General features: G+C 45.8%; 8 protein-coding genes, 1 non-coding gene and 1 pseudogene across 69 annotated transcripts in view; 3 read left to right on the top strand and 7 right to left on the bottom strand.

Annotated features, from left to right (window-relative positions):
• Positions 1-21,504: 21,504 nt before the first annotated feature.
• Positions 21,505-26,444, bottom strand: Noc4l (nucleolar complex associated 4 homolog). The gene is made up of 15 exons (XM_006984099.4): positions 26,260-26,444; positions 26,057-26,177; positions 25,471-25,577; positions 24,552-24,659; positions 24,124-24,273; positions 23,916-24,018; positions 23,741-23,775; positions 23,432-23,482; positions 23,233-23,344; positions 22,947-23,007; positions 22,668-22,778; positions 22,402-22,562; positions 22,213-22,295; positions 21,878-21,991; positions 21,505-21,796 (listed from the first exon to the last, which is right to left on the bottom strand). The coding sequence occupies exons 1-15, from the start codon at positions 26,374-26,376 to the stop codon at positions 21,677-21,679; spliced, it is 1,554 nt and encodes a 517-aa protein (XP_006984161.1). The 5' UTR covers positions 26,377-26,444; the 3' UTR covers positions 21,505-21,676.
• A 19-nt stretch (positions 26,445-26,463) lies between these two features.
• Positions 26,464-31,465, top strand: Ddx51 (DEAD-box helicase 51). The gene is made up of 15 exons (XM_006984100.4): positions 26,464-26,797; positions 26,892-27,025; positions 27,612-27,762; positions 28,008-28,153; positions 28,237-28,308; positions 28,464-28,570; positions 28,721-28,829; positions 28,919-29,064; positions 29,161-29,356; positions 29,437-29,552; positions 29,631-29,747; positions 29,874-29,975; positions 30,136-30,199; positions 30,299-30,433; positions 30,650-31,465. Exons 1-15 carry the CDS (start codon positions 26,509-26,511, stop codon positions 30,674-30,676), a joined length of 1,911 nt encoding a protein of 636 aa, XP_006984162.1. The 5' UTR covers positions 26,464-26,508; the 3' UTR covers positions 30,677-31,465.
• A 13,745-nt stretch (positions 31,466-45,210) lies between these two features.
• On the bottom strand, positions 45,211-156,565 carry Ep400 (E1A binding protein p400). Of its 46 annotated transcripts, XM_076561147.1 has the most exons (57): positions 155,678-155,848; positions 148,806-148,904; positions 148,145-148,311; positions 137,174-138,543; positions 135,541-135,651; positions 123,184-123,274; positions 121,252-121,359; positions 120,364-120,749; positions 116,423-116,719; positions 115,033-115,218; positions 110,831-110,971; positions 110,252-110,330; positions 108,567-108,616; positions 108,005-108,062; positions 105,731-105,820; positions 103,322-103,429; positions 102,150-102,340; positions 101,784-101,961; positions 96,681-96,817; positions 95,723-95,892; positions 95,108-95,282; positions 94,865-95,001; positions 91,762-91,948; positions 90,359-90,525; positions 88,888-89,057; positions 87,800-88,042; positions 86,041-86,205; positions 84,554-84,712; positions 83,398-83,492; positions 82,736-83,007; positions 80,583-80,785; positions 80,319-80,488; positions 78,591-78,787; positions 74,715-74,826; positions 74,278-74,421; positions 71,019-71,177; positions 70,747-70,830; positions 69,931-70,068; positions 69,665-69,709; positions 69,425-69,578; positions 68,769-69,010; positions 67,918-68,091; positions 66,742-66,789; positions 65,268-65,404; positions 65,087-65,143; positions 60,151-60,229; positions 59,779-60,039; positions 57,753-57,798; positions 57,569-57,678; positions 56,380-56,587; positions 56,063-56,265; positions 54,263-54,484; positions 51,950-52,145; positions 51,317-51,441; positions 50,643-50,789; positions 47,519-47,596; positions 45,211-47,127 (listed from the first exon to the last, which is right to left on the bottom strand). In XM_076561147.1, exons 4-57 carry the CDS (start codon positions 138,506-138,508, stop codon positions 46,855-46,857), a joined length of 9,498 nt encoding a protein of 3,165 aa, XP_076417262.1. In that variant the 5' UTR covers positions 138,509-138,543; positions 148,145-148,311; positions 148,806-148,904; positions 155,678-155,848; the 3' UTR covers positions 45,211-46,854. The 46 variants fall into 46 exon arrangements, with proteins under 46 accessions (XP_076417262.1, XP_076417263.1, XP_076417273.1 ...); XM_076561148.1 differs by lacking the exons at positions 148,145-148,311; positions 155,678-155,848 and adding an exon at positions 156,108-156,163; XM_076561158.1 differs by lacking the exon at positions 135,541-135,651 and having other exon boundaries at positions 155,678-155,873.
• LOC121825573 (small nucleolar RNA SNORA49) lies at positions 79,011-79,144 on the bottom strand. The gene has a single exon (XR_006067897.1). It is a non-coding gene; the product is annotated as a small nucleolar RNA SNORA49 (small nucleolar RNA).
• LOC121825562 (U6 spliceosomal RNA) lies at positions 111,883-111,973 on the bottom strand (annotated as a pseudogene).
• Positions 156,566-159,164: 2,599 nt separating the features above from the next.
• On the bottom strand, positions 159,165-168,427 carry Pus1 (pseudouridine synthase 1). 4 transcript variants are annotated; one of them, XM_006984104.4, is made up of 6 exons: positions 168,348-168,427; positions 167,475-167,682; positions 165,207-165,344; positions 163,255-163,357; positions 159,998-160,689; positions 159,165-159,470 (listed from the first exon to the last, which is right to left on the bottom strand). In XM_006984104.4, exons 2-6 carry the CDS (start codon positions 167,670-167,672, stop codon positions 159,423-159,425), a joined length of 1,179 nt encoding a protein of 392 aa, XP_006984166.1. In that variant the 5' UTR covers positions 167,673-167,682; positions 168,348-168,427; the 3' UTR covers positions 159,165-159,422. The 4 variants fall into 4 exon arrangements, with proteins under 4 accessions (XP_006984166.1, XP_006984165.1, XP_042124004.1 ...); XM_006984103.4 differs by having other exon boundaries at positions 168,039-168,363; XM_042268070.2 differs by lacking the exon at positions 168,348-168,427 and adding an exon at positions 168,249-168,266.
• Positions 168,428-178,239: 9,812 nt separating this feature from the next.
• On the bottom strand, positions 178,240-204,522 carry Ulk1 (unc-51 like autophagy activating kinase 1). 4 transcript variants are annotated; one of them, XM_076560976.1, is made up of 28 exons: positions 204,030-204,522; positions 203,561-203,653; positions 203,437-203,478; positions 193,373-193,405; positions 193,117-193,153; positions 190,501-190,674; positions 190,330-190,403; positions 190,012-190,113; positions 188,864-188,922; positions 188,697-188,779; positions 188,350-188,400; positions 188,022-188,110; positions 186,914-187,061; positions 186,361-186,421; positions 186,099-186,188; positions 185,611-185,736; positions 185,166-185,311; positions 184,968-185,066; positions 184,315-184,583; positions 183,451-183,644; positions 183,063-183,172; positions 182,845-182,988; positions 182,132-182,322; positions 181,796-181,968; positions 181,601-181,719; positions 181,136-181,293; positions 180,172-180,307; positions 178,240-180,097 (listed from the first exon to the last, which is right to left on the bottom strand). In XM_076560976.1, the coding sequence occupies exons 1-28, from the start codon at positions 204,141-204,143 to the stop codon at positions 180,042-180,044; spliced, it is 3,171 nt and encodes a 1,056-aa protein (XP_076417091.1). In that variant the 5' UTR covers positions 204,144-204,522; the 3' UTR covers positions 178,240-180,041. The 4 variants fall into 4 exon arrangements, with proteins under 4 accessions (XP_076417091.1, XP_076417089.1, XP_076417090.1 ...); XM_076560974.1 differs by having other exon boundaries at positions 184,968-185,054; positions 204,030-204,280; XM_076560975.1 differs by lacking the exon at positions 186,099-186,188 and having other exon boundaries at positions 204,030-204,281.
• Positions 204,523-227,131: 22,609 nt separating this feature from the next.
• On the top strand, positions 227,132-279,167 carry Chek2 (checkpoint kinase 2). Of its 5 annotated transcripts, none has more exons than XM_042267766.2 (15): positions 227,132-227,267; positions 245,067-245,404; positions 249,659-249,783; positions 249,900-250,047; positions 250,763-250,853; positions 257,420-257,528; positions 259,568-259,621; positions 262,054-262,115; positions 264,895-264,994; positions 267,000-267,086; positions 267,740-267,903; positions 268,127-268,242; positions 269,473-269,558; positions 273,953-274,036; positions 275,450-279,167. In XM_042267766.2, exons 1-15 carry the CDS (start codon positions 227,167-227,169, stop codon positions 275,540-275,542), a joined length of 1,758 nt encoding a protein of 585 aa, XP_042123700.1. In that variant the 5' UTR covers positions 227,132-227,166; the 3' UTR covers positions 275,543-279,167. The 5 variants fall into 5 exon arrangements, 4 of the variants coding, with proteins under 4 accessions (XP_042123700.1, XP_042123701.1, XP_006984168.1 ...); XM_006984106.4 differs by lacking the exon at positions 227,132-227,267 and adding an exon at positions 243,432-243,698; XR_006067423.1 differs by lacking the exon at positions 268,127-268,242 and having other exon boundaries at positions 275,450-275,501.
• On the bottom strand, positions 229,904-243,434 carry Hscb (HscB mitochondrial iron-sulfur cluster cochaperone). 4 transcript variants are annotated; one of them, XM_006984105.4, is made up of 6 exons: positions 243,142-243,434; positions 240,514-240,610; positions 240,088-240,177; positions 238,855-238,999; positions 233,207-233,254; positions 229,904-230,037 (listed from the first exon to the last, which is right to left on the bottom strand). In XM_006984105.4, exons 1-6 carry the CDS (start codon positions 243,375-243,377, stop codon positions 229,946-229,948), a joined length of 708 nt encoding a protein of 235 aa, XP_006984167.1. In that variant the 5' UTR covers positions 243,378-243,434; the 3' UTR covers positions 229,904-229,945. The 4 variants fall into 4 exon arrangements, with proteins under 4 accessions (XP_006984167.1, XP_015858107.1, XP_015858108.1 ...); XM_016002621.3 differs by having other exon boundaries at positions 238,848-238,999; XM_016002622.3 differs by lacking the exons at positions 229,904-230,037; positions 233,207-233,254 and having other exon boundaries at positions 238,861-238,999; positions 240,083-240,177.
• A 1,957-nt stretch (positions 279,168-281,124) lies between the features above and the next one.
• Positions 281,125-284,724, top strand: part of Ttc28 (tetratricopeptide repeat domain 28) — a 425,155-nt gene continuing 421,555 nt past the window's right edge. For 2 of the 3 annotated variants that reach the window (XM_076559941.1, XM_076559942.1), the window contains exon 1: positions 281,125-281,325. In XM_076559941.1, the coding sequence (XP_076416056.1) occupies positions 281,242-281,325 (84 nt within the window). In that variant the 5' untranslated portion in view covers positions 281,125-281,241. The remainder of the gene's footprint in view (positions 281,326-284,724) is intronic. The other variant, XM_076559943.1, reaches the window with a different exon arrangement.

Genomic DNA, 284,724 nt, shown 5'->3' on the forward strand with positions numbered 1-284,724 from the left:
CCATCATCCCGTGTCTGTCTATCTCCCTGGGGCCTGTGTCCCCTCCCGTCATAAGGACATCAGCCCCTAGCTATCTTGCTCCAGTTTGACCTTCATTTGTCTCACATTTGAAAAGATCCCATTTCTAAGTCAGGTCTTATCCTGAGGTGCTGGAGAACAGTATGGGGAAGCCGGCATGCTTGTGCTCTCCTTTTGGAACAAACCCGGAAACTTTTCCTGATCCCACAGAGGAACCGAGGAGTAGCAGGGCCGTGAGTTGAGTGGAGTGGATTCATGCTCTGGCCCTGGTGTCCCAAGCCTGAGACTGAGGGAGAATAGTGGAAAGTTCAAGGCCAACTTGGGCAACTTAGTAAGACTGTCTCAAAAGGAGGGCTGTAGCTGGGTAGTGGTGGTGGCGGCGGCGGCGGCGGCGGCGGCGGCAGCAGCAGCAGCGGCACACACCTTTAATCCCAGCACTCGGGAAGCAGAGGCAGGTGGCTCTCTGAGTTCAAGGCCAGCCTGGTCTACAGAGGGAGTTCCAGAACAGTCAGGGCTACACAAAGAAATCCTGTCTCCAACAAACAAGACCAGCATCCATGATTGTGTGACCTCTGGTGGTCACAGACTTCCAGGAACCGTGTGTCCCCAAGAACATCTACATCCACTACTGTGGTGTTCACAGTGACTCTAAGGTGTGCCATCCCTGCTGACATTGAGGAACTCCAAGCATCATTTTGAAGTTAGTGAGATAACGAAGTGCCTACCCAAGCTGACAGTTGCAGAGATGCCAGCCTCGGGGCACTGTCACTGCCCGGCTCTGGGAGTCAGACGGCTCCCTGGTGAATGAAGACAGACCCTGGACTGCATGGAGGAAGCTCCCAGATAAAGCTATGTTTCTCCATGCAGAAGACTGAGTCTCACAAGTCACGAGTTTAAAGAAACAGGGTGGCATTTCCCAAGTATGTGGCTCACAAGAAGCCTTGAGGTTGGGGCCTGACGCCTGTGCATTTGGGTTTCACAGCAGCAGGCAGAGCCAGAACTCAGGAACCCGAGAGTGGAGCTGGGAAGAATGCAACGTCAGACTGTGCCCGAGGCAGGATTCCCCCAAAGACCCCTAGAGAAGCTGCTGGAGCAGGCATTAAGGAATTGGTGTCTGCACCGAGTGCGGCCTCCTCATGCTGCTGAGGACGGCTTCCACATGGCCAGAGTTAATTAAGTTCACAATCTCGCTAAGTCCTTCAGTTAACTGCCTGGGGGAAAATAACACGAGAAGGCTTGTTTGTTATTTCTTCTTGCTCTTTTAAGCACCCGATAGTCATTTTTAGAATTAAATTAAATGGCTTATCTGTGCTAACACAAGTCGACAGGCCATCTTTCTTCTGCGGCTGAGTGGAGCTGGCCGGCTGTGACGGCCGACATTCCTCATGGAGGCGTGACTTGGCCAGCTTATGTTTACCAGCTTTGAATGACAAATTCCAAAGTCCAGTTCACTTCTCCCCTCAAAGGTCACAGTTCCGTGGGATGGCATTTTCTCCTCTCACCCTTCCATGGGGTGGTTCCACAACACGAGAGCAGGTCTGCTCTATGTAGACAGTGTCCTCACATAAGATAAGGAAAAGTCACATCGGTGGGGTTTTTTTCCCCCAAAATTTAGCAATTTATTAGGACAAAGACAACCAAATCCAAACCATTTATTGCGCAGGATGAAAGACAGGGAAGAAAGCATCACCTAGCACATACAATGATTGATTTGAAGAACAACTAAAGTATGAATCTCTAATAGAAACCAAAAGATGTGGTGATGTTGGATGTGTGATGCTTCTGTCTAAAAACTAACAAAATTCTCCCTAGCAGAAAGCTTTTTGGAGGTGATAGCTTCGGCAGTAGGGATTTTCAGACACTGAGAATGCTCCCTTTGAAGCTTGGCAGGGTCAGGCCAGCGCAACGCCGCCAGGCGTATGAAGGGCTTCCCGGGACTGTCGCTGCGCATTCACCCAGGGTCGCTCTCCCTTTCCTGCGAGGGTGAGCGCTGGGTGAATCTGGCAGCTGTGCACCCTGGCGCCTCCTCCCGCCCATCCCCAGCCTGAGAAGCCCTCTGCTCCCAGGCCCCACACCTCCATCAGACTACACCAGCCACATTCTGCACACATGCTCACACAGAATTCAGGGGAGGCAGGTGGGAGGGGTCGCACGGGACCCAGGGCGCTGCGCTCAGGGGACTGAAGCCGGCCATCTCAGTGGCCCACAAGCAGCTCCAGCGGCCTGCCCTGGTCAGGTCAAGGCAGCAGGAAGATGCTGGACAACTTGCAGCTCTGGGACAACCCCTGCATCTGAGCACAGTTGCATTGACTGCTCCCCGACCCTGTTCCAGGTACCTCAGCTAGCAGATGTGGCCTGGACTGCTGGCCTAGGCCATATGTGCAGCGTCCTGCTGAGGGTCTAGGACAGCTGTGGGGGAGGGGGAAGGGCACATTTCACTTCAGGCTTTATTGTCCCACCACAGTGATTTGAATCCTCTTCAGCAAAGAAAAAAAATAAAAGGAGAGGAGAGATGGCAGAAAGGGGAGTGAGGCAGGGTTGGGCGTGAAGATGGGGGATGCCGACGAAAGACAGAGGAAGAACCAGGCGGGAAGAAAACACACCCCACAGACGTGAAGAAACGCCCTTGGAGAACTTGTGTGGGTAAAATTGTGAAAAAGAACTCAGGATGGGAGAAGAACAGGTTGCAGGGTTAAAGAAATGAGTCTCAAGCTATACCAGTAGAAAACTAAAACGCAAGGCTAAGGAGGCGGCTGATACAGTTGATACACAGCCAGCACTGGAGCCTCAAAGTCACATAAAGTCAGGCAGGGTAGCTGTGCTGGCTGATTTATGTCGACTTGACACAGGCTAGAATCGTTTGAGAGAAGGGAATCCCAATTGAGAAAACGCCTCCATAAGACTGGGCTGTAGGCAAGCCTGTAGAACCTTGTCTTGATTAGTGATTGATGTTGGAGAGCCCAGCCCACTGTGGGTGGAGCCATCCCTGGGCTGGTGGCCCTGGGTTCTATAAGAAAGCAGACTGAGCAAGCCATGAGGAGCAAGTCAGCAAGCAGCACCCTCCATGGCCTCTGCATCAGCTCCTGCCTCCAGGCTCCTGCCCTGTTTGAGTCCCTGTCCTGACTTCCTTCAGTGATAAACAGTGATATGGAAGTGTAAGCCAAATAAATCCTTTTCTCCCCAAGTGCCTTGGTCATGGTGTTTCATCACAGCAACAGAAACCCTGACTAAGACAAGTTGGTAGCAGGATATTACCTGGTGTTGCTGTGACAGACTTGACCACGCTGCTTTGGGAGAGGATTGTGGAAGGACTTTGGAACATTGGACTAGAAAAGCCACTGAGTGTTGAGAGCTCTGTGAGCTGTTCTGAGGAGCTTGGAAGATAAGAATGTTGAGAGCAGTGCAGATGATGGAGGTCTGGCTTGTGAAGTTTCAGAGGGAAGCAAAGACCCTACTGGACCATTTGTATGAAGCGTCTGTGGTATCTGGTCAGCTGGAGCTGAAGAATCAGCTGTGATTAACAGGAGACCAGAACCACTAAAGTGAAACCTTTGCTTTGCTGGGACAATGGATGCTGCTCAGCTGGGGCTGAAGAATCAGCTGTGATTAATAGAGACCAGCATCCCTGAGGTGAAGTCTTCTGGGAAGGGTTTCCTCAGGGTCAGCACACAGAAGCTGTGTTCAGAGGCAGCCAAGGTTGCACCTCAGGCTGGCAGCTGGATTTGATCATGTAAGAGTCACCCAGGTGTTACTGGCTTTGAAGGCATGAAGCAGGGGTCATGGAGAGCAGCTGAGGCTTGGCACTGTGTGGCAGGGATGGAGTCCCTGAAGAGAGCCCAGGAGAAGCTGTTGGTGAAAGCTCAGAAGACCTTGGCATTTTGGAGATGCCAGTACCATGGATGTCCAGCAAGACCAGCAGCGGTGTGGAGTGGAGCCAGCAGAGCTCAGAAGACAGGCTGTGTGTGCTGCAGACCGTGGAACTAGAGAAATGCCAGAGCTTAGAAGACAAGCTGTGTGTGCTGTAGACCGTGGAACTAGAGAACTGACCCAAGCACTTCGGAGCGCCCAGAAGATCGTGAGTGTAATAAATCCCAGATATTGTACATTGGATTCTTTACACTATTGAAATGTGGTTTTGCTTGTTTGGATTGTTACTGTGCCCTGATTCTTCCCTCTTGAAGTATGAAAGTATTTAACTTATTTTTTATTTCATAGGAGCCTACAGTTGACTTTGAATTTGTCAAAGAGATTTTGGATTTTAAAAGAGACTTTGAATATGGTTTCTCTGTGTAACAGCCTTGGCAGAGACATCCACTTGCCTCTGTCTCCCGAGTGCTGAGATTAAAGGTGTGTGCCACTGTGCCGGCTGAGACTGAACTTTTTTTTTTTTTTTTTTTTTTTTTTTTTTTTTTTTTTTGGTTTTTCGAGACAGGGTTTCTCTGTGTAGCTTTGCGCCTTTCCTGGAGCTCACTTGGTAGCCCAGGCTGGCCTCGAACTCACAGAGATCCGCCTGGCTCTGCCTCCCGAGTGCTGGGATTAAAGGCGTGCGCCACCAACGCCCGGCGAGACTGAACTTTTAAAGTGTTTGAATTGGTAAAAACTGTAGAACTTTTAAGTTTGTATGTTTTACATTATTTTACATATATTAATCTGAGATCTTGGGAATGAATAAAAAAGTAAAGGTTATGTTTTAAAAGTGTTGTGTGTAAAGTTGACAAGGAGCTAATGTGCTGGCTAATTTTATGTCAACGTGACACAGACTAGAACCATCTGAGAGGACAGAACCCCAGTTGAGAAAATGCCTCCAGAAGACTGGGCTGTAGGCAAGCCTGTAGAACATTGCCTTGTTTAGTGATTGATGAGGGAGGGCCTAGCCCATGATGGGTGTGGCCATCCCTGGGCTGGTGGTCCTGGGTTCTATAAGAAAGCAAGCTGAGCAAACCATGGGGAACAAGCCAGTAAGCAGCACCCCTTCATGGCTTCTGCATCAGCTCCTGCCTCCAGGTTCATGCCCTGTTTGAGTCCCTGTCCTGACTTCCTTCAGAGATGGAGAATGGTGTGGAAGTGTATGCAAATAAACCCTTTGCTTCCCAACTTGCTTTTGGTCATGGTGTTTCATCATAGCAATAGAAACTGACTAGACTGGTAATTTAAACTTGTGATCCCAGCCCTGGGAAAGTGGAGACAGGAGGATCCCTGAGGCTCACTGGCTGGCTAAACCATCAGTGAGCTTCAGGTCACTGGGAGAGCCTGTCTCAAAAAGCAAGGTGAGTGGCTCCTGAGGAATGATGCTCAAGATTGTTCTTTGGCTTTCCACACAAGTACGCATAAGTGCTTACACACACACACACACACACACACACACACACACACACACACACACACACACCTTTAGGGAGAACAGAAAATAGCTATGTTAGTGTTTTCTAAAGGAACATAACTGATAAAATTAATATCTAGCCTGGAGGTGGTTGTGCATGCCTTTAATCCCAGCACCCAGGAAGCACAGGCAGGTGGATCTCTGAGTTCATGGCTAGCCTGGTCTACAGAATGAGTTCAGGATAGCCAGGGCTACACAGAGAGACTCTGTCTCAAAAACAAGAAAAGAATTTATGTATAACTATCTGAATATACCTGTAGCTATTTATCTACATAGGTAGATATTAAAAGAGATTTATGAGAGTGGCTTATAGACTGTGTGGTATTGTATTCCCCCAAATATTGTGCATTCTAATAAACTTATCTGGGGTCAGAGACAGAGCAGCCACAATATTAAACATAAAGGATAGGCAGTGGCAGCACATGCCTTTAATCCTAGCATTCCAGAGGCAGAAAACCATGTGTTCAAGGATACAGACAGGCATGATGACTCATCACGCCTTTAATCCCAAAAAGCAAGCCTTTAATCCCAGAGAGTGGTGGTAGAAAACAGAAAGGTATATAAGGTGTGAGGACCAGAAACTAGAATCATTTGGCTGGTTAAGCATTCAGGCTTTTGAGCAGCAATTCAGCTGAGACCCATTCTGGATGAGGACTCAGAGGCCTCCGGTCTGAGGAAACAGGATCAGCTGAGGATCCGGCAAGATGAGATATCTGTGGCTTGTTCTGGTTCTCTGACCTTCCAGCATTCATCCCAATAAGTGGCTCAGGTTTGATTTTATTAATAAGAACTTCTAAGATTCCTGCTACAAGACTGTGACCCAGGTAGTCCAACAATGGGTGTCTAAGAATCCAGTAATTGTTCAGTCCACAAGACCGTCTTAGCAGTCTCAATCTGGTGCTGGAATCCCAGAGAATTCCTAGACAGCTGCTGGTCTTCTATCTACACTGGGATCCTGAAGAAAGTGGGCACTAAAATGAGTGAAGGAATTCCTCAGCAACAGGATAGATGAGCTTGCCCTTGACAGTGAGGGCAAGCCAGCAACAAGCTGCCTTCTTCCATTCCAGAAAACATGGCCCAGTCTTGGGGGCCGGTCTTCCCTTCCACAGGTGTGCTCAACTGTTTGGGTTTTAGTTGATTCCAGATGTAGGCAAGCTAGCAACCAAGATTAACCATCACAAGGGCCTACAAGATGACTGAGCAGGTAAGGCATTTGCCTCCAAATTCAATAACCTGAGTTGAAATCCCTGGGATCTACATGGTGGAGGTACTTCTATGTGGTACCAATCATTCAAAATGAGGACAATAGAAAAGCTGAGACAAAATTAAAGCACATTTATTATATGTAATTATTGCCTGCAGTTTTGCTCAAAATATATGTAAAGAATGATTGTACAACATAAATAAGGCATTCGTGCGGAAGGTTTGGGACCAACCCCCTGGGTATGCCTCCCTGGTGACTTTCCCAGAGATTTCTCACAACTTCTTTTTGCTTCTGGGATTTATGTAATAAGGAGATGGTATTCTATCCTCTTCCCACAATTAGGATTGTCATTATAATTAATAGCTACATGATAGTATCATTAGCAACTGTATTAGGCATTCTAATGTTAGAATCACATCTTATACGGTTATTCTGCAACAAGAAGACATTTTATAATGAGAAGTTGTTCAGGCTAGGGTGGTGTTCTGGAGAGTATTTTCCTAGCATGAAGCTCTAGGCCTAATTCTCAGCCCTGGATGTGGTGATGTATATTTAATAGGGTGAGAGAGTCAGAAGTTCAAGACTCTTCTCTGCTACATAGTGCGTTCAAGGCCAGCCCTGGAACATGCGATGCTGCCTCCAACCCTCCCCCACAAAAAAACACTAAACTAAACCAAATATGGAAGAAATAATTACACCAGGCAGTAGTAGCCCATGCTTTTAATCCCAGCACTCAGGAGGCAGAGTTCCAGGACAGCCAGGACTACACAGGCAAACCCCATCTCAGGAAAAAAATTAGCTTGGCATGATAGCTTACTAGTACTCAGGAGACTGAGGCAGGAGGGTTGCTATGAGTTTGGGGTTAGCCTGGACTACAGCATTAGTTTGAAGCCAGACTGATTTACATAGTGAGGTTGAAGTCTGGGCTACCTAGTAAGACCCAGCCTGAAGAAAAAGTCCAAAAGGCTGAGGGTGGGAGGAGTTTTAAATTAATTATGAGTGGAGTAAAGTCCAGGAGTCTCTGCTGGGCTGAAGGGTCCCTAGAAAGCACCCAGGACCCATCAGTGCAGGGCTCTGGGTGCAGGACCCCTCTCCTTGAACCCTACAGATACTCACCCACCTATGTCAGGAAAGCATGGCTTTGGGAATAAGTCTCCTGTCCAGAGGTCCAGAGGGCAGAGCTAAGTCGTGACAGGAACACTCTGTCAGGACTGGAAAGATGGCTCAGTGGTTAAGAGCACTTGTTTTTGCAGTGGACCTGGGTTCAATAACCAGCTCCCACATGGTGGGTCACAGCTGTCCATAACTCCAGTTCTAGGGATCCAACACTCTCTTCTGGCTTCTACATACATGGAAGCAAAATAATCATACACACAAAATAAAGATTTTAAAAAACAACAAAATTGAAAAAAAAAAAAACACCCTGTTGTCCTCACCCCCACCCCTCTCTAGTTGGGGGGTCATGCAGACGCCTCCCTGGCCCTGAGAAGCGGAAGGCCATGACCCTCACAGTGAGCTCTTACTGGTATTAAGCGTGCTCCTCTGGAACCCAGCAGCTGCCCTCTTCCCCCCTGCTCTGACCAGCCTCTTCCTGCCATGCTCGGATTTAATTCCCTGTCCAACATGGATTGTAATTGCGTTAGGAAATTCTGTACTTACGGTAAGGGTGAGTTTTAACATCTGCCAACACCCGGTTCCAGGCAAACACTGCTACACAACCCATTCTGCCAAGGGCATGGTGTGCAGCCCTGGAAGCAGGATTGGGGTCCTATGGGGTCGGGGGAATGTAGGATTGTGCTGGGGACATGTCCCGAAAGGCTAGGTGGAGACATACAAAGGAGCTTAGCTGGTTTAAAAAAAAAAAATCCTGGGCTGTGACTGGGCCCAGAGCTTATTCCTAAGAGCCTGCACTAGCTAGTTTTATGCCAATTTGACACAAGCTAGAGTCATTTTGGAAAAAGGAACCTCAATAGAGAAAATGCCTCCACCAGAGTGGCCTGTGGCCATGTCTGTGGTACATTTTCTTGACTGATGATCGACGTGGGAGGGCCCAGCTCAGTGTGGGCGGTGCAGCATCTGGTCTGGTGGTCCTAGGTGCTGTAAGAAAGCAGGCTGAGCAAATCACAGGAAGCAAGCCATAAGCAGCTTCCTCCATGGCCTCCACTCCAGCTCCTGTCTCCAGGTCCCGCCCCGTTTGAGTCTTAGTTCTGAGTACCTTGGATGATGAACTGTGATGTGGAACGATAAAACCGAGCTAATCCCTTTCTGCCCCAAGTTGCTTTTGGTCATGATATTTTATCACAGCAGTAGGAACCTAAGACAGAGTCCTTTATTAGAAGAATGCAGGGGTTGGGTGTGTGGCTGAACTAGCAGAGTGCATGCTTGAGGCCCTGGGTTACATCCTAAGCACCACAAAGAAAAACTAAAATTAAAATATGGCGGGCCGGACAGAGGAGAGGTAGCCTGACAAAAGAGACACCAAGAGAATCTAGAAGATGAAACGCTACCAGCTTTGAGGACGGAAGATGGACCCAAGCCCAGGAATGTCAGACCTCTAGAACTGGAAAGGAGGGGACAGATTGTCCCTTGGCTCTCCACAAGGAACTAGTTCTAGCCCACTGTGGACTGCTGACCTACAGAACAGAGTACTAACTGATTAAAAAAAAAAGAATTATCTTCATTTTCTCATGTGTGTATGTGCATTCGGAGACCATAAGAGGTCATCCGATGCCCTGAAGCTGGAGTTATAAGTTGTTGGGAGCCACCTCACAGGATTGCTGGGAACCTACCTCTGGTCCTTTGCAAGAGTAGCAAATGTTCCGAACTACTGAACTATCCAGCCCCAACTGTGATGTTCTGAGTAGTGAAGGGACTGGCCTTAGAGGGCTGGCTGGAGCCCCAGGCATTGAGAGGACCTGGCCACCAGATCAGGAGAGGAGGGGTGTGGTGGGGATGGGCAGGAGCTCAGCCTTCAGGATAAAATGGATCAGGTCCATGTCTGTGCCTCTCCTCTAAGGAGGTAGGGGAAATCAGACCAAGGAATTGATCTCCTGCATGGCTGAGTTATTTACTTGTCTGCTCATTAGGTCAATAAATTGCATTTTGTGTAATTCCACCATTGATTGTGAAGCTCTGTGTGGTTTGGGAGGCAGGGGGGTGCGGAGCAAAGAAAACAAAGAAATAGATGGTCAGTTAAAGATTCCAGTAATTATCAAGAAAGCCGGTTAATGGCACTTGGGGTAGTACGGGAAGGAGTGAGCCCATGACAGTGAGGACACAGTGGCAGGGGGGGGCCTCAGTCATTTTCTTGTCTGACTAGAACTTGTTCCCACTTTTAGATCTAGATGAAAGAAACAATGTAATCTGAAATCAGGTTTATTGCAAGGACTGAGTAAGGTTGCTGTTGTATGATATTTTGTTTGTGTTCTGACAAATAAAGCTTGCCTGGAGACCATGGAGGCCAGGCAGTGGTGGCACACATCTTTAATCCCAGCACTTGGGAGGAAGAAGCAGTAAGATCAGAAGTTCAAGGCCACCCTGGGCTACACGAAATTGAACCAATCTAAAAGATAAAATCTTTAGATGGTGGTGGTGCAAGCCTTTAATCCCAGCACATGGGAGGCTCACTCACACCTTTAATCCCAGCACTAGGGAGGATCATGACTTTGATCCCAGCACATGAGAGGCTCACACCTTTAATCCAGCATCGAGAGGTGGAGACAGGAATATAAAGTGGGTGAAGAGCTCAGGCCCATTCAGGTCTGAGATTTCGTAGAGGTAAGAACTCTCTAGTGGCTGCTGCTCTGCTTCTCTGATCTGTCAGCTTTCACCCTTAATATCTGACTTCAGGTTTTTATTATTAAGACTAAATAGGAGGGCTGGAGAGATGGCTCAGCGGTTAAAAGCACTGGCTGCTCTTCTAAAGGTCCTGAGTTCAATTCCCAGCAACCACATGGTGGCTCACAACCATCTGTAATGAGATCCGGTGCCCTCTTCTGGCCTGCAAGCATACATGCAGGCAGAACACTGTATACATAATAAATTAATCAATTAATCAATCAATTAATTAATTAATTAAAAAAGACTAAACAGGATTGCACTTCAGGTTGCCACCACCACTTATATTGAAAGATAATCCCACCACTGGAGTTCTCCATCAGCTGGGGGTCCTGTGTCAGGGTGGCCAAAGTTCTCAGAAGTGGCAGGCACAAGCAGGCCTGGAGAGCCAGGCCTTCCCACCCACCCTCAGCAAGCCAGGTGCTTGTCATTGACTGTCACTTATTCCTCCCCTGAACCCCGCATCCCCTCTGCTGTTTCATAGCCCTGTGAACATGTCCCTGAACTGGGGCAGATGTGACACTGGGACCACATGCACCAGCTTAGCAGATGGGTGCCCATGAGTGCCAGGACACAGGGGTGTACCAACAGAACATGGCTTGCTGAGGCTCAGTACAGGCCACGACTATCCAAGAGAGGTGATGTCCATGGCAGGTTAGCCAAGTACATTCTCCTAGTCCTAGAACCTCTGAAGAGAAGCAAACAGTGGCTGGGTTTGATCCTGGCTGTCCAGTAGTCAAGGACCAGTAGCCAGCAGAGTCCTTGCTTATTGGCCAACTTTCCTAGGTAGATGTAAAAGAAATTCCCTGGGCTGGGGGGTAGATGTAAAAGAAATTCCCTGGGCTGGGGCTGGAGAGATGGCTAAGCGGTTAAGAGCACTGGCTGCTCTTCCGGAGGATCCTGGTTCAATTCCCAGCACCCACATGGTAGCTCACAACTGTAACTCCAGTTTCAGGGGATCCAGAATCTTCACACAGACATACATGCAGGCAAAACACCAATGCACATAAAATAAAAATAAAGGAAGGAAGGAAAGAAAGAAAGAAAGAAACTGAGAGAAAAAGAAACAGAGAAAAGAGAGGAGAGAGAGGAGAAGAGAGAGAAGAGAGGAGAGAGAGTAGAAGAGAGAGAAGAGAGGAGAGGAGAGAGAGGAGAAGAGAGGAAAAGAGGAAAGAACCCTGAGAAAAAGAAATTCCCTGGGCCAACTGCCCAGTCAGCTTACGACCCAAGTCCAGCTTGGCAAATTAAGTGTGACAGGGTGAAGGACAGCTACCAATTGCTGTACTTTCCCCAAATTACCAATCTCTCACATGTATCAAGTTCCTGTTTTGTTTTACTTTTACATTTTTGATTATAAAGGTCCTAAGGCTGCTCAAAATTGAGGCAGACCTGGGTTTAGAGAGCCACCTAGTGTTCAGAAAGCAGAAGTCACTCGATATGACATGAATGGACAAAAATCCCCTTGTCTTGGCCTGAGCAGGTAGGACGGCCTGTTTTGTCCGCCTGACCCTTGGAACAGCTAAATGGCGGCTTGTTGCAAGGAGGAGTTTCTCTAGCTAATATTGAAAGGATTGCTCTCGATATGTCTATCCAGAGAGTCCCCCTGTCCCACCACTCTGCTGGCTCAGGGTCTGAGGGGACTTGTACTCGATACATGGGACATATCCCATAATATCCCTGTTGGAGCTCTTGAGAACGAGGCTCTCACTGTGACGTTATCTGGATAGGAGGGTGGAGTCCTCGACCTCCTTCCATCTCCCTGCCATCATGAGAGCATTGAAAGACAAAGCTTTGGGACAAATACTATAGAATTGTATTACATGAAATATATAGAATATACAAATCCATAGAGACAGAAAGATTAGACATTATCTCAAGATGGAGAAGAAAGGAATATAGAGCAATGATTTCCTAAGTACAGAATCTCTGTTTTGTGTGATGGAAAAGCCCCACAAATGGACAGTAGTATCAGGATATAATATCATGAATGTAACAAATCAATATAATTAATGTAATTAATGAATATCATAATATAGTTATTGAATGAATACTGCAAATATAATCAATGAATACCACAAATATAATTAATATCATGAGTATAATTAAAGAATATTATGAGTGTAATTAAAAAAATAAAAGAAAAACAAAGCTTTGGGTGCCTTTGGAAAGTCCCCATTCCTGTCTGGTCATGCTTGGCCAACCCCAGGACTTAACAGCTACAGAAGCCAATAAGGCCTGACTGGACTCAGGCCAAACCATCCCAAAGAGGTCTCCAAATGAGGATTGTTTTGAGAAGCTTCAGAGTCAATGATGGCACCTTTCTGTGGCCACGTGCCTCTTCCTGAACACCGGGAAGGCAGGCTTGTCGCTGCAGGTACCCAGCAAAGGGCAGATACAGTGGCTGCTGACACAGGTACAGCCCACCTTCCTTCCTCTCACCTTGGCCTCAGAGAACGGGGTACCCAGTTCTGGAACCAACAGTTCTGAGTCTATTCTGGAGGCCCAGTTGTTTCTCACCCATCTAGAGAAGAGAGTCATGTGTGATTAGACCTGTTTGTCTCTTGACTTTGCTATGGGCTGTCTACCCTGAGCCAACAGAGGCTGGAGAAATGTTAATTTTCCTCCCCAACAGGACCTTGTGGTTTGCGCCAGAGGGTAGGGCTGTCATTGCTCCAGAGGCGGTGGGACTTGGGAGAATGGAACAAATAGATAAATTAGGTGAACTAAAGTCTCGTGCAATAGCCAACTTTATTCAGAACCTCAGACAATTTATGCTCTGAGGGTTAATAAAAGTCACATGAAGCCAGGCAGTGGTGGTGCATACCTTTAACTCCAGCACTTGGAGGCAGAGGCGGGCGGATTTTTGTGAGTTCAAGGCCAGCCTGGTCTACAGAGCAAGTTCCAGGACAGCCAGGGCTACACAGAGAAACCCCCCCACCCCAAAAGAAAGGTCACATGAGTGCAAGCTGTATACAATTACATAGACAAGCCACATGTGGGAAAACATGTTTTTCCATAGAAGCATATAGACATTTTTATACCAACAGCAAGCAATAATAAGTGACCTGATGTAAATTTTTCCTATCCGCTATGCCTGGGAGGAACTTGAAAACACATTCCAAGAACAATTCCATGTTTTGAAGAACCTGAGGTCATATAGGACTCTTGTCTTGTTTTCTTGGGGTATTCTCACAAGCACTCAGAATTCTCACATGACTCCATTCTTGGACCAGGTTCAACATAGTGCTGCCAATCAGAGGAACAAAATCAAAGCTTTTAGGCAGGGCCAATTGAGCAGGCCTTTGGGAAAAGCATCTCCATGCCTCCTCCACTGAGCGAGGCCCTGACTGATCTGACCCGTGGCCCGTGCAGACCTGTGCCAGCTCCTGTAGGCCATGGAGTGTGAAGATGAAGAATGGCCCCAATTTGTTGGCCACAGACACACACCTCTTCTACTAGAGATATCTTGTCATATGTTTAACATTTAATAGAGGTCCAAGAATCTTGCTTGTGATAAACTGGAAAGGAACAGGCAAGCCTCCAGGAAATGAAGCAAATCCTTGCACATGAAAATCAAAATGAAGTCAATAAAGCAGTGACAGATATCAGGAGACAAGCAAGTAGTGTGCATACTTGGCAGTGAGGAGAGTGGACATTTGCAGTGACCTACCAAAGGATAAGGGACAGGAGCAAGAGAGGGAGGCTCCAATTACTTTGTTTGACACACATACATCGAGTACTTTTGACTAAAAAGAGCCCTGGGTGTGGACTGGACATCTACCAGCCTGAGATGTGGCCCATATGTAAAGGACAGTTTTCACAAAGGCAAGATCAAGGCCTCAATACAGATAAGTGAACATCAGGAAAGAGCCTCAAGATGAGGGAAACCATGTGGGGGTCAAATAGTTCAAAGGGGGATCCCCAGGCACACACTGTAAGCTCCAAAGAACCAGTGTCCATCCTGATAAAGAGGTATGGGAAGATGCTGGAACTTCAGAGGGACAGTGACCGAAGAGAGATAAAGCACAGGTAGCAATTCTCACCAGAGAGAGGATAGGTTCAGGTAACAATCATTGGCTAAAACCTGATCTCCTTGGTGCGGGGCCAGCTTCTTGTGATCCAGGTCACAGGGTAGAGTTGAGCCCATGCAGCAGGAACAATATGGCCCTCAGAACCTGAATGTTCATACCTGGCACCTGATGACAGGATCAACAGTGCTATTTCCAAAGAAAATACCCTGGGTTTACTCCTGGACTTCATCTCCCTCTTTGTGTGATGTTGTGATGAGGTTCTTGTAAGCATGAAGGAACACAGAAGTGTCACTTCACTGCACCCCATTTGGGCCCCCTTTTGATGGGTCTTAACTGATCTGGAGCATCACAGGATGGAAGTGACCTGCCCCTTTTGATGCTTGCAAGGTTTTTTTCCTGGTTGTCACTCCAGCTCTGTCCCCACACCAGCTTCTGTGTTGGATGCCAGCCACAGCCTTCCAGGTCTTAGCACATAGCCAGCAGCTGCTGCAGATGTGGCCTCAGGGGAGCCCAGCCAGGACCTGTGCAGCTATTTGGAGTGGAGCAGAGTCACCTGTTCCCAGTGTAGAACAAATGCTGTGGTAGTTTGTGCATTAAGTTCCAAAGCAACTTGCTTTGTGGCCACAGCAACTGAACAACTGAGGACAGACAGGCACAAACCACCTTCCTGAGCCAGCAGCTTGGCTGTGGGAGAGTGAGTGGGTGACACTTTCTAGCAGCTACTGACTCAGGGGGTGAGGCCCTGGAAGCACCAGGGACAGGCGAGCACCCCAAAGGGGTGTTGTAGAATATTTAACTATGCAAAGATTGTTGCATTTGTTTAACTATGTAAAGATATGTTTCATTTGTTTAATTATGCAAAGTTGTGTTGCTGATTTACCTTGCCTGCCTAAGGCACCTGACTGGTCTAATAAAAAGCTGAATGGTCAATAGTGAGGGAGGAGGTATAGGCAGAACCCCTGGGCAGGGAGAGTAAGTAGGAGGAGGAATTTAGGCTTTAGGAAGAAAGAAAGGGAGACACCAGAGGCCAGCCATCCAGGCATGGAGGAAGCAGGAAAGTAGGAGAGAGAGAGAGAGAGAGAGAGAGAGAGAGAGAGAGAGAGAGAGAGAGAGAGAGAGAGACCGACCCCCAAGGCAAAATGTAGATGAATAGAAACTGGTAAAATTAAAAGAGGAGCTAGCCGGGCAGTGGTGGCACACGCCTTTAATTCCAGCACTCGGGAGGCAGAGGCAGGTGGATCTCTGTGAGTTCGAGGTCAGCCTGGGCTACCAAGTGAGTTCTAGGAAAGGCACAAAGCTACATAGAGAAACCCTGTCTTGAAAAACCAAAAAAAAAAAAAAAAAAAAAATTAAAAGAGCTAGTGGGACAAGCCTAAGCTAAGGCTGAGCATTCATTATTAATAATAAGTCTCCATGTCTTTATATGGGAGCTGGTTGGTGGCTCAAAGAAAATTCCAACTACAGAGGGGCATCCATGCACCCCATCATCTAGTGCTCAGCTGGGGGTGTTTGCCAAAGCTCCAAGCATGGGCTGCCTTTTGGGAAGTATGTCACTGACACCGTTCCCTTGGCAAATTTGCTAAGTGCCAATTAGATGTTCCAGTGTCCCCACCTCCCTCCAGGCATGGTCTTTATTTCTTATGAGTTTGACTTAATTGCCTGAAGCATTTGCATCTCTGCATGTTTGTGAGGTGAAGCCATTGCACATCGAAGGAGATTTGCTAGTAAACAGTAGGTGCTCAATAGATGGGGCTGCAGCGAGCCCCATGTGTTCCTTCAAGATTGGAGCAGAGGCTCCTCGTCTGCCTGTGCTGTCGTAACAGAACACCCAAGGAAGAATAAATGGGAGAAAACAGAAATTAATGTTTGGGAAGCATGGTCAAGATGCTGGATATCTACCATCCCTTAGTGAGGGCCTCCTGCATTCATGTGACAGGGCAGACACTCCCCTCCCAAACTCTTTAGTGTAAGGACCCTTTCCTTCTAAGGGGAGGAGCCCTTAGGCTTTATCCCTTCTAAAGACCACTTTGTAACACCTGGATCTGTTTTTTTAATAACTTTTATTTTTTTTATTTGCATGAGTGTTTTGCCTGCATGTGTGTCTGTATGGGGGTGTCAGATGGAGTTACAGACAGTTGTTAGCTGCCATGTGGGTGCTAGGAATTGAACCCGGGTCCTCTGGAAGACCAGTCAGTGTGCTCTTAACTGCTGAGCCATCTCTCTAGCCCCCTGGATCTTTATTTTTAATTTCTTTAGTGAAACAAGGTCTCACTCTACAGCCCATCTTGGTCTTGAACTCATGCCAATCCTCCTGCTTCAACCTTCTGAGCGCTGGGATCGTAGGTGTGACCCACCACATTTGGCTTTTTTCTTTTTGAGATTGGGCCTCATTTTATGTGGGAGTCTGTCAGAGAGGAGGGCGCCTCAGTTGAAAAAACACTTCCGTAAGATCAAGCTGTAGGTAGGTAAGCCTGTACAGCATTTTCTTAATTAGTGATGGATGGTTAAGGGCCCAGCTCATTGTGGGTAGTGCCATCCCTGGGCTGGTGGTCCTGGGTTCTATAAAGCAGGCTGAACACGCCATGGGGAACAAGCCAACAAGCAGCACTCTTCCAAGGCCTCTGCATCAGCTCCTGCCTCCAGGCTCCTGCCCTGTTTGAGTCCCTGTCCTGACTTCCTTCAGTGATGCACAGTGAGTGATACGGAAGTAAAAGCCAGATAAACCCTTTTCTCCCCAAGTGCCTTGGTCATGGTGTTTCATCACAGCAACAGAAACCCTGACTAAGACAAGTTGGTACCAGGATATTACCTGGTGTTGCTGTGACAGACTTGACCACGCTGCTTTGGGGAGGCTAGTGGAAGGACTTTTCAACTTTGGACTAGAAATGCCACTGAATATTGAGAGCTCAGTGAGCTGTTCTGAGGAGCTTGGAAGATAAGAATGTTGAGAGCAGTGCGGATGATGAAGACCTGGCTCGTGATGTTTCAGAGGGAAGCAAAGACCCTACTGGGCCATTTGTGTGAAGAATCTGTGGTGTCTGGTCAGCTGGGGCTGAAGAATCACATGTGATTAACAGGAGACCAGACCACTGAAGTGAAACCTTTGCTTTGCTGGGACAATGGATGCTGCTCAGCTGGGGCTGAAGAATCACAGTGATTAATAGAGACCAGTATCCCTGAGGGGAAGTCTTCTGGGAAGGGTTTCCTCGGAGTCAGCACACAAAACCTGTGTCCCAGAAGCCGCCAAAGTTGTATTTCATGCTGGCAGCTGAACTTGGTAGTGTAAGAGAAACCCAGGTGGTGCTGGTTTTGAAGACCTGAAGGGGTCATGGAGAGCAAATGAGGTTTGGCACTGTGTGGCAGAACTGGAGTCCCTGAAGAGAGCCCAGGGGAGACTATTGGTGAAAGTGCAGCCCAGCTGTAGCAGGAAACCCCAGCATTTTGGGGATGACAGTACTGTGTGATAACCACAGACCAGCAGTGGTGTGGAGTGGAGCCAGCCTGACCCTAGAACACAAGCTGTGTGTGCTGCAGAGGGCGGAGCTGGAGAACTGACCCAAGCCCTTTGGAGGAGTCTGAAAGAATGTGACTTCTAAATACTAGATGGACACTGAGTTATTTATACTGTTGGAGTTTGGTTTTACTTTGTTCAGATTGAGACTGTGCCCTGGTCCTTCCCTCTTGAAGAAAGAACTTGTTTTTAATTGGGTTATTTGGTATTTCGATGTCTAATTTCTTGAGTTTTTTATATATTTTGGAGATCAGCCCTCTGTGGGCTGTGATCAGATGCGGGGTTGGTGAAGATCTTTTCCCATTCTGTAGGCTGGCGTTTCGTCATGACAGTGGAACCCATAGAGACAGCTGACCTGAGCTTATGAGAGCTCATGGACTCTGAACCAACAGTTAAGGAGCCTCCATGGAACCAACCTAGGCCCTCTGCATGTGTGTGACAGTTGTGTAGCTTGATCTCTTTGTAAGGCTCCTAGTAGTGAGATCAGGATCTGTCCCTGGATCCTAGCTGGCTTTGGGGAACTTGTTCCCCATGCTGGATTACCTTGCCCAGCCTTGACACAGGGGGAGGAGCTCAGCCCTGCCTCAACTAGATGTGCCATGCTTTGCTCAAGCCTGAGGAGGCCTGCCCCTTTCTGAGTGGAGGAAGAGTGGAAGGGGAGGAGGGGTAGATGGTAAGAGGGGAGGGAGAGGGGGATAGGGGAGACTGGGAGGAGAGGAGGGCGGGGAAACTGTGGTTGGTATGTAAAATAAATGAAAAAATGTTATTTAAGTATTTTTTTTTTTTTTTTTTTTTTTTTTGGTTTTTCGAGACAGGGTTTCTCTGTGTAGCTTTGCGCCTTTCCTGGAACTCACTTGGTAGCCCAGGCTGGCCTCGAACTCACAAAGATCCGCCTGCCTCTGCCTCCCGAGTGCTGGGATTAAAGGCGTGCGCCACCACCGCCCGGCCTTAAGTATTTTTTTTTAAAGAGCTTGTTTTTGACTTTGCAGGAACCCCCCAAATTTTTTTTAAAAGAGGTTTTGGAGTTTCACAGAGAATTTGGATTTTAAGAGACTGGATTTTGTTTTGTTTTTCTAGACGGGTTTCTGTGGACCTCTGGCTGTCCTAGAGAACCCCCTCTGTAGATCAGACTGGTCTCAACCTCTGATGGGGTTAAAAGGGGAGCACCACCACCACCTGTCAAGACCGGATATTTTTAAAAAGACAACTTTTAACGTGTTTAAATTTGTATAGCTATGGGAATTTCTAAGTTTGTAAAATGTCCATTGTGGTGTTTTTATTAATGTGTAATCTTGGGAATGAACAAGGAAGGAAGGGCTATAGCTTAACAGTGATGCGTTTGTGTCAAGTTGACAAGGGGTCAGCTGTCCTGGCTGGTTTTACGTCAACTTGACACAAGCTAGAGTCAACAGAGAGGGAACCTCAACTGAGAAAATGGATCCGTAAGATCCAGCTGTAGGCAAACCTGTAGGGCATTTTCTTCATTGATAGGAGAGGGCTCCGGTTCTATAAGAAAGCAGGCTCCGCCAGGAATGGTGGAGGTACACATCTTTAATCTTAGCACTTGGGAGGCAGAAGCAGGTGGATCTTTGTGAATTCAGGGCCAGCTTGGTCTACAGAGCAAGTTCCAGGACAGCCATGGCTACCTCCATGGCCTCTTTCATCAGTTCCTGCCTTGACTTCCTGTCTCGACTTCCTTTGATCAACATTGACGTGAAAGTGTAAACCAAACAAGCCCTTTGCTCCCCAAGTTGCTTTGGTCATGGTGTCATCACAGCAATAGTAACCCTGACTAAGACAAACCCTTATCACCAATGCTATGTAGGTGGTACTGGGACCAGTGTCACTTAAAGCCAGAACCTCTCCTCCTGCCTCCTGCAGTTGAACACTAGAATACTAGAAGGGATGTCCCCAACTCATGCTGAGCCTGGTGTACCGGTAGCATCTGCCTGGGCGCCAAACCAGAATAGCAATACAAATGAACACAAGCACCACGTGACTGGGAAGAGAATAGCCACTAGGCTGTGTTAAGAACCATATGGATGGCAACATGGGAACCTTGGTCAGTGACAACCTATACTGACAGCTGGACAGTACTCAAAGGCCTGACTTTATGATGGCCCAGTGGTAAAGGAAAAGCCGTCAGATTGGGCAGCCACTGTAAGGACAACAGATGTAGAAGGACATTTAGAGGAGCTGGAGTCCCCGGTGGTTTATGTACAGCCTCTACCTTCTGAGACCCCCCAGGGAAATGAGAAACTGCTATCTTTACCAAGGCAAGAGCTATTGCCCCCAGGTATGCCAAGAAGCAGCTCGCTGGATTCATACAAAGCTGGCCACAGGAGCCAGCATGGGATGGAAGGGAAACACCAAAGGCTGGCATTCCAGTAAAAGCCTCCAACACTCAGCATGCTATCCAGTCCTGTGAGGCTTGCTCCCAGTTATGGCCCCTGTGCATGGATGATAGAATACATGTAAAAGTCAACCTGCCTGGTAAGGGACTGCCCAATACATAGGGCCAGTCAGTGAGTGGTGTATGTTCTCACTTGTGTAGACACCACTACAGGCCTTTCCCTGCAAGCAAGCAACACGTGAGGTTGCCATAAAGAGCCTGACCCAACCGTGTTATGCACGGTGCTCACAAGAACTAATAGGGATGCTCACATACAACTGTAGTCGTTAATATAAGTAGCTGCCTCATCCTAAGGCAGCTTGCTCACTCCCATTTCTTTCTATGTGATCCTCAGAAGCTTGGCCCTCAGAGTTCTAGGCACTCCATGGAGCTTCCAGGGTCCTTCTGCTGATCCCAACCATCTCACCCTCCTAGCCTAGTCCACCTGCAGGTACCCCCAAGGCCACATTCAAATGGAGCTTGACTAATGGGGTAACTTAAGGAAATAATGTGACCAGCAGAAATATCCTCAGGCAGGAACCAGACTGACTAGAGGAGAGCAGTGTGTCTAAGGGGATGGAAGCCAGCCTTGTGTCCCCCAATCATTTGGGTGGCAGACAAATCCACCCACCATCATTTTCTTCGAATCCTCTTGCAGGCCATGCACAGTAGGGCCTGTTGGCCAACCCATTGCAAATGGGTTCACACAGAATCCAGACAGCCAAACTGGGAGCAGACACGGCGTATACTCATCTGCTTGCACACCACAGCTCCAAGACATCTCTCTTTGAACCCCAAGATGAAACTGAGGGTCCTTGACCTCACTGGAAATCAGGCTATTTGTGGTAAAGAGCAGGTAGATGAGCTACTAACTTCCAGCAGCCCACAGGATGGGGGGAGATCTGTGTCCCACTTGGGTACCCTGCCTCACCTGAGTCTAAACTAAGCACAGCTGGATACAGCAGTGCTGCCCCAGTACAAAATGGGCCCAGTGCTCCTGTGCCGCTGCCGCCAGGACCCCTGTGAAGTATCCAGGCCCTCCGTCCTGTCCTCCAGTCTATGGGAAAGGCAGAGGACTCTGACAGGCCCCCCCTCCCCAGCCCTGCCCAAGACCCAACTGGCCAGACAGACTCCTTTAAAAAACCATTTATTTGAACCCAGGCATGGTGGTGCACCCTTGTAACCTCAGCACTGGAGACGCTGAGGCAGGAGGACCACAAGTTACAGGCCAGCCTGGGCTACATAGTGAGATCCTGTCTCAGACCTGAAAAGAAAATTCTTAGGAGATGAGGCAAGAGTCAGGTCAGCTGAGAGTGAAGAGCTGGGTGCAGAGGTCGTCCTGTCGGCCCAGCAGGCCTTTAGCGGGGATGAACTCCAGGGGCACTGACCCAGCTGCCTTCTTCTTCAGGTCCTGCTCAAAGATCTGCAAAGGACACAGTGGCTTTAGGCTGGAGGCAGTGGTCCCTGTGGCGGGCACCCCAACAGCTCTGTGCACGGCCCTCACCTCATATGCAGTAAGTTCCAGGAGTGGCGCAATGCTGACCTCGGGGACAGACAGCACCTGGTTGATGACGCCGGCAGCTCTGGACACCTCAGGGTGGTAGTGCTGCTGGAGGGTCTAGGAGTAGCACACAGTGATGTCAACAGGAACTTCATGACATACCAGCAGAACCTTGGGACGGAGCCTGAAGTCCTGAGCCAATGTGGGGCTGCCAGTAACTGAGTGCCTTGGCACACCCTGGCACGGTGCCCTGTGTGACCAAGATCCCCCGGGGCTGCTGGAGATGTGTCAGTGGAGACTCAAACGCCTTCCAGAATCTGCACAGGAAGGTGACTCACCTGCAGCTCCCACAAGCAGCTCTCCAAGGCATGGCTCTTGGCTGGGTCCTTCTCCACTGGGTCATAAGGATCAGCATCTAGCTCTACAAACAGGATCAAGACTCCATTAGCCACCTGGCCTCCGGTGTCACAGGAGCCAGATATGATTCCTGCCAGGGTGTGCCACCATGCCCAGCCACTCCTGCTCACCAGGGCCCTGTGGGCGGTGCACCATAACTCGGCAGGCAGGGTGTCTACGCAACAGGTTGCAGATGAAGGGCAGGACCATGAGCAGGGCTTCGGGAGGCGCTGTGAGGGCCAGCCGGGCCAGGCGTTTGGCAAAGGCAGCCACCAGGTAGGCGGGGAGGTGACTGGGAGGACAAGAGGTGTGAGAAAACAGGTCCCCAACCTTCCACCTCCTCCCCAACCAGCACTACAGCCCCCAGACCATGGAGCTGGACACCCCCAACACTCACGAGGAGGAAAGGAAGAGGTCGGCTAAGTGAAAGAAACGGGCTCTGTACTTGACATGAAAGATGGATGGATCCAGGAGGCCATAGAGCTTTTGGTAGAAATCAGGGTATTCCCTGAGGGGGGACCAGAGAGGATACAGGAGGTGAGCTGGTTAAATGGACAGAACCCCAGGCAACCAAAGCTCCCCCTCGAACCTCTTCTGCATTAACTTCCCCCAGGTGAGCAATGCAGGCCCTTGAGAGAAACGAGAGCAGACCAGTGTGGGGCCATCCGACACTCACAGGTTATGCTTGTGGATTAGGATGAAAAGCCCGTTCAAGGCCAGGAGGCTGATGGCACCGCCTGCAGAAACACGAAGACACGAGGCTACACCTTGCTCACCCTGGGCCTGAGCAGGTAAGGGAAGGATGGGCAGAGCTGCAGGTGGCCAGTCTACAGGGTGACTACCTAAGGCCACATGCAGGAAGGTCATGGGGTTTAGCTGGGGTCTTTCAGGCAGGAGATGGCAGCCGGACCCATGCACAGTGAGCGCCCTTGCCAAACCGCCTGGGTGGAAGTCCTACTCACCCACATCACAGGCACTTGTGAGGAAGTCAATCATGAGGGTGGGCTGAGCCAGGTGGGGCAGGATGGAGTCATGCATAGCCACCAGCACCTTCTTGTAGAGGCTGAGGGGCAGCTGTAGAGATTGTGGCCGTCATGGAGCTATTCCCCTTTCCCCCACTCCCCACCCCCAAACCGGGTGCTTCCACCCACCAGACCCTACCTTGTGCTTGAGGAAGCCCAGCCACATCTCCTGGAAAGCTTTTCTGTGCTCCTGCAAAGGGACCGGGCAGCACATGTATCCCGACACACCCCAGCCCACCCGGCCCTTCTGCAGTCAACTGTGCGCCTCTGACCCGGACAGCCCATGCCAGACTGTGATGCCATGTGCACAAGCAACAGAGGGCACAGGGACTCGGGTCCGAAGCTGGTTACAGTGATACATAAGTGTCATCACTTGAGACAGTGGAGTACAGCTATTGCCTATAATCTACCCAGAGAGGAAAAGGCCATGCCACGGAAAGCATCTCACCTTCAAGTGAACGACCTTCCACTTGTCCGATGTCTCTGTAATTACAGCAAAAAGGGGTCACCAACTTGCAAGAGGGGGAGACAGTAGCTTGCCAGGCTGACTGGTCTGGACTCTGTTCAGGAGCCCTCCTACCAGCGGGCAGGCTCCAGTGTACTTAAACCTGCCCAGAACTCACGTGTATGCTTCACATAGAAGTTGGTGAGGAGGTCATGCTCTTTGAGGGGCAGGTTCACGGCAGACAACAACATGAAGGCATTGTTCCAGAACGTGACTGACACCTGTAGGAAAGGAAGCCTAGCCTGAGCAGCTGTCCAGGCTGCTGCTATCTCCTTGCCTCCCTGAGGTACCAGGACACAGGATGGTGATGGGACCCAGCCGTTTACCTCAGGTTGCTGGCTGGTGGCTCGGGCCACAATGGTTGTGGCCACCTGCATTGTGTGGTACCGGATGTCATCATATTCCAAGTACTCACAGAACTGGGAGATTAGCAGGCTATGGTCATCCTCGGGTGTGAGCAGGCCTCCTACCACTGCCTGGGGACAGAATTGGGCGAATGACTCTCTCCTACAGAGTGATCCTAGCATGGCCAAGAAGGGTGTCACAACCCTGCCAAGCCCCACACCACCAGGGTGTCTGCCATTTCCTCTCCAACTCACAAGACAGAGACCAGAAAGCAGTAAGCCCTGCTTAGCTCCCAGGTCAAGGCAAGACCGGAACATAATATCCCCCAGCTATCTGTTCAGACAGTTAGCCCGTGGAACCATCTTAGGCTGTGGGCACCACAACCCTCCAGGTCCCACCAAGGCCTCACCCTGAAGAGTGTGCGGGGGAAGAGGTAGTGACTTTCCCACTGGGGCTTCTCCAGGGGCTTCGCTCCTTCCAGCTGCACAAACTTCATGAGTGTCTTGAGGGCCAGCTCCTGGGAAGCAGAGAAGAGTGACCGTGATGTCCCCATCCTCCAGATGGTCTCCCAAAGCTCATCTAGCCTGAGGGTCTCTCTCAACCAGGCTGAGGCCTGGGCCAAGAAGCAGGAGAGAAAGGAGACTCCCATCTTATCTTGCTCCATGTTCTATGTATGTGATGATGGTGACAGTGACATGCTCTTGTTAACTTGGGACAAAACTTGTAACAGAATTTGGCCTGAGGTGTGTAGTGGAGTTTGCTCCACCCATGACCTTGGGCTACAGGGCCTAAAGGAGGTGGTGCTTTCTGCCCTTGTATGTGAACTCTGATAAGGAAAGGGATAGGGGGTCACATAGAGAGGAGAGAGGTGGCTCAGTGGTTAAGAACACTGACTGACGTTTCAGAGGAACCGGGTTCAATTCCCAGGTCGTCCACAGTCCGATCATGCCAGGACCAAAATAGTAAATAAAAAGAAGGGACCATGTCATGGGTGGAGCAAACACCACTCCAGTAGTGTGCACACAAGGTGGGTTTGCAGAGGGCGGTCACCTAACTGCCCTCTCGTCATGCAGTTTTGGAGACACCACACCAAAGATGACAATAAACGAAGCAGATACGGTGCCCAGAACTGGGGTTGCAGACTCCATGTCTTAAGGGCCAGCTGAATCACACCACACAGTGAAACAGCTGTGTGGAAGACAAAAGTCTAGGTAGAAAAGCTTCTCTTAGACAAGGAAGCAGATGTTCACATCAACAGCCCCTACCTCGGCTTTGTGAAGTACTTTAGAGATGAGGGGAGAAGCTGGGTCAAGGTCTTCAAGACTCACCTTGACCTGGAAGGAGGGGTGGGTCAGGAGCTCCTCCAGGCGGTTACAGCAGCTGTGATAGCGGTGTCTCATCCATACTTGGTATTTGTGTGTGGCTCCCTGGGATCCTGAGGACAGAGGAGAGCTAACTCCCACGGATGTTCACGTGTGCCAAGCCAGACCAAAGTCCTAAACCCAGCCTCACCTTACCATTGTCTCCCATTTTCACAGCTGTAAACCTGTACCCAAACCAGGCCTTGGAAAAGACAATTTCTGAGCTCTGCCAAGTGGGAGTAGGTATTGAGACACAGTTCCTCTCACTTTGCCTCAGAATCTGGATCTCCCAAGCACTAGGACAGTGACAGCATCACACTTTGGAAGTGGCACAATTAAAACACGAAGCGGGAAACAAAGCTGCTAAGTATACGACTTCATGTAGACCTGGCAAGTGCACGGATCTCCCTTCCTGAGCCACAGTGGACTGAGTCCTCCCACACCATATAGTCTATGACAGGGCCCTGGCTTGGGGTGCTCCTCCTGGTGTTGACAAGGCGTCCCATTGGGGCGGGCTGGCGGAGAGCACCCCAAGACCCTCTGAGTCACTCACCTGCCAGGACCGTGTCCTCGTGTGGCAGCGAGCCCACGAACAGCTCTTCCCGCTCCAGCAGGGTGCCGAAGAGTCGGCTGCATGTGCGCACTCCTTCCTGGATCTCCTCAGGGTCCTCGGACTGAGGCGGGAGGCCAGACAGGGTGACGCTGGGCACCGTTGTGACTCCCACTTGCCGCCCCAAGTCCGCCCCCGCCGCTCACCTGAAGCACCGCCAGAATGTCAAACACCGCGTTGGCCTGGCCACGGCTCGTTAGGACCGCCTGCAGGAGACGGCCAAGCTCCCCTCGGGAGGCCGCCGAAGCCGGGTGGCGGTCCATGCGGCTGCTTAGCGGCTCCCGGGAACGGATGCCTGCGCCCAGCTTAGTCGCGCCTGTGACGTCACCGGCGTCTGATAGGTCCGCCCCTGCCGCGTCATCAAGGAGCGCCGAGGAGCGACAGCGTGTGCGACTATGGCGCTGTTCCATGTTGCGCGGTACGCGGGCCCGGAGGCTTCCGAGCTGGGGGATGCAGAGGCAGAGGCGGGCAGCCGGGCGCGAGTGCTGCTCGAGCGGCTGCAGAACCGAGCCCGTGAGCGGCAGCAGCGGGAGCCGAAGCCTGAGTCCGCCGAGGTGGCCGCGGAAGCGGCAGGCAAGCGGCGGCGGCGGCCCCGGCGGCGGCGTGGGGTAAGCGGCTCGGTGGTCCAGAGCCCGGAGGCTCCTAGAGCGAAGCGGCAGAAAACGGACCACAACGCGGATGCAGGTAGGCTGTGCGTCCGAGATGTGGACGGGGCGTGGAGGCTTTTCCTGGGTGCGCTGCGGGGTTGGTGTTCCCTACACTGTGTTGTGTCGCTCAGGGAGAGGCGAGGAGGCGTCTGGGGAGCTCAATGCCGGCGCAGAGGACTCAGATGAGAGGCCCCCAGAGCAGGCCCCGAGATCCCTGGCTCCAGGCCCGGTGCTGGGGGACTTTGCTAGGAGGAAGACACCGAAGGTGAGTCTGGCCGTCCGCCTGCTACTCATCAGTCTTATCGGGGAGGTTTTTTTGTATGTTTGTCTTTTTTGTTTGTTTTTGCCATTATGTGACCCCTAACTACAGAATAGCGAGAGAGTTCCTGTGGGTATGTGTGGACGCTCTTGAAACTGAAATCCAAAGTCGTGTAAGAGCTATTGGGATAAGCCCTGTGGTGTGCCTGGCGGCCCCACGTAGACAGCATCATTTCTGTGTGCAGGGAGGCAATTGCTGGCCTGGGTGTCTTGTCCGAAAGCTGCAAGAATGGGTGGTGGTGAAGGGTTGAGTAGAGACTAAGTCAGCTCTTGCATCAGGGTTGACTGCTCCGTGGTGCGTGGTTTCCTCTCAGCTCCCCTTGCTGGCCCTAAAATAGGAGTCAGGGTGGCTTGAGGAAATTTGTCCTGATAATATGCTCTTCACCCTGTTAACGTTCCCTTTTCCAGCACTTGCTCTCACCAGATGCCTCTCCAGAAGCTGCTGTTAGGGTCTCTTCCGTAGCTCCAGGTTCCTAATGTTGCTCCACGAGCCTGGAGGGCTCTGAGGAACTCCTGTGGTTTTTCTCTTTTAGGTCCAGCCTTTCCTGCCGGCATGGCTGGCAGAGCCAAGCTGTGTCAAGAAGAGTGTCACTGAGGATCTTACTCCTATCGAGGACATCCCTGAGGTTCACCCTGACTTGCAGAAGCAGCTGAGGGCTAATGGCATCTCTTCCTACTTTCCAGGTACTGCAGCCCTGGGCAGATGATGGGGTGAACTCCTCGAGGCAGCCATCCCTGGGCTGTCAGAGCTCCAGTGTAAGAGCTGTGGTTGAGGGGCCCCTACTGCACACCAGACCAGTGAACTTCTGCTCGGGTTCCTAACGATGAGCTTAGGTCTTAAACAGTCCTGCTGCCGTCTTTGACCAGGACTCCTGGGTGAAGTGGTATATTCTGGCATAGAGTTGACCTGCACCTTTCCTTCCTTCCAGTCCAGGCAGCTGTGATTCCTGCCCTCCTGGAGAGTGCAGACAGTGGGTTTCTGGTAGGCAGAGGTGGCTATCAACCTAGCGACCTCTGTGTTTCTGCCCCAACGGGCAGTGGGAAAACACTGGCCTTTGTCATCCCCGTGGTACAGGTGAGTATAAGAGTACAGGCTTCTAGCCAGAGCTGTTACAACAGGGAGGGTCCTGGTAGCACAGGTGACCTCTGTCCCTGCAGGCCCTGTTGCATCGAGTGGTCTGCCACATCCGTGCACTGGTTGTGCTTCCCACTAAGGAGCTGGCCCAACAGGTAGGACGGCCCTGCATCCAGAACTCTGTTTCCCCTGTCTTCGTTACCCTGCTGGATGTGGTACTTACCCCTGGACCACCTGTATTAAATTCAAGAGTTTTCACGGTAGCAGGGGCCACCATCTATCTTAGGCCAGTGACAGATTCCTTTTGCAGGTGTGCAAAGTATTCAACATCTACACGGACACCACACCTCTGCGGGTTGCTTTGGTGACTGGACAGAAGTCACTGGCCAAGGAGCAGGAGAGCCTTGTCCAGAAGACGTAGGTGTGCCGGGTGGTGGCTCTTCAGGAGGTCCTTTCCCAGCCCAGCTGGTATCCTTTGGCTGGGGTGGGGTTGGTGCTTTACATGTGAGGTTTGCTGTAAATGGCCCTCTGAGGCGTTTCCTTTCTTTGAGTCTTTCTGGTTTGTAGAGTAGATGGTTACCGTTGCCTGGCTGACATTGTGGTGGCCACACCTGGCCGCCTGGTGGACCACATTGACCAGACCCCAGGATTCAGCCTCCAGCAGCTCCGATTCCTGGTAGGCCACCTTCTGGACACCTGAGCTCCTGAGCTGGGGTGATCTCAGCAGGGAGTTTTCAGTTGGCCTTTGCTCCCTGTTTCCTGTAGATCATCGATGAGGCTGACCGCATGATAGACAGCATGCACCAGTGCTGGCTGCCCCGAGTGGTGGCAGCAGCCTTCTACAGTGAAGGCCCCTCAGGCTCCTGTGCCCTGCTCCAGAGGACACAGCCCCAGGTTGTGACTACTGCCAGGTACTCTGCTGGTCCCTTTCTTAGGTCCCCTTGCTGGCCCTAAAATAGGAGTCAAAATACGCCCTTTGCCCTGCTGACGTGCTCGTCATTTTCCAGCACTTGCTCTCCCCAGATGCCTCTCCAGAAGCTGCTCTTCTCAGCCACACTGACCCAGAACCCTGAGAAGCTGCAGCGGCTTGGCCTCTACCAGCCAAGGCTTTTCTCCACAAGGCTGGGACACATTGGCCCTAAAGACACAGTTGAGGTGGATGGAAACTTGGAGGGGAAGTACACCTTCCCCGTGGGGCTCACGGTGAGCAAGTAGGGCATGTGGGGCAGGTTGGTGGCTAGGCCCAAGGCTTCTGGCTAGCCCCTGCTGTCCATTTCCCACAGCACCACTATGTGTCCTGTCGACTCAGCTCGAAGCCACTCATTGTCTTACACCTAGTCCTTGGGATGAACTTCTCAAGGGCCCTTTGCTTCACTAACTCTCGAGAGAATTCCCACAGGTAAGTTGGACCAAGGTGGGTGTAGCCAATACAGACTAGACCTTGGCACCATCTGGCTTCTGTTTCTTCCCTACCCAGGCTCTTCTTGTTAGCACAAGCTTTTGGGGGTGTGAGTGTGGCTGAATTCTCCTCCCGCTATGGGCCTGGCCAAAGGAAGAAAATCTTGAAGCAGTTTGAACAGGGAAAGATCCAGCTGTGAGTACCTGGAGAACAAACAGGACCACAGGACCTGACTATATAGAGTTGGGGTGTTATTGGGCCCCTCTAGTTCCTGGGTAGTTGGTTCCCTAGAGGCTTGGAACTAACCCTGTGTCTCGTCAGCCTTATCAGCACGGATGCTACAGCTCGAGGCATTGATGTGCAGGGTGTGGAACTGGTGATCAACTACGATGCCCCCCAGTACCTGAGGACTTATGTGCATAGGTAAGGGTTAGTCAGCAGTGGCCATTTGGGGGCTTATGAGCTCTTGGTCATGATATGTGGGATCACCTTACATAGTGGTTTGTGTGCAGTGTGGCCAAGAGAACAGCTGTCCTGTTAGGTCTCCAAGGCCACTGTCAGATACACTCATGCTTGGTTTCAGGGTTGGGAGAACAGCCCGAGCTGGAAAAACAGGACAGGCCTTCACACTTCTCTTGAAAGTGCAGGTAAGACCATGTAGTTTTCAGCGGATGTCGTGGGTAGATCCATGCTGCTGCAGATGCACTTGGTCCTGACCCTTTTCCATGGAAACCCCTTCCCTCTAGGAAAGGAAGTTCCTCCAGATGGTGTCAGAAGCTGGGGTGCCTGAGCTGGCACGCCATGAGATCCCCAGGGAGCTCCTGCAGCCACTGGTTGCTCGTTACGAGACAGCCTTGTCTCAGCTGGAGAAGACTGTCAAGGTGAGTGCTTTTGGGCCCAGGTGGGGTTTTTGCAAGTCCAGCCTCTACTTAGTAATGTTGTCACACACTCTAGGAAAGGGAGGCAGGCAGGAAGCAGCCTGATGCCATGTGAAAGGCCTCCTGAGCACGCTGCCTGTCGTCTCCCGGTTGTAGGGCAAGGGACCTGCAGACAGCAGGTAAGGGTACAGCAATGCAGAGCTCCCTTTTTCTCCCCAGGAAGAGCAGAAGCTGAAGACGGCCTAGATGGGAACAAGCGCCTGAAGGGAGCGTCCTGCTGAAATGAACATTGTGTGTAAGCGGAAGATACAGTTCTTGGGGGTTCCAGCGGAAAAAAAGCCCCTCCCCCCCAGCACCATGGTCATCTTGGGCCAGGCAGCCTAGATGGTGGCTTAGTCCTGAAAAGTAACGGCCCTTGGTTTGTACTGCTGGCGTCCAACTGGTCTTTGGAAATAAGCTCAGGTAAAGCCGAAGGGTGCCTTCAGGAGCGTGATGAAAAACCACGGTCAGCATTACAGTGACTGCAGATTAAAGTGCTCCTATCTTTATATCTCATGTCTGCAGAGAGACTATGGTGAGTCCAGGAATAGGTTGGTGGCAGCCTTGAAGATGTTTCTGTGGCTACTAGTCTTCAAGATGGTTTTATAATTAGCTACCAACCAAGTATAAAGTAAACTTAAATGGGGGCTAAAGAGTTGGCTCAGAGGTTAAGAGCACTGACTTCCAGATCCAGAGGTCCTGAGTTCAATTCCCAGCAACCACGTGGTGGCTCACAACCACCTGTAATGAGATCTGATGTCATCTTTTAGCCTGCAGGTGCACATGCAGACAGAACACTGTATACATAATAAATAAATAAATCTTAAAAAAAAAGTAAACTTAAATGATGGGAGAGTCCTTGTCTGAACATAGTCAAGGAGACTTAGCACTTACCTGTGCTCATACAAGGGCCTGTTTTTCTGGGAAAAAAAATCTGTATTAAAAAAGATAAAACTTTTTATTTATGTTGAGAAAAAAATAAATGGATAACTTTAACCCATGCAAATTCTCTGATAGCTTCAACATAGGAACCACTGAGCTATCCCTCTAACTCAGGAGACCTAGGCTAGCCCAGGAAAGCAACACAGGCCACAGGTGCCTTCTTCAGGCCCTTATTGACTCTAGGAACTTGGATATGGGAGAGCCTCCCACCATTCTGTCCCAGGCTTTTTTTTTTTTTTTTTTTTATTATTTCACATATATGAATGTTTACCTGCATGTATGCCTTTGTACAACACGTGTGCCTAGTGCCTGAAGAGACCAGAGTGTGTGTCAGATCCCCTAGAACTAGAGCTGCAGACAATTGTGAGCTGCTGTGTAGGTGCTGGGAACTGGACCCAGATCCTCTGCAAGAGTATTAAGTGTTCTTTTTTTTTTTTTGTGAGACAGGGTTTCTCTGTGTAACTTGCTGACCTGGAACTCACTTTGTAGACCAGGCTGGCCTCAAACTCAGAGATCTGTGTGCACCACCACACCAGGCTGCATTAAGTGTTCTTAACCACTGAGCCATCTCCCTAGCCCCTACCCAAGTCCTTTTTTTAATCTGGATCTACCACAGCCCTGACTTCCCTTGCACCAGGCTGTGTCCCTTGTTCCTGTTTTTGCCTCCTCCCTGTAACCATCCAGATTTTTCATTGCCCTAAACCCAAGTTAACATCACTTTTTTTCTTACAGGATCAGATTCTTTCCCTATACCCAGACAGAGATCCTCCTGAATACTGTCTGTCAGGAGTGAGTTTAGTGAGGTCATGTGTGGTGGTATTGTGTTCCCCCAAATATTGTGCAACCTAATAAACTTATCTGGGGTCAGAGAACAGAACAGCCACTAGATACAGAGGGTAGAAAATGGTGGCACTCACGCCTTTAATCTTAGCTCCAGAGGCAGAAATCCCTCTGGATCTCTGTGAGTTCAAGGCCACATTGGAAACAGCCAGGCATGGTGACTCACGCCTTTAATCCCAGAGAGTGATGGCAGAAAGCAGAAAGATATATAAGGCGTGAAAACCAGGAACTAGAAGCTTTTAGCTGGTTAAGCTTCAGGCTTTCGAGCAGCAGTTCAGCTGAGAGCCATTGGGATGAGGACACAGAAGCTTCCAGTCTGAGGAAACAGGATCAGCTGAGGAACTGTCGAAGTAAGGAAGGTGTGGCTTGTTCTGCTTCTCTGATCTTCCAACATTTACCCCAATACCAGGCTCCAGGTTTGTTTCTATTAATAGGACCTTCTAACAATTCTTGCTACATCCGTATGCTTGCTGGCTTTCCATCTGAATAGGTGCCTAGGTAGCTGGGTGGGTGTTCACCTGACTCTTTCAGTAACTTTAATAAGATCGCTGACATCTAAAGTGCCTGAAGGTTATAGTTTCAATGTGTTTCATGTGTATTGGGCCCAGGGAATGATTTTCAAAGGCATGTTTAATTAAAAATGCCAGTTTTCTAACAAACTCTTTTTTTAAAATATTTTTATTTTATAATTAATTTAATTTTACATATCAGCTATGGATACCTCTGTCCTCCCCCCCCAGGCCCCCCCCCCCCCCCCATAGCTAGAGTTTTCCTTCCTTGCCCACAGTCAGGACAAATCTTTGTCACCCTCCAGTCCCACAGCCGCTCAGACCCAACCAAGTAAACACAGAGACTTATATTGCTTACAAACTGTATGGCTGTGGCAGGCTTCTTGCTAACTGTTCTTATAGCTTAAATTAATCCATTTCCAGCTTGGGCTTTCTCTCGACCATTGCCAGTAGTCTATTGTGGAGGTAGCTTTGTGGATTTCTGGGGACCTCTCTAGCACTCTGCTTCTTCCTATTACCATTGGGGTCTTCATCTATCATGGTATCTCTTTCCTTGTTCTCCCACTCTGTTCTTGATCCAGCTGGGACCTCTCACTCCCCTAAGCTCTCTTTCCCCTGACCCTTGCCCTCCATTACCTAGCCCCCCCTCTACATGAGTTTGCTTATGTAGATCTCATTCATTTCTCTGTCGTTGGGCAATTCCTGTGTCTTTCTTAGGGTCCTCTTTACTATGTAGCCTCCCTGGAGTTGTGATTTGCAGTCTGGTTATCCTTTGCTCTACTTGAGTACATACCATGTTTGTCTTTCTGCATCTGGGTTACCTCACTCAGGATGATATTTTCTAGTTCCATCCGTTTGCCTGCAAACCTCATGATGTCATTGTTTTTCTCTGCTGAGTAGTACTCCATTGTGTCTATGTACCACATTTTATTTATCCATTCTTCAGTTGAAGGGCATCTAGGTTGTTTCCACATTCTGGCTATTACAAATAGTGCTGCTATGAACATAGTTGAGCATGTGTCCTTGTGGTATAATTGAGCATTCCTTGGGTATAGGCCTAAGAGTGGTACAGCTGGGTCTTGAGGGAGGTTGATTCCCAATTTTCTAAGAAAGCGCCATATTGATTTCCAAAGTGGCTGTACAAGTTTGCATTCCCATCAACAGTGGAGGAGTGTTCCCCTTGCTTCACATCCTCTCCAACATAAGCTGTCTTCAGTGTTTTGATTTTTTTTTTCTTGTCTTCAGTGTTTTTGATCTTAGCCATTCTGACAGGTGTAAGATGCATTTCCCTGATGACTAAGGATGTTGAGCAATTCCTTAAATGTCTTTCAGTCATTTGAGCTTCTTCTGTTGAGAATTCTGTTTAGCTCTGTAGCCCATTGGACTGTTGAGTATTTTGATGTCTAATTTCTTGAGTTCTTTGTATGTTCTGGATATCAGCCCTCTGTCAGATGTGGGTTCTAACAAACTCGTAGCCAGAACCTGATACTAGGAACAAAGCAAGGCCACTGCCACAGGACTTACAGAACATGAGACACATTTGCAGAAGAGTTTGAAATTGGGAGCATGGTTTCATCTCAGACAGCATTAACCCTGCAGGGCAGATAGATGCCACTTAGCCCTGAACACAGTGGCTTAACAGTTCCTGTTCCACAGTGGGACACAAGACACTGAAGCAATTGGAGCAGTGCAGTAATCACATGATAGGACCTGTTTGTTTTCCTGACCTGTAGTGGTTATCCTACAGCTTTCTCCAGCCTGGAAACTGGCTTGTGTCTGGCCCTAGTTCTGTGGAACTTGCATCTGATCCTGGCCTCTTGCTGTGTGGATGGGTGCTCACTGAGGAGTGGCGTCCTGTCCTGAGAGATGAAGACTAGCCTGTGTCCTTCCATCACTTTTTAAATTTGTTTTGTTTGCATGTTTTTCTGTGCTGTGTGTGTGTGTGTGTGTGTGTGTGTGTGTGTTGCATTATGGAAGCCAGAAGAGGACATCAGATCCCCTGGACTGAGTTATAGACAATTGTGAGCTACTATGTGGGTGCTGGGAATTGAACTTGTGTCCTTTGGAACAGTAACCAGTGCCCTTTAAATACTGAGCCACGTCTCTGGCCTATCACTGTTTCGTTGTTGTTTTTTTTTTTTTTTTTTTTTTCACCTCACAGTCCATCCTTTATTTTTCATATTTTCTTGTGACTTTTACAATGATCTATCTTGGTAAGGAGTTTATGTCCATTTCACAGGCCTAGCCTTCCAAGAGAAAACACCAGACTCAGAGGCCCTAGCAATACTCACTGGGCTTCCCCAGGCCCCACTGTGTTCTTAAACCACAGACTTTATGGATAAACACAGCCACTGACCTATCATAGGATATTCACGGTTGATTTTTGATACAACTGATCTCTTCAAAAATTTTATTTATTTTTACTCATTTATTTTATACCCCAGCCGCAGCGCGCCCCCCCCCCCCATTCTTGTTTTGTTTTTTGAGACAGAGCTTCTCTGTATAAACTGGCTGTCCTGGAACTTGGAACTTGCCCTGTAGACAGTCTTGAACTTAAGAGATTGACTGCTAGAGGCCAGCCTGGGCTACACATTTAATAGCCGGGTGGTGGTGGCACACGTCTTTAATCCTAACAGTGGGGAGGCAGAGGCAAGCGGATTTCTGTGAGTTCTTGGCCAGCCTGTTCTACAGAGAGAATTTCAGGACAGGCTCCCAAGCTACACAGAGGAACCTTGCCTAGGGGGTGGGCGGGGGCGGGGGTGTCAACTGCCTCTGCCTCTTGAGTGCTGGGATTTGCTGTGAGCTGCAGAACTAAAAGCAGGAACTCAGCTGGCACTGACAAGGCTAACCCAGCAGAGCCCGGGACTCTGGCTTTTGAGTGTGTTAGCTGATTCCTGCAGTGACTCTCCTGTGTGCTGTTGTAGCTCTCCCATTCGATTCTTTTCCCAAGAACTTTTGACAGTCTGATTGATCACTGGGCACAACTTCCTCTGTACATTTGGGGTATTTGGATAACATCCCCCAGCTGTGTGTGAAAACAGTCACACAGTCAAAACCGGTTTTCCACAACCAGGTCTTTGTTCCTCTCTCCAGTATAAACTTAGAGGTCCACCTTCTTGCAGTTGTCTTCATTGGTGGGTTAAGTGTCCAGGCAAAAGTATCTCATTAGGGAACAAGTGTGCCCTGGGCTCACCCTGTCAGCAGATAGGAAAGTGCTGCCCCAAGCTAACCTTGAACTAACAATTCCTCCTTTTACTTTCACCTTGGTTTATTAGTCAGCTTAGTGTCTAACCACAATTAGGAATGCAGTATTACACACAGATTCCCCCTTTTCCCTTCTTAGATTTCCCTAATTGATTTAAGCGCATGCTCTCCCTCTTTCTCCCCTTCCCCTCTCTCCCCCTCCCTCCCCCTCTCTCTCCCCCTCCCCCTCTCTCTCCCTCCCTTCCCCTCTCTCCCCCTCCCTCTCCCCCTCTCATTTGACCCCATTCCCTTTAAGAGTTCACTGAGACTTTTACAAGTCACCCCTCCTTGAGTCATAAAGAAAAGCCTGACAGTCACTGCCTGGTGTAAACTCTTATCTGCTTTTATGACCCTGAAAGAATTCAAGCCTTGTGACCTTGCTTTGGACAAAGAATTGTTGATTGTATGTGTATAAAAACTGGAAACTTCAGAGACTCAAGGTAGAACTTAGATTTAGAATGAACTTGGGACAATAAAGCGAATGGACAGTGGTGGTGGCGAGGCTTTCGATAAGGATTAAAGGCTGTGCCACCACAACTGATAAAGTTAGTCCTAAAGAGAGTTATTAGAGCTAGGATTTTCACAGACCAAAACAAAGATTTGCTGATGAGATAAATCTTCCAGACTAGCCCTGTAGAATCTGCTAGTCCCTAGCCTCGTATACTCTGCGAGGGGTCACAGGACCAAAGGAAACTGACTCTGTCCCAGCAGCAATGAATGGCAGTAGCTGCTCCTTAGCCGGTGGGATTCTGTCTGAGTCAGCTGACCTAGGTCTTATGCCTGCTGTCAAGCTGCTGAGTTCATCTGCCCTACAACCCTGTTGTGTCTGGAAAACAGGTTTCCTTGAAGTTTTGGACTACTTCTGGGTCTTAATTTTTTCTGTACCCTCTTCCTCGAAGATCCCTGAGCCTTGGAGAGAGAGAGAGATGAAATGTTCCCTTTCAGGCTCAACCCTCTCCATAGTCTTTCTTTGCACCACTGAGCAGCTGCTGTCTGCTGCAAGCAGCTTTTATGATAGAGCTGAGGGGCACACTTATCTATGGGTGTAGCAATGCCATCAGCAGTCATTTTAACACCATGCCATTTAACAGAATAATAGTATTTGTTTCTCAAGCCTATGACCTATCCAGCCACAGGTTCTTGGCCTCATTAACATAACAGTACCTGGTATGGATTCTATCTCATGGAGCAGGCCTTACCCAATCAGAAAGTGGTTGAGGGGCTAGAGAAGAATTAGCAGTTAGGAGCATTTTCTGTATTTCAGAGGACCTAGGTTTAGTTCCTAGTATCCACATGACAGCATACAACTGCCTACAATTCCAGTTACAGGGGCTCCAATGTCCTCCAAGGGCACCAGGCACACACATGACACACAGACACATTGGAATTAAAAACAAGTATCAAGTAGCAGTTGGTACCTGGCCTGGTGGAACACACCTTTAATCCCAGCACTTGGGAGGCAGATACAGGTGGATCTCTGTGAGTTCGAGGGCGGCCTGGTCTTCAGAGCGAGTTCCAGGCCAGCCGGGGCCACCCAGGGAAACCCAGCCTCTGTTGTTGTTTTTAAAGCAGTTGCTTACTCCTCTAACATTTGTGCCATTGTTGCACTAGCAGTGGGCGTGTTTTGTCAGCCTGGTCATTGTAGCTCACACGATTCACACTTGTGACATCAATAGGGAAGAAGCATCCAGGTTGACTATCAGCTTTGTCTCTCCATGTTCTAAGTTCTGAAGGTAACCAAGAACATTGGCAGTGGTCTGCAATGTTTGGGGGTCCGTGGGACCCAATTGGCCAACAGCTCAAAAAGGCAACCCATTCCTGGTTCAGGGGTTGTTTGCTAGCCTATGTAATGTAGTTGGGATATTGTTTCCCCTGGGTCCCAATAAAGGGTAACTTCATTTAAACTAGTATGTGTATATTAGAACATGTCTGTAGAAGATTTCCAATAGAGCCTTTTCAAAAGTATTAGTTATCGGTGGCGTCTTGAAGATACTTAAGACTGCTGTGTGTCAAACCGCTTAGCCTTTTTTTTTGGTTTTTTGAGACAAGTCTTCTCTATGATATTTTGGTGCCTGTCCTGGATCTCACTCTGTAGCCCAGGCTGGCCTCGAATTCACAGGGATCCACCTGGCTTTGCCTGCCGAGTGCTGGGATTAAAGGCGTGCGCCGCCGCCGCCGCCGCCGCCGCCGCCGCCGCCGCCGCCGCCACTGCCGGCTAGCTCCAATCTTAAATTAGGTATTCTTCCATGCCCTGACCAGATAATGCACGTGTATCTTTTTTTTTCAAGCAGCAAATACAGAAGTTGAAAGCAACTTCCTAAAATCTACCACAAAGACTGAAAGCATCCATTTATGGTTGGTTGATAATTATGTCTCTTATCTGGGTCAGTTGGGATCTGTTGTACCCAGTGACTTAATCCTTGTATAACTCTGCTAAAGATTTCTGTAAAGTATCCCATTCCTTCCCCATGTGATGCTTGCTTTGCTGTTCAGTAAAGAGTGAAGCCCTTTGTTTTTTTTTTTTTTTTTTTTGGTTTTTTGAGATAGGGTTTCTCTGTGTAGCTTTGCGCCTTTCCTGGAGCTCACTTGGTAGCCCAGGCTGGCCTCGAACTCACAGAGATCCGCCTGGCTCTGCCTCCCGAGTGCTGGGATTAAAGGCGTGCGCCACCACCGCCCGGCTGAGTGAAGCCCTTTGTAAGACAGACAGACACAGACTGATGGTGGCACAGACTCATGCCAACAGAAGACACAGGGATCCATGAAGTAGAGAATTCAAATCTGGACTTGCTCTTGGTTAAATTGGGAAATGCTTTTCTTTCTTTTCTTACTACAACACTGACTCAGAATTAATCACTAATGCAAATAATCCACACAGTTATCCCTCCCCAGATATTCCTTGTCTACCCTGCCCTCCCATCTCCCACCCCATTTAATTCTCCCTGTTCCATTATTCCCTTCTTTCCTTTATATCATTGTATTCTATGTCCCCTTCCTGCCTCCATGGCCCCTTATTAGTTGTGAGCTTTATGGGTACTCGAAATGAAACATCTAAAAATTCAAGGCTAACATTCACATAGGAGAGAAAGTGATGTTTGTTTTTCTGGGTCTGGGTTATCTCACTCAAGATAGTTGATTCCAGTTGCATTCATTTACTTGCAATTTTCTTTTTCTTTTGTATTTCAAACAACTGAAAACACCATTGTGTAATGTAGCACATTTCCATTTATCAGTTGATGGGCATCTGGGCTGTTTCCATTTCCTGGTAATTGTGAGAAGAGCAATTAGTATGGAAGAGCAAATATCCCTGTAGTAGTAGATGATAGTGGTTATTACCAGCTTGTACTCCCAGCAGTGAAGAATCCTCTTCCCCCTTTCACAGCCATGCCAGGGTCTGCCTTTTTTTTTTTTTTTTTTTAAATCTTGGGCATTCTGATTGAAGAAAGATGTTTGAAGTCTCAAAGTAGTTTTCCATTTCCCTGATGGCTAAGGATGGTCAACTTAAAAAAAAAGTTTCTCAGCCGTTTGCATTTTTTTGTTTGTTTTGAGACAAGGTCTCTTTCTACATAGCCCCATGTTCTGGGGCACTCTCTGTAGACCAGGCTGACTTCAACCTCACAGGGATCCACCTGCCTCTGCCTCCCGGGTGCTTCAATTAAAGGCGTGCGTCACCACACCCAGCCCTTACTTCTTATTGATATGTATGGGTGTTCTGTCCACCTGTGTATGTTTTTGTGCACCACATGCTGTGCCTATGAAGGCCAGAAGAGGTTGTCAGATCCCCTGAAACTGGAGTTACAGATAACCTTGAGCCAACATGTGGGTGTTGAGAATCGAATTGGGTCCCCTGGAAGAGCAGCCAGTGCTCTTAACCATTGAGCCAGCTCTCTAGCCCACTGTATTTGATCTTTGAGAATGTTGTTTAGTTCCCTGCTCTATTTGTAAGATGGGTTTGGGTCTTTTGTTTTGAGGTTTAGTTTTTAGACTATTTTATTATGTGCTTGTGCTTGTGTGTGGGTATGTGAGTACAAGTATCCACAGGCCAGAGGTACCCAATCCCTTTTGAGCTAGAGTTATAAGGGGTTGTGAACTGCCTGATGTCAGTGCTGGGAACCAAACTCAATCCTCTGCAGTAGCAGTGTGTGTTCTTAACTCTGAACTGAGCCGTCTCCCCAGCCCCTGATGTTTTTGTGAGTTCTTAGTCTAGAGACTAATCATCTACCAAATGCAGCTGATAAAGACCTTTTCCCATTCTGTAGGCTGTCTCTTCACTTGAATGGTGTTGTCCCTTTGTTGTGCAGAAACTTTAGTTTCATGAGGTCTCATTTATCGATTGTTGGTCTCCCCACCCCCACCCCAAACACAGGGTTTCTGTGTAGCCTTGGCTGTCCTGGAACTCACTCTGTAGACCAGGCTGGCCTTGAATTCAGAGATCTGCTTGCCTTTGCCTCCTGGGATTAAAGGCCTGCTCCACCACTGCCTGGCTTCAGTTGTTGGTCTTATTGTCTGCACTCCTGGGGTCTCCTGTTCACAAAGTCCTTCCCTGTGCTTGTAAGTATATCCCCAATTTCTCTATCAGATTCAAGGTATAACAAGCCTTAAGTTGAGGTTTGTGCAAGGTGAGAGATAAGATTCTAGTTTCACTCTACATGCAGCTATCCAGTTGGACCAGCACCATTTATTAAAGATGTCTTTCCTCTAGTGTGTATTTTGGGCCTCTTCATCAAAACTCAGATGGCAGTAGGTGCATGAAGTTATATCTGGGTCCTCAATTCTATTGCATTGATTAGTGTCTTTTTATGCCAGTACTATGCTTTATTAGCTCTGTAGTATATCTTTAAAATTGGGGATGGTGAGATACCTCCAGCAGTTCTTTTATTATTCAGGGTTGTTTGGCTATCCTTACTTTTTTTTTTAAGATTTATTTTATTATTATGTATACAACATTCTGTCACCATGTATGCATGTACACCAGAAGAGGGCACCAGATCTCATTACAGATGGTGTGAGCCACCATGTGGTTGCTGGGAATTGAACTCAGGACCCCTGGAAGAGCAGCCAGTGCTCTTAACCTCTGAGCCATCTCTCCAGCCCCTATCCTCACATTTTTTGTTTCCATATGAAGTTTGAAATTACCAGTTTCTGTAAAGAACTGTACTGGAATTTTGATGGTGACTGCATTGAATTTGTAGATTGCTTTTGGTAGGATGGCCAAATTTATTATATATACATATTTATGTGCATTGGTGTTTTGCCTGCATGTATGCATGAGGGTGTCAGATCCCTTGGAACTGCAGCTACATACAGTTGTGAGCTGCCATGTGGGTCCTGGAATTGAAATGGGTCCTCTGGAAGAGCTCTTAACCCTTGAGCCATCTCTTTAGCACCACAATGTTTATAATTTTGTTTTTTGGTGTAGCTCACTGTCCTGGAACTAAGTATAGACCAGGGTCGCCTTGATTGAACTCAGAGATCCACCTGCCTCTGCCTCCCTTAAAGGCATGCTCTACCACTTCTGGCTAATATTCACAATATTAATCCTACTAATCCATGAGCATGTGAGGTTTCCCCTTCTTTTGCTATCATCTTCGTTTCTTTCTTTAGTGTCTTAAAAGTTTTCACTTCCTTAGATTTATTCCAAGTTTTTGGTTTTTTTTTAAGACTATTTCGAATAGGATTGTTTCCCTGGTTTATTTCTCAATATGGCTGTCATTTGTATATAGGAAGGTTACTGACTTTTGTGTGTGCTAGTTTTGTATCCTGCTGCTTGGATTAATGTGTTTATCAGCTGTAGGGAGTTTACTGATACAGTCTTTATGTATAAAATCATAGTCTACAGCTAGGGATTCTTTGACTTAATTTCCTATTTGTTTTCCTTCTCTCCTTTACTTGTCTTATGCTCTAGCTAACAACTTCAGGTACAATATTGATCATGAGAAGGGAAAGTGGACATTTTTATTTCTGATTTTAGTGGAAAAGCTTTGATTTTCCCTCATTTAGCATGCTGGCTATATAGTTATATATTGCCTTTATTATGTTGAAACATGTACCCCCTCCGGGATTCTATCATGAAGAGATGTTGGATTTTGTCAAAGGCCCTTTCTGAATCCAGTAAGATGATCATGTGGTTTCTGTCCTTGAGTGTGATTATGTGTGGTGTATTTGTTAGGGCCCTGGAGAAGTCCCACAAAAGACCACCATCAACTTATGCAATCAGCAAGAACATTTATTATTTCAGCATGCTGGGGCCTGCCATCCCACACAAAGGAAAGATGGTGATGACCCTGAGAGAGATGTGTGGTTTCCTTCTATTCTCTTGCTGTTTTTCAAAGGCCTTTAGGTGAAAGGTTAAGTCATTAACATAAGCGCTCTCCAGTTTTTGGAAGCAGGGTCCTAGTGATACCACCTTTCCTCTTATGACTGCCTCCCTCGTTGTGCCCTGTAGATTCTGGTATACTGTGTTTCCATTCTTTTTGTTTTGTTTGAGACAGGATTTCTCTGTGTAGCCCAGACTGTCCTGAAACTAGCTATGTGGACCTGGCTGGCCTTGAACTCAGAGATCTGTCTGTCTCTGCTTCCTGACTGCTTTCATTTTCATTAATTCTAAGAATTTAACTGCCCTCTTGATTTTTCCCCTTGTTTTTATCCAGTGGTGTGTTTAGCTTCCATGAGTTTTTGTGGGGTTTTTTCTTTTATTTTATAATTTAATTTAATTTTACATATCAGCCACGGATTCCCCTTTCCTCCCTCCTCCTGCCGCCCTTCCCCCAGCCCACCCTCCCCATTCCCATCTCCTCCAGGTCAATGACTCCCCTGGGGATTGAGTTCAACCTGATAGATTCAGTCAAGGCAGGTCCAGTCCCCTCCTCCCTACACCAAGGCTGAGCAAAGTGTCCCTGCATAGGCCCCAGGTTCCAAAGAGCCAGCTCATGCACCAAGGACAGGTCCTGGTCCCACTGCCTGGGGGCCTCCCAAACAGTTAAGTTAATCAACTGTCTCACTTATCCCGAGGGCCTGGTCCAGTTGGGGGCCCCTCAGCTATTGGTTCACAGTTCATGTGTTTCCACTAGTTCGACTATTTGTCCCTGTGCTTTTTCCAGTCATGGTCTCAACAATTCTCTGTTCATAAAATCCCTCCTCTTTCTCGCCGATTGGACTCCTGGTGCTCCACCTGGGGCCTGGCCGTGAATCTCTGCATCTGCTTCCATTAATCACTGGATGAGAGTTCTAGCATGACAGTTTGGCCATCCAGTCACCAGAATAGGTCAGTTTAGGCACTCTCTTGACCATTGCCAGTAGTCTATAGTGGAAGTAGCTTTGTGGATTTCTGGGGACCTCTCTAGCACTTTGCTTCTTCCTATTACCATTGGGGTCTTTATCTATCATGGTATCTCTTTCCTTGTTCTCCCACTCTGTTCTTGATCCAGCTGGGACCTCCCACTCCCCTAAGCTCTCTTTCCCTCGACCCTCGCCCTTCATTACCCCCCCTCCTCATGTCCAGTTTGCTCATGTAGATCTCATCCATTTCTCTGTTGTTGGGCAATCCCTGTGTCTTTCTTAGGGTCCTCTTTACTAGGTAGCCTCCCTGGAGTTGTGAGTAGCAGTCTAGTCATCCTTTGTTTTACATCTAGTATCCACGTATGAGTGAACACATACCATGTTTGTCTTTCTGAGTGTGGGTTACCTCACTCTGTAGCCAGATGGAATGCAGGGTTGAGACTTGCTTTGTATACTCATATATGGTTGACTTTGGAGAAAGTTCTATAGGCTGCTCTAGTGTTTGGGTAGACTGTTAGACGCATTTGTTTTATATGTTTGTTTTTGTGATGGGACCTAGGCATCAGGAATAAGGTCATTGGTAGTGTTTTTGATGTGGTTATCTGGTCTTGCCTTTATTGAGTGGGTGTTTGGATCTTTGCTTGCTGTTAAGTTACTTCAACTTGTCAGGTGTGGACCAAGTGAATAGCATTTGGTTGTCAGTTCTTAGGGTAAGTGAGAGGTGTAAGTGCAACCTCTGAGCCTAGGAATAAACTTTCAGGCTTAGAAGATTGTTAATGCCAATTTTCAGAAGTTTGCAGGGGCCTTACTGGGTTCTGTAGGTGGTCCTTGGGTAGCAGGGGCTCGAGTCACTGTGGAAGTGGACAGTGCTCTGAAGGTGGGTTACAGGATGCCACACCGCCCTCAAGTGAAGGTTAGTGGAGCAGTGGCCAGATACTGTGTGATCCCCATGGTGTCTTGGTGTGGGGGTGTCTGCCTGGAGTTCTATGTCAGACTCCATACAATGCTCAATAGTGAAGTGGGTAGGATGTCTTGATAGGCAGGCCAAATGGGTCTGGGGTCAGAGGCTATACAGCCTTAGGGTTGTGCAGTGGGTGTGGTGACTGATAGGCAAGCAGGTGAGTGGAAGTCCTTTTTTTTCCATTCCTCTTCTGTGAAAGCCCCTGGCTAGCTTGGTCCCCCTTTGCCTCTCTGATGAGGAGTAAGGGTGTGCACCACCCCACCTTCCTTGAGGGCCAGCCATGTTTATGGGCAGTGTCAGAAAAGATCACATCTGCTATCTTGTCACTACACAAGATCAGCACCCAAGTGTCACCTGTTGGGCCTGAGTCATTAAAGCTTGTCTGGGTCTGTGCAGAAGCAGGCATCTGGTGAAGGTGGTGGACACACCAGAAGAGGTGGAGACCATGAGACCAGCCAGGTGGAGGGCCACCTGGGGATCTGCCTGAATGAGGCTGGATGTGAGCTGAACCCAAGGCCTTTCAGAAAGATGAGATGTGAGATTCTAAGTAGAAATTAAACATTGTTTTTCTGGTGTCATAATGGAAGGTGCCTTGGGGAGGATTTTATATGGGTGTACACTGGTGGAAAGGCAAGGTCACCTGGTCACTTACAAGGCTGAAAGGAGGCAGCAATAGTTGCTACTGGGACTACTTATAAGTAGCTCCTGCTCATAAGGCCTACTCCCTGGTGCCTGAAGAGGGGCCTCAACCTGCAGTCCTCTTGGCACTGTGAAGCCCTGAAGCAGACATATGGTGGGAAGCTGTGCAGGAACCCAAGTATGGCTTTACAGAGTGGCTTCAAGGCCAAGGAGTTAAAAAGGAAGAAAGCTTTGTTCCTTCTGCAGCTTTGGAGCAGTACACATACAGAGCGCCTCTGGTGCCACATTGCTTCTTTTGTTTTCTCACCTTGCAAATGAAATAACAAGAAGGGTGTAAAAAGGTCACTTTTATTAGCCTTTGCTTGGTAGGACAGCAGTGTCCTTTTAAAATCCTATTCAAGTACAAATGCTGTGTTTACAAAGTATTTACAATTTCAGTCCTGTTTCTTATATTACAAAAAAAAAAAAACAACAACCCAACAAAACAAACAGCTATCTGGTTGAAAAATGAATGAAAGTAACCACCAAAAATGAAGACCTCCCCACCTCTAACTCCACCCAACCACTGGTCTGGTCTTGGGCACACTGAAGGATGCTGCCACAACAGCAGGAAGGATGGAGAAAGGGGAGTGCGACATTGACAAAGGACCCCACTGAGCTCAGTTCTGCCTGAGGACTATAGGGAACAGGAAGTGCTGCTGGGAGCCAGGATCCTCCAAAGGCTCTTCCCCCAACACAGCACACACCAAGCCAAAACACGGTGGGTTTTTGCTTGTAGACCACATACAGGACAGGTTTATGGATCAGGAAACACTAAACCTCTTCTGGTTTTTCAACACCTAATTGCTACTTTCACCCCAAGTTTCACATTAAGAGCTCAAAAGTGAGTTCTGGCTGGGCTTTAGGATGTACTGTCACATTCCTGCCCACACAGCACACAAAAAAGTGGGATGAACGTGACAGGAAAGAATACTCAAACAATACAACAACTCCTGTCTTCAAGGCTGCAGTGTGACAGCATAGACTTCACAGACTTAACTTCCAGGCCATAAGACAGGCTTCAGACCTGATGTGGAACATGACCTTCCACTCTGGCAGGTAAGAAGGCACACAAGTCACCTTACAGTGGTAAGAAGAGTGAACATAGGACTGAACGCCATCCTAACCCTTTCTCCTTCAACTGCAGGCCTGTCACTGCACTAGCCATGACAGGCACAACCAGGCATCAGTTGTTGCTCAGTTGAGACATCTAAAATCCATGAAGAGCTGCTGAGGGGTGGTACAACAGATGCCTTCCTAAGAATACTATGCTCTCCAGACTAGACCAGGACAACAATAAGGGGACAGTAACCTTGGTACCAGCTACACCAGGCTGCCCCACCTGCCATATACATGTGTACAGCACCTGAGACTCATACTAGCTTGTCACAAGAATACTGCAAAGGATCCCAGTAGTGTGTCTAAACACAAACTTGGCTATACAGAGATGGTATCGGTCCCAGAGCCTTATACAAAGGAAAGCCAGTGCCTACTAGGACAAAATGGGTGCTCATAATGCAAGCCAGGACCTCACTGGCATATTGAGAAAGGTAAGAGTGCAGATTCTGGAAAGAGAAGGGGGGTCTCTAATGGTCTACTGTCATCTCTCCTGAAAGACTATGATGCATCTCCCTGAACAATAGTACCAAAGACCATGTCTGAGCTAGAGCCTGCTGTAGGACATGCTGCCCCTACCATGTACTAAGTAGTGTGCACTACAAAAGAAACACTAAAGGGCTTTTTAAAAGACTGGTGTGGGCACTACCCAAACAGTGAAACCATCAAAGACTGCAACTGTCGCTTTTTCAGCTAGTCACATACACACAGGAGAAAGTCAAACAACTTTGGCCAACCTAGGCAGCAGATCCCAGAGTCCAAAAACTGTATAGCATTCTGTTAAGACAGTCTTGCCCTACAAGTACCAACCAGTTTCCTTCCTATTGGCATGGAGGCTTGGTGGGTGTCTTCAGCCTCACAGCAGGGACTCGCATCTGCAACTTGGGCTGCTGGCTTGGGCTGTCAGAGCTGGCTGGAAGCTGGGCTGGGCTTGGACCACCAGGGGTCTGCAGTGAGGCAGAGGCTGTAGTCACCACCTGCTGCTGGATGAGCTTCTGCTGCACCACCTGGGCTGTTGCAGTCACTGTTGGGATCATCTGCACCTGTTGCCCTGCTGCTGTTGCCTGTGTGAGGGTCACTGTCTGTGGAGAAGCCTGAGCCAAGAGGAGAGCACAGGTCACCGGAGAACAGCCAGTTCACAGGCAGCTTAGAGTGAAAACCATGTCACCACTTTAACCAAATACTACTGCACCATAAGGAAAGACAAGCCAGAGGGCTCTGGTTCACAAAGGGGTGTTTTCACTTGCCAGCCTGTCTCCACCTGGATCCCATGCTGCCTCCCCAGATGCTGTGGCCCTCCCTGTCTTGTGGAACATAACAAAGGTGCCTGCTGAGAACAGGTTGGGGCACAAGTCTGGTCCTTCCCTGGAAATTTCCCCCAGTCAGTAAGTCATTTTCCCCAAAAGTAATTCTCTATAATCACTATTATTTTGCTCTGAAACAAATTGTGCCCCCCACCATCCCCTAAGTCTCTGTGCACTCTACCTGCTGAGAAGCAGATGCAACCTGCTGGATGCTGGCCACGGGTGTTTGCTGCTGCACAACTTGAGGAAGTTTTGCAACCTTTGATAAAACAAGGCAAGCATAGGATTCAAAATACAAAATACATGCACAAACATCTTTCTCTGTTCTTCAGCAAACAAATAATGGCAGGTAACATGGAGAAACGATCTCAAGTATGCCCACCTGGATTCTAGGAGGGTGAAGAGCAACTGACTCACTTTCAGAAGCAATCCATTAATGACTCCAGAGGATTCACATTTTAAATTTTTCTTGGGAGTGAACTCTGTTCTTAGTGGCACTGGATAGAGGTTCTGGACAGGCAAGCTCAGTGGGCCAGGAGGTCTCACCAGGATAGACACTGAGACTTCCCAGTGGTTTCATTCATCATAATTGAGAGCTCATGATTTATAAAGCAAAACTTTCTACCCCATGTTCACTTCCTGCAGATAGTTTGTTGCAGAAATCTCTTGCTATTGTCAAATTTAAACAACACTGATGCTGTAGCTCACTAATATGGGGCAAGGCTGTCTTAGCATTTGTATAGCATGCATGAAACCCTGGGTTGAATTCTTGGAATCATAGAAGCTACAAAACTTCCACACAGACTGTGGTATAAGGTAGTCCACACCCACAACCCCCAGTACTCTGGAAGCTGAGGTCAGCCTGGGATACACACCATGTTCAAGGCCAGCCTGAGCAATAGTGAAACCCTTCTCAAAATAGTTGACTATCTTATAGTCGAATTTCTGTAACATCAAGCATGCACAAAGGAAACCATAAAAGCCTGTGTAAGCAAGGATCATGAGTCTGGAATTCAAGAGTGTGGAAACACTCATAAGAATTAATACTTTAAAAATTTTTAACAGCTAAAGCCAGAAAATAGAAATGTAAACACAGGAAAAGTTGACAAAAACCTACCTCTACCCAAGGAGCTATTTGCTAGGAAAGAGAAAATCTGGGTTCTTCAATGCAGTGTCACCGTGTATACTAAACATACTCCAGGGCAGACCCTGTGCCCAGGGGAAAGTTTTTAGTATGGTTTTTTTTTTTTTAAAGAACATATGCATGAAGTTGGCTTTCTGTCTAGGGATCTGGGAGGAGTTGTTGATAGGGGAAAGAATATGATCAAAATATATTGCATGAAGAAATTTTCTTAAAAGTATTATACATCGAAAATACAAAAATGATATAAACATAGCTTTTATAAGTACTACAGAGGTTTTGTTTTAGATAAGAGAACAAGATTGTGTACAAAATTACCATTATCTACAGAGACATATTTGTATTTTCTTTGGTTTTTGGAGACAGAGTCTCTGAGTGGCCCTGGCTATCCTGGAACAAACTGTGAACCGGAGATCCACCTGCCTCCAAAGTGCTGGGATTAAAAGTGTGCACTACCATGCCTAGCCTATATTTAAAATATTGTGGAATAGCACTTAAAATCAATGTTTACCTAAAGAATATAAAGTCTAAATATATTAGTACTTCACAAAAGAAAGAAGAAAATACAGACTATTTGCAAAACACCAGGACTGGAGAGATGACTCAACAACTGAGGAAAAAATCTAGAGGACCTAGCTTTGATTTCCAGAACCTACGTGGAAGCTCACAGCTGCTTATAATCTTAGCTACTTGGGAGGCGAAGGCAGGAAGCTCACAAATTCATAGTCTACCTGGGTTACACAAGTTCAAAACTGTCTAGCAGCTTAGCAAAACTGTTTCTAAATTAAAATTCTTTTAAAGGACTGTGGATGTGGCTCAGCAGTAGTGCATACTTACATAAAATTCTGGGTTTAATCCTCACTACCACACTAAATACACCTAACATGATTTATAAGGCCCTTCAGACATACATAACAGAAGATGTATTATCCTGGTAAACTAGAAGCTAAGATCATAAACTCTAACTCTTTTACTACTGAATCCATGCAGATCTAACAGTAGTTGGATCGTGGTTATAAACAAACTGACTCCAAAATCACCAACTTTAAAGTGCAAGAACCAGACAGGCAGTCCTAAAGGACAGAGGAGAACATGCCTGCCAGAGACCCGAGTGGTACAGGCATAGACACTAAACAGGATGGAGTAGAGGTAAGATAGACATTTTAATAAGCAGCCTTGAAAATAAATAACAGACATTCACATATGTAGATTTCATCAAGGCCCCTCTTTGGATTAAACACCTAAGTGAGAAAGCAAAAATCATAAGGCCACAACCTCTGGAGTGGATTTCTTTTTGTTTTATGTATGTGTGCATGTCTGTGCATATTGAATGCTGGTACCATAGATAGAGGCAAGAAAGAAGGCGCTGAGTTCCCTGAAGCTGGAGTTACAGGCAATCATGAGTCAGCCACTGTGGTACTAGGAGCTGACCTTGGGTCCTCTGCAAGAGCTTAACTATTAAGCCATCTCTCTAGCTTCCAGGCTAGATTTCTTTTTTTTTTTTTTTTTTTTTTTTTGGTTTTTCGAGACAGGGTTTCTCTGTGTAACTTTGCACCTTTCCTGGGACTCACTTGGTAGCCCAGGCTGGCCTCGAACTCAGAGATCCACCTGGCTCTGCCTCCCGAGTGCTGGGATTAAAGGCGTGCGCCACCACCGCCCAGCCCAGGCTAGATTTCTTAAGCAAGACTTTAGCCAGAAAGAGACTGGATATTCCAATAGCTCATCTGAAGATACCATTAAGTGGAAAGAGAATCCACACACAAATGTTACCACAGCAACTTAGATCTAGACTGTGAAAACTAACCTGGCAGACTACTTGACAGGTATGCCAGAGGAGACATGAAAGTCAATAAACCAGGAAAAGATGGAATCTCATCAATTACCCAAAACACAAGCTAATAAAGTAAAACACACACACACACACACACACACACACACACACACACACACACACACACACACACACACGAAGTAAGCTGGTATACAGCAGCATGAGTGAGACCTCATTTGTGAGACTCCCCTGTGTTCTGGAAGGCTCCATGACTACTATGCAGAAAGGGCCCCACAGAAAAGGTTAGGGTAGTCACACTGTCCCTCAGCCTGCAGGACTCAGTCTCCGCAGGCCCTGCCACCTGCACTGGGGTGCACACAGCAGTATACTGACCTGGATTTGTGTCTGCACCTGCTGAGTCCCAGCCAGTTTCTGGGCCTGGGAGATGGGTGTGGTCAGAAATTGGGTTTTAAGGGCTGGCTGGGCAGCATAGGCGACCTTCTGCTGTGGGCCCTGAGCAGTGATCTGTTGAGTGGTTAGCTGAAGAAAAGACAGCAGAGGATCAGAGTCAAGTGAGGACCAGGCTCCCTACTCAGATCCTCAGGAGCTGCCAAGAGCCTTCACTATTTGACCCCTTCACAGCACCTTCGAGACAACACAGTCAAGACCATCCCGAGTACTGGCATCGCCCTACTTTTCTGCCATCAGGGTGATGCCACCAGTAAGTACTCTAAGTACAGAAGGCAGTGTCCCCTGCCCTGAACCCACAGTCCCAGTGGACTCCATGTGATGAGCCTATTCCTGCTTTCCTAATCATTTCTGGTCCCTTCCAGCCTGATAAATCCATACCTGGCATCCAGCTTGAGGCCACGCACCCTACCATCATCACTTACATAAGCATTCATCTCAAAAAGAAAAGAAAACAAGGGACACCGACCACACTAGCACCTCCACCCTGAAGCCAACACTCTTGGGATCCTTGCATCCTAACACAGCCCATTTACTCTGGACCCTCCTCCCCATCAAAGAGCTGCAGTGAAGTGAAACCTCACACAAGGAAGCCATACCTTCTGCTGGACGGCAGCCTGGCCCTGGGCAACTTGTGGCTGGATGGCCTTCTGCTGCTGGACTGCCTGCTGCTTGAGCTTCAGCAGTTGTTGGACATGGACAGGTTGGGCCACAACAGTCTGCCCTATAAGAACACCAAGTCAGTTAGGTCTAGGCAAGGGCTCCCTGCTTGTCCAGGTTCTGTTCAGAAAAGAGTAAATCCTAGAATTGTCCTAAGGCTTTGCAGGCCCTAAATATACAATCAATCAATCAATATCTGTCTGTCTGTCTGTCTGTCTGTCTCTCTCTCTCTCTCTCTGAGGCAGAGTTTCTCTGTGTAGCCCTGGCTGTCTGTGAACTCAGAGATTTGCTTAACTCTGCCTCCCAAGTGCTGGGATTAAAGGTGTGCACCGCCACCACTACCAGCACACATCCTGTTTCTATTTCATAAATGACAAACATATGGAAAATGTCAGAACGTTAATGGTTAAACTGAGGGCCAAAACTTGGGACTTGGAACCTAAGAGAAGCTACACTAAGCCTTAGGACAGCATGTGTGAAGTGGGCGACAGGACAGAGGGAGGCAGTGATCCCACCAGGACACAGGGCCACCTGGGAATTGCATGCAGCAACAAGAAGCTGCAGGAAGGTACCTGCTGTTTTTTGTGGCTGTCCAATTGCCACGCTGATCCCTGCAACGTTCATGGGCAGGGTCGTGACCCCCGGCGAGGAGACCACAGCTGCTGGGACAGATACCACTGGAGGCTTTGCCAAGGCCACCTGGGCAGGCTGGGGCGTCTGAGTTTGCATCTGCCCTTGTGCCTGCAGCTGAGAAGTAGGGACCCGAGTCTAAACAGTGAAAATAACAGGAGAATCCAGAGAAATTCAGACATTGTCTGTCCTTTTCTTTCCTATTTTTAAAAAAAACTTTTTTTTTTTTTTTTTGACCAGAAGCCAAGAGAATGACACAGACCACATGGAAAGAGGGCAGTGACACTAGAGGACAATCGAGAATCACGAGGCCAGCCCAGACTTGTGCTTGTCACTGACAGACACATGGGGACAGAATGTACAAGACTTGTGGACTCGCCCTGCTGCCATGTTCTGGTGTTCATAAGATTCCAAGCACTCCTCTCTGTTCCCTGTTCTGTGCCACTTACTTTCCATCCTCTGGCTTCCACTGCCCTTCCCTCCCAGAGCACTGCCATGACCACCCATCTGAAAACACACCCCAGGTTACCCGATCCTACAGTTTTCCCACACCGCTACCAAGCATTTTTCTCCCTAAATTACATTTTACAAAAGGCAAATGGAAATGAGTCAACTTTTGTATGTATAAGATTATCCAAACACACATAAACAAAAAAGAAACAAAAGCTATTCACAGCCCTCGAGTGCCCACAGACAGGGGACTGAAACTGACATTCAGTCTGCGAGGCATCTTTTCCATCTGTGAAACACGCAGCAGTAGAACGAGCGCCTCTTCCCTTTGCACAGTCACTTCCAGAGCTGCTTGATGCAAGGTTAACCTTCACTGTCAATCTGACTGGCTTTACAACTGCCCAGGAGACAACCCTCTGGGAAAGTCTGTAAGGAGGTTGCAGAGCAGAGAGGGGAGGACCCACCCTGAAAATGGACTGGGAGCCCAGACTCAACAACAGGTAAAAGGAGCAGTGAAGCTTGGAGAGCACCACCATTTGTCTCTCTGCTTCCTGAGTGCAGAGGCAATGTCACCTGTCTCCTTTTCCACAATGCCACAACTTCCCCGCCATGATAAACAAAGTAATCCAGTTGCTAACCCACCCTTTAAGTCCGTTTAGTGAACATTTAGTCATTTGATCTCCTCATTATCACTGACAAAAGCTTTGTAACTGCCCACTATTTCTGTAGGAGACAGGGAGCACTATTATATTAACGAGCATGTAAGGTTTGTGGCCTAAATACTAAAATCTACTCTGCAACTGCTCATTAAGCTCCTACCTACAACTATCTGTTACCCCTCTCCTGACTCAGTTTTGTAAACACAGGCACAACAGGCTCGTTTTTTACTTAGGTCATCCTCAGACTCCCTCTATGGTGGAGGGGGCCTTTCACGAAGACCTACACACAGAGCAGAGCCCAAATACCTGGGACTCCAGTCCTAGCTCAAGCTATAGTTGCCAAGTAAAGGATCTAATTAGCCCATGTGCCACAGTTCCTTCACTTGTTAAAGGTAGCTCATAATACAAAACACCAGCAGACTGGTACAGAGCTCCTAGGGCAGCACTGGTTGGGCAAGCCCTCCAAGGGGCACCCATCACTGGATGCTGTGACACAGAAGATCCACAGCACATTGACCGCAGTGTGTGCATCTCCTCAGACACACTATCTTGCTATGTTCCTTCCTTCAAATCCTCAACAGTTCTCCCTGCTGCCAAGTGATCACTAGTTGGCTGGCCATGGAACCTGGGGTGACTGCAGCATACTGTACTGTGTTCCGTGCTCTAGCCATACTGGCACTGCCCCTACCCTTCCACTGTAAAGAACAGGACAGCCAGTGTGCTGTGCCTACCCCTCACTACTCACCTTCTGTTATCCCCAACCATTTTGTCCCTAACACACCTAGTGACACTTCGATAGTTCTATGAGTAGTGTTAGCACAATTTGTCACAAGTCTAATATTTCACCCTCTGTAAGGACCAAATCTTCTGCTTCACATCTAAGTCTGCCACAAGACCTAACTGACTCCTGAGCAAGCAGCAGAAGCCTGACTGAAATGCAGTGATGGTGTCTGTTGAGACGGCTCAGCAGGTAGGTGCTTGTGCAAGCCTAGCAACCTGAGTTTACCCTCGGTGACCCATGTAAAGATGGAAGAAGAAAAACAACTCTACAGAGTTGCAACCCACCCCGGGCTATTTAAAAAACAAAACCAAAAGCACTTCGGGTAAATGCAAAGATGGACAATAAATAAATGAACTGGAACTTACAAGCCGGGCCACCTGGAGGTTGGCCACAGTGGTGCCTGTGAGTAAAGCCCCAGGCCGTGGAGCGGTGACTGTGGTGAGCTGAGGACTCTGTTGCTGCTGTGGGGGCTGTGGGGTCTGTACTTGCACTTGTGCCGGTTGCTGTGGGGGACCTTGCTGGGCCTGCGGTGGTGGGGGCTGAGGTGGCAGCTGCATCTTCTGTTTCTGCATCTTGATGATATGTTCCTGAAACCCAAATAAGGTATGTTCTCCACGTGAACTAACCATAAGCCCCTCTCCATCTACTAAGAATTCATGTACATTAGCTGATATGCAGAATATAAACCATCCTCACAACCAATTGGGCACTGAATGAAAATCAGCACTTCACCAAGGAAATGGGGGACAGAAACTTGACAGATCATTAAGTTCACAGCAAGCTTTCCGGGTTCTTATCTCTCACAAGTCAGTTTAACTAGATTCATGACTGTGTAACTAAATTCCATCAATAATATTGGCAGTAAACCCTATGAAGATAACAGGTAGTGAGCTGGGCATGGTGGCTCAAGTTTGCAATTCTAGCACAACGAAGGTAAAGAGGAAAGGGCCAGGTGTTCAAGGCCAACATCAGCTACATGATACTACCTGACTCAAAAAACAGACAAAGTTATCAGGACACTAGTTCAAAAAAACATTTAAAAGGAGGGGGCAGGGGCATCCCCTTCTCACAAGTATATGAGTTGTTCATAACTATCAGATCTCTCTGGATCTATCAGAAATGGCAATGGCTTTGAAACTGAATTAGGAGAATGTGGGTGAAGAAGAAAGGAACAAGAGGATGCTCAGGACTCCTGGCAGCTGGAGTGGGTGAGAAATGCTGACTGGAGCAGTCTCAATGCTGGAGTCAAAGCTATCAGACAATTTTCCCCTGATGGACTTTGAGTAGTGAGAACAATTACTCTGGTTTACTGGAAGAAAAAGGGCTGTCTAATTCAGCAGCCACAGCTTTGGGGGGCTTTGGAGCCCTGAAACATAACTGCTGAATGAGGAACCGAATGTCCTAAGTTGTGGCATATCAAATGATTGAAGACGTGTGTAATAGCCACACACACACACAGCTGGGTAGTTTTCATCTGAGGTACCTCACTACCACTTCTCAAAAGGTTAAGGTGGCAAAAAACACTCTGGAGGTCCCAAAAGAATACTGACAGAACTGTTCTTCCCAAGCATCACAGAAGTGGCCTCAGCTCATCTCATCTCTAGTGAGTCAAGCCTCTGACCAGCAGCTCACAAGGTTAGACCCAAGCAGTCAATCTGTCCACATTGGATCTGTTTCTCTGGTTCCTTTTGATGCTGCATACCTCTGATTCTGCATTTGTTGCAAAGACATAACATTTCCTTCTAAAGTAAACACATTAGCACAAAATACAGCCAGATGACAGACTGGCAAAACTAGGAACATCAATTTTCAAATAAGCAACAAGAGAAGGAAGCATTCTTTGACCTAGCTGCTCCTAAAGAGGAGCAGTGAGGAGTGTCTTCACATTATCCTCTAAGAATGGTGCACTCAGGCTTTTCAGTCATCTGGAAAACGAGCTGTGGCAATACAATGCACAGGAGTCGAGCTTGGAGATGCACCTGCTGGCAGGAAGCTAAGGTTTCCTAATGCTTCTTAGAAGCGTGATTCACACTGGATGGAAAGTTGTGTTAAATACAAGAAAGCAGGCTCTCTACCTAAAGACTACAACCGATTTTTGTAAAATAGGTTCTGAACTGCAGACAGGCCAGGTATGCCTGTGATATTATGGTGAAGGATATGCTCACCGGTGCCAGCTTGCCCACAGCTTTGATCTGTGCAGGGGACTGGGCCTGGCCCTGGAGCTGTGGAACTTGCACCTGGGAGGTCTGCTGCTGTTGTTGCTGCTGCTGCTGTTGCTGCTGCTGCTGCTGTTGCTGCTGCTGCTGCCTAAGAAGCTGGAAATGGGCAGCAGGAGTGATGGTTTTTCCAGGTAGTTGAACTCCTGTGGCTGTAAAAGAGGTTGGCTTTTTAGACCATGGCATCCTCAGCTCTCCTGGACAATATCTGCAAGCTAGAAGCTCTAATAGCAGATAGTGGCTCAGAGAAATACCAAGCCTCTCACCTTGGGACACCTGGGTCACTAAAGACCGGGTTGGGGTCTGCACTGGAGTCAGGTTGGTAGTGACCACAGCTGAGGCTGTTACGGAAGTAACTGCTCGAACACCCTGAGTTGTTGTCATGGACACCAGGTCAGTGGTGGCCGTGGCTGGGGAACCAACTGCTCGTTGCTGGGTGTGGACCACCTGAGCAGGAGCAGAACCTCCGGATGTCTAGAAAGTTAACGTAAGAATGTTATCACAGTACTTGGCACAGCTGCCTAAACCAAGGCAGTTTAAATTCAGTTGGGCACAGTGGTGCACGCCTTTAATCCTGGCACTTGGGAGGTGGGCATCAAAAAAAAGAAAAGGAAAAAGAAAGAAGGAAAGTATGAATTGTGTGACAAGTTTAACTGCTTAGTGTATGGCTCTTAAACTGTTGTAGCACCATCTGGTGAGGCCAGTCCATTTCCTCTTAAGCTTCCCTTGGCATGTTCAACTCCATCCATTTGTGTGTCTACCTTTATAGGTTATCAGAGAAACCACATCTTCTTAGCAGAGATATTCTCTAAACCTCAGCATTAGAGCTTTGAAGTGTCACTTCTTATACAGGAGACAAGCTGCCTTTGGGTATCAGAATATGAATTCTAATGCAATGTGTTTTATTCTGACTGTGAACTATGAAAGGAAAGCAGGTGGCTGACACTAGGAAAACCTGACCACATGTTCTGTGTTATGTCACAGAGGGCATTTCCTTTCCTCCTAGGGGACCATCTCCCCCCAGCCGACCTCTACCTTCATGCTGTGGTGGCTCTCTCTCCTGCCCCAGGAAGTCAGGTTGCTTGCTCCCTTCCTATGGCATTGTGCTCCACACTCCAGCACAGCACTCTACCAAGGCAACCACCACCTCACCTCTGCTTCCCATGGTACAAGTAAGGCAAAGCTAAGGGACACCTGGGTCAAGGGGACTAGCTGCTGTTTCTTCATATACCACCTCTCTCCTCTCTGAAAACTTGTCCTATGGGGAAACTCACCTTTCCTTACTAAAACAGATGACAGTTTCCTAACACCTGAGGATTCCCAAATTGATCAGTTACTTATTTTATGAAATTCAAACTAGACCAGTGATTTTTCTCATTTGTAGAACATTCAAAAAGCAAATAAACTTCCCAAAATACAAGTCATGTAAGCTCTCTGAACATGGGAACAACTCACAGTCAAAGCTCCAGGAGCCACAGGTGATGCCAGACGCTTGTTAATGGACTGGAAGGTAGCAGCAGGGACACCCGCTATTGTGTTCACAATCACGTTTCCACTCACAGTGCCTAAAGAGGAGGATGTGGGTGAGGTCAGAGAAAAAGGACTGAGTCCATTTCCAAGCCCTCTGCACCCTCCTTACCTGTTGGGATGCTTGTTCCAGTGACTGATGTCTTAATGGTTCCTGCCTATTGAAAACAGAAATTCAGGTTAACTTCAGGTCAGGCCTTCTGCTGCACAAACTGCAAAAACAATTATCATCAGCCAATGCAAATTCCTGAGCATATTTCCGTAGGCTGCCTTTAGACTCCACTCTGTGCATCAGCACCTGGGCTGTTTCCAGGCTGTCTTCCCCTTCCCATGCTGCCCCTCACCACATGCATTACCTCCAGAATGAGCGCCCCTACGCATGTGGGCACACGGGCACACGGACACACACACACACACACACACACACACACACACACACACACACACTATATGCAAGCCTCTGTGCCAGCTGCTTCCATCCTTCTCATGAATGCCTTCCTGTCAACTTTCAAATGCCACCTCTTCAGGAAGAATCTTCCTGCCAACCAACCACTGTCCAGGTTCTTCCTGTGGTCATTACTCTATTCACATAGGAAGGTGAACTTCAATGGGCAGGAGATACTGCCCATCAGCCCTTCCGTGAAAGTTCCCACACCATACAATGTTTAGTAAATGTACCATCTCAGTGAAGAAAGAATGTTACCCAACCATATACAAAACCCACCACACTCAGGAGGCAGAGGCAGGAGGATCTCTGTGAATTTGAGGCCATCCTAGTCTACAGAGCTAGTTCAGGACAGGCTCCAAAGCTACAGATAAACTCTATCTCGGGAAAATAAAACAAAACAAAACAAACAAAAACCCCACCACAGCTCAACGCAATGATTCAGGGTCTGAGAAGATGTCTTACTGTGGGATGTTCTGTATAGCAAATGTGTTGCTCTGATTGGTCAATAAATAAAACACTGATTGGCCCATGGCTAGGCAGGAAGTATAGGCGGGACTAACAGGAGAAAAGAAAGAACAGGAAGGCAGAAGGAGACACTGCCAGCCACCACCTTGACAAGCAGCATGTGAAGATGCCGGTAAGCCACGAGCCACGTGGCAAGATATAGATTTATGGAAATGGATTAATTTCCATAAATCTATAAGAACAGTTAGCAAGAAGCCTGCCACAGCCATACAGTTTGTAAGCAATATAAGTCTCTGTGTTTACTTGGTTGGGTCTGAGCGGCTGTGGGACTGGCGGGTGACAAAGATTTGTCCTGACTGTGCACAAGGCAGGAAAACTCTAGCTACAATGTCTCAGGTGGTAAAATGCTTGCTTTGAGTATGAAGACCTAAGTTTGACTCCTAGCACCCATGTGAAAACCCAGAAGTAGTGGTGTGTGCTCGTAATCCTTGTATTGGTGAAGTGCAGACAAGGACCCTGGGGTCCACTGGCCAGCCTACTTAGTCCTATCTGCAAGCCTCAGGTAAAGGATAAAGGATCATCTCAAAAATAAACTCGATGGCTCCCGAGGAAACCACCCAAGCCAGCATTCATATGGGATGACCACACAAACACTTCCACGGCTGGTCGACAGCCTGTTCTCTTTAAGTGTGACTCCACCTGTGGTTTCAATGTCTGTGTGACAAACATCACAGAAAAATGAACTGAAGTATATATGTCAACAATTATGTCTTTCAGGCCCATAACTCTGAATTTCCTTTGGATATTTGTATGCTTATGGCTTGAGAAAGTAGGTGGGCATAAGTGGAGCATCTTCAGGTGGTGGCTGTGCATGCACACTGACACAGGAGGTACTGCTCTGTCTCCCTGCAGTGAGTGAAAGGAACAAGCAACAAGCTCATCTGTCCAGCCTTTTTTTTTTTTTCAGTCGCAGTCTTATTTTACAGCTGAGGCTGGACTCATACTCAAGATCATCCTGTTTCAATCTCCCTCAAGCTTGGATTAAAAGTATCTGCAACTATACCCAATTTTAGAACCCATTTCTCCTGAGCCCTGATCCTTGTACCAAAGAGCTTCACCTTCCCAACCCAGTGAGACTAGTTCACGAGCCTTGGAGGATGGCACAGTCAGGTGAAAACACAGGCTTCCCCAGGATCACCCTGTGCGTTCAGAGGGAGGTCCTCACCAGCACAGCAGCACTGCCCACAGTTGTCATCGTGGGTTGCCCCTTTGACTGTGCCTGCACAGGCTGTGGTTGGGCCTGGACCTGGGGCTGGGGCTGGACAGCAGGTTGTCCTGCTGGTGGCTGGCTGCCTGTTGCCTGTGGCTGAGGCAGTGGTGGTGGTGGCTGCTGTGGAGGTGGTGGTGGCTGCTGTTGTTGCTGCTGCTGCTGAGGGGGTGGCTGTGTCACAGGTGGCTGCTGGGCCTTCTGCTGATCAGCCAAAGCCTAGAAGGGTCAGATGAGAAGAGAAGCTGCTAAAGAAGCTGGACCCAGCCCAGGGCGACAGCATTCACAGCAGCATGTTTCTGAGAGGACCCAGGGTCCAGGGCACTATACCTTTTTTTCTTTTGCAATTCGCTCTGCACGGAGAGATGCAACTTGAATGGGAGGCAGCGGTTTGTCATAGTTGATTCCACTGAAAGGTAAAAAGCCCTTTTATCTACAGCTTCAGTTACATATATCAGCCATGGTCAAAAAAATTACTTGGAAAATTCTAGAAACAATTCATTATTTTTTTGTTCTTATAGATTTAATTTTCTAGCTATGTGTATGTGTTTGAGCTTATGCACATGAATACAGGAGTCTATGAAGGCCAGAAGATTCCCGGGAGCTTCAGTAACAAATAGGTGGTTGTGAATCATCTAACATGGGTGCTAGAAACCAAACTCTTAACTGCTGAGTACTATCTCCAGCCCCACAATTCACTAGTTTTAAACTACATATTGTCCTGAATATTTGATGAAAACACGCGTTGTCCCATTCATTACAGACCAAGATAAACTGTGTTTTGGTCCAGGGTGTCCATACATCACTCATATATTAGTCACTCTGATGGGGGAATATCTTTCTGTATGTTGCAAATATGTGTTTCTCTGATTGGTTGATAAATAAAGCTGTTTGGCCTATGGCAAGGCAGCTTAGAGGCAGGCAAGAAATTCAAAGGGAGAGACAGGAAGAAGGTAGGGGTGTGTGTGTGTGTGTGTGTGTGTGTGTGTGTGTGTGTGTGTGTGTGTGTGTGTGTGTGTGAGAGAGAGAGAGAGAGAGAGAGAGAGAGACAGACAGACAGACAGACAGACAGACAGACAGACAGACAGCTGCCCGAGAGAGACAGAGACAGACAGAGAGAGAGACAGAGAAAACTGCCCAAGGAGCAACATGTAATGGAATGCAGATAAAGTCATGGAACATGTGGCATACATAGATTAATAGTTATGGGCTAATTTAAGATATAGAGCTAGCTAGCTAAAAGCTTGAGCCATGGCTATGCAGTTATAATTAATATAAGCCTCTGTGTGTTTACTTAGGGGATGTGAGTGAGAGATTTTGTCCTGACCGCTGGCAGGCTGGAACAAAGGAAATCTTCTAGCTACATCACTCTGTTATAGTCTCAGCTATCAGACTGACTATATTTCAGGCTTGTGTTAAAAAACTGCCAGGCGTTGTGGCACAGGCCTTTAATCCCAGCAGTGGGAGGCAGAGGCAGGAATATCTCTATGAGTTTGAGGCCAGTCTGGTCTACAAACTGAGCTCCAGGACAGTTAGGGCTACACAGAGAAACCCTGTCTTACAAAACAAAACAAAAAAAAAGAAACCATACTGCTCTGGATGACAAAACTGCTTTAGAAAATAAAACAAAAATTTAAGGAGAAATTATAAATCCAAATTGATAAAGATTAGAAAAGGGAAACTACCCCAAAATTTAGGGTTGGGGAAGGGTTTTGTTTTTGTCTTTCAGAAAAATGAAGTCATCCAGCTAAGGAATCTAAAGAACACTGGACAAATGAGACATCTGAAGCAAAAGGACAAATCATCCGGAAAACTTGTCCCAAGAAAAAGATTTTCTGCAGTGAACCACAACCACACCTAATAGCGACCTTTGAAGACTTAGAAAAGATGTAATCCCACAATGACAATCACCACCCAAAGATTGGCTTTGGACTACAAACTGCTCAGGACAATATCAAGATGGCTAGCTGAGATGATACAGCCTCACAGACTACTCTAGCCAGGACTTGAGACAAGCTCTATGCTTTCCCATTATGTAAAGACTGGACAACAAATGATACAGCTATCTCTCCCAGGACCTGACAGTTAACCCAAAATTTTTCTTTTCAGGATCCCCTAAAGATGTCTTTACCCCCAGACAACAGGAAGTAATTTTAAGAACATGACACCCACATTCCTAAGAGGTGGGGTGGGTAGCTTTTGGTCTTTCAATGGGTTATGGATAATTGTCATTGTTTAGGATGGTTGGTTACAAGTTGTTAACTGGTAATGGCCAGGAAAAAAAGCTAAACAAAGGAAATTAGATCCAGGGTTCTTGTTTGGGGGAAAAAAAAAAACCTAGCTTGATTAGTTCATCATCTTATCTGCTTCACAGATAAGAAAAAGAAAAAAGAGGATATCGATAAGAGGTAGATTACTGAATCTGGGAAAAAAAGATATAGGAAGTAATAGGATAAAAGGTTAGATTATTGAATCTACTTTTAAAAAGCAACTACTGGTTTTAAATATTTTACATTGGATTGGATTTTTGTATATTGTATGCAAATTTTGTATATTGATACAAATTTGATATTAATTTTGATAGAACATACTGCACATACACTTCTAATCTTGTTCAAGGTATTGTACCTATACAGCTCACTTAACAATGTAATGCAAATTTCTAGTCCTTAAAAGTTATTATTACCAACTATTTAAGATATAAAGAAATGCAGGTTAGTTGTTAGTCACCTATTAACAATGGAACTTGTCAGGTTAGGTGTATTTTCAAGGTCAAACAGTTATATTTTAGATAGACAAGTTATCTTCAGACACTTCAGAGATCTACAGAATATGGCATTTAAGATGTTTTAATAACACAGATCTTTTTAAATTTTTATTTTTTTTTATGACAATGAGACATGTCTACCCCCGGCAGCACCAATCTATTTCAGAGAAGATAATGAGCATCAAAGAAACTTCATATGGAGTTTACTTTCTTGCCACTGGGCAAGGAAGTGCCCTTGCCTCGACTGCTGACAGTATGCTGCCCAAATGGACAAGCAAGACACAAAAGAAACGACTGCTGAACCTTGCCAAGACAAGGTAGGACAGCCCTTCAGAAAATCCTGCTTCACAGATAAGTCTGTTAGATATGCTAGGCCTGTAGGCTGAAGATGGATGCCCTAACGTTGCAGAGGAACCCTGGGTGACTGTCCAGGGAGCCAGCTATTTCTGTCATTTATCACATTTTTTGGAAGTCGCTTGCATGTACTTCCTGCTTACTTAGGTAATATTTTCTTCTTGGGTCTCTGAGGGAGCTGAAGACCAGATAGTTACCGTCTTCCTTGTTAACAAATTCAGAAAAGAAACTCACTAAAGAGGTGTAAAGTGTGTAATTTTGAAAGACATCAAAAGATATTATTCGTTTGGTAATACAAGTTAGGACAGAAAGTGAATTAGGTACAACATTTTGGACTCACCAAAATAGGATAGATATTGGAGCATTTTTTCTGAATTTGTCCAATGTTTATGGATTGGACATTGTTAATGTAATTCTTGACCATATGTATATGCTTATTGTACTTATTGTACATAGTTTTTATTATTAGTTATAACCTTCTTTTATTATTTTAGACAAAAAAGGGGAAATGTGGTGATATCTTGTGTACTCTAATAAAATTTGCCTGACGATCAGAGGACAGAACAAGCCACTAGTGCTGGCACATACCTTTAATCCTAGCATTTAGGAGGCAGAGATCCTTCTGGATCTCTGCAAATTCAAAGCCACCCTGGACTATATGAGATTGACACAGTCTAGGAGAGAAAACAGTGGCTTTTAATCCCAGCACTGGGAAGCACACATGCCTTTAATCCCAGGAAGTGATGGCTGGGTGGAGAAAGGTATAAAAGGCGTGAGGAGACAGGAACTAAAGGCTTTTCAGCAGAAGTCCCTTTCAGCTAGAGGCTTTTTCAGCTGAAGCCTTTCTGGCTGAGGCCTTTTCAGGATGAGTTGTTGTCGAGGTGTGACTTGGCAGTGGCTTGTTCCTTTGCCTCTCTGACCTTTCAGCATTTACCCCAATACCTAGTTTCAGGTTTTTATTATGACCATTTAGCAATTCTAGCAACAGTGAAGATCTCTCCTCCCTTTCATGCTACATATACCTCTGGAAGGCATGCCAGCACCCTTCACAAGCACTGTGTGCCATGGTAGCCTTTGACCTACTAACACTAGCTTGATTAACTCATCATTCCACCCAATCAATAAGCACTGCTGCAGATAACAAATGAGTAATGTAAGGCACCTCTAAAGGTAATTCCTATGGCAAACAAACAAAATCACAGCAGGGCTGGGATTCCAGTTTCCACATGGTGGTCCAGCCCCAGGAGATGGGACACCAGAAGGTGAAAAGCCCATGTCACCCGGAGCAGTGCTAACTGGGCTCTCAGCAAATGTATCAAGAGTTGACTATTGGGCAAGGACCACTCCTGTAGCTATGTGACAAGGAGACACACAGCATTTAACAGGAAAGCACAGGATGGAGAGAAAGCGACCAGTGTGCACATGTGCAGTGATAAAAACAAAGAGTTGGCTGTTTCACCTGAGCAGATCTTCTTCCTAATAGTTCATCTCAGAGAACATACAAAAAACAAAACAAAAAAACTACTGCCAGTCTCCAGCCCTGATCTCAGCTACAAAGAGAATGCTTACAATCTCCCCATCTTCCCATTTTACAATCCACCCACTCACTAATTTATTTTTCCTTTATTGAATAACCAAGTACATTTACCTCTAAACTTAATAAGCTTTTTTTTCTTAAGATATTTTCTATTCATTTTGCATACCAACCACAGATACCCCTTTCCTCCTTCCTCCCCACCCCCCCCCCCCAACTTAATAAGCTTCTATGGTACAACTAACAAAAGTTGTGCCTGCAGAGCAGAAGAGCCTGAGGAAGAAAGTTCTTTACAATCCCTCTCTTAGCCTTGGAACATATTTGCTATACCAGAGGACAAAGCCCCTGCCACAAAGCAAGAGGAGATGATGGCTCCTTACAAATGCAGGACATGACTCTCAATGTGCTGCTGTCTGTCTGGCAGGGCTACCCCAGACACACTATGCTCAAAGGCAAAAGACCTCAAGATTTCTCAAGTTCAGGGCCTGTACCGTCATGGCCAAATCGTGGATCACGCTGTTTTATACTATAGTTCATCATTCTACTGAACTTAAAAGTGGCTACCCAAACTCATTTCAAAGGTGAAAAATGTGTCAGATCCATAGAAGTACCTTTCTGCCAGCACAGAGGCATGTTTAGGGTTCTTCTGAAAGGGATTCATGCCAAGCCTGCAACACAGAAACAAGAGAATGATTACCAAACAAGAGGAAAACATAATCAAGGGCAAGTCTCAGTCACTAGTCTCTCAGCTGATGCAATCACAGTAATGGGAAGAGAGCCTAGGGAACATACAGAGGCTTGATTGGGGGGCTTCTCTTGCCAGCTGTCATTTTCATCAGGTCAAAGTGGCTTGTGTACAGCTGGGTGTGAGTGGCGTTCTCATCCTGGGCATAAATCTGGCTTGTGCGGAGTGGACGGTTGTTCTTACTCTGAAACAAAATTGATAGGAACTCATCAAGTTTAGACCATCAGCCTGACACACAACTACTCTGGAAACAACACTTTCTGAATCAGAAGCCTGTAGCTAAGCTCCAATGGCTGCACCCAAGTCCCACTCCCTTCCTTTCTTTCTGGATAACAATAATACAACAGTTGCGACACTGAGTGGCCATCATTTGCTGGTAGCTGGCAATATTCCCCAATCCTTAGGAACTTTGCTTAGTTGAGCCTCCCCTTCACTGAGGAGAGAAAGGTTGCACAAAATATTTAGGGTCACACTCTGGAGTTAACACACAGCAGGTGACATGGCAGGGCTGGCTGCAGGTCTTCAACTGCTGAGTCTAATACACATGGACAGACAGATGAGGCAGTGGTAATCTCACATAGATACCCTCTACCCATAGCGGACAGTGAGGGTAACAGGGATGTCTAAAACTGCATTCCTTTGGGGGCTGTGATATCACTTGTATCTAGTGATCCTTCCTGCTTAAAAATGCCACAAGTAAACAAAATTCAACAGTTGTCTACTTGCTATCAAGACATCTGAACACTCCCCCCTCATATATAGGAAGTCCAGAGATAGTCTGTGCAAGGTCAGAGGTCAGGGACAAGAGCCCACAACCCCACCTTGCCCAGGACTTTCTCTCTGCCCCTCAATATCTCTAAACCCTGACCAACCCCATTACTGCAGTCAGTGATGTATATCCAGTAGTTGTGATATACATGTACACATCTGTTGCTGGAGAAATGCCTTAAGTTCAGAGAGAATGCCAAGGAAAATCAGAACTAAAAAAACGAATATGCACGGTTACATGGATCTGCTTCTTGAACACTGCCCCCATAAGCATTCTCCTATTTAAAAACAACAACAACAGTAACAACAACAACAAAACTAAACAAAGGGAAGCAGGGAGAAGGGAGAGTAAGGCCAGTGCATCACACCTACCACCAGAGTGAAGGCAAGACAAGGCCAAAGGCAGCAAGGACATGTGTTCAGCAACAAAGTCCTGGTTGGTTCTAGCTATGAACGACAGCTCCAGGGCTAGGTATGGTGTGCTTACTGGCATCTAGCCACCATGTCACAGACCTCAACAGGGTGTGAACAACAGGGAGGCTCTGGATGTCCCTGAGGGGTTCAGTGAGTCACTGTGCGGTTCCTTCAGATGAAGAAGCAAAGCCTCTATGCATAGGAATAAAAGGCACTTGAGAAAACCCTAAGTGCTGTATTTCTGCTACTAGAGTCCGGGCTCAGTCTGAATCTCATTGTGCTCCTTTTCACAGGCACTTACAGAAAGCTTTCCATCTCATTCAGAACACCTCCTCGTACCTTATAAATATTTTGTGCCTTTTTCTTTGGATTAGCTTCACAAATCAGCTATAAAAGAAGAAAATATTTTAGCTTTATTTTTTTTTTCAATATTAAGGTAATGGCTGCTATAATTATAAATGCTTCCAGAACATAAAAGAGTGAATGTGAGATTTCAGGAAGTTTTACGGTGGAGGTACCACAGAATGGTATCATGAGGAAGGCTTGCTTTTTTATTGAAAAAAAAAAGCAAACAAATGCTTTCTTCTGAGACGAGTGTTTTAGAAATGACAAGAGATGGTTCAGAGTGGTCACGGAAGTGAGGTGAGTGTAGCAACCTCATCCTGAGGGCACATGTGGCTCTTAACACCAAGGTCATGCTCACAAACTGTACCAAAATAAGGACTAGATGCCTGTCTTGCCAACATCGCTGTTGTTCCTATGCTAATAGACATACTGACGTGATCAGAAAGGCAGTGTTCTCTGCACATCTGCCTTGGCATCAGGGCTGAACATTTGTAAATGTTGGTGTGACATGGCCTGTGGACACTGTGCAGAAAAACTAGCTGTTAAGTGACAAAAACAACAACAACAACAAAAACAAAACAAAAAACAGGGAGCTGTGTAAAGAAAGCCAAATGGAGAAATGGAAACAGAGAGCAGGTAGGGGAAAAGCCAAGTAGAGGCCTGCATGACCCTGAGCAGCAGCTCGACTCATTTTGGTCCAGGATGCAAACCATAGCTGGCTTCTTAAATGATAGACAGAATGGCTTGTCCACACTATAAACACTTTCAATGCTCAAAGTTAACCCAGAAACAGGCTGCTTGTCAAACCACAAACTGTGCTTGAAAGCAGCAGACTCTTCTTGAAGTGAGATGGTGACAAGTCAAAGAAGAGTTCTCCCCTTACTCCTCCGAAACCTGAATGGCACAGTTTTCCACACTACAGCAACAGCAGAGGCTGGCACCTGGTCTGTATGCTAACATCAACCATGATCAAGGGCAAGATGACTGACTCTCCACGAAGGTCCATTACTCGTGCCAGGTACTGTGCAGACGAAGGCCTCACTGATCAAGAAGGCTGACTTCACCACAGTCTATAGGGACAGCTGCACTGCCCAGCAATAAACACACAGCAAGACCTGGCCACTGAAGAGGCCAATTCTTCCCAGGGAGACCAGGGGGTTCAAAGCTCACCTTCCCCTCCTCTCTGGGAATGATGACATTCTCATAACGATTCCGGCACTGCTTGGAAGACCGGTAGATTCGGCTGCAGGAGTTGACAACATCACTGACGAGGTCCCAGTTAGGAGTGTGGGCAGGTGACACAATTGTAAGGTTCAAGGGCAGCTCAAGTAACTGCTTTACAGCCTGGAGGATGAGGTTTCAGAACACATAGGTCAACACACTTCAAATGCACTGGTGTGGTCTTTCTATGTGCCAAACACTGTGGTGGTATTGTGTTCCCCAAAATATTGTGTACCTTAATAAACTTATCTGGAGTCAGAGAACAGACAGCCACTAGATACAAAGGCTAGAAAATGGTGGCACTCACACCTTTAATCCTAGCATTCCAGAGATAGAAATCCCTCTGGATCTCTGTGAGTTCAAGGCCACATTGGAAATAGCCAAGCATGGTGACATACGCCTTTAATCCCAGAAAGCCAGCCTTTAATCCCAGGGAGTGGTGGTAGAAGGCAGAAAGATATATAAGGCGTGAGGACCAGAAACTAGAAGCATTTTGGCTGGTTAAGCATTCAGGCTTCTAGCAGCAATCAGCTGAGAGCCATTGGGATGAGGACACAGAGGCCTCCAGTCTGAGGAGACAAGACCAGCTGAGGATCCGGCGAGGTGAGATAGCTGTGGCTTGTTCTGTCTCTCTGATCTACCAGCATTGACCCCCAATAACTGGCCTCGGGTTTGATTTTATTAATAAGAACTCTTAAGATTCCTGCTACAAAACACACCACAAAGCACTGTGAATCACCAATGTTGGGGAGCAAGCAAACCATGGGAATGCTCAACACAAAGACAACACAGCCATTTACCTGCAGCAGGGCCCAGTCCTCGCCAATGAGCCAGTCGGGACTGTCCTGGGCAGGTTCCCCAGAAGACTTGACATAGGTAGGCAGAGGCTTGGCGAAGGGTGTCTGCTGCTTCAGCAGCAGGTTCTTCTTCTGCTCCTTGCCTTCACGTCGGATTTTCAACATGCCAGGTGCTGCCCGGTCAAACAAGGATCGTGGTGGGACAACTGCCTCACCATGCCGCTGCTTCTTCTTCCTGCCTGCAGCTGAAAAGGGGCAGAGTTCAGCAATACAGGACAGAGATTTCCTCACCAGTGGGGTGAAAAAAAGGAAAGAAGGCACACAAAAGGCATGTAGACCGAGGGGCGATGGAAACAACTGCTAAAAGTAAAACCACTTTCTTGAGTTTACTATTTGTCTGTTCTGGGGTTTCAAAACAGTCTCACTATTTATATTTAGCACAGGCTGGCCATGAACTCTTATGATCCTTCTGCTTCAGCATCCCAAGGGCTGGGAATGCAGATGTATGCCATGGCACCCAGCCTCCTAGTGGTTTTCTAGTACTAACAACTGTCACCATCAAGGCTCCTTCCTTACATAGGAGGACCCAGGAACATGGTACAAGAGACAATGGGTGGGTGGGTCCCTCTTCTTATTCCAACAGAGAGAGGGGCACACACCTGAGGGATCTGTTTTGTGTCGCTTGCGCTCCTTCCTCACATAAACAGGAGGCAGTTTAGCTTCTGGGATGGGTGTGGTCTCATACATGAGACACATAACCGAGTCAATGTAGATGTCATTGTCATCCTGAGGAGGAGTGGGTGGTGTCCAGAGCTGCATAGAGAAAGCAGGTTCCATAAGCTGCTGAGCTATGCGAAGGTTGGTCTTTGCTCAGGCATTCAGGGAGAGGGGTCACGTACCGGCATAACTTCTGTCTGTCCATCAGCATCTTCATAGACATACTCCTATGAAACAGAAACAAGCTTAAAATACAACAAAGGTATTACTTCATGCTACATGCCACAATCACATACTTTCATCAATATTCAAGCGTGACTGTGGATTTAAAACTGTGTTTATTTAAATCCTGGAAATACCATCCACTGAGGGTTACGTGAATATCAGTTAAGACCTCAAAGTGTCAGAGCAGCAGTCAGGTGAGAAAAGGAGCTGAGTTTTAGTTTACCATGCTGTAAGCATCCTCCCGAGTGTAGGTGAGAAGCTCTGCCTCCTCCTGCTCAAGCTGCAGCTGGGCCTCTCTTTCCTGTAGGGCCCTAGCATTCTGGGATTCCCAGTCCCTCACTGACGCCATCACCAAATCCTGCTAAGAGAAAGCACAGGGGAAAGGACTTCCAAGGTCAGAGCCAGCAGGGTGTTTCTGACCTCTTCCTAGAGGTCAACCCCCTAGCCACTAAGCACAGATGGCAGAGCCCCATCTCCCCAGCTGAGGGATGTCTCAGTTCTTACTGCTGCACATGCTCTGCCCCTCAACATGTAACCCTGTATCAACCCCAAGCTACTTCAAAACAAGTGTAATGACATCAAGGTGAAAAGCAAGCAATCCAGCTGCCTGCACAGGGCTTGCAAGATCTGTCTCAGTAAGGCCTCCACCACCACAATTTGGCTCTGTCCCTTTAATTACATGAAGTGACATCACAGCTCAAATCAAATTCAGCACTGAAAATTTTTACCTTTTTTTTTTTTTTGAGACAGGGTCTCTGTGTAGTTTTGGTGCCTGTCCTGGATCTCACTCTGTAGACCAGGCTGGCCTCAAACTCACAGAGATCCACTTGCCTCTGCCTCCTGAGTGCTGGGGTTAAAGGTGTTTGCCACCACCGCCCAGCAAAAAAAATTTTTTTTTTTTTTTTTTTTACCTCAGAGCTGAGGATCGAACCCAGGGCCTTGCACTTGCTAGGCAAGCATTCTCCCACTGAGCTAAATCCCCAACCCTGAAAATTTTTACTTTTAATATGTTAAACTGACCAAAACTTGATTCTCTTACCTCACTGCTTCTCTCTTTTTCTTGTTCAATGGTCGTATGGAACAATTCCAAGTAATTCAATGCATATTTTTCAATTGGTGTAAGCTATTTCAAAAATACATTTTTTTGAACTGGGTTAGTAGCAACTTAATAAAGATCAATAAAATGCCTCATAAAATCCTCTCACGAACATTTAATTTAAAAAGTAACTGTTCTTAATCAAAGCAAACATATTTTACAAAAGGGTTCAAATGTTAAAATTCTTAGCTTTAAGGAAAAAAAAATCTCCAAACCTGTTCCATAAAGTCAGCCAGCTCCTCCAGCTGCGATGGCTCCTCATCATATCTAGAGCTGTCGGAGTCTGAAGACACAACTACAGTGCTGGATCCAGGCACAGCTTCCCCTGTGGACCTTTGGGCATCTTCCTCCAGATACTCAATGCTCTTGAGGGCCTAAAGGAAGTATGCACTGAGACTTGATGGTGGACTTGGCAAATGAAGGACTTTGTAATGTTAAAGTCGACACCAGTACTGCAAGCAACAGCAAGCCTCCAGAAGTACTTCCCTTCTTTTAAGATTCTCATATACATGCTGAATGACAGGCATTCCAGTAATGAGAAATATGGATGGATCTAAAACTTCTAAAATTACTATCAAGCTAGACAGGAAAGCTCCGAGAAAGAACAAAACATTGACATGGGTTACAGATGGTAACATGCCAAAAGAAACAGGGGGAAATGAAGCCACCAAAAATTATAGACTCTAAGAATGAGAAGAAACCTTGTGGTTTCATCTCACACCTAGTGTATGGTACTAACCACAGCTGCTGACACAAGGAGACCAAAACAAAGACCTCTGATCATAGTCCAAATACAAAAGCATGTCCACAGAAAACTGTAGCAGACAGAGGTGCCCAGAACATACAGGACAGCTCACTTTATTAGACTATGAAGCATGTACATTAAAAAGCTGACACTGGGCTGGAGAGATGGCTCAGAGGTTAAGAGCACTGACTGTTTTTCCAGAGGTCCTGAGTTCAATTCCCAGCAACCACATGGTGGCTCACAACCATCTGTAATGGGATCTGGTGCCCTCTTCTGGCCTGTAGTCATACATGCTGTATACATAATAAAGAAATAAATCTTAACAACAACAAAAAAGCTGACACTCATGCACGAGGCAGGCAGATCTCTGAGTTTAAGGCCAGCCTGGTCTACATAATAAGTTCCAGGACAGCCAGGGCAACAGAGAGAAACTGTCTCGAAAAACAGAAACAAAAAAAAAAAAAAAGCTGCCACTGTTCACATCCTAAGCACCCAGGAGCACACATCTGATCCTGGCTGGGAATATAAAATGAGGTGCTCACATGTGAGACCATATAGCTATTGTTAAACAAAAACAAAAACAAAAACAAAAAAAAAACCACACAAACCATGCAACCACTTTTCAGAGTATCTAGCAAAACCTGCAGTTTAAAAGATGACCATACTGCACAAGACCCACAAAAATCATTTCCAGAGGACAATAAAGGAGGGCACCATGGTGACCTAGAGAATCTCTAAAGTTGGATACAGAAGCCCTGATGAGGATAACAGATAAAGAACAATGGTATGGGTGCCCTGAGTGCATCAGACATAAAGTACCCAAAATGACAGTAGGAAGAAGAGAAAGGAGAAAACAAAACAACCTTCATCACGGAACAGACACTAAGACAGCTCAGCAGGCAAAGGTCTGTGTTGCCAAGATTGAGTTCAAGCCCCAGAACCCACATGGTGGAAGGAGGGAACTGACACTTGCAAGCTATTCTCTGACCTATCTACACACCATATCACACCACACCATACCACACCACACACCACACCACACAATCAAAGTTAGAAAATATTGGGCTGAAGAGATGGTTCAATAGTTAAAGAGCACTTGCGTCCAGTTCCCAGTGCCTATACTGGAAGGTTCACAACAGCCTGTAACTCCAGTTCCAAGGGAACCGATTCCCTTTTCTGGTCTCTGTAGTCACTCACACTCATATGCACACACAGGTGTGCACACACACAACCACAAAATAACACACGCATACACACACACACACACACACACACACACACACCTCCAAAATCCAAAAAACTTGACTAGGCAATTAAAAAGGTGTTCAGATTCACTACTCAACAGCAAGATGCAAAATAAAGCCACCACATGAGACCAGGCAGCTGAGGCCCTGGGCGGTGCACAGCAGCTGCAGCACTCGGATACCATTGAGGCATACCATTTAGCTCTATCCAACAGTCATATATTCAAGGATATGCTGGCCAGAGACCCCAGTTCAAAGGCTTACATTCAGTAGGAATGCATGTACATGCTTACACGAGACAATGCAAAAGCACACTTCAAAACAGCCATCCACATACAGGTCTGATGAGCAATGTGACAACTTTATAAATGTCATTATCCAGAATGGAGACAGAGACATTACTGCCACATGAAACAAACAGAATCCCATTCATATCCAGCTCAAGACAGGCAGATGTAATAAGGTACCACAAGACTAGTCATTTCTGGAAGGGAATGGCTAAAGGAAGAAAGGGACATTCTGAATAGTTCACGTTTAGAATCAGAAAGTAGCTGGTTATCAGCACTGCTGGTAAAGACAAGCTATACTAGCATGGAGCACAGGCCAGTAGTATACCAGGGCATTGCCACACACCATCATTCATGGCTTTTGCAGAAAAGTAAGCAACAAGTCAGTAATTACCACCCTAGTCAAACAGCAGAATGAGAGGTGTGGCAGCTTCCCTGGGGAGGACACTCACAGAGGGCACAAAGAGCAGGGTCTGGAGAGGAAGGAACCCCTTCCCTTCACGCTGTGGTAGAGAAGAGGTATTCAGCAATTAAGGGGCAAGTAAGGCTAGCCTTGGGGTGAAGAGGATCTTGGTCAAGTCAGAAGCAGAAGGAGGGGATATAAGTAGCCTTGTCAGGTATCTGCTATTCCTATATAGGTGGCCACTGTACAGGACCCATGTGGGCAACTCCAAATCTTCCAGTGCCTGCATTGAAACAGTTATATCCCACATATGAATCAAAAACATTACACCCTAAAAAGGCATCAACACGAGAAATGCTGAAGAAAGACATTATAGGGCCTCAGCTAGTCTTCACAGTCAGCTGTGTATTTTACAGGGACAGTACATTCAACACAGGTGAGCAATATTTCTAGTGCTTGGGGGCCACATGGGACTGGTGGTTCTGAGTCAGGGGAGGAAGAAATAAGGCAGCTCAATACTAAAAATCAAATATGGCTCAGAAAGTCCTAATGGAAAGAAGACAATGGTCGGCATCTTCTCCACTCCCTTGATACTTCTTTACAGTTGAGACAGAGGAGGAAGGAAGGCAGGAAGGCTGCAGGATCAAGGGAGGGGAGAATCAAGTAAGATTAAGGACTGAGAACTCATAAGCCAGGTGAGCGAAACCATACAACCATACTTTGAAAGCACACATAATCAAGACTCAAATAGATCATTGTCAAACAAGTCTTACGGTTGACCATATTTCTCCTCACCTCTATGAAAGGTCTTGCAATCTTGGGTGCAATGGTTTCGCTGACAGATGGTTCCTGAGAAAGCACCACAAATTCTTCAGCTTTCACAGGAAAGCCAGCATCATCCATGGGCGAGTAAACTTCAAACAGCTCCTGGATAGTTCGCTGAACACAAGCAATGAGCACAGTCATTTCCAGGAACAGACATAATCCTGCACCTGACCTGAGCCTTGGGCAGCATAAAAACCCACCATCAAATCATCCCTCATTAGTGAATTCAGATCAAAATAAGATGATTCTGTTCACTGTGGCATTCCTCACTAAGTGAAGGTGGGAGGTGAGACAGGGCCAGGCTGATTTCTAAAGTATCATCCTCCTGCCTCAGCCTCCTGAGTGCTGAACTACAGTCCTGTACTACCATGCCCAGTCACCCAGGATTCTTAACAAATGAAAGCTACCTGAGTTAAGAATGCCATAGAGTAGTCATTTCCCTGAGCAGCTACTTCCCGGATTAAATCTTTAGTTCCATTTTTCAACAATTTCTCTTCAATAGAATTGCCACTGACAAGCCTACAAAAAAAAGAAGGGGGAAAATGTACACATATACAGATGACACAACAGTTAAGTTCCCTAGAAACACATGCCAATACCAGGTCCAGGTGTTCAGATGGTAGCCAGAGAAGCAGCAGATGCCTCACATGCTGATCAACATCTATTAAGCCACTATCTGTCAACCTCTCTCCAATCTCAGCTCTAGTGAGCTCTGGAGTCTGTGTTGCATCCCTCTGCTTGCCAATGTTTCTCCTACCACATTCAACCTAGGCACGTCTCACTCAGTCCTGGACTCATCCCTACTGTCTGTCTTTGACACTTTCTGACCACAACAGGCAGAGTTATTCTCTGACTTGCCTAGTAAGAGACTTTTAAGAGAGGTTCCATTCTCAGTTAAGTATAAACAGTTTCCATCTGTCTCCTGCAAGCTGCTAGGCCAAGAGAGTGCTGTGGGTGTTGTCCCCACTTAACAGACAATGGAATAGACACCATCTCAAGGTAATGCCCCCAGCAGGCCCCATCATCCAGTCTATTATTTTCTACCTTCACTGCTTTGTTTTAAAATATACTTTTAAAACATTATATATATGGGTGTTTTACCTGCATGTATGTCTGTGTACCATTTGCATGCCTGGTGTCCGTGAAGGCCAGAGGGTGGCACTGGATTCCCTGAGACTGGGGTTACAGACAGTTGATGAGCTGCTGTATGGGTGCTGGGAATTGAACTTGGGTCCTATGGAAGAGCAGCCATCTCTCCAGTTCTGCTTACTTGTTTTTAGGGTGTTAAATGCTAACAGTTAAGAAAGCTTAAATTAAACCATTTTAACAAAAATTTCCACAGGGATAAAAAGAACAAATGAGAATTTTCCAAGAGAAAAAAAAAATTAAGAAAAAGTGACCAATAGGGGCTGGAGAGATGGCCCAGCAGTTAAAAAAACACCGACTGCTCTTCCAGATGATCTGGGTTCAATTTCCAGCATCCATATGGCAGCTCATGCCTGTCTGTAACTCCAGTTTCAGGGTACCCAGCACCCATGGCAAAACACCAATGCACATAAAAATAAAAATAAATTATCCTTAAAAAAAAAAAAAAGGTGACCAATCAAGAAGCCCTGCCGTTTCATCATTAATGCAGGTTCAATATATGCAGTTTGATTATGTACGAGGAACGGGGAAAAGCAGCAGATTCTAATCCATGAGGTTACCACTACAACAATTCTATTTCTATCCACCTTTAGTTTATAAGCACATTAATGCTCTGCATGCACAAAACAAGATGGTGCTTCCTTACAGTCATGTAATAATAGCACATACATGAGGTGGGTTGGGTTAAGTTTTATTGAGACAGGCTATCACCAGGCTAGCTTCAAAACTCATGATCTTCCTGTCTAAGCCTCCTGAATGCTGGGATTTTAGCATGTGCCACCATGTTCAGTATGGGTAACATTAAAAACAAACAAAAAACCTGACTGACAGAGAGAGAGAACGAGAACACAAGCACACAGACAGACATGTATTTGCCACAACTCATGTGGGGAAGTCAGAGAACAACTTGTTACCACAATTGTCAGTAATAGTGACAATGCTCCTTCTACCCTGTAGGTCCATGAGATTGAGCTCAGGTCAGGTGTGGTGACAAATGTTTAATCAACTGAGCTGTCACATGGGCCCCATGAGTGACTTTTTAACAGATATATTTTACAGTGTGGTCCTCAAAGCAAAATAAGCGGCCATCCATCAGATCAGCTGTGCCTACTTGCAAGAGATCACCATGAATGGACTTATCTCTCAGAAAGATGGACTGGGAGAGGGTCAGGAACTCTTATCTCTGTATGTGATTCTGCACTAACTGCTTGTGGAGGGGCCAGAGAATATAGGCCCAGGGAAGATGGAACACTATGCAGGGGTTGTCATCCATTCTAGGGTGCAGCTAGTGCTGGTGCTTTGAGGTTACCCACATTCCTGTAAGGAACCGCTCACAATCTGTAAGCCCAATAAACTCTTGTAATGTTTCCCAAGTTAGGCTTTAGTGGCATCAAACTTTGGCTTGTCTTTGGGGCCTTCCTTATAAGGAGGCAGATGGGAAGGAATTCTTGCAATACATGTTTTTATCATTGTTTGCCTTTCCAACCCTTTCCTCTAGGAAGTCAATGCAAAGGCTATTAGCAAAATGCTACTAGCCTGGGTGTTACCCGACAGGTCTTTGATGTATACAGCATGAGGCAAATCCTGTCTGTCCTGACATGCTAACCTAAACTTGCTCCCTTTGCTAAGAAGCATGAAGAAGGTCCCTATGAACATGCTTTCCTTCCGTCTGTAACAGGTGTATGGCTGCACCCTAATGGGTGTTCTCAAATCCTGCAATGAACAACCTTACACTGTGGGGCAGATGCCTTGATGTGGTTATGACAGGATAAAGGACATGACACTTTAATTTCAACGAGTCTTCTCATGTTGCTTTCAGAAGAGCTGATGCAATCCCTGTGCCCCATAGACATGGCAGCTTCCATTACTATACTCAGTTTCTCTTTGATATGCTGCCTGTCTGTAGTCCTAAAGAGACATTTCATGTTTAACCTGAAATCATGCTACCCAACAGTGAGCTGGATCTTTTTCAGGCTGTGACACTTAGAAGTGACTATTCACACATATTTCTAGGCTCTCTCTATCCCCACTTTTAAATAAGAGCACCTTATTTTTCAACTTATAAGACTGATCTGACCTTTGCCTTAAGAATTGTAAGCCACTCCCTCCAATCTTATCATTTATCTGTTTAATTTGTTTCATATTTTTCTTCAACACTCAACATGGAGCCCATTCATCTTTTGCCTGTCTAGACTATGTGGTGTTCCTAAGCAGGAAACAGTGACCCAGCCCCTTTCTCTCACTTAGACCAGCGAAGGGTCCAGCACACTCACACACAGACTAGCACTATATTAGAATAATAAATAACAACCAGAAATTTTAAAGTGGGCCATGGGGCCTTCTGTCTTCCCAATTAGCTGGGAATGGCCAGTTAAAATTTATATGCTTGAAGATAATGAGACATATCTCAAGTCTTTCAACAGATACTTTGTATTTTATAATTCTTTTTTTTTTTTTTTGGTTTTTCGAGACAGGGTTTCTCTGTGTAGCTTTGCGCCTTTCCTGGAACTCACTTGGTAGCCCAGGCTGGCCTCGAACTCACAGAGATCCGCCTGGCTCTGCCTCCCGAGTGCTGAGATTAAAGGCGTGCGCCACCACCGCCCGGCGTATTTTATAATTCTTTTTTTTTTTTTTTTTTTTTTTTTTTTTGGTTTTTCGAGACAGGGTTTCTCTGCGTAGCTTTGCGCCTTTCCTGGAGCTCACTTGGTAGCCCAGGCTGGCCTCGAACTCACAGAGATCCGCCTGGCTCTGCCTCCCGAGTGCTGGGATTAAAGGCGTGCGCCACCACCGCCCGGCTGTATTTTATAATTCTTAAAACAACACAAATATAAACTGTGCTCTCCAGTTATCCTAAAAGAGATGCAACATGTGAACACTGAACACCAGCAAGCCAACAACCAGACTTAAGCCACACAACTGATTACAAATCCAAGCAAACGCCAAGTTCAAAGACCAGACAGAATGGCAGTACTAGAAACATGTCTAAAAGGAAAGAAAACCTCACAGTTATATATGAACTTGTAAAATTCAAATGCAGCATAGTCATCTGGCTCTACCACTTAAAATGAATTCCTGCACCCACACCTCCTACAAGTTCATTATGGGCAGTTCTATGAGTTGGCCAGGATTGTCATCACCTGTATATGTGGATGTCCTTGCACCTCCCAATTCTATCACACCACTCCTGGGCCTTGGCATCCATAACTGGATTTAGGTCATTGTCATAAAACACCACGGTGTCAGCCTCAACAAGGTTTATGCCAGTGGCACGGCTATGGGTAGAGAGAAGGGCACAGAAAATCCGCCTGTCTCTGTTGAAACTCCTCATCAGCTCCTGAGAGGAAACAAAGTGCTCAGGTTAACATGTCTGGAGAATACTGGGAGACCTCTGACACTTCCCATGATCTGTTCTGTAACAGTCTGATTTGTCTCATGTATAACATCTTACCCTGGCTCTCCTGCATGTATGCTCTTCCTTCTATCCATAAGCATCTGTGTGTCAGGTTTAGACAATACAGGCATCATGTGCATAAGATGTCATGCCCTATCTGGCACTTGCTGTCAGCCCAATCTGTAGGCCCCCACAAGAAAGCAGAGTCTTGCTAGGGAGGGAGCTGTGCTTTCTCCTCTATCCTCAGGCAATGCCAGGGCACTCTACAGGCAAGAAGCCCCTGGAGTAAGGCTGAGGAAGTAGAAAAAGATCTCTCTCACCACTTGGGACAATGAATTGTAATGAAAATGTGAGTACTTCTCTTCTGCAAATTATTTTCATGCCAAAACAGAACTAAAAGTTGACCAATCCTCTCCCTTCAAATAACAGCCCAATTTTCTTTTCTTTTTTAAAGATTTATTTATTATGTACCCAGTGTTCTGCCTGCACATATACCTGCAGGCCAGAAGAGGGTACCAGATCTCATTACAGATGGTTGTGAGCCACATGTGGTTGCTGAGAACAGAACTTAGGACCTCTGAAAGAGCAGCTAGTACTCTTAACCTCTGAGTCATCTGTCCAGCCCACAACCCAATTTTTTACACTATTACCTACAAAATAGGCTCTTTTCTATTTGCAGCCATGCTGTGTAGGAACCTCGTATTTGCTATGGAACATAAAAAGCGCAACTCGAGCCTTGTCCAGCACCCTATCTTTGTTGCACTCAGGACCCCTTGTACTATATACTCAGGCTTATGTTGAGATACTTCTGCTAAGGACCTCTGAGTCTGTTCTATGGAGCTGTGAAGACAGTTTGTGGTTCACTGCCAAGGCACAGACCTTCTTTTTGTACTTTCTTCTGCTGTTGAATAGTCACTCTGTTACTGATCACAGCTTATCTTGTGCATTTCTACAGTGAACAATTTTATATACCAATCATGCAGTGAGGCACGATTGCTACTGTATGGAAGTCCTAGATAGGGAACACTAGATCAAGTGTCTATCCATCTCTGAGGCTGGCAATCATGCTGTTTTCTGTAAAGTTATGCTAAAGAGGCTCCTACCAGCAATGTCTATTAACCAAATCTTAAAAAGTAGCAAATATGGCAAGCAAAACATGGATATACTTTTCCATTTATATTTCTTTGTAAGTTAGTCTAAAAAGCACTCACATCTTTGGTACAGAGCCCCCAAAAGTATGTCAGTACTAACCCAATGTGAATATAGATTATCCCTATTTATTTGTTCTGAGACATGCTTGTTTGGGGGGAGAGGGGAGAAAACATCAAGAAAAGAGTCAGTTTGGAGTTTAGATGTGCTCTAAATGCTAGAAGAGGTATGGGACACTGACCTCACAGTTGTAAGAAATGAGGCCTGAATCCCATGATTCAGGATCACACCAGGAAATTACCATGACAGGAAGATTACTTCTTACCTGCCGTTGTTCACTGTTGGCATTTTCATCAATCCGTACATAGGTGAGATAATGGAAGTTCAAGAACATCTCTAAAATGTCCAGCATAAGAACCATCTGAGATAAAATCAACACTCGTCGTCCTTCAGATTTCAGTTTCTGTAGCAGGATTGCTAAAGCTTCTAACTTCCCTAAAAAAAAGAAAAAGAAAGGAAGAGCAAGAGACTTGTATTCCAGAAGAAGTGTATCACACTTCATAACCTGTGCCAACAGGGTCTGTCATACCTGAGTCGAACTGTACCAGTCTCAGCTCCGGGAACTGCAGTGAGCGAAGTGTTGTCAGCTGCTGCAGCTGCCGGTGGTAGGGGCGGGTATGCTCCCTCAGGCACTGTCTCAGAGCTCGCAACCTGCTGCTGTACAGGGAGGGCGGCCTTGCCACCCACAGGGAGGGTGGCATCGCCACTACTGGAGGAATCACACAGGCCACCCTGAGGAGCAGAAATCATGTGTGGTCATTATGTGGCACCTTGGAGCCTCTGGCAGCACTGAGGCTTCTAAGCAAGGACAGAACCCTCTGGCAGTGTGTATTGCCAGACAAGCAGCCTGAGCTCCTGATTCTATCACTGCAAGGTAGCATGATCTTTCACAGATAAGGGACACCATCCCAAGACAACCTCCATCAGGACAGATCTAAATGATCAGCACAGGGCATTCTCCAGACCATAGCCATTGGCTCAGATATTCTTGCTGGGGATCTTGTGACAGAAGTAAACTGTCTCTGGATGCAAACCTTCTAAATGCTGCAGGTGACATGTAACTGAGAGGGGCCAGACCCAGAACACCCTTGCAGACAGACAGAACAGCAAGACCATTGCCAACTTGACACTACCTGCAAACCTCCAGTCATCTATACCAGAAAGCCTTTCCCTGGGCATTAGCTGAAGCTCAGTTTCAAATTTTATTTATTTACTTACTTTTAATTTTTTTTTTAAACTTTATTTAGATGGAGTAAAATAACAGCTCCAAGCCAGCCAGTTACTAGGTAACTCTGGATGGCCTAGAGCTCACAGATAGCCATCTGCCTGCCTCAGTCTCCTAAGTGCTGGGATTAAAGCTGTGCATTAATGATAATGCTATTAATGCCTAGCTATTTTTATTTTTAGTTATGTTTATGCATGTGTGTCTATGTAGCCCTATGTTCCACATGCATGCAGTGCCTACAGAGGCCAGAAGATGTCAGATGCCCTGGAGCTTGAGGCACTTGTAAACTCCTTAACACGGGGTCTAGGAACCAAACTGGGGTCCTCTGCAAAAGTAACAGGGGCTCTTAACTGCTTAGTTGTCTCTCCAGCCCCTGAAGCTCTCCTGAAGCTGGATCTTGGTTTGCTCCCAAGGACATCTCCGCTGAAGTGGCCCTCTGTGATGAATAAAGATGACTAGCATTTCAAAGACAAGCAAGGGCATGAGAACAAATGGCTGCAGATCTACCACACAGCCTGGGAAGACCTGGCACAGGTGGTCAGCCTAGGAAGGACTCCCTGCCCTTTCTTCACTGATTCACTGACCTGAGACCTGGAGGGCAGGCTCTCAACACTGAGCTTAGGCACTGAATTATCAGGGCCTTCTTTTGGACAGGGATTAACAACGTAGTTCAGCCAGACAAAGAAAATGACCCTGAAGCTGAGCCTGGGGAGCAGGGCCAGGGTACATAGAGACCTGCGTAGAGGGTCAGAAGTCTGAACAGAAGCAGACATATCAAGGCCTAGCAGCAACAGTGTGGCTGGCTGTAGCACCTAGCCCATTGGGTCTGCTCTACTAACTTGTTCTGAATTCTACTCTTCAATGTCCCCAAGTAGCATATGGCTAGTTTTGTGGGTCAGTTTTCTAAAAGAGCCAGCTAATAACCCAATAACCAGGCCCTCTGGTCCCAAAGATAGAGACCCCAAACCACTTCAAACCCCCAAGCAACTCAAAAGGACAACCTGGGGAAAAGCAACTGGAAATAAGAACATTTCAAGAAAGGGCTGGGCAGTGGTGGCACATGCCTTTAATCCCAGCACTCGGGAGGCAGAGCCAGGCAGATCTCTGTGAGTTCGAAGCCAGCCTGGTCTCCAAAGTTCCAGGAAAGGCGCAAAGCTACACAGAGAAACCCTGTCTTGAAAAAATAAAAAATAAAAAAAAATTTTTTAAAAAGTCCAAAGAACGAAGAACTATAGGATGTGGTGATTCATACATACCAGCACTTGAGAGGAGGAGGCAGGAGCATCAGGAAGAGTTCAAGGAAAGCCTTGGCTAGCTAGCTACATGGAACTGGAAGCCAGCTTGTGCTTCCAATGAAGAACCAAAATTAAAAGAAAAAAAAAAAAAATCTGGTATGCAGCAGAGTAAAGGAAGAAAAAATAAAGGATAAAAATATTTACCTGCATACACTAACTCACCTGTCAAGAACATCTTGAAGAGATTCTTGTCGTTGACTCACTGTCACAATAAGATCACCTTTACTTTTTGAGGGTGACATGTAACAGTTTGCTGCTCTGGCACCCTTCCCAAGGTTGCTATCCAAAGACCAGCACAATGGCCTCTTCCTTCTGCCAGGGAGGGAACAAATCCTCAGCAAGTCTCTGCCATACACTGGCGCTTGGGAACAGCGCCGGTCATTGACAAAATGCATCTGATCCAACCGTTCCTTCAAAAGTCTGCTTTTTTCCTCCTTGATCAAAAACATCAGAAAAACATAACATTTAAAAAAAAAAAAAAAGGTTATCTGAGAAACAATCTGACAAAATCATCTCACTAAACACTTTGGGAACTGTTATGCACACATTCATTTCAACATTCATGGCCTACTTCTATGAAACTAGCAGGAAAAATGAAGAGGCAGAGGAAAAGATAAGACAAAAGGAATAAAGATTTCTGCAGTCAGAGGCCCAGGTCAATGAGGGTTAAATCAAGGCTCTACTTCAAGGAGCATGTGCATCTCTGAAATTCATAAACTGAAAAAGACCCACAGGAGCCTTGGCTGCCACAGAAGAACTCCCGACAGCTGCCTGCCTCAGCACCGCACCATTTGCCGTTGTGTGCCCCTGCATCTAAGCCTTACCTGGGTGGGCCCTGCAGCAGGAGAAGCTGGTTTGGAAGCCAGCCCAGGTTCTCCAACAGCCATGGTGCTCACTGCTACTCGACCCGGAACACCAACTACAAATGTAAAAGCAAACAGCTGAAGGGGATGAGGGTGTAGTTTAATGGCAGAGCACTTGCCCGGAATGCTTGAGCAGTTCATCCCTAACACCTGTGTGCTCCCTGCCCCCAAAAGGAAAAAAGCAGAAAAGGAAAGTCAATCTGCTTTCCATTCCCAATGGTGGATTGCCTGACTAAGGGATAGCAGTTAGCTTCTGCAATTCCAAGAAGATGAAAGGACCTGGCTCTAAAAGTCTAGTGCATCAAAGCTATGTCCAGAACTGGAGTGAGGAATATTCTGAAACAGATCACATACCTGTCCCTGACCAAGCCAGCCTCATCTCCTCCTTTGTTCTACACTGGTGAAACACCACAGGTCATCAGCATATAGTCAGGAATGGCTCCCTGCTTGCCCATGATTCAAACCCACCCACCAGTTCTAATATACTGAGCACATCCAGGCAAGGGTTAGAAGCTGGCAGAGAAAAGGACAGAAGCTGGGAGCCCAGCAGCATTTGGGCATGGGCCAGCTAGAGCAGTATGCAAATCCTGCACCAAGTGACTCTATCAGGGAGCTCTAGGCATAGTTACTAAATATTTTGTGGTTCCTAAGGTTTCGTTCTTTAAAAAAAATTACTTATATTAAATATATATAATATATATATAACTTTATGTATGTCTGCATGTGTGTCTAGTGCCTGCAGAGGTCAGAAGAGGGTGACAGATCCCCTGGGACTAGAGTCATAGATGTCTGTGAGCTACCATGTCGGTGCAAGGAAACAAACCCAAGTCCTCTGCAAAGCAACAACTACTCTTAACCAATGAGCCAATCCTCTGAACCCCAGAGTTTTTTATTAGAATAGGAGAGTGGGGTTTGGTCATATTCCACTAGTATATTTGGGAGGAAAAGAAATAAACCAAGCTGATGCCATGACACATATGGAAACCAGACTATCACAAATAAGGCTTTGACATGCAAGAAGGCCCATGGCCTGAGGTGCACGACCCCGCCCAGTCACTCCAAAGAAAAGTCAGGAAGAAGTTCTCACCAAGCCCTCCTCCTGTTCAGAACACCCTACCTTGTGGGGTCAAGGGTGCGGGGCTAGGGCCACTGGTTGGGGGCTTGCTTCCCAGGGCACCATGCACAGCGCCTGCCTGAGACACGGTCTGCATCACCACGGGGCCAGGGGCTCGAAGGTAGGGCTGCCCAGGGGCTGACACGATCTGGAGTACACTACCTGCAATCACACGTCCACCAGGAGCATCAGTAACAGGTGTGTGCACAGTATAGTTACATGCTAGCCACTTCCAAATGGTACAGTAACAAATAAGTCAGTATACTGCACACACACAGTCACATTTACACGAGCAAATATATCCACAGCTCAGTAACTCTGATGAAGGAGGGAGTATTTTGAAAATCTCAGACGGAGACAGAAAACCATCTGAGGAGAGTTTGCTTTACAACACATCAAGACAAGACCACTAATCCTGCACATATCCAGGCACATATCCACTGAGGACCACAGTTGTCCTAAGGCTGTGAAGGTCACAGAAACACTCCCAGACCCATGTAGCCATTGCCAAAGGGATGAAAAACTACAGAAAGAGCTAGGCTTTAGCCCAGGTGCTCGTGATGACTCTTTAAGAGTCTGTCACTTTTCGATTATGTGTGCCCGAACCTTCTTACCAAATGTGTGACAAGTAAACAAATAACCACCAATTACGTTCATGGATGGCCCTGAGTCTAAGATCCCAAGCCCTGTGGAGATAGGCATTAAAGTGTCACGAGAAGCAGTCATCCAGCCAGAATCCAGGGGAGAGTCTCTTGGAGCGGCTGCTGGGGTGGGGTGCAGGGAAGCTAGTGCTGCCATAGATACCTGTGAGACCCTAACCTGAAGGTAAGCAGCCGATGATCACCTGGTGCTGGCGTGTAGCTGAAGAAACTGCAATGGTTGCCACATCATACCACTGAAGATTAATTTTAAGGAACTACTCAAATTTTACTACCCCCATTTCTTTGAAAGCAATAACTATATATTCTTAACCAAAGGTATGAGATGTTTGGATCCCGGAGTTAAAATTAAAACTTTAATCTGGCACAAATCTTGAGGTCACAGCTACGAGGCTGAGATAGTAGGATCTCTTGATCTCAGAAGTCACAGGTCAGCCTGGCAACATAGTAAGAACCCAACTGAGAGGTAGATAGATGGGTAGAGCATTTCCCCTACATAAATTGCCAGTCTTTCGGTACATTCATATTAGAAAGCAACAAATATTTCTACTCTGACTTACAAAAGAGGAAGCTCTTTCAAAGAGCAGATGGTACTGATAAAAAAAAAAAAAAAGTATCACTTATTTAGGGCACTCACTGCCAAGGTGACTCATGAATGTCATCTCATCATTCCTCAACCCCTGATGTGAGACTTGTTAACATGACTCGTGGATGAAGAATCTGAATCTCAGTGACCAAGTTACCCTGCCACCCAGAAGGTTCTCAAGTGCAATACTAACAGTGGCATACCTCTGTCCTTGTCAACTTTAGTATCAGCTGGTTGTCTCTTACCTTGGAGCTGCAGGGGCTGGCCTGCTGTTAGCTGCCGCAGCTGGCTATGTGACAAAGTGAATTTGTTCCCCTGGAACTGCAGGGTCACAGGTGTCTCTGGCTGGGCCACACGGCTCTGTGGCCCGGCAATGGATGCCAGCTGAGCTATTTTCACTACTTCCCCACCTGTTAAAACACAGAAGAAAAGCTAAGCTAACATCACTTGGAACGAAGTTACTGACCATTATACAACAATCACTTATTATAAATAATGACTGCCTATAATATGCTAGTGTCTTCAAAACACTACTTAGGTATTGCTTTCTATCATTTTAAAAAGTTATTTTAAGACAAAATAAAAAATACTATTAAACATCAGACTTTAGTGGTTAATCTATTTAATCACAACTGGCAGGGACTTTCAGTATCAACTCATCAAACTATTAAGGAATATTTTTACTTTTCTCTATAAATAATAAAAGAAAAAACAGCAAATATCAAAAATATCAGAAATCTACTTGCATTAGATTGGAAACTCTTCAGAGGACTTACAAAATTTGAAAAAGTATGTGTCCAGCAAATAAGATCATATTGACATAAAACAACAAACTTTAATTGCACATGCTTTAAAGTCTAAGAAAGCTTAATTAAGTAAGTCAGATACTAATTCAAATGAGCTCATAGGACTTGGTATTTCATAGAAAATGATCAGAAGCTTAAGGGCTTTTTACTCAACGGGTGCTATCCAAGTTCAAATGCTCCTCTCTCCCAAGAAAATCCATGCCAGGGTTAGTAAAGGTACCATAAGGAAAACAGTAAAAGACTAGTAAACTACCTGAAGATGTCTTGCACACAGAATAACTGTGCACAAGGAAGGGGAAATGAAAACCAGAGACAGATGCACACACAGACCCTTAGATCTCCCACCGGCCCTCCTAGATGGGTAAAGCCAGTTGATCACTCACTGCACACACTACTGCATATAAGTTCTCCCATACTGATAGAACCCTCGTCACCTACAGAAACATGAGGTACACGCAGCTTTCTCCGCTCATGTAACTGCCTAGGACAACCACTCCCCACTGCTGGTACAGGAGAGATTCTCAGTCTCCCCTGATGCTTTTCCCTCCCTTCCCAGTTTTCCAAACAGGCTTCAATGTGACTCTGCTACATTGTAAATAAGAAACATTTTATGATCTGTAATACTTTAAGTTAGCATAATTTCAGTAGTACACTGGATAATGGTCTGTAGAAGATCTGGAAACCTGCTAATCCCATTATCGGCAGTACAAAATTCTGAGTTAGGAAAAAATTAGTAATAATTAGCTGTTGTCACTGAATTATTGAGAAATGTCTCTGGTGAGCAAGTATTCGTGCCAAGTTTAAACTTGGAAATATGTGAGAAACCAAAAAGAACTAATAGTATCTAGAAACCTAATGCTAGTTCATGTAGTCTCACCACTTGCCCCCCAGAGTGGACCCCCGGCACTGCTGCAACAGAACTATGGCTAAGGCTAAGTGAAGGTGCTAGCCCTGAACACCAGTGCGGCACAGGAGAAAAGCAGAGCTGGTTAAATGGGGAGGAGGAGAAAGAATAGAACAGAGCAGGGCCCTGGACAATGACCTCTGGCAAGGCCCCACCATGACAGGCATCACACTCCAGGCCTGGACTGAGGGACAGACAGAGGCAGTAGACAGCAAAGGCTCTTCAGATATCCCGTGTTCCTGACACACTGCTCCAAGGCAGTGAGAGCAGACCCTGGACAGTAAGGCCACTTACTGGGCAAGCGGGCCTGGGCCTGCGAGGTAAGCACCAGCCGCTGGGGCGGTGCGCTCTGCCCGGCCACCATCGAGGGGGTCTGGGGCAGGGGCAGGGGTGGGCCTGGGGTGGAGGCCTGGACAGCGGTCTGAGCCCGCAGTTTCGAAGGATGGGCTGGGCCTGCTGCTGTGCTGGAGGTCGAGGTGGGTTGGTGTCGAGGCGCACCGACGGAAGCCTGAGAGTTCTGAAACGGGGCTGCTGCTGCTGCAATCAATAAGGTTGTTTTGTGCAAAGCTGTTAGAGGTTCTTCATAACACGCAGTATTTACAACCGAATGTTAAAAAAAATCACATAAACATTATTTCACAGTCTCTCTAATGAGAAGCCCACTCTTAAGACACAAACATGGAGAGGCTGACACAGTCCTTAGGTTGAGAGAAACTTAAGGCTCTGCCTGTTGCAAATCAGCAAGGCTACCTGAAAGGTCACAGAACACACAGGGCAAACATCTTGGACTAGAAACAGGGCTGTCAGAACTCTGTAAACACGCAGAGCACCTCCTCTCAGCAATCAGAGTCCTTTGCACCGCTGTCTTCAGATGAGGCTACAAGCCACTTCTGTGCCTCTTTACACAAGGGAAGCTGAAACAGCACCAACAAATGCAGCAGGAAGGCCCGGAACTTTCCTCAACAACCCTGACATACTTTAAGAAACACTTGGCAGAGGCCTCATCACCTGCTCAGCTAAGAACTTCCTTCTATAGGGAAAACCCAGAATAGGAAACAAACCCTACATCCAGGCACAATGTTGCATGTCTGTAAATCCCAGCACTCAGGGGACTGGAAGCAGAGAGATTGTAAGTTCTAGACCATCGTGGTCTACATAGTAAGAGCCTGTCTCAAACAAAACAAAACAAACAAACAAAAAAAAAAAGAAAAGAAAAGAAAAAAGCATCTTCAACTCATCAAGAATTGCAGGCGGCACTTTTGTGGGCCATTTGGAGGTTTCCAGACCCTACAGCAGTGACTAGAACACTTGGTAGGCCAGGAACAGACTGCCAAGAGCTTTCCCACAGTCTTCCACAAAAGAGAGCTGATTATGTAAGATACCTTTTGCATCTGGGTTAGCAGAAAAAGTAGCAATCGGTGGCCGTCCTCGAACCTGGCCCTGTGGGGCAGCAGTGGCTGTATTGGTGGTTGGCATCCGAGGTGGATGTGTGCTGGGGAATGCCACGGTGCGACCCTCGGGCTTCTGGCCGTACTGCACAGGCTGAAATAACCTAGATGCCCATTGGCCCAAGCAGAAGACACACAACATCACCACATCGCAGACAGCATGGGTTCTAGAGGACTGCCCCTCAAGAGACCAGCAGGAAAGGCAGGTTAAAGACGCACAGAGCAGGAGCAAGGGAGCTCCAAGTAATAGTTGTCAAGAAGCTTGCACCAAGCCTGTGGGAACTGCTGATAAACTCTGTACTCAAAAGGTTGGACATCTCAAATAGTAACACAGGAATACTATTTCATCTCAATTACTAGGTATATATCAAAGTATGTTAAGAGAAAAACACCTCTGGCACATAATACCCATGTTATATCTACAGTTTAGAGTTAAGAGCATAGAAAAATCAAATTCTCTACATATGACAGAAATACCAGGAGCTGGGAAGGTGCACAAAGTGCCCAGCTAGGCAGCTGATTCTAGTTTGACCATGGAGGTATGAGTTCTCTGACCCAGAAAATGGAAGAACAGACAAGGAGCCAGCCATAGAAACCTTTTAACAAAGCCCAGGTAAGTACAAGTAGAAGGCCTTGTCTGTGACATGGCTACAGGCTTCCTGTATGAGTTTGTCAGACTTGAGCTAAGCTGCTAAGGATGGCAAGCAGGTCACAGTCCCAAGGAAGCCAAGTCTGAAAAAAGAAAAGGTTTCTGATCTGTACAAATGCCCTCTTTATTGTTAAAAAAAAATAACAATTTTCTGTTTTCCTTTTTCACCCAAACACAGGATTTTGCTTCTTTCTCATCACTGAGTTTAGTCTGTTCAGAAGCATTTACATTCTGATTTCATCACCTCTCTCTCCTGCCTCATGATCTCCCTCACCCCAAATCATCATTTATATTGTAGTGTCACTTGTAAGAGCAATGACTTCACTGCTGTTCAGTGAACCCTGTGTCTGCCCTTGTTCTTGCCCAAGAGCATACTCTGCATGCACTCTTCCCAATAAGAGGTCTGACCTGGCCATGCCAGTTACTGCCAAATCAGACATCAGACTGTTCTCAGCCCTGAAATCTCCCCAAATCCTAAAGCTTACTTTATTAAAGATAACCAAGAAAGGTGACTCTCAGAATTTACTGCCTCTATTTGAGTATCTTGTTAATATAGTTGTGCTCACTGAAACCAAGGACATTTGGGACATGCTCAAGAACACAGCTTCTTGTGTTCTCATCACCACTGACTAACGAGGGCAAGCTAGAGAAAGGGACTGCTTATGGCCCAGGCACTTGACTCCCAACCAGCAGAAAGTCCTTGGAGTAGTAGATATGCCAGATGAACCACATGCTGCTTCTAACCCACCCACATACCTGCTGGCCTTGAGCTTCATGGTTGCTGGCCGGGCTGTCGGAGGTGGTGAAGCAAAGACTTCCTCCATAAGTTTCCTAGTCACTTTTTTCTTACACAGTAAATCAGCCTCATGGCGAGTGATTTTATTTTCTAGCCCAATGAGGTCGAATATAGAAAGATCAGTTTCCTAAGAGGAAAAAGAAATGGAAAAAAAAAAAAAGAAGAAGAAGAAAGAAAAAAGGTAGGAGTCAATTGAGGAAGCTCTGTTTCACATGGTATCCCGAGCCCTCTCATGCTTGGGCTAAGATCATGTCTCCTCAGAGGGCCAGATCTCCTTTTCACAATGGGACAACAGCTGTTTGGCCTTCCCCAGTATCATGTGAACAGAGATATTGAGAGACAACCTGGAGCTGCAGAGGAGCATATACAACCAGTCATCACATGAATAGTGAGTGCAGAGACAAATAGCAGTTTGCCCCAGGAAAGAATAGGGGGCAGGTGTAGCCTCCATGTGATGATCAGTATGTGGGAGTGACCCCTGTAAGGCTTATTGTGGAGACTACTCAGTGCTAGACAGAGTGGAACCAGTCAGATTTCTGACCACGGCCCTGACAAGAACAAGTACCCTGCTTTCCACAGCACCACTAATGTATATTTTTTGGAACTTGAGATAACAAGAAAGCAGCATCACACGGAAGAGGATGAAAGACAAAAGGAGGGTCAAGTCAGGTGGTCCAGCTGCAGTGGCACAGCTGGCAGTTCTTTAAGACAGATGGAGTGGCTCTGTGAGCCAGGAGCGACTGCAGTGCACTCACAACAACAATGAAAACCCAACCTGTAGGAATGTTCTCATCGGCAACATTAATAGCCAGAGATGGAAACCACCTATGTAGCCATCAGCTAATGAAAGAACACACAAAATGCGGCCTTTCACAACAGAATGCTACCCAGCCCTTATGAAGATTGACATTCTGACATACTGGAATGAGGATGAACCTTGAAAATACTCTAAGTGAAAGAATCCAGATACAATTCTGTGAGCTACACAAAAGCAGGAAGTCCACAGACAGAAACTAGATAGGAGCTAGGACAGCTGTTCTCAACCTGTGGGTCTTGAACCCTTTTGGGGGGGGGTGGTGAATGACCCTTCCGCAGGTGTCACCTAGGACCATCAGAAAACAGACATTCACATGACGATTCATAACAGCAGCAAAATTACAGTTATGAAGTAGCAATGAAAATAATTTTATGGTTGGGGATCACCACAACATGAGGAACTGTACTAAAGAGTCATACATAGCATTAGTAAGGTTGAGAATCACTAAGCTAGAGAGAAGAAGGGTTAGAAAGTGATCCTTATAATCATGTGGATTTTATCTAGAAAGTACTAGAAGTCCTGCACTACTTTTCTAAATCCTCTTACCTTCCAGAACTCTCTCTCCAGAACTCTGAGAATTAGAGAGGCTGACCGATACTGCAGAGAGCCTGCTGCATAGGAGGAGCCTGGCAACCGTGGCTCTACCAGTCCAGGATGGTTACAGATCCGCTGTAGCCGTGTCAAGACACTCAAGACACTGACAAAGTGGCCACTCTTCAGAGCTTCCTGAGTCCTGCTCATGTAGAAGAGGCAAAAAAGTTCAATGTCAAGGGCAAATGTACGTTCATCAGTCTCATCATCAATTACCTTCCTAATCTAAGAAAACAGAACTAGCAAGATTTCCCAAGACTGAGTTAGTAAATTAGTTACATTATACATTCACGTTTATATTCCCACACAGGTCTCTACTGAGTCACTCCAGAGGGTCAGAGACAAAGGGTTAGTATAAGCCAAACCTCAAGGAGGACTGTTCCTTTGTAAGGGGTCATGTTTCAATAATATCAGGATAAGTTCCCTGACAGAGGAGTAGAAGCATCCAAGGTATGGTTTGACATGTGAAAGGAATCATTAAGCTAGAAGGTGGGACCAGAGTACCCCAGAAAGCACATCCCCTGATCCTGCAAAGAAAGTACACAGTGGTGGATGAGATGCACAAGCCAGACCCTGCTGCAATATCAGACAGACAGAGACCCACAAGGCATACCAGGACCAGGGAGCTGCAGTATGGAATAGAGCTCTGGAACAAGGAAGGGGGCTCCCAAGGCAGGTAAGGAAGAATGGCACCTGGAGAGCTTGAGAGATGGATGCAGAACCACGGTAAGAAGACTGCAGGCTCCAAAGCCAAGCAACTCATCTAAAAGGTGCCTGGAAAGAACTGGGCTCAGGAGATAGCTTGAGTTCCTTGTGGGAAGTGCCAGTCTTAGTTACTCCAGGGACAAAACAGGTATACAACAGAGAAAAGTGGGAATCCCGTGAAACACTGCCAGGAGGGGAATGTCACGGTAAACCTAGCTTGGACAATAGGAAAGCCAGACACAGCCAGCTCTGAGTCCTGTGATAAGGGTCTCTGCACAGGCACAAAAATAGAATAATAAGCAAGACAGACTATCCATCTAGCTTAGGAGAATAGAAGTGGAACATGATGTTTTAAAACATTTGCCAAGTTGGGCTTTGAGTGGGCTAAGTTTGGGATCTACTTTGCTGAGTCCAAGAATGATAGATATTTCCAGAGAAAGGGTGGGTATGTGCATGTGCAGGTGGGAGCAGAAAGGAAGCTCCCCCAGAAAGCCAGAAGCCATTAGAGAGCCAGAATGTGTCTGATTCAGTGTTCCTATGCATCTGGACAGTGCAATGTAGAATTGAGAGCCTAGCTCAGGTTTTTGTCTGGCAGTCTGAGCATCTAATGGTATCCAGAAACCTGGTTCCCAAATGCAAAAATGGGGCCAAGATGCACACCAGCTTAACACACTAGCACTGAATTGTGGCTCAGAGAAAAGGAAGGAAACATGAAAAAGTCTCACTGTCACTCTACTCAGAGCAGGTGTCACAGAACCAGCCAAAGATGTGCTAGGTCCAATGTCTTAACCTCTTACACCTCCACAAACGATGACATCACTCCCAAACACAAGCACCTCACTACCCTGTGGGCACAGTCACATATAACAAGCTAAATTCCCTGAACGATGATTTGTTAGAGCTCCTAATAGAGGGCAATCTAAGTAATTTAAGGGTAACTGAGCCATATTTCCCCTGTCTGCTAGCACCTGACCTCCACAGAAGTTCCATTCCCTTCCCACAAAATTACTTCTCACTAACTAGAACTAGCACATCACTAAGGTCAACAAAAGAAAATGTCAACATCTTGCTGAAATATCTGACAGAAAACAGTGTTATAGCAACATGGCTAAGTATTTTCTGCTCAAGTAGCTTCCACAGTGTTTGGAGGGTTGATCATTGTGAAAGCTTTGAGGGTACATTCACTGCTCCTCTCCCATATTTGATGATAGGCTGAGTGCTTCATTACCAATGCAGCTGGGCAAGGACTGCCTGGGAAACAGCCTGTAAACGAGCAGCCATTCATTCTTATACTCACTCCGAAAATTTCCAACAAGCCTTTTAAACATGCTGCAGCAATGCCATATCATTTCTTGAAGACATTGAGGGAGCCACATGCTACCCCAAGAACTTTAGACACACATTACTTCTTCTTAGAGATTCACATATACCCTGTGCTCAGCAAACAAAAAATAGTAGGAGGATGGCCAGGTTCTACTTGCCCATTATGAACGGGCCTTGTGCCCCACTGCCTCCTAACTTTGGTACAGCTTACATCATCTCTGCCCACGGCTAAGGCCTCTGCCTACAGCTAAGGCAAGTGCTTACAAGACAGCTTTGGGTATGTCTGATCCACAGAAAAACCCACAGCACCACATTATGTTCCTATCCAGAGTAGGAACCTATAAACCAGTTGAGTGAGACTAGCCTGATGGACATGGACTAGGTCCACTGCCAGAGACTGCTATCATGTGAGGTCATAGTAAACACACATGTGATACTACTTCTCAGTTGCCTTTAGAGTCTAGAGAGCAATGTTCTCTAAACTGAGTTCTAAATCCTGAGAACTACCAAGTGTAAAATTAAAATCCACTGAACTTTATTGCACAGTTCTTGAATTTGTTTTAAACATAAGACACCATAGAGCACAAAAGAATCAAAGCAGCCATGGAGAGGATTCAGAGGATCCGAGCTGAGTCCACTGAATGACATGTAGGGCTACCAGGCAAGAGTTGGGAAATGACTTATTTAGGTCACAGGATGCTATACCCTGATATGGATACTATGCCCCACTGGACCATACTGACCCAGTAGAACAGTGGCTACTTTCAAAGAGTAAGCTGGTCAACCAGTTGAGTTCACACTAACCACCTAAGCTAATGCAAGCAGCAGCAGCAGCAGAATAGACATCAGGCTACACAAATGGCAGGCGTGCAGATAAAGCATATCTAAAGGCAGAGTAAGCAGGAAGTAAGAAGGGATGTTCTGGAGACTGCAGAGCTCCTGGTTGCCTCGCTGATAAGCACACTCACTGAGGCAACAGGGTGCATCTGCTTCTCACTGCTGCGGGGCAGGTGGGCAAACCAGCACTTACCTAGGCTGTAGGATGACATCCTCGTACAAGGCTTTCTGCCGACTGGAAAGGCGGCACTTCAGAACATGCTCATACTTCCTGGTCAGCTGTTTTTCCACATCTCTCTTGGTTCTCCTCAAAATAAATGGCTGTGTGACCTGGAGAAAATAATAACCATTTTCTCCCCAAATAATGCCTTGGTGTATTTAGCAGAAGGCAGATATGCTTTAAATGAGTCAGCTGCAGTGACTGAAGCAAACATACCCTGTGTAATCTTATGACCATTTTGTGATAGTAATCCTGGTTTTCCTCATTGGGAGCTTTCAGGGGGAAGCTCAGGTAAGGCCTGGAGATTCCAGGAATGAGAAAGTGTACCATGGTCCAGAGCTCCAGGAAAGTGTTGTGCAGAGGCACGTCAATCAGAAGCAGGCGCTGCTGGCTACAAACAAAATGAAGCAATGTTGGAACTCTGAAACACATAAGGAGGCTGCATAACTCTTCCCAACGGCAATGTGTGAGGAAAGTGAAGACAGCAACTCTACTTATGCCTTCAGGGAATGGACAGGCACAGTGGCACACAGCATTGGAGAAGGGGGTCAGAGGCAGGCAGACCTCTAGGTTCAAGGCCAGCCTGGTTTACACAGAGAGCTCCAGGTTAGCCAAGACTACACAGTGAGACCCTGTCTCGAAGAAAAGGACAGAACAAAGGGACTCTGTGTCTCTTAGGTACAACATGCTGTGACAAAGAAGACAGAAATTTCTTTTCACTAAATTGATATATGTATGCAATGATTTAGATTTTTTTAAGAGGAATCCTTAGGCAAGAACAAAGAATACTTGGCTATCTGGAAAGGACAGAACACTTGAGTGAGGTCAGACCTCTGCAGCTTGAAGATGGCTTCCCAGTGCCGCTCAGTCATGCCCTTCACCCGCTGCATTTCATCAATGACAAGGCATTTCCAGTGCACCCTTGAGAAGGCAGTGTAGCCCCTGAAGAATTGTTTATAGGACGTGATGCAGATGTGGAAGCTGTTGGGCTCAGTCCACTCCTGCAATACAGAAAGAAGCCCCTGACTCCCGAGACCATCTGCAGAGCATGCTGGGCAATCACACGCAGTCACACTACACACATCACCAGCCATCCAACCCACTCTTCATAACAACCACACAAGAAAAAGTCCAAGATAGTCTTCTCTGTTCTTCTAGAGCCTAAAAGACTTTCATTGACAAACTAGGCTGCTTTAGAGGCGTTAGAAATTATCATTGGGAAAACAGATTACCGGAGACAATCCTGGTTTTTATAGTGTATAATCTAAACAAGGAAGGTAAGAAATGCAGATATCTACATTGCAACTAACTGCAACAAGATTTTTAAAGCAAGGGGAGAATGGGTTGTGGTCTAATGCATCCCCACTGCGGCAGCATTAAGAGTTGGACCATCTCAGTTCCTAAGAATGAGTCAGTGAGATAAGAAAAATTAAGATGTCTAGCTTTATTTCATCCTTAATTATTATTGTGGGGCATGTGTGAGATCTGTTCCGTGTAGGTGTGCGTGCACAACATGCATGTAGGAGTCAGAGGACAACTTTGTGGAGTTGGTTTTCTCCTTTGTACCTTCACATGACTTCTAGGGATCAAAATTAGGTTGTCAGGCTTGTGCATCGAGTGCTTTCACCTGCTGTGCCATCTCTTCAGCCCCTGCGTATCGTATTTCAAAGATGCTAGGCTAAGGGTGCTCATTGGCACACCTCTTGTCCAGGGTATGTAAAACTCAGGTGTATCCCCAGCAATGCAAAACAAAGTAAAGGGGCGGGGGGTGGAAGTGGTGTGGCTCTACCTGTCTCTTTGCTTTGAGTTCTCTGTGGCTGCCAACATAAGAAAGAGTTTTGAGGCCAGGACACCAGCGTTTCAACTCAAGCTCCCACTTGAGTATGTTACAACTCCTCATGACAACAAGATGAGGGCCCCAATTACCTATAAAAGAAAAAAAAGAAATCTGTGAGACCCAGGTATCCAAGCTGAGTTTGAGCAGAACCTTATTAAATATGTGGCCCACAGGAAAGCAGACACCAAGGAGACAAAAAGCTATCCGCTAGCATAATTACACTGCCCAGAATAGGAGCAGATGTGTCCCTGATGCACTATGACTGGGGTCTGCTGAAAAGAACAGACAATAAAATCCAGGATCCACTGACAACCATATGAACTTTTATCAGGAGCAGATGAAGGAGACCTGCTCCCTCTTTTTCCCCCAGGGTACTCTTGAGGAGGGAGAAGTGAGAAATATGTAGATAGAAACAGAGGAGAGAGATAGAAACACAGGATAGCTCAGGAGGGCCTGGGTCAAAACCCACCAGCCCCTTCTGTCTCTACTAAAGGGCTTTTAAAGGAATGCAAAGGGGTGGAGCAAAAGACCTCCCCTCAGCACAGCCCAGTGCAGACTATCCCAGACACCTGGTGACCATGCATGTGGTCAAGAATCCTCTAATGCAGCCCTGATGTGTAAAGCAAGCTCAGATCTCACTAGGAAGCTTTTGTGGGCTACCACAAGCAGAGAAAGAACTCTGGTCTATTCCAGGTGTGGTGGTGCATGCCTTTAATCCCAGCAGTGGCAGGCAGAGCTTTATGAGTTCAAGGTCAGCCAAAGCTTATCTTAAAAAAAAACAAACAAACAAAAAAAAGAACTTTGTCTATAGCAAACAACTCCCCAAAACAAGAAAGCTGCTGACTTGGGACCTCGGACTCTAATTAATCCTTCCCAGTAGCAAGCGCCCTACAGCCCAGATAGACAGGCACTTCCTTAAGTACCCACTTATAGGTAAAAAATAACCAATTGACTCAATGATCGAACTTAGCCTGAAAATAGCATTTACAAGTCAGTAGGTGTAACCCAGAAAGCAAATTTCAATTTCTGTGCCCTAAATGAAATGAATGCAATTGTGGGTCAAAGACAGAAATGGCTGATTTTAAGATAAAGCTGCACTTCACTTATCTGTGGCCATTGTAGAAGCATCACTACTAATTTTGAAAAGAAACTGCTCAAGAGAAAAAACAACTACTATTTCAACAGAAGTTTCAGAGGAAAACTTAGCAGAAGTCAATAAACTTTTTTTTTTCCTTCTTGGTGGCAGTGCTAGAGATCAAGCCAGGATCTCTTTAAATACTAGGCTGAAGAGATGGCTCTTCCAGATGACCTAAGTTTGATTCCCAGCACATACATCAGGTGGCTAACAACTACCTGTATCTGCAGCTCCAGGAGGATCTAACACCTCTGGCCTTAATAGGCACCCACACACAAAAACACATACCTACACACAGACACACACATACACATAATTTAAAAAGTAAAAATATCATCTTTAAATTCTAAGCATACAAATAAAGAAACATGACCAAAACCAAAATGGCTTTTTCTCTAGAAAGTAAAACAGGATTAAAAACCTGAAGTGAGGCTAAAGTGATGACTCAGCAATTAAGAGCACTACTGTTCTTGCAGGGGACCCAGGTTTGTTTCCCAGCACCAACAAAACAGCTCACAGATGGTTTTAACTCTAGTTCCAAGGGATTCAATGCCTCTTCTAGCCTCTATGGTCACCAGACATCCATGTGGTACACAGACATTCATATAGGTAAAACACTTATACATACATACATACATACAAAAAAAATGAGTCGAGTTAACATATGGGGACACTGAAAAGGCCTTGCTTGGCACATATGAGGCCCTGAACTCAATCCCCAGAATAAATGAATAGATAGATAGATAGATGGATAGATGGATGGATGGATGGATGATAGATGATAGATAGATAGATAGATAGATAGATAGATAGATAGATAGATAGATAGATAAAGGTTGGAAAAGTGGCTCAGTGGCCAAGAGGGCATGCTGCTCTTGCAGAGAATCAGAGTTCAGTTCCTAGCATCAATGTCAAGTGGCTCACAACCACCTGCAACTCCAGCTCCAGAGGATCTAACACTCTCTTCTGGTTTTCAGACAGATAAAATAAATAAATAAATAAATAAATAAATAAAAACAAAAAAAATGAAGTCTTTTTAAAAAAGGTAAATTCAATGTATAATATAACCTTATTATCAAAATGTCCTTATGTAACAATACCATGTACAATAAGTATACAATGAAAATATTATTATTACTATTTTTTATTTTTTTTATTTTTGGACAGTCTCACTATGTCGCCCTGGCTGGCCTGAAACTTCCTACATAGGTCAGTATGGCCTTGAACCCAGAGAGATCAACCTGACTTTATCCCAAGTGCTAGGATTAAAAACATGTGCACCATCACATCCAGAACAATGAAAATTTCTAAAAGCATTTTTCCTTTTTAAAAAAAAAAAACCTAATATGTCTATTCTATCTACAGGGTACATGCCACTTGCTTGTTAGCACCTGGTATAAACACTGGTTATCAGATCCACAGTAATGGTATGGCAGGGCTTGATTAAGTAACATTTACTTTACTTAGTAACAGTCCTATTGAGTAAGAGTAGCAAAGCTGGCACTTTGGGCCTGTCAAAGGGATGCTTTTATATGCTTAAGTTCAGTAAAAGTTCTGAACTTAAGATGAAACACAGTATGATTCAGAATTTCAATACCCACTGGTGCTGAACATGTCTCCTAAAGATAGGATAGACTTGTATATATAATAAAACATTTAACACCCTTTTGCCTTAAATAATACAATTAAAAAGGCAGGTATTTATTTCCATCTTGAATTAACAACTATATATGAGAATCTACTTTAAAATACTATATTTAAGCCATGGTGATACCAGCTGGGCATGGTGGGACATGCCTTTCATCCCAGCACTTGAGAGGCAGAGTCAAATGGACCTTGAAGGCTGGTCTACATAGTGAGTTCCAAGTCAGCCAGGCCTATGTAGAGAGACTGTATCTTTAAAAAAAAAAAAAGACTTGGTGATACTAGTTCAAAACTATTGAAACAAATCAGTGGAGGAAAAAAAAAAAAAAAAAAAAAGAGCCCAGAAACCAATCTACTTGTATTGATTTAAAAACTGATGAGTCTGATAAGATGGCTCAGGTGAGATAAGTGGCACTTGCCACTAAGCATGCAGACCTGAATTCAATCCCTGGGTCCCACATGGTAAAAGTAGAGAACCAACTCTGCAAGCTGTCCTCTGACCTTGACAAATGTTTGCACATATGTACACACAAACATACACAGAAAGGGAGGGAGGGAGGGAGGGAAGGAGGGAGGGAGGGAGCGAGGGCCTGAGAGGTAGCTTAGTAGTGAAGAGCTCTTCCTGAATTTGGTTCCTAGTACCCACGTCACGTGACTCACAACTACCTCTAACTCTAGCTTCAAGGGATACAATGCTCCCATGGGTAGCAGCATCCACAGGGCATATATTCAGGCAGAAACACACACATAAACAAAAATAAATAAAAATAAAAACTAATTATACAATTAAGCTTTTTAATTCAAAGGACAAACAACAACAAAAGTCCAATATAATGATGATGAGGCAGGTCAATTTTTCCTGCAACATGTCAAGGACCTACTCTGAATTTGCAATGGAATAATGGAACAATACACTCCAAAGGGTAGGAAGAGCAGCTTTGCAAGAAAAGGTACCATAAGATTGTGTCCCAGCTCACAGTACTGTTTAAATAGCTAGCTCCTACAGAATCAGGCCCCTCAGGCACAGAGCCAAGCACTGGCCCAAGGCAAGGTACAAGGCAGTGGATAGAGAGCTGACCCTAAAGATCAGACACGGCGCTACCTGAATGCATGCATGGTCATGATAGATAGCTGGGCAGCCCAGACCCTCTGGGCAACTACACCACTCTCTAAAGGACCTAAGAAACACATCAAAAATGTGTTCCACTAGAGAGAACAGATCTGACAAAAGAGGTTAGATGAGTGAACACCCAACAATGCTAAGAAAATGTTAGCAAAGTACTGTGAGCTACACAATCAACTGCTCCCAACTAGGGAACTAGAGAAATGGCTCAGTCTATAAAATACTTGCTGAACAAGTAGGAAAACACAAATTCAGATCCCCAGCACCCACATAAAAGCCAGTTGTGGTAGCACATATCTGCAACTCTAGGGGAAAGAGAAAGGGATCCCCAGAACTCACTGACTAGGCAGTCTAGCCAATGGCAATTCTAGGTTCAATGAGGTCATGCCTCAGAAAATAAGATAGAAGATATTTTCATCAATAGAAGAAAATATTCATCCCTCCCACCCCAACTTCCCACTGCCAGGCAACCTCTGGACAGACGGACACGGATGAGTGGATGGACACACAGGGACGGACGGACGGACACACACACACACACACACACACACACCAGCAGGAGGGGCTTTGATTAGCACAGAAGCAACATTTGAAGCCATTCTACTGCCTACACACTAGGGTAACAGCTACAATCATAAAGCTGAGAAAAAAGCCTGTGGGTGCTGCATTTTGAATAGGCATTAAAATTCTTTCATTCAATGTTAACTGTGAATGAGTTTTTGTTTCTTCATGCAAAAAGTATTCCTGTTTTTTCTTTTTTCTTTTTTGGTTTTTTCGAGACAGGGTTTCTCTGTGTAGCTTTGCGCCTTTCCTGGAACTCACTTGGTAGCCCAGGCTGGCCTCGAACTCACAGAGATCCGCCTGGCTCTGCCTCCTGAGTGCTGGGATTAAAGGCATGTGCCACTACTGCCCGGCTCTGTTTTCTATTCTGGTGGACAGTTTCACTCTGTTGTCCAAGTCGACCTCAAACTCCAGGACTCAAGCAATCCTCTAGCTTCAACCTGAAGTGCTACTACTACAGGACTGCACCACCACTCCCAACTATTTTGAGTGTTTTACCCAGCTAAGGTAAAAGGAGAGAAATAGAAGAGGCTAAAGAAGTCTTCTCTCTCAGATCCAAACATTCTCCTAGTGGAAACTGAGAGACTCTTACCTTCATTACATGCAAGGTGAGCAAAGAAAGCAATGATCTGCACAGTTTTCCCAAGCCCAGCTTCATCAGCTAATATGCCATTGAGATTCTTCCGGTACAGCTTGGCCAACCAGTCAAGGCCTATCTTCTGATAGTCTCTGAGAGCACCATACAGCAAAGATGGAGCACTAAACTTCACCTATAGTGACAAGACAGACCAGCCAAAGAATGACTAAGCAATCAGTACCCCTTCTCACAGCCTAAATCTAGAGGCTGTAAAATACACCTATAGGACAGTCCCAAATGATTTACAGAACAGAAGAATAGCAACTGCCTTTTCTAGCAATTTCTATGGAGCCTGTTGGAAGGCAGGAAAGATTTCCTCACCGCAGTTGTGACCCGGGCACTGCCCTTAGGGAGGATGGCTTCAGCCACAGCAGTAACTTCTGTGATGTCCTTGGTGTTAGATTTTCCAATGCTCATTCTCTCTGCAGCTTTAAACTGATCCATTATGAAGAGTGAGTCAATGAGAACTGAGTCCCTGCGGCTCTCCCTGTCACTAGGACAGTCTTCCACATCTAGAGCAATGAAACAGACAGAACTAGGACTGCTGTGAGTTTGCCTAAACATAGAGGGGGGTGGGGAGCAATGGATGACAAGGAAGAATACAGAATTGATACATTTTTTTCATTATATTCCATTTTATACATTCACAATAACATGAATGACTGTTAAGAAACATCACAATCAACTATTATCAAGGTCTCAAACCATAATCTACCCAACAGTCTGGTGTTCGGGAAATGGCTCTGTTGATAGGGAGCCAATAATGTGGACAGAATTACAAGTATCTCAGGTTTAATGATCTCCCTTCTACTACCATCAAAAAAGGGAAAAATTAGAAACATCACCCAAGTTTGGAAACAAGGAAGAAGTCTTTGTCTCTGACCCTAGGTCTTGCTGCAGAAGGGGACTGTGAAAGGCCCTGAATTCCACAGGAGACCCTCTGACAACTATCTCATGGCCCGATGTTCCTGTCTTCCCTCTCACATGCTCTTGTATCTATCTAATAAGCAAAAGAATGAGAATGAGAAAAGGACAAGCTGCTAGTCTGTGTAATCTGTTTATCTGTCTGGAATATCTGTAAGTAAAATCAACCACTAAAACCCTTGCAAGTTAATAATCAAGCACAGTAGAGCACAGAAAAATAAGGCAATGCTTAGGTCCATAACCACAATACACATCTAGAGAAAACATGTTTACATCCTCCACAATTTACCAGGTGCTCTGATAAATGTGCCAAGTTAGTAAGTAAAACCTCACAGTTTACAGCTTATTCAATAGGAAAACTGCACATAAAATACACTCTTTTCCTGGCTCAAATTCTTTTGTTCTTTGTTTACAGCCACACACAGGCTTTATCTTATTCAAAGCCCAAAGTCCCTGACACAACTAACATGGACTGAAGAACCTGTCCTTGCTTCCAATACTTCCAATTTCTTACATCTTACTTTGGCTTTCATTTTAAACCTGAGTTCTTTACAACACTAAAAACATACCCTCTTCTCCGCTTGACTCTTCATGATCAGGTTCAGGCTGTGGCCACTGAAAACTTGGAAGAAAGGCACCTTCATACAACTTCATCAAATCAATTAAGGGCAATTCAGCTGGAAAGGATGGCAGGAAGAAACAAGATTATTTCATAACAAATGCCAGTTAGCTGCAAAGAAAAAACAGCACTCAGAAATGCATAGCAAAAAGACTGGACAGGTAGCTTGTCACATACACTCCTCTTCCTAAAACAGCTGATGCAGGCTAGCACTGCTTATCCAAAATGCCTAAGACTAGACATAGTCATAGCTCTTGATTTTCTGGATTGGAGACTATCTAGATAGTGTCAACTGAGCATACATCTGAAAATCCACTATCAAAATACTCTGAAATCTGAAGCTTGAGAACACCATTTCCTTACTGCTCAAAAAGTTTTAGATTTAAAAGCATTTTGAATTCTTGATTTTTAGATTAGGAATTTACAACTTGCAAATTCTAAAACTACATTTCTTTTCTCTGAAAACTAAGATGGATATCCATAATTAATACAAAGTCTAAATATTTTTTCAGTTAAATTTATTAGTATTAACATTTTTAGATTTGTTTTGTTTTGTTTTTTGAGACAGGGTTTCCTCTGTGTAGCTTTGGAGCCTTGTCCTGGAACTCACTTTGTAGACCAGGCTGGCCTCCAACTCACAGAGATCCACCCACTTCTGCCTCCTGAGGGATTAAAGGTGTGTGTTACCATGCCTGGCTACAAATGCAATTTTTTTTTTTTTGGGGGGGGGGGCTACAAATGTGATTTTTGTTTTGTTTTAAATTAAAAGTTTTTTTTTTTAATCAGACACTATAGAAAGCCATTCTTATGATCAAAGTGTAAACAATTCATGTCCCCTGGGGTGGAGAGAAGGCTCTCCATGTCAGACAGCTCACAATCATCTGTAATTTCAGCTTCAGAGGATTCAATGCCTCTGTGGTCACTTGAACTCAAGCACATACTCACATATAGACACAAATCTGTATATAATTAAGATAATAAAAACAAAACAAGAACCGGGTGGCAGTGGCGTACACCTTTAATCCCAGCACTAGGGAGGCAGAGCCAGGCTGATCTCTGTGAGTTCGAAACCTGCCTGGTCTACAAAGTGAGAGATCCAGGACAGGCACCAAAACTACAAAGAGAAACCTTGTCTCAAAAAAAATAAATAAATAAAACCCCAACAAGAATTTGTATCTAAAAGATATAAGGAATTCAATAAGTCAATTAAGGAAAAGAAAACCTAACAGTCAAATAAGCCAAGCAGGCATGAAAAAATGCACCTCACTGTCAGAGAATTACTCCTCCAAGGCACCAGGAGCTATCTTCACCACCAGCTTCAAGGCTGATACCAGCAGAGCATGCAGCTTGGCACAGCCAACTGTTTATGTACGCTACATGATTCTGTATGGTCCATACCTGAACATATGTAGAGCCATTTGTGTATAACACCATAGAACAAGAGAATACCAACAATAGCACTGTCGGAATTGAAGTAACCGATGACATATCTATGTGTGAAATAGTGTGTAGAGTTAAGGTGTTAACAGCAATACCTAACATTCTGGATGAAACTACTGGAAAGAACCACTGGACAGGAAAAGCAAGCCACACCTTACAATCCCATTGTCAAGGAACTCTGCTTCAGTCTCAACAGTGGCTCGGGAGACTCACAGAGGTGGGAGAGGAGAGTTCAGGAAGTGAGCCACAAAAGGTCTAGGTCAGCTGTGATCACCAGAATAGAAGTAACAACACCAGAGATCTGTTTCCTTGAACTTGGCAGCACTATGCTGTTGCAGAGTATTTGTTTAACTATGCAAAGATGTGCTGAATTTGTTTACGTTGCGGAATACTTGTTAACTATGTAAAGATACGTTGCATTTGTTTGTTGTGGAATATTTGTTTAACTATGTAAAGATGTATTGCTATTTTACCTTGCCTGCCTAAGGCACCTGATTGGTCTAATAAAAAGATGAATGGCCAATAGTGAGGGAGGAGGTATAGGTAGAACTTCCAGACAAGGAGAGTAAGTAGTAGGAAGAGTTTAGGCTGGCGAGGGGTGGAGGGACAGAAAAAGAGATGACAAGGAGACACCAGGGGTCAGCCAGGCAGACAAGGAGGAAGCAGAAAAGGAGGACACACAGAATGAAAGAAAGCCCCAAGGCAAAATGTAGATAAATAGAAACAGGTTAACTAAGTTAAAAGAGCTATAGGCCAAGCCTAAACTAAAGCCGAGCATTCATAATTAATAATAATTCTCCATGTCTTTATTTGGGAGCTGGTTGTACTGCTGTCATTTGTATCTGACATTATTTTCAAATGACCCTGTGTGTATATACCCTTTAACCAAAGTGTGTTCAGTAAGACAGTGGCAGCCTACCTTCTCTGGCCAGATCAGAAAGCTCTGTGTGATGGTCTACAATCCCTTCATGTGCTTCCTCCTCTTCGATGGTCTCTTCTTCATCTTCCACTAAAATGGTTATCATCAGAGGTCAGGGACATGAAACCTTCACTTGAATTTCTCAACATCACTAAATACTGCTAAGCTTCAAAACTATTTTACAGCTATTGAAGAAATTGAATGTAAATACTTAATTTTTTCAGGCTGTTTCTGGAAACCATTGTTAAACAAGCATCAAAGGGGAAATGTTTTCCCTTTCACTGCAGCCTGCCATTCACAGCCTGTTTCTTCAATGTGCAATAGACCTCACTAGCTCAGAATGCTGGTCAAGTTGCCACTCATTGCAGAGCCCAGAAAAACTACATGCATACTTCCTGGGATGCATGCTTTCTAGGAATTCATCACTGCCTACTACAAAGAAGAGGGGCCACGACCCAGACCAAGTGTGTCTCCTCCCCTTAGTACTCCTGTGCTTCAAAAGCAATGAACTCAAACCAGCTTACACTCTCCAGCCCTAACCTCTCAGAGGTAAGAAGGCTGGCCAGAAAAGCTGCAACCTCCTTAGCAGCTGTTCTTCAGCTGGCTTCTTTTCATCCACACTATTAAATAGCCCATTTCTTCCAAAATACATGCACATATTCGTGCACACATGCACATACTCTGCCTACCGTCTCTACCACATCCCCAAATTCCTCAGTTCTTCACTACAAAACCTCTACCATTCACCAAAGTTGGCAAGGCACCAGATATCACATCCCCAGGCCCTGGACACATCTAGTCCTAGACATGAACAGCTTGGTGCAACCTTACAAGACAAGCCAGACCTATCTTGGAATTTCATTCTGCCATTTCTCCTGAACTTGCTTAACAGAGAAGATGGCTTAGGGAGAAAGACTAGTGAACAGGTTTGCTGGCCATGCTGACATCACAACTAGAGGACAGCCTGGGACTATGTAAGGCTATATCAAAGAAACACAGAATTTAAAGTGACAACATTATCAGATACCTATTAGGCAAAGCAGCTCCTACTGAGTTTAATTTCCCCTAAACTAACCCAATACTTAACAAGCGGATGCCCTCAGATCAACCAAACAGTCACATTTATAGTCTACAAAGAAAATCATCTAAAATTACTATATATGGCTAGATGCCACCCAAAAACATCTGATCCCCAATCCTTTCTCAGTCTGCTAGCTGCACTGATAAACACACCCTATCCTCCCAACATCTACAGGGAGCCAAGGAGAGAAAGACAAGAACTTATCCTAAATCATTCCAAGAGGACACTTGTTTGACTGGAGGCACCAGAATTGCTCTCTACCTTTCTCCAGCTTCAGTGCCAACAGTTAGAGCTGTGTGAACAGCTGAACAAGAAGGACCACCTCCCAGAACAGCTAAAAGAAGAGACAGAAGACTAAGGCAGAGGGACAAACGGGAGCACTTTGAAGAACACCAAGTTGCTATGTCAGTGCAGGGCATTGGAACTCAAGCTCCTAGTTCCTGTGAGCCATGGTTACTCATTTATTCATCCTTTGGAGTGAAACAATCCTGACATCTACCACACTAGTAATAACCTGGCCCAACAAGAATCAACCCATATTAGAACCTCAAATTCACAAAAATCTGGAAGTTCACACACTGCCAGTCAAGCTAGTAAAGTTACAGTGCTGCTGAGACCACTGGGGCCTCAATTACACACTGTCCTGTTTCCTTCCTTTTTTCCTACAACTAGGAGCCAGGACACATTTGTTTGCAAACAGGTCAGAAGCCATGGACACAGGCTGATCTCAAGCCACTCACACCAGTTACATCTGTGTTCTACTTTGAACCAAGTGCCAACATTTAAAAATGACTGGGGCTCCTCCCAAAGATCCCAGCATGGTAACTGTGGTGGGCAGTGAGCATGTCTTCCTTTAACAGGAACATGTACCCTAATGTACTAAGGTCACTCCTTGAGGACAGAAATAAATGTGGCCCTGAATCATCTCTGTGTACCCCTAAGGCTCTCCAAATGCATCTGGGTTTCCAGAGATCACAAAATAAGACATCATCAAATTGCTACAGTAACATCCCAAGTCCTCTGGAAACACCAAAAGTGACTCTTTTTACTCAAAGACTCCTGGAGAAATACAAAGATTAAACTTTCTAACCAATTTAAAATAACAAGTCCAACAGCCAAAGTTAGCATAGCTCACAATATGACTATACAGAGTGCACATTCTGCTTGTGATCTCAAGGGAGTAGGGAACAGACCTTCATCATCAGTCAAAGATGTGCTAGCTTTTCTTTTCCTTCCAGATAGTCCTAGATCCTGAAACAGAATAAAAATCAGAAATGTGGGATTTAACAATACAGAATGAGATGTCAAGGTTAAAGTGTCTATTTAGCAGATGCAAACTGGAAAGCATCAAGGAACTGGCTGGGCAATCATGGCAGAGACACCAAGGAGAAGAGAAATAAGAATGTAGATCTTTAATTACTGTATACAACTGCATCCTCTCAAATTCACAGATTCATACCCCAAGTGAAACTACAGCTATTAAGTGCCACTGTGTTTTCTCTTATTGTTGTTCTTTTTCAAGACAGAGTTTCACTGTGCAGCTCGGCTGTCCTGGAACTCACTCTGTAGACCAGATTGGCCTCAAACTCAGAGTGATCTACCTGCCTTTGCCTTCCAAGTGTTGAAATTAAAGGTGTGCAACACCACCCAACGCCACTGTATTTTCAAAGCAGACTGATTTCATAGCCTACTAACTTCTCCAGGAAATATAACAAGCCCACTCTATGTGTCAGAGAGCAACAACTCTGTACTTACCAGAAAGTGTTCTGGTGATGTATCAAATCCCTTTAATCTGGACTCTTTCCCTAAAGAAACAAGAAATACAGTATTATCACCAAAGCTGTGGCAAGATAATGCTTTTTAACTCAGCAACTACTGTCTGCTTATACAAGCTGAGGTCTATGGCGATCAACACTCAAGGACACGGAGTGCAAATTCCATCTCCTCCCCTGCATACTAACCCAGCCTCCCTCTTGGTAACCCAGAAAAGCTATTTTCATCTTGTAGTTCTTTTTTTATGCTTATTGTTTGTTTTTTGAGTCAAGGTCTAGCTGACTGAGTTCAGGCTGGCTTCAAATACACAAACCCCCGCCTTTAACTGCTAAATGTTGGGATTCAAACTTGTGCCACTTTGTCTAGCTCTCAGTTTACAATTCTACAACTTTAGCAATGGCCACCTCTCAGCTGCTCTCACCAATCATATGAGAGGTATAAGGGCTCCTGGGACATTCTAAGGACTGGAGAAGATGGTGAGTGCCACTTGTGGTGTCTCACATGTACCTAAGTATTCAATAACTGGGGCAACTACTGCAGAAATGTCTTAGTGGTGCAAAGATTCCACACCAGCCCAATCCCTGAAGGGTCTATGCCTGACAGATAAAGCAACTGGTTTGTTTACTGTCCAGAAATGACTTAAATTCTGAGAGCATTCATAGTCGACCAATTTTGGGTTGACATACAGTAAAAAGAGCAAAAGAGGAGCTGGAGAGATGGCTCAGAGGTTAAGAGCACTGACTGCCCTTCCAGAGGTCCTGAGTTCAATTCCCAGCAACCACATGGTGGCTCACAACCATCTGTAATGAGATCTGGCGCCCTCTTCTGTATACATAATAAATAAATCTTTTTTTAAAAAAAGCAAAAGAGCTGAGAAAAAGAACTAAACTGTTGCAGGGCCTGGTGGTACACACCTTTTAATCAGAGTACTCAGGTGCTGGAGGCCAATCTTTCCTCCTGAGTCAGGACAACAAGGGCTACAGAGTGAGATCCTATCCTCCCCCAACACCCACCCTCTTCATCTGTCTGTGTGTGTCTGTGTGTGTGTGTGTGTGTGTGTGTGTGTACAAAATATAACAAGTACAAATGCAAGTACATGGTCTCCCTGACCAATGAGCTCTCTAGCCAAAACCAGGGAGCTGCAGAAAATATAACATGAAAAATTCAAAGCCCATGAGTACATATCCTGTAAGGCAAATGCAAGGCCTCACAAATGTTAGGTGGGCACTCTGTACCTGAGATTCATTAAGACTATCTTTAAAAGCTTGGCAAGATGGCTCAATGGTTAAAAAAAAACCTGCCATCAATCCTGATAATCTACATCCAATCCCCAGAACCCATATGACAGAAGAAGAAGCAAGTCTCACAAATTATACTTAGATCTTCACAGGCATGTGGTGGCACACATTCACCCACACACATACAAAAAAATAAATAAACCTTTAAAAATCCTTTAAAACTATAGCTGGGCCAGAAAGATAGGTCAGAAAGACCCTTACTGCCAAGCCTGACAGCCTGAGTTTGATCCTTAGGACCCACATGATGGAAGGAGAGAACCGTATCTAGAAAGTTGTGCTCTGACCCCAACACAGGCCATGGTGCACATGTGCATGTTCCCCCACCCCACACTAAATAAATAAATGTAATAACAAATTCCAATATCATACCTCTTCTGGAAACTTTCTGTAAATTTAAGGCTTTTTTCCTTTTCTCTTCTAATTCTACTTGTAGTTTTATTTCCACAACCTAAATTTTTAAAAAAAAAGGGGGGGGGGATGAATAAGCAAGCAAGTCATTAAGGATGTAAATTGTACAATTCTGCACTAACACATTAAACTCACACAAATGCCAACCTCCTTTACAGTATTTAGGAAAATAACTCAGTTTGATGCTCTCCTCTTTATTTTGTATCCCAGTCTATCCTGCTCAAATTCTATCAGGTGGAAGAGTGTGTAGATGGAAGCAGGTATCCTGAAGACCTTTCATGGCCATAGCACAAGAACTACCTGACAGGCTTTCACTACATTTTCATTTCAAAGCTGTGGCTTCCACCGGTATAAATAGGTCAGAATGGGCTCATTTTGCAGAAGGCTAACAACAGAAGGGCAAGTGAGCACAGGGCCTCTGGGCACACATGCATGAATGCTGGAGCTGCTGAGGCCCTGTTCCCTGGCGCACAGCCTCACAGCTTGGACACATTTGATTTTTTTTTTTTTTTAAAGATCCCAATGAATTCCAGCATTTACCTGTTCAATATTTGACCAAAAATATTCTATTTCACGGGCAGTGGTAGCAGCAATGCGTCTCAGTCTGCTCTGCTCTTCCTTCTTCCCTCTTTCTTCACGAAGTTTCTTTTCCTCATGATGCCGGGCTACAGTCCTGACAAGCTGGTGAAGAAAAGTTCAAGAATTGTAGTACTCAGGTTGGCAAGATGGGTCAGCAAATAAAGGCACTTAGTACCAAGCCTAAGGGCTTGAGTTTGATTCCCCAAGAGCCAAATGGGATGGAAGGAAAGAGCCAACTCCCACATGTTGTTCCCTGACCTCCACATGAATGTGCACACACAGAGAGGGAAAAAAATAGAAACAGAAAAAATAAATTTAAGACTTCTCAGCTAAAGTCACAGGAAGCTGAGGATCATGAGTTCAAGACCAGCCTGGTCTACAAAGAGAAACCACATCACAATAAATAAGGCCACTTATAATTCACTGACAGGTACCTCCTAGGCCATTAAGCACGCTAGATGAAAACATGTCTACAAACAAATAAATGCTATCAATTTTTTGCCTAACTTTCTAGAAAGTTATTTTCTCAGATATGAAACACTATATAGTACTACAACCTTCATTTCCTGTCTTATGTGATTAATATCTCCCCGTTCAACAAACACAAACATGTCTAATGGGCCACTGAGTATTTCATTGCATGAATGCAGCTAAATGTTCCTACATAATGGAAATTGTTGGGAGGAGATAATTCACATTTTTCCCTAAACAAAATGATGTTTATCTTATTTTTGAGAAAGGGTTGTGCTGACAAGTTTTGTTTGGTTTGTTGTTGTTGTTGTTGTTGTTTTGGTTTTTGAGACAGGGTTTCTCTGTGAAACAGTCCTGGCTGTCCTGGAACTCACTCTGTAGACCAGGCTGGCCTCGAACTCACAGAGATCCGCCTGCCTCTGCCTCCCGAGTGCTGGGATTAAAGGCATGCGCCACCGCCCGGCAATTAACTTGTTTTTTTAACAGTAGAGTGAGTGCGTACATGAGCACACATGCATATGCAGGTCGGTGCACTGAGTGTTAAAAATAGGGGACATTTCATGAATCGGAGTGTCATTCTTGCACAAGGGCCATACTAATCTCTGTATTTTATTATATGTGCTACTGAAGCAAGCAATGACTTTTTTTTTTTTTTTTTTGGTTTTTGAGACAGAGTTTCTCTGTGTAACAGCTCTGGCTGTCCTAAAACTTGCTCTGTAGACCAGGCTGGCCTTAAACTCACAGAGATCCACTTGCCTCTGCCTCCTAGGTACTGGGATTAAAGGTGTACATGACCACTGCCCAGCAAGCAATGACTTTTAAAAAAAGACATTTTTATGTGTATGAGTATTTTGCCTGCATATGTGTGCAGTGCCTACAGAGGCAAAAAGACATCAGATCCTCTAGAATTAGAATTATAGTTGTAACCCACCATGTGGGTGGGTGCTGGGAATCAAACTAGGGTCCACTGAAAAAGCAGCCAGTACTTTTAACAGCTGAGCTATCCCATCAAGCCCCAAACTGACATTTTTAAAAAATATATATATAATTTATTTGTTTTTATTTTTTTGCATTGGTGTTTTGCTGCAGACTGTGTGAGGACGTCAGATCTTGGAGTTACAGACAGTTCTGAGCTGTCATGTGGGTGCTAGGACTTGAACCCAGGTCCTCTGGAAGAGCAATCAGTGCTCTTAACTGACTTTTTTTCTTTCTCTCTCTCTTTTTTTTTTGCAAGACAGGGTTTCTCTGTGTAGTTTTGGAACCTGTCCTGAATCTCGCTCTGTAGACCAGGCTGGCCTCGAACTCACAGAAATCTGCTTGGCTCTGCCTTCCGAGTGCTGAGATTAAAGGCATGCACCACCACTGCCCAGCCTTAACTGACATTTTTAAGGTTTCCTTTTTTGTTGTTAAGATGCATATGTATATAACTTTTTGTTGTTGTTTTTGGCAGGGTCTCGTTTAGCCCAGATTGGCCTCAAATGCACTATGAGCCAAAGATGATTGAACTTCTTATCCTCTTACCTCCAGCTTGCCCCAAGTTTTAGAATTATAGATTACAGGTGTGTACCACCACACCTGTTTTATAGATGCTGGAAATCAACCCCAAGGGCTTCAAGCATGTTAGACAAACACTCTGCCAAGTCAACTACACCTCAGTCATAAGATTTTAATTTTATTTATTTTAGGAGATAATGTCTCACTATATAGCTCTGGCTGCCCTAAAACTCACAGCACAGACCAGGCTGGCTTTGAACTCACAGAGTTCTACCTGCCTCTGCCTCCCAAGAACAGGGATTGAAAGTTGTGACCCACCATATCTGGCTTAAGATTTTACTTTAAAGAATTTTTTTTTTTTTAATGTGCTCTCATGTTTTGCCTGAATGTATATGTGTGCACCATATGTGTGCCTGGTACCCTCAGAGCCAGAAGAGTGTCAGAACCACTGGAACTTGAGTTATAAATGGTTTGGGTTCCCATGTGGATTTGGTAACTGAACCCAAGTCCTCTGTAAGAGCAGCAAATGCTCTTAACCATGGAACCATTTCTCCAGATCAAGATTCTATTTCTAAGCTATCAGTCTGTGTTCCCAATGGGAATACTCTACGTACTTGCCAGTAGCAGCTCCAGAAAGTAGGGAGAACAATTGAAAGTAAGAACTTATTCAGCACAGAGTGCATACCAACAACCACTGTCTACCTCATCTGAGATAGAAAAGCACTCAACTACAATGACACCTTGCACTGGTTGCTCACCGACCCTCTCAAGGCAACCTTGAAAGCTCTCCTTGGAGATAGCGTCTGTTTCTCCCTGTCCTAGTGAGAAGGACAGGTAGGTGTAGGCTTACTGTGCAGAGCTGGACCTCACTACAGCCTATGAATTCTGTGTTGCTCGTCAGCCTACCTACCCTACCCCACCAGCCAGTTCTTGTCTGCCCAGCCTGGAGTCCACATGCCCACTTTGTCCATGCCAGTCGATATGTAGATGCCAGTACTCACATGTCCCTCCTACTGATTACATGTCCATCCTATCCAGGTTGGTGTTCACATGTCCAGGATCATTTTCCTTTGTAATTTAATTTAAGAGGCTTTGGGCTTTTTTTTTTTTTTTTTTTTTTAATGTTCATGGACCTAATCTGAGACCTTTTGTCTCAGGTTTCCCCTTCTTAAAACAGATAAGGAAAGAGGGGAGTTCAAAGACAGAAGTGCGCCAGGCAGTGGTGGTGCACACCTTTGATCCCAGCACTCGGAAGGCAGAGGCAGGAGGATCTCTGTGAGTGGAGGCCAGTTTGATCTACAGAGCAAGTTCCAGGACAGGCTCCAAAGCTACACAGGGAAACCCTCTCTGCATAGGTCAGAGACAAAGGATCAACCCCAACCCTGAGTACAAGGAAGATGAAGAAAATATCCAAGGCCTGGGTGTGAAAACAATGGTCCATGATATGTGATAGTTAAGTGTAGTTGCCTACACAATGAAAGGATAGCTGAGTTCTACCCAGAGGCCAAAGTTTTCCAGAAATCTGTCTTTCTATTTTCATTTTTGTGGAGTGAATAGTATCACCTCTCAAGTCTCTGAAGGGTTGTGCCTGCTGTGGGAACAATAGAAGGAACAAAGTCTCCACCAGAACCAGAGACAGCTCAGACACACAGTTAAGCAGTGGCACACCAGGGGCAGGAGTGAAGGCAGAGGATGAGCACACTGCCTAGCATCTTACACCTGGCATTCCTAACTTCCAGCCTTTGCAATCACCTGACCAGCTCTGGGTGCCCTGAAAGGATCCAATTCCTAACCAGCAAGCAAATTGGAAGGAAAAGGAACCCAATCTCTGCACCAAGGACTCTATCTCAGTTTCCACCTACACAACAGAAGATGCTTTCTCCACACATTAGGATTCAAAAGTCTTAAGAGAATGGGGTAAGAGTCCCATCCATTGCCACTTTCAGCGATTTTTTTGATTTTTTGATTTTTCAAGACAGGGTCTCACTATGTAGCTCTAGCTATGCTGGAACTCACTATGTAGAGCAGACTGGCCTCAAAGTCACAGAGATCTGCCTGCCTCTGCCTCCCAAGTGCTGTGAATAAAGGTGTGCGCCACCACCATTTAAGGCATGTGCCTGGCTCACTTACAGCAATTTAAATCCCAACTACTCCAAAAGATACAAAGCATGAATGACCACCCCATGTTTCAAACCTACCTTCTTAGCAGCAGCCAATTTCCACTTCCGCTCTTGAGCAAAGTCTGTGGCCATCCACTGCATCTCTTCCAGCAGATAATCCCAATGAGATTTAGGGCGCGGAGCTTCTTGAAGCTTTGGCAACCGCCTTAGGGACCACAAGCCTTCCTTCCTTAAATCTGCTATTCGCTGATGGATCTGGTTTTCCTGTAAGGAACACAGATGTGAGGCGTAAGAGTCAACCTGACTGGAAGGAAATCAGCCGCTATGGTCAATTTCACCACAAGACAAAGACGTTAATGAGTCTACTTCAAGCAGAGAAGACTGTGTTATTTGGTCCCAGTCCTGGTTTCTAATGATCATAAACCAAGTGTTCAGTTTTGTTGGTTTTTGTTTGTTTGTTTGTTTGTTTGTTTGTTTCGAGACAGGGTTTCTCTGTGTAGTTTTGGAGCCTGTCCTGAATCTCGCTCTGTAGAACAGGCTGGTCTCGAACTCACATAGATCTGCCTGGCTCTGCCTCCCAAGTGCTGGGATTAAAGGTGTGTGCTACCACCACCCGGCACCAAGTATTCAGTTTTAAACTATCACAATCTTTAAATAATAAAATGAAATGCACACCACAAACCAGAATACAAGCTGAATCCCCACTGTGTTGTATGATGACATTCCTCTTTCTTTTGTTCAGCGACTCCCTTAACCAAGCTGGAAGCAAGATCTCCTAAACCCAGAAATGTGGTGGTATTTTATTTGTGCTCTAACAAATAAAGCTTGCCTGGAGATCAGAGGATAAAGCCAGCCATTATATTAAATATAGAAGCCAGGCAGTGATAGCATAACTCCTAGCATTCAGGAGGCAGAGATTTATCCAGATCTCTGTGAGTTCCAGGTCACTCTGGGAACAGAACCAGACGTGGTGGCACATACCTTTAATCCCAGCACTAGTTAACCATAGAGGTCTGAAGGTCTGTACAGACAGACATGAAGTGATAGAGCTGGGCAGAAAGAGGAAGTGATGTAGTTGGGTGGAAGGAGGAAGTAAGATGGTAGGGCACAGGAAAGTATATAGGCGTGAGCACACAGGAAGTAGCTCTCTCTTGGGCTGAGGATTTCCTAACAATAAGAACTTGTGGCTATGGCTTGTTCTATCCCTCTGATCTTTTACCTTTCACCCCAATATCTCTGGGTTTTTTCTTGTTTTCCCCTGGAGCTGAGGATTGAACCCAGGGCCTTGAGCTTGCTAAGCAAGTGCTCTACCACTGAGCTAAATCCCCAACCCCTATCTCCAGGTTTTTTATTAACACATTTAGCAATTCATGTTACACAGACATTAGAGGCTAGCCTAGAAAAGGTAAGATTCCTCCAAACAAACAGACCAAACAAGCATGCTCTGTATCTGCCTGGGCACACTTACCAGTGTTATTTGTTCTGCCAGTTTATCCTGAGAACTGTCCTGGGATGAGGCTGCATTCTGAGCAGGACTCTGTGGCTTGGGGGGAGCTGGCACTGCTGCCCCTGGAGACCGGGAAGTGATGGGAGACAGAGCCTTGCTGGTGGCAGAAGAGGGTCTGTTCACTGGTGAAGAACGAGCAGGCGAGGGTCCAGGACCTGAGCCACTCACGGGTACAAGGGATGAGGAAGAGGAGGAAGTGGGCAGAGACCGCTGGCAGGGCTGGGCAGAGTCCAGGGGGGGCCTGGTTGATGCCACTGTCTAGCAGGCAGAAGACAAGTGAATCAGGGTCAGGACAAGGCTTCCCAGGTTCAGAGTGCCCAAATGCCAGAGAGTTCGGCAGACACAGGCCAGCACAGTCAGTGCCTTCCTCTCCATGGCAACACATGCACACAAAATTAATCCCATTACAAACCACAACTCAGAACACAAGCTAGATGATGTCCAGAGATTAAATTGTTGTACTGCAAAGAACCTAACAAAAGCTCCACTATAAACTGCACTTTAGTACCTTGGTATATTATCTCAGAGCTCATGGAAGCTTTTCCTCTTCTTCAGCTTTTTTTTCTCTTACTTTTAAAAGGTAATTTAATTTTTTTCCCTTAAAAAAAAAAAAAGGAAAACAAAACAAAACTTGATTATATAGCTAAGTAGGCCTTGAACTGTGTCCTCCTGCTTCAGTCTTCTGAGGGCTGGAGTTACAGGCACACACCATCATCTGCAGTTTTTTCCCTTGCATTTCTGGAAGGTGGTGCTGTTTCCTTAATTTCTTATAATGCTTTTGGGTCTGAACTGGCAAGTTTTACTTTTTCATTCAAGCAGAACTAAAATTTGTATTTAAAGGCATATAAGGAAGGAAAGGCAGTTGCTTTGACCATGAAGTCACAAGAAGAGAAAGCTGGATAAAAGCCACAGGACTGAGCACCAGCACTCATCTCTCTCTGTTCACTGGTAGCACACACAATGTGACCAGACACCTCAAACCACTGTTGCCATGCCTTCCCCATCACAATGGGTTGTACTCTTAAACCATGAGCCAGAAGTCCCTGCGTCCCTTAATTTAAAGTAAAATAAAAACACACAGGACTGATTCAGCTATAGAAAAATGAATACAATGCTAAACTAGATTTTTATTTATATTATATTTTCATGTAACATCAGTCAAATGTCAGATTAGCTTATTATTTTTAGGTATACTTTTTAGAGACAAGATCTCAATATTGTAGTTCAGGATGGCCTTGAACTCTCCATCCTCCTGCCTCAATCTCTTGAGTACCAGGATTATAGGCCAGCACCACCATGTCCCAGCTTGGCTTCTTACATCTTTTTAACAGATCCATGTATATCTCTTGCGGCAGGAAGGCTGAAGAGGTAGAAAACCTTTCTGTACTGTCCAGAAGCCAAGCTCATAAAAGGGGCCTCAACCACAGCAAATCTGTGTGAAGTTCTCCCAGGAGCTCAGGGAGGAGGCCACTCAGAGAGAGGTGAAGGCCAGGAATAGACTAGCAGGAAGGCCGATCAGGACCACCAGGGCAAGAAAGACTCAGCAGACATAGTCTCAGAATTTAACAATGACCCCCATGGCAGGTGTCTACCCTCAGGAGCCCAGAAGTCACAGTAGGTACATACATATAGAAATCAAGCTTTATGGAAGTACAGCTACCACTATGCACTCATAAATTGCTGGCAGCTATGTTTTCAGGAACAAAGCTGAGGGACCAACAGAAGCAGAAAGGCCTGCAAAGCCAAAAATTTCTCCCATGACCCTTTACAGAAAACAGGAGCTAATCCCAGCCCAACCCATAAGAAACAAGGGCCTCCCCACCATCCTGGGGATTGACCCTAGGGCCTCAGATATGCTAGGCAAACAGTCTACTCAGCTTTCTTTTTACTTTGCGCAATGGGATCTAAGTTGGCCAAGATAGCCTTCAACTTGCAATCGTCTTGTCTCAACCTCCCAAGTAGCTGGGATTACAGACCTGTGTTTCAAGGTCCAACTAGTAATGAATTTCTATAGATTTGTGGAGTTTTTTTTTTTTAAAGATTTTAAATTACTTGTATATGTATATGTCTCCGTATGGGTATGTATGTGCACATGGGTACAGGTACCCTTGGAAGTCATAAGAGGACACCAGAACCTCTGGAACTTGACTCACAAGTGGTTGTAAACCATCCACTATGGATACTGTGAACTGAATTCAGGTCCTCTGCAAGAGTAGTATGTGCTCTTAACCATTGAATCATCTCTCCAGCCCTGTACAGTTTCTTAAAAGCCATTTACCATAGCTGATCCATTTTTGTTTTGTTTTGTTTTTTTCCAGACAGGATTTCTCTGTGTAGCCTTGGCTGTCCTGGAACACACTCTGTAGACCAGACTGACATAGCTGATTCTTTTAACAACAAAGGCAGGAAACAAAGGTTAAGAAAAAAAAAAAATCACCATGCTGCTCTAAGTGAGGACTGTGACTCCAAAAGAAGGAAGATCACATTCTTGAAAGCAAGGCCATGGGGAGCCTGGCATAGTGGAGCGCACCTTTAATCCCATCACTCGGGAGAGGGAAGCAGGTTGATCTCTGTGAGTTCAAGCAAAGTGAGTTCCAGGACAGCCAGGGCTGTTATACAGAGAAACCCTGTCTCGGAAAAACAAAAACAAAACAAAACAAAAGCCATAGGGGCCGGGCAGTGGTCGCGCACGCCTTTAATCCCAGCACTCGGGAGGCAGAGGCAGGCGGATCTCTGTGAGTTTGAGGCCAGCCTGGTCTACAAAGCGAGTTCCAGGAAAGGCGCAAAGCTACACAGAGAAACCCTGTCTCAAAAAAAAAAAAAAAAAAAAAAAAAAAAAAGCCATGGGGACAGAGTTTAGTGGCCCTGGGGGGAGTTCACCCTCCTTCCCTAACCAAGTGTGTAGGAGACCCCCATACCTTCCTGCCTCAAAGCTCTAGAATAGCCCAAGATACTTACAACATAGCTGATAACATGTCAAGTTTTTAACCCGTGGCCTGAACTTCTCATGAAATGGGACTAGCAAATTCCACTTCACAAAGTTGCTAGGTAGAGAAACTAATGCCAATGAAGTCCCTACCACAGCACATGGCAGTCAGTATAGATTGTTCTTCCCTTTCTGTGCACATCTGTTTTAAGTCTTTGCTATAAATCCTAACTGGAACTTAAGGCTTTTCTGAGTAGCTCCCTTAATAATATGAGGGAGGTGAGAGCAAAGGGGCCCAGCACTCACTGACTCCCATCTATGCTTTAAAGCTGGTGGACCTGCCATGCTGCAAAGTCTCACTGGACTCCAGGGACTGGAGTAAGCACTCATAAACCCACAGAGGTGTGAAGTCAGTGAGGAGGAGCAGCATCCTCAACACTACAACAGGCACAGTGTCACCCACACTGGTGGAATTCATCGTATTGGGGAAAAGGGGAAAGAGGCAGCCAAGGAGGAAACCTAGCTGACGGTGAAGATCCTGGCTTCATCCTCGAACACAGCTAGAGTCAACTCTGAATTATCATTTCATCCATGTCTCTTTGGGTCAGTCTCACAACTTTTCAAGACTGGTAAAATTAGTCACCATTTAAGGGTTCCCAGAAGACCAAATGGGGTGACAAATACAACCCACTCCAAACAGCATGTGACTCAACAGGTCAAGGTTCCCTCCACTAAGAGCAACAATAATAATGATTTTCTATTACTTTAATGATCGTTATTACAGAGCAAATAGAATTAATCTGCAACTGCTAGAATAACCAACTGTGCTAAAAGGGTAAGTAAAGCTGCTCCCAGGAGTGTGCAGGTTCAGTGCAGACCACACTACCAAATTCCTAAACTGCAAGCCACCTTTGCAGACCGTTTCCTTTTTTCTTCTGCACCTCACTAGTCAAAACAGCCAATGTCCACAGAGTACCTGGGTCTGGGAAGAAAGCTGAGAGGTCTGCATCTGTGCCTTCCCGGGCATCGGAACGTGGAGGGCCGGCTGGGCAGGCTGTGGAGGAGGAGCAGCAAGCTGGCTGGGCAGGGGGGCAGGGATGGGGGCATTCAGCTGTTGAGTCTTCACTGGAATTTGGAGCTGAGTTGGAGCTTCCACCATCTGTGACTGCTGTGAAAACTGCAAGGTGGAAGGGAGGGTTGTGGCTGGGACACTGGCTGGAGGCAGCCTCGCAGGGAGCTGTGGTGGTGGGGTATGCAAGCTGGCGGCATTCTGCACAGGAGGCCCTGTGGAGGGGTCATACTGCTGCTGGCTCTGCTTCTGTCCTGTGAGCTGTGTAGCCTGAGGAGTTGGGGGCATCCCTCCTGCAAAATAAAAAAAGAGTCCAAAGCAATGATCTCAGTGCAGAGCAGCTTCCACCAAGTGACTCACAAGGACACACACTGGACATTCTGTTGCTCACATGAGAACTGTTACACTCAAAATGGGAGTGTCCTAGGCAGACCTAAGGTCAGGATGAGCACACAAAAAAGGAAAGAATGCACCCAACTATTGCAAGTTAGTACTAAGCAAAACAAGCATCAAATAACCACAGGGCACCTGACAGCAGTAGCAATAAGGAACACAGAGATAAAATGACTTGAAAGCACAATGTGGAGATGTGTGGCTCCCACTAGAGTGGCAAGAACCTGTCTCCAGGGGCTTCCTCAATACTGAATTGATTGAGGTGCAAAGACATGTCCCCACATGGGAAATTCCACATCCAGTACACTCCCTCGACTGCACGGCCCTAATCTGGGCCAGGCTCTAGGTTTTGGGCATTCCCTCACGACAAACTAAGAGTGCTGCTCTACTGCTGGGTCTTACCTTGGACTGTCGGCATTAACTGCTGCAGAGGGACTCCTGCATTCACCCCTGGATGCTGGAAAACTACCCCTGGATGACCCACTTCAAGACGAGGTCTCTTAGACTGCTCTAGAATAATTTTCAAGAAAGGTGTCGTTTCATATAAAAATAAAACCACAGAAGTAGTAGGAAAAAAAAAAACATATGTAAGTGTTTTTATAAACTTTGAAAAGGGAAGCCCTTCTATGCTATAAGGGATAAGACTGACACAGTTTCATTAAAATTTTGAAAGTACAAAGAAAAGCATCATACAAAGGTCAAAGGACAAGCAACAACTGAGACATTACAACACATGACTGGCAGAGGCTCACTTAATCATTCTCAAAGCACTCACAAATAACATGAGAAGTTTCAATGCCCAGGACAATTGACAGAGAACATCACTATTGAGCCAGGGACAGAGTCACAAATGGTTAATGAGCAATAAAAGCTCCTGTGCAATCTTACTCAGAATCAGACAACCACATCAAAACAGGAGGTGTGACTTCATCCTTAGGTCAGACCACCAAAGATTACAAGATTTATCAAAATAAGGAAAATGGACAAAATGTGAGAGCCAGAAACTGTCGACAGTGGTGGAATCGGACATGCCTGCTGGTGGGCAATTTGAGAGCAACACTACAGTTCATTCAAGAGGCTGTTCCTTCACCTTCAAATCAGCTACCAGATATGTCAAATGAACATTTCAGACTATATGTCAAGTCCCTGCTCATTCTGGCAGAAAAACAAAACAAAACAGAAGAAATGTAGTAATAAACAGGGAAGACTTGCAAAGAATGACTCATAAAAGTCAGCTGGCCAAAGCCATGTGTAGTGGCACACACCTGCAAACCCAGCATTGGAGAGCCAGAGGCAGGAGGTTCCCTCCAAGTTCAAGGCCAGCCTGGGCTATCAGGAGTTCCAGGCCAGCCAGGTCTCATGAAACAGAATCTTTTTTTTTTTTTATTTGAATTTTTATTCTTATTTATTATGTATACAGTGTTCTGTCTGCATGTATCCCTGCAGGCCAGAAGAGGGCACCAGATTTCATTACAGATGGTTGTGAGCCACCATGTGGTTGCTGGGAATTGAACTCAGGACCTCTGGAAGAGCAGTCAATGCTCTTAACCTCTGAGCCATCTCTCCAGCCCATGAAACAGAATCTTAAAAAAAAAAAAAAAAAAAAAAAAAAAAAAAAAAAAAAGTTCATCCACAGAGCAGAACATGGTGCAGCCATCAGAAGATTCAGATGCACTGACTAGGAAAGTAACATATTATGGTCATTATTTTTTTAAAGTAACTCTGTATCTGTGTGTTTCGTTTTAGTTTTTTCAGAGTAACTCATATGTATGGAAATTTTGGGTATGTACAGAAGAATGTGTGATAATCACAAAATATTGACAGCGGCCCTTGCTTTGGCTGCAGAAGAAGCAGGCATAAGTCAGAGACAGTTATGTGTCACCTTCTGAACTATTGTAGCCTCTTACATTTCAAAAAAAGGGTGTTCCAGGCAGTGATGGTATACACTATTAATCCCAGCACTGGGGAGGAGGAGCCAAAGGCAGGGGGATTCCTGTGACTTCCAGGCCAGCTAGTGATACACAGAGAAACCCTATCTTGGAAGGAAAAAAAAGTGTCATCACATGGGGCGGGGGGTTTAGCACAGGGTGCATGGTAGTTTAAAAAATAGCTTCCAAATGTGGCCTAACAGTGAGTCATACCATGACTGTTCATGGGAAAGCAGATGGAATGTACAGAATCAAACTGAAGTTTCTAACTTCAACACAGATAAAAACTTGTGCAAATATTTTAGTTAATAATAACCAAAAGAAAAATTAACTTCGAAGAAATTAAGTTCTTTAGAAACATGTGGCAACTAAACCACCAATGTACTGTTGGCCATGCTGGGCATACCTGTAGGTGGCATCACCTGCTGCCTCTTAAAGGGGTCGGCTTCTGTGGCACTGCCAGCCCCCACCACTAGGCTCCCAGTCAGAGCTTGGTGCTGAAAAAAAAATGAAAATCAATAAGATTCTTATTGTTACAGCCATCAGAAGAATGACACACACACTAAAACTACCTACCATACCTATTCCAAACACTGACTTCTCTCTTTTTAGTAAGGCTCCTTTTAGCAACTGCTACTACCCACACAAAGTATTTAAACACACACACGGAATATATATTTACATATCAGAAATACTGTAAGATTCTAACTTACCTCTTAGGAGAAAAAAAAGAACTGGTAAAGACCTATTTTTCTGGTTTTAAATGGAATTTCAAATCATCACCAATCTACGAGCTTCAAACACTAGCTTTAACTATTGAATGACAGCAAAAGGGCTGAACTGGAAAACCTTCCTTTCAGTTCGAGGCTATAGCTTGGCTGGCCTAAGGTCATACTACCTGGCCCAATTTCACACCAAAACTCAGTAACGGAAGGAAAACTACAGGTGCCTTCCTACTGGGGAACAACATGAAAACCCTAATTAACAACCATCTATCTGAAATCTCCAAGATGATGCTTTTTGATTACCACCTCTCTCTCCCTCCCACCCCCTTTCTGTATACATATACATATATATATTATATACACATATATGTGTATTACAAATGAATATGTATGTTATTTAAATAAGATTTAAATAAAGCAGAGGAATTCAATCTGTATGAGCGACATGGTTTCAACTAGCTGCATTTGACATTCTAGAAAAGGCAGAACTAAGAGGACAGAACATGGTCAGCAGTTACAAGGAGTGGGTGGGAGGGATGGGTTAGAATACAGCATATTTTATATGACCATCATGGTAGTCTAAACCTACAATAAGTACAGCAACAAGAGGGAGCCCCAGTGCATACTACAAACTCTGGATGACAATAATGTCCATGCAGGATCAGTTAAAAAAGTGAACCCCTGTGGGGGATGTCAACAGGAATAAGGCTACACACATTGGAAGACAGGGAAAAGGGATCTGGATAATCTTTGTACCTTATTTTTTTTCTGCTATAAACCAAAAGCTGACCTAAAATAAATAGTCAGGCTTGTTGTGCATGTCTTTAATCCTAGCACCCAGGAGGCAGAGGCAGGTAGATCTCTGTGAGTTGAGGCCAGCCTGGTCTACATAGTGAGTTCTAGGCCAGGGATATACAATGAGGCCCATCTTTAAAAAAAAAAAAATTAGAAGACCTTTAAGCTAAGTAGAGAAATTTGTGCTTATAATTCCAGCACAGAAGCAAAAGATCTCTTAGTTGGAGGCCAGCCAGGGATCCATAGTGAGACCCACCCCCTCCCAAAAAAGAAACAAAGATCAAAAACATATTTACCTAAAAAGCTACTGACATGTCACTTTACAAAAAGAGCAATTCACTGGATCTTGGTCAGCAAAGACTTCCTCATCTGAGCACTGTCCCTGCCATATCAACAGGGTTCCTAACAGCAGTGCTGACCAGTACGTATAGGCCATGGGAGAATTTCTCTCTAAAGGACTTAGCTCTTCCAGTCTCCTCTGTGGAGTAAACACCAAAGTTACTGGTGCTAATCAAAAGACACACCACAGAGCACAGGCTCACCAGTAACAGGTAGCACAGTGAACACTGAGATGCCCTGTTCATATTTAACAAGGACAGGAGGAAGATAGAAGAGCACAGGAGACAGAGAGTAGGCTAGTCTTATGTCAACTTAACACAAGCTAGAGTTATCTGAAAAGAGGGAACCTCAATTAACTAATGCCTCTGTAGTGGGTAGTGGTAGCACAGGCCTTTAATCCCAGCACTCGGGAGGCAGGCAGATCTCTGTGAGTTCGAGGCCAGCCTGGGCTACAGAGTAAGTTCCAGGAAAGGCACAAAGCTACAGAGAAAACCTGTCTCAAAAAACCAACAACAACAACAAAAATCCAGCTATAAGGTCCCCCCCCCCCTTAATTAGTGATTGATGGTTAAGGGCCCAGCTCATTGTGGGTGGTGCCATCCCTGGGCTGGTGGTCCTGGGTTCTATAAAAAAGCAGGCTGAACAAGCCATGAGGAACAAGCCAGTAAGCAGCACCCTCCATGGCCTCTGCTTCAGCTCCAGTCTCCAGGTTCCTGCCCTGTGTGAGTTCCTGTCCTGGCTTCCTTCAGTGATGGACTACAATGTGGAAGTGTACACAAATAAACTCTTTCCTCCCCAACTTGCTTTTTGGTCATAATACTTCATGGCAGCAATAGTAACCCTAACTAAGACAGATGAAAGAAATAAAGGAATGATCTGAAAAATCAAAACATGTTAACAGTGGCTTATCTGTGAATGGAATTATATAGATAACTTTTAATTCATGTATGTGCTTTTCTCAGTTGTCTAAATACTCTGAAATAAATGGGTATCACTTATATACTCAAGACATTTATTCTTTTCTTTTTTTTTAAGATTTATTTATTTACTATGTATACAGTGTTTGCCTGCACACCAGGAGAGGGCACCAGATCTCATTACAGATGGTTGTGAGCCACCATGCGGTTACTGGGAATTGAACTCAGGACCTGGAAGAGCAGCCTGTGCTCTTAACTGCTGAGCCATTTCTCCAGCCCCCAAGACAGTTATTCTTTAGTGAAAAGAATAGTGGCCTGCATCCAGGAGTGACTAAGTACTCCGCATTTGAGGAAACATGCTCCAAATAATCATAAGCTCCAGATGAAACATCACAACAAAGAAGAGGTGGCAGGTGATACAGAAGGGAAAGGAGCCTAGCAAGTTTCCCCATGTTGGCTGGTGGCATGAGGGCAGTCCCCAGGCTACACTCTGTGGAAGGGGACAGGGAGAGCAGAGACTGCTAGACAGAGGAGGCCCTGTCTCCTCTGCCTAGGTCTGACTGGTAGATATCAGGAGTCTGGCTGACCATCAACCACGGTGCAGAAAGACTGAGGCAGGGGGACTGCAAAACACAAGCCAGCCTGGACTGCATGAAGAAACCCTGTCTTGTTTTTCTAGACAAGGTTTTTCTGTGTAGCTTTGGCTGTCCTGGAACTTGCCTTATAGACCAGGTTGGAAACCCTGTCTTAAAAAAAAAAAAAAAATTCGCTAGGGAGCAGTAAGATGGCTCAGCAGGTAAAGATGCTTGCAGCCAAGCCTGATGACCTGGGCTGGATCCCTAACACATACATGGGAGAAAGAGAAATGAAGTTCCCTAGGTTGTTCTCCTACATACATACATATGTCATGTACTGTACTCCCACACATAGATGTATGTATGTTCTGGCAGTACACACATACACAATAAATTAATTAATTAATCATAAATGTAGCTTACAGAAGCTCAAACTCAAAATGACTGCTGCCTATATAAGAATGCACTCACCTCCTGGAGGAAGACTTACATCAGCCGGAACCTGTAGCTCCTAAGCCAAATTTCTCCTCAATTTTAGTAAAGTAATTAAATGGCTAAATAGTTAGACCACAGCTTCTAAGACTGATGCTGTCGCTAAAGATGGAACTGGGTTAAGGGTAAAGAAAGAGATCTTTCTGAGTACCTTTAAAGGCATATCTGTTAGTGGAAGAGACTCAGTAACCTGCAATCTCTTAATTCAAAATCTTCTGACACCAGGATTTGGTATGGACAACACAATACAAAACATACCTGAGCCTTCTTTTCAAAAGTATATACAGTGGGCCTGGAGGGATGGCTCCATGGTTAAAAGCATTTTCTGCTTCTGCAGAGGACCAGACTTTGGTTCCCAGAACCTACATAGTGGCTAACAAGCTTCTGTAACTACGGTTCCAGTGATTCCAATGCTCTCTTTTGGTCTCACAGGCATCAGAATGAATGTGGTACACATACATACATGCAGGTAAAACACTCATATGCATAAAATAAAAATCTTAAAAAAATAAAAAAAAAAGCTAGACTTGGTGGTGTACACCTTTAAAAATCCCAGCACTTGGGAGACAATCTGCAAGTTGGAGGCCAGCCAGGTTTACATAGTGAGACCTATCTCCAAAAAAAAAAGGGCAAAATAATAATAAAATTCATTTTTAAAAAACTATGTACAATAAAAACAGGTTAAGATCCCATTTGATACTTATAAACTTTCAATTATACACATAAAAATATGAACACATTCATAATATAGAAAATAATGGCTGGGGTAGGGTCCCTAACACTGCAATGGTGGTCACAATAGAGCTACGCTGCATCAAGAGTGCATAAAGACTCTCCTCAGCAGCTCTGAGAAATAGCTGGGCCACAGAAAGCTCTGGATCCGTACTCCGATTAGCACAAACATTAGTTGCAAACAACAAAACCCATCCTGAAATTCTTTTAGAATGCTTAGTGTAGCTGTCAGGACAACACATATGAGAACAAGAAGACTGGGATATTCGGATATATCCATCAATATTCTTGGCTAAACATGATGTAACATATGCTAGGCCCTATAAACTAACCTCTTCTGACTCACAAATGCTACAACCCCTAAGAGTACTTCCCTAGCAGGGACCCAAAGCCCAAACCTGAACATCAGCTGAATGGAACAGCTCTCAAACTGATGGAATATGAGCAACTGCTTGACAGAGTTATAAGCACTAACATAAAGGAGCAAGCCATGTAGTCAGTACACTGTAATGTTAGCGGTTTGGAAACAGACATAAAGACTACTGCAATTCAAGGTCAGTGGTCCTCTGACACCCACATGTACATGTGACTTTAATTAATCATATAATCTAAATGGGTATCAAATTCCCATTCCAATTTTCTGTATATTTAATTTTTTCATAATACACCAATGAGAAGAAAAATGGAGAAAGTCAATGCACAGCATTTAAAATACCATTAACGGGACTGAATATGTGGTTCAATGGCTAAAACACATAGGGTGCAAGCCTAAATGGCCTGAGCCTGAGCCCCATAATCCACAGAAAAAGTTGGATGTAGTGGTGTCCATCTGTAATCCTGGCATTTCTATGGTAAGATGGAAGATCAACATAAAACAGTGACTCCCACCAGACACAGTGATGCACACCTTTAATCCCAGCACATGGGAGGCAGAAGCAGAGCTCCAGGCCAGCCTACTCTACATAACAAATTTCAGGCTAGACAGGGCTACACAGTAAAACCTTGTCTCAAAAAAAGAAAAGTGACTCTCAAAAGTTGTCCTCTGACCTACACACACACACACACACACACACACACACACACACACACACACCATTGAAAGTACACACACACTGAATAAACAAACATTTATTTTTTTAACGGGCTAGGCTGGCATGAAGCTCATGTCTTTAATCCCAGGACTCAGGAGGCAGAGGTAGTTTGAAGCCAGCCCAGTCTACATAAAAAATTCCAGGCTAGCCAGGGCTACATGATGAAACCTTGTCTCAAAATAAATAAATAAATAAATAAATAAATAAATAAATAAATAAATAAATAAATAAATAAATAAATAAATAAATAAATAAAACCAATAATCAAGAAATGATCATACATTTATGAAAACTCTGAATGCCTCCTTCCTCACCAAGGTCCTCACTTTTGGAGCTGTGTGCTAACCTTTTCTGTATAGTGTCATCACTGACAGACTTTTCTCTAGTCTATCTCCAGAGTTCTGCTTTCTGCTGAGTTTTAAATTTGTGGCACAGCCCTCACCCACAGAGCACTCTGGTTGATACTCCTCTGCATGGATACACATAGTCATTGCCCATAATGCTGACAAAGCATCTTTGGTTCTTTCCAGTCAGGGCAGTTACACACAATGCTACTTAAGAACATCACTATTACTGGCCGGTGGTGGCACACGCCTTTAATCCTAGCAGAGGCAGGTGTATCTATGTGAGTTCAAGGCCAGCCTGGTCTACAGAGTAAGTTCCAGGACAGCCACGACAGCTTCACATAGAAACTCTGCTGTTTTTTTTTTTTAAAAAAAAAACAAACAAACATCACTATACCTATGTTCTGGTACATACAAAATTTCAAAAACTCCTCAGGCATACATTTCTGGGTCTGAGATGTGATTATCACTCATCTTTTCCAGCTGAAACAAAATGTTTTCTTATGTCTAGATCAAGCACACTCCTCTAAAAGAGGGTGAGACTCACACACACTCACATGAACATATGCCATCCAATTTCATCTCTGGTCATCGAGTATGTTTAATTGTGAATCTGAATAGCTAAATTTGCACTGAACATATTAGTCATCTTTTCATATATTTGTAGGCACCCTTCACCCTCCACAGTCCCATTGTTCTTACATAGACAGGCCTCTGTATGACATATAAATACACTAATACATTGCATTTCTGCAAATACAGACAAAGGTTACACCTATAAATTTTCTTTTTATTTTGCTGTTGGTGTTTATATATTTCAAGACAGGGTCTCACTATGTAGCTCTGACTGTTCTAGATTTCAATATGTAGACCAGACTGGACTCAAACTACCTCTGCCTACCAAGTGCTGGAATTAAAGGCATATGCCACTATACCTGACTGGATTGTCTGAAATTTTCTAATTTAAGATTTATCTTCAGGGCCTGGAGAGATGGCTCAGCACTTAAGAGTTATGCTTTGGGCTCTTCTAAAGGATCCAAGTTCAATTCCCAGCACCCACACCAGGTGGTTCACAATCACCAGTAACATCAGTTCCAAAGGACCAGACAGCCTCTGTACCACTGCAACACACATGGCATACATACACAGAGACATACATAAATAAAAGCAATAAAATTAAAACCCTTAAAAAAAGATTTATCTATCTTTAAGCTAATTATAATGAATTCACAAACAGTAGAATCAGGTTACTCCTCCCCACAAAAATGAATCACGCTCTTTGGGAAAATGTCTGATCTCAAGTCTAGATCAAGGAACAAAGATGCACTTTATTTATGTGCTAAGTAGCTCCACCTGGCCTAGAACTGTGTAGACTAGCCTCAAATTGTAACAATTTCCCTGCCTCTTGATTCCTAAGTGTTGGAATTACAGAAATGAATCAGCACACACAGTACAGTAGATGAATCTTAAAACATTCTGTGCCATGAAGGGGTAGGGAACATGTCAAAGGTACATTACAGCCAGCTTGAAGAGACCTCAGGCAGTCAATTACAAACATCCTGGAAATCAAACCAAATGAGAGCTGTGGAAAAGGAATGGGTAGTTGCTTGGAAAGGAAAATGAGACCTCATGGTGAAAAAAGCAGACACAGTGACTAACATATGGGTTATACCAGAGTGTGAGCCTGTTAAAACTCAGCAAACTCTTCACATTGACAATGATGTGCTTCCTGTTATAAAGTATTCCACAATTTAAGGTAAGACACCATATTTAGACTCAAGAGAAATCACAAATCACATTAATAGGCACAGAAGCATCACTTGACAAAATTAAATATCCACGGATAAAGGAAATTTCCCCCAGCCTGAAAAAAAGACATCTACAAACTGATGGCTCTCATCCTAAGAACAACATTGTTTGGGTTTCTACTACTATAAGACACTATCACACTGAAGTCCTGACCTGTACAGCATAACAGAGCAAAGGATAAAGTTAAGACTCCAGGCTAGAGAGATGATGCAGTGGCTAATAGCACTGACTGCTCTTCCAGAGGACCCAGGTTCAATTCCCAGCACCTACATGGTGTCTCATAATCATCTGAACTCCAGTTCCAGGGGGGATCTAATGCCCTCTTCTGACCTCCATAGGCATTGCATGCACATGGTGCACAGACATACATGCAGGCAAAACACATAAAATAAAAATAAATACATCTAAAAAAGAAATAGAAAGAGCAGGACTCTCTATTTGTAGACATAATTGTCTATATAGAAAACCCCATGACATCTATAACAAAGCTCCAAAAACAAATTAATGAGTGTAACAAGGGTGCAGAATATAGGTTAAAATAGCCAGCTGTATTTCTGTTTGCAATGAACAGCTAGGAACTATTTTTAAATACTATTTATAACAACAACAAAAAAAGATATACTTAAATATAACTCTAACAAGTTAGACTACAACATTAGCATGCTGAAAATTACAAGCATCAATCAAGGAAACCAAAGACCTAATGCATGAAAAAGTCACATTCAAGACTGGAAGGACAGTACAGTATGGCTACCAGTTCTCCCCTAACTGGTTTTAACAGATGCAATGCAATCCCCACCAAACCCCAGCAAAATATTAAGTCTATTCTGAAACCTATAGGAAAAGGGATAGGGAGTACAAGGACCAAACAAAACAACAAAGAAAAGAGAACCAAGGTGAGAATTTATGGTACCTGGGTCAGTGAGATGGCTCAGTAGGTAAAGGTGTCTTATGTAAGCCTGACTGACCACCTAAACTCAATCTTCAGGATCACGGTGGAAGGAAAGAACAGACTCTTGCAAGTAATCCTCTGACATCCATCATGGTATGCACATGCCTGAATACAAATACACACATATACATACATACACACACACACACACACACACACACACACACACACACACACACACACACACGGGGATGGATGGATGGATGGATGGATACAGAGAGTGAGAGAGTGAGAGAGTGAGTGAGAGAGAGAGAGAGAGAGAGAGAGAGAGAGAGAGAGAGAGAGAGAGAAAGAGAGAGAGAGAGTGAGTCAGTCCTGGCACTAACACAATCAAACATCCATAAGTAATAAACCCACAAACATCTGTCACACCACACAGAACTTCATTGAAATGGATTATAGGCCTAAATGTAAAATTCCTAGACTTCTAGGCATAAACACAGATCTCTGTGACTTGACTTGAGCAGAATTCTTAGGAATGATATCAGAAGCACAGTATATCACTTCTCAGACTTTTGGCTGAGATCAAGAATAAGCACAATCGATTTTTAAAAATGTTATACTTCTCCAAAATTTTAAATACTTGCTCTGCAAGTGATAGTCAAGAAAAAAATTGCAACTAGCACAGTATTGTACCAAAAATTTGGCATCTATATCATGAAAAAAAAAAAACCAACTTCTAAATTCAACAACAAACCAACAACTAAATGAAAAAGAAATGAGTAAGATACAACATTTCACCAAAAAGACCTGCCAACAAACAGAAAAGATACCCAAGATCATCAGACTAAAAACTGTCTCACACCTATACTTCCTGGAAAAAGGACTATAGCTCACACGGTGATGAAGTGGGGAGTGGGGAACACAGCTCTCACACTACTGCTGAGAACACAAAACCATCCAGAGGGGAAAAAAAAGGTTAGTCATCTCCTATAAAGCTAAGCCTACACTCCACATAGGATCCAATAACCTGACTCTGACTCACAGGTATTCATATGGATGAAATGAACACCCATGTATATACAAAATGCAATCTGTAAACAATTACAGCAGCTTTGTTTGTGAATCCCTGAAACAGAGATACTCAACTACCCAGCAAAGATAAAGGGTAAAACTGCTCCCTGAGAACACCACCAGGAGACAAGTTTACCTTGTGAAAACGTAAGGCTTCTTAGTGTCTTAAAGGTTTTGCAGAGAACACGTGTTTGATTCCCAGTACCTGCTCACAACCATCTAACTCCAGTTCCAAAAGCTCTCAACGCCCTCTTCTGGTTTCCACAGGCATCAGGTGCAAGTGGTACACATAAATGAAACCTAATAAAAAATTTTCAGCATACCAGATTCTCCCCTGCTAAGAATGGAGGATGCCTGCCAAGAAGGGAGATAGATAGGAAAGGCAACCTGGATATGCTTGCTGCCTTCCTCCTAGGAAAGAATGGGTTAAACCATCTCAATCTACAGATCTGTTGCCTTTGTTTCAATAAAGTATGAAGACTGCCACAGCCATGAAAGATAAAAATTTTGTTCTCCAGTTTAGCCAAACTGTAAACAAATCTGCTTCCCTTTACCAAATTCTACTTCCTAATTTCTTTTGGAATACAGGGAACCTGTAAGGACAAGTTATAGACCCAAGGATCAGGAAGCAATAACAGTACTCGGCAATCAGAAGAAACTACAAACTGACCAGAAAGGCACTCCGAGAGCACTTGCCAGAGGACATGAAAGGTCAAAGCATACAAGAGTGCATGAAGGACTGTTTAGTGGAAACAAAACTTTTTTTTTTTTTAAACTGTGTTGGGTAGTACACAACTCTATGGTTGTGAACATTCACACAACTATAGACCAAAGAAAAATGAATGTTATTGATATTACAAAACCAAAGAAGTATTTAAAGTATCATGTAACTCACTGATTAAAATGGGTCTCTACATATAAATGAATGTAACAAGAAGTGATTAGCTAATAAATGCAGAAGGAATATTGGAAATAGAAACCCCACTTTGGAGCTGATGTCAGGAAAAGAGAGAAGAGGACCAGGAGTTCAAGGTCTTCTTAGGATACATAGTGAGTATGAGACCAGCCTAGATTATTTAAGAAAAAAGGTCTTAGCCGGGCGGTAGTGGCGCAAGCCTTTAATCCCAGCACTCGGGAGGCAGAGCCAGGCGGATCTTTGTGAGTTCGAGGCCAGCCTGGTCTACAGAGCGAGATCCAGGAAAGGCGCAAAGCTACACAGAGAAACCCTGTCTCCAAAAAAAGAAAAAAGGTCTTTAAAAAAAGCAAGTCTTAGTGATTCATAACTATAATTCTACCAGCACTTGGGGAAAAGGTAGGAGAACTACTGTAAGTTTGAGGTCAACCTGAGCTATAGAATTAAGTTCCAAGTTAGTCTAGGTATAAAGTAAAACTCTGCCTCAAAAAGAAAGATAAGAGAAGGGTAAAAATAACTAAATAAGTAAGTAGATAAATAAATGAATGAATGAATCAAAAAGGTTAAGGCTGGATGTGGTGGTGCACGCCTTTAATCCCAGCACTCAGGAAGCAGAGGCAGGAGGATCTCTGTGAGTTTGAGACCAGCCTGGTCTACAAAGTGAATTCCAGGACAGCCAGGGTTGTCATACAAAGAAATCCTGTCTCCAAAAAAAAGATTAAAAAATGAATAAAAACAAGGGAAAGAAAGAAAAGGGAGAAACAGGGAGGGAATCCACTGTGGGTCTTTATAGTAGTAACAGATTCAGAGCGATTCATCAATAGCTGTTTGAAATAGTGGGTTTGAGGACATTTACATAATTTATAGCCTCATCATTTACAGAAGGAAAATTAATATCCACTGAAGAGGCCTGTTGGACAACACTTCAGATGCTTCAAGTTAACATCACCAGTCGGTTCTAGCCAACACCATGGCCTGGTGACATGATACACTGAGACGGGCACACTGTCATTTCTGTGATATTCCTCTAAAATCTACATGACTTGAACATGATACTAGGGTATGTCAAACAATCCCACACAACAAAACATTCCACAAAATAACTGGTCTGTATGCTTCAGAAACATCATCATCACAAAAGAGCAAGAAACCAGCCTAGTCAAGAAAGCCAGAGAGGCATGACAAATAAGGAATATGGACATCCTGGACAAGGTCCAGGGCTAGGGGAAAAGCTGCAAAGGACCTCTGCAGGACCAGAGATGGAATCTGAATCCCGACTGCCAGTCATAAAGCAGTACCAGGTTACTGTGGCATTTCCTGACTTGGAGGACCTGCCCTCTTGTACTAGTTCAAGCATTTAGGGATGAGGGTCATGATACCATACGGTACTGCATAAATCAAAGCTAATAGCAGTGAATCAGAAAAGGCACAGGGGCTTCCTGTATAACTATATGACTATAGCAACTTTCATATTTTAAATTATATTAAAATTAAAAACAAAAACAAAAATATCACCAAGGACAAAACTGCTTTCAGAAGCCAGCACACTCTCTCCAAAGCTCCTAGAATTTAGCATGTGTGTGAATCCCAGGGTCACAAATGCATTCTGATTTCCTCTACTAAGAAATCTCAGTCCTGATGACTGAGATTCACATCAACATTTCTTCCAGCTAAGAAAAATACCTACTATGTCTTTCTACTTGTTCTGTTTTGCACTGTTTTCAAAATACAGGTAAAAGACACGAGAAAGAACAAACATTAAACACAGCACACAAGGAACCCTAAGCATACAATAACAGGACTTTGAATATTAGAGGACATGCACACTACAAGCTACCACCACATTGCAGGTCACAGAAAACAATGCAGTAAGGTCCGTGTTGTCATTCATTCATGCAACTGAATTTCAGAACTGTATATGCAGAAAGACTTTTACTGTTCAAAATAAGAAATGGGCTCTGGAAAAAAAAAAATGCCGAAGAGCAAATAGTAAATTGAAGGTTAAAATATCTGGATGAAAGAAACGTTTGGGATGAGACTACAATTTAGAACCATCAAAAAGTACCTGAAACAGTTGCTGCTGGGATGAAAAAGCAGCAGAAACATTTGGCGGAAGCTGGGTTGCTATAGCAACGGGAGTCCCAGTCTGCCCATCCTTGCCTGTCACAACCTTTACCTGAGAGAAATATTTTGAGAAAAAAAGGTAACATAATTTTTAAGACTGCTCAAAATTATTAGAATTTCATTGCTGACAGCTCACTAATTTAGGTGCTTAAAAACAGAATGTTTTTTGCATCGAATTCTATAAAGGGACACTGAGCTAACTGACAGGTTCATAGCATAACAATCTAACAGCTGCCAATCTTCAGAATTCCAGTCTAGATCACAGGCAACATTTTAGATTCTGCAACTTCCAACTGTAAAATGAGAATGGCAGACACTTGGGTATCAGTGTCCCACAGCTGTTTTCTTGAAAGATCTGCACAGCTATAATGTTCTGTAGCCACCACATGGGTCACACAGAAAAGTTGTCTTTAGTAGAAGCTGTGAGAGGTTATGTGTTTCTTCAAAAGTACAGATAAGGAGGCTCAGCTTACAAACAACATTGGTAACAAATACAAAGAGAACTCAGTTTCACTGTTCCATGGCACTAGTGGTGGTCCTCAAAAGCATTGATACTTTCTGAATAACAAAAATGGTCCAGCCTAGGTCCAGTGTTGAAGAAGACACAGACGGCCAAGCCACACAGATACATCCACAGATGCTAGTGAGGACTCTGGAGCAAAGGCAAACCTTTGCTCACCAAAAGCAGGTTTCATTGCCAAAGGGCCGACAGCAGTTTAAATTATTTTAGCTCTATCATAAAAACAAAGTAAGCTCCACCAACATAATAAACACTACACAAGACAAAGGCACAAAAGACAGTGCATCACAGTACAGGTTGCTAAGACCCCAGCATACCTCAGAGAACTGCAGAACTGCTGTGCTGTAAGGGGGATTTAGCATTCTAGGAACCCAAAAAACAAACTGTCTACGAAAGCTTCTGTCTCAAGTATCACTCCATAGGTGTTTGCAAAGTGTGAGCTTAAAATACGATCTCACATCTAACACTACATCTAAAATTTAAAAAAAATAAATAAATTTCTTATAATCGTTTGATACTAACTATCTATACTTTAATTGTGAACATTCCCCACAAAACATACCTAGTGATTTAAACCCCTTGTTTAAAAACCATTTTTTTACGGACAGACCTACATAAACATATAGTGAAACCAGGAAGCCAGGGGAGGAGAGCTAAGCTTCACTGCACTGAGAGGACCTTTCGTGTGGGCTGCCAAAGGACTGGCAATAGTGTCATGTTGGCCAAGGACCACATACACAGACAGAAGGGAGAAGCCTAGACAGCACTAGCTGAGCTCTCTGCCCAGAATGGGTTCTGGGTCTCAGTGACAACACCTGGCCCTGAGAAGGCATCAGTCACAAACACAGTCCTTCATCTTCCTCCCCAGACAGCTACACTGAACAGCTGTTCCTCTACATGAAGGAAGAAGGAAAACACACACTTTATTCCTCTTTGGATCCTATGACACCCAAACCCTATATTACTCCAAGCTCACACATTTTCAGTCTACTGTTGCACACCATCTATTTTGCTTTATAAAGCCTTTCTAGACTACTGAACTGCTATTTCTTACCTCATCATTGATAACTTCAGATTTTTCTTCCTCCTCCTCTTCTTCCTCCTCCTCCTCTTCAATATCCAAATCATTCTGCCTAAGATATGCTTGCAAAGGGGCATAATGCTTCTTTTTAAAAGCCAAGAAATCCATCATGTTCCCCTGAAGATGTTGCAAGAAGAACAGTTCAATCAGGTACTCCTTGAAGACTTCCTTAAGTGCCTCCATCTCCTTGTAGTGGTAGTCCAGGCACTGCTTCCTCATCTGGGCCATCTCCTGGGAGGCTGGAGGGATCTCCTCCAACTTCTTGGGAGCCTTCTTCATTCCTGAGCTTCCCATAGATGTGAGAGGCACACTGGAAAGGCCTGGAGGCATGGTGGTTCTGGACGGGCTGGTGGGTGGTGGTGGGGATGTCATTCCAAATGCTGAAGGTCCCCCAACACCAGGGAGCAGCACACCTGGTGTCCTCTCAAACCCCAGAGATCTGTTCAGTGGCTGCCCCTGAAGCACCTGCTGCTGCTGCTGTATCAACTGGCCCTGGATAATGCTGCTGATCTGGGGTGGCAGGCTGGCCGTGGTGATATGGTTCGGGCTGGCCAGAGGTTGCAATCCAGTGCCACCTGCAGCTGCAGGACTCTGAGGCCCCAGATGGTGGATGGTACCTCCTGACTGTGCATGAGGTTGGGAGAGTCTCCGTTCCCGGACAGTGATAGGAGCTCCTGAATGCTGGAGTTGAACCTGGGCTCCCTGGGCCATCTGGGTCAGGCCTGGTGCCTCCTGAAATACAAAGTGACCACCACTTGAGGGGCTCAAGCTGATCTGCCTCACAAGCACACTGGCATCCACAAAGCCTCCAGTGGGGCTGCTGCTGCAGATGCCCAGCCCAGGGCCTGGAGCACCTGCACGAACATTCTGCAGGGCCTGCCCTGGCCCAGGGCTAGGCTGTGTGGGGCTTTGAGTCTGGACCTGCTGCGACAGGGGAGAAGTAACTTGAATGTACGATGGAGAGCCATGCTCAAAGCGCCTCTGCTGTGCACCAAACTGAAAACCTGGAGAGGTGGGGTTGGGCAGTGGCAGAGGGGCCAATGTGATCTGCTGGTTTCCTCCCACAACAGGGCCAACATTCTGTAGTGTGATGTTCACATTCTGCCCGGCCACAGGACTTCTGCTCATTAGCTGCTGAATCTGGTACCCAGGGGACTGGGGTGCAGATGGGCTGGCTGATGGAGCAAAAGGCGCTGCAGGCGATGGGGGTAAGTTGGGATGGGCTGGCTGCTCCTCTTCACTCCCAGTGAAGGACCTAGACCTCTGGAGCTGATGCTGGACATTCTGAGGACCACTGCCATGGTGCATTATCACCTCCCTTTTCTATCCAATGTAATATTCCCCTAGAAAATCAAAATTAAAATCAAGACATTGGAAGGCAAATACAATCATTTGATTACCATTTAATACAACTGCCACTTAGAAGCACTGAAACAGTACTTGAACATATGTTCCCAGTGGTCTGATTCAAACATGAGCTCTTCTTATTACTTTATATAAAAGAACAGATGAGTGCCACCCTAATGAATGAAAAAAAAAAAGAACAGGTAGCCACTTACATGTTACTTATAACTCCCTTCCCCATCTCTTTTCCTCCACCCAAGATTCCAAAGGAAAGAAGACCAAGGGAAAAAGGGTGCCCTAGCCCCTGCTACCATATAGAAGTAGAAAGCCAAGAAGTGGTTAAGTCCAATAAGAAAGAACTATGAACTAACAACTATGGCACTACACAGCACATTCAGCCCAAAGGGACAGTGGCTATTTTGTAAATGACTCTGTGACATCTGCCACAGTGCCAAAGAACCCTTCTCTGTAAGTGGCTCAATGTAGCTCTTGGGATTCACTAGTTTAGCCAGGCCTTATATACCAAACAGCTACATCTGCCTCCCAAGAACAGACCAGAGTAACACTGTTGACCCAAAGAAGCAAGCTGAGAGCAAAGAGTATGTTCCCATTAAGAGACCACCTGTCTGGGGCTGGAGAGATGGCTCAGAGGTTAAGAGCACTGACTGCTCTTCCAGAGGTCCTGAGTTCAATTCCCAGCAACCACATGGTGGCTCACAACCATCTGCAATGAGATCTGGCGCCCTCTTCTGTGTACATAATAAATAAATAAATCTTAAAAAAAAAAAAAAAAAAAAAAAAAAAAAAAGAGACCACCTGTCTCCAAGCACAAGTCAACACTGTCATCACCTTGGTGAGGAGAGCTCAACTAGTGATGACTACACATGGTTCCCAAGGTCAACTCTGTAAGGCAACAAAAGGGTCCCCTACGGCATAACGAAAAGGAAGGCTAAGCTGAGATGACTACAGACAGTGAGGAAAGAGCAGAAGAGACTTGGGGGGGAAAGCAGGCTTCAGAAGGAAAGAGAAGACAAAGCAGGGAAGCACAATTCAGGTGTCAAACCAGCCCCTCAGTCTGCCATTCTCTACCATGGTGGACCACAAACACAGAATATCTTCTTCCTCAGAAGAAACAATGGTGCAAATCCATAGCACCTGACATTCAGCTCAGAGCTAAGTTACAAGAGGAAACACAGGACAGTGCCCCAAGTCACAGCACTGAGGGTAAAGGCACACCTGCTACCAAGACTCAGGATCTGAGTTCAATCCCCAGGTGGTGGAAGGAGAAAGCCAACTCCCCCAAGTTGTCCACTTACCATTCATACACACACATCATAGCACATGCATGCACACACACAAGTATTTAATTAATTTAAGGGCATATTTTCGCCACCCAGATAAGCAGCAGCCTCATCTCAAGGCTATTACTGCTTATCTCTATCAGAAAATGAAAAAGAAATAAAGAAGCCATGTGCTGTGGGATGTCTTTCTGTATGCATTGAATATGTTTTGCTCTCATTGGTTGATAAATAAAGCTGTTTGGCCAATAGTGAGGCAGAATAAAGTTAGGCAGTACATTCAAACTGAAGACGGAGATGAGGGGTGGAGTCACAGCAGAAGCTGCAAGCCATGGCCAGGAGAAGGAAGATGTGAAAGAACAGGTAATGCCATGAAGCCACATGGCAAAACATAGATTAATAATAAAAATGGGTCGAATTAAGTTATAAGAGCTAGTTAATAATGAGCCTGAGCCATAGGCCATACAGTTTGTACTTAATATAAGCCTCTGTGTTTACTTGGGACCAAGTAGCTGTGGGACTGGGTGGGACACTGGAAAACTTCCAGCTACATCCATGAACCTGAAAAAGTTACAAAATTTGCATGACTTTCAAATAAAAAATGTATCATCAAGCCAGGAGTGGTGGCACACACCAGCAACCTGGAGTGAACCAGGAATGCTGATGTATGTCCTTGAACTTGCATACAATAACTACACACCAAGATCCTATCTCAAAAAAGAAATGGGACCAGAAAAAAAGAAAAAAGAAAAAAGCCAGGCAGTCATGGTGCACGCCTTTAATCCAAGCACTCAGGATGCAGAGGCAGGAGAATATCTAAATTCAAGGCCAGTCTGGTCTACAGGGTGAGTTCCAGAACAGCCAGGGCTACACAGAGAAATCTTGTATTATGGGATATTTGTATACTGTGTGGAGGTGTATTGCTGTGATTGGTGTAATAAAAAGCTGAACGGCCAATAACTAGGCAGGAAGTATAGGCAGAATTTTCAGGGAAAGAAAAGAAGAGGAGGAGGAATTTAGGCACACAGGAGTCACCATACAGACAGGTAAAGGAGACAGGAGGTATAAGATGGAGGAGAGGTCATGCCATGTGGCAGAACATAGATTAAAAAATATGGGTTAATTTGAGTTATAAGAGCTAGTTGAGACAATCCTAAACTAAAGGCTGGGCTTTCATAATTAATGTAAGTCTCCATGTTGTTATTTGTGGGCTGGCGGTCCCAATGAAGAAGCATATTGCAATCTTGTTTTGAAAAATAAAAAGAAAGAAATGGGGCAAGGGGAAATGGATGAGAATATGAATCACTTATGAATATACAGGGAGAGCTTTCAGTCACAACTATATTTTCAAAACAAGCTATGATTACTGCAATTGTTTAACTATGAAAAGTTCACCAAGCGCTTAGTCCCCAGCTGGTAGCACAAGTGGAGGTAGTGGAAAAATGAAGATGGGACCTAGACGGAGGAAGCAGGTCACTGAGAGTGTGGTTTGAGGGTATGTCTTTTCTTCTCCTAAGACAGAGTTTCCCTCTATGCCCTGGCTATTCTGGAACTCTGCCTCCCAAGTGCTGGAATTAAGAGATGCAAGGGTATGTTTTATCCTAAATCCCTTCCTGCCTCGCTCATCTGCTCCTGATAGCCAATGAAGTGAGCAGCTTTGTTCCTCCACACCCTACTCTCCCTGCTGCTCTGTCTCAATCACCACCCAGAAACAATGGACTTACGAAACCATGGACTGACCCGAAACACAAGCCACAATCAATCTCTCTACTTTTAAGTTAATTTGTTCAGAGTAACAGAAAGCTAATTAGTAAAAGTTTATGATCTTTTGAACAAGTATTATGGGGTCACAAAAACAGAAAAGCATATATAAAGTATATAAGGATGATCTCCCTAGAAAAATCCCAAAGTCAGTCAAGTGATGGTGGCACACACCTTTGACCACAGCACTCAGAAGGCAGAGGCAGGCGGATTTCTGCTGTGGAATAATCCTTCTGTACACTGTGAATATGTATTACTCACATTGGTTAATAAAGAACTGAATGGCCAGTAGCTAGGCATAAAGTATAGGCAGGACAACCAAACTAAGGATGCTGGGATGAAGAAGAGCAGTCAGTGGAGTCACCAGGAGACATAGAGGGAGCAAGACATGCTGAAGGACAGGTAAAGCCACAAGCCAATACATAGATTAATAGAAATGGGTTAACTTAAGTTGTAAGAACTAGTTAGAAATAAGCCTGAGCTATCGGCTGAGCATTTACAATTAAGTCTCTGAGTGATTATTTGGGAATGGCTGCCAGCATAGGTAAACTCTGACTACAGACCTCTAAGAGTTCGAAGACAGCCTGATCTACAGAGCAAGTTCCAGAACAGCCAATGCTACAAAAAGAACCCTGTCTTGAAAAACAAACAAACAAACAAACAAACAAACAAACAAACAGGGCTGGAGAGATGGCTCAGAGATTAAGAGCACTGACTGCTCTTCCAAAGGACCAGGGTTCAATTTCCAGCACCCACATGGCAGCTCACAACTGTCTAACTCCAGTACCAGGGGACCCAACACCCTTGGCAAAACACTAATGCACATAAAATAAAAAAGAAAGAGGCCGGGCATTGGTGGCGCATGCCTTTAATCCCAGCACTCGGGAGGCAGAGGCAGGTGGATCTCTTTGAGTTTGAGGCCAGCCTGGGCTACCAAGTGAGCTCCAGGAAAGGCGCAAAGCTACACAGAGAAACCCTGTCTCAAGAAAAAAAAAAAGAAAAGAAAAGAAAAATGAACAACAACAACAACAAAAATCCCAGAATGTCAAGGTAACAAAACAAAGGAGCAGAAAGAAACCCCTTCACATACAGAAATTCATAATCTGGATGTGGTGGCCATGACCATGATCCCAGCTATCAGGAGGCTGGGGCAAAGGGGCTGTGAATGCAAGGCAGCTCCAAAGAGATAGTACCTCAGCTTCAGAAACAAAGGCAAGTAGAACAAGTCACAAATCCAGGGGATACAGACAGGGATAAAAAGTTACAATGACACATTGAGAAAATTCAACACAAACTCATTAAAAAGCATATATCAAATAATTAAGTATTTTTATTACACTCAGTTTTACACTAAATGTAAAAGACATAAAATACAAAGAAATCCAGAAAAATGTATTAATCCCTAAAGGGAATTCAATTTTGTAATCCCCAAAGTGATAAAGTTATAGCTGGAGCAATAGCAGGATTTGAGAGGATTTCAGGCTAGGGAGATAGTTTAGTAGGTAAACTGCTTACTGCACAAACAAGAGGACCTGAGTTTCAAGTCCCAGGACCCATGTAAAATCAGAACACAGTAGAGCATGTTTGAAAACCCCAGGCAGGATAACGCCCAGGTCACAGACCACCTAGCCTGGTATATATAGGTTTGAAGGCACTCTATCTCAAACAAAGTGAAAGGCAAAAACCAACACTAGAGATTGTCCTCTGACCACCACATGAGCATCCATACTTCAACACACACATATACAAGAGATCGCATGCAACATTCTCTCTCTCACTCTCACTCTCTCTCTCTCTCTCTCTCTCTCTCTATATATATATATATATATATATATATATATATATATATATATATATATATAGTGTGTGTGTGTGGATGCAAATTCTCAAAACCTACCCCAAGTGATATATTTCCTCCAGCAGGACAGCATTTCCTAAATCTTTCCAAATGATACCACCAACTGAGAAGGACTGATTTCTCTGACTTCAATCTTACATGTTTGCTTTCTGTTACATGAACCAATTCATGATGAAGAAAAACTCTGTAAGTAATCCTTTATATGCCTCAACACCTGTGTTACAGGGATGAACGCTTACAAGAGAAATACTTTCATGAGTGAAAATTTTTTTTTAAAATTAGTTTTAATTATAATTATGTGATGTCAGTGTTTGTATGGGTATGTGTGCTACAGAATACAAAAATATAAAGTACGAATTCAGCTGACTATGGCAAAGCTAATAGCTGAAAGAGTCAAGGATTTTTCCAGAGAAAGCCAAGACTCAAGTAGTATTTGGTATTATTTGGTTTTTGAATATATCAGCTGTTTTCTGCTATGAATTTCAATGTGCACTAACTATTACAGATTTCCCAGTTGATTCTTTTTTCTAAGAACTTCTAAACAGTATGGATTAATCATTCTTTGAGCATATACAATTAAGATATTTGGATGATAGTCACACAGGCAAGGCTTCCTTCTTCCAGGCTTTTTGCTTCTCTTTTTTAGCATTAGGGCCAGCTCTGAACAAAAGCATTTTATCTGACATACCTCTCAAACAGCCAAGGACAAACACAAACAAAAATAAGCATTCCAGACCACCTACTAGTCTCCTGAATATCCATATGGAGACACCACCTAGGTCAGGTGGATGTTAGGTACTTAGCTTTGTTTCTTGTACAAATTAAGCTCAGACCCTCCTTAGTGGTGATACCTTAGTGGTATCTTCCTTTTTGATGAAGTGGACTTCCCTTTTGACATTTAACTTAGAGCAAAGGGGCTTTTTGCATACCAGGTACATCAGGCTGTGACACAGCTGCCTAGATGCCCCTACCCTGCCAGCAAATGGTGCAGCTGAGTTATACTGAGACAGACAGAGCCCTAAAGAAATACAGGCAGTTTTATCTTACTCATGATTTATACTAACATGGTAGACTCCTAACATTTTTTCATAGCCACGTCTAAGATATAGTTTGAGGACATAAATTCCCTTTTCAGTATCCCTCAACTGATTTCAGCCTTCAGTTGACCCCACCTCCTTTAAGCACTCTCCAAATTTCAAAATTCAAGATATGGGTGAAGCTCAGCACAATGGCATATGCTTGACATATACAAAAAAAATCCATTCTAGGTCTATCAGCCAATAATATCAAAAAGCAAACAAACAATAAAAAACAAACAAACAAACAAACAAATAAAAAAAAAAAAAACAGCCAAGCATGTGTGGCCCACCTTCAATCCCAGTACTCAGAATACACACCTTTAATCCTAGCACTCAAGAGGCAAAGGCAGGTGGATCTCTATAAGTTGTTCATGGCCAGCCTGGCCTACAGAGCAAGTTCCAAGCCACCCAGATATACATGATGAGATCCTGTCTCAAAAATAAATAAATAAGATTGGGTGGTGGCAGCGAATGCCTTTAATCCCAAAACTCCGAGGCAGAGGCAGGCAAATCTCTGTGAGTTCTAGGCCAGCCTGGTCTACAGAGTGAGTTCCGGGACAGCCTAAGGCTATACAGAGAAACCCTGTCTCAAAAAAACAAACAAATACAAATAATAAAAAATGTTAAAAACTCAAAGGCAGGAGCTCGAAGATACAGCTGAGTAGTACGAGCACTTGCCTATGATGCATAAGGCCCTGGGAACAGTGAATCTCAGAAAGGATATCTGAGTACAATACCACAGAGGCTACAGCACTACAGAATACTTGTGAAAGACAACAGAAACACTAAACAACAGAAAAGTAAACATCTTGGGGCTGGAGAGATGGCTCAGAGGTAAAGACTGTTCTTCCAGAGGTCCTGAGTTCAATTCCCAGCAACCACATGGTGGCTCACAACCATCTGTAACGAGATCTGGTGCCCTCCTCTGGCCTGCAGTCATACATGCTGTATACATAATAAATAAATACATCTTTAAAAAAAAAAAAAAAAGGAAAGTAAACATCTGCTTAACAACTTACAGGAGAATATCCAATCTCACCACTTACAAAGGCAATATAAACTAAACCAAGCCTGCAGCAAGCACTAAACCACACAAGTGGAGGATGACTACGCACAGTGCCACAGGGGGTCTGAAATAAGGTGGGAGGGCAGATCTCAGATGGTCCCCAACCCACAAAACACCCCATAGGAGTGAACTTAGAGGACAGTATGAGTATAGAAAGGGCTTGGAAATGACTCTTACTTGACCTATCAATTTAAAATTTTTGGCTTAAAAATTTGACCCACAGGCTTGAAGATATAACTTAATGGTTAAGAGCAGTAGCTGTTCCTCCAAAGACCAAGGTTTGATTCCCAGCATCCACATGGTGGCTCACAACCATCTGTAACTCCAGTTCCAGGAAATCTGGTGTCCTCTTCTGGCCTCCTCTGCACATGGCACATAGACATACATGCAGACAAAACATCCATACATATAAAATAAAAATAAATCTTTTTAAAAAACTAGTTCACAAGATGATTTAGCAGGTAAACAAATACATCTGCTTGTCAATCTGAGTTTAAATCACAGGATCCACATAGCAGAAGAAGAGAACTAACTCACACAAGTCACTGTGACCCCCACACACACCCAAAACCCATACCCCTCCCCCCACCACACAGAGGCAGAGAGAATAAGTAAAATTTTTAATGTAATTTTAAAAATAATAGTTACCATCACATATAATACAACAAATGTAAAACATGTAACCAAAAACAATGTTCAAGCTCTTGATGGAGAATGTGTAGTAACTAACCACAAAGACTGGACTCAGATCCCCAGAGCCCAAATGAAAGTCAAGCAAGGGGCTGGAGAAATAGACCAGTGGTTGAGATCATTTGCTACTTTTGTAGAGGATCTGGGTTCAATTTCTAGCATTTAATATGGCAGTTTACAACAGCCTCTAATTTTAATTCCAAACAATCTCACACCTTCTTCTGTCCTCCTCAGGTCTGCACACACATAGTACAAAAATATACATGCAAGCAAAACACCCACACACATGAAAAAAAAAAAGTTGCCGGGCGATGGTGGCGCACGCCTTTAATCCCAGCACTCCGGCGGCAGAGCCAGGTGGACCTCTGTGAGTTCAAGGCCAGCCTGGTCTCCAAAGCGAGTTCCAGGAAAGACTCAAAGCTACACAGAGAAACCCTGTCTCGAAAAACCAAAAAAAAAAAAAAAAAAAAAGTCAGGTGTGGCAGCCTCCTGTAATCCCAGCACTTGAAAGGCATCAAAATCGGTAATCCCTGGAAGAAGATGGCTACCATTCCTACACTAGCAGGAATCTGGTGAGCTCCAAGTTCAGCAAGAAACCTTGCATCAATAAATACTGTGAAGAGTAACTGAGGAAGACATCAAGCATCAACTTCAAGTTGCCACATGAACCCACACACTATCAACAGCAAGCTAGACCAGTCTTGGTTACATAGCAAATTCTAGGCCAGCCTGGACTATATAATGAGATGTCTCCAAAAAAAAATTATATACTTATAACAGGTGTATCAGTAACATGCTGAGCATAGTGGTATACCCATAGTCCCAGTACTTGGACCATACTGAACTGCAAAGTGAAATTCTGTCTCAAAAAACTAATATATACACATACCAGTAACTATCTATAAAAACAATACATCGCTGGGTGGTGGCACATGCCTTTAATCTCTGCACTCAGGAGGCAGAGACAGGTGGATCTCTGTGAGTTTGAGGCCAACCTGATCTTCAAAGTGAGTTCCAGGAAAGTTAGGGCTGTTACACAGAGAAACCCTGTCTCAAAAAATAAAAAAAGAAGAAAAAAAGAAAAGGAAAGGAAAAAAGAAGGAAAGAAAGAAAGGAAGGGAGGGAGGAAGGAAGGAAGAGAGAAAGAGAGAAAGAAAAAAGAAAGCAATCAAAAGGTTAATACTGGGGCTGGAGAGATGGATCAGCAGTTAAGAGCACTGGCTGTTCTTCCAGAGGTCCTGAGTTCAATTCCCAGCAACCACATGGGTGGCTCACAACCATCTGTAATGAGACCTGGTGCCCTATTCTGGCCTGCAGGCATACATGCAGACAGAACACTGTATACATGATAATTAAATAAAATTTAAAAAAGGTTAATACTAACCTTTACCTAAAGAACAAACCATGGTAGAGCCATACAAGAAACACAACTCCACAAGAGGAAGGAGCCAGATACTCCCAACAGCACAGGAAAATCCTGGGTACAAGATGACGAGTCACCAGCCCAACAAAGAGCACACTAGAAAAAGGTAAGACCAAAAGGGTCACAGATTAGATCAGAACTTGAAGTGGCTGAAAGTGGGGAAGGCATGACCACAAAGAGGCCCAAGGAAGCCTGGGAAAACAGAGTTATTTGTAGAACTTGATTTGTAGCACAGGTTAACACGGAACACCAAAAAAAAAAAAAAAAAAAAAAAAAAAAAAATCACCCCAAAATTACAGCACTATAAACTTTTTACTAGATGTAAATTACTATGCTTCTGTAAATGATTCTGACCTCAGTAAGCTTATTTATATTCAAGTTATAGAAATAAATACTACCTACTATAAGGTAAAATAGCCACTCACCTAAAAGTGCTTCCTAAGGGGCTGGAGAGTAGTTGGCTACTTAGTTAAGAGGACTAGCTGCTCTTCCAGAGGGCACAGGTTCCATTCCCAGCACCTACATGGCAGCTCACAGTGGTCTCTCACTCCAGTCCAAAAATATCAACACCCTCTTCTGGCTTTCTGAGGTACTGCATACACGTAGTGCAAATGATATAATACATGCAGGCAAAACATCCATACACACAAAACATTTTTAAATGAAAAATAAAGTGCTTCCCAAAATAAAGTGCAGATACTCCAACAGACAGCAGGGGACCATCAAAGGCAAAAATACCTGTTTCTTTTTCTTTCTCTCTCTCTCCTTTTTTTTTTTTTTTTTTTTTGCTTTGTTTTGTTTTGTTTGTTTGTTTTGTTTTGTTTTGTTTTGTTTTTGGAGATAGAGTTTCTCTGTCCTGGTTGTTTTGTTTTTGGAGATAGAGTTTCTCTGTCCTGAAACTCACTCCATAGACCAGGCGGGCTTTGAACCCAGAGATCCACCGGCCTCCCCGGGCCCCACCTCCCAAGAATTGGAATTCAAGGAGTAAGTCACCATCACCCAGCTATGTATTTCTAACTTTGACTCTGCTTTTTTTTTGGATGAGAGACAGTCTAACCATGTAGCCCAGGCTGACCTAGAACTTACTATGTATCTCAGGCAGGCCTCAAACTCACAATCCTCTTGTCTCAGCCTTCTGAGTGTTGTCTTCAGATGACACCCTGGCTGGCTTTTGTCCTTGCTCATCTGTTTGTTGGGAGTGGGGAGGAAGGAAGGAGGGACAGGAGAACAGTTTTCCTATATAGCCCAAGGTGGCCTTGAACTTACAAGTGATCTGCTGTGGAACAATCTCTGTACACTGTAAATATGTCTCTGTCTCTGTCTCTGTCTCTGTCTCTGTCTCTGTCTCTGTCTCTCTCTCTCTCTCTCTCTCTCTCTCTCTCTCTTCTCTCTTCTCTCTCTCTCTCCAGGGTTTCTCCATGTAGTTTGGTCCCTGTCCTAGATCTTGCTCTGTAGACCAGGCTGGCCTCGAACTTGATCCCGAGTGCTGGAATCAAAGGTGTGCGCCACCACCACCTGGCTGTATATTACTCTCATTGGTTAATAAAAAAGCTGACTGGCCTATAGCTGGGCAGGAGAGATTGGGCAGGAAAGCTAGACTAGGAGAATTCTGGAAAGAAGGGTGGAGTCAGAGGAACAGTGAGATGAGGCAAAGAAGCAAGATGGACATGCCAAACTGAGAAAAGGTACCAAGCCCCATGGCAAGGCATAGATAAAAAAATATGGGTTAATTTAAAAAAATATATGGGTTAATTTAAAAATGTTAAGAGTTAGATAGTAACAAACCTGAGCTATCAGCTGAACTTTTTTTGGGGGGGGGGGGGGGGGGGTTCGAGACAGGCTGGCCTCGAACTCACAGATATCCGCCTGCCTCTGCCTCCCGAGTGCTGGGATTAAAGGCGTGCGTCGCCACTGCCACTGCCACTGCCACTGCCACTGCCACTGCCACTGCCACTGCCACTGCCACTGCCACTGCCACTGCCACTGCCGCCGCCACTTCATAAAGTACAGTGGGATGGTGAGATAAATGCACAGGATGTGCAGTGCTGACATCAGGGTCATCATATCACCTCTGTGCTGAGAATCCTTTGAAATGTGTGACAGACTGTTGCAGACCAATCACCCCAGGGTGCTGTAGACCAAGAGCACGAGTTCCTCCCACCTGCCTGTACCTTGGTATTCATCACCCAATTACTCCACTCTCAGCTGTTGGCATCTACTTTATTCTATGCATGAATAAGATCATGTGGTACTTGGCTTTCTTTATACGGTCTAAATGTGAACTGTCCCCCACAGGCTCAAGTTGGAACACTTAAGTCTCCAGCTACAAGTGTTTTTGTTGGAGGTTGTAAGAACCATCAGAAGTGTGGCCTAGCTAGCAGAAGTAAGTTGCTGTGATGGACCTTGAAGTTCACATTTCCATTTCTGGTTCCAGCCCAAGCTCCCTATTTCCTGGTCCACCAAAATGTAAGCAAGCCACACTGCAACCTCTCATGACCACCTAAACTGTCAGCCTTTAAGATAATAAATCTATCTTAACCTTGAGATGCTTGTCAAGTATTACAACAATAAGAAAAGTAACTAATACAGAAAACTGACACCAAGAAGTCCTTGTAGTTATTATCTGATCAAGTGATATATACGTCTTTGGAACTGGGTAAAGTGGAAAAGTCTAAAGAGATGAGCTGAAGAAGCCCTCTTCTTATGTTTGCAGCTCTTAATGGGACAATCCTGTGGGAGTATGGAAGAACAAAATGCCAACAGAAATGTAGACAGTGAAGACTACATTCAAGAAGTTTTAGATCAGAACAAAGTCTGTTAGAACTGGAATAGAAGACATTCCTATTACATTCTGGCAAAGAATCTAAGTTCTGCCTGTGTCATGTAATTTTTGAGGCTGACTTCAAAAGTAAAGGAGTAATTAATTTGGCAGAGAAAAATTCAAAACATTCAGGGTATAGCAGGGCTACTGCTGGCTGCCATTAGCTAGGTTTACAGTAAGAATTCAGAGCAAATATGCATTTTGGTGAGGAAAGAAGCATGAGCACATTCAAAGTTACAGACAAGACAGCAAAGCTGCTCTAATTGTTAAAAAGATTGGTGCCAATAAGAGAAAGGTCACCCTGAAACCAGAGGAAAGATGTCCTGAAGGAAAAAAACTATCAATCTGGGCTGGAGAGGTGGCTCCATGATTAAGAGTGTATACTGCCATTATACCAAGTTGGATTCCCAGCACACACAACTGCAGTAACTCCAGTTCCATGGTAAATGTGATGCATCTGACCTCCACAGGCACCTGTGTACACACACAACTTTAAAATAATAAAAATAAACCCTAAAATAAATAAAGGCTCCATGGGATAAAAATACAAACTCATTTGAAAACTTTTCATTTAAACTGAGAGTATTAAATCCATTTAATACATACTTCTAATCTCAGCACTTAGGGCAAAGTACCACAAGTTGGAGGCTAGCCTGGTCCATACAGTGAGTTCCAGGTCAGCTAGAATCAAACAGCAAGACTCTATTTCTAAATAAACAGAATCTATGAAGAACCTAATCAAAGCCTGTCACCACAGGCACAGAGTGGCTACTGCAGCTGTAGAAAAGGCCAACCTATACCTCAAGCAGGTAGCACAAATTGGCATCACCTGTGCACTGCTGGTTTTGCAGGCATGCAGAAGTAAGGTAAGAGTTAAGGGTCAAACAGGCCATGGTGGTGAAAAAAAAAAATGCCTTTAATGCTAGCATTTGGAAGGCAGAAGCAGGTGGATCTCTGGTTTCGAGGCCAGCCTGGTCTACAGAGTAAGTTCTAGAACACAGAGAAACCCTGTCTTGCTGGGGGGACGGGGGGGGGGGGGGGGGGGGGGGGGAGTGTTAAGAGTCACAGAGGTTTAATCCAAGGTTCCAGGGAAAAGTAGACAAGAAAAAGCAATGTGCAGCCCACAGGGTCAGATCTGAGTTAAGAATCTATGGTCTGCTCATGAGGCTGTGAAGGTGAAGCCTAAGTTGCAAAAGCAATTCCAGAACGTTAGAGATGCCCAGAATGTGGACCATTTTTCAAGGAAAGCTGCAGCCACCAAATGGAGCTGGCCCAAGAAAGAGTCCGTATGTGCTGTAAGGCTGACCAAGCCTGTTGAAGCCCACATGATACCAAAAGCCCCAGATGCTGGATATGAAGCTACAGGTTTGGTATTTGCTCTGCTGGGCTTCAGTCTTGCCTTAGTCTAATCTCTCTTTGCTATCTTCCCATCCCTCCACTTTAGAGTAGCAATGTTCACTCAGTGTATATTGGGAGTACTTAATGCTTTTTGTTTTTAACAAGGGTTCACAGATATGAGTTTGCCTTACTTAAGTCTCAAAACACTCTTTTTAAACAGTACTGGGGTGGTTAAGACCATGGAGACTTGTACAGTCAGAATGAATACATCCTGCATTATGAAATGTCCCAAGTCCAATGGCAGAATGTTATTGTTTGAATATTAAAATATCCTCCACACTCATATGTTTGATGAACATTTGGTCTCCAACTGGTGGCACTGTTTTAGGAGGTTTTAGAATCTTCAGGAAGTATGACCTAGCTAGCAGAAGTAGATTGCTGGAGTGACCCTTGAAGGTGATATCTCTCTCCACTTCTAATTACAGACCAATCTTTCTGCTACCTGATCCACTGAGATGTGAACAATGTACACCATGTGTTACAACCACCACAGACCAAGCCCTTCCAGTTAGCCATTCCAGTCACCATGACTGTATCTTCTAAACTGTTAAGATAAAATTCTCTTCTCAGATTACTTCTGTCTGATATTTCCTCACAGCAACCACAAAAGACTTATTCACTTTACATAATGTCTCTAACTCCATACAATATGTGGTAAATGATGTGACTTCATTCTCTCTAGAACTGAGTCCCCCATTGTATGTGTCCATACATCACATTCTTTCCCACTCATTCCCAGAATCCTCCAGAGAGACAGAGACAGAGACAGAGACAGACAGAGACAGACAGAGAGAGAGAGAGAGAGAGAGAGAGAGAGAGAGAGAGAGAGAGAGAGAGAGAGAGAGAGAGAGAACATCATATTCTTTCCTACTCATTCCCAGACAGGCACCTAGGCTGATTCCCTATCTTAGCTGTTATGAACAGTGCTGGAAGAAACACAGCTGTGCAGGTGTCTTTTCTGTATGCTGACTGCAAATTCCTTTGGATATATACCCAGGAGTGGGAAGGCTGGGTCACAAAAGTACTCCCATTTTTTTAGTTTTTGAGGTTCTCCCATTCTAGGTCCATTTTGGCAGTATCAATTTACATTCCCCCCAACTACATACCACAGTTCCCTTTTCCACAACCTCACCAACATGTTATTGTCTTTTTGTTAACTGCCACTTTAACTAGGATAAGACCACATCTAACCATAATTTAAATGTACATGTCCCCAATGATCCATTTATTTATTTTCTTTGAGACATGGTCTCACTATGTGGACACTGGCCCACACAGAGCAGGTTTTGGAGGTTAGCAGGGTATGACCAGTATTGGTTTGGTCTCTGTCTTATATGAAGACAACTCAGTAAGAGCCAGGACCCAGAAGCAGTGCAGTGGCAGCTAGACTAAAAGGCCTAGTGTCACCCAATCACTGAGATCCAGCCACACAAGACGACTACAGTCCTCCCACCCCAACAAAGTACTCTCACATTTTAAAGCTCTCCCACAAATGTAGTCTGCCTTCACTCCCTGAGAAAAATGCTCAAGAACCCTTTCCAATCCCAAATAAGTCATTTGACAGACACCAAAAACATTACCTCTACCTAAGGGTGTTAAAAGTACTCAATGTTTAAGCATAAGGGTTAGGGATATAACTCAATGGTTAAGTGCTTGCTTAGCATGCCGAGGACCCTGAATCTGATCCCCAGTACCATACACCTTCAGAAAGATTAAACATATTTAAAATGACGCTTTCAGCCAAGTATGGTAGCACATGCTTGTAATAGAAGCACTCAGAAGACAGAGGCAGGAGAATCACAAGTTCAAGCCCAGACAGGTCTATATAGTGTTCAAGGCCAGTCATGGCTAATTGACCAAAAAATAAATAAAAATAAAAAAGACAATGCTTTCACTTGTTTGCTTTTTAACAATCTCAAGAAACTCATGGACAGGGGCTGGAAAGATGGCTCAGCAGTTAAGAGCACTGGATGTTCTTCCAGAGGACCTAGGTTCAATTCCCATCACCTACATGCTAATTTACAATCCTCTGTAACTCCAGTTCCAGGGTATCTGATTCCTTCTGGCATCTGAGGGCACCAGGCAATCAAGTGGTACAGAGATATACATGTAGGCAAAACACCTATATACATAAAATAAACAAGGGTGGAAGAGATGGTTCAGGGATCAAGAGTACATGCTCCTCTTCCAGAAGACCAGAGTTTGAATTCCAGCACCCATGTTGGGTAGCTCACAACCATCAGAAGATCAGACACCCTCTTGTCTCTGCAGGCACTCACACATGACAGACATACACAGGAACACACACAAATAAATTAAAAAATGTCATGGACAACCAGAACAAAGACTTCAGAAACAGTGGAGCCTAATCAGTGGAGAAGAGATGACCAAAAGTCCAAGTAAAGCTGCTACAGAGAAAAAGAGGGAAATGGTGACTGGGAACACACAAAAATTCTCTCCCACCCTGGAATACAAGGTAGCTGAGAAATGAAAGGGTCAACTTGAGGGGAGCACTGAGCCAAGGAAAGGTCACTATATTGGTGTGAATAAGGTGGCCAGAAAACAAATGAAGAACGTTATGCTGTGAGTGGGCCACAAACAGCAACCCAACACAGAGGTCACAACAGCAGCAAATGCCTCACAGGCACAACAGTACAAGCAATATTATGAGGCAGCTATTGTATAGTTGAGTGATCATGGTACCTCCACAGTTTAAGACACAGTTTCATTACATAATCCAAACCATTATTAAAGTCAGAAGACCAGAACAAGGGACAATAAAGGCACTTTTGGTACTAGACTGTCTGAATTTAAAACATGGGGGGGGGGAGGGGTAACACCTTTAATCCTTTAGTAGTCAGGTGGCAGAGGTGGATCTCCGTGAGTTCGAGGCCCACCTGTTCCTGGCAGCCAGAACTACTCAGTGAGACCATGTCTTTAAAGAAAATTAAAGGGGGGGGGGGGGCTGACTGGGCACTGCGGCAGGCACCAGCACTCCCAGCTACTTAAGAGACTGATAGGACCCGGGTGGTGGCACTCCGTTAATCCCAGCACTCGGGAGGCAGATCTCTGTGAGTTCGAGGCCAGCCTGTTCTACAAAGCGAGTTTCAGGACAGGCTCCAAAGCTACAGAGAAACTCTGTCTCGAAAAACAAAAAAAGAAAAAGAAAGAGACTGAGGTAGGAAGATAACCTGAGCCCAGGGCCAGCGGCAAGCCTGGGGCACAAAGGTTCACCTTAAAAACAAGTAAATAAAACAGCCAAGTATGATGGTTCACACCTGTAACCCCAGAACCGCAGCTGAGGCAGCTGGGTTGCTAAGAATTACCAGTCAGCTAGGGCTACTTAGTGAGTTCTATCCAGACTGACTCGGATTTCCATGAGACTTTGTCTCAGAAAATCTAAATAAGTAAACAGAAAATTTTTAAAGTTAACATGTAGTTTGCCTTTCCTGGCTATTTATGGTGTACAAATACCACACACACAAAAGGTACAAGAACCACGGATCTTTGTGAGCTCAAGGCCAGCCTGATCTAAACAGCAAGTTAAAAGGCCCGCCGGGGCTACACGGTGATAGATAATACTCTGTCCTAAAAAACCAAAAACCGAAACAAAACAAGAACCGTTTTGTCACACGTAAAATCCAGAACACACAGAACGCAAACATCCTGCCAGGGATGAGCGCAACTCCCAATGAATTCAAAGTCGCGGTGCTCCCAGGTGCTCGACCTGGGGACAGACCTGCGGAGACAGCGGCTCGGAGGCTGATGGTGCTCCTCGGGGCCCCGGCCCGGGAAGCTCCCCGGTCCCCGGCGTCCTTCCCGCTCTACCTCAGCTCCCAGCTCTACGCGGCGAAGGAAGCCGCGCACCGCCGATCAACGGTGCCGCGGGCGTTAGGAGCCCCGCCTTCCCGACCGCTCCGAACCGGCCGCGCGCCGGCCGAGAAGCGGCGCGCGGGGGTGCCGGCCGAGGGAAGGGCCTTCCCGAGGCCGGGCCACGCGCCAAGCCCGGCCACCGGTCCCCCTCCGCGCCGCCCAGCCCCTGGGCCCCGCCCGCCTACGACAAAGCGCCGCCGCGGCCTGGGCCTGACGCGGCGCGGGCCGCAGCACCGCTGAAGGCGACCGCCCGGCACGCCACCGCCAACAGGCTGCCTACCAGCCCGGCCTCTCACCCCGCTGTCGCCGTTCCGTTCACCCTACACCTCGAGCCGCGCTCCGCCGCGTCCGGACAGCCGGGAGGCTCGAGCGCGCCGCCGCCGCCGCCGCTCGGCGCATCCGGGTCCACGGGCGCAGGAAGCGGCAGCGCCGGGGCTACGGCAAGCGGCGAGGGACTTAACGGTACCTGTCCTGCAACGCCGGTCGCATCCGCGCGAGGTCGCCCCAAGTTGAAATGCTCCTGACGTGATGGCCGAGGCAAGGGGCGGAGCTATATGCAGGCGGAGCGTTGGGTGGGTCCGGGGCGGGATCCGGAGAGCTGAGGACTACCTCAGAGTCGCCTCTGAACGGTCTCATCTACGGGAGTTGGGATGGGGCGTGGCCTCGTCAGTACGAGGCGGAGCATCAAGGCTCGGGGACGTTCGGGTAAACTCGGGGCGTGGCCTCGTCAGTACGAGGCGGAGCATCAAGGCTCGGGGACGTTCGGGCAAACTCGGGGCGTGGCCTCGTCAGTACGAGGCGGAGCATCAAGGCTCGGGGACGTTCGGGTAAACTCGGGGCGTGGCCTCGTCAGTACGAGGCGGAGCATCAAGGCTCGGGGACGTTCGGGCAAACTCGGAGCGTGGCCTCGTCAGTACGAGGTAGATCCTGTTTCCCTCAGTTAGGCAGCCTGGGGACTGTCTGTGAGCCCAAGACTGGTTAGGAAAAGTTCGGCGTCCTCTGGGTCTTCCTGGGGACTAGGGGACTAGCCCCAAGGCCTGAAACCCGAGCGTTGCTGTGGTTCATAGAAACGAGGCTGAGATGAGGTGAGCAGAAGTGTGAAGATACATCCAGCATCATTAGGCATCAGAGAAATGCAAGTGACAACCGCGACCAAGCAAGGTAGGAGCGCTGTGCAAGTTTGGGGCCAAACTGGACTACGGAATGAGACTTTAAAACACTTTTTCAAAAAGAAAAAGAAATTAGTCAAGCATGGTGGCACAAACCGGTAATCCAGTGGTTCTCAACTTGTGGACCCTAACCCCCTTGGGGTGGCATGTCAGATATTTTGTATATCAGATATTTACATTATGATTCATAACAGTAGCAATATTACGGTTATGAAGTAGCAACAAAATAATCTTATGGCTGGGGCCACCACAACATGAGGAACTGTATAAAAGGGTGGAAGTTAGGAAAGTTAAGAACCACTCAGTGTAATACCAGCGCTTGAGAGCCTGAAGCAAGAAGATGTGGGATTCAGAGCTAGCCTCATCCACACAGCATGTTCGAGGCTGCCCTGGAATACATGATGAGACCCTGTCTCACAAAAACAGGAGGGAAATGTGTTAGGAAGAAGGGTCCAGACAGAGTGGTAGAAGATAAAGGAAAAGGAAGGTGAATGGATCAAAATATACATGCATGAAAATGCCAAATAATAAATTATCTTTCTAAAAACCCAACAAGGAGTTGGAGCAGCTGGAAAGATGGCTTAGAGGTTAAGAAAATTTGGGGCTCTTTGGGACCACCTGAATTCAGTTCCCAGAACCCACATCAGGTGGTCCACAGCAATTTGTAAATAAGTTGCAGATCTGACATCCTCTTCTGGCTTGCATAGGCATTCACATACACATGGCGCGCGCGCGTGCGCGCGCACACACACACACACACACACACACTTTTTTTTTGTTTTCCCAGACAAGGTTTCAGCCTGGCTGTTCTGGAATTCGCTCTGCAGACCAGGATGACCTCAAACTCACAGAGATCTGCCTGCCTCTGACTACCAAGTGCTGGGATTAAAGATTTTATTTTTTAATTAGGTGTGTGCATGTGTGTCTTATGTGTGGGTATGTGTGCACGAATGCAGTACCCTCAGAGACCAGAAGGTGAGGGGCTGAGTCATCTGGAGCTAGAGTTATAGACAGATATAAGCTGCTCAACAGGGGTGCTGGAAATTGAACATAAGTTCTCTGCAAGAATGGCAGGAGCTTCTAACTGCTGAGCCATCTCACCAACCCCTAAAATAAATTTAAAAAAAATTTTTTTTTAAGCTGGACAGTGGTGGCATGCCTTTGATCCCTGGCAGAGCCAGGCAGATCTCTCTGTGAGTTTGAGGCCAGCATGGTCTACAGACAGGACCAAAACTACACAGAGAAACCCTGTCTTGAAAAAAAATAAATTTATAAAATAGATTTATTTATTTTACTTCTTGTGTATAAATGCTTTGCTTGCTTGCCTGCCTGAAGCCTGCTGGATCCTCTAGAACTATATGAGTACTGAAAATCAAACCCAGGTCCTCTGCAAAAAAAGTGCTCCTAACTGTTAACACATCTCATCTCACCAGGCATAACCGCTTGCTTGCCATTCCAAATGAACAAAAAACTCAGGTTGTAGGATGAAGACATCTGTGCAGGTCTAAGGACTGAATGTGCTAGAAATCTGAGAATGCCTCACCCATAAAAGGCAAGAGATGTTCTGGGAGGATTAACTACACTGGGCTGAAGTGTAATCCAAGTCTAATACTGAGGCAATGGGTATGCAGTGAGGAGGGATAAGCTCTAAACCCAAGCTCTGTGCAGGCAGGTGGAGGTTAGGCTTCCAAATCTGTGTGGGAGTCTCAGAGACAGAATGGACAAGAGGAGTGTCCTGAGGCCAGAAAATGGAAGGTTCAAAGTTTCATTTCACAGCTCCACTGCTCAGGTGGGAGCCACCACCTGCTGAGGGATGTGAACAGCCATGCAGTTGAAGAAAGGAGACCCAAAAGGAGGGACACCAGGGCGTGGAAGTGGGGGCTGCTGCAGGGGATCTCTTTATAGCCCAAGAATAAGTAGCATGAAATGACAGCCAAGAGCTCACGTTACCAATGTAGACACTGCAGAGAAAAGTGGACTGGACTCGAAGAGGCCAGGATAGAAGAAAGAGGGTACAGCTGGCAGTTGGGAGCATACTGCTGTCGGCAGGACATACCACTGCACTCACCAACATCTACCGCTTGCCCTGTCAGCCACACCCCCATGCTGACCCTTTGTGCCCTCCAGCTATCCCTAACACATCTCACATCTCACAACCAAAAAAGGAAAAGAGGAAAAGAATAATTCACTAAGCAAAACATATTTAATAAGAAAAATCACTTCTTTTTTTAAAAAAGTGTCCTTTCATGCTAAGTGTATACACACAATGCATGGGCTAAAAGAGGCGGCTGATTCCTGGGATGAGAATTTAATATCCTGAGGTTATGAAGCCAGGCTACATCCACAAGCTGGCCCCAGAATTCTTGGCTTCCCTGTCCTGAGAGACAGGCAAGTGCAGAGACTCCACTCGCAACCCTCACAGCAGAGGCAGCAGCTGTAGTTTCAGTCAGTGTCTCCATCCCCTTCGCTGCCCTCCAGGGAACTGGGGACCTGTAGGAAAGGGGGCAGACAGGAAAAGGACTGTGAGACCCAACTTGTAGGCACTCCCATGTGTGGGGCACAGAGGGGAAAACAATGGAATCAGGGCACAGTGCCAAGGGCTTGGGCTGAGCAAAGCCACCCTGGTAGAGGGAAGGCCACTGGAGGCACGGGAACAGATTGCAGCTGAACAGGCAGGCACACGCAGCCTACACCTTTAGTTGTAACCAGACAGACTGCTCAGCAGCTTCAGCCCAATGCCAGCCCATGAGTAAGCTTGAACAGAGGACAGCTGGGCTATTCTAGGTCAACAATTGCCTCAGCAAGCAGCCGAGATCACAGGGTGGGGCAGGAGCAGGAGGTAGCCCAGTGACCCTGCAATCCCCATTCCTCCAGGGGCTGTGTGTGTGTGTGTGTGTGACTTTGGAGAGTCTCTGGAACTCAGCTTGCTATCTACAACTAGGGCCGAAGACAAGTGTTTGCCCAACCCGCCCAGCCCTAGCATGAACACATATGCCCACTGCAGACCAGGTTCCTACCTTGGCACCTGTGCCGGCTGCACCAAGCGCAGTGGCACTGAAGTTGTGGATAGGCAGAGTGCTGAGCCACTGGGCCATGGACCGCTCATCCCGCTCAGTGCTGACAATGGTGGGGTAGATGTATTGCTCCTTGAAAGCGGCCACCTTCCCTTCCTCCTGTGCCCAGTCCAGGGGCTCATGCAGCCCATCACTGCCAAAGCGCTGATTGTACTTCTCAAAGTGTACCCTCTCCAGGACTAGGCCAAGACCCGGCGCCTTCGGCACATCCACCTTCTCCTCGCCCCAGCTGCGCTCCAGCACACTCTCAGGGGCATAGCCCTTCACAATGGCTACCACCAGGCCAACCATCTTCCGGATCTGGTGCATCATGAAGCTCTGGCCCTTCACCTTGATCACAGCAAACTCCAGGCCCTCTCGTACAAAGGGCTCCTCACAGTACATTTCCAGAATGTAGCGGCGTGCACTGGGCTCTCTGGGCCCCTTCTGTGAGGTAAAGTTGTGGAAGTTATGGGTGCCCTTGTAGCAGGCCAGAAGTCGGTTGACCTGCTGCAAGGTCTCTGCACTCAAGCGATAACTCTCATCCTGTACATCCCGGTCTTTGTGAGCAAAGGCAAAGGTGGGTAGCATGTAGCAGTAGGTCCTGGCATCACATTTGTTCTTGGAGTTGAACCCGCCCGTGACCCTCTTCAGTCCTACAGGGCAGCATGTAAGAAACCCAGGTGAGCAGAAATGCTTCCAAGGTGTTACATCCCGACAGCATGATTCTGGCACCACTTGCCCAGGACAGGTACCCAGTTCTGACTCTGAACTCAGAATCCACACAATGCTGAAACCCAGAATGAAACAAACCCAAATGACAAAAACCTAAGGGTCTGCTGAGACTGGAGTTGGCAAACATGCCAAGCCCAGGTTATAAATCTGCGGCAGCTTTTGACCAGGCCTTGAGTCAGGAGCCATCTGAAGAAAGTAACTAGGACCCAGAATGCTAAATCTTTCTACAGATATCAGCAGCAGATTTCAAAAGCCAGAAAATGCTACCTACTAGGCAAAACTGGAGGTTCTCACCCCTAGCTGAAGAGCTATCGGCAATTTATGGCTGCTGGGCAAAGAGAGTCTGTTTTCTTTAGGTATACAGCCCCTAAGAGGCTACCATGCTCCAGTAGATGGTCCTCCATGAATGCACATATAAGTAGCACCAAGTGGGAGGAGAAAGTGCTATGGAGGAGGAGAGGAGAGAAAAATTGGAAGGGAAGAATAGAGGGAGATTTTGATCAAAACACTTTATATGCATGTAAGAAATTCTCAACAATTAAAAAAAAAACAAAAAACAAAAAAAAACCGGGGGCTGGAGAGATGGCTCAGAGGTTAAGAGCACTGACTGCTCTTCCAGAGGTCCTGAGTTCAATTCCCAGCAACCACATGGTGGCTCACAACCATCTGTAACGAGATCTGGTACCCTCTTCTGGTGTGTAGTCATACATGCAGACAGAATGCTGTATACATAATAAATAAATGAATCTTAAAAAAAAAAAACACTTGGGCTGAACACAATGGCAAATGCCTTTAACCCACACTCAGGAGGTGGAGGCTGGCCTGGTCTATATAGTGAGTTCCAAGATAGCCAAGGCTACATAGTGAGACTCTTGTTTCAAGAAACAAAACAATGCTGGGAGGTGGTGGTGGTGGTACTTGCCTTTTATCCCAGCACTTGGGAGACAGAGGCAGGCAGATCTCTGAGTTCAAGGCCAGCCTGGTCTACAGAGTAAATTCTAGGACAGCCAGAGAGAGCTTCACAGAGAAACTCTGTCTTGAAAACAAAACAAAAACAAACAAACAAAAAAAACAAGACAAAAAAATAAATAAATAAACACCACCAAACTAGAGGTAATTCATTGGATATTTTTCCTGGACATGAATAGCAAGACACATCAAAGGTGATCAAAAGTGACTTTCAAAGAGTTTACTCTGGGGGATTCTAGGATGAAACTGTCCTCATAGGACAGAAAAAGACTAAACCAAATAAAAGTGTACTCTATTAGCCAAGCATGGTAGTGCACACATAAATCCAGCATTCGGTTCGAGGCAAGAAGACCATAAGATCAAGAATACCCTGGTTGTAAAAGCAAGACCCTTAAAAGGCCATCTTACTTATTTATATATTACTCACTTAGATTTTATTTTATTTTATTTTTGAGAGAGTTTTACTCTGGCCCAGGATGGACAAGAACACACTGTTCTCAGCACAGTCTAGCACAGCTTTTTTTTTTTTTTTTTTTTTTTTTTTTTAGGAAATGGGCTAGGGAGGGTAGCTCAAAGACAGAAAACTTTACTGGTACTAAGTGCTTTAACCCCAGCACTCAGGAGGCAGATCTCTATGAGTTCAGAGTCCATCTGTCTACGTAGCAGAGTTCCAGGCCAACCAGGACTATACAGTGAGACCCTATCTAAAAAGAGAGATAAGAAGAGAAAAAAAGAAAAGGAGAAAAAAACTTGACTACCTTGTACAAGGCCGTGGACTTAAGCCCTAGCATTGCCAACCAAAAAAATAACTTTTTAAAAACTTTTAAAGCCAGGCATGATGGTGCACACCTTTAATCCCAGCACTAGGGAGGCAGAGCCAGGCGGATCTCTGTGAATTCGAGGCCAGCCTGGTCTACAGAGCAAGATCTAGGACAGGCACCAAAACTACACAGAGAAACCCTGTCTCAAACAAACAAACAAAAAAGAGCACTGGCTGCTCTTCCAGAGGACTTGGGTTCATTTCCCAGCACCCACATGTCAGATCACAGCTGTTTGTATCTCCAGTTCTAGGGGATCTGATACCCTCATACAGACATACACGCAGGCAAAACACCAATGCATGTGAAACAAAATGAATAATTACAAAAAAGGGGGGGAGGGGCTAGAAATACTGCTTGGAACAAGCATGAGGCTCCAGGTTCTCTACGTCCATTTGCCTGTCCTCTTACAAAAGAACACTGCTGGCCTTGTCTTAACCATCTGTCTACATGTTCACAACCATCACTTTATGAGAAAAGTACCCACAGATTATCAGAGCAGTAATAGCCAAAGACCATGAAACTGTGTGCTCAACTAGCTAATCCTGAGGGAGCAACACTGAATTTCACGGCACCCCAGCACCTGCTGGGCACCTGCAAGGTTCCCCACTTCACTCCCAAAGGGCCTGGCCAGTGGCAGTGCAAGCACAGCCTCTGTCCACACGAGGCCACTCGGGGTGCTGGCACAGGGAGGCTTACCCAGAATCCGAATGTGGGACGGAAGGTGGCTGTTGATCTTGTCGAGAATGTCGTCAATTAGCCACACCTTTAGGGATACTACCTGCCCAGCTGCAGACACACCCTGCAAAGAAAACAGAGCAGAGAGGAGAGATGGGTTAGGGGTCTTGTCTTCCAGCACAACCCTTACACCCTGGTCCTGAGGCCGGAAGAGGCAGCCAACACTCCAGCTCAGCCAGCAGCACCCCACCCTGGTCCTGCACAGGCAACAAGCAGTTAAGGGACCATCTTGTTCTCACTGCGCTTGTTTTTGTTGTTATTTGTTTGTTTGGGAGTGGGTCTCCCCAGGTAACCCTAGCTGGCCTGTAACTCATGGTGTACACCGAGCTGACCTCAGACTTTTAACAATCTTTCTACAACCCCTCCTCTGAGGGGATGACAAGTGTGCATAAGTAGACCCAGTGTTCTTCTCTTGTTTGTTTTAAGACAGAGTCCTGCTATAAAGCCTTGAACTCTGTGGCCTAGGCTGTCTTCAAATTTGAAATCCTCTGCCTCAGCCTCACAATCTGGACTACAAAAGCTAGGCCATCAGCCACATGCAGCCTCTTCTGTGGGATGAGCCACTGTGGCAATATGCTTATCACGTGGGTACACAATGTTGTCAAAGACCTCTCACTCAGGCAGGAGAGATGGCTGAGTAGGTGATAGCATTTGCCATGCAAGCCTGACGACCTGATCCCCGAAGCCTATGATAGACTTCCACGTGTGTACATCCATGCTCACACACACAACAACAATCAGAAAAAGTCCTGGTGCCCAAATAGGGAGAGTGAAGACACGTCCCACTGGTAGATGCTCACACCGACTGTATGTTGCAATAAACACATCTTGGCTGTTCGGATAAATGATGCAGACTGTTAGGATTACCCTACCTAGCTCAGCAATCAGTCACAAGTACATAGGTGGAGGAAGAAGCAAATGTACAGGCAGAAGCACAGGGGTCCCCAAAGGCTGTGTAAACAGGTATAAGAAATGCCGGAGGCCAGAGACACTGGTGTAAGTTGTTGCACTACAGGCTACTGTTCATAATTTGTTTCTCCTGGAGTTAGAACTTCCATCACCATCCAATCGCAAAGACAGCCTGTGAGACCTACCTTGTTTAGAACCAAAACAGCCTGTGTCGGTCTTTGCCCTGGACCTGTGGCATCCCAGACTACTTCTGTTTGTTCCGAGCTGTGGCCAATAAATCATCTCTCTTTTCTTAATTTTTAAATTATGTGTATTCTTTATACACTTCTTTTAATATTTAATTATGTGTATAGGTACCCAAGTGTCAGAGGCATTGGATCCCCTGGAGTTGGAGTTATGGGAGGTGTAAGCCACCTGATATGGGTGCTAGGAACCAAATTCTAGTCCTCCGGAAGAACACTAAGTGCTCTTAAATGCTAAATCCTCTCTCCAACCCAATAAATCATCTTTTTTGTTGTCTCAGACTAAAAAAAAAAAATCAAAACCAAAATTAAGGGGGGGGGGAATCCACCCACCTAAACAAAATAAGTACAGTCACTCTAATAATCCTATCTACTGGGGGGGGGGGGCTATCATGCGTGGCTGTGAGGCAGAGACTTTGGCCTCGGACAGAGCTATCCAAAGAAAGCAAAGGCCAGTGAAGACAGGGCCTTGTGCAGCCCACCTGGGACCCAGCACCAGCTTAGCAGTCTGTACTCCTGGCCCTCCCTACAACTAAACAAAGTGTTCTTTCCCTCAAATACTGGCATGATAGACAAGTGCCACCAACGCAGCCAACCTATGTTTGGTTTTTATTTTCTAAGTAACACAGAACACAAACCATGTCACTGCTGTCAAAATTGCTGTCTTTTCTGATCAGGCATGACCCCTGGCTAGGATCCCTTCTGACAGGTGGACCCTGATATGACAGGAAAGTGAAAGCAGCAGGCAGATGGGACACATACCTTGTCTGTGCGAGCACATCGCTGGAAGGACATCTTCCTCATGTCTGTGCCATGGTTTTCAGGGATACAACCTGCCTGGACTAGGGCAGATACCAAATCATCTTCAATGGTCCTGAACTGAGAGGACCCCAGATTCCTCTAAAGAAAAAAATGGACATCCTGTTTTCATGAGCTCTTGGGATGTATGCATGCCAGGAAGCTGGGCGTCACTTCTGGAACCAGCTGTAATGCTGCACCTCTCAGCCTACCCTAACCACGGTCTGGGGTATGCATGACTGCACAAACTCAGACATAATCAGATACATCCTACCAATCCCCAAAACAGACTGGATCCCTGGCTCTCAGAGAAAACCTTCCCAAGGGAAACAGGCCTGTGAGCACCTCGACCAAGATCCCTGCATGTGAAAATCTTTCCAAAGTGTACTCTCACTCCACTCAAGTCAACCCCAAAACTCACTGTGAAGTCAGGGACACTTCCCAAATGACCTAAAAAGACTGTAACAAAAAGCGACTACAACCCCCACTCAGCCCGATGAGCCAGGCACCTCTGTAATTTCCCTAATGGGGAAACTGAGGCAAACAGTTCAGACAGCCTACAGTAAAAACTTTCCAGACTGGAGAGATGGCTCAGAGGTTAAAAGCACTGGCTGCTCTTCCAGAGGTCCTGAGTTCAATTCCTAGTAACCACATGGTGGCTCACAACCATCTGTAATGAGATCTGGCGCCCTCTTCTGGCATGCAGGCATACATGCAGGCAGAACACTGCATACATAATAAATCTTCCATAATCAGACCTGCCCTCAAAAAAGCAGACCAGTCCACCCCAGAGCAGTGAACAGTCTGTGTGGTCTCACCAATGTCATAGTTTAAGTTAAATTACTGTGAAGCCCTTATTTGTTTATTTATTTATTTTACTGGAGAGGGACATGGTCTGACTCCTTAGCCCAGACTATCCTTGAACTTGCAATCCTCCCGCACCAACTTCCTGAATGCCAGGATGACAAGTATGTGCCACCATACCAGACAGCCCAGGATCTTTTTTAAAGTAGAACAGGACATGACTTGTGTCACTGCTGAGAATCATTCATTCTCAAAATCACTACCCTGCCTGATAAAACAATATTTTTTAGAGTCACTGTTTTGGTTGGACACATCACAGCAATGAACATCCTATGGATCAAGATTAAGGCATTTTGGTGGTGGTGTTTTTTGTTTTGTTCTGTTTTTTTGAGACAGGGTTCTCTGTGTAACAGCCCTGGCTGTCCAGGAATCAATTTGGAGACCAGGCTGGCCTGGAACTCCCAGAGATCCGCCTGCCTCTGCCGGGATTAATGTCATCTGCTACCACAGCCTGGCAAGATTAAGATTTAGAAAGAGAGGAAAGGGATCAGAGAGATGGCTCAGTGGTTAAGAGCACTGGCTGCTCTTCTAGAGGACTGGGTTTGACTCTCAGCACCCAGATGGCAGCTAACAACTGCCTGTCACTCCAGCCAGGGGATCCTACACACTCTTCTAGCCTATGAGGGCAGTGCATGAACATGGGCAGGCAAGACACCCAGATATACAAAATACAAACAAAGGTTAAAATCTGTTTTAAAGCCGAGTGTGGTGGTGCACGCCTTCAATCCCAGCACTCTGGAGGCAGAGGCAGGCAGATCTCTGCGAGTTCAAGGCCAGCCTGGTCTATAGATTGAGTTCCAGGACAGCCAGGGCTGTTACACAGAGAAAAACCCTGTCTTGAAAAACAATCAAAAAAAGAAAAAAGAAAAAAAAGAAAAAGAAAAAAGAAAGAAAGAAAGGGGGGGCAATGTTAACAGCAGAGGTGACAGGAAAGAAGATTCTTCCCACACTAGTCAGCACCCCTTTCAGAAGGTCAAGTTCATGGGTTAGAGACAGAGCCTAGGTGCCAGCTTGCCCCAGGGCCCCTAATACTCTTCAGCAGAGTTCAGCCGCCCCTCAGGGTACTAGACAGATAGCACCTGCCAGCTCTCTGGTCTCCACTCTCAGCATCAGTAAACCTGCCCCAGGTCACATAATTCAGTAGGTACTTATACAGGTGCCATCCTAATGATGAAGAGTCACTGCTCCCAAGGTCACACGTGAATTGGCCACGGAGCTGGCCTAACCATAGTGTAAGACAATCGCCCAAGTCTCGTATGGAGAGAACTCTCAGTTTTGGCTATTTCCTGGGATGGCCTCGCTCTGAGCAGCATCAGGGAACCAGGAGCTGACCCAGGTAGGTTGCTGTCTAGGCGCAGCCCTCCTCACCTGCATGCCGTGGTAGCCCTTGCCAGAGTAGGCCATGAGCAGCACAATTTTGCGCTTTGGCAGCTTTCGTGGAGGCTCTTCATCCTCACCGCCCTTGACCCTCTTGGGAGGACGCTGCGTCTCCTCCCAGACCCAGCCACCTCGGACCTTCCTGTCTTGGTGTGAAGCCAGCGCTGGTGGCACCTTGTTTCCAGCCATAGGGGGCAGGCTGAGAAAACAGGCATGGGTGACCAAGGTGGTAAAAGATACAACAACAGAACCTGATGGGAGGCCCCAGCTCTGCCTGCCTCAACGGTCTCTGCAGACCCTGCCTAATGGCAGACCAGTCTGGCTCATCAGTGACAGAGTGGCTGGGGTTGGGAATAGGTGGCAACTCCGGGGTGGAGTCTGAGGCACAGCTGGACACAAGCAGGCAGCGCCTCTGGCCAGAGGCAGATAGCTCGGGGCAGTACAAGGCAGCGGTGGAGTCTCAAGGCAGCGAGAAGACACGGGTAAGCAAGCAGAGGCAGCAGCCAGGGCAGCAGTGGGGACCCAGGGCAGAGGCGCCGGTCGCGGGGTCTTTACCCGGGCACGCGCGGGCCAGGGCACGCCGTCCACCGTCCCCAGGCTCTCAGCAGTGCGGCCCACAGGCGGGGGAAGCCCATGCGCGGCGGGGTGGCGGTCGCCGACCCTCGACCTGACGGATCCCTGACGAACTCTGCACCCCCGACACCCCTGCCCCGTCTTCCTGAATGCTTAGCTCCGGCCCTGCGGCGCTCCTGATCCGAGGCTGACCTGTTCCCCCCTACAACCCCTTGCCCGCCGCCCGCCGCCCTAGCGATCGCGCAGCCGGCGCGCGTGCGGAGCGTGGAATGTCCCGCCGGCCCCACTCACGGCGCCGCAGACCCCCGATGCAGACCACGTGGACGAAGGCGGAAGCGGGCAGGCGTTGGAAGGCGGCCGAAGGCGGACAAAAGTCTTTCTGGGACGCGCCTAGTGGGATGGACCCAGTGGGTGGGGCTTCCCGACCAGGATCCCTGCTTGTCTAGGCACAGATCTCCAAAGAAGCAGAAGGCTGGCCGCTGCTGTGTCTTGAAGAGTGAAACCACTTCATTAGAACGTGCAGGTTAGCAATGCACCAGGGAGCCAATCCTCAGGTAATAACTATTAATGCCCAGTTAACCCCAGTACCTTCTCAGTGGTTCTGAGTAGGCACTTGCCTGAAGCCCCAAGGTACCAGCCCTGGCATCCGGAGGTCACAGCTGCCCTTGCAGTCCCACCACCGGCTCTGCAGTGTGCAGACCATCAAGCATTTGTTTCCAGAAGCTGCTCCAGTTGCCAGACACTGATGTGTTTAATGGCATGGAACCGTGGGTATCGTTCTGTTGTCCCTCTGTTACTGATGAAGCTGAGCACAGGTTCTGGTCCTGGGTCGTACAGATAGGATCTAGCCAGGTGTCTATGTTCAGCTCCATTCCTTTTTCTGAGATGGTCTCATTATGTAGACCTGACCAGCCTGGAACAGGAATATATATATAATGAGTTCCCACTGCTGCCCTGGCTGCTGGCTGCCTCTGCTTGCTTACCTGTGTCTTCTCTCTGCCTTGTACTGCCCTGAGCAAGGATTAAAGGTATGCACCACCGGCCTGGAGGTGGTAGCACACGCCTTTAATCCCAGTACTCAGGAGGCAGAGGCAGGTGGATCTCAGGAGTTCGGAGGCCAGCCTGGTCTACAAAGCAAGCGAGTTCCAGGACAGAAAGGACTGATGCAGAAAGAAACCCTGTCTTGAAAAACAAAGAAACAAACAAAGATATGCATCACCATACCCACCCACCTCCTGTCCTCAAACTTTTGGCAACCCTCCGGCCTCAGCCTCCCAAGTGCTGGGATTACAAGTGTAAATCACCCCATCTAACTTCACACATGGCTCTTGTTTTTCTAATTTTGCCAGAGACTGACACACAGCAAACATGATCCTGGACATGCAGCCGCTGGCGCATAGGCTGCAATTCCCTCTCTCTCACTTCATCCCCCATTTTCTGGCTCTCACATTCATCCTGAGCATTCTCAGCCTCAACTTGTACCCTGTGTCACTCTCAGAAATGATAAATTTCGGGCTGGAGAGATGGCTCAGCGGTTAAGAGCACTGGCTGCTCTTCCAGAGGTCCTGAGTTCAATTCCCAGCAATCACATGGTGGCTCACAACCACCTGCAGTGAGATCTGGTGCCCTCTTCTGGCTTGCAAGGACACATGCAGGCAGAACACTGTATACATAATAAATAAATAAATCTTGGAAGGAAGGAAGGAAGGAAGGAAGGAAGGAAGGAAGGAAGGAAGGAAGGAAGGAAGGAAGGAAGGAAGGAAGGAAGAGAGAAAGAAAGAGAGAAAGAAAGAGAGAAAGAAAGAAAGAAAGAAAGAAAGAAAGAAAGAAAGAAAGAAAGAAAGAAAGAAAGAAATGATAAATTTCACCAATCTCTGTTTCCTTTCTGCACCCACTTGGCAGACTCAGGATACTTCCCTACTCAGACATCAGACATATAAAGCCACACACAGAGACTTGAGGGACTGGGCTGGATACCTCCAAGGACATGACTTGGGTGACCACAGCTTGAAATGTGTCAGGGAGTCGTGTGTTTTCAGGGGTAAAACATATTCCAGGTGACTAGGGACCAGCGCAAAGGCCCTGGGACCACAGTGTGCCTGGGTGTGGCTGACCCTCCTCAGCTACTGTGCCTTCCTGCAGATGGGGCCAGCAGGATCACCTCCGGAGTCTGCAGTTGGAGAAACCACAAGGACATCTCTCAATCGGGCAGTGGTGGTGCACGCCTTTAATCCCAGCACTCAGGAGGCAGAGCCAGGCAGATCTCTGTGAGTTCGAGGCCAGCCTGGTTCCAGGAAAGGCGCAAAGCTACACAGAGAAACCCTGTCAAGAGAGAGAGAGAGAGAGAGAGAGAGAGAGAGAGAGAGAGAGAGAGAGAGAGAGAGAGAGAGAGAAGGAAAGAAAGAAAGAAAGAAAGAAAGAAAGAAAGAAAGAAAGAAAGAAAGAAAGAAAGAAAGAAAAAGAAAAGGGTGGAAACAAAGCCAGAGGAGTCAGTGGCCTTCTGGGTATGGAAAGGATTGTGACCCCTACCAAAGTGGGAGCCCATTGGGCCATGTGGGACAAGGAGGTCAGGGGATCTGAGGGAGAAGGGCTAACAGGAAGCAGCAGCAGCCTGTGCTGAAGACTTCCAGATAGTTCACCCTACCCTGGTTCCATGTATTGCAGAAGGCCCCCCAAAGGAAGTCCCTCTCAGGACTTGGCACCCCAGTGTCTCTTCACCTATTGTGCTACAGAAAGCCTGTCTGCTGCTTAGGTGTGGCCTCACCCTTTGATATGAGCATGCCGTAGAAGCAACAGCACAGGTCCCTAGGTGTAGGCACATGGAGGTCTTTGTGCTCACAGATAAGCACTAGGGGAACCCAGAATGTTCAACACACCATGTTGTTCCTTCACAAGAAGGAATGCAAAAACCTGGTTGACCTTTGTGCTACATGTGTGGCTAGAGACTTTTCTGGCACTGGACCCTCCCCCAGACCCGTATCATAAGTTTGTTTTTTTCTGTCAATCATAAACCTGTTTTTCTCAATCTATGGGACCTTTGCAAAGGTTTACATGAGTTTCAATGTAGTCATGTCCAATCTGTATTTAGCTTGCTTTGTTCCTCAAGGAGATTTATGTATGCTTTGTTGTGCACATGGGATTGAATTAATTATCTCCAGAATAATTTTCACCAAATCGTGCTGTGCTTAAATATTCCTAAAATAAGCTACTCAAGGTAGACTCAGAGGTTTGAACCAACACCGGCTACTGAGTCGTGTTGAACCAAACTGTCTTCTTGCCTCCCACTAATAGTCACTCTGCTGGCTGTGGAGATCACAGAGACCCTTATACCCCTTATACCTGGACAGATAGATGGTCTCAGTCATTCAGCCAGAGGCAGCCAGGGCCGCTCCAGGACTATGCGAGTCTCCACCCCAGCACAGGCATCTACAAGCCCACTCCCATGAACCTGGAAGTTCAGGGCTCTGTAATGGAGTCTCAGGGTGGAAGAGGCTTCAGTAGGAGGTCCAGAGCTCCTGCTATGTTGTGACACCAAGTTGTTTTTAATAAATCTCAGCCGTCCGATTTTACCAATAAAGATGCGGGAGCCAGGTGCTAGGGTGAAAGCCGCTAGCTCAGAGAGGCAGAGAAAGCACCCAGCTGACCTTCCTCCTCTGCTGACACCCAGAAAAGACCTTTCTCCTACCTATCTCATACAAGATTCCTCCAACTCAGTGTCCCTCCTTTCTACTTCCTGTGTGTGTCTCTCTCCATCCTGCTGACTCCCTCTAACTATGTTTTTTTTCTGGTTCACTTCCTGTCAACTGGTTGCTTGCTCTGCCTCTTAACCTATGGCTGACTTTATTTAATCCTGTTTATAATATTCAAGCAGAAAGCTCTTGTGTTAAAGGTGTGTGCTAGGGCTGAGGTTTTTTTTCCAGGAAATGTTGCAATATATTGTAAATTTCAGGGTGTGCAGTGTGATCAAGTATCCTGCAGCATTTCCCCCTTTTTGTTTAAATAGAAAGGTTTTAGAAAGTCAAATGGAAACCACAAAATTATGAGATTAGTGGCAATAGAGAGTCCCTCGTCTTTTGTTTAGCTCTGTCCCATACCAGGTGGCTCTTCTGATATGACACAGAGATTCTGGATTTTCCTTTAACAAGCATGCGTGGATTTAGAGAAGGAGTGAGCCACGTTCCAACCCCAAAGCCAGCTTTTTTTTTTTTTTTTTGGTCTTTTGAGACAGGGTTTCTCTGTGTAGCTTTGCGCCTTTCCTGGAACTCACTTGGTAGCCCAGGCTGGCCTCGAACTCACAGAGATCCAGCTTTAATTTTTTTATTTTTTTTTATTTTTTTTATTTTTTTTGGTTTTTCGAGATAGGGTTTCTCTGTGTAGCTTTGCGCCTTTCCTGGAACTCACTTGGTAGTCCAGGCTGGCCTCGAACTCACAGAGATCCGCCTGCCTCTGCCTCCCAAGTGCTGGGATTAAAGGCGTGCGCCACCACCGCCCGGCATAATTTTTAATTGAGTTGGGACCACATAAAAACCATTTGCCACTTATGTCTGTAGAGGGCAGCAGAGACAAGCATTTGAGAATCCACCGTTGGCTGGCCAGCCATGTGGAGGGAAGAAAGTAGGGAGCTTATCCTACCCCCTCTACCCGCTACATGAGGCGGATCTCCTGCAGGAAGGGGCAAGATGGTGGCTTGAGTCTACGGCTCCAAGCCGGGATTTCAAGCCCATCAGCAGGAGGTGGGCAATTCCACTTGGCAAATTTACTCTTTCTTGGGACATCTTCTCTTGATGTTCTGTCCTTTTTCTTCAGATGTTTCACTTGTCCAGTGGTCTCCAGATTCCTTAGCTGGATGTTTATTCTCCTGGAAGGATAAAAGCAAAACCCTGCCCCAACCCTAACTCTGAGGTGGGGTGGGGGGGAGTTATTTTTTTGGCAGCTTATGTCTTTCCTAGGGCAACAAGTTTTTTGGCAAAAGAAAAAGTATCATCTTTCAATTAAAAAATATTCTTGGGCTGGAGAGATGGCTCAGAGGTTAAGAGCACTGCTTGTTCTTCCAAGGGTCCTGAGTTCATTTCCCAGCAACCACATGGTGGCTCACAACCATCTGTAATGAGATTTGGCACCTTCTTCTGGCTTGCAGGGATATATGCAGGCAGAACACTGTATACATAATAAATAAATAGATCTTTAAAAAAAAAAAAAGGAAGGAAGAAAGGAAAGGAAGGAAGAAAGGAAGGAAGGAAGAAAGGAAGGAAGGAAGGAAGATAAAAAGTCCAGAGGCAAAATGTAAAGAGAAATGGGATAATTTAAGTTAGAAAAGCTGGCTAGAAACAAGCCAAGCTAAGGCTGGGTATTCATAAGAAAAAAAGAAAATAAGAAAAGAAAAAGAAAACAAGTTTGAACTGTAGTAACCCTCTGAATTTATTTAAAACATTTTAGATCTCTTTTTTGTTGTTGTTGTTGTTGTTGTTGGTTTTTTGTTGTTGTTGTTGTTGTTATTGTTTGTTTGTTTTGAGACAGGGTTTCTCTGTGTAACAGCCCTGACTGTCCTGGAACTCACTTTGTAGATCAAGTTGGCCTCAAACTCACAGAGATCCACCTGCCTCTACCTCCCGAGTGCTGGGATTAAAGGCGTGCGCCACCACACCTGGCTCTACTTAAAACATTTTAAATCTCCTAACTGTGTTCTTAATACCAAACAACAAAAATATCCTTTTTATTTAAAAGGAAAACTCAAAAGTGGGCCACATAGCAATCTACAGTCTAACATTCTAATATGGAATTAAAACATGTGGTTTAAGAAAATCCATTTTTCGCCGGGCGGTGGTGGCGCACGCCTTTAATCCCAGCACTCGGGAGGCAGAGGCAGGCGGATCTCTGTGAGTTCGAGGCCAGCCTGGGCTACCAAGTGAGTTCCAGGAAAGGCGCAAAGCTACACAGAGAAACCCTGTCTCGAAAAACCAAAAAAAAAAAAAAAAAAAAAAAAAAAAAAAAAAAATCCATTTTTCATTTCATTTCAGTGAGGCAAGTGTGTCTTTGGTAAACTATCATTAAAAGCTATTATTTTCTATTTTCAATTTTTCATGCCCAATCAAATGAAAGGTATTCGTTAGTCTTTGTAAGTTAGTTTGGATTGAATGACCAAGCTATCTGATGAACTATTGCCTCTCCTAATCAAGAGGTCTCTCCTCTTCAGATTTAATCTTTATCAATCTTGATGGTATCCACAGCTTTTTTTTCTCCTGTGGAAACAAAGGCAAAACCTCTTCCCCAACATAACACATATCCCAGTTTCTATTCTGAGGTCAACACATCTTTAAAATATACAGGCTGATTTAATTCAGTTTTTTTTTTTTTTCTACAACCCAGTGTCTCTCCACAGCTGTTGTTCCTTTCTCATTAACATTTAAAGGTTTTAAAGTTAATAAAGCACTGTGTAACCTATCTCTGGGGGTCTTTATTACCCCTGTCTATTTTTAAGTATATCATTTAAAGTGTGATTATATCTTTCTATAACTGCTTGTCCTGTAGGATTGTGTGATATACCTGTGATATGCTTTATGTTGTAATAAGCAAAAAACTGTCTCATTTTACTAGAGATATGCTGGAGCATTTTCGGTCTTAATTTGTACAGGTGTCCCCATAATGGCCATAACTTCTAATAAATGTGTAATTACAGAATCAACCTTTTCAGAACTCAGAGCAGTTGCCCATTGAAATCCTGAATATGTATCTATGGTATAGTATACATACTTTAATTTTCCAAACTGCAAAATGAAACACATGTATTTACAAGATTTCATTTCTTTGGGTACCTTTTGGGTTACTTCCTGCAGGTAATGGAGTTTGATTATACAAAGAACAAGTAGGAGATTTCCTTATAATTTCCTTGGCTTGTTGCCAAATGATAGAAAAAAATCTTTCTTCAAACATTGCTATTAGCATGGTGTTTCTTATGAAATTCTGAGGCTTCTAGCACATTTCCTACCTACCTAGCTGATCAGTTTCATCATTACCTTATGCTAGAGGGCTTGGTAGACATGTACAGGATCTGATATGTGTTATATACAAGGGATGATTTCTATTTCTAATTACTTGTTATAAAGAGTGATGTTAATTTTGAATCATCCAGAATAAGTTCAGTGGTATCAATATGTAAAACAACTCTTTCTCCATATTGACAGTCAGTAACTATATTAAGAGATTCAGAAAAATAATAATATCTAATAAATCTAATAATATCATAAAAGTGGCATACAGCTCTGATTTTTGAACTGAACCATAAGGGCTTTGAGCCACTTTACTTAAATTTCCTGATTTATAACCTGCCTTTTCTGACTTATTTGTATCAGTATAGAATGTAGGAGCTCCAAAAATTTGTTTTCCTTTTACTATATGAGCAAGAATCCAATTTAGTTCTTTATATAAACTGAAATTTCTTGATTTTGATATATTTGTTGTTACTCTCTCCCAAAAAATTACTGCAAGCTCTTTGCCAATGTTCATTTTCTGCCCATAATGAGGCAATTTCAGCATTAGTAAAATTTCTGCTGGGTATATTCCTGCTAATTGGCAAAATTTCATTTTTCCTTTCATAATCAATTCAGAAACCTCTTCTACATACATCTTTATTCTTTTACTCTGTGTGCTAAAAATATCCATTCTAAGATATTATCTTCTCTCTGAATAAGACTTCCTGTGGGAGAATTGGTAGAAGGCAAAATAACTAAAATAAAATCAAGCTTTGGATCCAAGTGATCCACATGTGCATCCTGTAATTTCTTTTCTACCAGAGCCTATTCTCTCTCAGCCTAAGCTGACAATGTTCTTGGACTTTTTAAGTCCTTATCACCTTATACAGTTTGAAATAAATTACTTAGTTCTTGAGTAGTTAATCCAGTTGTGGGCCATAGACAGTTAATAATTGCCAGCAATTTTTGAAAATCATTAGGAATTTGTAATTGATTATAGTTTGTACTTATTGTGGTTGAATTTTCTATAAACCTTTCTTATATTCTAGATAATTGATACAATCTCTTCTCTGTATTTTTTCAGGAACAATTTGCAATTTGTAATCCCATCAAAGCAAAATTGTTTTTACTTCATCAAATGTTTTTTATAAGGTATCTGTATCTGAATCAGCCAGTAAGATATCGTCCATATAATGATAAATTTTAGATTGAGGAAACTGTTTACAAGTTATTTCTAAGGACTATTGTGCAAAATATTGACACAAAATGGGGTTAACTTTCCTTCTGGAAGAACTTTCCACTAATACCTTTTAACAGGTTGAGCATTATTATAAGGCGGCACTGTCAAGGAACATTTTGCTTTATTCTGTTCTTGTAAAGGTATAGTGATAAAAGAAGTCTATGAAGTCAATCACTATAATAGACCATCCCTTAGGTAATGAAGATCTCTGGAAGAGCAGCTAGTGCTCTTAACGACTGAGCCATCTCTCCAGCCAGTTAACCATTTTAAAGGTAGGGCACTTGGTACCTTTGAAAGACCAACAGCTATTGTGTCCTGCTTATGTACAACCTGAACGGTCTGTGACTGTTCTTGATACCTTTAATATTTTTCTCAGAAGCATTCTTTCTTTTATGGTTTGTTTCTGAGATTGGAGCAATGTTAATCTGTGTTTTCCATTGTGGCAACAAATCATGTTCCCATAAATTCACGGCTATATTAGCCACAAATGGCTTTAATTTTCCTATTTGTCCTTCTGGCCCTATATACTCCACCCATCTTGAACTTTGTTTTACCTGAGATAAAGTTCCAATCCCTAGAAGCTGGCCACTCTGGATGCCAAGATTTGGGTGAAATTATTGTTACATCTGGTCCTTTGTCTACTAAACCTTCAATTTCATTGCCATTTATTTGTGTTTTTAGTTTTGGTCTCTGATCATTTATAGCAGTTTGCCAAAATACTTGTTTTCTTATCTCTCCTGAATTTTTTGTTTTATCTCCTGAAGTTGTTCTGTCCTTGATTACAACCAGAGCAGTGTTTTTTAGTTTTGAGACAGGGTTTCTCTGTGTAACAGCTAAAGCTGTCCTGGAACTCACTCTGTAGACCAGGCTGGCCTGGAACTCACAGAGATCTGCCTGCCTCTGCCTCCTGAGTGCTGGGATTACAGGCTTGCGGCACCACCGCCCAGCTCTCTTATTTTTATGTCTCACTTCCTCTGTTTCCCACTGGCATCTCTTCTTGCCTCTCTTCCTCTTCTTCCCCGAGTTCCCCTCTCTCTCCTGAAGTCCCACCTATTTTCTCCTGCCTACCTCTTGGCCGTTCAGCTCTTTATTAAACCAATCAGCAGGCACCTTAGGCAGAAACACATATATTTACAGCTTACAGATTTCCCCATAACAATATCTAGGAACAAACATTGCTTCTAAGAATGCCTTACCTACAATCCCTTTTCTGTGGTGATAATAATGTGTACTCCAATGAAGCTTGTCTGAGGATCAGAGGACAGAGCCAACCACTAGATTAGACAGAGGTCAGGCGTGCACACCTTTAATCCTAGCACTCGGGAGGCAGGGATCTGTCGGGATCTCTGAGTTCAAGGCCACCCTAGACTATTGAGATTGACTCAGTCTAGGAGAGAAAAGAGCCAGGCAGTGTGGCACACACCTTTTATCCCAAGAAGTGATATGGCTGGCTGGGACAGGAACTAAAGGCTCTTTTTGGCTGAGGCCTTTTGGGTGATGGAGTGTACCCCACAGTCCCAGCTACTCCTAAGTCTGAGGCAGGGGAAAGAAGATCATTTGAGCCTAGGAATTTCTGCAAAGTGGGGAAGGTGCATATCCAAGTTCCTGCTGACAGTAGGAACACAGATGCTACCACTCTATTAGCAGTCAGAGGAGTCCTTGCAGGAAACATGAGCCTCACATATGTAAAACCTTCAACCTGGTGCATCTCCAAAGGAACCGAAAGCTGGTGTTCTCACATGGCCTAGAGAATTGACCTGCCTTCTCTGGATTCTCCCCTGGCCCAGTGTGAACTGTTTTTTCCTGGGATACACAATGGATCCACCTAATTATCCCTGGTTCAAGCTGGGGTTTGCTCCCAAAGCTGAGTAGGCGGCCACTGGCACCATAAAGCCCTATAGGGAAAGACAGCTTGCAAATATGGGCCCAAAGGCAGGACCGACAGCAGCATGCCTGGACAAACAATGACACCACGTCAGTAATTCCAAATTTTATTTTCTTAAACTGATATGACACAGTGAAACGCAAAAGAGGTGGACTCACACAAAATTCATCTTAAAACTGACAGGCTGAGCCCTGCTTTGGAGAGCAGGTTTGGCTTGTGCCACACAGCCAGCCACACGCATACACAGCCACCCAGCAGCCATTAGGAACCAGGTGGTAGGTAAGGAGCCCTGCGCCAGCCTCCCTGGTGGCTCTGGATTCCAGTTGGCCACAAAGCAATAAATACAACATGTTACATGCAAGGGAGGTCATGGGGTGACTAGAGAGGCTAGTCTTAGAGATCTGCTTTTCTGTATGTCCAAGCACAGTGGCAATATTTCAAGTATTGCAAAAAAAAAAAAAAAAAAAAAAAAAAAAAACAAACAAACAAAAAACAAAACAAAAAAAACACTAAAAAAAAGTGGTGTGTGTGTATAGTCTATAACTCTGAACATTGTTGGGGGACAGCAACCCAGGCCTGCCTTGTGGACACCCAGATACTTTCAAGTATGCATGGACAGAGCAGTGACAAGGACCAGCAGACTGGGAAGGCTGGGAAGGTATTGGCTTGTGTCCACCCTGGAGCCTGGAAGACAAGCCTCAGCACAGATCCTGAAGGCCATCAAGCACAGGAGCCAGACTGACAGGAGGGCTCCAAGGGAGACATTTTTGCATATGTCATTTCTCACCCACACCTGCCCGCTGCATGGGGAGGACGGCATCTGGGCACTGCCTTTTCTGCCATCGAACAGGGGCAGTTGATAGAAACAGCCAGCCACACACTCACACATGCACACAACACCACAGCAGGTAGCCTCACCTCACCCTTAGCCACACAAGGGTACCATCTCCTCCATCGGAAACATTCAGAGCAATGCTCTGCCTTCCCCACCCCACCCTTCCAATTCTTAAACATCTTAACTTTCCTTTTTAAAGAAAAAATGAGTTTGGAGGGTGAGGGTAATACATTTTAGGAGTAAAGTGTGGAAGTTCTGAGTTTAAAAAGCATGGTGCTTCACAATGACTGTCCCTAATGAACATTTAAACAGGAGGACTGTTTCTCCCCTAGGAGGCAAGCCTGTGTTTTCCTCCAAAGACCAGACACAGGTGGAGGTGCACACTGGGCTATTTATACACGTAGACATGGTCTGCATCTGTACAGCATCTTGGAGAGCAAGAGCCAGGAACGGGAGGCGGGTTCCCAGCAGTCTGAGGGGCTGGCTGAGGTTCTCCAGTCTCTGTCTGCATAAAGTGCTCCGGTGACTTACAAAGCTGGGTGGGTAGCCTCAGAGGGAGAGGTTCCTAGAGATATCAGGAGGCCAAAAGGCCACACCCTTTTTTCCTGGACAAAGGGGCAAGTGAGCTGTGAGAAAAAGCTCGCTTTGGCTTCGAGTCAGCAACAGTCTCAGGGCCTTGCCTGTCCATGGGGCTGCTGTGGGCTCTGCAGGTGGCAGGTGCCCACGCTCACCAGCCTACCACCTCTCAGCGCCACACCTGCCTGCCAAGGGAGACAGCTGGGAAGGATATGCTCAGAAACTCCTGTCCCAGTGGGCAAGGGAGCTGTCCCTGGCACTTTGACGTCCATCTACCAGCAGAGACTGGCAGCCTAGGAAGCAAGAGTTGCATCAGCCTATACAGGTCCACCATGTAGCATTCCTGCTGGACGTGGCTGGCAGCAGTCTCAGCACCATCAGATCAGTGTCAGGAAGGACAGTCTGCCAGGTTTCAGACCCTACCCTGCAGGGTGGCAGAGGGGACTGGACTCCAAGGGCACAGCAGACTGGTAGCAAGCAGTCAGGCACAGATGCCACTCAGCAGGGCCGAGAGTCTCCGCTCAATGCACAGCTTGCCTGTGGAAGAGGGAGCATGAGGTGGGGAGGTCACACCTACCACCCCACTCAGGCTGCCAGGGAAGGACACTCACACTTGGCAATGTTCTCAATGTCCGCCTGGTCCGTGAGTGTGTGCTGTAGCCCCTCCAGCAGTAGCAAGGCTTTGTGATAGCGTGGTACACAGCCCTCTCGGTGCTGGAACATCTCATCCAGGGCAGCAGATTGCACCTGTAGACAAAGGCAGAGCTGAGCAGGGCCAGAGCAAGGCAGGAGTGGCCTGAATGCTCAGCACACTGCACACTGTGATTGACTCAAGTTCATCTGTAGTGAGCATGAAAGAATGGCTAATTATTAGCCAGGTGGTGGTGGTGGTGGTGGTGGTGGTGGTGGTGGTGGTGGTGGTGGTGGTGGTACACATGCCTTTAATCCTAGCACTTGGAAGGCAGAGTCAAGCGGATCTCTGAGTTTGAGGCCAGCCTGGCAAGTTCAAGGGCAGTCAGGGCTACACACAGAAACCCTGTCTAGAAAAAAAAAAAAAAAAAAAAAAAAAAGAATGGCTAATGTCCTGGGGATGGCTAAAGAATTAAGGAATTAGCTACAGATACTCATAGAGCAGGTGACCTGCCTGCATGGTGGCCACTGTGCTATCTGCTTGGCTGGATACAACAACCAAACCCAACCAAACCCAACGCCAGCACCATCAGTGGCCCCAGGGGCAGTGTGCAGGGCACCCATCGTGTCGTCCCACCTGAGAAGGGAGCACAGTTTGGCAGATGTATTCCTCGTAGGCGAGGAACAGAATAATCTCAAAGCAGAAGCCCTGCCTGGGGCTATGATCTACACGTTTATGGAGGAGACTGAATCTCAGGGAGGATGGCTAGGACACTCCCTGAACTGATAAGCCACACAGTGGACAGGGCACTGTGCCAGTTCATGGGAAGCCCCAGCTCCTGCTGGGCAGAGCATCACCTAACGTCAGAGACCTCTAGCACCTGCCAGTACCCTAGGAACAGTATCCCAAGCCCCACCAGACAAATAACACAGACTGCCCCATACCATCTGCACGGCGTGGCTAAGGATAAGCCGCTCAGCGGTGACACCATGGATCCCATCCAGCAGCCGTTGTTTGTCCAAAAAGAAGCGCTGAAGCCGTAAATTGAGGCCCTGACAGGACACCACACTGGCCTTATACAGCTCATTTAGTCTGCGTACCACTAGGGTAGAAGAGTCAGTCATTTCAGGCCCACAGGAGTATAGGACCCCCATATAGGGCTGGAAACATGTGAGTAAAGGGGATGTTCCACCTGCACAGCAGCCACAGGCCCCAGCTGTCCCCAGCCCAATGCAGCAAGATCAACATCGGTCCAAATAGCTCTGTCCTGGGTAAACCAGGAGGCCAGGCCCTGTGTACCCATTCTGCCAACTGCCCTCTGGTGTGGCCTAGGCCTACCCATGTGGCCTTCTCTGCCCTCTCTCTCTCAGGGTGGCTTGCTCACTCTTACCCCAGCACCACATCCTCACCCTGCTTCACAGTGGATGAAAGGCAGAGCTTGCCAGCTCGGATCTGGTCAATGGCAGTCTGTATGCCCGAGGATAGAAGCTCGGCCACCTTCAAGTATAGTACCAGCTGTTCTGCAAAGCTAGAGGGCGACAAACGGGTCAGAGCCAGTCAGCAATGCCCAGGAGCTGCCTTCTCAGTCCCCAGGCAACACCTACCCCCAGTCGCGGCTCAACTGGCTGATCTGGTCAGCCACCACACTTTCCTGAAGCTGGTATTCAGGGCCCCCGGCCGCCTCACTGGCACTACCCTTCAGGGCTGCAATCTCCAGAATTTGCTGTGCAAATGCAAGTGTGAAGCGCAGATTGTGTAGGGTCTCCGTGTGCTCTTGCTGAGGAAGCAATAAAGGTCAGAGCCTGGGACATACAAGTGTATGTAGCAGGGCTGAAAGGTTGATCTGCCAAAGGGGCACCTCCCCCCACCCCACCCCTCAAGTATTAAGCAGGCAAGTCAGAAGGGAGCACCCATGCTTGTCACCTCCCCACAAGCCTCACCTCCATGAGGGTCTCTTCTGGGAGGTCAGGAGCCTCGAATGTCACAGCCCCCTCCAAGTTGGCAGCAAGGGGGTCAGCAAGGCTACAGCAGTGGCCTGGGGCAGAAAGCTCAGGGGCCTCACCACAGGCCCCAGGTACTAAGTGGCGGGCAGAGGAAGAGCCGGCAGAGCCCAGGGAGCTGGAAGAGCCCACTGTAGGTAGATGGCTGGTAAGGGACAGGCAGCTTGCCTGCTTTTCACCCTGCAATCTCTGGCCCTCTGAACTCCATCTCTAGAGTTCAGATGTGCCTCAGTTCACATTCTTCCTTATCCTGATGTTTCAATAGGGAACATGACAAGTCAAAGGTGCCAGCACCCCTGGGGCTCCATCTTGGAGTACTCTAGCTCCTAGTACTTAAACCCACATCTGCCCAGAGAAGGCAGGGAAGCCATGTGCAAAACTGGGTGGTATAGGTAAGGCAAGGCAACCATTGCCATCATTGTGAAATTCTGGATCTATTCTGGAACCAGGACTCCCAGACAACAAAGACTGGCCCCTTTCAGGACAGATGGACACAGAGACCAGCATCTTGGGCACCACCCCTGCTCCATGTACATGCTGGGAATGCCACAGACTTTATAAAAATGGATCTTCAGGACTATGCTACACAACAGGGATTTTGCATTCAAGAATCCCCATCCCAAGATGCTGCTCTTACTTGGCATAGCCCTCACCTGAGAACATTCTGGTGCGGGTGCCCTGGGGTGGTGTGGTACCACTGGGTGGGGAGCCCACGGTGAACACCACAGGTGCTGGGCTGCTGGCCCCTCCAGCACGGGCTCCTGGATGCAGGATCCCTCCAAAACCAGCAGAGGGAGCTAAAGAACAAGGCAGGCTCAGGGACGAGGCTGGGGCCAGACTCCCCACAACACCCCCACAGGCCCTCACATACCGATCTCCATGGGCTTCTCCTGCAAGCTGTCAGTGCTGCCTGAGTCCGAGGCCTGCGTCCCAAATGCAGCCTTAAGCAGCAGATCCGTAAGACGGCTGGTGCTGAAGGACCTGAGGCGGCAGGAATGGGGAGGCAGTGTGTGTGGGGAGGGCTCCGGCTCAGCAGCTGGGGCCCCATTTCTGCACACAACCACACCTCAGGCTAGTCCTGAGGGGCTGTAGTTCTCTAACTCACTTCCTTTTCAAACACGGAAAACAGGCTGGGCTGCAAGGGCCCACCGCCAATTCCCAGCACCTGCCTCGCTGGGCAGCCGGTGCACTCGGTGGTGACTCTGGTCAGGAACGATAGGGAGGTCAGCTCCTGAGCACAGCCCTCCCACCCCACTTACCGGCCAAAGGGGCCCCTGGTGTCTTCAGCAGGCCGCAGGCCAGAGCCCATCTGCTGGCCCTGAAAAGGACCCGCCTCTGAGAGGTCAGGCAGTGTGCGGTTCCGAGGGGGTGTCATTACTACACCCTGCCGAGCCAACAGGGTCAGCAAATTCTGAGAGCTGGGAGCTTTCGGGAAGTCAAATGAGGACCCCGCCTAGGAGGGAAGGACAGCACTGAGAAGGTCCACCTCAGAACCCACAGCCCAGGATGGAGCCCCTGAGGACATCTGTCCCTCTAGATCAGGCACTGAGGACGTATGTACAGGCTCTTACAACATGAGGTGGCAGCTGCTGTGTGGGGCCCCCTTTTCCAAAAGGAAAGCTAACAGAGAGAGAACTACACCATGTCTCTAAGTCACACACTGGACTTGTGACATTTTTTGAAATGGAGTCTTACCAAACAGCCCATTCAACATTCAGACCCTCCCAAAAGCTGGGCTTATAGGTATGTGCCATCATGCCTAGTCTGAGATTTCTTCCCTATACTCAAACCAAGCCATTTCATCCTAGGAAAAAAACTTGTGGTGCCACACTACCACAGGGAAGCAGCCATGGCCTAGAAGAGACATGGGGCCCGGGCTTTCTTCCCAATGAACTGCCCGGCCTATCAGGGAAGCCGGTAGTCCCCATTCCGTGAGGCCTTACGAAGTAAAGGTGAGAAGCCATCTCCGAAAATCACCTTCCCGAAACCCCTGCTGGGCACCTCCAGGGAAGCAGCTTGAGGGTGAAGCCCAACAGGCGGCCAAGACACAGAGACCAGGTCCTTTCCCACCCCATCTCCTTCACCAGAGCTCAGGCCCTCCTTGAAGTTAGCCCAGACATTACCTTGGTGGGGGAGCCTAGGATGGGGGGTAGGGGACTCCGCTGTAGGAAGTCAGGCAGCTTAGGTGAGCCACGCAGTGGCCGGCAAGACTGTAGCCCCGGGCATGGCTGGGGTGCGCTGGCCTGGGGTGGGCTGAAGGTGGCTCCCAGTGGGTCTGTTGGGGGCTTGGGCAGCTTGGGGCGCACAACATGGAAGTCAGACAGGTTGGGGGCGCTGTGCAGGCGGCAGCCCAGCCCAGTGGTCCGTGGAGAGTGCTCAGGCACAGAGGAGCCTGGGGACAGGGACAGAGACAGGGTCCTGAGCTGGGCACACTGGGAAAGTACCAAGCAAGGCACTGCCCCACTCTAGGTCTCTGTGGCAATCATTCTGGACACTTCACTCGAGAACACAAGAACTCTTACAGCGACCTTGGGAAGCCTCCATGGAGCAGAGGCACAGAGGGCCTAGCAATCTGTCCAAAGCCACACAGCTGTGGAGTACACGGAACTGAGCGGCAGGGGGCACCCTCTGTGATCCAAAGGTTGATGCCAGACTATTTCACAGTACTTCCTACTTTCTCCCTAAGAGCAGGAGCCTCAACAACAGGAAGGAGACCCCAGCTATCCTTCAGGTCTGCCCTACAGACGCTCAGGCCAGGGGCTGTGCCCACACCTACCTGGTCGTGGTGATCTGCCAGCTCGCGTATCAGCTCCTTGTGGGGAGGGCACTCTGTTCCAGCCGGGCCGCTCAGGGATGGTTCCCACTGAAAAGGTGGCTACATCAGACCACAGCAAATAGAGGGGTCACTACATCCACCCCACCCCCTCAGATGAGAAAGGAATGCCCACCGGTTCTCATCCCCACATAGACTTACCTTGGGGAGAGGGTGTATAAGGACGGCCACCTCCTAATGACAGCTTCCTGGCCAGCATGGCTCCATCAGTGTGGGAGGGGGGAGATGGGCTGGCCCGAGCAAAGCCCAGGGGGCTGGTGCTACCTGACCTTCTGATGGCAGAGGACCTGCACATAGTCAGGGCACATGAGGTCTCGTCAACATCACTGAGGGCCCCTTGATGTTACTCAGCGTTTCCTTGGCTGTTCTGGCTTACAGGCACTGTAACTGCTAACCCAAATCGCCTTCTATAGCTGCTATGGAAACACTCATCCAACCCCCAACATTTACTTTAGTCTACCAAACACATCTTGCCAACAAGATGGGTTTTATGAGCCCAGGAGCCCCTAGCAGTTACAGAGTTCTACACACTCCATGACTGTCACAGGACAGCTGCGGCAAGGCTCACTGAAGCTGGGGCACTGACCGGGCTGCCTGGTGCTGAGTGGGCGACTGCAGATTCTGCTCGATGCGCTGGTAGTTATGCACCTGAGTGGGGACGGGAATGGGGACCGAGGCACCACACCTGTTGCTGGAGAAGGGGCCAGGCCGGCTGTGGAGAGAGGGTAGCCGCTGTAGACAGCACTGGGAGAGGCTCGGGCCCAGACACATTTGGGGAGAGAGGTCTCAGCTTTGCCGCCCAGGCCTGAAGAGCTGGCTTCACCTGTACCCCCTGCACAATGTGTCTGCGTGACCCCCAAAGGTGCTCCAACAACCTAATCTAGAGAAGACCCTGTAGGCAGTATCCTCAGTTGGTCCCCTCATCAGTCCAGCCACACATCAACAACAGCCCTTCAGTGGGACATCCATATTGCTATGTCTGGCCAAGTCTGATCGAATACAGGACCTTTAGACACAATAGATCAAGAGAGGTGGCCATGACGCTGAGGGTCCCTGGTGACCATCTATGCTTACCCCGAGGGACTGGGAGAACTGCTGCAGGTTGGAGAGGGAGACGGGGTGCGACCATGGCTCTCTAGGCCAGCAGAGGCCACCAGCGAGCTCCTGGTGGCAGAAGGACAGACACCTTTAGACAGATGCATCCAGACCCTAAACTCCCTCACCAGGCTTCCCTAAGGGGGCCCAGCAGCCTTGGTCCTTCCCAAATGGCCTATTCCAGGCCAAGACCCAAAGGCCCGGTTTATCTCTGAGCAGACATCAAAAGAGACTTACTCACCCACTACACAGCAGACTGTCAGGTGGGGGCTTGGCAATGGCTGCCTCAGCTACTAGGTCACCTGTGGAAGAAGAAATCATCTGACCAAGGTGCCTCCTGCCTTCCTTGGCTCACCTAACCCCCTCTCTGTCTCTCTGTGCTCTGTCCAACGTCCCTGTTCTCCCCAGAGTGATGTCTCGGCAGCGCAGTTAATTGCTAACACAGTGGCTTTGTGGGGTCCCAGTGCAAGGGCAGTCTACTCCAGGACAAAAGTGGACACTGGGGTGGCAGCCCTTCTGTACCAGCTATGTGTTGTACAGACACTACATGGACCACCCACGTCCCTTTTTTATGCTCTGGAACCTGGGCACAAGGCTCTCCAGATACACCTGTGGTGATGACATCTTCCCCAGAAAGTTCAGGGCTCTAGAAACCCATTCCAATTGCCTATAGGAAGTCAGGTCTGAACCCCATGGCCACATGCATGTGGAAGTACCCAGTTGTCTGATACACCCTTATACTCCCCCAACCAACACTGTATGGGAGTTTGCCTGCCTGTGTAGTGGGACCTGACCTGGAAACTGGGCTGGGACCATGACAAAGTCGTCTGTGTCACAGGAGTCTTTGCTGCTTCCCCCAGAGTCCCGGGAACCCTGCAGAAAGCCAGCAGCGTCGGCTGGGGAGGTAAGGGTCTTCTGTAGCTGCGGCATCTCCCCCAAGGACTGCAAAACAGAGCAGGGCTTATGAACTGAGCCCACAGGCAATCAACCTCCCCAAGAACAGCGCAGGCCACAGTGGTGCTCCGGCCCACAGTGCTAAGCAAGGGGGCTGGGCTTAGACATTCTCTGCAGCAGAGCAGATCTTTCTCTTTTCTTTCTTTTTTTAAGATTGTTTATTTATTACATATACAGTGTTCTGCCTGCATGTATGCTTGCCGGCCAGAAGAGGGCGCCATCTCTATTATGGATGGTTGTGAGCCATCATCTGGTTGCTGGGAATTGAATTGGGGATCTCTGGAAGAGCAGCCAGTGCTCTTAACCTCTGAGCCACCTCTCTAAAACATCAAAGGCAAGTCCCTCTTTAGGGTTAGTGCCAGGAGTTTATACACATACTGCTTGGGAGCCTGCGGCTCTTAGCCATTCATGAAGAATCCACCTCTGTCTGGAACAGTGTTCACCATTCACCCTTCTTCACCCCACCTCTCCACTTCTATCTAGTAACCAGGGGACATAGAGTAGTGTCCCTGTGAGGAAGCTGCCACTGCCAACCACACCAAGCAGGCACCATGTCGACACCTCTCCAGACTCCAGAGCAGGTGGCAATGCTTGGCACAGGCTTACTTTTCACGGAATGAGCACCACCCAGAAGGAGCCCTCACCACCAGACACAGACCACAGAACCTGCTCCCAACTATGGGCCAAACCCAAACACTAGCTTATTACTGCTCAACCAAACACGAATGAACATTCCGATAGGGCTCAAGTCCCATACAGGCATGACCAACAGACCTGGCACTGTCACTGGGCATCAGTGAGAGCGTGGATCCCTTCCCTAGTCAAGCAGGACACAGGCTACACAGACCATGACTAAAGCATGTAAGGACCAGAGGCAGCTTCACCTATTTATGCACACCCATCACTATGCATTCCATGGCCCAAGAGAAACCCAGGAAGCCAACTCACCGGCGGGGAGGCCAGGTGTGATGCAGAGCTACTGCTAGAGCTGCTGCCAGACCCTGAGCTTGGATACGAGGGCACAGGCACAGGTGGGGCTGCAAGAGGAACGTGGGTCAGTATGCACGCTGCTGGAGCCACTGCAGCTCTGGGGACGTGGCTGCTTTTGACTGGCCCAAGTACTCCAGTTCTCACCACAGAGACAAGCAGCCAGCATCAGTGGTACCTCCAGTGCCCCCCACTTTCCCAAAGTGTCTCCCAAAATAGCATGTGGCACCTATAGACATGGGGAACATGTCACAAGCCCTGTCTGTGCCCAGGACCTCCAGAGACTCACACTTCTTGATGGTGGTGCTGGCATCTAAGAAAGGGTGATGGAAAAATTCATCTGTGGATAAAAAGAGTGAATTATCTTGGTGCCCGTGACCCCGACAGCCTAACCACAGAGCCCTGGGTGTCAAGGCCAGGCCCCAGCTACCTGGGCAGAGTCAGGGCCCCAGAGGGTGGCTCTGGGAACATCTGACCCCCATTTCAGCAGGGTCCATTCTGCTGGCCTTGCTGAGGGTAGGAGGAGCCCAGGGCACTGTGGCCGGCCCTGGAGGCTGACAGCAGATGGCAGGCCATGGGTGCTGGGATGCTCACTGAGGCCAGCTAACGTAAGGGTGCCAGGTGGCCTGTGCTCACCAAAGTCCATGCGGTCCTTGTGGTTGCGCTGCAACAACGCCAGGAGCAGCTGCCTCAGGGGAGCTGATGTCTCCCGCGGGATGCTGGGAGAAAGAGAGGATGAGTTTGAGTAAGGGTTGTGGGGTGCCGGGGTAGACCCGCCCTGCAGAGGATGGAGGGTTGCTTACGCAGGAACTAGTGTCTTGTTTTTCTCATAAAACAGGCGCAGGTCCTGAGGGCTGCTGGCCTGTTGGAATAGCAATGAAAAAGTTCAATCCTGTGGAGTACCTGCTACCTCAGAGTCCTGCCACCTACCACTGCCTCTCAAGTGCCTTCGTCCCCAGCCATCCCGTGAGGCACACAAGGACCAGGGCAAGGCAGGTGGGACAGAGGGAGTCACCAGACCCTACAACTGAGGAAAGGGTGGCCAGGGCTGGGTATATACTCCAAGGCTGACCAGGGCATACGGAGCACCCGTTGGGGACACACTTGGGAGGCTCAGGGGCTGACATCCCAGATAGGGAGTGGGGTTAGTTCTTAACCGGAACAGTCAATGTTGGCAATTGGAACTATGCTAGGCCTATCAACTTGGGGTCACTGCAGGCATCAACACCATGTCTTGTTAAGGCAGACACAGCCCTGGGTTCTCAAATTCCCCTTGATGCAGACTGTGCTTCCAGGTTTGGGCACCTGCAACCTGCACATGGGCTAACAGCTGCTTTAGAAGCAAGCAAGGCCAGGCGGTGGTGGCGCACGCCTTTAATCCTAGCACTCGGGAGGCAGAGCCAGGTGGATCTCTGTGAGTTCAAGGCCAGCCTGGGCTACCAAGTGAGTTCCAGGAAAGGCGCAAAGCTACACAGAGAAACCTTGTCTCGAAAAACCAAAAAAAAAAAAAAAAATAGAAGCAAGCAAGGGTGGGTGGAGGGTCCATATTGAGACATGACACTGACCTCTGATGGGGTCATCGCAGAGGTGACCCTTAATTTACTAAGCAGAGAGGTATGGCCTAAGCCCTAGATAAGAGGACTGTTCTGCTAGGCAGGAAGTACCTGTGTGGCAGAGATCAGGGGTGACTGGGCAGGGCCTAAGGGCTACCTGACTCTTAAGGAAACGCAGTATTTTCAGTGACCCCTGGAATAGGGTATGGCAAGAGCTTTCACCTAGAGGATGCAGGATAGCCACCAAGCTCATACCTATAACCTCAAACTGATTCCCCATCTGGCAACCCTGTACTCTTCCATGCTGGGGACACCACCCCAAATGCCGCCCAAACTGACCCCTACCCTCTCGGGCTTTGGGAACTCACTAAGACCTTAGTGTCATGGGGCTCACTTACCTGAAATGGGGCCTTCCCTGTCAGACACTGGTAGACAATGGTGCCGATGCTCCATAGGTCAGCCTTCCCATCATAGTGCTGGGACATGATGACCTCAGGGGCCTACAGGGTGACAACACAGATCAGCACTACTGTACAGTAGGCAATAACCAGTAACAGGTGCCAGGCACCAGCCAATTGGAGCAGACATCTGCCAGGTATCAAGCAACCAACCCACACTATCAGAGCAATAACCAACCAGTTTTGACATGACAAAATGGTACTGCCCCGCCCCGCCCCGCCCCGCCCCACAGTCCTGGACCATGAGTGGGCACGTACCATGTACATAGGAGAACCGCAGAGTGTGGCTGCCATCATGTTGCTCTGGAGGTACCGGGCAAATCCAAAGTCAGCTGTAGGAGAAGCACCCAGATTGTCTGAGCTGAAATTGCTCTGGGCAGGGTCCCCTGCTGCAGTCTCTCAGGCAGCCACCACCCCAACGGGTCTCACCAATCTTGACTCGGATGTTACTAGGGTTTGCTCGGCGACCCCCAGGATTGGACAGCAGAATGTTCTGGGGCTTCAGATCTCGGTGGATGATGCCCTTGCTGTGTAACAGCTGCATGGCGCCTGCAATCTGCTGCAGGAACAGCCTGACAGTGTCTTCACTCAGTGTGCGCATGGCTGTAAGAAAAGGCAGTCTCAGAGGACTCGGGACACCATGGTCTTGAGTGTACATGGCTGTGTGGAAAGACAAGCTCAGGGGCTTAGCACCAATGCCACTCCTCAGACCCTCTAGTGCACAGGGCCAGTACATTCTGCTAGCCACTGGGCACCAAGGCCAACTTGTCTTGCAACCTCCAGAAGCTGATCCTTTCTTATTCCAACCACAAAGTCCACCTGCACCTCATCCCATACATCCTTGTAGGACTCCCCTCCACCTCAAGCCCTAACTGCTAGCTCTTGGTGCTTCTGATAGCACTCTACTTGTCTTGGTTTCCACTTCTCCATTGACACCTCCTTGAATCTTCTACATCCCTGTGCTAGGCAATCAATCACCAGGCTTTGTCCCTAGTTCTGGGACAGGTCTTTTGCCTCCTAGTCCACAGTGGCCTCCAAAAAGTAAGCATAAGTGAAAGTGGAGACAGGGACTAGAGAGATGGCTCAGCAGTTAAGAGCACTTGCTGTTCTTGCAGAAGACCTGGTTTGGTTCCCATCAACCACACGGTTGCTCACAACCATCTATAACTCCAATACCAGGGGTTCTGGAACCCTCTGTCAGGTGCCAGGCACAAATGTGGTCCACATACATACATACATACATACATACATACATACATACATACATACACATAAAAATAAAAGTTTTTTTGTTTGTCTGGGCAGTGATGGTGCCTGTGTCCCTTTAATCCCAGCACCTGGGAGGCGGACGCAGGCAGATCTCTGGGAGCTGGAGACCAGCCTGTCTACAGAGAGAGCTCCAGGACAGTCAAGGCTACACAGCTAAACCTTGTCTCATAAACAAACAAACAAATGAAAACAAACAGTGAGTAGCTCTACACTCAGGCTAGATGGGGCACAGGCTTCACCAACAGTATTTCAGTGTAGAAATGTCTGATAACCAGCTAACTCCCTCCCAGGTAGGAGCCATAGCAAATGGCACCTCACTGGTGACCAGGTCTGAAAAGTGAGAGGGCAAGGACCACCCACCCAGAGCTTGGCAGGCAGACACCAAAACATGTACACCTTAGATATAGACATTTGGCAATACCAACAGAACAAACGTTCACTTCAGATCCAGTCTGGACCACCCAATCCTTTTTGTTGGGACGCCCACTCACCACAGCCCAGTCACTTGACAGGTGGCTAGTCAAGGAGCCTACACGAGCTCACACACACACACACATGCTTAGAGGTCTGTGAGCACCTGAGACACTCAAAAGTCAGCCCTGGACTGGCCTGCTCACCCTCTCCTCCTCCACAGACAGGTGACATTTGAGTCTGGCCTAGGGCCAACCTAACACCTGTAGAGCCTGGGATGTTGCCAGGAACCACCCAACTACTGAAGGTCATGGGTGCAGCGTGCTGCCCCAGGAGACAAGAGCAAATACTGGGCAGGCAAAGCTTAGCACGGCTCAGCCACGTGAACTTGAGCATGCAGTGAGCGGACAGGCCACTGCATCTAAGGCCGGGAGCCTAAAGACAGCATCCCCACATCTACGCCACTGCTGACTCATCCCAGCAGACCAAGCAGGCGGCCCTCCTGAACCCAGGGTCTGCTCTGATGGCTCAACAAGAAGCTAGTGTCCCAGTCTGGGGTGGTGTCCAAAGGCTCCAGCAGAGGAAAGACCCAAAGGACAGAGGGCTGCTCAAAATGCCCGCATCCCTCTGGGGAATGCTCGGGAGGTTTGCTAGGCGGTACTTAGGACCCTAGAGTCCCCACTCTGAAAAGAAGACTGAGTAGGGTCACTCCCTTCAGCCTGAGACGGCAGGCATACCTGGGAGGGGCAGCTTTGAGCTATCAGTCCCCACCGTTTCCTGCTTTGTGTTTGCCAAGGTGAAGCATTCCGAATTACAATCTTGGTCAGCCACTGTGTCCTTCCAGGCCTTGGGCCAAGGTCCCCGCGTTGTCACCACTTGCCTCTCTCAGACCCTCAGAGCTCCGTGGACGAGGTGTCAATGCCCTCACTCTGCTCTTCACCATCCACCCACCTGCTGTCTTTCGTGGGTCCTGAGCTCTCCCGCTGCCCAAAGCTTCCTTGGTCTGCTGGGAGCGCCTCTCTCGTTAGTCTCTACCCACCAGACACACTCAGAGATCTCTTGGCTCAACTCCACACATACAAAAGCTACCCCCACCATGAAATCCGCATAACCTCCCTGCCAGTGCTCACTCCGACCCACCTATCCTGCTTGTGTCCTCATCGCCACCAAAATAGCAGAACCTGACTATTCTGCTTAAGCCACCCACCCAGCATGTGGGAGACACTCCATAAATAGCTGAGGGTGGTGAGGCCTAAGGGCCTGAAAGAGCTGGGCTCCCTTCTATACAGTCCCAAAGCAGGAAGCAAATCAAGCTGGCAGCATCTTAGGCTAGCAGCAGTATCCAGTTGGGGTGTGCCTACTCACTGTGCAGATAGTCAGCCAGGTCTCCACCATTACAATACTGCAAAAGACCAGGGACACACCATCAGAACATTGGCCAAAGACCCTCCAGCCTTAAACAGACTCCTTAACCCAGTATCTGTTCCTTGGACCTTGTCCAATATAGGTATCCTAAAATCCCAGCTAGGAATGTCAATAGTGCATGCTTATACCCATCCACCCCTATCCCTCTGCCCATCCCTCTGGGCCCTGTGCTTGCTCTGGCCCCATGGGAACTCACCTCCATGACCAGGTAGACAGAATTGGCCATTTCCTGTAAGACAGAACAAGCCATTTGAGATGGGAGTGTACCCTGCATATTCTCTCATGAGACATTACTTGGAAGAGCCCTTGGCACTTGGGACCACTGGTACTCTCAACATGTCATCTACCTACAAGGTTTGAGGCAGAATGAACATTGCCAGGTCTAGGTGTCCTCTGTGGCCAAGATTAGGAGACAGGAAGACAACTGTGGCAAGTGGCTTGGGAGATGAGTACTTGTTTCATGGTCATACCAATGAGGCCTCAGTGTCTCAGACCCTACCCAGGTCTGAGGATCTTTATAAGGTTCAGGGTAAGAAAAGGTTGACTTGCACATGGACCACTACCTATGAAGGTGGCTCCTGTTCAAAGGGAGCTGACCTTGACTCTTAGGCTCAGCTCCCAGTTCTGGAGTCCACAATGCCAACAGATTATAGGCTGGTACTGTCGGGCTGAGTCAGCAACAAGGAGGCCTGCAGCTGTTCTGATCCTGCCTTGTGGGGCTTTAGTGGCTAACAGACTCTCCGCAGGAGGGACGTGTCGTGGTCCCCTCCCCCACAGACCTCTCTCAAGCTCAGACAGACCCTCACCCGGGTACCAGTATGTTTCCTTGTCTAATCAAGTCTCAGAGGATAACTCAGCTTGGTGTGAACAGGGACTACCCATCTGATAGGGCCAGGCCCCAAACTGTGGTGCCTCCCATGGCGAATCACTCCTCAAAGCTGTAACCACCACCGTTCTCACCTGTTTCATTAACAAGAAACTTGGGACCTGGGGGATCAAGCCAGCCAGGCTGGGTCTAAGCAACCTGCAATTCTTTCTCAGGCAGCATGATCCATGCAATATAGCTGCCAGATGGGTGGAACAGGCCTTAGAAACCACAGGAAAAGGGCCCATGGCAAGAAAACAAAGGTCCCACCCCATTCCCACAGCACTCAAGGACGATGCACTCCCTGATCCTCAGGAACTCAGCTGCAGATAGAGAAATATATAGAAGGTTCCTCAAATCTCTTCCAGGGCCTAGACCAAGAGGGGACTGCAGAAAGAACCCTTCTGATAGCCTGTGAGGGCTAGATGGGACAGACACCCTAGGCCCCAGATGACCCCACCACAGTAACCAATGGCCACCTGCCCCACAAGTCAGCTACCCCAAACATGTACTGAGACTCCAAGGACTCCCACCTCCTACCCAGCCTCCCAGTCCCTATGACTAATGCTTACACATGAACACCCGACGAGTGACAAACACAAAACATCTGGACACCTGGGATGTGCAAAGAGCCCACCCATGTGCCCCAGAACTGCACCAGAGAGGTTGGGGAGCTAAGAAGTGTGTTCAGGCAGCCCGGCTGTCCCATTCCAGCTGTGTTCCCAAGATTACAAACTGGGTGTAGGCCAGGTGGGAGGCTATTTAAAAAAAAAAAAAAAAAAAAAAAATACAGGCCTAGACTGCTTCACCAAGGCCGGTATACTCAAGACCCCCAGTCCCTGCCTGAACTTACCTGCCCTCCCCAGATGAGGAGCTCTGGCTTAGCCGCATTTGGCTCCACTCCCACCTCTCTTTGCCTTCCAGGCCCGCTGCAGGAGATAGAGACTCTGGGGCAGGTGATGCTCTGTAGAGTCCCCAATCTGAGCCACAAAGGAAGGCTCAGGAACAACTAGGAAGGAGGTTAGGGACCCAGGATGGAGGGACAGGACCAGGAAAGAGGGACAAAGAAGAAGGTAGGATAGGGACCAAAATGAAGGGACAGCCTGACGCCCTTTCAGTTTGACTCAGGGCCCAGCAAAGGTGGCAGAGATAAGGACCCATAAATAGCCACTGCTGCTCACACCCGCTCCTTCTGTATCAAAGGGCCTGTCTCAGCCGCTTCAGCCTGCAGCCCAAGCCCAAGGGAGGCTGCTGGGGCCACTTGCTGTGAACACACACAGAGGGTGGCAGGTAGAGACCTAGGCCTCTCCTTATCATTAGCACAGTTCCCTGGGGCATGATCTGTCCCAGAGCCCCAAACTCATCCACCCAGCCAGGACAAGCAGGGACAGTGACAAGGACAGACAAAAGATCTGGAAAGACAAAGATGGGACACCTCTTTCAGAGCTACTAACCCAGTACCCCTAAGCCTGTCCTCGCTGACACACAGCATCGTGCCTCCTGCCTCCTTAGAGGCAGAGCTGCCAGTGAACCATGGGACTTCAGCATCTGCACACAGTCAGCGGCCAGACCCTGTTCAGTCCTTCCCAGAAGGTGGTGCTAAGAGACCCCAAAGGGCACAGGGTATAGTGGGGTAAAATCAATTCATATTATCCAGCTTGCTGTCCCACTCTGACCTGCGACTGTCCCAAGAGAGCCAGACTTCCATCTGACAGTGAGTGCTCCCACCAGGCCTGAGCTGTGGCCTTAGTCCCCCACTGGTAGCACCATCTCAACAAACCCTCTCAAACCTGCTCCTTCTACTCTCCTGCCTCTGTGCTCAACTTCTGAGCCCCACAGAATACCAGGCACAAGGATGTTCCCCAGCCAGTTTCACAAATGAGCAAGCCAAGGCCCAAGAAACCAAGGGACATGCCCAGCTCTGTGGAGCAGCAGGGCTCGCCCAGGCAGGCTGGCTTTCATACCATCTCCCATCTCCCTGCCTAAGCCAATACCCAACCAGCGCCAATCAAGTTGGAACTCTACTGCCCGCCTCCAGAGCAGGGCCACGCTGTCTCCAGCCTGGAGGGAGCTGGGGTAAACCACAAAGCAAGAAGGGCCTCCAGGCAGGAGCTTTTAAAGGGAAACAGCCCACTCGGACCTAACCCCTCCATTACAATGAAGCTACCCTCCCTAGGAATATGGGTAGCAGGCAGAGGCCAAAGCATGGCCACAGTAATGCCCTGTCACAACCTACCTTGAGCTCACCCAGAACCACCTCTCCAGCCTCTGCTCTGCTCAATTGGTTTCTGCAAACTCTAGGGACCCCACAAGACCCTTCGGGAACCTTGCAGGCCAAGACTGCTTCCCTAGCACACACTCCAGGATACTGAGCAGACAGCAGTCCTTCTCAGGAATAGCTTTCTCATCACAGCCTCCCACACAGGGTGGCAGGCAGTCTTCACCATGATGGGGAATGCCCTAGGCTCCCAATATTGCCACTCTGCCAGTCAGGTCCCATCACCTAGCCCTCATGAAGAGCGGAAGGTAGTAGAGAGTGGCCAGTGGACAATTCACAGCTAACAGCAGGGCAAAGCAAGTCTTGGAGACAGACACTCCCTTGTTGAGCTCCCTCCCTGTGCACAGAAACTCACAAGAGCAAAGAAAACTTAAGAGGGAGAACAGACTCAGCACTCCTGTAGGAGCTGGGTCTGCTACTCTCGGGGGTGCACCACCGCTGGCCTAAGAGTCCAGCATCCGGGGAAGCTGCACGGGCATCTAGGCACGTAGGAAGCTGCCCCGCCCCAGACACTGAGATCTTTTGCTTAATAGGATCCCAGCTCTCCACCCTCTGCCTGCTCTCCTCTGGTCTGGTGATCTCAAGCTGGGTCTGGCAGGCGGGTGACATGCACTGACCCAATTAACTCCTGAGCAGCCAGGCTTCTGGACTGCAGAAGGTGGCAGGGCCACAGGCACAGAAAATGTTGTGCTCTTCGGGACATCTGACAAAGGCAGGGCCAGCTCACAGTACTGGGGTAAGGAAGGTCCACTCTGCCACACTGGGCTCCAGCAGGCTGGCCTCTTGGAGGAGGCGTCCTTGTGTCTAGGTAGGGCTCCAAGCCTACTGCCATGTATCAACTCCTGCTAGGGATAGTCAGACCCCTCTGTGAGAAGCCACAAATAGTGCAAGAGAACACAGAGTGGACCCTTGGGAATACAACTCAATATATTATAATAGTTCCTCTCCAGGACCATAGTCCTGTAGTCCAGCTACAGCAATTCCGACCACTACAGATAGTGCACAGTCAGAAGTTACTGACTCCCCTGAAAAAAACAGAAAGCTCCCCTCAACAGAAAAGTCAGTCTACTTGCAGGAAGTACACAAACCAGCCAGCCAGGAGACCAGAGCCACACAGGACAGGAGGAGAGGGCAGGCAGTCTCTAGAACATGGTATCTATCCTACACAGCCATGGCCTTTAGGGTGTATTTCATCAGCCTTGCAACCTCCATATTTTTATGTCATCCACAATTCAAAAGGTAAAAAACCTTGGTCCAGCAGGTAGAAGTGTTGATCACCAAGCCTGACAACCTGAGTTTGATTCCTGGGACCTATCTGATAGAGACACCAACTTCTGCCAAATTATCCTGACTTCCACATGTTGAATATGTCTGCCCCCACACCAAAAATTTAAAACTCCAGTCTTCTAGTAGTTTCTGAATGATGACTAGTCTCCACACCCCTGTGACATGTGCCTCCTTCAATTCTTGGTTCAACATCAACCCCCATATTTTGGACTTAAAAAGATAAAGCAGGGAGGGGGTTAGGGATCTGGAGAGATGGTTTATCAGTTAAGTCACTGGTTGCTCTTGCAGAGGACCTGGGTTTGATTCACAGCACCCACATGATGGTTCAAACTGCCTATAACTCAAGCTCCAGGGGATCCAACTCCCTATGGCTTCAGTGGACACTGCACACACATACTACACGTAATACGTGCAGGGAAAACACACACAAAATAAAAACAAATCTTTTTTTTTTTTTTTTTTTTTTTCGAGACAGAGTTTCTCTGTGTAGCTTTGTGCCTTTCCTGGAATTCACTTGGTAGCCCAGGCTGGCCTTGAACTCACAGAGATCCGCCTGGCTCTGCCTCCCAAGTGCTGGGATTAAAAGCGTGCGCCACCACCACCTGGCAAAACAAATCTTTAAAAGAAATAAAAATTAAAAAATAAAGTGGGAGCTCAGCAAGTTGGCCCTATGGGTAAAGCTGCCTACCACCAAGCCTGACAACCTGAATTTAGAGTCCCCAGAACCATAGCAGCAAAATCACCTCCAAAGTTGTCCTCCGACCTTCACATAGGCACTGTGACACATGCATGACCCCTCCTATAACATAGGCAAAGGTTGAAAAAACATTTTAAACAAAGAACCATATGGGCTGGCTGAAGAGATAGTTCAGTGTTTAAGAGCACTGGCTGCTCTTCTGGAGGACCAGGGTTTGATTTCCAGCACCCACATCACACATCACAACCATCTGTAATTCCAGTTCCAGGGAATCCAACACCCTCTTCTGCCTTTCACAGACACCAAGCATGCAAGTGGTACACACACATACACATACACACACACATATGTATACATATATATATATTTTTTTCAGGCAAAGCATCCATAGATATGAAAATAAAATACTTTAAAATAAAGAAACAAGCTAGGAATGTTGGCGACACCTGTAATCCCAGCACCTAGTAGGATGAGGTAGGAGGATCACAAGTTTAATGACAGCTAAAGCTATGCATCAAAACCTAGTCTGAAAGCTTGATATGCTCATTGGTATATGAGGAGGAGGATGGAGATCAGAAATTCAAGTTTAAGGCTAGCCTGGGGCTAGGCTACAGGAGACCCTCATTCAAAAGACAAAGAAAGAGCTGGGTGTGGTGACTGGTGGGTGTGGTAGTGTATGCCTTTGATCCCAGCCCTGGGAAGGCAGAGGCAGGCAGAATTCTATGAATTCAGGGCCAGCCTAGTTTACACACTGAGCTCCAGGCCAGTCAACCAGCAAGAATAAACCTATCTCAAGAAACAAAAAAAAAAAAAAAAAAAAAAAAAAAAAGGGAGGAGGAGGAGTAAAGGAAAGGAAGGGAGAGAGAAAGCACATTCAATTTTGTAGGTATACAGACTGCAGACTTATCTGAATCCTGGCCTATCTCTATCTGGTCCACTGACAAAACACTATCTTCACTGTGGGTGGGAAGGTCATGACCAAACCCACATCACAGGCCAGTGATGAATACAGACACTCCCCTAACCCAGACAGAAGAACTCAGAGCTAGTCTGTCTTCAAGGTCCATGTGAGTCACCTCTGGGCAACCTGGCAAGGTGTAGGGCTTCAGAGAACCGGCCAGACAGCGTACTAGCCTCCAGGGAGTCATCAGCAGTAAGGCTGTCAAGCAGGCAAGGACTGAGCCTACATCTATGGCCTGATATTATGATTCTGACCCTCTCTCCCAGAGCAAGAGTAAGTCTTCTAGACATTGAATGCTGGATGAGGAGAGAGCCCATTCTGCCCTTGGTGAAGGCCATGTGTTCCAGCTGCCTCCCCAAACCTCTGGTGGGAAGTGCAGGGAGTTAGAGGTTTAACTCTGTAAGAGTGTGAGGTAAGCATGCTCAGGTCCCTAGGTTCAACTACCAGCACTACCAAATAAAAGAAGAGTTTGTGTTATGTTTTTTGTTTGTCTTTTTTTTTTTTTGAGACAGGGTCTCACTATGTAGCTTTGACTGCCCTGGAACTCATGTAGACCAGGCTATCCTAGAACTCAAGAGCTCTCTGCCTGCCTCTGCCTCCCAAGTGCTAAGATTAGAGGAGTGTACCCTACCCCTGGCCAGGTGTTATGGTTTCAATGCCACCACAGGTTCACATGTTTAAACACTTGGTCCCCAGTTTGTGGCACTGTGGAACCCTCATGGCTAAAAGCATGGCTGGAGGACGTTATAGCCAGGCCACTTGAAGTCTGAGCTCTCTGCTTCCCTCACTGGCCAACGTGTGAGAATCAACAACTTCCCCACCACTATGAACCCTGCCTTTCTTGCTATGATGAACTAGAACCTGTAGCCAAAATAAACTTCCCCTCCCTTAACCTGCTTCTGCCAAGTGTTTGAGGCCAGACTGGATACACAGTGAGCACCAGGTTAGCCCGATGGTAGAGTGAGTCCTCGTCTCAAAGGAACAAAAGAAAACAAGGGGGAGGGGAGACGACTGTGTAGCCTATTACAGAAGAACTCCTTTCTTTTATAGAAAGCCCATACACATAAGAAACATTTGCATAAACAGGGTGGTGGGGCGTGCCTTTGATCCCAGCACCTGTGTGAGCCCAGTCAGGCCTACAGAGCTAATTTTAGGACAGCCAAGGCTAAAAATCGGGAAAAAACAACAAAACCATCTGCATAGATAGACAGCACCAAGTAAGTACAGCTCTAAGAACTTTAACTCAGGTTGTCACCACAGACCCTGGTCTTTCACAGGTAAAAAAGCAGACATGGAGAGGTCTCATATGGAAGGACACAGCTAAGCAACACCTGGAGACAGGCTTCAGGGCTTAGGGCTCAGGGCCAGACCACCAGGAATTACTGAACCCTGCTTCCAACATGGGAGACAAAAGTAGATCTGTTTACCACTACTCAAGATGAGGGCTATGAGATCTCAGCAGTTAAGACATATTTTGCTGGGGCTGCAGAGATGTCTCAGCAGTCAAGAGCACTGGCTGCTCTTCCAGAAGATCTAAGTTCAAATCTCTGCACTCACATGACAGCTCACACCTGTCTGTAACTCCAGTTCCAGGGCTTCTGACACCCTCACACAGACATACATGCAGCCATAACACCAATGAACATAAAATTAAAATAAATTATATATTTATAAAAGGGGAGGGGGCATATTTTGCTCTTGCAGAAGACCCATGTTCTAGTACCCAGTATCCTCCTCAGGTAACTCACAACGGTAACTCCAGCTACAAGAGATGTAACGTCCTCTTCTGACCTCCAAAGGCACCAGCACACATGAGACATATACTCACACATATATACATAAATAAATAAATCTTTAAAAAGAAAAAAAACCCTGGTACGATTTGACTGAGATGAGGTTTGAGCCAATACACCCTCAGGTAATGGACAACTGCCAGATGACCATCGGCATTCTCTCTCTGGGGGGCAATTTGACAACAATCACTCAAACTACAGTATGTACAACTCTTGCCCACGGCTCCAACTTCTAGGAATCCATCTACACCTCCTTCCTAGCCAAAATGCCCAAGGCCAGTCATGACCACATTTTGACTTGCCAGAATCCTGGAATAGCTTGTGTCCCTCAGGAGGGGTTAGGCTAGTACAATGAACCACAGACAGTCAAGGCCCGGGCACCACACGGCCTTAAATAACCACAGCAGCAGAGACGGCAGCAAATACCCCCTGTGTTCCTACTGCCTCGACCTGCGACCTGACAGGAGAGCCAGGGCTGCAGCACAGGCGCTGCTTCACTGCAGCCCCGCTCTGAGCCCTGAGCCTGCAAGCATCATTCCAATAAAGAAGCAAGTGTGATTCTTCAGGGCAGGGCAGACATCAGTGTGTGACAAGAAACTCTGGCGTCCTGCCTTCTCCAAGAGACCATGGAGGACAATGGGGATAGTATGGTAGGAAAGGTACACATCTCCAGGGGGCAATCCAAAAACTGTGGAGATGCCTAAGAGAAGAAAGAACAGCAGGCCTCCATCTGCTCAAGGACTGGAGAAAGACTTGTGTATATTTTTTTTCCAGATCCTTCTGCAGTACTGGGAGAGCTTTCTCGGCCAAATCATCTTTCTCTCTGGCCAAAGTGTGTATCTTAAACAAATATCAAGGATACAGAGCAACAACCCCCAGGCCATGGGGTGATAGCCTGGAATCCAAGGGAGAGGACAGGGACTGGCATTTCTCAGCACTTCCTTTGGGCAGAGGAAGCCACAGCCTGGCCAATACTGGAGGAAATGGCAGAGGTCCTCCATCAGGTGGCCAACTGGATGAAGCAGAGGAGTGGACACCAGAGCCGGCCAGGCCTCAAATCTGCAGAGGTTCTAACCAACTATCTGTCCAGTTCTGAAGACAACCATGGAAATGACCAGGCCTGGAACTGTGGGAACCTGGCGGAGACCACAAGGTGGGATGAGGGCCAGGGTGAGTCCCTATGAAGGTCATGTCATCTACTCAGCCCTGGGTCTTCCAAGAAGCTCATCGACTGTACTGATGTGGTCCTGCCCAGAGCACCGGGGACAGGGGGAGGAAGAAGCCTGGGGAAGGGAGGAAAGGCAGGCAGCAGAGGACAACCTTCTGGACCCAGAACACAATGTCTCCAGCTGTTGCCAGGTACTCCTTGTCACACTGGACCTAGGCCCTGCCCACGGTCACCTCATGACAGGTCACAGCCTCCAAGGTAAAGCTGGAAGAGGAGCAGGGGAGAGAAGAAAGGAAGGAAGGAAGGAAGGAAGGAAGGAAGGAAGGGAGGAGGGTAGGAGGCCAACAAAACACAGCTGCCCGCTGGGAACTTCCCTCAGCCAGGGCTGGTCCCGTGGCCCCAGTAAACAGGTTTCAAAATCATTAGTCAGCACTTTGCTCGGGGACCAGCACCTAGGGTTCCTGGTCCCCACACGGGGCATCCAGGGCCTCCAGCCCCTGCCATCACTGGGCTGGGGGACCTGGAGGGCAACACTGAGGCTGACTGGTCAGCTGGCTTGCTTGCTGAGGCTGCCAGTAGTGAGGCGGCGGCGGCGGCGGCATCCTGCGACTGGGTCCAGTGGGCCCAGCCCCAACCGCCCGCGAGAAGGAATCTCCAGCAGCCCCTCCCCCTCCCAGCCTCTGACGCAGGAGTGGGCTGGCCAATGCCAGGCCGCTGAAGCAATGTCAACAAACAAACCCGCCAGCCCAGACAGGTGGGCCTGCCAGGGACACCAGATGCAGTAAGGGCCACTGGGTCACACAGTGTAGACAGGAAAGGGCCCTCAGCACCAGGATACGGTAAACCCGAACCACACACGATCTGAGCAATACAATCGCCAGCGATCCAACACTAGTGTTTCATGCCCGCCTGCCTTCCTTCCCCATTCAGGCAACAGACAACCGTGGGTGTCGGGGTGCACAAGACCTAAGACAAACTTAGACCAGACATGGGTCTCCAGGGCCCTGTAGGGCTTCAGAGATGCGCAAGCCAGAGACACCACATACGGAACCCCAGCTCCTCTCACCTACACCACACTAGTCTAAAGCCACTAACTGTCACTGGGGGCTCCAGGCCCTGGCAACCTAGAGCCTGAGGCTGTGAATGGGTCACCTGCAAGAATAACATCACCCCTCCCCCAAGCCCCACAGCAGCAAGCCTCCCGGCCTTACCTGGAAGTCATACAACGCCACAATGTTTTCGTGCTTTAGTTCCTAGGACACAAATCCAAGTTTCTCATGAGCGAGACAAGAGCTGGCCCACCCTCTCTCCCCCTCCCTCGAGGTGCTGGCTCACCTTCAGGATTTTGATTTCCTTTCCCAGCAGTGTCTGGGACTTGGCAAGGTTCTTCTTGTTAATGCATTTGACGGCCACCTCCAAGTCGTGCTTCTGAAAAGCCAAACGTAGAACTTCAGGGCTGAGAACACCCCTCCCTCTGCCCCCCAAGCTGGGAACACATTGATGGCCTAAGGTGGCTGGCTGTTCCAAGGGTCGTGGCATGGGAGGCTGCCAGAGGCAGGCAGGTAGGCTCTCTCAGCTGGGCCTGGAACCTAAGCGGATGGAGTCCCAGGCCAGGTTCCCAGGACTGGTCTGACTCTTCAGGGCTAGAGAGTGCTGGGCTGGCGTCTCCTGGCTTCTGGAGCTAGGGTAGCAGGTGGGTTTCCGGGGCTGGGGTCCTGAACTGGGTCCCTCTACGGATTTCCGTGGGTAAGGAAAGTCGGGCTGGGGTCCCGGACTGCGGGGGTCCCCCGGGAGCTTCACCCACCTCACGGTGGCGACCCTTGAAGACCACCGCGAAGGCGCCGTGTCCAATCAGGTCCTTGCGGGAGAACTCGAACTTGCCCACGGTCTCGACGCCGCCGCCGCGGCCCGGCTCCATGGCGCGCGCGGGCCGGGGGCGCGGGCCCGGGGGCGGTGCTCCGGGGTGCGCTGGCCTCAGGCGGAGGCGCGGGAGGCCGGCGGGCCGCGTACGCGGGGCCGGAGGCGCGGGCTCCTCGCCGGGGCCGCGCGCCCCATCGGGCAGGCCCGGGCCGGGTCCCAGTCCCACAGGCCGGCGGACGCAGCGGCGCGCTCCCTCGGCGTCCCCCGCGGCACCCTCCCGGCGCTGGCAGTCGGGACCCACTCCGACTCGGCCCTCGGCTCGGACGCACTCCGGCTCCGGCTCGGCACTTGACAGACGATGCGGCTCAGAGCCCCGCGGGGAAACAAAAGATCCGCGGCACCGCGGCCTCGGAGCCCGAGACGCCGGCGCAGCCGCACTGCGCGGGGGCGGGGCAAGGGGCGGGGCCTGCGGAGGCGGGACCTCCTAGGTGGTGGAGCTGGCAAGGGGCGGGTCCGAAAAAAGGAAGACACCGCGTGGGTGGTGGGGCGGGGCGGGGCCTCGGGAGGGAGGGGACTCGACGGGAGCAGGCCCTAGAGTGGGCGGGACTTGAGATAGGGGCTACGGTATGGGCGGGGCCGGAGGGGACAGGGCCTGGGAAGGTCTCCTTATCTCTGAGCTTGTGGCTGGCTGTGTGGCTTCTCCTCTGCCCTAGGCGTTTTGTTTTTGTTTGTTTGTTTGCCTTACTTATTTTTTATTCAGGTATATATGTGTGTGCCTGCATAAGTTTATGTGCACCGTGTGTGCAGGAGAGCTGAGGGAGTTGGATCCTGGAATTGGAGTTACAGGCAGTTGTGAACTGCCCTGTGGGCTCTAGGAACCAAACCAGGTCTCTTAGTCTCTGAGCCATCTCTCCAGCACCCACCCACCCATGCTCTCCCTACTCCCCATTTTTTTTAATGTAAAAACATTTTAGGTACAACTGCAGGAGAAATAATAGATAGCTTGAACATAAAAACAGGTTATAATTCAAAAGTCTAGGATTATTTTAAACAAGAAAATATTTTCTCTGTAGAAAATAGTAAAAATGATAACATTTCCCAATAAGCCCTTTTAAGCCAAATGATAGCTGAATTGTACATATAAATATTGACTAGATTCTACTCCCCATTTTTTTTTTTTTTTTTTTTTTTTTTTTTTTTTTTTGGTTTTTCGAGACAGGGTTTCTCTGTGTAGCTTTGCGCCTTTCCTGGGACTCACTTGGTAGCCCAGGCTGGCCTCGAACTCACAGGGATCCGCCTGCCTCTGCCTCCCGAGTGCTGGGATTAAAGGCGTGCGCCACCACAGCCCGGCTACTCCCCATTTTTTAAACAGAGTCTTCTCACAATGTAACCCTGGCTGGCCTCAAACTCACAGATATCCCCCAGCCTCTTCCTCCTGAGTACTGGAATTAGAGGGAGACACCACCACACCCAGTTTTTCTTTTTTTTAATTACGTTCATTTATTTTGTATGTGGACAGGGAGACTTGGGAACATGCTCATGTGGAGGTCAGAAGGACAACTTGAAAGGAGTTGTCTCTGTCCACCTTGCTGCTCCCAGTATTAAATTCAGATTGTCAAGTTTGGCAGCAAATGCCCTTTACTCATGGAGCCATCCCTTCAAGCCCCCTCAGTTTTCATTCATTTTTATTTTACTTAATTTCTGTTGTAAGAGTTTTGAGGCAGGGTCTCATGTAAGCCAGGTTGTCCTGGAGCTCATCACATAACTAAAGATAATTATAAACTTGTGGTTCTCCTGCCTCCATCTTGCAGGTCCTGGGAGTATAGGCATGGGCACTCAGTTTGCCTCAAGAGTTCTTGCCTATCTGGCCCTCCAAAGTTTTCCTGAGCCTAGAGTGGCACCCTATCTTTACTCCCCGGACTTTGGAGATAAAAGGTAGAGAATCAGAATTCCAAGGCCAAACTCAGCTATATAAGTAAGTTGACATCAGCCCAGGCCTCAGGGGACCCTGTCTTAAAAAAGCAAACAAAATCCAGGAATGGTGGCATACATGCCTTTAATCCCATCAACAAGGGATCTCTGAGAGTTAAAGGCAAGCATGGTCTATGCTGTGAATTTCAGGCCAGCCATGGCTACATAGTACTTGTCTCCCCACACCCACCAAAAATATGTAAGTTAGTTCCTGGGTTTTGAGGCTCTGGGTTCTGTTCCCAGCACCAAAAGAAAGATGAAAGATTCGAGTCCACAGCGCCAAATCATAAGCCAAAATAGTTACTCTAAAACCTCAGAAGGACTAGAAATTCTACCAGACATCACTGAGTGGGCATCTCATGGAAGAATAAAGACACAGCTAATAGAATAAAGTATCCGTTTGTGCAAATGTAAAGCTCTCTGCACTTTAAACACAAGCAAGATGTGGACTAGCCCATTGTTAGAATCCTTGATGTTATGGTCAGTGGAAGGGTATGTGTACTCCTGACGTCCTCTGGGACTTACATGAGCCCATCCCTTACCATTAGCCAAGCAGTGCTCTTTCCATGTGTTAACTAATTTATTCCCAACTTTTACTATGTACATTGTTATTGTAATATACATTAGTATAACAAAATACCCGACAAACGTGATTTTAAGGAAGGAAGAGTTCCTTTGGGCGAACAGTTGGAGTGTACAGTCAGTCCATCATGGAGGGGAAGGCATGGCAATGTAAGCATAAGGCAGCTGCTCATACTGCATCGACCATCAGAAAACAGAGATAGGTGAATGCTGGTGCTCAGCTCACTTTTTTTTTTTTTTTTTTTTTTTTTTTTTTTTTGACTTTTTGAGATAAGGTTTCTCTGTGTAGCCTTGGCTGTCCTGGAACTCACTCTGTAGACCAGGCTGGCCTTGAACTCAGATATCTGCCTGCCTCTGCCTCCTGAGTGCTAGGGTTAAAGGTGTGTGCCACCACTGCCTGGCTCACTTTGTCTTTTTTATTCAGTCCAGGAAGAACTCATGAATTGGTGCTTTCTATATTTGGGTTCCTGAGTTAATCCAGTCTAGAAATTCCCTCTCAGACATGACTAAAGAAGTGTCTCCTACATGATTCCAGATCTTATCAAGTTGACATTATTAACCATTGAATTGGGAAACTTGCTATTATATCCCCATTTTAAAGATGAGAAGATTAAGGCCCAGAGAAGTCAATAGTCCCTAATGTCACACAGCCAGCAGGAGAAAGAGCTTAGACTCTCATACAGGAACTGTCAATAGGAGTCACTGGGAAAAGAACGTAAGGAATGAAGGAGTACTTTTCACCAGTGGGTGACTATGTATCCAGACAGCCTTCAGTGACATGACCATGGGTTCCAGGGCCAGGGCTTCCCTATTGCTTGAGACAGCCCAGCCCAGGTGGCCTAATATTTGGAGTAGCGGGAACCACGTGGATCATTCCCAGAAGCCCTTGATCTCGTTCAGTCCATTTTCCAGGTCTCGGGACACAGGCTCTGTAATCTGGACAGAGGCCAAGGACAGACACCAGAGTGGAAAGGACAGAGATCTACTGAACCAGCACTTGGCATTTTCTAATGGAAAGTGCCAGGCGGACGGCCACGCGTGTTCCTCATTCCCTGACTTGTTTTTGTGTGTTTAGTTGTTATTCTGTCTGTTTGTGCGAGAGTGCAGGCATGTGTGTGGTCACAGCACAACTTCCAGAGCTACGTTTCCTGCTCCTTTGTTGTTCTGGGGACTGGATTTAGGTCATCAGGCTTATGCAAGTGTCTTTACCCACTGAGTTGTCCTGCATTCTCCTTTTCTTTTATTTATTTATTTATTTATTTATTTATTTATTTATTTATTTATTTATTTATTTTCTCCTTTTCTTGTTTTTGTTTTTTGTTTTCCATCCAACCTCCTCCAAGCAGACACTGAGCACCAAAGGCTAGGGCTGCCACAAGGGACAAGAGAGTTCCAGCGTCACCGAGGAGTAGGAAGAAGGGAATAACTGCCCAAAAGGAAATGTAGAACAAAGGGATAATAATTCCGATAAGGGCCGGACAGTGGTGGCACACGCCTTTAATCCCAGCACTCAGGAGGCAGAGGCAGGTGGATTCTTGTGAGTTCAAGGCCAGCCTGATCTACAGAGCGAGCTCCAGGAAAGGCACAAAGCTACACTGAGAAACCCTGTCTCGAAAAACCAAAAAAAAGAATTCCGATAAGGAAGGGCTAGGGATACAGCTCAGTTGGTAGACTGCATGCCTACAGTGCACAAGGCCCTGGGTTCAATCCCAGTATCACAAAAACAAATGAACAAAAGAGAATCCAGATTGGGGGGGGGCAGGGATGTAGCTCAGTTGATAGCGTAGACATGATGCCATGTCCAATCCCAGCATGACATAACCCATGGATGGTCATCCTGCACTTCTGTAATTCCAGCAATCAGGAGCACAGTCACGTGGGGGTAGTGTACATTTTCTAGCCTGATCATACAGGGTGGGGGAGGGGAGTGCTAGCCCACATGCCTGTTTTGAGGCTGGTCACACGAGGGACCGTATGGGCATGCTGAAGCCCTTGATAGTTACAACCTCTGTCGTTTGGGAGGTGTATTGGCATATTGGACCACTTGTCTATTTTTCAGCCCAGTCACATGAGGAGCAGCAAGACCATGTTGGCCCACATGCCATATCAGAGCTGTGTGTGTGTGTGTGTGTGTGTGTGTGTGTGTGTGTGTGTGTGTGTGTGTGTATACATGTGCGCGTCCGAGCACGTGCTCACATTCAAAGGAATGTTGGCCCACATGCCAATTTTGAGCCCAATCACACAGGAAGGTGTGTGACCATGTGTGCACACATGTGCTATCCCAGGCTGGCCATATGCAAGGCATGTGGACATATTCACTCTCAAGCCATTTCCTAGCCCATTCACACAGGGTAGGGGTGGGGTACGGCCATGTTGACCCATGTGCCTATTTTGATGGTACTTACATGGTAATATGGGGATGGATGGGCATATTGGAGCATTTGATATTTATGACTGTTGTAGAATATTATTTTAAAATGTGTTACTTTTGTTGATGTTGCATTTGTTTAACTCTGTGAAGCTGTGTTACTGTGACTGTGTAAAACACCTAATTGGTCTAACGGCTGAACGGCCAATAGCAAGGCAGAAGAAAGGATAGGAGGGGCTGGCAAGCAGAGAGAAGAAACAGAAGGAGAGATCTAGGAAGAGAAAAAAAGAGAAGTAGCCAGAGAAGGAGGACCTCAGGGGCCAGCCACCCAGCTACACAGCAAGCCACAGAGTAAGAAACAAAGAAAGTTCCGCAGGAATTGAAAAGGAAAAGCCCAGAGGCCAAAAGTAGACAGGATAAGTTAAAGAAAGCTGGCAAGGAACAAGCCAAGCTGAGGCTTGGTATTCATAATTAAGAATAAGCCTCGTCTGTGATTTATTGGGGAGCTTGGTGGCGGGCCCCCTAAAAGCCAAGATAAACAACAGCATATGGCCCCTGTCATGTGTAGGGTGTAAGGGTGTGTTGGCCCACATGCCATTTCTTTTTTCTTTTTGGAGCTGAGGACCGAACCCAGGGCCTTGCACTTGCTTAGGCAAGCGCTCTACCACTGAGTTAAATCCCCAGCCCCCCACATGTCATTTCTAAGTCCAGTCAAATTGTGTGTTCTGAGGAGTTTATGGGACCACTTGTCAATTCTGAGCCCATTCATATAGACAGGTGAGCGGGCATGCCAACATGCCGTTTACAAGCTTTGTCACATGGGCCGGGTGGTGGTGGCGCACTCGGGAGGCAGAGCCAGGCAGATCTCTGTGAGCTTGAGGCCAGCCTGGGCTACCAAGTGAGTCCCAGGAAAGGCACAAAGCTACACAGAGAAACCCTGTCTCGAAAAACCAAAAAAAAAAAAAAAAAAAAAAAAAAAAGCTTTGTCACATGGAAGAGATATATGGTGGTGTATTTGTCCACATATCATTTCTGAACTGGGTCACGTGGCAGGGTGTATGTATACGTTAGCTTGAATGTCATTCTGTGCACAGAGACATGGGGGTGGTATATGTGCATGTTGGCCACATGCCATTTCCAAATCTGGTCACATGTGGCATATATGGGTATGCTGTCTCACATGTCTATTTTGGGGGACAGTATGGACATGTTGGGGTACCTGTCATTTACCACCCAGCTCACATGGAGGGGAGTATTCCAATTCCAGTTCTGAGCCTGTTCACAAGGGTGTGTTTGCCCATATGCTGTTTCTGAGAATGGTGATATGGGAGGTGTATGTGCATGTGGCTTCATGTGCATTTTCCAAGCACAGTTAACAGGGGAGGTGTCAGAGCATGTGTGCCCTCAAGACATTTTAGAGCCCAGTTATGTAAGGAGTATATGGGCACATTTGCCCACATGTCATACCAAGCCCAGTCACAAGGAGGGGGTGTATTGGCATGTGTGCTGACATGACATAACTGAGCCTGATCATATGGTGGGGGTGTGTGGACATGTTCTCTCATAAGCCATTTCCTAACCTGTTAACATGGAGAAGTGTATGGCCACGTTGGCCCACACATGTATTTTGAAGCTGGTTGCATTGGAGTACATGTTATTTATGACTCTGATCACTCTGATCATTTGGGGGTTTATGTGTATGTTGACCCACATGCCAGTTCAAAGCCCAGGCATATGGCACAGTGTATGGATATGTTGGTCAACATGACATTTCTGATCCTGGTGACATGGCAGGTTGTATTTACATGTTGAATCTGGTCGTATAGAGGGCAGTATGGGCATGTTAGCCCGTGCACCATTTTCAAGTTAGGTCATTTGGGGTGGTTGGTGTATGGGCATGATTGCCCACATGGCATTTACGAGGCTGGTAAAATGGGGGGTTTGTAAGGGCATGTTGGTCCATCTGCCATTTCTAAGAATTGTTAAAAGGGGATGTTGTGTGGCCATGCTTGCTCACATGCCAATTTTGAGCCTGGACACATGAAAGACTGTACAGGCATGTTTGGGCACATGATATTTTGACCCTGGTCATTTTGCAGGGAGGGTATAAGGGAATGTTGGTCCACATACCAGTTCTGAGCCCTGTAATATGGAGGAGTGTATGGACATGTTAGCCCAAATGCTTTTTCTGAACCCTAGTCCTATGGGAGGTTGTCTGGGCATGTTGGCCCACATGCCATTTCCAAATCTGGTCAGGGACATGAATACTCACATGCTATTTCCGAGTTTAATCACATAGAGTGTATGGGCATGTTGCCACCACACCATATCTGAGGCTGGTCATGAGGGGAGCAGTGGCATGTTCACCCTCAAGCCATTTCCTACTCTGTTCATGGAGGAGGGGGCGGCCATGTTGGCCCATGTGTCTATTTGGAGACTGGTAACATGGGGTAATTGTAGGGGCATATTGGAGCACATGATATTTACTACCCCTGCTATTTAGGGGTGTATGGGCATGTTTGCCCTTAAATAATGTCTTAGCCTGGTCACTTGGGGGGGGCGTGGTATAAGTACATGTTGAACCAAATGCAATTTCCAAGCCAGGTCACATATATGTGTATGTGTGCTGACTTATGTAGCATACGTATGTATGTGTATGTTCACACACATGTATTTCCTTGTTCTTTCATATGTAGGATGCATATATGCATGTTCAAACACATACATATGAAAGAGCCAGGAAAATGCATGTGTGACCATGCACATATACACCTACATATAACAGACCTAGAGAATATATGTGTCTGAACACGCATATAGACTCTTTTGTTGTTGTGTTTTGAGATAGGTTTTCTCTGTGTAGCCCTGGCTGTCCTGGAGCTCGTTCTATAGACCAGACTGACCTCAAACTCCACCTGCCTCTTCCCCCTGAATGCTGGGATCAAAGGCATGCACCACCACCGCCCAACTGTAGCTGGGCCTTCTGGTCAGAATTTCTTTGGACCACCAGCCCCCAAATAATAACATGGAGACTTGTTATTAATTATGAAAGTTTGGTCTTAGCTTAGGCTTGTTTCAAACTAGCTCTTACAATTTAAATTAACCTGTTTCTATTGATCTACGTTTTGCCACATGACTCATTACCTCTCCTCCATGATGTGTGTCTGACTTCCTCCTTGTCTCGCTGGCAAAATCGGCGCCCCAGATTCATCCCGAGTTCCTCTCTCTCTCCAGAAATCCTGCCTATTCTCTCCTGCCTAATATTGGCCATTCAACTCTTTATTTTATTTTATTTTTATTTTTATTGGTTTTTCGAGACAGGGTTTCTCTGTGTAGCTTTGCACCTTTTCCTGGAACTCACTTGGTAGCCCAGGCTGGCCTTGAACTCACAGAGATCCGCCTGCCTCTGCCTCCCGAGTGCTGGGATTAAAGGCGTGCGCCACCACCGCCAGGCCATTCAACTCTTTATTAAACCCATCACAGCAACACATCTTCACACAGTGTACAAAAGGATTATTCCACAATGCTGGCCATATATACTCCTACATATGAAAGAAAAAGGAAATACAGGGCTGGAGAGATGGCTCAGAGGTTAAGAGCACCGACTGCTCTTCCAGAGGTCCTGAGTTCAATTCCCAGCAACCACATGGTGGCTCACAACCATCTGTAATGAGATCTGGCGCCCTCCTCTGTATACATAATAAATAAATAAATCTTTAAAAAAAAGGAAATACATTTGTGTGAACATACACACCTACACATGACAGACCTAAGGAAATACACGTGTGTGAGCTTGCATTTATACCTACATATGACAGAGCTAAAAAAATACATGTGTGTGAACATAAACATATTTGCTATATATGACAAAGCTAGGAAATGCATGTGTGTGAGCATGCACACATACATTCACACACACACATTTCCCAACTTTTATGCTATGTGTTTATGTACATATTCATATACCTGTATTTCCTATCTCTGTCATATGTAGATGAATATGTTCTTGTTCACACACATATTTTTCCTAGGTCAGGCATATGTAGGCATAAATGCATGTAGATATGTATGTCTGTGTTGACCCACATGTTTTCCAGCTCTGTCATGGGTGGGCTTATATGTGCAGGTTCACATACATGCATTTCCTGGATGTTGGTGTGTATATGCATGTTCACATACTTGTATTTTCCAGCTTGGTCATATCTAGGTGTATATGTATATGATCATAAGCATGTATTTCCTATCTCTGTCATATGTAGTGTTATGGTTAGAGTTAGATGCTCAGAGTTAGGGCTGCTGTTAGGATTAGAATCAGGGTTATGGTTAGTGTTAGGATTAGTATTATCAGGTTAGACAAAGGGTTGGGAGCAGGGTTAGGGTTAGAGTTATATAGTTGTACACAGTTATGGTTAGAGGATTAGTGTTTCGTTAGGAGTTTAGAGTTAGCAGTTTAGATTTTAGAGTTAGTATTGGATCAACAAATAGGTTTAAATCTAGGTTTAGGTTTAGGACTAGGTTTAGGATTAGGATCCTAGTGGGAGGGCTTGGGATAGAGCTAGGAGTTAGGCTAAGGGTTAGCATTTGGCTTTGGTTAATGGTTAGGATTATGGTTATGATAGGTCTGGAGTTTGTAATGTGACTGGGAGTAATTTTAAGTGTAGGCCCATGGTTAGGGTGAGCTTTGTGATGGCTAGGTGTATAGCTAGGGTTAGCTGTATGGCCGGACTTGTTTTACTTGTTTTAGGGTTAGGACTGCTGTGGGACGGTCTGTATGTTAAATTGCTCTGATTGGTCAATAAATAAAACACTGGTTGGCCAGTGGCCAGGCAGGAAGTAGGTGGGACAAGGAGAGAGGAGAATTCTGGGAAGCGGAAGGCTGAGGCGGAGAGACACTGCAGCCGCCGCCATGACCAGCAGCATGTGAAGACCCCGGTAAGCCACCAGCCACGTGGCAAGGTATAGATTTATGGAAATGGATTAATTTAAGCTATAAACACAGTTAGCAAGAAGCCTGCCACGGCCATACAGTTTATAAGCAATATAAGTCTCTGTGTTTACTTGGTTGGGTCTGAGCGGCTGTGGGACTGGTGGGTGACAAAGATTTGTCCTGACTGTGGGCAAGGCAGGAAAACTCTAGCTACAAATGGCGCCCAACGTGTTGGCAAAAGTTTCTACCTAAAACCTGAGAAAAGATTCTAAAATGGAGCTAAAAACAGCTTCCTAATTGTCTCTCTCAAATGAGCAGCAGCTGCCGGTTTGAGTTACTGGCGTGTTCCTGGCGTGTGTGCTCGACCTGCAGTATGGCGGGAATGAGGCCTCTGCAAGTGGCACATTAAGCTGCATGGTGGATTTAGCCTTTGCTAGTACAAAACAAAAAGAGGTTTCTGGGCTACGCGCTGCTTGGATAAAAGCATAGACCCACGATGGCTCCCAGAGCTGGCGGAAAATGTACCACCGCCATGTTGGGAAGCTGAAGTGGGAGGAGCCAGCAGCCACAGCGCCTTTTCAGGCTTAGAAGGCTGCAGTTTAAATCAATAGGCTCAAGGTAATATAAAAAATAAGCCACGTAAAGATGGCTACCACACAGAGAATCTGGATTATGTTCTCTTTGATATTTGTAACTGAAGAAAAACATTTGATTGCAAAAGCTGTTGAGTTATGCCAAAATGTGTATTTTAAAGGTACCTTAACTTCAAAATTTGGATGTAAGGATATGTTGCTTTGGAAAGGAAGCTCTGCTTTTGTTTCCACAGAAAGCCAGAGGCTATGGATTTGTTCCAGATTAAGATACATCAGGTTTGACCAGCCAAGACCACCTGAAAGATCTCTGATGACACCATGACCCAGATGATTCAACATCCAGAATCGTTTCAAGGCAACTGGCTCAGACAATACGGTCTCACGGACTACTCCATGATCCTAAAATTTTCTTTGTGTCCCCATAAGATACAGCGCCCCCCTCCAGCAGGAAGTAGTAAGAGAAGCTACGCCCAAATTCCCAAATATACCAAGCTGACTTTGGAGATGTGTAAAAGTTAAAACCTTCCTTTTAAAAAAAAGAAAGGGGAAGTGCTGTGGGACGGTCTGTATGTTAAATTGCTCTGATTGGTCAATAAATAAAACACTGGTTGGCCAGTGGCCAGGCAGGAAGTAGGTGGGACAAGGAGAGAGGAGAATTCTGGGAAGCGGAAGGCTGAGGCGGAGAGACACTGCAGCCGCCGCCATGACCAGCAGCATGTGAAGACCCCGGTAAGCCACCAGCCACGTGGCAAGGTATAGATTTATGGAAATGGATTAATTTAAGCTATAAACACAGTTAGCAAGAAGCCTGCCACGGCCATACAGTTTATAAGCAATATAAGTCTCTGTGTTTACTTGGTTGGGTCTGAGCGGCTGTGGGACTGGTGGGTGACAAAGATTTGTCCTGACTGTGGGCAAGGCAGGAAAACTCTAGCTACATAGGACTATGGTTAGGGTGATGGTTAGTGCTTAGGCGAGGGTTTGTGTTACAAACAGGAATATAGTTAATGTTCTGTGTAGTGTTAGATTCAAGGTTATAGTTATGTTCAAGTGTGGGGTTAGGGTTACGGTTTGGGTTACATCTAAGGCTACAATTAGGACCTACGTTTGTTTTAGGGCTAGGCTTAGTGCTGAGGCTAGGGCTTATGTTACGATATGGGTTGCAGTTCTGTCAGATGTTATGGTTATGTTTACAGTTGGATTTATGGACAGGGTTATGTATAGTGTTAGGTTTAAGGCTGGGGCTAGAGTTAAGTTAGGAATTAGGTTAGGGTTAAGCCTATTGTTGGAGTTATAGGTTATATTTACAAAAGGATTAGGGAAATGGTTCTGGCCAGATCTTTGGTTATGTTTAGGGTTCGTGATGGAGCTACAATTAGAGTTAGGGACATGTTGAGGTTTCTATTAGAGGTTTAGGATTAGGCCTGTGTCAGTGCTTAGGGTTAAGACTATGGGTTAGATTATGGAGTAGGGTTTAGTTTAGGGTGTGGCTTGTGTTACTGCTAGAGCTCGGGTTACTGTTGGGGTTACACCTAAGGTTAGGGTTTGGGTTATGGTTAGTTCTAGAGTCAAGTGTTATGGCTGGGGATAGTTTTAGGTTCTGGCCTATGGTTAGGATTAGGAGTTTTCTAGGGTTTGGTTTAGGCTACGGTGAGAGAGTCAGTGTTAGGGCTATTGTTAGGGTTATGGTTTTGTTGGAGGATGATAGAGCTAGGATTTTGGCTGGGCCTCAGTTAGGGTTTGGGTTAGGACTTGGGCTACAATTAGAGTTAGGAATATGTTTAGGATTTCATTTAGAGTTAGAGCTAGGATTAGACCAGTGCCAAAGCTCAGTGGTATGGCTATGGGTAGGGTTAAAGATTAGGAATGTGGATTGGGTTAGAGGTAGGGTTAGGGTTATGATTAGGGCTAGTTTCAGGTTCAGGCCTATTTCTAGGGTTATGGTTAGATCTAGTGTTGGTTAGGGTTAGACCTGGACCTAAAGTTAATGTTATGGTTTCAGCTAGGTTTAGGACTATGGCTAGGTTAGGGTTATTTTTGGTCTATGATTATTAGTATTATGGTTATGATTGGTGCTTGAGTTATGGTTAGGATTATGTGTTGCAGAATATGTGTTTGCACTGTGTGAAGATGTGTCACTGTGATTGGTTTAATAAAGAGCTGAATGGCCAATAGCCACACAGGAGAGACTAGGTGGGACTTCCAAGCAGAGAGGAACTCAGGGGACGAATCTGGGCTTACATGAGACACCAGTGAGACTTGGAACAAGTTGGACATGCAGAAAGAAAGAAAGGTAAAACAGCCACACGGCAGAATGTAGAATTTATGAGGTGATTGGAAATGAGCCTAAGCTAAGGCAAGCTTTCATAATTAATAAGAAGTCTTCTCTCCATGTCATTATTTGAGGGCTAGTGATCCAAAGATATCTGACAAGAAAGATTGCTACAATTATGTCCAGACTTACTCATGATTAGGACTGAAGTTAAGGTTAAGTTTATGACTTGGTCTAGGCTTAGGATCAAAGTTATGGTTGGTGTGTCAAAGTTATGGTTATTTTTATTTTAGGATGTTGTCTAGGTTTATCATTAGGGGTAGGCTAGTGTTAGTGTTGGTTTGATGATTAAGTATGATGGTAGTTACTCATTTTAGGGTTATGTTTATGGTTAAGTTCTATCCCAGACTAAGGGTTAATTATAGGATTTGGGTTAAGATTAGGGACAGCTCTATTGTTATGGTTAGGGTTATAGTTGGGTTACAGCTAGGGCTAGGATTGGGTATGGTCATAGCTGAGGCTTAGGTTAACGTTCCAATAGGGTTATAGTTAGTGTTATTCTAGGACTGGGGTTCACATTATGACTGGCCTTAGGCTTAGGGCTAAGGCTATGGTTAGGTTCTGGATTATTACTTTCTTTGGATAGGGTTAGTGCTAGGTTTAGGGTTTGGCTTAGGGTAGGGTTGTGTTTAAGAAGTAGGCTTGGTTTCATATATAGATTAGGTCTATTTTTGTTTAACAGTGAGGGTTCAATGTTTTGAGATTTGAAGCTAGTTTCAGGATTAAGTTAATGGTCAGCTTTAGGGTGAAAGTTAGGGCTGGTGTTCTAGTTAGTTTAGAACTATTATTAGTATTATGCTTGTTGTTAAGGCTAGCTTTACATTTAGAGTTGGGACCATAATTATTGTTAGGGTGAAGACTAGGGATTGGACAAAGCTTATGGTTAAGTGAGTATTATCTTACTATGGTTAGGTTTGGATTCGATTTTGTGTTAGGGATGAGTTTAGGATTAGGATTATAGTTAGTCTTTAGTTAGCGTTAAGTAGGGCTGGGCTTTGTAGCTGAAGTTTTCCTAGTCCTGCCTGGCCCATGGTCAGGACAAATCTCTCCCACTCTCGTCCCTCAAGTAAACACACAGAGACTTATATTACTTATAAACTGTATGGCCATGGCAGGCTGCTTGCTATCTGTTCTTATATCTTAAATTAACCCATTTCTGCTGTGGGATGTTCTGTATGTCAAATGTGTTGCTCTAATTGGTTAATAAATAAAACACTGATTGGCCAGTGGCCAGGCAGGAAGTATAGGCGGGACTAACAGAGAGGAGAATTGAAGAACAGGAAGGTGGAGGGAGACACTGACAGCTGCCACCATGACAAGTAGCATATGAAGATGCTGATAAGCCATGAGCCACGTGGCAAGGTATAGATTTATAGGAATGGGTTAATTTAAGATATAAGAACAGTCAGCAAGAAGTCTGAGCCATTAGGCCAAATAGTTTAAACAATATAAGCATCTGTGTGTTTATTTTATAAGTGGGCTGTCAGACTTCCGGGGCTTGGCGGGACCTGGAGAGAAAACTCTCAAGCTACACATTTCTATAAATCTATACCTTGCCACGTGGCTCATAGCTTACCAGTATCTTACATCATGCTTCTCCTTGTGGCAGCTGGCAGCGTCTCTCTGCCTCAGCCTTCCACCTCCCAGAATTCTCCTCCTCCTTGTCCTGCCTACACTATCCTTCCTGCCTGGCTACTGGCCAATCAGTGTTTTATTTGTCAATTAATCATAGCAACATATATTTACAACATACAGGACATCCCACAGCAGGGCTTAGGGCAGTATTAGGTGTAGGTTTAGGGCTTGGGATAAGGTTAGGGTTGGGGCTTTATTATGATTAGAGAGTTAGGGGTACAGGTAGAGTTAAGGTTAGGTTTCTTCCTGGTTTCATTGTTAGAATTAGAGCTGGGGTTCAGGTTAGGTTTAAGGCTAGGGTTAGTGCAGTGATATATTGTATAACCTAATAAATTTGCCTGAAGATCATAGAACAGAACAAGTAACTAGATTAAATATAGAAGCCAGGAAGTGGTGGCACACACCTTTAATCCCAGTACTCTGGAGTCACACACCTTTAATCCCAGCAAGAGGAAAGTTGATACCGGAAATGATGTGGGTGGGCAGAGAAAGATATATAAGGCATGAGGAGACAGGAATTAAAGTCTTTCTGAGGAAAGCTTTTCAGGTTGAGGAGTTCTAGAAGTAAGAGGTGGCTTGTTCCTTAGTCTCTCTGACCTTTCAGCATTTACACCAATATCTGGTACTGGGTTGTTTATATATATATTATTATTATTATTATAAGACCATTTAGAAATTCATGTTACAGGTTAGAGTTAGGGTTCTGTTATCATTAGAGTGATGATCAGGACTGAAGTTACCTTTCAGCCTGAGGTTATTGTTAGGGTTAGTACTAGGGTTAGGGACAGGTGTAGGGCTACGCTGGTGATAAATTTAGGATTAAACAATATAGTTAAGATTATCTGTTGGGAGCATAGCTTGAAGAACCTTGTGTCTACAAATCTTCAGAGAAACTAGGAATGCTAAGGATACAGGATTGTCTTTCCAATGGGAAAAACCTGTTCTTCCACCTAGAAAGCTGTAAGTTAGAAGTGAAAAACATCCTGGTGATCTGATTATCTGTTGGGCCAGGCTGTATCAAGCTCCCACAAGCAGGACCAGAGGTGACCCAAACTATAACTCTTATAGTTCTCTGTGCTAGACCTAGACCAGGTCTCTGTGCTATGACCTAGACCAGGCCAGACCTTTAGTCCCTTAAGCATGTACAGGTAGTGTATCTCTAGAACCCATCTTTATGTAGAAATGACATGTACCCTGAGTTGAGTTTCAGTGTAATTACGTTTCTTTGTGCAGTGGGGATTGTATTACACCAGGGAACATTTTTTCCAAACTATACTGGGCTTAAATACACTGGGAATAAACCACCTGTTATTAGACTCCCCGAAGTCAGATCCAGGTTGATGAAGTCAATCTGCACCAGGTTTTGACTCTTACCTCTTCATGTGGTTTACTTCCCTGTATGATACCTGCAGGGACCCCCTCAATTATGCATAGATTTATGTTTAGTATTAGTGTTAAGAGTTGTTTTAGGGCAGCTGGAGAGATCCGCTCAGAGGTTAAGAGCACTGGCAGCCCTCCCAGAGGTCCTGAGTTCAATTCCCAGTAACCACATGGTGGCTCACAACCATCTGTAATGAGATCTGGTGCCTTATTCTGGCCCACAGGCATACATGCAGGCAGAACACTGTATAAATAAAAAAAAAGATTTGTTCTAGGGTTAAATTTATGGCTGGATATAGGGTTAAGGTTTGTGCTAGTGCTTGGTTTATGGTTAGGGTAGAGGTAGTTTTAGGGATAGGCTAGTGTTTGGATTAGGACTAGAATTAGTGATTGGGTTACACTTATGGTTATGTTTCTATTTAGGGCATTGGTTCTCGACTTTTCTAATGCTGTGACCCTTTAATATAGTTCATATTGTGGTGACCCTAACCATAAAATTATTTTTGTTGCTACTTCATCTTTATGTAATTTTTCTTGTCATTTTTCTTGTTATGAATTGTGATATAAATATCTGATATGCAGGATATCTGATATGTGACCCTTGTGAAAGGGTCCTTTTACCCCTAAAGGTGTCACAACCCTAGTTAAGAACCACTTATTTAGGACTAGGGTAGACTTAGGTTAGAGTGGGATTAGGTTTAGGTTTTATTATGGCCAAGGCTAAGTTTGACTCTAGGATTAGGTTTGGGCTTGGCTAGGTTTAGGTTTAAGAGTTATAGCTTGGCTAGGATTATGTGCAGTCTAAGGTTATTGAAGCTGGTATTGAAGTTCTAGGTAGGGTAGAGTTCCAGCTGCGGTCCGGTTTAAGGCTGTTCTTAGACTTGGGCTTTTGGTTAGGCCTGTGGTTAACATGGCTGTGGTTTGGTTTAGTGTTTATGGCTAGGGCTGGGGTTAGCAATTAGGCTATGGTAAGGGTTGGGGGTATAGTTAGATTTAGGGTTAAGGTTGGACCTAGGGTTAGGATTAGTACTGAGATAGACTTATTTTTAGGACTAGGATAAGTTTTGGGTTTTGGTTTGGTTTAGGGTTAGTTCTGGCAGGACAAGGATTAGTGTTATCAATGGGACTAGCATTAGAGTTAGGGCTAGTTTTAGTATTTGGTTTACTGCTAGAACATTTTGTGTTTAGGGTTGGGGCAATGGTTAGGGTTAATATTAAAATGAACCCTAAAGTGTGCATTAAGTGTATATTAGTTTGAGTGTTAGGTTTAGGGCTAAAGTTTGGGTTATGGTTATTGTTATTATTAGGGCTTGGCCTGTGTTAGGGATAGTGTCAGGATTACAGATAGGTCTAGGGTTAACATGAGTTTTGGTCTAGGTTTAGGGTCAGGGATAAGGTTACATGAGGAGTTGAGATTAGGTCTAGAGTATGATTTTGGGTTATGGTTAGGGTAGGATTAGAATTATGACAAGGATAGGTTTAGAGTGATGTCTAGGGCTAGGACTAAGGTATCTTTGGTATTAGAGTTAAGGCTGATTTTTATCTTTGGCAAAGGCTAAGGTTAGTTATTAATTCTGTAAGTGCTATGGTTAGCTTTACTATTAGGGCTTGTGTAGGGTTAGGCCTGTCCCTAGGCTTATGTTTATCACTAAGATTATTAGATTATTGTTAGTGTTCTAGGGTTAGGTTAGGACTTTTCTTTTTTAAAGATTTATTTATTTATTATGTATACAATGATCTGCTTGAATGCCAGAAGAGGGCACCAGATCTATCTCATTATAGATGGTTGTGAGCTACCATGTAGTGTAGCTGGAGTTATCTCCAGCCCCACCTGGGCCTGCAGCCACTCAGAACCACATATATTACTTATAAACTGTATGGCCATGGCAGGATTCTTGCTATCTAGTTCTTATATCTTTTTTTTTTAAAGATTTATTTATTTATTATGTACACAGAAGAGGGTGCCAGATCTCATTACAGATGGTTGTGAGCCACCATGTGGGTGCTGGGAATTGAACTCAGAACCTCTGGAAGAGCAGTCGGTGCTCTTAACCTCTGAGCCATCTCTCCAGCCCTAGTTCTTATATCTAAATTAACTCATCTCTATACCTTGCCATATGGCTTGTGGCTTACCGGTATCTTAACATCTTGCTTCTCATGGTGGCGGCTGGCAGCGTCTCCTGACTCAGCCTTGTACTTCCCAGAATTCTCTCTCCTTGTCTGGCCTACACTGTACTTCCTATCTAGCTACTGGCCAATCAGCATTTTATTTATTAATCAATTGGAGCAACACCTTCACAGCATACAGGACATCTCACAGCACTTCTCCTTTTCTTTCTTTCTTTCTTTTTTTTTTCAAAAAGGAAGGTTTTAACTTTAACATAGTAAAATTACACATAACAAAACAATTATCAAGCAAGAATTACTGTTACAAAATATCTATTTATAATATCTATTCTATTTGTATTTGGCAAATTAAAGAAGATATCCTATCCTATATTTGTGAGTCTAAGGTTTCATATCTAACTTATCTTTTATCATGACTAAGGAAATTATAACTATCTACTCTTAAACTACATCAAAGACCTCAGAAGGATATAATATTACCTGAGAAATGGGTGAAGGATGCAAGCAACTTTCAGGAGTCTTTGGAGAGTAGACAAAGACAGCTGGCAGCCTGGACAGTCATCCAAAGTTCTTTTGTAAAGTTGGGGCAAATCTTTAGCCCACAGGCCTAGAGTCTGTCAGTCATTTCTCTCTATGTCCTGTAGAATGTCTAGCAGTTTCCTCTGTGAAGCAGGAACCTGAAGGACCATTTTGCCAAGCAAAGTTCAGTGGTCATCTTTTTATGGATCCTGCATGTTCAGTCGATCAAGCAGTCCAGGCAAGAACAGTTTCTTGCCCAAATGGCTATTTTTGCCAAGAAGAAGATAAACTTCATATTGAGTGTCTTCTATGCCCATCCTCCTCTCTGAAGTAAATCGGTGCTGCCAGGAGCAGACATGTCTCACTGTCCAGAAAGTCTGAATATTTTAAAACATTTTAAATGCCATATTCTGTAGGTCTTTGAAGTGCTTGAAGATTACCTAACTAATTGAATTATATGTATGTATACCTAGAAAATTTAACATGAGTATAAGTTTGACTATCATAGAAGATTAGTTATTAATCTGCATTTTTAATTATCCATTACAATTTAAATGAGTTACATAAACATAATACCTCAAACGAGAGTAGAAATATATATACAGTATAACAAAATTAAGTTTAAACTTGTATCAATAAACTAAAATCCATAGCAATGTAAAACATTTCTAAATAAGTTGTTGCTCAGGTTAAAGGGCTGGGACTAGGGTTAGTGTTAGGTCAAGGTTAAGGCTAGCACTTGGTTAATGGTTAGGGATAGGACAATATTTAGTGGTATGGCTAGGATGAGAACTAGAATTATGGTTAGGTCTCGGGTTAGTTTAGGATTAACAGATAGAGTTTTGATTCTAGATATGGTTAGTGTTAGGTTTATTGCTAGAGCCATGATAGTTAGTGTGGGCTTACATTTTGGGTTCATGCTGGGATTGGGGAATAGGGTTAGAATTTGTGTTACAACTAAGGTAACTGAAACAAGGGTTAAGACTAGAATTAGGGTAGTGCTCATGTCAGGTCTAGGGTTTGTGCTAGGATTCTGTTTAGGGTCCAGGTATCTGGTTGGATTTATAGTTAACCTAGGGTTTGCGTTTGGTCAGTGTTGAGGACTAGCATTAGGAGTAGGGTTAGTTCTACACTTAAGACTAGTTTTAGGTTTAGGACTAGGTTTAATTTTTGGTTTTGGGCTAGGGTTATGGTTAGAATGAGGGCTAGGGTTTAAGGTTATGGTTTGGTTTTATGTTATGGTCAGAGCAAAGCTTAGGCTAGGGCGAGGTAGTTTAGGCGTTACGTTTTTCTTTTTGTTTAGGGTTGGGATTCATTTTAATGTCAGATTTTAGGTTTAGGCCTAGAGTTAGGTATATAATTATATTTAGAGAAGTTTAGGGTTAGGCTTATGTCTAGGTTTAGGGTTCATTTCAAGCATATGGTTAGTGTTAGGGTAGCAAAATGTTTATGACTTAGGTTAGAGTTAGAGTTTTAGCTAGGGCTAGTGATATAGTTGTAGCTATGGCTAAGGTTAGGGCTAGAACTACTTTTAGAACAAGTGTTGTAGCTAGACTCAGGTCTGGCTTTAAGTTTATGACTGTCTTTTGGTTTGGTCTAAATTATCTTTAGAGTTGTGTTTAATACTTGAATTAGAGCTCAGGTCAGGTTATGACTGGCTTACAGTTATACCCAGTGTTAGTGTTAGGGTTTGGGCTAGGAGAAGACTCAGCTCTACGTCCTTTTTTATGGCTATGATCAGGGTTAATGGTATGGTTACAGTTACATTTAGGGATTGGGTTAGGTCTAAGATTAGGCTTTGTTCTAGGCTAGTTAGGGTTAGGATGGGGCTAGTGTTAGGGTTGGGCCTATGGTTAGGCTTCGGTTATTGTTCCTTTTGCATTAGGGATTGGGTGATGGTGTAGGGATGGGGCAAGTTTTAATTTGTCATCCAGGGTTAGGGTTAGGGTAAGTTCTAGGGTTAGAATTAGTTGAGGCCAATGTTAGAGTTAGTTAATTCTAGGGTTGGGCATATGTTTAAGGATTGGTGTTTGTTTAGGGGTATGTTATGAATGCTAGCCTTCAGTCGTGGATCTCTGCTGGTGTTAGAACTAGGGTTAGGTTTAAGGTTTGGTTTTGATACAGTGTTCTCTAGGGATGAATAAAAGGTTATGGTTATGGCTAAAGTTATTTTAGAGTAAATACTCGAGTTAGATTGAGGGCTAGGATCAGGAAGGGTGTAGTAATCAAATGAAACTGTTTCTGTAAGACTTCTTAGGGAAGCCAGTAGTGATAGTGTTTCCTTATATGACTTCCTGAGAGAGGTAAGAGTCAGGTCTTTTCTGGATGCATCTTTAAAGGTAACTGTATTTTGTGCAGGGTTTGTTGGTGGTATTGTGTTCCCCAAAATATTGTGCACCCTAATAAACTTATCTGGGGTCAGAGACAGAACAGCCACTAGATACAAAGGCTAGAAAATAGTGGCACACATGCCTTTAATCCTAGCTCCAGAGGTAGAAATCCCTGTGGATTTCTGTGAGTTCAAGGCCACATTGAAAACAGCCAGGCATGGTGACTCACGCCTTTAATCCCAGAGAGTGATGGCAGAAAGATATATAAGGTGTGAAAACCAGGAACTAGAAGCTTTTATCTGGTTAGGCTTCAGGCTTTCGAGCAGCAGTTCTGCTGAGAGCCATTGGGATGAGGATACAGAAGCTTCCAGTCTGAGGAAACAAGACCAGCTGAGGAACTATTGAGGTGAGGAAGCTGTGGCTTGTTCTGCTTCTCTGATCTTCCAGCATTCATCCCAATAACTGGCTGCAGGTTTGATTTTATTAATAAGACCTGTTAAGATTCCTGCTGCAAGGTTTCCTCCCCCATCACCATTAATTGTTCACTTCAGGTCTATCTGATTACCTCATTGACCAACAGTCCCATAAGCCTTAGACTGAATTTGTTAGTTGTTACTTAAGATAAATAGTGTAAGCTGGGCATGGTGTTGTATGCCTTTAACTCCAGCACTGGGGAGGCAGAGCAGGTGGATCTCTGAGTTTGAGGCCAGCCTGGTCTACAGAGTGAGTTCTAGGACAGCTAGGGCTACACAGAGAGACCCTGTCTCCAAAACCAAACAAAGAAACAAACAAACAAGCTCTATGAGCCTGACAGTTTCTGATACATTAGCCTTCTTAACAGGCTCTGTAGGAACAAGTCATTGTGAAGTAAGAAGGAAGCACATTCTGTCCTTTGAAAAACGTACACAGCAAGCAAGTGGTGACCATTTTTCTGTATATGACTTCGCGAGAGCACTAGGTCTCTCATGTCTTGGATGCTTCTCTAAGAGTGACTGTGTGTAATTAGTCATTCCTATTCCACCACCATGTTGTGTCCACTTCAGGTAAAGAGGCCCACAGGACCATTTCATTAAGTAACATTATGTCTCACAAACCGTGTTATTTCCAGTCCTAAAAAGAAAACAAGCAGCAGAAGCCTAAACACCAAGACCCAATAGTTTCTGAGACATTTGGCTTCTTAACGGGTATCTTAGAAAGAGGTTACTGTGAAAACCTATAAGGAAAGAGTATTCTTTCCTTAAAATGAAAAGACTTAGAAAGCAAGTGACTAGCTTTCCTTGTGTGATTTCTTAAAATATCAATATTTCTTAAAATATTTCTTAAAAATATTAAGTTTCAAGGATCTCTTGCAGGTATCTCTCATAAAGTGATTGTGTTATAAGCAGTGATGTATCACTAGACACTGTTACAGAATGTAAAAAGACTTATGTGACCATTCCAATAACACTTCAAGAAACCAGAGAGTGATTGAGTATTGGCAGTCTTGAGAAATGAGTCATTAAAATTCACAAATATTTTCTGGGAAGTTAGATTTTTTTTTTTTTTTTTTTTTTTGAGACAGGGTTTCTCTATGTAGCTCTGCCAGTCCTGGAACTCACTCTTTCCTCAAACCTGGAAATCTACCTGCCTCTGTCATCCGAGTACTGGGATTAAAGGCACCACTGCCCGGCCTTAGATGACTTCTTGAGCAAAGACCATCTCAAAGACTTTGTGGTTGGAGCTCTAAGGTGCTCTGTTTTCTAAGTAGTCATACTACCCTGTCAGGATGCATTGTTCAATACAGAGTCCTTTGTGGCCTCCTCATTAAGGACACTCCCAGAAGCCTGAGAGTGACTGTGTTAGTTCCCGTAACCATGAGAAAACAAGGTGAGGAAAGCCATAACAGCTAGTACAAATAGACACTTGCCAACTTAACAGATATCACAGGAGCCAGGTGGTGGTGGTGGCGATGGCATATGCCTTTAATCCACTCGGGAGGCAGAGGCAGGTGGATCTCTGAGTCTGAGGCCAGCCTGATTTACAGAGTGAGTTCTAGGATAGCCAGGGCTACACAGAGAAACCCTGTCTTGAAAAAAAGAAAGGTTATGGTCTAACAGTGAAGTATTTGTGTGTCATGTTGACAAGGGGTCAGTTGCGTTAGTTTGTCAATGTCACAAGCTGGGAAGAGGACACCTCAATTGAGAAATTGCTCCAGCAGGCAAGCCTGTGAGGCATTCTTTTGATTAATGATTGATGTGGGAGGACCCAGCACACTGTGGACAGTGACACCCATAGGCAAGTGGGTCTGGGTTGTATAAGAAAGTAGGCTGAGACAGCCATGAATATCAAGCCAGTAATCAGAGTCCCTCCACGGCCCTTGCTTCAGCTCCTGCCTCAGGGTTCCTGCTCTGATTTTCCTCCGTGGCAGACTATGGAAGGGTAAGACAAAAAAACAAAACCCCTTCCCCTCCCAAACTGCGTTTTCTTACGGTGTTTATTACAGCAACAGATAGCAGACTAGGACACTCAGTGATCTTAAAAGCTGTTTCAGAAACAACGCCTCTGTAGTTTGTGCCCTAAATCAGGAATGAGCAGCCTTTCCAGCTAATGGAATGGGGTAAAGTGAGGATTTCTCTCAGGCCCCTCCAGAGCTGTCAGTGCTTATCCGATTTCTTTTTGTGGACAGACTGGTTTGGTGCGGATCCTTGTTCTGAAGGAGGAATGAGAATTGTCTTCTCAAGTATTTTAACCGCCTTTCTTCTCCATTGTTGCAGAAGCATTCAACTTAATCAGCACATTTGCTTGCATGGTAATTATTTGCTTAAACGGCTCCTGGTGTGTTCAGACAAGTAACTGACTTTTTTTTTTTTTTGGAAACTGTGAGGCAGGTAGAGCCAGTACTGATACACCCAAAGATCTTCAGGCCACACAGCTGCTGTGATGATCAGTAGATCCTGTTAACTAAGTAAACCTGTGTATGAGGAACTTCAAATCTCCCATTTTTTTAGACAAGGTCAAAGTGCTGCATCATAGTGACTTGTTTCTGGAGAATTGGTTCAGGCATGATTTGTCTGTGTGTGTTCATGTGGTATGTGTGTGGCACATCTGCGTATGCAAGTGTGTGACTGTACATGCACAGGAGGAGGGCAGAGTGGGAGATCAGATCAGGTGTTGTCTGTTGGTCCTTGCATCATGGATGCCTTAACTAAATGGTAATTCCTGTCTGAGTACCATTAAGCTGACGGTTATTAGATCCCAATATAAACAGGTACCCATCACAGAGTCAAGAATTTGACTCAGGATACAACTCAAGGGGGGAATGTGAGAGCCAAAGTTCCATTTTAAGTTTCAATTACTATGCCCAAGAGATCCATGAAGCAAAAATGCCTCTGATCTGCAAGGCCCTTGCCCAAGGCAGACAAGACAGTTCCTGAAATGCTGGAGGCTATTGCTTTGGGAGATAGCAAGCCACATGTTTTCACTCCCCTAAACAAGGTTTTTGACACATCTACACCAGACGTGCTTGATCACATGTAGGCGGGAGGTTCACAGGCAGGATGTACGCTTGCCCGATTGGAAATACTTAAGCCACTGCAAGCATGACTTGGGGCCATTTGCTGGAAACCTAGAGATGGACCTGGTCTAGGCTCATCCACCTAGCCAGTATTTAATTAAAGCTTGCTTTAGATTTGGCTTTAAACTGTGGTAGTGGTCTTATTCTGGATTGGTGGGATTAACTAGAGTTCTCTACCTTATTGCTTTGGCACACAAAGGCCCTGCTGTGAGTGGCTGTCCAAGCCAAACAACCATCTGGGGGAGTTCAGTAGTGATCCCTCGCAAACAATCAGGCCACCTGGGCTGACTGATGTTACACATATACACACATACACACACACAGACACACACACAAGCACTCATGAATGCAAGAGACTCTCACCTGAGTATCTGCTCCCTACAACCTGACAACGCTGCAGGTGGCCGGGTGGAGAGACTAGAGTGTGTGTATGTATGTATGTATGTGTGTGTGTATATGTATATATGTATGCATGTATAGTCTATATGTGTGTGTGTGTATGTATATATGTATGCATGTGTAGTCTATATGCATACCAGGGAAGACTAGAGCAGAGGCTCAATCTGTGTAGCGACAGGCAGAAGCCCTCATCCCTGTTGGGTATGGCTTTCCAGCTGTTGGAGGAAGAACCCAATAAATAGCTTGGTCCTGCAGAGTGAAGTTGTGGCTGTCAAGCAGAGGCTAGAAAGTCCACGGCTAACCTTTGCCTACCTCTGTTTCATAAATACTCTCTCTGTAATCATCTGAGCACCTCCCTGGCCACCTGGCTGCTTGTGCTATGACGGCAGAACCCAGCAGTTACTACAGAACCACTATAGTCCATTAAGCCAAACCGAAGTTCACCCTAGGGAACCCTGAGTTTCCTGGAGTTACTTACAGATCAGGGGTGACCCTGAAGCAGTGCACAGGAAGGTCAGCACCCAGCACGGAGGATGACTCCCTAATAGTTATGTAGATGGACCCCTCTTCCCTTCCTTCAGTTATCCCCACCTCTATGCTCTAGCCCCTCCCAAGACCTGGAGGCCATATGCAGTTAGGGCAGAATTGCATGTAATTGGCTGGAGGAATACCTGGATACTAGGGAATGTCCACAGCTAATAAGCTGAGCTGTGGTGATCTTTTCCAAGCAGGCACAGTTGAACTCTTGAAGATGGTGTCTATCTGGGTGAGAGGATAGACAGTAGAGATCTATCAGGTGGGCCTCCTCTTCACCCTCTCATCCGCTGGCCTAGGCTGGGTGCTCGATGACTCACATATCTAATGAATAACTGAGCGCCCACATTCTGACACTATGCACTTTGCCAGCCATTAGTATCTGAGCCATAAACTAAACCAAAATGACATAAATGGCTAAAGTCTATCCATTCTCTTTGCCTCTTTCCCTCACTTTCTGTGGTGATGAGGATCAAATCCAGGGCTTTCCATGTACTAGGCAAGCGCTCTCTACCTTAAGGTATGCCACGGCCCCCAGATCTATTTCCAATAAGCAGAAGCCAGAAAAGAAATATATAGAAAGTTTATTTTTAAAACTTTAAATTAGCAACTAGAGGGGACTCTTGCTTAACTTGATCTTTTCTTCTATGTTTGAAAAGTATTTCATCTTTGTTAGAATTTCCTTGGCTTTTTCAAAATCACCTGAAATAAACAAGAGACAAGGACATCAGGCAACAATAAAACCAACTCTGGCATCTCAGGCAGCCAGATCAAATGGCCCAAAGGCTGACGGCTTCACTTGAGGGTGAGCACACCCTATATCAACATTTGCCAAAGTCTAGAGATATTTTTGTCTGCCATAACCAGGGAAGTAGAAGTGAGATCTAGCTGGGCAGTGGTGGCACACACCTTTAATCCCAGCGCTTGGGAGGCAGAGCCAGGTGGATCCCTGTGAGTTTGAGGCCAGCCTGGTCTACAGAGCGAGATCCAGGACAGGCACCAAAACTACACAGAGAAACCCTGTCTCGAAAAACCAAAAAAAGGCAGATACGCTGTGAATGATCTTACCTCCTCCAGTAAAAATATTATTTCACGCCGGGCGGTGGTGGCGCACGCCTTTAATCCCAGCACTTGGGAGGCAGAGCCAGGCGGATCTCTGTGAGTTCGAGGCCAGCCTGGGCTACCAAGTGAGTTCCAGGAAAGGCGCAAAGCTACACAGAGAAACCCTGTCTCGAAAAACCGAAAAAAAAAAAAAAAAAAAAAAAAGAAAAAAAAAAATATTATTTCACTCAGAATGTCAGCAAGGTTGCGAAACCCCAACTTAGACAAATACAAATCAGTATAATATACACTAAAGTGAAGGTCTTTTGTAGCCAACCCTGGGAACAGTTAATGTTAAAACAATAAATAAGGGGGCCGGGGGATAGTGCGGTGTAAGGTGCCCACCCGCCAGCAGGAGGGTGTTTGCTGCCTGCTGAAGCAAGCTGATAGGCTTGAAGAAAAGAATTAATTAAAAAATGATACACTAGTGTATAGAAAATATGGAGGATTGTTATGGAATATTTTTTTAAGATGTATTATATTTGTTTATGTTGTGGAATATTTGTTTAATGATGCAAAGATATGTTGCATTTTTTCTTTTTCTTTTTTTTGGTTTTTCAAGACAGGGTTTCTCTGTGTTCTCTGGCTCTCCTGGAACTCGCTTTATAGACCAGGCTGGCCTTGAACTCACAGAAATCCGCCTGCCTCTGCCTCTTGAGCGCTGGGAGTAAAGGTGTGCACCACCACTGCCTGGCTGTGTTGCATTCTTTTATGCTGTATTTGTTTAACTCTTGTGAAGCTGTGCTACTGTGCCTGTCTAGAACACCTGAGTGGTCTAATAACGAACTGAACGGCCAATGAGGCAGGAGAAAGGATAGGTGGGGCTGGTGGGCAGAGAGAATAAACAGAAGGAGAACTCTGGGAAAAGCAGCTCTAGGAGCAAGAAAGAGGAGAGGACTCCAGGGGCTGGCTACCCAGCCACACAGCAAGCCATGGAGTAAGAAGTAAAGAAAGGTAAAAGCCCAGAGGCAAAAGACAGATGGGGTAATTTAAATTAAGAAGAGCTGGCTAGAAATAACCAAAGCTAAGGCCAGGCATTCCTAAGGAAGAATAAGTCTCTGTGTGTGATTATTTGGGAGCTGTGTGGTGGGTCCCCCAAAGAGCCAAAAGAGCAAAAGAGTAAACAACAACAACAACAACAACAAATAATAATAGGGATCTATCAATAAGTTTGCTTTGAGTAGTGTGAACGATCTTTGGGGGTCAAATGACCCTTTCACAGGGGTCACCTAAGATCATCGGAAATATCAGATATTTACATTATGATTCATAACAGTAGAAAAATTACAGATATGAAGTAGCAACGAAAATAATTTCATGGCAGGGTGGTGTTGGTGCAGGCCTTTAATCCTAGCATTCAGGAGGTATAGGCAGGCAGATCTCTGAGAGTCTGAGGCCAGACTGAAAAACAAAAAAAGAAAATTATAGATAGGAGTCACAACCACATGAGGAACTGTATTAAAGGGTTGCAGCATTAGGAAGGTTGAGAACCTCTGGCTTAGAGGATATTAAGATACACAGAAGCAAACTTTCCACTGTCTCCCCTACCAGACCATTGTTAAGGCCCCATCTAGCCTTTAATCGCAGCACTCAGGAGGCAGTAGCAGGCAGATCTTCAGAGAGAATTCCAAGTCAGCCAGGGTTATGGAGAGAGATACTGTCTCAACAAACAAACACAGGGCACTGGAGAGATGGCTCGGTGGATAAGAGCACTGACTGCTCTTCCAGAGGACTCGGGTTTGATTCCCAGCACCCAGATGGCAGCTCACAACTGTCTGTAACTCCAAGTTGTGACACCCTCACACAGACGTACATGCAGGCAAAACACCAATGCACACAGAATAAAAATAAAACAAGCAAACAGCAACAAAACCCCCAACCCCTATGTGCATGCTGGCTCACAGGTTTTGGATTTCTACTTTCTCTGCAATCTTTTGTTGCTCACAGGTCACTCTCTCCCTCATTGTCACCCAAGTTTTCTTTTTCGTAAGAGATGTGAATTTATTAGAAATGTGAAATTATCTAACATTTATTGAAGGGAGGGGGACTCTCTATAAACTCTCTGACCCTGAGAGAAAGCCTCAATGTTTATGTTTTATAAACATTGTTTTACATGTAATAAAGTCCAAGAGCTGGAGAGATGGCTCGGCTGTTAAGAGCACTTGCAGAGGAGCTGGGTTCAATTCCCAGTACCCACCTGGTAGGCAACAACTGCCTGTAACTCCAGTTCCAGGGAATCCAGAGCACCAGGCACACATATGGCACACATTCATACATGCATACCTATAGGCAAAACACTTATATACATAAAATAAATTTTAAAAAATTAAAAAAAAAGATTTATATTTATTATGTATATAGTGTTCTGTCTGCATGATAGTCTGCCTGCCAGAAGAGGGCACCAGATCTCATTATAGATGGTTGTGAGCTGCCAGGTAACCATGGGAATTGAACTCAGGACCTCTGGAAGAACAGTCAATGCTCTTAACCTCTGAGCCGTCTCTCCAGCCCAATAAAAAAATTTCAAGTGAAGAAAAACAAATTAAAGTTAATAAATCAAATTTAAAATGCCCAGTGAGGTGGCCAGTGGGTAAAGGCCCTGACTTGCTGCTGAAGCCCACAGCTTGACTTTGATCCCAGGAGACCACATTGTAGAAGAGAACTTACTCTTCAAAGTAGTCCTTTGATCTTTTCATGCATACCCCCACACACACATAATGTATACATGCAACATAAATGTAATAGGAATTTTTAAGAAGGAATTAAATACCTTGTTCAAAAGCTCTGTTTATGCTGTCAGTAAATTCTTTCTGTTTAGCTGAAAAAAGAAAATAATTATTTAAAAATTTCCATTTAAATAAACTTACAATAAAGCCAGGTGGTGGTGGAGCATGCTTATAATCCCAGCACTTGGGTGGCAGAGGCAGGTGGATCTCTGTGAGTTCGAGGCCAGCCTGGTCTACAAAGTAAGTTCCAGGACAGCCAGAGCTGTTACACAGACAAACCTTGTCTTGAAATGCACCCCACCCCACCCCCCAAAAAGAGAAAGGGGAATAAAAGCAGACTTATAACATGAAGGCAACACTTTGTGACCATGCCGATTCATACACAAGATGGACTTGGGTTCAAGGTTTTACCTTTGTCTTCTTGTGCTGCTGAGGACTGGACCAAGGCCTCAGGCATGCTGTGCAAAGTCTGTACTACTGAGCACACTCTGTCCCTGCATTCTTGACACAGGGCTTCATTGTCTTGGCCAGGCTAACCTTGAACTCACTATTCTCCTGTCTCTCCCTCTTGACTGCTGGGATTATGGTATGTGCCACCACACCTGTCTAGCAGTTCTTGTTAAATGCAGTACTGACAGGCCCTATGGACATTTTGATTTTCAATAAGGAAGGTCTGGAGGCAAATGCCAAGGCTTATAAAGTGGCTATGGAATCACACAAGAAAAAAAAAAAAAAAAAAAAAGAAGGGAGAGATCCCCATAGTCTGGATGTCCCTCAAGAGGTCTGGATGTTAAGAGCTTGGCTGGAGACTGGTTTTGCTAACAGAAGTGGGTGGACAATTCAGGAGGCAGGGCCTCGTGGGAGGAGGTTAGGGCATCAGAGGCACGTCCTGGAAAGGGGTCCTGGGACCCAGGCGCTGCTGTTTCTCTCCTTTGGCTAGCTGCCATAATGTTCCTGCCTCAGCCCCAGGAGCAACTGGGCCAATTCACCATGGCCTTGACCGCTAAACTGTGAGTCAGAAGAAACCTTTTCATTTCAGGCGTTGTGTCACCGTGATGGAAAGACCACCGCCACAGGAATCGGGGTGTGCTGTGACCATCTCGGCATTTATTAACATTCGTTACCAAGGGTTTTAGGCAACCACTTGCAAATTATATAGCCGTCCGGGAAAATGAAATCATTTCCATTACATTATATCTTAGAAGAGAAAAAACGCCAAATGCAGAGCAGTCACAACCACCTCATTTGCCGGTTGTGTCTCATCAGAAAATGAGGGATTTTACAAGTATGCCTTCAGATCTAACTATATTTATTTGGAATCTTTAAAACATTTCAAATAAATTGTATCTCTAAGTTAGGCAATGACAGGTATGGAATTCTCCCTTAGGCACAGGGCTGGTGAGTGCAGGAGCTGGGAACTGAATCCCAGGGGAAGAAATTTAGGAATTGATCCAAAGGACAGTAAGTTACCCATACAAACCCAGCATCTACTATGTTGTTAGAAGTGTTTCACATACTTAACTTAATCCTTACTGATACTGAACTAATGCTCTCCATTTCACAGCTGAAGGAACTGAGGCTCATATACCTGAAGCCAGTGTTTTAGGGTCACACAGAAAATCAACAGCAGTGCTGAGACTGATCCTCACTCTGGAGCTTTATGTGAAGGAACTCCAGCCCAGATGATGCCTGAAGCTCCTGGAGGATTGTAGCCCCACTTCTGCCTGCACGCCCCACCCCCACCACCTCCCTCCCCTCTGGGCCACCCAGCCCTGACGCTGTGATCGTCTCCATCTGACAGGTTGCTCAGCACGTCTATTTACTATTGCGACTTAGTTAACAGCCATTAGCTGGGTCCCTGTCATGCTGAGGGTGCTTTTCTGAGAGGGAGGCAAAGAACAGTCACAAGTTACGCCTCTGTAGAGAGCCAGTCTGGAAGGTCCACACTGCTGACCTTCCAGACAGCAGTAAAGTGACCGCAGTGGCCAAGGGCAGAGACGGAGAGGAGTTAATATGGATGGGATGAGAAAGAGGAGAGATACGGGCCGCATCAACAGCGCTCACGAAGGCCTGGGGTAGAAGGGTGCCTGTGACTGATGAGGAACTGGAAACTGCCAATGTGTCTACAGTGAGATGGTAAAATGAGAAGCAGAGGGCAGAGCATGCAGGGCCTTGTCAGCTATGTTGAAATGTTTGGTTTCAAACCCAAGAGCAGGGAAAATCCATTTACAAGTTTTTAGACAAGGCTTTGAACAGAGAGGAGATTTAGGTTTCAAAACCACCTCATCGTGACAGGGCAGATATATTCTAGGTTGGCTTCCAGGTACAGACAACCACAGTCTGCAGCTGCTGTGGTTGGTTAGAAGTGAGAGGAGGAGATTGCTGGTAGTGAAGAGATTGGTAGATGGAGCTGAGACATGTTTAGGTATATTCTTTTTTTTTTTTTAAATAAAAATTAATTTATTTACATGTGTTTGTAGCAGGAGGGATGTGTGCATGCCATGGTATGAAAGTGGAGATCAGAAGACCATGTGATTCTGGGGGAATCAAACTCAGGTTGTCAGACTTGGTAGCAAGCACCTAAACCACTGAGCAATCCTGCCGGCTTTAGGTCTATCCTTTAAAGAAAATATTGCTTTTTTTCTTTACTTCTTTATGTGTATGTTTGTGTGCCTGTATGAGTGCATCACACGTGTGTTCCAGAATCCATGGAGACCAGAAAATGGCATCTAGAACTCCAGTAAAGGATGGCTGTTAGCCACTGTGGGTGCTGGGTACTGAACCTGGTCCTCTCCAAGAGCAGCCAATGTTCTTACCTGCTGAGCCATCTCTCCAGCCCACCCTAGGTCCATTCTTTAGACTTGCCAATGTACTGACTGGGAGTGCACAGCCGAGGACGTTTTTACCGTTTGTTTTTTGAGACAAGGCTCACATATAGCCCAGGCTTTCCTGGAAACTGCTATGTAGGTGAGGCCAGCCTTGAACTCCTGATTCTTTTGTCTCCATCTTCCAAGAGCTGGGATTACAGGTGTGTACAATTGCATCTAGCATAAGCTTGTTAAAGACAACTTAGTGTCTACCTTTGTTCAGCTGCAGGAATCACGAATGAATTCAGAGAGGGAACGGGGAAAGGCTCATATTTATCCTTTGGTTGGGGCAGACAGGTAAAACTTGTACATTCTATTTGGACATACTGGGTTGGAATACATAAGTTTTTTTTACTTGATATATGCCCAGGCACACATAGTGCTTGATCCATAATAGGCATATTGTAAATATATATATATATATATTTACAATATGTATGTACAGACAATGTTTCCCTGTGTAGCCTTGGCTGTCCTAGAACTCACTCTGTAGACCAGGCTGGCCTTGAACTGATAGAGATTCCCTGCCTCTGTCTCTGAGTGCTGGGATTAAAGGCGTGTGCCACCACTGCCTGGCAATTTTTCTTTAAGTACTTAAGTTTATACCTACATGAGAATCCTGGAGCCTTTTCTGCACAAAATGGTCATTTTTTTCCCCCCTGAGACAGGGTTTCTCTGTGAAGCTTTGGAGCCTGTCCTGGAACTTGCTCTGTAGACCAGGCTGACCTAGACCTCACAGAGATTCTCCTGCCTCTGCCTCCCGAGTGCTGGGATTAAAGGCGTTCCGCACCATTGCCTGGCATGAAATGGTCAATTTTATAGGACAATCTGACCAGGCTGTGATGCCCCTTGTTACTGATGAAGGTATGATTGTGGTTGCGGTAACATTTATAGTTAGTTGAGTGTAAAGTTCACCCTTGTGCTGGCAAGTCTTATGTCAATCTGACACAAGTTAAGAGTCATTTGAGAGGAGGGAACCTCAATTGAGAAAATGCTTCAATAATACTGGGCTGTAGGCAAGCCTATAGGGCATTTTCTTTTTTAGAGATGAATTATTTTTATTTTATGTGCATTGGTGTTTTGCCTGTACGTGTCTGTGTGAGGGTGTCGGATCCCTGGAACTGGAGTTATAGACAGTTATGAGTCGCCACGCGGGGGCTGGGAACTGAATCTCGGGAGAAAAGCAGTTAGTGCTCTTAATTGTTGAGCCATTTCTCCAGCCCCAGAGTATTTTTCTGATTAATGACTGATGTGGGAGGGCCTAGCCCACTGTGGGTGGTGGCATTCCTGGGCAGGTGGGGTCCAGCCTGAACACAGGGGGAGGTGATGGGTCTTATGGCAGCTTGATGTGCCATGCTTTGCTGATGCCCATGGGAGGCCCGACCCTGTCTGAGCAAATACAGGAGGAGTGGATTGAGGTTGGGGCAGAGGGGAGGTGGAAGGAGGGAGAGGGAGGAGAGGCTTTGGTGGGGATGTAAAATAAATAAATAAAAGGAAATCAAGTTGAGCAAGCCAGAGACAGCAAGCCAGTTAGCAGTATTTCTATATGGTTTCTGCTTCAGTTCCTACCTTCTGGTTCCTGGCCTGACCTCCCTCAGTGACGGACTGTTACTTTGAAGTATAAGTATTAATTTCAGTAAACTATAAACCTTTTCCTCTCCAAGTTGCTTTTGGTCATGGTGTTTTATCACAGCAATAGAAACCCTAACTATGATAACCCTCAACATTGTGAGAGGGTCTCATTCAACTAAGTAAGGTCATTATGTGCAAATAAGAGGGATTCAAAGAAAGGAATTCTGCTTGAATGCCGTAACCCAGAAGAGCAGAGCGATACACCTGTAATTGCAGCAGTGAGGGGTGGAGGCAAGAGAATCAGTTCAAAGTCGTCCTAAGTTTCATAGTGAGTTTAAGGCCAACCTAGGACACATGAGCCTCTCCAGAAGGAAAACAAACAAAAACATAACAAATCCTGTAACATAGAGGGTGGGTATGCTCAGTGGTTGAGTACTTACTTAGCAGGTGTAAGTCCTTGGTTTAGACCTAGCACCCACACAAAACATACTCAGGACTGTGACATAAAAATCCAACTTGAGTTTTTAGCCTGATGTCCTGCCCTACAGACTGTGTGTGTGTGTGTGTGTGTGTGTGTGTGTGTGTGTGTGTGTGTATGCAACATGTGTTTGCAGGTGCACATGCATCAGTGTGTATGTGTGTTCACTCGTATGTGTCAAGGCTGGAAGCCATTTGTGTGTCACTCCTCAGGCACCATTCACCTTTTTTTATTTTAAAAATTATATTTACTTAGTGAGTGAGTGAGTGAGAGAGAGAGAGAGAGAGAGAGAGAGAGAGAGAGAGAGAGAACCACAGCATCTGTGTGAAGTCAGAGACTACTTGTGGGAATTGTGCGGACTGAAACTGAGTCCTCACGGTTGTGCACACAAACACCTCACTGTCCCAGGTCTGGCCTGCAGTTTCTGGGTTAGCCTCCACACACACATTTCGGCCAATTTTATGAAATAAACAGACCTATACTCTATTGGTTTTCTAGAGAACCTTGATTGATACACTATGGAATGAAATGAAAAATAAAGCAGGTGGGACCAGAAGGTCAGGGTTTCAGTGCTGGCCGGGCTACAGATCTCTGTGTGATCAGAGGCATTTCTGCCAATGTCGGAGGCTCATTTTCCTCACTAGAGATGACCGGGAAACACAGAACTCCCTGGATGACGATGAGGGCCAACAAATGTTTTTTGACCCATTTCCCCTAACCTAGTCATGTGCTCCTAAGAACAATGAAGGGTACTTGTGAGAATCTCACCTATTACCTCTGACCGTGGACTCTATCTCTTCCATGGCAGCCTCACTTTGAGCCTCTGCGATTTTCTCATTGATTTCCATTATTTCCACAAGGAACCGACTGTCTGTTCCATAATCGGTCCCTTCGGGGATTTCTATTCCTTGGAGCTTTAGCTATTAGGGAGAAGAACAAGAAAAATGAAACAGATCAGGGTCATGTTTGGAATACACTGATGCTCATGGGAGAAAATGTGAACACTGCTTGGAGAGGGAGCCCAGAGCCTAGTACAGGCTAAATAAGCACTCTACCACTGAGTCACATGTGCAGTCTGAAAAACTGGAGCTTTCCTGGTAATAAAGAAAGTATGGACTGAGATAAGAGTGCTGGTACAGGACCTCACTCACTCTGTGCCCTCTGTAGTTGGACCTTGGATTGTCATACCTCTGCTCAGCTGTTAAAATGTTTTTAAACATTCTATTCAATTCTAAAATTGCCCAGATGTTCTTGCAAAAACCTCCCCAAGTACTCTTACCATCATCAGATTTATAGAAAATAGTTAAAACAATGCAACCGGGGAAGTTAAGATGTACAAAAGGACCCAGGCCTGGTGGTGCAGCTGTATCCCAAGAGGCCAGGGCAGAGAGATCACAGGTCAAGTGCAGCCTGGGCAGCTGAGTGAGACCCTGTTTCAAAAAGTAACAAGGTAGCTGGGGATATAGTTCGGTGGATTCAAAACCAAGCACCCTGCTCCCCGCAAAACAACAACAAAACCCAAAACCCCAAAAAGAAAACCAAAACCAACCCCCCACAAAAAAAAATCCAAAACCCAACCAACCAACCAACCAAACAACAACAAACAAAATACAGCTCCCCCTCCCCCAACAAAGCAAAGAAAAACCCAGTAATTATCAGACAGGAGCTCAGTGGCAGAGAACTTACTTAGTTAGCATGAGGCATAGGTTCAATGCCCAGTACTGAAGAAAAAAAAAAATTACAGAGGAGCTGGACGTGGGTGAGGTGAAGCAAGAGAATTAGTATCCTAAAGCCAGCCTGAGCTAGACAGTGAGATCCTGTCTCAAAAGACACAGAAACCAGCAAAATAGACTTACAAAGAATACTACAAAAATGATACTTGTATAGAATCTTTTTCTCTCTTTTCTCTTCTGTCGTACTTTTGAGGCTACATATCATCAGCCTCCTGGACTAGGCCAGGTCTCATACAGAAGAAGTCACTTACAGATGGGTTGGGAAATCACCTTACAAGGTATAGTCCCCTGCTCAGGGGAGCCTGAAGAGTCTTATAGGCATCATTCACCAGGGTCGAATGCTTCTCTGAGAAGAGTTTCTCAGTCTGTTCACAGAGATAAAAAGAGTTTTATTACCACAAGAACCAGTCCTCTTTGATTCCCAAACTTCTGTACTACGGTGATCGGGCAGGGATTTAAGGAGTACAGCTGAAGTTAGAACCTGCCATTGGATGAGTAGTCTGCATTTTCAACGGATGGGTTTCCGGTTATCCAGGAAGTCAGATAAAAGCTGTGAGGAAATGGCATCTCTGGGGCCTGGCTGTCTAGGGGCCGGCTGCTGCCACAGGGTGGAGCTAGCAGCTCAACGCTTTCCAGATCAACACCACCACCCACCCAGTTGCGCACATATGTGGGGAATATTAGGGGTGGTCAGTGAATACCTGAGACTTTTGGCTGAAGAAATCTGGGTGGACGAGACGTTGTAGTTGCTGGTACCTGTGCTGAAGCTTCAAGACGTCAACCCTGAAGGATCGGTGGCTGAAAGAAACTAGATGTTATTCATGCACAGTATTTAGAGTTATTTACTGTGGTCTGGGTCTGCTCTTGGTGAAGACGTCATAAGCATTAACAAAGGTTATTTTTTTAAGACGTGGTAGCTGTAATGAAGGAAAATAGAACAGAAACAGAATAGGTAACATGGGTATGACATTTAAGAGACTTGAATGGTGCTACTACCAAATGACCAAAGATCAGAAAAGGGACATGAGCGGAGAGATGTGTAAGTGCAGAGACCCTGAAGTGACAGGAAGATTAATAGCTTGACAAATTGACTGATGAAAATGTGTCCCAGAGTTAAGAGCACTTGCCCAACCTGCATGTCCCTTTATTCCCCCACCGCCCAGTTAAAAACTGGATCTAGTGTCTCCTGCATGCTGGGCAAGGACTTCAGCACTAAGTCACTCCCTTCCCTCCTTCACCCACCAGACCTCTTTTTACTTTTTATTTTGAGACAGTTTCTTAACTAAGGTAACCAAGTTGACTTTGAAGTCACTCTATAGGTCAGTAGGCCTTGACTTAAAAAACCGACTTTTGTCTCCCTGATCAATCAGATTACAGGTCTGTTACCAGGCCTAGAGCCTTGACATTAAAGAAAAAAAAAAGGAGCACTTATGTATCCCAGGTTGGCCTTAAACTTGCTATAACAGCTAAGAGAAACATACAACTCTGGATCTTCCCACCTTTTCCCCTCAAGTGCTAGGATTACAGACATATTACAATAAATCCAGTTTACCAGCTTAATAAAAAAAAAAAAAAAAAAAAAGAAGGTTGAGTTGAGTGTTGCTGAGGGTTGAAAATTTTAATCCTTCTTCTTCAGCTTCCCGAGTAGTTGGAATTACAGGTAGAGGCTACCACACTGAGCCATTAATATCTAGAAACAGGTCTTTTTTTTTTTTTAAGCATAGTATTGGAATTCGAACCCAGATTCTTGCTAATGCAAAGCAAGCGTTGTATCACTGAGCCAATGCAAGGATTGAGCACTTACTTTCTTTTGGGGGGAGTGGTAATGTTGGGGGAGTCAGACTGTGACTCTGTGTAGCCCAGACGGTAGGATTCTCTTGCTTCTGGCTGCAGGGCTGGGATCACAGGTGTGCACCACACATGGCCCTCCCCCTTTAATCTAATCTTTATTAGTTCAGCTCTGCTCACACTTCTGTACCAATCTCCAGAAGAGAAGGCAGGAGGAAACAAACCATGCCAAACATTTCTTGGCCTCTCTCCCTCAGATCTTGAGCCTGAATTAAAATTTTGGTTTTTCAAACGGGGCTCCAACTTGTGACCTTTCTTCTCCTTTCATCCCGGAATACTGGGATTCCTGACATATGCCACCACCCTTGGTTTATTTTATTTTTTTGAGCAGTTTCTCTGTGTAGCCCTGGCTGTCCTGGATCTCGGCTTTGTAGACCAGGTTGGCTGGAACTCACAGAGCCTCTGCTTCCTGAGTGCTGGGGTTAAAGGTCACCACTAGGGACCAGTGCTTTGCAGTGCTTTGTTTCATTCCTTTTTGTTTGTTTGTTTGTTTTTTCGAGACAGGGTTTCTCTGTGTAGCTTTGTGCCTTTCCTGGAACTCACTCTGTAGCCCAGGCTTTATTCTTAATTGCTTTCAATTTTTGAGACCTAGTCTCACATAGCCCAGACTCTCATCAAATTTGCTGTATAGCTCAGGTTGCCCTAAAATTTGTAATCCTCCGTCTTACCCTCTGAGTGCTGGGCACACAGGCACTCACCTGGCTTGTTTTATTTTTACTTTCTCCTTTAAAATATTTATATATTTGAGATGAGGTGTTTCCTGTTTTTGTGGCTGGGTTCCAACTGGGGATCCTATCTTAGTCCAGCATGCTTTTAATCCCAGCATTGGGGAGGTAGAGGCAGGTGAATGTATGTGAGTTCTAGGCCGGGAAGGACTACAAGGTGAGGCTATGTTTAAAAAACAAAACAAAACAAAAAACACTCCTCCTTTCTGCTCCTTTCGAGTTTGCAGCCTCCGGACTTCCCTTTTCCAGGAGCCCCGCCCCTCAGGCCTCCCTATACTGTAACCTCGTGCCCGTTTCCTTTTGGTGTTGTTGCCGATGTTTAAAAACAGGGCCTTTGTCAAAGCAGAGGCTAATCCTGAACTGAACCTCCGGCCTCCACTTCCCAAGAGCTTAGAGGCATCTGCAAGTTCACTCCTCTATTTCCTTTAATTCCTCGCCTCCATCCTCAACTTTCCAGTCTGTAACTTGATTCCCTCTTCCTCCCAACTCCTAAAATTTCATTAGGTACTATATTATACAAATGACCTATAGACATTTTTTTTTTAAACTTGTTTTGAATCAGTCTCGATAAGTTGCCTAAACTGGCCTTGAACCGTGGTCCTCTTGTCTCAGTCTTCCAGCTGGTTGGAAATGACAGGCCCGCCGGCTCTGACACAAGTCATGATCGCTAGGGTAAGACTTGCCTAATTCTACTAACTCGGCCAACCGAACTTCCCGGGTCCGCCTCGCCCTCCCATCACTCGGCGCCGCGCGTACCAATTCATGAGGCTGAAGTAGTCCCGAGTCGGGTCAGGAGGCTGCAGGGCGCGGCAGTGTTCGCAGAAGAACCCATCCCCACTCTCCACACCCGCGGCGCTGCCGCCGCAGTTCCAGCACTGCCGCGCATTGCTCTTCCCCGAGGCAGCATTGCTGCTCAGCAGTCTCCTTCCCAGGAACCCGGCCAGTCGCACCTCCCACAAGCAAAGCAAATCCCGGGCCCTGCAGCCCCACATCCGGACAGCCGCCTGCCTGGCCTGGGTCGCCGGACCCAAGGGAGAGGAAGCAAGAGCGACTCGCTGCTGATTGGCTAAGGAGCCGAGGAGGCGGGATCAGCCGCGGGAAACCAGGCTGCCGAGTCCCGTTCTGCATCCTAAACTCCAACTCCCAGCAAGCCTTGAGGCTACGTGTTGCAGCCACCATTTGTGCCTTCTTATTGGTCCTGCCGAGGAGGAAGGCGTTTTGATTGGCCGAGGGTGGAGTTTGTATGGGTAGATTTAGCGCCACACCACTGGCTGCGGCGGTAGGGTGTTTGTGGCTCCAGGTGTTCTTTCGCGGTGAGTCTTAGCGGGAAATTTTTTTTTTTTTGTGTGTGTGTGTGTGTGTGTGTGTGTGTGTGTTTGAGGATTCGAATCGCGTTCTCAGGGTCTCATGCAAGGGGGCCCTCCGCAGCTTCCTCTTTGCTTAGTTGTGTGTGCGAGGGGGCGGCGCTGTGTGCAGGCAACTCTTCCTTTTTTAATCTGCTCTTCGAGGGCAAATTCTCTTTCCGTGATTTAACAAGCTGAAACAGGTCTGGACACATGGGTAGGAAGGCACAGAGTTGGATCCCTCAATGCCAGAGCGAAGTAGTTTCGTAGTGAGTATTATGAATGTTAGTGATCATGCCAGGCCCTTGATTCATTCTTCCCAAATCTTACTGAGAACCCAATCTTCGCTGCTGGGCTCTGCAGGAACTGGAGAGGGTACGTGAGCAAGTGTGTGGGGTAGGGTGGCAAGGAGTGGGTAGGAGGCAACCAGCCACTCGGCTTCTGTGCACGAAGGAAAGGCGGCATAGCGCTGTGTAAATGGCCGATACATTCTATTCATAATCCTGGAATTTTGCTGTGGTCACTTTTTTTTTTTCACTTATCAGTGGGTCCTGCCTTTCTTAGGTGATCATAATATGCCTGTTCCTTTAAAATTTTTTGTTTTTAAGTCATGGCTAAGTCTGAGCAGTGCGCATGGAGGCCAGCAGAGGGCATTGTATTCTCCAAAAGCTGAAGTTACAAGTATTTGTGTGCTCCTGGATGTGGGTGCTGGGAACTGAACTCAAGAGAGCAACATGTGCTTTTCTTTTTTCTTTTTTCTTTTATTTTTTTAGAGATAGGGTTTCTCTGTGTATTTTTGGTGCCTGTCCTGGATCTCGCTCTGTAGCCCAGGCTAGCCTCGAACTCACAGAGATCCGCCTGGCTCTGCCTCCTGAGTGCTGGGATTAAAGGCGTGGGCCACTACAGCCCGGCGACAAGTGCTCTTAACCGCTGCGATGCCTCTCCAGCCCCTTAGCATACCCATTCTTCACTTTGTATGTTTGGTGCTACTGGGCATGGAACCCAGGACTTTGCATTTGTTGGGTAAGGGATCTACCATCTACCATTGAATGATACCCACATTCCTCACTTACTTTTGGGTAAAAAATTATTATTTTTAATTACATTATGTGTGTGGGAGTGTGCACATGTAAGAACAGGTGATTGCAGAGGCCAAGAAGGACTTCAGATCCACTGGAGTTGGCGTTACAGGCAATCTTGAGCTGCCAGACATGGGTGCGGGGCACAGGAATAGTATGTGTTCTTTCCTGCTGAGTCATCTCTGCAGCCGTTCGTCACTCTTGAATTTTAGGCCTTGTTCCTTGAACCTCACCTTATGGTTGGGCTCTTGTTTTTGAGGTCGGATATGAAGAACCAGCAGCTCCACAGCGGCACTTCCTCCAAGGCCCACGGCAGTGGTGCCTGTTCACAGTCCCAAGGTGGCTTCACCCAATCCCAAGGCACTCTGTCTCAGCTGCACGACCTCTCCTCACAGTCTCAAGGCACATCCAGTTCCTCCAACAGCACGGTGCCCTCCTCCAGCCAGTCCTCTCATTCCAGCTCTGGGACGCTGAGCTCTTTAGAGACAGTGTCCACTCAGGAACTCTGTTCTATTCCGGAGGACCAAGAACCCGAGGAACCTGGTCCTGTCCCTTGGGCTCGGTTATGGTCCCTTCAGGATGGATTCTCCAATCTGGGTAAGGCATTTTGTGCTGTAGCATAGTATATTGTTTGGAGAACTAGAGAAGGTGGATAGGTTGTTGCAAAAGGAATCTCAGGGCCCCTGTAACCGGTTAGAGGTGAAAAAATTTAAAAAGTTAAAAAGAAAATAGAGGCTGTGGTGGAGTGCGTGGGTTGTTGTTACCTGCCACGTACTCATGTTATTATTTCTCCTCCTGGTTGATCTTCATGCTAAAGGTCAGATTTAGGCCTTATGCATGGCAGAGAGCTCTTATACTGAGCTACATCTGTAATCCTATCCCTAGCTACCTCATTTTTTTTTTTTCCAAATAGAATCTTGCTAAATTTCATAGGTTGGCCTCAAAATTTTATTTTATTTTTTTTCAGAAAAAAGGCCTCATATAGCCCAGGTTGGCCTTGAACTCATTATGTAGCTGAGCCTGGCTTTGAACTTTTGATCTTCCTGTCTCTGTTTCTCACATGCTGGCATCATAGCCATGCATCACCAGGCTCTACTCACTTGTTTTTGAGACAAGGAATTCTGCAGCCCAGGCTGGCTTGCAATTCACTATGTAGTTCCTCATGGCCTTGAACTGCCGTTGAGCTTCTTGTCTCAGTCTACTGAGTAGCTGGGATTATACATGCTAACCATACCTGGTTCAAATTTATACATTTGTATGTGGATATCCAGTTGATCCAGAGCTATTTCTGAAAGATACTTGTGTTATTCAGGATTCTCTAGAGTGGCTTACAGGCTGTGTGTGGTCCAGCTAGTCCAACAATGGCTACCCATGGGAGGTCCAGGAATCTAGCAGTTGTTCAGTCCGTAGAGCTGCATGTCTCAGCTAATCTTCAGTGTACACCAAGATACTGTTGAAGTAGGCTTTGATGCCTGTGAAGGAATGGACTTGCTCATAAGAGTGCGAGCAAGCAGGAAAGAGAGAGCAAGCTTCCTTCTTCCATGTCCTTTATATAGGCTATCAGCAGAATGTGTGGGCCAGGTCAAAGGTGGACCTTCCCACCTCAGAAGAGCTGGATTAGCCAGGCAGTGGTGGTGCCCGGAGGCAGAGGCAGGCAGAGCTCTAAGTTCGGGGCCAGCCTGGTCTTATAGATTGAGTTCCAGGATAGCCAGGGCTACACGGAAAAACCCTGTCTTGAAACAAAACAAAACATCACCACCACCACCACCACCAACAAAAAATTACAAGGTGATTTATTAAATTGGCTTACACAATATGGTCTGGATAGTCCATTAATAGTTCTCTGCATGGTGCAAAGACTGAGAGCCTAGTAGCTGCTCCGTCCTCAAGGCTGGATGTCTTAGCAGTCATGATTTGGTACTGACAGCCTGGAGGGTTCCTAGAGAGATGCTGATCTCCAGTCTGTTTGGAGATCAAAGAAGCAACAAAAGGTGGTAGCCAGACATAGCGGGGTAGAATGCACGTATCAGCAAGAAGTGACAGCAAGCAAGCAATACTGCTTTTCCCTGGGACCTTTCCTTTCTTTTTCTTCAAGACAGGGTTTCTCTGTGTAGTCCCGCCTGTCCTAGAATTCGCTCTGTAGACCAGGTTGGCCTCAAACTCACAGAGATCCGCCTGGCTCTGCCTCCTCAGTGCTAGGATTAAAGGTGTGCGCCACCACCACCCAGCTCCCTTGGACCTTTTCTGTCTTGGCTCACAGAAGGTGCCACCCACTCTGGAGTAAGTCTTTCTCCTTCAGTTAATTCTTCCTAGATCCACGCAGAGGTCTACCTCTTAGTTGTTTTCAGATTCAGTCAGGTTCACAATCAAGGTTGACCGTTACAGTATTTCACCTATAGCCAGGCTGGCTCATCGTCCTCTTAGCTCAGCCTCCTGAATGCAAAGATTATAGTTGTGTCAGTATGCCCAGCAAGAATGAACAATTAATAGCCATGTTGTGTTTAATCTATGAATGTGGGGCATCTTCCCAGAATTTAGTCTTTAATTTCTTTGTACAGTGGTTTTTACATTTCAATATACAAGTCTTATTCCCTTTTTTGTTTGATGGAACACAGGCTGACCTTGAACTTGCTATGTACATTAGGCCGATCGTCAACACCTGAACCTCCTGCCTCTACCTCTCAAGTGATGGGATTACTACTGCACCTGACTTTGTTTATTTGGGGACCAGAGCCTTAGGTTGTAGCCTGTCCTAGCTTGGAACTCACTAAGTACCCTACTCTAGCCTTGAACTCAGCAGTTCTGCCTCAGGCTCCTGAATGCTGGGATTACAGGTGTGGATTATGGGCGTCACTACTACACCTTGCTAATATATTTTGAGCAATCTTGAATCTGCATTTATAAGGGATATTGGTTTGTAGCTTGTGTTATCTTTGCCTGGTTTTGTCATTAGAGTTTAACTGGCCTCATAGAATGAATTGAGACTGTTCCTTTTTTCTCTTCTCTCCCCTTCTTTCCTTCTTTTATTTCTTGTTCTTAAAGCAGTTCTCATGTCTTTTTTTCTTTCTTTGTTTTTTATTTTCTATTTTTTGAGACAATGTTTCTCTGTATAGCCTTGGCTATCCCTGAACTAGTTCTATAGACCAGGCTGGCCTGGAACTCACAGAGATCTATGTGCTTTTGCCTTTCAAGTGCTGGGATTAAAGACATGTGCCACCACTGGCTAAAATATAATGATTTTGGGGTGGTGGTGGTGCATGATCAGGCATGCCTATAATAAATACCAACACATAGTTCTGTCAATTTTTTTTTTTTTTTGAGACAGTCTTCGTAGCCCTGTTGTCCTAGAACTCACTATCTAGATCAGGCTGACCTTGAACTCACAGAAATCTGCCTGCCTTTGCCTCCTTGGTGCTGGGATTAAAGGTGTGCATCAGCATGCCGGGCTTGGAGCTGCACTCTTGAACAAGATACTCCCAGCTGTCCTTACGGACTTCAAGGTCTAATCAAGGAGACAGTCGGCACAGGATTAAAATAAGGGCCCATCTTTGTAGAGCAACAGAACCGGTCATTATTATGATACTAGATAAGACAGTGAAATGGGGGTCTGCTTATATAGAAGGCTTAGGGGAAGCTGTAAGTCCAGACTCACCTTTGGGCTTCTGTTTGAGTCCAAATACAAAAGGAGAGAGGAAGTGAGCCAGTCAGGTAGTTGGAGTATTGTGTGATACTATTCCTGGGCAGAAGTGAGTAAATGTTTGCTTACCCTAGAACTAGAACAACGTATCGACAAGCACTAAAGTCCAACTGGGTGAACTGATGAGTTTTATTGGGTGAGAGGTCACTTAGAGGAGCAGAAATGACTCCAAGGCAGCTGCATCACCAAAGGTCCACCCCAGCACGGGTGACAGACAGCTCATAACGCTGGGAACCTGGAGCACACTGCACAGCCTGCAGGCAGCTCAGCAGGTTGGAGGGTGTCCTATCCCAGTGGCTCAGTTGGTCTGGGCAGTGTGGCTGGTCTAAGAGCCTTCTTTGCAGTCTGTCTTGTCTCTTGGGGAGAGAGGGACTTAGTGTCAGAAGTTATTTACTTTCTGTCTTAAGACTCATCCTTACAGTATGGAGTTGTTTCATCTTTAGAACAACCTATGGTTGAGCTGGAGAGATGGTTCAGTGGTGAAGAACACTGGCTGCTCTTGCCAGAGGACCTGGGTTTAATTCCCAGCACCCAGATGGCAGCTTGAAACTGCCTGTCACTCCAGTTCTGGGAGTCTGACATCCTCACACAGACGTACACACAGGCGAAGCACCAATGCCTAGAAAATAAAATACAAAACATAATTAAAAAAAGGGAACAACCTATTGTTTTACCTCTTTATATATATATATATTCTTTCTTAAAATATCCTGTTGTTTCACTTCCCGTTTTCCATCCTATGCCTTTTTTTGGGGGAGGGGCAGGGACAGAGTTTCTCTGTGTAGTTTTGGAGCCTGTCCTGGAACTTACTTTGTAAACCAGGCTGGCCTCGAACTCACAGAGATCCACCTGCCTCTGCCTCCCTAGTGCTGGGATTAAAGGCGTACCCCACCACCGCCCGGCCGTGTTCCCCAATTTTTAATCTTAGAAAATTTTGGTCATCAAATCTATACCTTTGATTGTCTTCAATTACATACTTCTTTTTTGACTACATCTTCATTCTGTGTAGGTAAGAGTTGCCTTGAGCTTTCCATCTCTTGGGAGTCTCCCAAATGCTGGGGTCACATGGTTATCAAGTCCTCCCTACTGTGAACACTATTGAATGTTTGATGCATGAGATTCCAGTCCTCTGCTGTGTGCTTTTGTATCAACAGACTGTGTTAACGACAACTACTGGTTTGGGAGGGATAAAAGCTGTGAATATTGCTTTGATGGACCACTGCTGAGAAGGACCGATAAGTATCGGACGTATAGCAAGAAGCACTTTCGAATTTTCAGGGTAGGTGACAGTTACCTCTCTCCTCTGAGATCTGGTGATGTAGTCTTTGCTCTTGGATGTATTGCACCATTCATCCCTGTTGTTAAAACATGGAAATTAAATGCTCTCTATTTTAGGAAATGGGCCCTAAAAATTCTTACATCGTGTACATAGAAGATCACAGCGGGAATGGAACCTTTGTAAATACTGAGCTTATAGGGAAAGGAAAACGCCTTCCTCTGTGTAACAACTCTGAAATCGCACTTTCACTGTGTAGAAATAAAGGTAATATTATTATCATATTGTTAATGGGCTTTTCTTAACTTCCTCTGTAAAGGGAAATTTTTGTGTCTTCATCCATTATATTTTTAAGTTACTCAAGTAAGTAAGTTAGCATTCAGTCACATTCAGGAGTTAACTCCATTGCCTGAGTTGTGTTTTTCCTTTGTTTTTGTTTGTTGTTTTTTTGAGACAAGGTCTCACTATATGGCTCTCCTGAAATACCCTGTGTAGACCAGGCTGGCCTTGAACTCAGAGATCTGCCTGTCTCTGCCTCCTGAATTTTTTTCTTGTGTGGGGGGTGTGTGTGTGTGTGTGTGTGTGTGTGTGTGTGTGTGTGTGTGTGTGTGTGTGTGTGTGTGTGAGAGAGAGAGAGAGAGAGAGAGAGAGAGAGAGAGAGAGAGAGAGAGAGAGAGAGATTGATTGATTCTATGTGAGCGTGCAGGCTTACACGTTACAATATGCATGTAGGGGTCAGAGGACAGCTGTTGGGAGCTGGTTTTCTCCTTCCGCTGTGGCTCTGGGGATCAAACTCAAGCCATTAGGCATGTGTATCAAGTTATTTTACCTATTGAGCGACCTTGCTGGTTCCTGGATTAAAAATAACTGACTTTGTATTACATGATACATGTAGTTCTAAATCTTATATTCTACATAACTGGATTTAGAACCAGTTTTCTAATCATGAATTAACCAGCCCATTTCTGTCCTTTTCCCTCAGTTTTTGTGTTTTTTGATCTGACTGTAGATGATCAGTCAATTTACCCTAAGGAATTAAGAGACGAATACATCATGTCAAAAACTCTTGGAAGGTAAACTTTTTTCTCTTTATATAATAAACTAGGCCTCATTTTTTTTCCTATGTATTCTCATTGGTTAGTTTTTGTACTTGATTTTACAGCCTTGTTATTTATATCATAGCTGTTTGTCGAGCTTTGGTAGATGATGTATTACTGATTTATTTGGTAATGATCAGTTTAAATACACTTGTTTTCCTTATAAATTTTAGTGCTTGGATTAGCTTGTGCCACCAGGCTCGGCTTCATTGATGACTCGTGTGTGTGTGTGTGTGTGTGTGTGTGTGTGTGTGAGAGAGAGAGAGAGAGAGAGAGAGAGAGAGAGAGAGAGAGAGAGAGAGAGAGAGAGAGAGAGAAAGCATCTGTGTGAGGATGGTTGCTTATGAGTCCTGAGGTCAGTATTTTCTTAAGTGATTTTCCACTTTATATTTTGTATCTCACTGAACCTGGAGCTCACTGACTCAGTTTACCTTGCTGGCTAGCAAGCCCCTAAGATGTCCCTGTCTTTACTTCCCCAGCACTGGGATTAGAGACAAGCTGTTTATGTAGGTGCTGGGGTCCAAACTCAGGTCCTTACGTTTGTGTAGCAAACATTTTATAGACTGAACTGTCTTCCCAGCTCTTTATTTTACTTTAATTAAGTAATATTTGAGATAGGGTGTCACTTTGTTGTGTTGACTGACCTAGAAATTGCAGAGATTCTCTTGCTTCTGCCTCCCAAGGGGTTGGATTAAAGGCAGGCACCACCATTCCTGGCTGGGTTATTTTTTTCATGTAGCTTACACTGGCTTCAACATCACTATGCAGTCAAGGACGGTCCTGAACTCCTGATCCTCTTGCCTCTACCTCTCCACTCAGGATTCCAAGCCTGCCTCACCATGCCCAGCTACTGATGACTTTTGAGAAGCAGTTTTTAATAACCTGTGATTCATGGAACATTCACATGTATTTGTATGTGTGTGTGGGCACTCATGCCACAGTGAGTATGTGGAGGCCAGAGGGCTTAGTTCTCCTACCAGGGGGATTGAATTCATGTCCTCATGCTTGAGGGCAGATGTCATTACCTGCTCAGTCATCTTGCTGGCCTGGCCTTGCTTTGTTTGTTTGTTTAGTAATGCTAGTGTTCAAATCCAAGATTCTCTGCATGTTTGGTAAAGTGCTAGACTACTGAGCCTTTTGAGCCTTATCCCCAAACCATTTAATTAATTAACTAATTAAGTTTTTTGCTTTTTTTTTTTTTTTTTTTGAGACAGGGACTCACTCCATAGTTTAGACTGGCGTGAACTCACAATGTAGCCTAGGTGGCCCTCAAACTCATGGGCAGTTCTCCTGTCTCAGCTCCTGGGGGTTACAGGCATGAGCTATCGTGTCCAGTATATTTATTGTCAATTAAAAATTATTTCATTACTTTTGTGTGTATATGTGGGTGTGGGTGTGTAGATGAGAACATTATCATATATGTATGAGTATATGATTTGTGATGAGTGTGAGGTGTGTGTGTGTGTGTGTGTGTGTGTGTATGAGATTGTATGTGTTGTGTGTGAGTGTGGTAGGTGTGAGTGTGGGTAGGTGTGAGTGTATTCATGTACGTGTGAGTGTGATGTGATATGTGTGTGAAGAGTGTCTGTGTGTATGGTGTGTGTGTGTAAGTGTAGGTGGGAGTATTATAATGTATGTGTGAGTACATGATGTGTGAGGCGTGTATGAGATTGTGTTGTGTGTGTGAGTGTGGGTAGGTGTGAGTGTATAATGTATGTGTGAGTGAATATGATGTGTGTGAAGAGAGTGTGTGTGTGTGTGTATTTAAGTGTGAGGTACTTGTGACCTGTGTACCATAGTGTGCATGTGGTACTCAGGAGAACTTTCAGGAGTTTTCTCCTTCTGCCATAGATTCCAGAGATTGATCTGGTCACTCAGCTTGTCTGGAGCCCTACTTTGCTTTCTGTTGCTGTGATAAGCATCATAATCACAAGCAGCTTGGAGAGGAGAGGGCTTGTTTGGCTCTCATGTCCTGATCACAGTTCATCATTGAGGGAACCAAGGCAGGAACCTAGAGACAGGAACTGAAGCAGAGACCATGGAGGAACGCTGCTCACTGGCCTGCTCCCAAAGGCTTGCTCAACCTGGCTTTTTCTATAATCCAGGACCACATCCCCAGGGGTAAGACTGTGTACAGTGGGTTTAGCATCAATCATTAATCAAGAATATTTCCCACAGGCTGTGTACAAGCCAGTCGATGGAGATATTTTTATTTCTATTGGGGTTCCTTCTTCCGAGATGATCCTAGCTTGTGTCAAGTTGACAAAAAACAAAAACAACAACAAAACCTAGTATAATTGATTCCTTGTCGACTTGACATTCAAACATGTTACCATCGAACCATAACCTTTCCTTTCTTGTTTGTCCCCAAGATGTCACATAACTATTAATGTCATGGGCTGGGGGTGGTGATGCATGTCTTTAAATCTAGTACTTGGGAGATAGAGGCAAGTGGTTCTTTGTGAATTTGAGGACAGCCTGGTCTATATAGTGAGTTCCAGGACAGCCAGGGCTATGTAGAGAGACCATGTCTCAAAAAACAAACAAAAATTAACGTCACAGTGTGAAGCATCATCTAAATTTTTTTAAGACTGGGTCCATCCCATCCCCCCGTGCCCCCCATCCCCCCACCCCCAAGATAGGGTTTCTCTGTGTAGCTTTGTGCCTTTCCTGGGACTCACTTGGTAGCCCAGGCTGGCCTCAAACTCACAGAGATCCACCTGGCTCTGCCTCCTGAGTTCTGGGATTAAAGGCATGTGCCACCACCACCCGGCCAAGACTGGGTCTTTTTAAAAGTTCAACAAGGGGACTGGAGAGATGGCTCAGCAGTTAAGAGCACTGATTGCTCTTCCAGCCTCCACATGGCAGCTCACAACTGTCTGTAACTCCAAGATCTGACACCCTCACACAGACAAACATGCAGGCAGAACACACAGAATAAAAATAAATAAATAAAAAGTCCAACAGTTTGGAACTGGAGAGCTGCCTTGCAACTAAGAACACTGGTTGCTCTTCAAGAGAACCTAAGTTTGATTCCCAGTACCTACGTGATGTCTCCTAACTGCCTGTAACTCTAATTCCAGGGGATCCGATATCTTCTAGTCTCTGGTGTACTGCACACAAGTGTGGCACAGACATCTGTGTAGGAAAAACACCCACACACATAAAATGAAAAAAACAAAAACAGCGATTTATAAGTTCAAGTTTTCATTAAAAATATCCAAAGTCTCTTCACTGTGGGCTCTTATAAAATAACAACTACAACAAAAATAAGTGTTATTTTAAGAAGGACCCAGGGTTAGAGTCAGATCAGAGCAAAATCAAATTCCAGTGGTGTACATAGCTCAGTGTCCACTCATGATCGTTTGGACTACAGAATTCTCGAGCAGCTCTGCCTCTCCCACTGTGCCCTCTATGGCACACATAGCTTATCTTGTAGTCTCAGGCTGGCTCCACACCTGTTGCTGTCCTCGGTGGTCATCCCTCAGTCCAGGCATCTCCATTATGCCGAGGTCTCCAACTGCACCTGAGCCTGCGTCTTTACCGGGGCCTCATGGACTCTCCAGGGATACCCCAACTCGGCCACACAGTGCCAAGCCTCAGCTGCTTTCCGTGGCCCTTTCATGCCTACAAAACTAGTATCTTATGGGAGACTCTTTACACATTATAAAGTTACACATTATTACACATTATTGATGTCCAGCATGAGATGCAGCTTTGGACCCTTTCTGGACTGCAGTTTCTGTGTGCTGACCCAGAAGATTTCACCTTGATGACGCTGGTCGCTGGTGTCTTATTAATCACAGATGATTTTTTTTTTTTTTTTTGGTTTTTCGAGACAGGGTTTCTCTGTGTAACTTTGCACCTTTCCTGGGACTCACTTGGTAGCCCAGGCTGGCCTCGACCTCACAGAGATCCACCTAGCTCTGCCTCCCGAGTGCTGGGATTAAAGGCATGCACCACCATCGCCCAGCCTCACTTTCACAAAATCTTAATTGAAACTATCACACAGATAGCTCTGATAGAGTCTTTAAGGGACTTAAATTTTCCCTCTGAAACTTTACAGACCAGACCCCTATTTGCATTTCTCTCAGCACCATTTTCCATTCTCTACAGAACAACCCGCTAATCTCTGAGCACTCAGTGGCTTTTCCAGCCTAGAGCTGCAAAATCCTATAATCCTTCCCCCAAACAACATGGTGACATCCATCACAGCAGTACCCCCACTCCTGGTACCTTTTCTCTCCTACTTTGCTTCGATAAAAACTGTGACCAAAAGAGGGAAGGGGTTATTTGGCTTCCATGTTCTGATCACAGCCCAATCTTTCGAGGGCAGGAACTGAAGCGGAACCATGAAGGAATGTTGTTTACTGACTCAATTTCCATGGCTTCATCATTCTGCTTTCTTTCTTTCTTCCTTTCTTCCTTCCTTCCTTCCTTCCTTCCTTCCTTCCTTCCTTCCTTCCTTCCTTTCTTTCTTTCTTTTTTTTTTTTTTTTTCTCTTTGAGACATGGTTTCTCTGTTTAGCTTTGGTGCCTGTTCTGGATCTCACTCTATGGCCCAGGCTGGCCTCGAACTCACAGAGATCCGCCTGCCTCTGCCTCTTGCGTGCTGTGATTAAAGGCGTGCGCCACCACTGCCCGGCTCATTCTGCTTTCTTAACATCCTAGATCTGCCTGCCCAGGAATAGTACTGCACATAGTAGGCCGGGCCCTCCCACATTAGTCAAGTTAATGTCCTTATCTATGGGACAATCTAATGGAGGCATTTTTTCAATTGAGAGTCCCTCTTAGCAGGTGATCCTCGATGTTGTCAAGTTGACAAAAAACCTAGCCAGCTTATGGGGCAATCTCTTCTGTTTGCTGAGCCGTCTTGTCAACCCCTACCCTTCTAAGGTAGGCATGCAATTTAGTGTAAAATGTTTAGTTCAGTCCCTAACAGAAAAAGACAGCCTGGCAGGGTGGGACATACTTGGCATTCTACAACTTAACACAAATTTAGCTGGAGGATTGGGAGTTCAAAGTTATTATATCCTTTGGCATAATAGTCATTTGAGGACAGCTGAGCTTCCTAAGACTTTTGTCTCAAAGGGGGATAAAAGGAAATAAACAGGTAGCTAGGTGCTGTCACAGGATCTTCCAGCTTCTAGAAAGGTTAAGTCCAAACCAACGTAGTAGGATCCAGTTTCAAATAATAAAAGAGGTACTGATTGCTGCTATAACATGGGTGAGCTTTTAGAACATTAAGCTAAATGAAAGCAATATGAATGTCCATGAAATATCAGATAATTTTTAGAAAGCTAATTAGTGGTTGCTAGGGGCAAGGTAATATGGTGTTTTCTTAATTGGAACTAGATGGTAGCAGTTGCAGGACATTGTGAATGTACTTACTGTGATTGCATTCTACACTTGAAAATGATTTTAATGGTAGATTTTATGTTGTCTGTACTCAACACATTAAAAAAGATGTGAAGCCTCTCTGATACTCAAAACCCGTCAGGATCAAAGCCCACTACAGACAGGTAGTATATGGCTTGTACTACAGTAATCGTTCCTAGGATGGATCTCACTTTGCAGAACAGATTTACTGGGGGTCACAGTGGGCTGCATACTGTTCTGTGTGGCCGTTTCTCTGCCCTTGGTAGTACCCAGTGAGTCTGAAATCTTTGAGGGATGCTGCTGCGTGCAGAGTAATCATGTACTTTTGGATATAGTGTAGGGTGCAGTTCATGCTTCTAACTGTGTGTGCAAATTGTTTGTTGGTAATTGGTTTGGGCTTTCTCTTTCTTCAGTTCAGGCCTGGGTGAATTCTGTGGACCCAAGTTGGTCTTGGTTGGCTGATCTCCTGTCTCTCTTCTCCGCTCTTGAATTACAGTTGTGTGATACTCCTGGCATGGGTACTCAACTTTGGTCAGGAAGACTCTTTGATATTTCTCTCACCTCTAGAGAAAGTAAATTCTCTTTTTCCATAGTGTTTTTCTGTGAATTTCATGATCAAGGCTGTGATTTAGATTGAAGTCACTCCAAACTCAGTGTTGCTGGGTGCTCTGCATCTAACTGTGCTCTTGACAGTTTACTCTGTTGAACTTTCAGTGTGTCCTTTGAACACAGGGACAATGAAAAAAGTGTTGCATGGACAATTCTTAGTTTCCTCTGTGTGTGTGTGTGTGTGTGTGTGTGAAGTCTGGGAGTGTGTGTGCCACAGAATTTGTGTGGAGACCAACCTTGTGTGTTGGTCCTTGGCTTTCTACCTTGAGACAGGGTCCCTGTTTGCTGCTGTGCATGCCAGGCAGGCCGACCCACAAGCTTCTGCCTTCAGTCTTGCTGTGTGGAGCCTGGGTTACAGATGCGTGCTAGGATGCCTGGTTTACATGGGTTCTGGATATTTGAACTCAGATTCTCACACTTGCATGACAAGCACGTTACCCACCCGCGCAACCTCCTCAGCCCCATCTTTGACTTATAGTCAAGGCAGATTTGGACCGGGTGGGTTTCATGACAGAAATCATCCTGAGAAGTCACTGTCTGTGTTTTTCCCATTAGTGGTGCTTGTGGGGAGGTAAAAATGGCTTTTGAGAGGAGAACATGTAAGAAAGTAGCCATAAAGATCATCAGCAAGCGGAAGTTTGCTCTTGGCTCATCAAGAGAAGCAGTAAGTACCTGTGTTTGCAGCCCCCTGGGTCTTCACGTCTTCATAACTTCCTCCAGTAACCCTGGAGTATGGCTCAGTCTCAGGAAGATTGGATGGCTTAGTTCTGGTACTTTGTTTTTTTTTTTGTTTGTTTTTTTTACGACAAGGTTTCTCTGTGTAGCTTTGGAGCCTGTCCTAGAACTCACTCTGTAGACCAGGCTGGCCTCGATCTCAGAGATCCGCCTGCCTTTGCTTCTAGAGTGCTGGGATCAAAGGTGTGGACAGCTCGTCCTGCTGCACTTTACTCTGAACACTGATTTTGAAAGTATCTGTTAAAGTATCAAATTCTTATTACCTACAGTGTATCATTTTGACTCATTCTCCAAGTTATGGTGAATACTTTTTTACTCCAAAAACTTTTTTTTTTTTTTTTTTTGAGATAGGGCTCTCACATAGCACCACTTAGAACTCATCAGGTGGTGAGATTGGCCTAGAAGATGTCACCTATGGCTCCTATGGAGTGCTAGGATTATAGGCATGTACTCCCACTCCTGACTGAGGTAGCTTATTAACTCACTAATTGACTTGTAAGTAATTTTGACTCAGTTTGATCGTAAAGTTCCTCTGACTGCAAAGGACAGTAACAGTTTGTTTCCCTACGCCCTGCTGATCTCATTGGCTCTGTAAGGTCTCATGTGTTTTCCAAAGAGTTGGTTAGCATTTGCCTGATGAGATTCGCTTCTGAGGTGTGAGTTGAACACTATACAAAAGTTCTGGATATTATCAGACAGATTTAAATAGATTCTCAAAGACATCACTGAGAAGCAGTGGTCCCAACTTCCTCATAATTTATGCAGATAATAATTCTCTGTTTGGTTGTTATGGTAACTCCAAATTCTTTGCTCTTTTGGGTGTTGTGGCAATGACTGTGAGTTAGTTATAGAAACACAATTTTTTTTTCCCCCCAAGATAGGGTTTCTCTGTTTAACAGTCTTGTCTGTCCTGGGACTCACTTTGTAGACCAGGTTGGCCTCAAACTCAGATCTGCCTGCATCTGCCTCCCAAGTGCTGGGGTCAAATGTGGCCACCACCACCTAGTTTAGAGACCTATTTTTATGAAATTCAGGGATTTATGAGTGCTGGAGAAGTACTGTACCACTGAGAAAACATTTCCAATTTTCAGTTGCAGATTTTTTAAATGTAAATTATTTTTATGTAGCAGCTGTTTATCCCTTTTTCTACCCACACTTACTAAATGAGGGCAGTAGCTAAATGCGTTGTTTTTTCCCACACATAAGCTGACAAAGTAAGTAATAGGCAGGACCCAGTCACTTCTTCCTCCCCAGCCAGCTGTTTCTGGCTTTAACATTCTTCAAATTGTTTTTCCCTAGATAATTCTATTCTTACATGGCAAGAGGAATTTCCTGTCTGTGTTCGCTTTGTTATGGATTGTTCACCCCCATGATTTGCTTCCCATTTAGTAGAGAAAAGCATATCTACTAGATTGATTAAAAACTTAGGGCCAATCTTTACTTCTTAATTGCTCTCAATTAATAGGACCCCCCTGCCCCTACCCCAACCCTGCGCTATAGTAATGAGTGTGAGAGCTGAGAGGAAAGGCTGGATTTAAAACATTTAAATCTAGGGGGCTGGAGAGTTGGCTCAGTGGTTAAGAGCACTGGCTTTTCTTCCAGAGGTCCTGGGTTCAATTCTCAGCACCCACATGGCAGCTCACAACTGTCTATAATCCCAGTTCCAGGGGACCCGACACCCTCACACAGACATACATGCAGGCAAACCACCAATGTGCATAAAATAAAAATAAAAAAATAAAGAAAATAGATATTTAAAAAACTTTTAAGTCTGGTCTTCTTAGCCAGAGTCTGTTTTACATAACTGTAGTTTACATATTTTATCTATTTATTTGTGTACTCTATGAACAGAGGCTAGGCTGTAACTCAGATGGCCTTTACTTAATTAAGTTTAATTGTAAATATGTTGTTAAGATACTAACCATTACAATTATTATTGTCATTGAACTCTAATGTTATCCTATTTAGGACACGGCTCCCAGTGTTGAAACTGAAATAGAAATTTTGAAAAAACTGAATCACGTAAGTATTGCTATTACTCATAGAAACTCATCTCAAAATATGGGACATGTACAGAACGTTTCTGTAGGAGTCTCATGTTAACTTGGGCTCCTTCGGATGTATGTGAACGCACACGTGACCCAGCTCTTTTTTTTTTTACTTTGCGAGAGTTTTTATTTCAAGATTTTGAGAATGCAGTCCTCTGTAAAGGCTTTATAACCTCATGATTTAATACTATTTTTGCTGAGATCTTGACCAAAATCTTATAGAGATTAGTGATCATATTTGCAAAAAAAAAAAAAAAAAGAAGAAGTTTTAATGAGGTTAATTTTACCTGAAATTTTGACCCTTTAATATACCTTTTATTTGGAGTAATCTAGTTAAATCTATGGTATGCAACACATAAGTGGAGTCCCGTCGTACTGTCTGATTCATTGGTGTGGGGAGTCTTGCTGGGTATAGATGGTCCTTACCTCTTCTGTCAGGATGAGTGTGTGTCTGTGGAAGTCACAGGAAGACGAGAAGGGCTGTAGTGTACCGGTCTGATCTTGTCTCTGCTTTTGCGATTTTTTTCAGTGTCTTTAGTTTGTAGGTGCTGGAGTTAAACTTGACTCAAATCTTGCCTGTCCAGCTAGTGGTTTTCTTATTCTCACTTTTTAACCTCCAAACAAAAGAATTTCTTTCTCTTTCACCTCCTTACATTCCCTCCAAGAACTCGAAGCTCTATTTACAACTCAATGGCCGCCTCCCTGCTTGGCTGTCCTCCACTTCATCTGCAACTTCTTCCTCTCCTCTTTTCCTTCCCTGCTCTCTCTTTCCTTTCCTTTTCCCTTCCTTCTGCCTTTTCTCCCCCCTCACCTCCGTCCTCCCCCACTCTTCCATTTCTTTTTTGTTGTTTGGAGACAGCCCTGCTCTGTTGCCCTGGCTGGTCTGGGAATTCTGTGCGATTCACGTGATCCTTCCATCTCTGCTTCTTGAGTGGAGTTTGTTTTTGTTCCTTTCGACAGGAACTGGCTGAATTGGCCAGGCTAAGGCTCTGATTCCTGGCTCAAGCAATCTTCCTGCTGCAGCCTGCTTTGCCAGTTTTGTTTGTGTTTTTTTTTTTTTTTTTAAAACACATTCGGTGCTGGCAAAATGACTCAGAGGTTTAAGACATTTGCTACCAAGTCTGACCATCTGAGATTGATCCCTAGGAACTACAGGGAGGGAGGAGAAAATCAGCTCCCACAAGTTCTCCCCTGACTTCCACACATGCTCCATGGCATGCATAGATACAGACAGACAGACAGACAGACCCATGTAATTAAATAAACAAACCACTACACACATCCTGTCTCCTGAAGTACTTTACTGATTCTTTTGAGCCTTATTAAAATGGAAGTCTTGCCTTAGCACTCAGCAGTGTTTCCAAGGTCTTCCATGTTGGGAGGCAGTGGGGTCTCCACTGACTGTCTTATAACAGTTCACTGCAGGAAGGCCCCCTGCATACAGAGCAGCAGTTATGCTGAGACTGCTTTGAAGGAAGAACACCGTGGTGAGTGGGTTTCACCACCCTTTTTAATCTCAATCCCGAAAGTATTATAGGCTCTCCGATTCTCACATGATCACAGTCCTCTATGCTGATCGATACTCACCCAGTCTGTTTCTTATCCCTCTCACTGTGTAAACACAATGGGTGTGCTTTCAACATGGAAAATCGTAATGTGAAGTGTGCATTCTAGAGTACCTAAACCTGTTCTTCCCTGACCACGGTGTTCTGTGTCTCCTGTGCTGATGCTAGGTCATAAGCTGTCAGCCATGCTTGAAAGGTTTTATACAATGGGAAGGATATTATCACAAAGGGCTCCATTCTCCATGCTTCCAGCCCTGGACCCAGATGAATCTGGTATCTGGTAGTATAATTGGGCTTCCTCTCTAGCCGTCTTCTTTGTTGTTGAGACAGGGTCTCATATTGCCCATGCTGGCCTTGAACTTGTTTTATAGCTGAGGCTGCCCTTGAATTCTTGATTTTCCTTCCTTGTCTTCCCAAGTGCTGGGATTACAAATTACCTTCCTGGTCTCTGGTCTTGTGTGCTGTTTCTCCTTCACTCTTGTGCTGGGGTTGGATTTTGGGTCTCAGGCCTGCTGTGACAGTTCCTCATTACCCTGAACTACCCAGCTACTGCTGCCGTATTCATGGCACTTGTCAGGTTCCTTGAGTCCTGTTTGCGGACAGATGAAGAAGGCTGGAAAGACCCGCTGTCACTCTTAGGTAGGCTCAAATGCACACATGAATCACCCCTTGCTGTTACTTGAGTGTTCTCGATGAGGAGTCAGCTACATCCCATTCCGCTGTCTCCCATAGTGACAAGGGCCCAGTGCCTGCTCTTTGTCCTCCTGAAGCCTCTCTCAATTTCTGTGTCTTGAGGTTTCCTTTTTGGAGTTTCTCATTTCTCCTTTCTTCTCTGTTTTAGCCATGCATCATCCAGATTAAAGACGTTTTTGATGCAGAAGATTATTACATTGTTCTGGAGTTGTAAGTAGTAACTTTTTGTTTTATTTTAGTTTTGGTTTTTCGAGATAGGGTTTTTCAGTGTAGCTTTGGAGCCTGCCTGGGACTCATTCTGTAGACCAGGCTGGCCTCAAACTCATAGAGATCCTCCTGCCTCTGCCTCCTGAGTGCTAGGATTAAAGGCATGCATCTCCACTGCCAAGCAAGTAGTAAGTAACATTTTTGATTTATTTCTGTGTAAGTCTTATAAGCCAGAAAAGAATTGAGTGCAGACTTGCCTTTCTTATGCTAGGGCTCTAAATGGAAATGTGTTGGTGGGGTCACAAAGTTTGTGTGTGTGTGTGTGTGTGTGTGTGTGTATCAGTTCTAAAGCCCTTCTAACAGCAGTTATGAAGGGATTGAGACCCTGTATCTGAGGCCTGCAGACAAGCTTTACTTTCTACAAAACGAGCTGATCGCCCATGAGTAGTTCATTTCACTTCCCTGAGTCTCCTTTTCTTGTTTTTACATTGGGGTAATAATTGTACCCTAACATGTAGACTTCCTAAAAGGATTAAATGATTTGAGGGTTGGGAAGCCCTACAGGGCACTGGCACATGTGGACATTCAACGTGAGTCCAGTTTATAATCACTCTGAAGAAAGCTGCCTGTGAGGACCATTCTTGAGGCTCACGGGACCTGATTGCATGGTGGCACTTGAGTGTCTTTCAGTTTCTTCAAGGGCCCCAGTTGCTTGTCATTTCTGGAAGTGGTCTGTTCCATGTCTGTTCCTGTGTAAATGTTTCTGGGAGCAGCTGTTGTGTCAGGCAGGGAATGCTGTGCTCATAGCCGGCAAATGATGCCCATGGAGACTGGCCATTTGATTATGACGGGGAGGGCACGATGATGGCTCATTGAGGAGAGGGACCTGCCGCCAGGTTTGAGGACCTGAGTCTGATCTGTAGGACCCACATGCTGAAAAGAAAAGAGAGAACTGACCCCTAAGCTGTCCTTTGACCTTTACGTTTAAGCCATGTCGCATGTGTGGTTAACCCACAAACACCATACACACCCAGCAATAACGTTGTGTGTGTGTGTGTGTGTGTGTGTGTGTGTGTGTGTGTGTGTGTATTTATCTATCTCTAGAAAGGCTGAGGACATGGCTCAGTGGTTAAGAACACTGATTGCTCTTCCAGAAGCTTTGGGTTCAGTTCCCAGCACCTGCACAGGTCCAGGTAACAAATCAGTAATAGTAGCAACACTATAATCAGCACTAGCTGCTGCTTGTTACAGCCTTGCTGTGAGCCCAATTCTGCTGGCAGCATTTCCCTTGAATGGACTTCGTATCCTTCCTAATGCTCCACGCGTTACAGTGGGTTTCTGCTTCACTGTTGAAATGTCCTTTAAGGAAATGACTGGCCTCACTGAACGCCTGCACTCTGCCATGCTCTTTACGGGCATCAGTAGTTTTGCTGTGTGGATGGACTCAAACCCGGGGTCTTGTACATGGTAGGCAAGTGCCCTACATTCTCAACCCTCGATTAGTAAGTACTATTATTATTCTTTGAGATGGAGTCTCATGTCGCCCACTTTGGTGTTAAATTCTTTGTGCCGCTCAGGATCTCTTTGAACTCTTGATGTGCCAGCCTTTGCTTCCTGAGTGCTGGGGTTTAGATATGCACCACCAGTTATGTCTTATTTTGACATCAATTATCGTAGTAGGTGGGATTAAAGGTGTGGGCCACCACCATCCTGCTGGAATTAGTTGTTTTAAAGTTCCCAAAGAAGTCACCAGTGCCTACTCTGTTCCACCTTTTTCTCTTTTCCAACTGGGGCATCTGATGGTGGATGAGGTTTATTAGCAGGTTAATTTGTTACAAGATTTCTTTTTTATTATTTTCAAGTGTGTGGGGGTGTACATGTGACTTCCAGTGCTCAGAGAGGTCAGAAGTAAGTGAGCTTTGGTTCCCTGGAGTTACAGGCACTTGTGAGTTAGACATGGGTGCTGGGAAGTGAATTTGTGTGGTGTGTAAGAGCAGTGAGTGAATGAGGACAGGGCCGCTCCAAGGTGTGGTTGAGGAGAAGGGTTTTATTGTAGATAAGAGGGAGAGCACAGACAGGCATCGGGAAGAGTCCAGAGCAGGGAGAGAAAGTAGAATGAACCAGGCCAGGAGAAAAGGGAGAGATGAAGAGGAGAGAGGGCCAGGAGAACCAAGAGAGCACATCGCCCAAAAGGCAGGGTTACATAGGAAAGAAGCTGGGGGAAGGGAAGCCCATGAGCTGGAGAAGTTTAGGGTAGGGGGTGTGCTAAGAAGAGCTGAGAGGAGCCATGGGTACTGAGAGAGCCCGGAGGCCATCCTAGGCTTTGGTATGCTAATAGACACCAGTTAGCCATTTGTCCTGAGTTTCTTTTGGACAGGACAAACAGTACATACACACTGTTAACAACCGAGCTGTTTCTCCAGCCCTCAAGAGGATTCTTATTTATTTATATTTTGAGACAGGGTATCACATATCCACGGCCAGACTGGGGCTTGCTATGTAGCCCAAACCAGGCTGGCCTTGAACTCTCTGAGATCTGCCTGAGTGCTGGGATGAAAGGCGTACCCCATCACGCCCAGCCAAGCTCATTCATTTTAAAAGTTCTGTGAAGGGAAAATGAAAACGACTCGTGTTTTAGTGGTGGACTTCCAGGCCGGGGCCTCTCCCACGTGGGGCTCATTGACTCACACCCCTCCCCCTCCCCCATTTTGCTGGGCTAGAGGAGTTTATTTCATTTGTGCTGAGCCTCCACGAATGAAGGTCCCGCTTGTTTGTGTTTCAGGATGGAAGGAGGAGAGCTGTTTGACAGGGTGGTGGGGAACAAACGCCTGAAGGAAGCAACCTGCAAGCTGTATTTCTACCAGATGCTTTTAGCCGTGCAGGTGAGAGGAGCCCCATGGTGTTAGGCCAGGACCCAGGGGCTGAGGGTTGAAATTCAAGAGGTTCTGTGTTTGTTGTTCTCTTCTAGGCAGATAAAGTAAGTAGGTAAATAAATAAATAAATAAATAAATAAATAAATAAATAAAATCTCTGCCCCCATGGCTCAGATGATCAAGCTTCTGCTTTGACTGTGAGAGGCTACAGTAAGGAAGGGAACTAAGGAAATGAATATACACCACCAGACCTGGTGGTGCATCCTGGAATCCCACCTACGTGGGGAGGTTAAGGCAGGCATCTAGAGTTCAAAGCCAGCTCAGGCAATGTAGAGAGAGCTTGTTTCAAAATCAAAATGGAAGGTACTTTAGAGGTAGAGTGCCTAGCATTTTCGAAGCCCCAGGTTCATCCCCTCATATCTCAGAAAAACAAAATCCACACAACCCCATCTGTGCCTTTGACTTGGAGGGTTTTCTGGAGCGGCATTGATTTTTTTGCACCTACCCGATCCTTGTGGCGATGTCTTGGTTTGCAGAGCGTAAAGGTGGGATTGAAAGCAAGGCTGACCAGTTGGGATGATTGAGACAGGTAATTTGTTCTTCTATGGTTCGATAATACAAAATGCAGCACACCGATGATGTGCAGGTGCCGGCATGTGCTTACACCCTGTCCCAGGTTTTGTGGTGGTAATTACCTCCCAAGGTTTGGTAGGTTGGTCAGTGTCTCTCTCCCTCCTTCCTCCCCCCCCCTTGCCTCTGACTTTCCCCTCTCCTTTCTCTCCTCTGCTGACAGGGTCTTTCTCTGTGGCCCTAGCTGTCCTAGAATCTACGTAGAGAAGATTGGCCTTGACTCAGAGATCTGCCTGTCTTTGCCTTCGGAGTGCAGAGGTTAAAAGCGTGCACCACCATACCAAAGAAGTTTGTTCTCTTGAAAGCCCATCCATTTGAAGGGAATAGCATGGAGGTGGGCGATGGTGGTGCACGCCTTTAATCCCAGCACTTGGGAGGCAGAGGCAGGTGGATCTCTGTGAGTTCCAGGACAGCCAGGACTGTTATACAGAGAAACCCTCTGTGGGGGAAGGGGAGTGGGTAGCCTGTATTTGGAACAGTTATTGTACTGAGTGAGGACTGAGGGGGATTTTCCTAGCTTTGGCTTATTTGAGCTTATCTTTCTTAATGTTTTCAACAGATCCATGCCCAGTCAAAGTTTTGGATGAGAATTTTTTTTTTTTTAGAGGAGTGGCCCAGCAGTTAAGTGCAGGTACTAGTTTCGCAGCAGACTGGAGCATGGTTCACAACACCTGTAACTCCAACTCCAGGGTATCTGATACTCTTGGTCTAAATGAGCAGCACTCACATGCACATAAAATCCCTCATACATAATTAAAAATAAAAAAAACATTATAAAAAAATATTTATTTTCCATCAATCCTAGATCCCAATCACAACCCTTCCTCACTTTTATTTTTCTTTTCTTTTCACAGTGCTGGGGATAGAACCCAGGGCCCTGTGTGTAGACCTACACATACACATACATACACACACACACACACACACACACACACACACACACACACACACACACACACACACACACATACACACACGACCCATATTCGTAGCCCACAAGTCATCTGTAAGGTGTTTTTTTTTTTGAGGTAGGGTCTTATGTAGCATAGGCTGACCTTAACTTCGCTCTGTAGTCCAGCCTAGCTTCGAACTCCTGATCTTTTGCCTTCACCTCCCAAGTGCTTAGATTACAGGCACACACCACCCTGCTTGGCTTCACAGTTCATTTTTTAATGATCTGTGAGTTTGAAGCCAGCCTGGTCTATAGAGTGAGTTCCAGAACAAACAAGGCTACACAGAGAAACCCTGTCTAAAGATTTTTCTGTAACATGAATTTCTAAGTGCTCAGCCCTGGTCCAGCTCTGTCTTTGAGGAGTTAGGTGTTGGTAACTGTCCTCACATGTGTGTGGGATAAACCAGTGTTCCTGCCTCTCTCCTTGTACAGTACCTTCACGAAAATGGGATTATACATCGGGACTTAAAGCCAGAGAATGTTCTTTTGTCATCTCAAGAAGAGGACTGCCTTATCAAGGTGAACACTCCCCACCCTCTCTGCTGCCACCGCTGTGATTTCTGTCCAAACTGTCTTACATAAAAACAGAGGACTATCCAAAGGTTGGGAATCTGAACTTCCCATACATAACAGCTATTGCTGAGGTCTAACGAGCACTTTCCTGAGCTCTGGGGTATACAAGCCACTCTGTGTGCAGAGGGAGGAAAGGGAAGGACCATTGAGTCATGGATCCTGCCTTTCTTTCTCAGCCTAGCCTCACTCGAGAATCTCCGGTTACAATTACAAGACAAAAACTAACATGAAAACCCCAAAACATAAAACTCGAGGATGACAACAGGTGCATCTCCCCCCACCCCCAAGCTTTCCAGATGTTCCATTGTGTAGTCAAATTATATGCATAAGTATTAAGAGTCCTAGTGTGTTTGTGGCAGGGTTCTGCAGTTTTTGTAAGGTTATAATGATGATAGGTAAATTGGAAAAACCTTGGTTCTCAGGTTCCTAGGCCCAGGGATTTTCTTTTAAGCAAAATTAAATGCTTTGCCAAGACATGAAATTGTACATTTTGGGTTAATGGAGGGTGTCTGTGTAATAGGTATTCCAGTTTCCATGTCTCTTAGGAATGGTTGACTATGATTATGTTTAGATATCATTTGTTTTGTTTGTAATTTTAGATCACTGATTTTGGACAGTCCAAGATTCTGGGGGAGACCTCTCTGATGAGAACTTTATGTGGTACGCCCACCTACCTGGCTCCTGAGGTCCTTGTCTCCAATGGGACTGCTGGGTACAGCCGTGCAGTGGACTGCTGGAGCTTAGGAGTTATTCTTTTCATCTGGTAGGAAAAATTTTCTTTGTTTTACAGTGTGGTTGAATGAGGTCAGATGAAACTGTACCTGTGTCTGGGTAGAGAGCTTCTGTTTGATATAGGTCATTTTTAAATCATTGATTCAAGGAAAAGCTGATTTTTCTCAATGCTTAAGAAGAAACCTGTGTATCCAAATGCCACTGAGAATGCCACTTGATTTTTTTTTTTCCTTTCTTTCTCTACCAATGTTAAGCCTTAGTGGGTATCCACCTTTCTCTGAGCATAAGACTCAAGTGTCACTGAAGGATCAGATCACCAGTGGAAAATACAACTTTATTCCTGAAGTCTGGACTGATGTTTCAGAGAAGGGTATGGATACGGAAGGGTTACAGATGCGTCTTTACTGAAATGTGGGTGTTCTGTTGGTGGGAGTTTCTTCTCAGACTCGGTGTTGTTCTCTCGTCTGTTTTGTCCATTGCTTTGTACCTTTTGAAAGGAAGAGGACGTTATTAAGAGCCTGGGCTTAAGTCCCAGGTCTGCTGTTGGTTAGTTTTGTGACCTTTGGCAAGTTATTTAACTTTTTTGAGTCTCCATTTTCTTTATTTGTAAACAGGTGATCAGTAATTCTGACATCAAAGGTTTTGTGTGAGGTTTAATGTAACACACACAAGGGTCTGCTACCCATTCCAGTGTGCAAAATAACTTTTAATAACAAACATTCTTTGAGTAAGAAGAATGTAAAACTTCAATGTTGTCAGTTATCTATATATTTTTTTTGTTTTGTTTTTGTTTTTCGAGACAGGGTTTCTCTGTGTAGCTTTGTGCCTTTCCTGGAACTCACTCTGTAGACCTGGCTGGCCTTCAACTCACAGAGATCCCCCTGCCTCTGCCTCCCGAGTGCTGGGATTAAAAGCGTGTATTTTTTAATTTATTAAATCTTGTTTTTTTTTTTTTTTTCCTCGGAGCTGAGGATTGAACCCAGGGCCTTGTGCTTGCTAGGCAAGCGCTCTACTGCTGAGCTAAATCCCCAATCCCTGTGTTTTTTAATTTAAAAGTGCAACCTTGCAACTCCCAGGAGAAAAAGTAGATGAAAACCACGTGCCCAATAATATAACATAGGTGATTGTGTTAAATATCAGGGCTTCAAAGAAGAATATTGCTGCAGCAGACAAGACAGCCTTTGGTTGTTGCTGGCCTGTGGGTTGGGCTTTGTTCTGACAACCCTGAAGGGAAGCCCTCTCTGGTCTCTCACCGGCAAGCAATGGGATGCGGAATTTGTGGTCCATTCTGAGTATCTCAGAGCTGGGTAGAAGTTTAGTTTTAATTAGCTTGAACTCGAGTCCAGCGGCAAGACAGGGAGCAAGGAGCCCAAAGGTTGTGATGTCCCAGCAGGGAGAGATGGGATACGTCCTTGTTCCCAAGGTCCCTATCCTCTGCATTCAGAGAGGGGGAACCTAGAGGGCTCTGTCCACCAAATCAGCTGGCTCATGCTGCTGTCCTCTCAGGCTGGTGGCCTGTAGTTCTGGCGTGGTTTAGAAATGCAGGTGGAATGTATCCATTTCTTTCATTATGATTTCCCCAATTCTCTTGCTGCCTTAGCTCTGGACCTTGTCAAGAAACTGTTGGTTGTGGATCCAAAGACTAGGTTTACCACTGAGGAAGCCTTGAGTCATCCCTGGCTACAGGTGGGTGTATGAGGTAATGCATGTTTGCCTAAAATTCAGGGGAGCCCTGAACTGCGTGAGTGAGGTCAGGCTGAGGGTCACACACTGTCTCCGTGTTGTTGGGTTCATTTATGTAAGGATATAGTGTGTGTGTAGTTGTTTTCAATCAGGATGCACGTACATGTGGAGGAGGGAGAGAGGGAGGAAGAGGAGGGGGAGAGGATGGGAGGGAGGGAGGATGAATGAGTATGTGTGTATGTTTTGTTTTTTTTTTTTAATTTTTATTTTTTAATATTTTATTGCTGTCAACTCTTTCCATGCAACTCCGTAGCTCCTGGATGAACAAGCTCACTTCATGTCAGGTTCTGATTCCATTTGGCTGCCCTGACATTGCCGCATGGCTGTGTAACCCTCTGCGAGCTTGGTCTTCCTCAGTGCCCAGCTGTCTCCTTTTTCTTCCCTCCCTCTACCAAGTGGAGTGGGCTGGGCTATGGTCCAGCCGTTCTTTTCACCTTCCATCAAGAAAACTGGGGCAGGTCCAGGAAGGCAGTCTCCCTGAGGGAACCCAGTCACTTCCTGAGCCAGGTGGTTGTGTTTGAAAGGGTCCCCACTCTTGTTCCTGGTGAGCAAGCGTGCCCTCGGTGCGGGCTGTCACCTGCACCCTTTCATTTTGCATGATGTCTGTGTTCACACGTCCCTGTTGATGTCAGATTTTTGTGCCAAGCTCATTCAAAGCTGCTGCCAGAGTAAGAGCGTCTGTGACTTGGGGAGATTAATTGTTGGCTTGGAATTAATCAACCAGAGTATCCAGCAGCTTTTCGGGTAGATGTGTGATTCTGCTGTTCCGCTTGGCCACGCTTTTCTGTGAACTTCCTTATGGTCTCATTTTCCTCTGGGTCTGGGTGATGTCACTAGGTGGCTGGAGCTCTTTCATCTGTGATTCTCTGTTTTGGGAACACCTGGAAAAATCAAGCTTTCCCGATACTCTTCCGGGACTCCGGAAGATTGTCTACTTTCCCTCTTGTAACCCTCCAACACCTAAGTTTTGGCCAGACCAGCTCAGGTTGAGAACAAGTCGGAAGGAGGGTAGCTGTGCCTGGGGCATGGCTTACCAGGCCCAGCACCAAGCCTGAGGACCTGAGTTTGATCCCCAGTACCCACATGGAAGGAGAGAACTGACTCCTAAAAGTTGTCCTGGGACTCCACACACATGCACGCGAGATAAATAAACAAAAAATGCAATAAAATATTTTTTAAAGAAGGAGGAGGGTGGGGTGGGGAGGACAGATCTATGTGTTTTGGATATTGCCCTGGAAACATTCTCCTCCCAGAAGAAATGTGTCAGATGATTCAGTGTTTGCGAGACCACACAATCTGAAAGCAGCAAGGGCCTTGGAGACAAGGAGTTTGGAAACAAAGGTATCTTTGCATGTGGGGCTTTAACGCTGATGAAAAAAAGAAACCCACGCCTTGGCTCTTTTCACATGCCTTAATAGGGCAGCTTCTGGGATCCAAATGGAGGCAGACCACTGTGTTGGCTTTCTCTGTTAGCTTTGGAAAAAAAAGCCTGCGGCTGGCCAGTTAGGCCTAGCAACGGGGTTTGTATTTGCCTGAGATGGATGAGTCAGTGTAGCCCATTTTGTTTGTACTTCTTGTCTCAAAAGAAAACTGTTATTCACAAGCGAGAAACTGTGAGGCTCAGCTCTGCTCCAGTCTCATGTGAAGACACTTCTCAGCCTTTTGCCTGAAGTAGCATCGTGGGCCCTGGATGAGGAGGGCGAGGGTACAAACGGGCTATCTAAATGTTTACTTATAATGATAAGCTTGGACTTGTGGGAAAGGTCTCATGGTTTGGGGGACTATGAATCCTTCTCTCTGCTTTGTCATTAGCTATATCCAGTGGGGGGATACTCTTCACCCACTTTATTTCACTTTTTTTTTAAAAAGATTTATTTATTGTGCTTACAGTGTTCTGCCAGCACATATGCCTGCAGGCCAGAAGAGGGCACCAGATCTCATTACAGATGGCTGTGAGCCACCATGTGGTTGCTGGGAATTGAACTCAGGACCTCTGGAAGAGCAGCCAGTGCTCTTAACCATTGAGCCATCTCTCCAACTCTCTCTATTTCACTTTTAATAAAAATAGAAGAATCCTTCCTGCTTGCCTTAATATTTTTGGATGTAGACTTCTCACAGATTTACAGGAAAATCTTGTAACTTATGCTAATGTTGAGATTCATTTTCTTTCTTTCTCTCTCTCTCTCTCTTTTTTTTTTTTTTTTTTTGGTTTTTCGAGACAGGGTTTCTCCGTGTAGTTTTGGTGCCTGTCCTGGATCTCGCTCTGTAGCCCAGGCTGGCCTCGAACTCACAGAGATCCGCCTGGCTCTGCCTCCCCGAGTGCTGGGATTAAAGGCGTGTTCCACCACTGCCCGGTGGAGATTCATTTTCATTGTACTCTTGACTGATAGCTTGTGAATATGATGCACATAGCCTCGGGTCATTCTGGCCACACCAAACAATGTCATTTAATACACAGGATTTAGGAGCACTTATCTAAAGCACAGGGGCATTCCATTGCGGTTTTATTTGTTCTCGAATTCATTCCTTCAGAGCACAGGTAATGAGTTCATGTTTTAAACAGTGTCTGGCACCATGGTCTACAGAGCAGTGCACTTCAGGGGTGATTCTGCAGTAGATCCTAAGACGATGGGGATGTGTGTGTGAGGTTGGTGCTGTCAAGACAGGTACTCCGAGAGCCACTCAGTAACTAGTAAGACAGGGATGCCAGCAGCTGCTGCTTCCTGTTAGTAGATAGAGAGGAACTCATTATTCATCCTTTGGTCCTCAGAATTTCCCACCTCCACAGAATGGCTCATGTTGGAAGCCTCTCCTCCTGGACGCCATGGTAGAGGTAGAAAACTGTGGTGGGAAAGTACACAGGGCTTTGAAATCTGGGTCTGTGTTCTCTGCACACTATTTCTGTTCGTGTTTGGTTTCTCAGTTCCTGTGATAAACACTGACTAAGCCAATGTGGAGGAGAGGGTTTATTTCATTTCACACATCACAGTCAGTCACTGAGGGAGGTCAGGGCAGGAGCTCAAGGCAAGATCCCGAAGGCAGAGACTGTGGAGAGGTGCTGCTTACTGGCTTGCTCTCCAGGGCTTGCTAGCTTGCTTTCTTATACAACCCAGGACCACCTGCCTAGGGGTGTTTTTTTTTTTTTTTTTTTTTTTTTCCCCTCCCATCTCAGTCATTAAGAAAGAAAATGCCCTACACATGTGCCCACTGGTTAATCTTATGGAGGCCATTCCCCAACTGAGATTCCCCTCTTCCAAGATGACCCCAGTGTGTGTGATGTTGACAAAGTCTAAACAGACCACAACTCATTCCGTTGATCAGAATGGCTTCAGACACACAAAAATCCACCTGCCTGTTCCTCCTGCATGCAGAGATAAAGGAATCCCAGGACTCAGGAAGAGGCAGGTGAAGGCAGATCTCTGTGACTCAAGGCCTTCCTGGTTTACATAGTGAGGCTGTGTGGGTGTGTGCGTGTGTGATGTGTGAGTGCAGTGCCTGAGGTGTACAGAAGAGGGGTTAGATCCTCTGGTATGGGAATTATAGGTGCTTGACATGGGTGCTATGAACCAAACTCGGGTCTGCTCCAAGTGCAGTACATACTCTTAACCTCTGAGCACCTCTCCAGCCTCCACCTGGAGTCCATCTTTTTATTGATAGATTCTGTTTTATGTCTTTGAAAATGAGGAGCTGTGCCAGGCTACTTCTCAGGGCTTCTTTGAACCCTGCAGGATTTTACCTTGAGGGAGGTGGGAGCAAGTTATGCACATTGGGGAAGAGTTCCCTTTACGATGCCATCCTTGTTACACATCTCCCTCATACACCCAGAATACCTGTAATGTTTGGTCCTGTTTATTACCATCTTTTCTCAGGAGATGTGGGCCTGAGGTTTTGTAGGCTTAAGGTCTTTCTGTCAACTTGCTTAGCACTGCTGTGTGACTTTCCTAGGGTGCTGGTTTAGCTGTTCACATGTCATTGGCAATATTTGTGGCAGGAGGGGTGGGTTTGGTTCGGTGAGCACTCAGGGTGGCACATTTTCAACTCTGCGTTGTGGCCTCCTGACTCCTCAGGGGTTAGGGTTAGTTCTGAACCTCAGCTAGGGGCCTGGCTGTCTGGTCAACTGAGAACCCATGACCCTTGAGTTTGTTTTAGCCAATGCTGACTGAGCACTGGCTGTTCTGAGAAGGCAGAAGTGAACAGTCATGGTCTCTTCATTAAGGAGATTTCAGCAAATGCATGAGGTTTGCCGTCAGGATGGTAGCCTTGGGCATTTACCTGTCACTCTAGGAGCTTGCTTCTCCTCATGTGCAGCCTATTTATGCCTTTGGATCTCTTCACAGGATGAATACATGAAGAAAAAATTTCAGGATCTACTCCTGGCTCAGGAAAAGAATTTGATGGCCCTGCCCCTGACTCCCGCCCAGGTATTTTGATGACTGTACTGTATCCTAGAATTAAATTGCTGATGAGCAAGTCTGATGACTGACAATTCTGTGCGGTGGCAGGTGCTTAATGACAGGCTTGGTGACACACACATGTATTCTCAGCACTTAGGAAGGAGGCTGAGACCGGGCATTGAATCTCAACAGAGGCCGGAGGATTGGGAGTCATGGGCCAGCTTGGTCTGCAGAGTGTGACTCCACCCTACAAGTATAGTGCAGTAGATACTTATTTTCTCCTTGCTGGCCCTTCTTGGGATTGAACCTGGGACCTTATGCTGTTTAGGCACACCTTCCACCCCTCCAGCCCGAGCCAGTGTTTCTGTCTTGGTTTTGATGTGTTCCTGCAGCCCTGGAAGATGTAATAATGCAGGATGTGTTGAACGAGTTGGAGCAATAGATGCAAAGCTTGTCAGTCCAAAGGTCTTTTGCATGGCAAGATAGAATAACCTATTAGAGGCACAAATTTAAATTTTTGGAAAATATAAAACTCGGGCAAGTAGTCTATGATGGTTTTCTCTTTTAAAGTATTTTTGTTGTTGTTGTTGTTGTTAGTGAGTAAAATAATGAGTTTGGTTGTGGTGATTTCTTGATTGCAATTTTATTCTTTTAGAGTTCTTTGTATGTTTAAGCTGGTATGCTTGTTTATTCCTGTCCTGTTTTGTTTTCCTCACTGTGCTTTCTTGGTTTTATAAATAGGAAAATAAACTATAGCAGAAAAGAATGTTGTTTCCATAAAACAGAAAAACTTGAGACTGTGAGAGAGATTAGAAATCCTACACACTCTGTGCTGAGGTTTGAACCAGAACCTTAGTGCATGGTAAACACCTTTAACACTGAGCTATAGCTAGACAGTGTCAGGAGACAGTGACCAAGAGAAGCTGTTGGTATTGCCTGTTGTCTCTATTTAGATGTTCTTCAGCTTACAGTGTGATCACATCCTGAGGAACTCATCTTAAGTTGGAGGCATTTTAAATAAGGAATTCCTTTAATAATTCGAACCCCTGTAGCACAATAGAATGTGTGAGCTCCCCTGGTGCTCCCAACCCTGTGCTTGGCTGGGAGCTCTGGCTGCCTTAAGTCATGCCTCACCCAGAATTTTGCTAGACAGGGGAAAGATCCAAATTTGAATTTGCTTTTGTATCACTGTAAGGCAAAACAAAACACAAACAAAGGAAAAACAAAGAACTGTACATACATACATTAGTGGTTAGAAATCACCAGGCAGAGTAGATACGCGTCTTGATATCAGAGGTGTGTTAGGATTCAGTTGTCATGACAACTAGTGACTCTTGGTCCTTACCATTTCCCGTGACATGCCCCCAGTTTACTGTTCTCAGGGTTTTGATAGAAGCTGTGCTTTTCTTCTGAATACTTCTCCCTTTGCTTTATTTCCAGCCTTCTAGTCGAAAGCGGCCCCTGGAACAGGAAGTGGACGATGCTGAGAGCACAAAGCGCCTGGCTGTGTGTGACGCACTAGTTAGAACGTAAAAGAAATGCGCCTTCATTTGGGCAGCGGTGGTGGTGCACGCCTTTAATCCCAGCACTCGGGAGGCAGAGGCAGGTGGAGCTCTGTGAGTTTGAGGCCAGCCTGGTCTACAGAGTGAGTTCCAGGACAGCCAGAGTTGTTACACAGAGACCCATTCTCGAAAAACCTTTAAAAAAAAAAGAAAAAAGAAAAAAAAATGTGCTTCCTTTCACACTGTGATTGTCTTTTCTACCCTTGAAGTCTTTTTTTTTTTAAAGACTATATATATATATATATTTTTAAAATATAGTCTGTATTTTAATGATGGGAACAGTTGCTTTTCCATCGCTGATACACAATTAAAAACCTTGTGGAAATTAGCCTGTGAATAGCATGAATAGCACTTTAGATGAATCTCTTTCCTTTTCTTTAAAAAAACAATGTTTAGGGGGCTGTGTGGAGAGATGGTGTAGTGGTTCAGAGCGCTCCTGTAGAGGACTGAGGTTCCCAGCACCCATGTAACGCAGTTCTGGGCACCCACACAGCTGTTCCTGCACACAGACACACATAAACATTAAAAAAAATTCTAAAACAATGTTAGAAGTTGTTGTGTGCCTCTCATCTGGATCTTCACCTTGACTGTTGTCAGCAGTCTGGCTTCTCAGGATGTCACTCTGGTTTTTGTTTGTATGATCTGAATACAAATTGTAAAGGTCCCTTAAAGTCTCAGCCCCTCGGGGCGGTGGTGGTGCACACATCTGAGTCTGAGGCCAGCCTGGTCTACAGAGCAAGTTCCAGGTCAGCCAGGGCTACACAGAGAAACCCTGTCCACACTCACAACACATGTCTAGGTCTCTTAGAAAGAAAAGGACACGGTGATAGTGGGTGATTTGTGGTGACTGGCTGCCAAGGAGCCATGTGATGGCAGGCATGCTGCTCCTTGTGTCTTTTAGTCTGATTTCACTCTTCCGGAATCCATCCCAGACCTTGAGAAGCAGAAACAGCAAGATTGTGAGTTCAAGGGCAGCCTGAGCTGTCAGTGAGAGTCTTGTCTCAAAAACAAATGAAACAGAGAAGTTATCCTTTATCTATACAGTTTATATCTCTGAACTCTTGGGGCTTCATTGAGACTAATTTTCCCCCAAGTTTTGAGGGAAAAATGTTTAAGTTAGGTCCTTCAACTATCTTTGTGGTCGAGGTGAAGGTGGAGAAGTAAGGTAGGAGCTAGAGATATCTCTAGTGGTTAAGAGCATTGGCTGCTCTTCTAGAGGACTTGGGTTCAATTCTCAGTACCCACATGGTGGTGTTAATCCCACTGGCGAGAATAAGACCACTACCACAATTTGAGCCAAACTTGAAGCAAGGTTGATTTTTATTGGGGTGCACTCAAGAGCTGAGCTGGCCAGTGACTGCCTTCTAAGTCTGATTAAAGAGAGCAGCCCTGAATCCATTTCTTGGGCTCCTTTTAAAGAGTAAAATCACAAGTAGTTACAAAGCAGGTTTACAGAAGAGAGACAATGGCGAAATAAGGAAATGCAAAAAAAAAAAAAAAAAAAAAAAAAAAATCCTGTCGTCACCATGTGATTAGAGATGACTCTGGGAGGGTTGGGAAGGGTAGGGGTAAAAACAAGTCAAGGTCATGGGTTGGGGTAAGGTCAGATTCCAGAAAATTTAAAAACAGCAATTCAGCTTTTTAAAAACATTTATTTATATACTATGTATACAATGTTCTGCCTGTATGTATGCCTGCAGGCCAGAAGAGGGCACCAGATGTCATTATTGATAGTTGTGAGCCACCATGTGGTTGCTGGGAATTGAACTCAGGACCTCTGGAAGAACAGTCAGTGATCTTAACCTCTGAGTCATCTCTCCAGCCCCCAGCAATTCAGCTCTTACAGTAAATAGAAACTTATTTTTAGTAATAGAGCATAATGACTCCCCTTAAAAACAGAGTCAGGCAGGTTCCTCAGTGGCTCAAAATTGTAACTCCATTTTAAGTTTGGGGCATTTAATAATTCAAACCTGTGTAACACAATAGTGTGTGAGCTGCCTGTTAACCCCATGGTTGGCTGGGAGCTCCTCTGGAAACCCTGTAGTTGGCTGGGAGTTCTAGGGCCTCTGGTACCCTCTGGCTTCTGTGGGCACCAGGCGTACAAGTGGTTCACAGATAGACATGCAAGCAAAACAGTCGTACCCATAAAATCAGAAGAGCAGGAGGAAGAAGAAAGGTTGGTACCAACCTAGGTCTTTCTGACTGTAAAACAAATGTTTTTTTGTCTCTTGTAATTATTAAGTCATACTTATATTATTAGGGGATTATTATTAAAGGATGTTGACTCAAACCGACAGAATCACAAGAGACTGTCTAAAGATTTTTTTTTTTTTTAAGATTTATTTTTCTTTAATGTAAGTGAGTTCTCCCTGCATGTATGTATACCGTGTGGGTGCCTGGTGCCCATGGTGTACAGAAGAGATCATTGAAGCCTCCGGAACTGAAGTTACAAGTGATTGAATAATCATGTAGACTCTGGGATGTGAACCCAAGATCTCAGCAAAAGCAGCAAGTGCTCTGAGCTTAAGGACTTTCCTTTGACTATGAAGTCTGAACTGCCAAAAGTAACGAACAGTTTTTGTATCCCATAAGCCTGGTTGCAGTGACAGCCCTTTGACATGTAAAAATTGAAACATTGTTGGTGGCCTGTGCTAGAATATTATTTTAAGATGTGTTACATTTGTTTATGCTGTGGAACATTTGTTTAATGGTGCAAAGATGTGTTGCATTCTTTTATGTTGCATTTGTTTAACTCTGTGAAGCTGTGTTACTTTGCCTGTCTAAAACACCTGATGGCCTAAAAAAGAGCTGAATGGCCAATAGTGAAGCAGGAGAAAGGATGGGTAGGGCTGGTGGGCAGAGAATAAATAGGAGAAATCTAGGAGGGAAAGAAGAAAAAGCAAGAAAACAAGGAGAGGAGGATGTTAGGGGCCAGCCACCTAACCAGCCACAGAGTAAGAGTGAAAGTAAGATATACACAAGGAAGAAAAGGGAAAAGCCCCGAGGCAAAAGGTAGACAGGATAATTAAGAAAAGCTGGCAAGAAACAAGCCAAGCTAAGGCCGGACATTTATAATTAAGAATAAGCCTCCATGTGTGATTTATTTGGGAGCTGGGTGGCAGGCCCCTCAAAAGAGTAAAGAGTTAAAATAACCAACAACAGTGGCCCACGCTTTACCTCATAAAAAGTGGAATTTGTTTCAGGACTATCTATGGCTGGGGTTAGTAGCCACAGTGTAAGGAACATGTAAGACCTAGGGTGAACAACCCTGGTCAGAATGACGTAAGTAAACCACAGATGGAGTAGTGATAAGCTATGTGTGGAAGTAGGGGTAAGACTAGAAACCTAGCCAGAAAGGGATAAAAGATGAAACCTCAGACATGACCAACAGAGTTTGTCAGATCCTCGAGTGAGACGACTCTCCTCCGCCAGAGATGTGAGATCCTGTCCCCAGTGCAGGCTAACCCAAGATCCAGAGGAACAGAAGGGTCCAGTCTGGACCTGTACACCCGGAGAGGTACTCCCACTTCCTTTTGGAAGATGGGATAAATATTGCTTGTAATCTTAATTGTGTGAATAAATGAGTGTTATACCAAGTCTGAATCAAGAGTGATTATTCCTCCCCCGTGACTGTGGTATGTGCTCACTACACACAGGAACACAGGCAGTTCTAATAGCAACTTCTCTGTTTCTGACCTATTATAACTAACTTGGTTGGTTGATGATAGACCACTCTGTTGCTTGCTGGCTAGGCTATCAATTGAGCACTATGCTTCAGAAGCTCTTTACCTGGACAGGACCGTGAAGGTGGGCACACAGCTCTGTGCCTTGAGGTTTGGCAGGCCTAGTGCTGAGGGCTAATGGGAATTAGAGTGGCTTGAATATTAAAGGCAATGAAACCGAAGAAGACAAAAGAGATTCATTAGAGTTGTGGCAGGGTTATGTAGGAATGAGAAGCTGGGGGGAGGGAAGCCACTCAGCTGGAGAAGTTTAGGGTAGGGGGTGTGGTGAGAAGAGCCATAGGTAGTTGTTACACTGAGAGCCTGGTGGGGCCAACATGTGCTTGTATTCTAATAGGCAGCTGGAATAGCTTTTTTTTTTTTTTTTAGCTTGCTAGGCAAGCGCTCTACCACTGAGCTAAATCCCCAACTCCTGGAATAGCTTTTGACCCCAGTGTCCTTCAGTCAGACACTAGGAATCTTTTTCTTCAGTATTTGGGAGCTAGTTGCTCTTGGGTCCCTATATGGAAAGAACTACATGAGAAGGAAGCAATCAGATTGAAGACTTAAGGCATATTTGATTAACAAGTTGATCCAGGTGCAGACAAGATCACCCCAGGAGCTTGAAATGCTTGAAAGTGAGATACCATCCCAGGACCTTAGTTATATGATCAGGCATTTTCCCTTTTTTGTTTACTCTGGGTTATTTGTGTCACTTGTATGTGGAAAAGATCAGAAGGACAAACAGCTACATAAAAATTCCAAGAGTATCCAGGCAGTGGCACATGCCAGGAGATAGTTCGAGGCCATCCAGGTCTACAGGGTGGGGGGAAAAATTCCAAGAGATTCTTTACCGGTAGGGGAAATGTTCTCTGCTATTGTTCTGCTGGCTTTTGGGTTTTCTCCAGAGGTCTGTGGCAGAGAGAGCTGTGAGAAGAACGGTTGGGTGAACCCCTTCCTGTTAATTACACCACAGGGATTGAAAACTGAGCCCCTTCTTACCATCATCATCATCATCATCATTTGTGAGCACTTTGGAAGGATACAGCAGGAATTAGCACCTGTGAGCCTGGGAGAGCCTAGTGTGTGCCAGGCATTATGTGCTCATTACTATTATTTTATGTGCATTGGTGTTTTTTCTGCACCTATGTATGAGAGTGTCAGGTCCCCTGGAACTGGAGTTACAGACAATGGTGAGCTGTCACGTGGGTGCTGGGAATTGAACACGGGTCCTCTGGAAGAGCAGCCAGAGCCCCACAATATTCTTTTTGGTTTTCGAGACAGGGTTTCTCCGTGTAGTCCTGACTGTCCTGGAACTCGCTCTGTAGGCCCGGCTGGCTTCGAACTCACAGAGATCCGCCTGCCTCTGCCTCCCGAGTGCTGGGATCAAAGGCGTGCCCCACCACCGCCTAGAAAAACATGGCTTTTAAGGAGACGTTGCACCTTTTCTAGGGATCTCTCGGTTCTTAACCGCTGCAAACACTAGGTCTGGCCTCCAGAGAACCACCTAGCGAGGACTAGCCGGGATGCAGGAGGGTGGGCTTCTCAAGATTCCATCCTAACTGGACGAGGGAGAGCACTGACGCGGGCCTGGGGAACGCCAGCGTTCGCTGTGTCACCCCCACACAAGCGCGCCTTCACTTGCCCCGGCCCCGCGCGGTGCCCTCCGGGTGGTCCGCAGTGCGGCGGGCGGCTGCTCGGAGCCCGGAACAGCGACCCCCGGCCCGCTCCGGGAGGGCTCAGGGCCGGGCACGCGCTTGCGCGGTGCGAGCTGGCTCGGCGGGCGCGCGCGTGCGCGTTGAGGGCGCGGGGGGCGCGGGGGGCCGCGCGGGGGGGGGGGGAGACGCTCGGCGGCGCGCGGCACGGCGGGAACATGGCGCGCGGGAGCGGGGCGCGCGCCTAAGCTGGCGGGACCGTTAGCTCTAGGCGGACGCGGACGGGCCCCGCGGGGATGGAACAGCCGCTGACGCTGGCGCCCGAGCCGGCCTCGGCGCGGAGCCGCAGGCGGCGGGAGCCCGAGTCTCCGCCGGCGCCGGTGAGTGTGAGCGGGGCGCGGGCCGGGAGACTTTCTTTGTGAAACTCCGTCGGTGCAAGCCGGGCCGGGCCTCGGCGGGGGCGGACGGGTGACTGACTTGGAGGCAGAGCCCCCCACCCTCTTCGGCTCCTCGGGGTTCGAACCCCGCCGCGAACCACGCAGGCGGACCCGTTCCGTCATCTGCCCGCCTGCCTCAGTTTCCACGGCTGTGCGTGCCTGCGCCAGGGGCTTGGAATGCAGTGGGCACCTTCTGTCCGCACCTCCTCTTCCTCGACCCCGCCCCCTCGGAGCGGGACGGGCGCGGGGCGGGGGTGGGGTGGGGTGGGGTGGGGTGGAGTGGGGGACGGGGCCCGAACCCACCGTGGCTGTAGAATGCAGCTGCTGGGAGGCTCAGGTGTTGCCATCCCAGGTGGTGTTGGTAGGGAGTGGGCGTTCCGTTCCTAGAAGGAGACAAGGTGGTTGGTGCCTCATCACCGACAGATCCTGGAAAGCTTTAGGTCCACCTGGGCTTAGCGATGTTTGGGTGTGTCTGCCAGAGTGAAGGATGCTGAGCAAAATTTACTTTGCCTGGCTGGAGCAGCCTTTATCCCTGGACTCGGGAGTTTTTTTTTTTTTTTTTTTCCTTTCCTCCCAAGCCACTAACTAGCCAGGGTGTAGAAATAATCTGGAGCTCTTTATTAAAATATAGGCCCCACACAAGAGACGCACGCACAAACTGGTTTCTCAAGGCACGAAGTTTTGACTCGGGGAGTTTGTCCAGCTGTAAAGTGTCTCATAAGCAGAAAATTTGCTCTGTTTTTACTTCTGCATGGTGCCTAGCATGTAGTAGTTGTTTAGTAAATATTTGTAGAACTGAATGACCCTGGAGTTGCAACCTAGGAACCCTTGAGATACTTCAGGTGCCTTTTGAGATAAATATCTCTTAGCTTTATTTCATATATGATTTTTCTCAGCTTCCAGGTTAACTTTTGTTACTATTTATAAAGTGATGTTCCAAGTGTGCTTTAGTAAAAAACAAGGTATATGTTGATTAGTATGAAGGATCAGGTCTGTATATCCTGGCTAGATTAAAATTAATTCTGAGTGTCAGGGGTATGTCTCTATGAGTAAAGGTTCCTGCCACCATGCCCGGACATCTGAGTTGGATCACTGGGACCCACACAGTAGGATAGAAAGGACTCTGGCAAGTTGTCCTTTGACCTCCTCACAGGTGTACCAACACACACACACACACACACACACACACACACACACACAGAGAGAGAGAGAGAGAGAGAGAGAGAGAGAGAGAGAGAGAGAGAGAGAGAGAGAGAGAATAAAGTAAATTCTGCACTATTTCTTTTCATTTGAAGACAGTCCTCTAGGATTTTTTGTTCTTTTGAGACAGGTAAACATTTACATTTTCTTTAAAAATATTTTTTATATATTTGAGTGTTTTCTTCACTCGTATGTATGTGCAGCAGAGGCTGGAAGAGGGCTTTGGCTCTCAGGTTACACAGGTTATGAACCATGAACTGGGTGCTGAGAGTGGAACTCTGACACTGTGCAAGAACAGCCTCTGCTTTTAACCACCGAGTCATCTCTTTATCACCAATATTTACATTTTCATCCAAGGAAATCTGAATTATTATTTATTCAGGAAATTTGGCAGTTGCTTTTTTGAAGTTTTTTTTTTTTCCTTGCCAGTACTACAATTGCTTGATGCTATGGTTTCTTTTTCCTCCATTTGGCTGTATTTCATTTAGTTGGTCTCTCTTCAATAGTGTTTTTCAGTAAATAGAGAATTCAAGTGTAAGAAAGACAGTAAGAGCTGAGATTGCATCTGGAGAAGAAAAATCGGAAAAATAAAATGATGTAATCTCTAAATGTGTTTTGTCGATTGTGTGGATACGATTAAAAGAAACAAACTGTCTTTAGGGGTTGGGGAGACAGCTTGGTGGGCAAAGTGCTTTCTATGCAAGCACAAGGACCCAGGCTCACCTCTGACTTCCCCCTAAAATTGGGCCAGTGGGTATGGACCTGTAACCCCAGAATTGGGAGTTAGGAGGTGGTGGAGGAAGGTGGATCCCTGGTGCCCACTCACCAGCTAGCCTGTCTGAAACTGGGCTGAGTGAGAAAGCTCCTGAAAAACAAGGTGGAGAAAACCTGGCATGGTGACGCATACCTTTAATCCTAGCACTCAGAAGGTAGAAGCAAGCAGATCTGTGACTGAGGCCAGCCTGGTCTATGTAGAGAGTTCCAGGCCAGCCAGAGCTACATAGTGTGTTGGGGTGGGGGAAGGGGGTGGGGGTAGAAAGCAACTGGGGAAGAGTCCTGAAGTCTACATCTCATGGCCTCTTCAAGAACATTCACAGGTCAGTGAACCTGTGCCCACATAAGCATGCAACACACATGCACTAAAATAAAAGCTAAAAGCTTTTAGAAAAGCTTTATTCCCACTTAGTGTGGTGGCACACACCTTTAATTCCAGCACTTGGGAGGCAGGGGTAGGAGGATCTTTGCAAGTTGAGGACATCCTGGTCTACATAGGAAGTTTCAGGGCATCAGGACTACATAGAGAGACACTGTCTTTAAAATAACAACAAAACAAAACCCCCAAAAAACCAAAAAAGAAAAGCTTTACTCTCAGTGTATACATCTGCAGCACAACTCATGAACCCAGGGCTCAGAGAAGATTGTGGAAGGTGGGGACAGAAAGATTGTAAGAGCCAGAGGAAAAAGGAGTTTGTTGTGAGATTGTGTCTTTTAGAAATGTCATCAGCTACACTCAATATGACACAAATGGTCATGCTAAAGAGGAAGGGGAAAGCTCATGAGGCCTCAACCCTAGACAAAGAGCTACCGGCAGCTAAGGAATGCTGGAAGCGGAGAAGTAGTCTTCACCAGGGACAAACACACTGATTTGTTACCCAATACCAAATGGTCAGACCTGGAAACATACATATGAATAATATTATATGGACTGAGCCGTTGTATTTATATGTAGGAATATGTATATGTGTATTGCTACATAGCAACAACTAATGAAATAGAAGCCATGGATTTGAAAGAGAGCAAGGAGAGGGGTGTGTGGGAGGATTAGAGGGAGGAAAGGTAAGGGGGACCTGTTGCAATTATAATCTAGAAGAATATTTAAAAAGCTTATTGAAAAAATAAAAATTTGACATACTTCTAACAGTTATCATCTTTAGTGTTGTTAGGTTCTTTTCTCCTTGTTCTGACCACTGACTGGAAGTAACTTTAGGGAAGGTTTATGTTTGAGGGTCCAGCTGTTGGCTGGGAAGGCATAGTGACAGGAGTATGACACAGCTGATCACATTGTATCAGGAGGCGGGGAGATGAACAGAGGGCTGCTGGTCACATTGTATCACGAGGCGGGAAGACAAATGCGGGCTTAGC

The sequence above is a fragment of the Peromyscus maniculatus genome, chromosome 23 (genome assembly GCF_049852395.1).
Source record: "Peromyscus maniculatus bairdii isolate BWxNUB_F1_BW_parent chromosome 23, HU_Pman_BW_mat_3.1, whole genome shotgun sequence".
Taxonomy (NCBI): Eukaryota; Metazoa; Chordata; class Mammalia; order Rodentia; family Cricetidae; genus Peromyscus; species Peromyscus maniculatus.

What these genes read in the sequence shown, in the direction of transcription:
- Noc4l (XM_006984099.4), bottom strand. Translation starts at nt 26,376, where the DNA reads ATGGACCGCCACCCGGCTTCGGCGGCCTCCCGAGGGGAGCTTGGCCGT. An exon ending in CTTCTATGTGAAGCATACAC is followed by an intron (nt 23,776 to 23,915) that starts GTGAGTTCTGGG and finishes CTGTAATTACAG; the next exon opens with AGACATCGGACAAGTGGAAG. An exon ending in GACCTCTTCCTTTCCTCCTC is followed by an intron (nt 22,563 to 22,667) that starts GTGAGTGTTGGG and finishes TTGTCCTCCCAG; the next exon opens with TCACCTCCCCGCCTACCTGG.
- Ddx51 (XM_006984100.4), top strand. Translation starts at nt 26,509, where the DNA reads ATGGCGCTGTTCCATGTTGCGCGGTACGCGGGCCCGGAGGCTTCCGAG. An exon ending in CTAAGGAGCTGGCCCAACAG is followed by an intron (nt 28,309 to 28,463) that starts GTAGGACGGCCC and finishes TTCCTTTTGCAG; the next exon opens with GTGTGCAAAGTATTCAACAT. An exon ending in TCCAGCAGCTCCGATTCCTG is followed by an intron (nt 28,830 to 28,918) that starts GTAGGCCACCTT and finishes TGTTTCCTGTAG; the next exon opens with ATCATCGATGAGGCTGACCG.
- Ep400 (XM_016002601.3), bottom strand. Translation starts at nt 138,508, where the DNA reads ATGCACCATGGCAGTGGTCCTCAGAATGTCCAGCATCAGCTCCAGAGG. An exon ending in TGGTCATAAGATTACACAGG is followed by an intron (nt 95,002 to 95,107) that starts GTATGTTTGCTT and finishes TATTTTCTCCAG; the next exon opens with GTCACACAGCCATTTATTTT. An exon ending in CGCACCCTTGACCCCACAAG is followed by an intron (nt 83,493 to 84,553) that starts GTAGGGTGTTCT and finishes TTACATTTGTAG; the next exon opens with TTGGTGTTCCGGGTCGAGTA.
- Pus1 (XM_006984103.4), bottom strand. Translation starts at nt 168,118, where the DNA reads ATGGGCTTCCCCCGCCTGTGGGCCGCACTGCTGAGAGCCTGGGGACGG. An exon ending in GATGTGCTCGCACAGACAAG is followed by an intron (nt 163,358 to 165,206) that starts GTATGTGTCCCA and finishes TTTTCTTTGCAG; the next exon opens with GGTGTGTCTGCAGCTGGGCA. An exon ending in CAGCCGGCACAGGTGCCAAG is followed by an intron (nt 159,471 to 159,997) that starts GTAGGAACCTGG and finishes CCTTTCCTACAG; the next exon opens with GTCCCCAGTTCCCTGGAGGG.
- Ulk1 (XM_076560976.1), bottom strand. Translation starts at nt 204,143, where the DNA reads ATGGAGCCGGGCCGCGGCGGCGGCGTCGAGACCGTGGGCAAGTTCGAG. An exon ending in CCTGGCTGACTATCTGCACA is followed by an intron (nt 190,675 to 193,116) that starts GTGAGTAGGCAC and finishes CTTTTCTTACAG; the next exon opens with CCATGCGCACACTGAGTGAA. An exon ending in CACACCTGGCCTCCCCGCCG is followed by an intron (nt 187,062 to 188,021) that starts GTGAGTTGGCTT and finishes TCTGTTTTGCAG; the next exon opens with TCCTTGGGGGAGATGCCGCA.
- Chek2 (XM_042267766.2), top strand. Translation starts at nt 227,167, where the DNA reads ATGAATATCAAGCCAGTAATCAGAGTCCCTCCACGGCCCTTGCTTCAG. An exon ending in TTCACTGTGTAGAAATAAAG is followed by an intron (nt 250,048 to 250,762) that starts GTAATATTATTA and finishes CTTTTCCCTCAG; the next exon opens with TTTTTGTGTTTTTTGATCTG. An exon ending in GGAGTTATTCTTTTCATCTG is followed by an intron (nt 267,904 to 268,126) that starts GTAGGAAAAATT and finishes ACCAATGTTAAG; the next exon opens with CCTTAGTGGGTATCCACCTT.
- Hscb (XM_006984105.4), bottom strand. Translation starts at nt 243,377, where the DNA reads ATGTGGGGCTGCAGGGCCCGGGATTTGCTTTGCTTGTGGGAGGTGCGA. An exon ending in TACTTCAGCCTCATGAATTG is followed by an intron (nt 240,611 to 243,141) that starts GTACGCGCGGCG and finishes AGTTTCTTTCAG; the next exon opens with CCACCGATCCTTCAGGGTTG. An exon ending in GATAGAGTCCACGGTCAGAG is followed by an intron (nt 233,255 to 238,854) that starts GTAATAGGTGAG and finishes TTCTTTTTTCAG; the next exon opens with CTAAACAGAAAGAATTTACT.